Genomic DNA, 212,217 nt, shown 5'->3' on the forward strand with positions numbered 1-212,217 from the left:
GTAAAGTCAATGGAAAATTTGCTCTTGACTTCAGTGGGAGCAGGATATGTCCCCTTGCTATCATATCATGGGTGGAAGGCTCAGACAATGAGTCCAGGCATGTATAGATCACTCCTTATTCATGCAACACTTCCAGGGAGAACCCTTTCTTGTGACAAAACTTTATGCAAATATTCCCAATGCAGTGGGGATACTCACATGAGTAAATGTTTGCAGGGTCGAGCCGCAAATTCCATTCATCTTACTCAGCCAGGTAGTCCCTGAATGCTTTTCGGTAATGGAATTACTTGTTTTAGTATGGTGAGTGGGATGGATTTGACCGTTAGTAAGGAGCACAGATCAAAATGCGGCTCCTGCTGCTTGTTCTAGTGATGGGGCCTTGTTGCTAAAGGAGGAAGATATGGTCAATCAGTTTTCATTCTTAGAAGACCAGGAGGTAGAACTCTGTAGTAGAACAAATGGCCAACTTGCTCCATTTGTCCCTTATTTAGATCTCACTCTGCACTCTGAACCCACTTTGTTCTAATACCAACTAAATCTTCAAACCCTTGGGGAAATGACTAGTCCTAATCCAACTGAAGATTCTAAATCACGTGACATGAGTATAGCAGGACGTGTACTCCTGCTCCATAGATGGAGACTGGCATGTAATCACTATGGTTACTACAAGGACCTTTTCCTAAACAACTGTCTTTACCTTATGAGTTAAGATTCAGAAGGATGCCTTAAATCAAGTAGTAGTCTTTTTTCACCCACAAGGAAATCTTATCAGTCCCATTAAACACCCATTAGTGGCACAGTGCAAGTTAAAGAGAAACACGAAGGGAACCAAAGGAGACGTGCACAAGAGCCGGGAGGATTAGAAGAGATGAGTTTCCTGGTGGTATACATTTATTTAGAAACCACCTTCCTGATTCTCGTGTCTTCACCACTACCATGATCACAAAGGAATGATGCTCTACATTTCTATGGTGCCTGTCTTCTGACTTTCTCAAAGCACTTCACAAACAGGTAAATTAGCTGACCCCCGGTACAGGTTAGTGAACCAAGGCACAGAGGGCCTGCTCCATCGCCACTCAAGCCAATGGAAATCTCTCATTGAGTTGAATGGAGCTGAGTCAGGCCCAGTTAAATCCTCAAACGTATCTCAGATCAATGGGAGTTAGGCATCTAAATACCTTTGAGCATCTGGGGCTAAATGCCTAACTCTGTTCTCATAGCAGTGCAACTCTGACTGCAGTGGGTTACTTACCACTCTGTCAGGTGATGCAGAGGAGAATGAGGCTCTGAGGGCCAGCTTTTTAAAGGCATTTAGGCACCTAACTCCCATTGACATTGAGAGGAGGTAGGCACCTAAATACCTTCAGAAACCTGGCCCTATGTGACTTGCCAAGGTCATATGGCAAGTCTTCACTCAGCTGGGACTAGAACACAGAAGTCCTGCCACCCAGTCCCCAGAGCTAACCATCTGAACACATTCTTTCATTTTCCTTTTTTCTGAACTTTCCACTTGATATGTAACAGTCTCTTATATGGAGAAAGCCAGACCTAAATGAATGTTAAACTGACTCTTAAGCTACCAAAATTAGTAGGGTACTTTAGCTGATTTAAGTGAATAAGCAAATGCATCTGAATATCCTAGCTGAGTTGCTTGCTAATGAATACATCAAACTGCATAGCTTAATAATTAAAAATTGTATAAAATGCCAGTTCATGATTTTCATGTTTATTTTTCTTCTTCTCATACCCATTGCAAAGGGGAGATGAAAACCTTGAATATAGCAACAAAATTTGTACTTCAAAATTACAAGAGTGGACACGTACCTCATATCCGCTGATTCATCCCCTTCTCTTTAAAGCTGGGCAATGGGGGTCTGTGTTCATAAAGTGATGTTTTTCTTTCAAAGGAAAAGCCTCTTTATAAGCAAGGAGCAAGAGCATGGGGGGAAATAAAAATGATCACAGTCAAAGCTGGGGATGAGAGAGGGGAAAAAGTTAGTGGTGGGGAGAGAGGAAAAGGGGGTGAAATTCCTTAGGTGTAGAGATAAAAGGCTTGGGTCATGGTTACTGTGCTAGCTAAGTGCACCTCTGTTCGCTTTCTGGTCTCTGAGTGTTCCCCTCAGGGGTCAGGCCTCATACTTTTACCGATCCTGGGGTGAAACTCCACAATTCTCCCACGCTTAGATCAGGCCCAGGTCCCGATATCCTGTGTATCAACAGTACTTACAACACAGGCGCCGACTTTCCACTGTGCCAGGGGGTGCTTGACCCCGGCTCTGCCTAAGGCCCCACCCCCACTCCACCCCTTCCCTCAAGGCTACACCCCCACCCTGCCTCTTCCCACCCCCGCTCCACCCCCACCCTGCCTCTTCCTGCCCCGTTCCACCCCCTCCCCCAAGCGTGCCATGTCCTCACTCCTCCCCCGCCCACCCTCCTGCATGCTGCCAAACAGCTGATTGCGGTGGGCTTGAGGCATGGGAAGGGAGGGGGAAGCACTGATCGGTGGGGCCCACCAGGGGGTAGGAGGCACTGGGGGAAGAGAGAGGTGCTGATGAGAGGGCTGTCAGTGGGTGCTTGGCACCCACCATTTTTTCCCCATGGAGTCGGTGCCTCTGACTTACCCAGCAGGTCTAAGTCCCAGTACCTGCACTTCTTAAGGACAACAACAGCCATCGTGGGTCAGACCAACGGTCCATCTAGCCCAGTGTGCTGTCTTTCCACAGCGGCCAGTGCCAGATACTTCAGAGGGAATGAAGAGAAGAGGGCAATTATCAAGTGATCCATCCCCTGTCGTCCAGTCCCAGCTTCTGGCAGTCAGAAGTTTACGGACACCAGGAGCAAGGGTTTGTGTCCCTGACAATCTTGACTAATCGCCATTGATGGACCTGTCCTCCATGAACTTCTCATTTTTTGAACCCAGTTACACTTTTGGCCTTCACAACAACCCCTGGCTGCAGGTCCACAGGTTGACTGTGAGTTGTGTGAAGAAGTACTTCCTTATGTTTGTTTAAAATCTGCTACCTATTAATTTCCTTGGGAGATCCCTGGTTCTTGTGTTACGTGAAGGGGTAAATAACACTTCCCTATTCACACCATTCATGATTTTATAGACCTCTATCATATCCCCTCTTGTTCATCTCTTTTCTAATCTGAACAGTCCCTGTCTTTTTAATCTCTCCTGATATGGAAGCTGTTCCATACCCCTAATCATTTTTATTGCTATTCTCTGTACTATGTCCGATTCTAATATATCTTTTTTGAGATGGGCCAACCAGAACTGCATGCAGTATTCAATGTGTGAGTGTACCATGGGTTTATATAGTGACATTATGATATTTCCTGTCTTATTACCTATCCTTTTCCAAATGGTTCCTGCATTCTGTTAGCTTTTTTGACTGCTGCTGTTGCACATTGAGCAGATGTTTTCAGAGAACTATCCATGACTCTAAGATCTTTCTTCTAATTTAGACCCCATCATTTTGTATGTATACCTGGGATTATGTTTCCTATGTGCATTACTTTGCACTGGTTAACATGGAATTTAATCTGCCATTTTCTTTCCCATCACCTAGTTTTGTGAGATCCCTTTGTAACTCTTTGCAGTCAGCTTTGGGCTTACCTATCTGGAGTAATTTTGTATTGTCTACCAACTTTGCCACTTCACTGTTTACCCCTTTTTCCACATCACTTACGAATATGTTAAACAGTACTGGTCCCAGTACAGATCCTTGGGGACCCCACTATTTACCTTTTTCCACTGTGAAAACTGACCATTTCCTCGTAAATTTTGTATTCTATCTTTTAACCACTTACTGATCCCTCTTCCCTTCAGGCATCTGTGAGCATTGTTGAATACAGTGAGCAGACAACCATCTTTACTGTTAAATATTAATAGTAGAAACAAAGCATTTAGAGAGAAACTATTTTAAAACAACAAGGAGTCCGGTGGCACCTTAAAGACTAACAGATTTATTTGAGCATAAGCTTTTGTTGGTAAAAACCGAAGTGGGGTTTTTACCCACAAAATCTTATACTCAAATAAATCTGTTAGTCTTTAAGGTGACACCGGACTCCTTGTTGTTTTTGTGGATACAGACTAACACGGCTACCCCCTGATATTTTAAAACAGTCTTTATGCATGTCTGTCTTACCCAAAGGCTTAGCAACCCCTGAGGGTAGCTGAGGCAGGCCTCACTTCTTCAAATGCCGCAATGGGTGCCTCTGTGTGTGTGTGTCATAGAATAAAGGAAACGTCGGGCTGGAAGGGATGCTGAAAAGTCATCAGGTCCAGCCCCCTGTGCTGTGGCAGGGCCAAGTAAACCTAGACCATCCCTGACAGATGTTTGTCCAACCTATTTTAAAAGCCTCCACTATTTTAATTGTATTATCTGGTCGCCATAGGGATTGTCTACACTGGCACTTTACACCGCTGCAGCTTTCTCACTCAGGGGTGTGAAAAAACACCCCCCTGAGCACTGCAAGTTTCAGCACTGTAAAGCGCCAGTGTAGACAGTGCAGGGAGCTGTGTCCCTCGTGGAGGTGGGCTTTTTAGAGCGCTGGGAGAGCTCTCTCCCAGCACTGTACCGTGACTACACAAGCCATGTTAAAACGCTGCCGCGGCAGTGCTTTAACATTGCCAGTGTAGACAAGCCCTCAGTTCAGTCTGTTCTCCTGAGGTAGGGAAAGAATCACTTTTTAATCCAGTTAGTTCCTTTATCTTCTCAGATCCTGTAGCTTCTGGCCCCGCTAGCCAAAAACCAGTCCAATGGGCTCAGCAGAATAGCGAGCTAGTGACCTCAGAGCCAATGGCTCTTCCATTGTCCTGTAACAATCCTCAAGTATTTTCTGTTCTCTTGAGCCATTGTTTCACCTCCTGCTTGTTTTTACACCCCATTTCTGATTCAACTAAACCAATATAGTCAGACAGTAAATATCCCAGTAAACAAGTCACATACAGTATTTATAAATTATCACAGAGCAGCCCCACTTCCTTCACAGCTTGTTTTCACTGATGGTATGATTCACTACCATAAGTCACCATATGTTTTCATATATTCAAAGAGAAACCTTGGTTTGTTGTTTTCTACCATGTGAAAAGTACTTCTTAATAATGATTTTAAATTGCTCAAATCAGTCCTTACATAGGCAAAATTCCTGTTGGCTTCAAATCTCTTTCAGTCCCGCTGTACTGTGTATCATGGATTCACCCAAACCTCTTTTTTGGGACTGTTTTTATCTTTAAAACATCAGCCAGTCTACTGAAGCTGTAAGCACATGCTGTCAAGGAATAAGTATTAGGATCATCTTCTCTCTCCTTTTTTTTCTTTTTACAGCAAGTCTAGCTGGCACACCAGCAATGGGTAAATGCATGAGCTGCTTGCACTTTATAGATATTTTGTGCACAAAAATATGAAGAAGAAATTGATGGGGGTTATCTGCAGAGGTGGGCTGGACTCATTTGGAAAAGTTGAAGTTCTATCAGCTCTGTATTTACCTGGCTTTCGTTGTGATAGTTAGCAAATGTGGCTATTGCTAGGTCACAACGAGACAACAGTGTACGTATAAAGAAGGAATAATGTGCTATAATGCAATAAAAGAGGAAATAATTATATACACACTCAGTAATTTCAGAAGCAATTGTTCTGTCCCAAGAATAAACATTATGTACAGATTCCTAAGCACCCACCAGAATAACTTCCTGGGATAAGTTAAGGAGGCACCTGGGTCTATCTATTCCTGTCCCATCTGTTATGCAGGCTGTCAGACCAGATATCATAATGATTCCTTTTGGCCTTAAAATATATTAATCTTTTCATTGTTCACTCCCTAATTTCTTAGCTAAGTGTGCAAAGATACTTGCAGCAAATATTACAGGAAAGATGCCAAGTGACCTTTTTCTTTATTCACTAATGTAGATTATTTTTTAAACACAGGATCCTTCCCATTTTGTCCCGGTAGTAGTGTAAAATTCACATTTTAGCCAGTCGTCAACTGGATTCTCTGAATGGCTCATCCTAGAGGGTGGCGGGGGTGTTCTCAGAGGTTTCAGAGTATTATTCCTTCCACGGAGGACAGCAGATTCCATCTGTTCCATACAGAGTCTAAAATAAACTATTTTTAGTTTCTTCTTCTGGATTTCCCTTAAGTACTTCTCAAAAGCAAATGAGTTTTACAATTTTTTAATAAAGAGATTTTTATGAAAGAGAGCTGTGCCTCCTGTGGTGACAGATATGTACCATTTCTGAGTGGTTTGGGGAGTTGGAATATTAATGAACATTCAGGGATAAATTTATGACCCTGATTGAGTCACATGCTTAAACATGCGATTAAGTTCTTGCATGTAAACAGTCCTATTAAAGTCCAGGGGGTTGCTCACATGCTTGCAGTTAGATGTGCTAAAGTACCTTTCTGACTCAGGCAGGGGAGCTGGAACAATTTTTATAATGGGGGTGCTGAGAGCCATTGAACCAAACTGAAAACCTTGTGTATAATGAAAACCACTTCAAGCCAGGGGGTGTGGCAGTACACCCAGCACCTCTACTTCCAGCACCTATGGACTCAGGGCAGGAAGAAAACAACATCCCTGTGGGAATCTTCAGTTCACTTTAGACCAAATGGGACTGATACCATCCCAGGTGCTCATGGAAAAGAGAAAATACATGCAGCTTCTCCCTTTCCCAGTATAATTGCAGCCTCTTCTTTCACTGCTAAAGAGAGGGGGGTAAGGAAGGGCAAGGAGGACCTGGGACCAGGGGGCAGAGGGAAGCACCCTGCATCCTCTTAAAGAGGTAGCTCAGCAGTTGCACTTAACTCCCTGCCCAGGAGTTCTGAGATGCTATGCATCTGACACCCAGTGCCTTCTGCGGAAATGCGGGTGGAACAGCCCTGCGCCAGAGTAAGATATGATCATATATGCTTGGACCGCTCCCTACTTCCCAGTACAAGACTATGGGTTAAAGCCACTATTTACCCCAAAGAAGCTCATTTTCTTCCCCCAGTAAACTACTTTTTAGAAAGAATAGTGCTCAGTACCCTGTGAACAACATTAAAATGAAGGAAGCTATGATCTATGAACATCAGGTATTCAGCTGTACTTTTCCCCAAAGCAGTTCCCTGAGACCATCTTGCCACCTACTGGAACTATAGGAATACACATTCCTATAGAAAGTTGTGCTTTTTAACTTCTACAGGCACCATGAAATAACTCAGAAGCCACTACATCCTGAAACCAGTTCTCTGGATGTTGGTAGCATACAGCCAAAAAATGATTCTTTAACATGATATTTTATTAGGTACCACAGGGCAAATAAATGCCCAATGCTGCATTCTCTACCTACTCAAAGCTCTCCTGTCAGTATGTGTAGGGAGCAGGATACCCCCTGAATTTGAATGCACATCTGGATATAAAATATGTGTAATTGAGGGCCAGATTCTGATGAAACCTGTGTAAAGCCAAAGTAAATCCACTGAAGTCAATGGGATTGGTTGGGGTGTATGTAATTTGGCACATAACTTGACCCCCCATTTGCAGAGATTTCTCAGTCAAAATGCATGTCATCCTTTTAGGTAACAGGGTCCCAATCCAGCTCAGTGAGACTTTACAATGAACTTCAATGGAAGCTGGATCAGATCCCTGATTAGAATAATCTGAAAAACGTCTGAACTTCTTGGGTGTTTGTTATTCTAAGTTTTCTAGGACAGTTCCTTTCATTGGGTGGGTGTACCCTACTTATATAAGGAGTTCACACTCATAGCCACAAAGGTGTTTAGTCTCCAAACTTTGCCTTAGTGGCTAGCCCCAGTCCCCAAAAAAGCCTGCTACCATCTCATACGAAAGGAGAGCACCTTTAGTTCAAGGGATTTTGGTTGCTGACGTTACTGCATGTGTATTCAATCACAGTTCACCCTCCAAGGAAGGGAATGCAGAATTGAAAGTCCCCAGTTTTGCTGTTGATGCTTGAGGCAGAATAGAACCAAACTTGCTCTCCTCTATTTGTACTGGATCTGATAGTAGCCACTCTTCAAACAACTCAAATATTTTCAAGGAGTAATTTTTTCCCTTACGACAAACTGAACAGTCCACTTTAGAGTCTGCTCTCAAGTATGAAAAAAAGATAACACAAAGGTATTTTTCTCCCCAATGTTTTTTTAAATAATGCCTCAGCTTGAATACTTCCTTTCAATCTGGCACAAATTAAAATGGCTGAGTTAGAACCCTCTCAAAAATGGGGTTTATAATAGGGACATTCTCGGGTCCTCTACTTTAGCTCTAGTGAGTAGTGGTTTGATAACTGTCAGTTTATTAGGTTGAGGGTAAGTTAATGGCAGATAAAAATGCAATATTCTGCCAGCTGAAAAAAAAATTGAGCTCAGGAACATATTCAGGCTTTACGGCTCTATGCCAACAGAAGTTGGTTGTGTTTCAAAAAAATATGCCAGAGACAATGATCTTACAATATGTTATGCTTGTAATGCCGTTACAACCTTGTGAGCTAATCCATAAAGGGAAAACTGACATCATCTCTAAAAAGTGCCATCTACTGACCTTTCTCCCCTGAAATGGAAAGCATCAAATTTAGAAATGAATACATTTTAAAAACAATACTGTGATATTAAGAGACATTAAAACTTAGGACATTTTTGTTAAAATGATTAAGGGGTATTGAATGACCAGTGGAAAAAAACAAAATGGAATATGTTCATTTTATGAACGTGTTGTTATAAGTGCTGTAAATGTACATAGAATTTTTTTTGTCTAAACTGTGCTGAAAAAAAGAACAAAAGCTCAGCCCTAATTAGTTCACAGCACCTGTTGTCTAAGGAGCTTCTGTTGCTTTTCAGGTTTAATTATTTATTTCCATGCCATGTGGAGTAAGTATCATCATCTCAATTTTACAGATACGGAAACTGAGACAGAGAGATATAAGGGCCAGTTTTGAAACCATGACTCTTACTTAAGTGGGACTACTTGTGCAAGAAAGTACTGCTCAACAGGAATAATGGTTGCTAACTCAAGCTCTTTGAGGGTTGCAAAGTGAATAAGTGGCAACATCAGAAACAAAACTTTGGAGTCTTGACTCATAGTTTCCTACTCTAATGACAAGACTACAAAAACAGTAGAAAAAACCCCATATCTCCCTTCCAGTGACATTATTAGTATTTTATTTGTACTGCTGTCAGCACCTAGAAACTCCAGTAAGAGATCAGGGCCCCATTGTTCTAGGTGCTATACAAACATATCAAAAAGACTATCTATTCTCCAGAAGGGTGCATAATTTACATATAGGATGAGAATCAATGGGTGGATGAAACTGACTGGAGGGAGAGCACAAAGTAACAATAAGATTAAAATCAGCATGACAAGCAGCAGTCACACAGGTCACATATACTAGTGCTTAACATGTATGCAATACTTTTCATCTTCAAAGTGCAAATGATGATGCCTTCAGTGGAAGAGTAAGCAACAGAACCTAGTAGTTCTAATACCTAATCTCATGCTCTAGGTATTAACCACATTGCCTCACTGCCTAGAAACAGAAGGATGGAGAGATCAAAAGAATCTATGCATAACCTATAATGAAAAATCACTGAGTTGAGCCAATAGGCAGGTCAGCCATCGATGTCTCTTTTGATACACTTTGGAGGCTCTGTAGGACAGGGACTCCCAGCAGCTTGTTTTTGAAGCTGTTCAGGCAAAAATATTTTATTTACTTGTTTCAGGTTTTTATCAGGGTTAGCTCTTTGGAGTTATTCTTAATATTGTTTGTTTAGTTATTTCCTTTGTATCTTCATTTTGTTTGTTTTGATTGCTTTTTTCCTCTTGTATGGGTTTATTTAGATAATCTTTGGATTGTGTCTGTTTTCTTAGTGAAATACCTAGCTGAAACAAAAACAATTGTTGTAACATATTATCAGTATCCAATCTATTGGTTTGTCAGTTATGCTCAGATACATGATGACAGGATCAAATGTATCTTACCCTTTAAAAGGTTGCAAACCTCCTGAGGTAGTAGAGATGTTCTTTTAGCTGAAACTGGAAAATCGCTCACTTGGGAACCTAGATTCTGATCCCATTTTGAGATTTCTCTTTGTAAATGAGTTTATTAATTGGCTTGCAACAGATGCCTTTTACTGAGAGATGTGGAGACCTCTACTGTTCTAAGAGAGCCTTGAAAATGATTACATAACAATATTAAGTAATATTTTTGCTTTTAAAAAATAGATTTAAAGTATTTGTTAAAGGCCTAAAATTAAGAATGAAAACACTTATACTAAAGAGTGGAATACACTGGGCATGATCTACCATTGACATCACTGACTTACCATCTTTTACTGAGGATGCTACAGAAACAGGATTGTTTTTATGCTACCCTGATTCGGTGGAGTTGGATCCTATGCCCCACGCGATTATGACCACACTACTCCCATAGTGTGTTCCAGCTGAGAATGTCAAAGCCCTTTGGAAACACAAATGGACTAAGCTTCCACTTCCAATTGTAGCGTACTTTAGAGAGGGGTAAATCGAGGCACAGAGGTTAAGGGACATGCCTAAGGCCAATTGATGGTAGCAAGGGGAATAGAACCCAGGAGCCCTTGCAGCCAGGACTCACTTCCGCTTGACCCACCTATAACCAGGACTCAGGAATCCAGACACCAAGCCCCGTACCCCCATCTCCTCAGCCCCCCGCTGGGAACCCTGCCACCCCACCTCGGCAGATTAGTGTCCCTCCCTCTCCCCACTGGCTGCAGGTGCTCTCCTTGCCCTCTCCTATGTTATGACTGGCTGCCTCGCCTCCGCTCGCCAGGTAACGGGTGCCGATCTCTGATTGGCCAGGCCTGGGCGGTATCCCTCTGGGGATTGGTTTCAGGTGGGCGGCGCTTGCGATTGGTCGGCAGGTAGGGTGGGAGGCGCTCCATTGGCTGCTGCGGCCGCTAACCTGCTGGCTTGGGCCGCCATGTTCGGAGGAGTCGCGGCGGCGCTGGGGCCGCTGCAGCCGCCGGGCGGGGGCCGCCGCCGCTGCTGAGCCGGGCGCGGGGTGGGAAGGGAAGTCTGGGGGGACGGGCCCTGGGTCGCCGCCTCAGGAGGGGGGCCGAAGGCGCGGGGAGGGGGGGAACCGCGTCCGACCCCAACTTCCTGCCGGGACTTCGGGCAACTTCCAGCCCGGGGGCGGGAGAAGCCGGGGCGGGGCTACGCTGAGGGGCTGGCGGCGGCGGCGGCGGGGGGGCGCGGGCCGCGCTCCTGGGGGGGGACCCACTTCAGCTGGCGCCGCAGCAGGTAGGACATAGCGCCCCCCCTCACCGCCCCTGTGCTGGGGGGCGTAGCTCGTTCCGCTCGGCTGGGACCCCAGACCTAGAGCCGGGCTGGGGCACCCCCGCGTGGGCAAGGAGCGTGGCCGTGACCCAGCGCGGAACGCTCTGCGGGGGCAGGACCCCCAGCGGGGGGGGCGCCTGCGCTCCGCCGTGGGGCAGGCAGACCGTGCCCGGCTCCTCAGTGCAGAGACCACAACGCCCCGAGTTGGGACTCGGAGCCTAGGACCAGAAACACCTGCCAAGCGGCTAGTGGGACCCAGCCTGTAGAGGGGGGGCTGTGCTTTCTCTGAACCAGAGCCACCTGGGGAGGAATGACCCCAATACTCAAAAGACTGACAAACCCTGTCGGTTGTGTGGTCCCCCCTGCCCAGCTGTTACAACCCTGCTTCAGTATATACTTATGGGGGGGGGGCTTCAGATTATTAAACAGGTTCATAACTAGGCCTTCCCACCCCATAAAGGGAGGCCAGCATGCAGCTGGAACCTTTTCCTTAGAGACCTAGTTAACGTTGGTCTGGGATACAGCAGTGTTTCTTCCCCATGGGAAAGTGGAAAAACTTCTGTGTGGCATGAAAACCGTGGGACTAGAAGAAAGATGAGTAAACAACTTTTCTGTAAATAAAGTGTTCCTTCCTCTCCCCAGTCTCTTAAAAAGAGCTTTTCTTGCAATACTTTTGGCCAGAAGTGGAAATATGCAAAGTTTTATTTGGAAACTTAAAAAAAAAAAAAATTGTTCTTGAAGCATTCAGATCCTAGTTTTGTCATCTGAGGGGACAGATTAATATTCTGACAGTTGGAAATTTATCTTAAACTTAATTTTACAAAATTATTCAGGTTAACAGGCCCTATTATTTTTTGACATTACTGTTTTCTTTAATGCTTATCCCTCTGCTTGTTAAGTGCTTTTAAAAGCTTTTATAAAATTAAAACAAGAGCACTACAAAAGTAATTAAAAGCTGACATATTTTTGCAGGACCAGGGCCTTATGGCAGTGAGTAGTCTCATTGATTTCAATGGTATATTGTGGGTAAAGTTAGTAATGTGTTTTAGTCATTGTAAGATCTAGCACCACATCTGTACTTTAATGTGTTCCAGTTTTTCTGTGTGTGTTTGTTAAACTCTCTATTTTTTCTTGTGTGTGCAGGTGGACCGGATATCATTGGAAAAAAAAACCTGTAAATTTCACTTGCTACTTCACTGGAATTTGGCATAACATTAGTGATCATTTGTATCCTCCAAACTGGTCAAATCTTTATGCCCAGAACGTATTTGTCATTTACACTTCTGTATTAGTACCATGCCTAGCAGAATGGGATCAAAAATGAATCTGAACGGAGACTTCATCAGAGTAAAAGCACATTATAATGGGTAAGTCATACAGTCCTTTCGGTGCTGCTTTATATGTGGTTTGTCACTTCAGTTAGCAGCGAACAATAGTCCATGAACTCATTTAGTAATGCAGTAACCAAAGAGTTGATGGTTCCAATGGATACTAACACATCAGTCTGTGTACAAACAATGTTTGTAAATTTACTTGGATGTTAAAATGTTCATTTTTAAAAATCTCTGAATCTTTATAAACTAGTGAAAGATGCGTCTGCCTTATTTTTGGTTGGCTTGTTTTTGGTTTCTAACCAAATCTGTTTTTGAAACAGAAGTATTGGTGTGTTTGCTGATCCAGTTTGAAGATTAATAAAACAATGTAGTCTGTTAAACCCAGGCACAGCTAATATATTTTAATTGGTTTTCCTTAGGCCCCAGTCCTTCAATGAGTTCTGCATTGGCAGATTTCCATTAAAGTTAGTGGGCTGTGCTTGAGTGCTGGTGTCCACCTGCATAGTTCTCATTGAAAGTTTGGGAATGTACACTGTAAGCTCTTTGGGGCAGAAATTGTCTGGGCTTCTACAAAACCTATCACAAAAGGGTCCTGTTACTAGTTAATAACTTTGGGTGCTACTGTAAGGCAGATAATTTATAGCTGCTGTTATACTTTCATAATTAGAGGTATCAGTTCTGTGGTTAAAATTGTAGACTGTGTTGGCAACTGCCATTGTTTGGCTTATTGATTTCCACCACCACCATCTTAATGAAAGCTCAAAAGGATTGTCTGTCAGAGAAATATTTAGGAAGTTGTGGGAAATAAGTGTTTGTGTTTTATTATTTTATTTATTACACATTATTAGTAAATCCAGTAAGAATATTTACCTGTTATTTAAAATTTGGTTATTTAAAATGAACTTTAAAAATCCAATTTACCTTTCACTATTGATGTTGTTGGCCCACGTTGAGTGAAATGCAAACATCAAAGAGTTGCAGTTATACCTATTAGGTTCACTTTGGTTTATACTCACTTTCATTTTCTAGCAACTTCACCAGCAAGTTGCTTTTGTTTTTTGGCTTCTAACATTGTAGGGAAATGTTATTGTTTTAAATTTTAAAACAATCATGAGAGCATTTCTATCTAGTTTTGAATCCTGCTCCCTCCTTTTTTACTAAATATAACTTAGCTTAAAAGCAATTGACAGTGACTTTTTAAACTTAGACTTGAGTTTTGGCCTTTTTTCCTTGTAAGCTAAAAATATATTGATCCCCAGTGTATTCATTGTCAGTAATTTGGTGTGTAGTGTGGATATATATTTTTTTTCAATAAGAAACTTTGTTTAGTAACAGTTGGAAGGAAGAGGACAAAACCAGGATGAAGAACTTAGTCGTTACAGACTGTGAAAGGGAGTAATCAGGAACAGTCAGCATGGATTCACCAAGGGCAAGTCATGCCTGACTAATCTAATTGCCTTCTATGACGAGATAACTGGTTCTGTGGATGAAGGGAAAGCAGTGGACGTGTTGTTCCTTGACTTTAGCAAAGCTTTTGACACGGTCTCCCACAGTATTCTTGCCAGCAAATTAAAGAAGTATGGGCTGGATGAATGGACTATAAGGTGGATAGAAAGTTGGCTAGATTGTCAGGCTCAACGGGTAGTGATCAATGGCTCCATGTCTAGTTGGCAGCCGGTATCAAGTGGAGTGCCCCAAGGGTCGGTCCTGGGGCCGGTTTTGTTCAATATCTTCATAAATGATCTGGAGGATGGTGTGGATTGCACCCTCAGCAAGTTTGGAGATGACACTAAGCTGGGAGGAGAGGTAAATATGCTGGAGGGTAGGGATAGGATACAGAGGGCCCTCGACAAATTGGAGGATTGGGCCAAAAGAAATCTGATGAGGTTCAACAAGGACAAGTGCAGAGTCCTGCACTTAGGACGGAAGAATCCAATGCACCGGTACAGACTAGGGACCGAATGGCTCGGCAGCAGTTCTGCAGAAAAGGATCTAGGGGTTACAGTGGACGAGAAGCTGGATATGAGTCAACAGTGTGCCCTTGTTGCCAAGAAGGCATTTTGGGATGTATAAGTAGGGGCATTGCCAGCAGATCGAGGGACGTGATCGTTCCCCTCTATTCGACATTGGTGAGGCCTCATGTGGAGTACTGTGTCCAGTTTTGGGCCCCACACTACAAGAAGGATGTGGAAAAATTGGAAAGAGTCCAGCGGAGGGCAACAAAAATGATTCGGCGACTGGAACACATGAGTTATGAGGAGAGGCTGAGGGAAACGGGGATGTTTAGTCTACAGAAGAGAAGAATGAGGGGGGATTTGATAGCTGCTTTCAACTACCTGAAAGGGGGTTCCAAAGAGGATGGCTCTAGACTGTTCTCAGTGGTAGCAGGTGACAGAACAAGGAGTAATGGTCTCAAGTTGCAGTGGGGGAGATTTAGGTTGGATATTAGGAAACCTTTTCACTAGGAGGGTGGTGAAACACTAGAATGCGTTACCGAGGGAGGTGGTGGAATCTCCTTCCTTAGAAGTTTTGAAGGTCAGGCTTGACAAAGCCCTGGCTGGGATGATTTAATTGGGGATCGGTCCTGCTTTGAGCAGGGGGTTGGACTAGATGACCTCCTGAGGTCCCTTCCAACCCTGGTATTCTATGATTCTAATAGTATATTACTTTGCTAAGGCTATGGGTACCTGCACAGCTGTAAGCCCTCTAATGTAGCTGCTCTAAGCTGAGGGGGGAGAGGTCTCCTGTCAGCTTAATTACTCCAGCCCCTGAGAGCAGCAGTAGCTGTGTAGGCAGGAGAAGGTCTCCCACTGACACAGTGCTGTCCACACTGGCACTTAAATCAGTGTCTAATTGGCTAATTCACACCCCTGAGCAACATAATTTGTGTCAAATTAAGCTATAGTGTATCCATAGCCTCATGCTCTGTTCTGATGCGTGAGTAGGATTGGCAAATAATGCCTTGAAAACAAAATGACTGGGTCCATGGATATATAGGGAAAATTTTTGCTCCTGCAGTGAAATGTGGCATAGTCTTGTGGTTAGGGCAGAGGGACTGGAAGACAGCTCCTTGGTTGTAAAACTAGCCATACCATTAACTTTCATTCTAACCATGAGCCAGTCACTTAATCTCTGTGTCTCGATTTACCCATCTGTAAAATGGAAATCCACCAGAACCTTTCTAATTCATACTTCATTATAGATGTGATAATTTGCGCACAAAAATATGTCCTCAAATATTTATTGAGGCCTTATTTATAGTGAGGATTCTTGTTATTAAGACTACCTTTCAAAATATATTGCAGGACATTGCATTACATTTATATAGCTATTATATGTTTAATAGATTTGTTTTTACTATATTAGATGTGTAAGTGAATACATGTGAAAATAAATGAGCACAGCATATTTTGTGGTGCATTATTACTGCTGTTATTTGTGAAATTTTGATCATCAGCAGTGATTAGTGCTAATTAGCAAGGTTTTACTACCTGACAGGGCTGTTTAGGAGATTTAATGAGTACTTGTAAACAGCTTTGAGATCTTTGGATGAAAGGCTTGCACAATACAAGTGCTGTTAAGTGTGCCTAGTTTCAGTTCAGTAGAGATCTTTATCCTAAATTTATAAGACAATGTCAGTCTGGGTTTATGATGAAAGGATGTTCTCAACTTAATTATAGTAGCACTAGAGCGGTACTACATGTTTGAGATGTGCAAGCTGCTCTGAAACTGTAGTCCACATATGTTATATCCAGTGTATATATGCACACCATACAAACCGAATAAGTGTTTCCAGAATATAAAAATGTGTAATTCTCCAAATGTTTGCAAGGGGATATAGGAATAAAGAATGGTAGGAGAGCTGCTTGGTTCTATGAGGGGAAAAGAACAGTGGATGGAAAGAGGAATTAGCATAACCAATTTGAGACTGCTTGCTGGCACAGGAAGGAAGGTCTAGGGGTGTGCAGGTATATGTATAGGCTTTGTTCAAGAATGAAGCAGACCTTTGAATATTTGAAATTTGTGATAACATTTGATTCACTTTCTTTCCAGTGAATTCTAGTAATGAATATCATAAAAGGAATTAGTAAAAGTATTGAACATTTTTTGTACTTCCTGCAACAAGTATTCTGTAATTTTCATGAGTCATGCAGATTGTATTTGTAGATAAAAATGGTTTTTTCCCTAATAATTCATTCAGAACCTCTGAAGCATTCTAGCCATCGTTGTTTGTTGCTCTTCTCAGTTGGAGAAGAGCAAAGCATCTGTCCCACTTACAAAGTAGGGGTCCCAGAATTACTGAATTTTGTCTTTGCTTTGTTGACACACAGTTCTATGTTAAACTGTTTTACATAAACCTGTTGTTATTTATGGGCTAAAGCATAACTTGAAGTGTTTCAGTATCTGTTCTGGATTCCTGCTTCCATATATGCAGATGTAGTAAAACATATTATTTCAGAATTAGTATCTAGAGTTATTCAGATAGCTGCCAAATAATTTACAGTGCCAGTTGATAGAACAATATACCTTTCTGAAATTGTGATTAAACAAATAACCTGTTTAAGGACAAGGAAGCTGCAAAAATCATGAATGTTGTGATTGTGTCTCCATGGAGTCTCAGGAGCTATGGCATTTGTATTTCTTTGGTATAACAGAGTTCCTTATGTAACAGAAATGACAGCATATGGAAACGGAAGTATAGAGCAAATTTGTGTAATTTCTCATTTCATTTTTAAAAACATTTTGTTGTCTAGATTATGTATAATCCTCTGAAATCATCTGCATTAAATCCTGTTGAATACAAAGGAACTACCTGACTCTGGTTAGCTGTGCCCTAGCCAGCATGATTCTAACCTTTGCAATGTCTCATCCCAGGAATGCGAGAAATGCTCTTAGTACAAGTATGTGCCCAACATTGGCCCCTTATGCCGCTTGATGGAGTCTGACTTCTTAAGTCTGACTGGGGAAATGTACATATCTAGTAGGATTCTTAAGTAAAGTTTAGCAACAAATAGTCTTCGTTCAGCTGTGCTCTGACCAGCTGATGTAGTTGTTGGCATTCAGATTTAATGTAGTAGCTCTCAAAAGAATATGTATAATTGACAGTAATTATTTGGATAAATCCTATATGCAATTGCATCAAAAATAGATGCTGCTTGAGCAAAATACAGTAGAAGTTTTCTCATCTGTACTTCTCTAATTAGTACAAAGAATGGCAGTCCACCTCCCACTTAAAAGCTTTAATAATTTAAGGAAAAAGAACCGGAGTACTTGTGGTACCTTAGAGACTAACATTTATTAGAACGTAAGCTTTTCTGAGCTACAGCTCACTTCATCAGATGTATAGAATGGAACACACACACACACGTTAGAAAAAAGAAAAGGAGTATTTGTGGCACCTTAGAGACTAACCAATTTATTTGAGCATAAGCTTTCATGAGCTACAGCTCACTTCATCAGATGCATAAAAGTGGAAAATGCAGTGAGGATGTTTTTATACACACAGATCATGGAAAAAATGGGTGTTTATCACTTCAAAAGGTTTTCTCTCCCCCCACCCCACTCTCCTGCTGGTAATAGCTTATCTAAAGTGATCACTCTCCTTACAGTGTGTATGATAATCAAGATGGGCCATTTCCAGCACAAATCCAGGGTTTAACAAGAACGTCTGAGGAACGGGGATGGGGGTGGGGGTGTTAGGAAAAAACAAGGGGAAATAGGTTACCTTGCATAATGACTTAGCCACTCCCAGTCTCTATTCAAGCCTAAGTTAATTGTATCCAATTTGCAAATGAATTCCAATTCAGCAGTCTCTCGCTGGAGTCTGTTTTTGAAGTTTTTCTGTTGTAATATCGCAACTTTCATGTCTGTAATCGCGTGACCAGAGAGATTGAAGTGTTCTCCGACTGGGTTATGAATGTTATAATTCTTGATATCTGATTTGTGTCCGTTTATTCTTTTACGTAGAGACTGTCCAGTTTGACCAATGTACATGGCAGAGGGGCATTGCTTGCAGTTAGAAGTTACCATACAAACTGTGAGAGGCTAATTAGTTAAGGTGAGCTGTTATCAGCAGGAGGAAAAAAAACTTGATCATCTCTACAAAAGATGGCCCATTTAAACAGTTGACAAGAAGGTGTGAGGATACTTAAGATTCAATGTGTAATGACCCAGCCACTCAGTCTCTATTCAAAGCCGAGTTAATGGTATCTAGTTTGCATATTAATTCAAGCTCAGCAGTTTCTTGTTGGAGTCTGTTTTTGAAGCTTTTCTGTTGCAAAATTGCCACCCTTCGACCTCTGTGGCCACTCAGTAAAAGATTTAAGTGGTCCCCTATCGGTTTTTGAATATGATTTCCAATGTCAGATTTGTGTCCATTTATTCTTTTGCATAGAGACTGTCCAGTTTGCCCAATGTACATGGCAGAGGGGCATTGCTGGCACATGATGGCATATATCACATTGGTAGATGTGCAGGTGAACAAGCCCCTGATGGCGTGGCTAATGTGATTAGGTCCTATGATGGTGTCACTTGAATAAATATGTGGACGGAGTTGGCATTGGGCTTTGTTGCAAGGATAGGTTCCTGGGTTAGTGTTTTTGTTGTGTGGTTGCTGGTGAGCATTTGCTTCAGGTTGGGGGGCTGTCTGTAAGCGAGGACTGGTCTGTCACAGATCTTGATTATCACTACAAAAATTTTTTTTTTCTCCTGTTGATAATAGCTCATCTTAACTAATTAGCCTCTCACAATTTGTATGGTAACTTCCAACCTGTGTGTGTATACACGTACTTACTATATTTTTCCATTCTATGCATCCGGTGAAGTGAGCTGTAGCTCACGAAAGCTTATGCTCTAATAAATTTGTTAGTCTCTAAGGTGCCACAAGTACCCTTGTTCTTTTTGCAGATACAGACTAACACGGCTGCTACACTGAAACCAATAATTTAAGGCTTGATCCTGCCATAGGATTTGCATCTAATACTGACATTGACTTCAGAAAGAGTTTGGGGTATGTATCCTATTGTAGTAACATGCATTCTGGGCCAGATCCTGAAATGGATGTTTGGCACTGAGTAAATTCCATATTCAGTGGAATTGCAACATCAGAAGTTGATCTGCTAACCTAACTGAAAGCACATAGATGGAATACCCAAAGGTGGATGGTGTCACCGCGCAGGTACACACACATGGTAAGAGCTGAATCAGTTTTCACCTACAAAACAGCATGACTTGATAGTTATGTGAGTCTATCAATCTCTCCTGTGTTGTCTTCACTGAGCTAGTTACATGCTGAGTAGAAACAACCTGTAACTTGAGCTGTATTTTTCATAGTATTATTGATTTCATAAACAGAAAAGGAGTATTTGTGGCACCTTAGAGACTGACAAATTTATTTGAGCATAAGCTTTTGTGAGCTATAGCTCACCTCATTCATAGTAAGGTACCTCGAGATACAGGTATGAAGGGCCCTCCATACAAGTCATATTAAAAATTAGTTTCAGAGTAACAGCCGTGTTAGTCTGTATGCATAAAAAGAAAAGGAGTACTTGTGGCACCTTAGAGACTAACCAGTTTATCTGAGCATGAGCTTTCGTGAGCTACAGCTCACTTCATCGGATGAATAGCATATCGTGGAAACTGCAGAAGACATTATATACACACAGAGACCATGAAACAAAACTTCCTCCCACCCCACTCTCCTGCTGGTAACAGCTTATCTAAAGTGATCATCAAGTAGGGCCATTTCCAGCACAAAATGGCCCTACTTGATGATCACTTTAGATAAGCTGTTACCAGCAGGAGAGTGGGGTGGGAGGAAGTTTTGTTTCATGGTCTCTGTGTGTATATAATGTCTTCTGCAGTTTCCACGATATGCTATGCATCCGATGAAGTGAGCTGTAGCTCACGAAAGCTCATGCTCAAATAAACTGGTTAGTCTCTAAGGTGCCACAAGTACTCCTTTTTCTTTTTAAAAATTAGTTGTAACTTTTGGACAGAAGGTGTTTGTTTACATATAAATAACTGCTCTTGTTACATACATGAGATCCTGGCTAAAAAGTCATGTGGATATTCTGCAAGGTTTGTTTACTTAATACTGAAGTATGGGACAGTGTTAAATTAGATTGACTTTTTTCTGGATCTGTAACTTCTTATCTCCTTTAAAATGTGAGTTTCAAAGGGAAATAATTACATTCTTAATCTCCTCCTATAATCTCATCCCAAAGCACCTTTAGAGACATGGGAAATGTAGAGTGTTGCCGTTCATTCCTGTCCATAGGTAGTTCCTCCAGTAAGCTCAGCCTGGTCATGTCCCTGCGTACAATGTCCTGCCATCTATTCAGCGGTCAGCCTCTAGGTCTGACTGACCTTGTTGCGTCTTTATTATTTTCTTTGGCATACTATCATTCGTTTGTTCTACAGCGTCCGCATGTGTGTCATCTTTCCGTTGCAGCAAATCCCCTATCTTGGCATCACGTTTTATTTTCCTTCTTCATTTATCTGAATATATCATTCTACTTTTCAACTGCCATCTTGCGAAGAGCTCTCCTCTCTACTGCCTCCAGGTTTCTGATTTCTGTTTCATTTAATGCAACTGCTTCCAGACCATAGAGTAATGCTGTTAGTACAGCGGTATGATAAATTTTCACAGTGGTACCGAAGATAATGGTTTTTATCCATAATTTCATCAGGCTCTGTGTAGCACTTGTAGCTGAAGCACATTTCCTTTAAACCTCAACCTTGATGGAGCCATAGTCACTAATCAAGCTTCCTACGTGTACTGAAGATTGTACTTGTTCTGTGATTTCACTGCTGCATTTCAACACTTCTGTTAGCCCTTTTCTAGTATCAATCCCAGGCAAGATAATGGAGTGGCTGATATGGGACTCAGTTAATAAATTAAAGGAGGGTGACGTAGTTAATGCAAATCAACGTGGGATTATGGAAAATAGATCTTGTCAGACTAACTGGATATCTTTTTTTTTTATCAAATCATAAGTTTGGTTACATACTTAGACTTCTGTAAGGCATTTGAGACACAGCATTTTGATTAAAAAGATAGAATGATATAAAATTACCATGGCATACATTAAATGGATTAAAAACTGGCAAACTGATGGATCTCAAAATGTAACTGTAAATGAGGAATCGTAGAATGGGTGTGTTTCCATTGAGGTCCCACAGGGATCAGCTCTTGGCTCTATGCCATTTAATATTTTTATCAGTGACCTGGAAGAAAACATAAAATCATCAATGATAAAATTTGCACTTGACACATTGTGGGAGTGGTAGATAATGAAGAGGACGGGTCACTGATTCAGAATGAACCAGATTGCTTGGTAAATTGAGGCAAACTATGCATTTTTAATAGGGCTAAATGTTTACCTCTAGGAACAAAGAATGTCATCCATACTTACAGGATGAGGGACTCTTTGCATTTCCCCAAGACAGGCTACTCCCATCCATCATCTGAGGGACATGCCTCTACGCTGTTGTCTCCTGGTGGAAGGCCTGCTATAGTAGTGATTTCAAAGTTATCTGAAGAAAATACTTCATCTATTTTTTTTTTGTTTCTTTTTTTGGAACACATCAAGATTTTATGGTCTTTCTAAGATATTGCCCTAGGGACAATAAATATTTATGTTAAAAGAAATCGGTCTGTCTCATCATAGTGTGTGTGGTGTTTAGTCATATTCTTCCGAGAGCATACCTTGGTGTTTGAAATAACAGTTGGAAATCTTGTTTTTAGTTACAATATTTTTTGCCTCGGTATTTTTCCATTGGTTCCTTTTCCTCACTCTGCTCATATTTCTTTAAAAACAAACTCTACCAATAAGAAACATTAATATCTGAGGAGAGGACATGAAACGTGTCTGCAGTGTCTCCATTACCAATTCTGTAAATCAAATCTCAAAATGGTTCAGAATTGCTTATTTTATCCAGAGGATGGTCCCCTTCATTGATTTATTGCTCTCCATTTTTTCTAATTTCAGTAGTAACTTTCCATAGTCTGCAGAGGGCTAATTTTCCCTGAGAACTGTATTTCTGAATGACACACCATGTGCTCAGGTGTACAGTTTGACGATTTGGTTACAGCTCAGCAAATCCACCTGTCTGGAGTTTCACACCAGATGCACTACTGTTATCTGTACACAATTATCTATTATTTGTTTGTAATTAGATTATGGAATGGAGTGCCACATGAAGTTGTTGAAGTTAAGAATTTAGCAATATTGAAAAAGGGATTGGGTATTTAAATGGATAACTAGAGTTGTTACAATTATGGTAAATATTTTTGTGGGATATTAATCATTCTTCAGGTCTTAAGCCAATCTCTGACAGTCAGAGATCAGACTGAGACAAAATTTGGGGGATACAAACTATTCTATATCTGCCTGCTTTAGGATTCTTAGGCCTCCTGTGAATTATCTGGTACTGGCCACTGCCATAGAGAGCATACAGGACTAGATGGACCTTGGATCTGATCCAATTTGACAATTCGTATGTTGCTAGAATTAAAAAATCAAATCTATAGATGTTAATGTTGAATCCTATCCCCATTTGTATGTCCCAAGTTCTAGGGTCCAATCCTGTAAACAGACATGCATATAGTTCCATTAAGGACATACCTGGGTTAAGCACTATATAAAGATATATGAAGACATGGTGAATGGCCTAAAAAGTTTACATACTCCGTATCCTACAAACACTTGAGCTTATACTTGAAGCACTGTGTCCTTAGATGATAACCTTTCTGGGTCAATAACTGTGACTTTGTGTGCAGTGTTGTAGCCGCATTGGTCCCAGGACATTAAAGACGCAAGGTGGGTGAGGTAGTAATCTTTTATTGGACCAGCTTCTTTTGGTGAGAGAGACAAGCTTTCCAGCTAAGCAGAGCTCTTCTCAGCTCTGTGTGGCTCAAAAGCTTGTCTCTCTCTCTCTCTCCAACAGAAGTTGGTCCAATAAAAGGTATTACCTCACCCACCTTGTTTCCCTGTCTTTGTGTCTTTATAGGGTGTTTTGTCTCCATGAAGCTTCTAGATTCTGCTTTGGTGTTGAGAACTAGTGCAGTTGAAATACTTTTAATTATTGAGAGCTCTAAGAAGTACTTGTGGACTCCAGACCACTTGTTTATTTTGCAAACAACATTAGCATCTCAGTCTCACTCAGTAAATCGTGGTAGCTTATCACATTAAATATGCTTTTCCAGATTGATATTTAAAAACCTGCTTGTTTTTTCATTTCTATAAGGAATAATTAGTTAAGATATAAACGATCATTTAAGATCTCTTCAAATGTTAAAGGAAAAAAAAATTCCATGTTGAAAGCTTATATAGCCCATTTTTAATCTACATTTGAAACTGAAACTATTTAAAAAAAAATGTTGTGCTCACAGCTTTACTTCCAGTCATTTTAAAAAATTGGTTTTGCAAAAATATTCCTTTTGCCTTCCTAAAACAAACAACTTACAGCAATATGACCTAATAATGCATGCATATTTTTCTTGAGGTAGTCTCCACATTTTTGACACTTTGACTAAACAGTTTCCATGAAAATCAAGCTGGAATACTGTAAAGTTTCAGAGTAGCAGCTGTGTTAGTCTGTATCCGTAAAAAGAAAAGGAGTACATGTGGCACCTTAGAGACTAACAAATTTATTAGAGCATAAGCTTTCATGAGCTACAGCTCACTTCATCGGATGCTGTGGCTCACAAAAGCTTATGCTCTAATAAATTTGTTAGTCTCTAAGGTGCCACAAGTACTCCTTTTCCTTTTGTAAAGTTTCAATTTTCAGCTGACATACACAAATGTATGAAGTAGGTAAGACAGCTTGTTTTCTAAGACCATTTATCATACAGGGTGACAGTAACAAAACTAATTAAATCATGTTTAGTTTATTCTCCTTATTTCTGTTCTCCTTGTTGACTTTAGTACATTATGTGAATAATTTACATGTGGTTCTAAGTACATATTCTTAACTGAGAAGTGCAGTTGTATAGTTATCCACTAGAGGGTCTTTATATAAAAAAAAATCTCTGAACATCCTTCAAACACCTGCTTTTTCCCCCATGTTTATTTTGTGTAGCTTTTCCTTGAGGTACTTTAACTTTAATGTAAAACATGAAAAATCTACTTCACATGTTCAGTTGCTTACCTGATCTAGTTTGTATGTTTTTTTTTTTAGTTTTTACATGCAACAGCTTAATGTGACAAGATGTAGTTTCACAAACAAATTCTCTAGGGTACTAAGTGGTTTACATTGTGTGGGTTTCATCATTCTAGAAACACTGAACCTCATAGAAAGGAATTAAAAACTTCAGCTTCAAGGAAAATAATACGCCCAAAAAAAGCATACTCAGCTTGCTAAAAGCTAAAACTTAGCATCCCATTCTAGTTGTCTGTCTTTATCGTCTTTCAACAGTTCCATGTTGACGTCAGACTTGAGAATTTTGTAATTATCAACTGTTCTTCTAAAAGAAGTACAGTTCTTAGCTGAAGTGTGATACAAATGTTTGATTTCAAAGTTACAGCATTGAATATAAGTTTTCACACACACCTAAGACCAGAACTAACTTTGACATTCTTCTGGTTAAAACCATGTAAATGTGATAAGTCAGATTTAAAATTTAATAATCTGTTATAGCCTTTTCACCATCCTATTGGTCAACTGTTATATACAGTGGTTTGTCAATTTATTCCGGTCTTGCTCACCTTCCACTGTTTTTGTTTCTTTAATCTTAAGTAAAGTTTCAGGAGGTCAGAGACATCTTTTGTGTGTTGAATTTTTTTTAAAAAGTTCACATTTTCGGGATAATTTTATGAAATACAGTACAGGAAAATGTGGAATTAAAACCTATTTTTCAGAATATAATCATAATCAAAATGATCTCTTTAATAATGCAGGGACTTCTGAGCTGCTGCAAAGTCCTATATAAACTCCGACATGTTTCAGTCTTTGATTCCATCTAGCTAAAGAAAAAATCACTTTGGCTAGTTTAGGAGTTGCAAAAGCTAGGCATTTTAAAATGCCCGTTTAAACACTAAGAGTTATGTCAAAGGAATTGACATCCAATAAAGCAGATATTGAAAATCCAGGGTTGTTAATGTAAAATATTATAATAAACTAATGTTGAGATGTAAAGGCAATCTCTCCCCCCCTGGGATAACAGTCTAGCCCTTTTTCGCAAGAATAATACTTGCTTGTCCAAGTAGTCCTATTGATTTCAATGGGATTACTTTAGTGAGTAAGTGCTGCTTGTGTGAGCACAGCTCAGCAGGATAAATTCCACAGATGCAGTTACTGAAGCAGGCAGTTTATGGCAGATACCATATTTCTGAATGGGACTATGTTTTGTGGTTTAAATCTGTGAATTCATCTCTTGCAGGGACATCCTAATAACAAATTTGGAAGCATCAATGAACTATGGTGAACTTTGTGATGAAGTGAGGGAGATGTGCAGTTTACAACAGGAACAGCCAATTACCCTCAAGTGGATTGATGATGAAGGTATTACAGACACATGAGATTCTTTTGTAAATCTTTACTTGTTTTCCACATTGCACAGTATGACTCTAAATATTAGACAAGGGGGCGTGATGAAATTTGCTTAATTTAGGTTTCAGATAATCAAGGCATTTTTTTGATATCATGGGACATAACCTTGTTTCACATAACAGGAAGGTTTGGATAAATGAGGCTCAGATAATCAAGGTTGTGCTGTACTTGAATTCACTTTTTAATCCTTTTTAAATGAACTTTTTCAAAGTGTAATTATCTGAAGCGCAGTTTAACTAGAGTGATCAGGGAAATGTATGGTGGGAAGGAATGTGGCAGGGTGGTTGCTTTCCTTACCTGGATGCTCTTATTTTCTTTTTCTTTTTTTTATTGTAAGTGGAGAAAATGCAAACATAAGAACTAGAATTGTGGATCTGTTCTGATTGTTGAGGTCCATGAACTGCCTTGACAGGGTGAGAGCCCCCATTTTCCATGAGGAAGTTATGAAATTACTAATGGCTATGGCTTAATTAGGTAATAATTTGTAGATTGCATGAAGAGAAGGGGTAGAGTTCCTTGCCAGCAGAGCTCCAGGACTACAAGTCTCAAGAGTCTGTGTTTTTTCTGATTTTTCTTTCTTTTTTTTTTTTAAATCTAAAAATATTAGTCAAAATGCTCAACTTTTCTTTTTTATTGCCTTGGGGCACCCTGATGGGAGTGTTTCCTTCTGAGGACCATATTGCAGGGGTAAAAAGTAGTGGCCCTTGTCCACACCTTTTGGAAAGGTTAATGTAGTAAAAAGAAAAGGAGTACTTGTGGCACCTTAGAGACTAACCAATTTATTTGAGCATGAGCTTTCGTGAGCTACAGCTCTTTGTCAGGTGAGCCTGTAGTATTCTAGGGCCCACCTGTATCTTGTAGTGGGCTGCGATAAATTGTAAGCTTGTGGATAGCAGCAGCTCGCTGGTCAGTCATCCTGAGTGCTGCTTGCTCAAGAATTATGGCAGGGGATCAGAAGCATGGCTCTGCTGGAGCAAACTTATAGGTTCATTCCCTGACTAAAGCCTTGCAGCAGAAAAGTTTAATTTGGTTATTGTGTGTAAGAAGCAAATAAAATCAGTTCTCCAGGGATTAGGCCCACGCAACAAGGTTACTTAAGTCTTGATCCTGCATTGAGAGCCTTGCAAGCAGGTTCCTGAACCTGTACAAAGTCCCTTTGAAATCAGTAGTGAAATGGAATCAGATTGGGCCTTTAGTTTAAGGGTGAGAGGAAAAAACTGACCTTTAGGGAAGTCTCCTGAAATACTCCAGAGCCCATGCCTGCATGTGTATACCACAATTAAACAGCCTCTTAGTCTGAGGTGAGTCAGCTGATGCGGGCCAGCCACTGGTGTCTAATTGCAATGTAAACATCCCCAAGAGTATAATTTATGTGAACAATACTTGAAGAAAGAATGGTTACTTACCCCACAGTAACTGTGGCTCTTTGAGATGTGGTGTTCACACAGATTCCATGTTCTGCCCTCCATCCTCATTTAACAGCATCCCAACACCTGGGATTCTTATTGGCAAAGGAACTGAATGGTGGTTGAGGCTGCCTCATCCCTTATGCCCTTGCCTGTGGCATGGCTGCTGGAACTAGGGGTGCTTCAGGTGCTGCCGCCCTCCCTGCCTTCAAGTGGTGTCCATTATATACAGGGCTTGCAGTTTTGGTTCAATGGCTCTCAGTACCCCCACTATACAAATTGTTCCAGCAGCCCTGGTCGGTGGTGGTCATGAGGGTTGCAGGCATGGCCACAACACATACTGCTATTCAAAAATAACCCAATCTCGTGCATAAACTGCATGTGCTCCAAGATTGGACTCTTGTCTCACTTTACCTTCGTATAAAATGGGTCTAAATGTATTTCCAAACATATTTGCTTGTAAAGTGTTTGAGAGAGAAGCGAAAGGCACTTCAGATCTGTAAAGCTTTTATTATTCAATAGCAAGTTTAAAAAAAACCAACTCTAAAGTGAACGTTGTAATAGCAAAATGACACAGGTTGATGAAAGGCTGTTCAGAATTCTTCTTCCCGTATTCTTTGGCATGCATGCAAAATAACTTTCAAAAAAGTGTAAGTCCTATTTGACTTTCAATACAATTTAAGCACATGAGTCACATTGGTGCTGAAAATCTTACTTCTAGTCCTGATTCATCTTTGGAATGAGTGTGTCTGCTTGCTTTCAAGGTGATGATACAGCTGTGTTATGGAAAAATTAAATCTTTTTGCCACTTACGATTTTTGATGTTTTGCACAGAACATATGACAAGAATTGTAGCAGTGATACATATTTTCCTTTTTCTGTTGATTATTCTACCTGGCTGCCACCTTACTACTTCAGTAGGTCATTGGATGCAACCTTGATTGTAGTATTGTTCTAATGTATCCCATTCAAGGGCTAGTGGATGGATTGATGTTGGCTTCCTTTAAAGGAACACTTTACTAAAAGAGACAGTACTGTTAATGTGTAATGTCAGTGTGACTCATTACGGCGTTTAACTATGGTGTGAACAAGGTGCACGTTTTATGTGAACTGAATGCTTTCATCTACTTGAGTGCTATTTTCAAGGGACGTTTTCAAGGTTGATAGAGCCAAAAGTGACCTCTCCTGGTGTGGGAGGGAAGGTTTAGTAAGTTGTCTGTCTAGTAGTTAGGAAAGAAGTGCTAGTGTTGGAAAAAGTAGATGAAAGGGTACACTCCCTTCTAGCTAGAGAGATGGGGATTGGGAATTCCCCCTGGAGGGTGAGTTCCCAGGGGATAGCTGCTAGGAACATGAGGGTGATTTACCTGATCTTGGAACTACATTTTTCATATATCATGGGCTAATAGTTGTCTGACAAATGTAATGCTCTTCTGACACTCTTCTTCCTCAAGTTGCTGGAAGTGAGGGAAGAAGTTACTTCTTCTTCTTCATCTCAGCAACTGTGGAGAAGGATGTTTGTGTAGTGTGGTCTGTTCCCTCTCCTCCCTCCTCTGAAAGTGCTCTACAACTTTAACTCACCTACAATCTCCTGGTTGCTGTGAGTAGGGGCAGGGTGGATAAAAATCAATTTTTTTTAAATAAAAAAATCAGGTTTTTTCCTCCAAGTATTTTATCTAAAGATTACTTTTAATTAAGTTACATTATAGCTCAAAGATATCTCCCTATGGAATAGGGATTATAAATTCTAATTCTACAGTATGAGACAATATATTCATGTAATGTTTAAGAAAAGTTTTTTGTAAATGAGTTCCAATAGTTCATGGATTAGGGACCCATCTTATGGGGTTCCAGGGGCTTCTGTATAGATTATTTAGGTTAATCATTCTATCTACCCTGTGGGACTCAGTGCTCAGTCCAGAAGATACTATCAGAGATGCTTAGTTTTGCAGTTCTCAAACTGTGGATTTGTGTCTCCAGAGAGAACATGCTTGTTAACCCAATGTTTTTAAATAAATATATAGAGGTGAGAAATAAGACTTCAACCATATTGTCCCTCTGCAAATGTGCGTACACAGAGTCAATCCCTTATACCTCTCTCTAAAAGTGCAAAGTTTCGAAAAGTTCAATGAACAGAAGATTGTTGGGGGTGGAATAGATCTGAACAAGGAGAAGTCTGGAGATAAATGTGAAAAGGGAGGAACAGGCAGTAGAAACAAAAGTGAAACTGAGCAGCATATTCCAAAAATCTTGAGGTCTTTCTGAGTGTAGCCTTCATTGATTTGAGATCTACCATACCATTCTCTCACTAGAAGAGAGAACCTGTAATGGCAGCAGGCCGTTAAAGAGACCCAGTCTGGGAATAAGAACCATTAAAGAAAATCACACCAGTGAACTGGTAGAAATCACTTAAGCACTTGGATTCAGAGATTGTTGAAGTGATGATCTCGCTTAACAGCAGTAGCATCTTCTGCCGGGATATAAAGAATATTTTCTTCCTTTAGACTAATTCATTCCAAATTGAGAAATTGTTTGGGACCTGAAAAAGCAGGAAAGCTTGTTTTTCTTTTCCAGATTATGAACAACCAGGAAAACTTTGAGTAACAGCCGTGTTAGTCTGTATTCGCAAAAAGAAAAGGAGTACTTGTGGCACCTTAGAGACTAACCAATTTATTTGAGCATAAGCTTTCGTGAGCTACAGCTCACTTCATCGGATGCATAAAAGTGGAAAATGCAGTGAGGATGTTTTTATACACACAGACCATGGAAAAAATACCTCCCCCCACTCCACTCTCCTGCTGGTAATAGCTTATCTAAAGTGACCACTCTCCTTACAATGTGTATGATAATCAAAGTGGATCATTTCCAGCACAAATCCAGGGTTTAACAAGAATGTCTGGGGGGTGGGGGTAGGAAAAAACAAGGGGAAATAGGTTACCTTGCATAGTGACTTAGCCACTCCCAGTCTCTATTCAAGCCTAAGTTAATTGTATCCAATTTGCAAATGAATTCCAATTCAGCAGTCTCTCGCTGGAGTCTGGATTTGAAGTTTTTTTGTTGTAATATCGCAACTTTCATGTCTGTAATCGCATGACCAGAGAGATTGAAGTGTTCTCCGACTGGTTTATGAATGTTATAATTCTTGACATTTGATTTGTGTCCATTTATTCTTTTATGTAGAGACTGTCCAGTTTGACCAATGTACATGGCAGAGGGGCATTGCTGGCACCTGATGGCATATATCACATTGGATGTGCAGGTGAACGAGCCTCTGATAGTGTGGCTGATGTTATTAGGCCCTGTGATGGTGTCCCCTGAATAGATATGTGGGTACAGTTGGCAACGGGCTTTGTTGCAAGGATAGGTTCCTGGGTTAGTGGTTCTGTTGTGTGGTATGTGGTTGCTGGTGAGTATTTGCTTCAGGTTGGGGGGCTGTCTGTAGGCAAGGACTGGCCTGTCTCCCAAGATTTGTGAGAGTGTTGGGTCGTCCTTCGGGATAGGTTGTAGATCCTTAATAATGCGTTGGAGGGGTTTTATTCTTTGTTAGGACTGTCCTGTAGTAGGTGACTTCTGGGAACTCTTCTGGCTCTATCAATCTGTTTCTTCACTTCCGCAGGTGGGTATTGTAGTTGTAAGAATGCTTGATAGAGATCTTGTAGGTGTTTGTCTCTGTCTGAAGGGTTGGAGCAAATGCGGTTGTATCGCAGAGCTTGGCTGTAGACGATGGATCGTGTGGTGTGGTCAGGGTGAAAGCTGGCATGTAGGTAGGAATAGCGGTCAGTAGGTTTCCGGTATAGGGTGGTGTTGATGTGACCATCGTTTATTAGCGCTGTAGTGTCCAGGCAGTGGATCTCTTGTGTGGACTGGACCAGGCTGAGGTTGATGGTGGGATGGAAATTGTTGAAATCATGGTGGAATTCCTCAAGGGCTTCTTTTCCATGGGTCCAGATGATGATGTCATCAATATAGCGCAAGTAGAGTAGGGGCGTTAGTGGACGAGAGCTGAGGAAGCGTTGTTCTAAGTCAGCCATAAAAATATTTGCATACTGTGGGGCCATGCGGGTACCCATAGCAGTGCCGCTGATTTGAAGGTATACATTGTCCCCAAATGTAAAATAGTTATGGGTAAGGACAAAATCACAAAGTTCATCCACCAGGCTAGCTGTGACATTATCGGGGATAGTGTTCTTGACTGCTTGTAGTCCATCTTTGTGTGGAATGTTGGTGTTGAGGGCTTCTACATCCATAGTGGCCAGGATGGTGTTATCAGGAAGATCACCAATGGATTGTAGTTTCCTCAGGAAGTCAGTGGTGTCTCGAAGGTAGCTGTGAAGACAACAGAGTTAGCTGCAGAAGCCAATATTTTAAGTTTCTCTTGTTGACCTGGCTGACAGTCTATTTAATTATTTTTTTTTAATATTTCATTTAACTATTTTAGTTAAAAACAATTCTAACAGAAACCAACCTGATTTTAAAAAACTTGAACATTTAACTAAATTCAAAAATTCATATGCTTGTTTTGTTAAAATATTATGCATTTGCTGCTGAAGAAAAAAATCCAGGATACACAATGTTTTTTAGTTAAATAAAACAATTTAAATGTCTGTCTGGGGATCTTCTCCTAATACAGCATGGCAAGAAAATCCTCCAAATATTAATGATTAACCTGTTGAATTGGAGATAGTTCACCTCCCAATGACTTCATAAATATCTGCTTCATTTACCTTTGGTAAATGAAATAACCAAACAATCATTAATTTTCTGATATAGCTGTAAAACTAATCTGAAAAGTTTTCAAAGTAAATCGCTTTTAAAATGTATAGTGTGTACCTTCTAAAAATGAAACCTACATCTATCTTTGAGTTGTGAAGAATATGTATTACGGTTATAACCAACAAGAATGCACTTACGTAGAAAGCCATGATTAAATTGAGTCTTCCTGACTAGTGATTTTAAATCAAATCCACCCTGAGTAGAGCGTGATTATATAGATTCCTGCTCCCCTGTGCTTCCCCCCCACTCTCCATTTTTGTTCTGTTCCCTTGTGAGTAACTTCAGTGTCTCCCTTCACTGCAGCTCACAGCCTTTCACAGCACCAGCAACATAACGTTGCTATAATTCTTGACAGCTTCGCTGCCCGCTGGTTTCTGAATAGCTGCCATGTAACTGTGTGGTCTCGTTGACCTTTGCTGCTCGCCAAACTTTTAATTGTGGCGGGGACATTAGAACTGCATGCAAACTTCATTATATTTGTTCACGTTTTAAAGGTTATCCTTGTAATCCTAAGAGCTAGAAACTTTTTTTTTAAAAAGACCTCTGTTTCTGCAGTAATGAGTGGTTCTGGCTTTCCGTTTGCCAGGAAAAGTTCACTGTGGCCCAGTAGTGGAGTGGAATTTTCAAATTCTGCTACTACGGAGAAGGGCATCCTAAAGTCAAAGTTGCATGTGTGTGTTTTTTTTTTTTTTTTTTTTTTTTTAAGATTGAGCTGATCTAGTGAAAATATTTCGAATTAATCTGTTTTTCTTTTCATTCCTAATCCTGAGGAAGCTGGAGCAAGCTACGCTGATATTTGTTTCCCCTGCCCGCAATTTCACTTCAGTAAATAATCTCTAATATGAAACAGTTCAATCAGGAGAGGTGTATGGAGAATAATGTACTCTACAACTTGGACATTTTAATTACTAATAAAAAGCAGGATCCTTTCAATTAGAGGAAGTAACTCGTGCATGTTTTGGTGGACCCTAAGAAGGGATGGAGGGAGGGAGAGAGAGAGATATAGTGACAGTGTTTTTCTGTCTCATATGTTTGGTGGCTTTTTTGTTTTTTGAGGTTTACTTTAATTTAAAAGAGCATGGATTTCTACTATTTCGGGTGCTGTACTAATGAGCATATTCCTCTTGTAATCTTGAATTGAATTTGTATCTCAATTGTACAAATCTCATTTCAAATGTCTGCTTCCAAGTTGTAAACTCTTTCTTCTTAGATTCAGCCAGCCTGCTGTTTTGGCAGCCTCAGTCTTCACAGATTATATTAGCTATTGTACTTTTGCACACTGTGTGCATTTACGTTTTTGTTACATGTAATTTTAAATGCCTCTGACTGATGCTCTTCTAAAGTAAGGTAAACAGAGAATTGCTTGGTGATTTAGTGGATAATGAGCTTTGCCTCTAGCAAAACTACTTAAAGGGTTCACTGTCAAACTGAGGAATATATCTAGTGGTGCACCACAGGGGTCATTTCTGTAACTGGTACTAGTCAATATTTTCGTTAATGACATGGATAATAGAGTGGGTGTGTACACTAAAAAAAATTTCCAGATGACACCAATCTGGGAGGGATTGCAAGAATTTTGGAGGACAGGATTAGAATTCAAATTGAACTTGGAGAATTGGTCTGAAATAAATTTGGATGAAATTCAGTGAAGACAAGTGCAAAATACTTCACTTAGGAAGGAAAAACAAATGCCCACTAGAAAATGGGGAATAATTGGCTAGTTGGTAGTACTGCTGAAAAGGGTCTGGGGTAGTAGTGAATCACAAATTGAATGAGAGTCAGCAATGTGATGCTGTTGCAAAAAAATTTGTCCCATTCTTTCCCACCCCTCTGACATTAATATTTCATTCTTTTCTAATCAGTTTGGTAGAGCAGGTCAGAGAACTTCAAATGGCTTCTTGACTTTCCCTTTTAAAGCTCTTCATAACTTATTCCTGTCCTGCCTGACTGATCTAGTAACGTTTCTTAAAGTGGACTCTTGCTTTTGCTTTGTCAGCATTCCCAGCCTTCACTATCCATCACACAGCTTCTCCCTTAAACTTTATGCACAGAAAAAACTCCCTCATAGAAGCTGAACAGTCACTACCTTAACCTCCCTTAAATTGCTCCATAAGACACTCTGTGTTGCCTGCAACGTCCAATCTGCTGACCATGGCCAAGCAGGTGTGACTCTTCCCTTCCCCCCTTTTCTATTCCTGATCTCTAATCCTAATTACAAAAAATTCACACAGCCTCCCCCCCCCCCCCCCCCCGCAATACAGTAACTAATTGTGCTGATTCTTAACTGTATTCACATATGTATTCCCCTCCTCTACCCTTTGTCTGTCTTCCTTTAGATTGTAAGCACTTTGGGTAGGGATTACCTCTCTATACTCGTTCAGTGTCTAGCACAAGTGGTACCCTGTCCTGATTTTGGCTTTTGGATGCTACTATAATGTTTACTACAGTACACCCTCACTATAACGAGCCTTCGTAATAACAAACCTTCAGATATAATGAACCTGGTCCTTGGATCCCATCTCCAGCCCCGTGGAAGTTAGTCAGCTTGTTTAAATTAATTTTCTGTCACGTGTACCAACCTAAGAGAACCGTCTCATAACTCCTTGTATGTTTTTGTCTTTAATCTTTTCAGTTTGGTTAAGAATGTAAAGTAAAAAAGACAAGTTTCATGTTACTGTATGTTTGGCCTTAATAAAATTATTAGGATAATATGATAACTTTGCTTGAATTTTCTCAGGTAACCAGTTTAAATCCTAAACTTAATATACCATAGTCATAAATTTGGTTGCGTATTTTTGTTCCCTTTGCTAGGTGATCCATGTACCATCTCATCTCAGATGGAACTGGAAGAAGCCTTCCGTTTGTATTGTCATCATAGAGATGAAGGACTCATTATTCATGGCAAGTACTCTGCAATTTTAGAACCTTATCTAAATTTCTTGTGAGGAGGAATAAAGCAGTTCAGGAGCCCTGTGCAATATAAATACTCGCTGAGCTTCAACACTGCATGGACATGTGTTAAATTAAATATTCTTTGGCCTGACTTCTGGTCACTCTTGCAGTCGTTTCATGTTCTGAGTCACATTGGGTGGTATCCTTTGTAAATTTGTAATCTACTGTATATACTCGTTCGTTTATAAGCAGACTCCCCCAAGATGGATAGGTAAAAATAGTAGAAACTGTATGACCCTTTCATAAGTCGACCCTGTGTTTCAGGGGTTGGCAAACTTTGGCTCCTGACTCGTCAGGGTAAGCTGCTGGCGGGGTCAGGACGTTTTGTTTACCTGGAGAGTCTGCAGGCATGGAGCCCATCAGCTCCCTGTGGCCACGGTTCACTGTTCCCAGCCAATGGGAGCTGCGGGAATTTAGAGGGATTTAACTGGTGGCTTTATTTCTGAATTTGCTTCTTAGCCCTGCAGACCTGCAATCAGATCTGCACAGATGTTTTCCTATTCTCTGTGGAACTCCATGGAAGCAGGAGGGACTCTGTACAGGTGCAGGAGTCTGCCTATGTGGACCTGATTGCAGGTTTAGGGAGTCTGCTTGAGTAGCATGCTTCATGATACACTTTAAAAAAGTATTTGGGCAAGTTAGTTTGTTTCTGGATTAGCGAGTTTGCATTGCTGATTTTTGTGTCTTCATAACCCCACATGAAATATCTGTTTACAAGCTTGCTGGAGAGGAAGATACCAGTACAAAGGGCTGAGTTCAGTCACATTAGAGATAACAAAGCTATAATATATATATAAATAGTCATAAATGCTAAAATAGACTATCTAGGCAAATGGTAATTTTGACATTAGGTCTCTATTTCAATTTTTATTTTTAAGAAAATACTTGTGCTTCCATTTTTAAGAACCAATTATAGAAGCTTTTGATAACTTCAGTTTTTCAAGTAGATCTACACCTTATATGAATGGCTAATGCACATGTTATGTAAATGAATAATGCAACAGAAATGATTATAAACTGAATTTTATTGGTACATTCCTAATGTAAACCATGTATTTTTCTATGTTCCGTTTTTTCAGGAGTCTCATGTCAGCTACATTATCTTCCTCCTCTCTTTTGGGCTTTTTAAGTATGTGCTTCATGGTCTTCATTGTAGTGAAGAGGACCTTGGAGCAATGGTGAAAGCACAGTGCTGGAAGCTGGGAAATCTGGGTTCTGTTTCTAGCTCTCCTACAGGCTTCCTGTTCAACCTGGGGCATATCACTAGTTTGCTGTGTTTATGTTCAAACTATAAAACAGAGATAATACATCTTCATCTCATAAGGGTGTTGAATGGATTAATTCACGTTTATATACTTCTTTGCTATCCATAAACAAAAGATGCTGTGTAGGGATTTGATCCAGAGTCCATTGAAGTCAATGGGAGACTTTCCAGTGATTCAGTGGGCTTTAAGTCAGGCCCTATGTACAGCATACTGTGGTGTTGCTAGAGTAATTGATTCTATGATCGTGGCATAAGAAGCTGGTTTAACCAGTTGTTTCTCAGAGCAGAACTGAAAAAAATCGAACCTTCCAAAAATTGTTTTAGATAAAGTAATTTATTACTTCAATAATAAGTGTCTGTTTTTGTTTTAGTTTTCCCCAGCATTCCAGAGAAACCAGGCATGCCATGTCCAGGAGAAGACAGTGAGTACTATGTCTTTTGGCTTTGCTCTTTATCTTATTGTCTTAATTTTTGATTTATATGTGTAAGAGATGTTTGCTTACTTGAAGTAGCTTATGATATATAATTAGTTATACGTTTACCTTTTTCCTGTGTAAGGATTGTTTAGAATATAAAAAATAAGGAGCAAGCATCTGGTGGCATTTTAATGCTAACAAGAGTTAGTACTGGTTTCCAGTAACTGACATAGTTTAAAACTCAATAAGTACAACCAAGTGGTTTAACAATCAAATAGACTGACATACTGGTAGAGTTTAGTGCGACCAGATGTCCCGATTTTATAGGGACAGTCCTGATATTTGGGGCTTTTTCTTATATAGGCTCTTATTAACACCTTCTCCCCCCCCCCCCCCCCCCCCCCCCCCCCCCCGTCCCAATTTTTCACGCTTGCTGTCTGGTCACCCTATACAGTTGGCACTCCTGTTTGCAGTCAAACCGTGCATCTTCATAAGATCTAAAGGCAATTACAAATGACTGGTAATTATAGGTCAAAGTTTTAGTCTTATCTACAAGTGCAAGGTTTGTAGCTTTGATAGCAGGGATTGATTCTGAATAGATTATTTTTCAGAAATATTTTGTGTGTGCTGCTAATAAATACCAAATGTGCTAGACTGTATGAGTGGAGGGTAGCAAGCAGAGCTATCTTCAATTAAATATTTACAGGATATTTGTCATCTTTCAAATCTTTATCTAAGGTGCTGCAGTTATTTTCTTTAAGTATACAGGCATAATGCTGTTTCTCAGGTACCACTGTGAATTAACTATTGTTGAATGACCACCACTAATGACTACCATTGTAGATAACTAATACATTAGAGAAGAATATTCCTAAACATTGCTTTTGTAAAAGCAAATTGACAGAATAAGTCAAGTAACAAAAACTTTTGGGAAGGTAGAATTATGCTATTTTGACTCACTTGCTTCACAGTCTAGGAATATAAAGCAATATTCTGATTCATGCAAAAAAGCATGGCAGTGCACATAAATGTGATACTTTTTGCCAGTTGCATATAATTAAGATAATGTGGACAATTTTGTTCTCCCATATATAAATACAGGATTTAAAATATGGGCCTGTTTTTTGAGAACCATCTTGATCTAGTCTTACTTTCCATTGGGCTGTAGAAAATGGAGCAAGGTAGAGTAGATTTCTTAATTGTTGAGCTGCAGTGGATCAAAGATGGCCTTGTAAAAGTCAGATGTTTGGATGGGTGTTGTCTTTATTAGCTCTATCTGAATTACAACAAGGTTCTGACAATAAGAATAAGAAACTTTGGGTAAGTTACAATACGGAAGAATCTTCAAGTTATATATAGGACATGTTTTGTACATTTCTGGTGGTACCAAAAAAAAATAGTTTTCTTTTAGACACTTTCTTTAGGTTTCAGAAAACCTAAATCACTTTAAATGTGTAAAACATCCAGATTGCTAGATGGTCTTGAGTGTCCCTTTTTGGGATGCAGTGGAATGGTCTATGTGAGAAGAATTCTGTCTCAATAGTTATAAGGCACTCATTCCCAGATAGTGAAGACATCATACCTGATCTATTTTTCTTAGTTGTGTGGGGTTTTTTCTCCTGCGTATCTATGGAGATTTAATTCTCGTTTGGTTTCTCTCCCGTTTCACTGATGAAATAGTCAACAGACTTTCACTGTATCATGTAATGCACTCTGCTGGCGGTGCGAGAAAATGAGGCCTGCATTTTCCCTTGAAAATCTTGAAGTGCTAGATGTGTGTTCATGTTGAACAGTGTGTTGAAATTCCATGGGCATTTTAACTTAATGTCATGTCTATTTTAGATTTGCCAGTTGTTGAAAATGGGTAATATGACCAGAACTTTTATTAGGTGAAAACATCATCTGACCACTCCAGATAATGTGCTTGTAGCCCAAGATATATTCTTGCTGCAAGTTGTATAATTTAAATACTATTTATTCTGACATCTGAGTTTAGCAGTTCTTTCCTAAATTGAACCTGGTGCTCATGAAAGGTGTCGTTTACATACACCGCTGGAAACTGAATCTGTTATCTATAGTGCAGCATATGCAGTGGTAGTTAAAGCTTGTTTGCATTTCCTTGCTGCTTTGCCTCAAACTTATTTTAGTAGTGACCATTTAAGGTCTGCAGATTAGTATCCATGTCCATGCAATCCTTGACCTCGGAGACTGCATTCAGATGGGCCAGTGATGGATTGTTTTGCTGATTAGACAGCTGTTGAATGGCTCTGGCATTCTACCATTACCAACCAGGGCAGAATTTGGCACCAGAGATTTAGGTAAGTATTGCTGTCTTCCACTATCAATCCCCAGACTATTCATCCCCAGTTGAAGCAGTCATCTCTGAACGAGCAGCCAATAGTTGATTTTTATTATTTGGTTTGTTACTATACAATTATTGGTAAAACAAGCAAAGTCAGACCTGTCTGGACCATTCAGTCAGGGCTCTTTCATCACCTAAGAATGTTTTTCAGTCTTGGGTAGGATTAAAAATTGGAAGACATTAACAATGTGATTAGTGAACTAATGGACATCCCTTGTATTTACACATTGCGATAGAAGAATTCCAATAAAGAGCCGGCTGAAATTACAGAACTATGCAGAGATTTGTACTGCACATTACCCAAAAAACAATCAAGTTCACTGCAAACAGAGGACACTGAAATTAAAGACTACTAATTCCAGTAGTTTGATAGATGTTATTGTAAAGAAACCAAGGAACAGGAATATAATTGACATATGAAGCCAATTGTGGCCAGAGCTGAAGTCCACTGAAATCAGTGGAAAGACTTCCATTGGCTTCTCTAGGTTTTGGAACAGACCCCAAAATAAGTAAATCCCCTCAGTTGACATACATGAAGGCCTCTTCAAGTGATATAGGAATTTTTTCATGCAATCATTTTTTTAATAATCTTTTGCAAAATATGCACTCAGAGCCTCAGTACAGAAAAGCCAAGGGCAGCATGGACTAAGAGCTGGGATTTAGGAATGTTGGGGCTGTTTCCCAGTTCTACTACTGGACTGCTCTGTGACCTTGAGCAAGTCACTTCCCTTTTTCTGCTTCAGTTCCCCTTCATCAGCCCTCGAAAACCAATACTCAGTCTGGATTAATTCAAAGTTAGATATTTCTAAAGTGCTTTCCTTTTTCATAGACCACTGATTTGTGTACCATCAGGTGTCCTGAAAATTAATTACTGACAAGTCATGGTTCTATTAGTACAGCCCATCAACTGGAACCTACTGAGCTGCTTTGAGTTTTTGATAGTTCCGGAAGATCATTAAGTTTTTTCAAATTCAGCATGAAAGTTATTTGTGAAATATATTATGTTGAGCACAGTTAAGAAGAAATTCCAAATTGTACCAATCCAGATTAGCACTAATCCCAAATAAGATTGTTTGCCCCTAAAGTATGATAACACAAAGTAAGCTGTTACCTTAACTAACCTGGGGAAGAGACAGTTACCTAAAGAGAGAAACATCAGGGGAGAATTTTAAACAAATGTAAAGTCCTGATTCTGATCTGAAAAGTCACTATGTAAAAACTAGAGAGAAGGTGGGTGAGGTAATACCTTTGATTGGACCAATTTCTGTTGGTGAGACAAGCTTTTGAGCCATACAGAGCTCTTCTTCAGAGTTCTTCTAATCCTGGGACTGACATGGTTACAACTACACTACATACAACTAAGTTAAAAATTGCACTCTTTCTCAATAGATATGTTCCTTGTGTCTATTCAGTCACTTTACTTTCTATCTGCCGTTAGCACTGCAGATCCAGTTAAAATATGAGTGTGAGCTGGATTCTGTTCTTGCTGGCACATCATCAATTTTAACTAAATTTTGATTACATAATCTTTGTGTCAACCTGAAAGAACCTAGCTTGATTTTCAGATCCTAGACTAATGGTATCATAGAATATCAGGGTTGGAAGGGACCTCAGGAGGTCATCTAGTCCAATCCCTTGCTCAAAGCAGGACCAATCCCCAATTTTGGCCCCAGATCCCTAAATGGCCCCCTCAAGGATTGAGCTCACAACCCTGGGTTTAGCAGGCCAATGCTCAAACCACTGAGCTATCCCTCCCACCCCAGGCAGAATGTTTGCACAGAAGCTGTGAGATGGGATTCCTAGCTCCAGCAGACAGACATGTGCTAGATTCATGCAAGCTAGCACTCTGAAAGTCAGTGTGGCTACAGCAGTATGGGTCTCTGGCTAGCTGCCCAGATATGTATGCAGGAGGTCAGGTGGGATTGTACTCAGGTGTCTTGCCTGAAGTGCTGCTTGTGCTGTTGTGGCCACACTGTTTTTAGCACGCGATCTAGAGTGTATATCTACCTGAGCTGGGAATTGATCTTCCCGGCTGCTGCATAGACATAAGTTTGCAATGCTGGAAAAAAAAAATACACTTGTAAGCTGAGCAAATTTGACCTAGTCACTGAAACACAGTATGAGCAATCACAATTCCATTTCTACAGTTAACTTTTCAGAGAAGAATTGCCTACTACCATTTTTTCCTTTGGTTTTTTAAAATTATTTTCAACATACCATAAGCTTATTTCCTTGATTGTTGTGACTCAGAAGAATAGGCTGAAGAGATTACTGTTGTGAATCAATTTAGGTTCAAATCCAGTGCTGCTCAATCCCTGGCCTGAGTAAGCCAGGTGAGGCACTGAGCTAATGCTAGAGAGAAGAATTCTTCCAATCTCCAAAGGCTGCTGGACCTTCACAGAGGCTGCTCGAGTCCGTGGGCTGGAGCAGTCTCGACTGTCTTCTACCCAATACCTCTTGGCTGCTCATGCCTTGTTTCTTCTGCCGTATGTAACGGCACATCACTTACACTAGCAAAGGGTTCATTGGATCATGGAAGAGGAGGGCTGCACTTTGCCCTTGAGTGTGACTGAAAGATGACTGAAATCTTCTGTCCACAGAACGGGTGAGAGTGTGGGCGTGGTTGTTGAAGCTTCCCTCCTGCAAGCTAACTCTGTCTTGGAGGCGTGACCTCTAGAGGTGAGAAGACTGTTCACTTTTCATGTCTATTCAGTCCTTGGCCTCCATTGTAGGCTTTGGACAGTGTCAGTTGGGTTCATGTTTTTTGTGATGTGGACACCTTTTTCTACGAAATTTGACTTGACACCATCAACTCATTATGTTCGGCCATTGAACATCCAATAGATGGTAACTTTTGGTCACCACTTGTCTCAGACCAGTGACATCCCTTGATTCACCTCATCCCTCCCAAATGTAATTTGAGGCTTTGAGTTTCTAGGGGTTCTTCTAAATCACAGTAGTATTGGGTTGTTAATTTAATATAAACTGTAAAAAGAGCATTGGTTTAATCTGATGATGTTGGAACACCTTTAGGGAGAAAGTGGAAGTGAACAAAGTATGTGCAAATATTAAATGGCATGTTAGAGATGTGTTCCAATTTAACATGATCTCAGTTAAAATAATTTGGATATTTTAGGACATTAACTCATAGCTGTCCTGATTGTACTGCTCCATATTATAAACTATATTAATCTGTAGAGATCCATAATTCAGTTGACCCGTTTCCCTGTTGGTATGTAGAATGCTCATTCTTGTGCTGTTTTAGTAATCTTGTTGAATCATACTTTGTTTGAAAAGCCTGTTTAGTAGGATGTGCTTGGTAAGGGATTTGCAATCAGGTTTCTAAAGGTGTAATGAATGAATTTTGTACACATTGTCTCTTGCAGTTATGGGACCTGAGTGGACACCTGGTATTGTGAACTAGTTTTGACCGTTTCCATATTGTTATGGTGTTGAGCTATTAGATTGTATCAACACTAATTAATTTAGCATAAATTGATGATGTGTTCAGTATTGCTTGTTAGCTGCATGAATACAGCTAGAATCGTCATTATATAATTACACCCAAAGTGCTATTGATGTTGGTGGATTTTGATTATTTAAAGGATATGAGGTGAAAGTGGGTTACTCTGAAGAGTATTTTAAGTTTAACTTAAAATATACTTCACAAAATCCATAGTAAAATATGAGTTTACATTTGCCTGCTAGCTTTGCTCATACCACATTTTGCATGCAGTAATGTTGGAGTAGAAAGTTACAAGATTTTTAAGTATTTGAATTGTTTCCATTTTTTGTTTTGTTTATCTTTTATTATCTTACAATATATCTTTATGGTATTCTTTATATTCATTTTAAAAAACATTTTTGGTATTTACAGCATATCCTATTTAAATTGAACTATATAAATAAAGATTTTTTTTAGGTTTGTCTCAAATTATTTGCACGGACAAGTGAAAAAATTTAATTCTCCACTAAATTAAAATAGGCTACCCACTTATTATCAATCTGTCAGTACAAATTGTGTGTTTTACAATTTGTACAAAACTATGGACACTTTGGAATGGAGCATATGAAGAACAATCAGTTGAATCTCCAAATCAATCTAACTTTTAGTGCTTTGCTCTGTCATTGATATTAGGTTATGAAGTACCTATTTATAGTGTTCTGTAATATTTTGAAGTGGCTTTTTATATGCTGTGATTTTTGTTTTGTTTAAATTTTTTTTGCCCTCTACAACTACCTCTAAAGATGGCAGAAAATATTTTTTATTTAGAGTGTTTTGTATTCATGTCGCGGTGGTATACGGTATGTTGAAATAGAATAGTATGATTGCAGTCTACCTGGAACTCCTGAAAAGATGGGATGTACTAAAGGTTGTCTCAGTGAGCAAAACTTTAAATAAAGAATGTGACTTAAAAACTCAGTGCTGTTTGCATCCCTTTCTTCAAACTGCAATTCAAGTAGTGTTCAGGAAAAAGTTATTGAATTCTATTTTACCCTGCATTTGAAGAACAATCAGTTTTTTGGTTTTGGTTTTTTTGGGGGGGGGGGGAATATTAATCAAAGGTTTCTCTTCTGTGTGTGTTTGAAGAAGCCATCTTTTTCCAGGCAGCAGCATCCTAATGTAAAATAGGATACACACGGTTCTCTAGCTCCTGAACTTATAATGACCCATCCACACTGTCTTTTGGGATTTTCCTGCAGACCTGACTTCTTTACTCCCTATGTACCGCTGCTGTTACCATGATACCTTTTACCCTCACCAGGACAGTTACTCAATTTCACATGAATCAGAATGGCAGTGCTGCTACATGGGTGAAGTGGCAGAATGTCTAAAACAGCTTGTATCTCTTTCCAGATACTGAATGTAACCTGTCCTTCCCTAGGTATTACTAGCATCTATTGGCCTGGAGCCTCAGATACTGATTTCCTTACTTCAAAAAACACTCCCATTTTTAATAACATTCCAGAGCTGTATATATTAGACCAGTCTTCAAAATTTTACATGTATTTTAATTTTTTTGGTAAGTCACCTCTTCTTTCAGATTTGATGTTAAACATTGTTATAAAATTTGTGGGTGTTTGTTTTTGCCCGCAAGCTATAGACTTGCTGCTGTCTTGATGCAAAATGAGATTTGAGTGGCATTCTTATCACTCTGTGGTCCCATTTTTTTGTCTGCACCGAGTCAGGCTTTTTTTTTTTTTTTTGGCACTGTTTTCATTTTTGGTATTCCTTTGTGTTGTATAACACAAGTGTGTTTTGCTGCCACTGTTTTCTTATTCATTTGTATCTTCCAGAGAGCTCTTTGTCAGAGTTGAGTTGTACTGCAGAAATATATGGGGCTGTTTTTTTTTTTTTGTGTGTGGTGTGGGTGGTGGGGGGTGTGTGTGGTTTTTTTTTTTTTTTTGGTGACATCAGCTCCTTAATGTCCATGCCATGTTTTAGTTTGTGCCTCAGCTGCTAGCTCAGCCTCCCAAGGGAGCCAGTACCACCCGTGCCTGGATACATGAGGCAGAGATGTGAAAGGGAGAGAACAGGATAACCAGTCTTCCATTAAATATTTGCTCTTAATGTTCAGGCTGATCCTGCCTATTGTCCTGGTGTCTAGTGGTATTCTAACAGCAGCATCAGTGGGAAAAAAGGGAAAGGGGAATTGTTTCATTTCAAATCTACTGCATTGTAAAGCATAAAGAATTACATGCTGAGGAAGCAAAAGAATAAAACCCAGTGAGTAATGCACGTCTTTTTTTATAGATTTTATGTACCTTCATTGCTATTGCTGTTATGAATTGAAGCCATTGGTGCAGTATGTGTGTGCATGTGGTGCAGTAGATAATAGAAGTCAGCATTTTGGTTATCATGTAGTTGCTTTTCCTACAGTCCTCCTTTGCAACCATAGATTGTTACAAATACAGATATTACTGGTGCCTCTGCATGTGTAGGGATGTGGCTGAAAGAGCTCTGAGAAATGTTGACAAAATTGGAGTGAAAAGACTTGGATTTTTTGGGTGATCAATTTTAGGAGAACAGACGATAGGAGTATGCAGAATGAGTGATGCTGCTGAAAATAAGGGAGATTAATGAAGGAAATGTATCCAAAAAAACCTGACGGTATGTGTTTAGGGCCTATTTGTTATAAGACTGAAAACGATGCTCTGAAGATGTAAATCTTTAAATTAGCAGAGGCCTTTTTTCATTTTGCAGTGAAGTGAATTGCTTTAATTGTTGAATAATGAAATATTTGTTTTGAATTAGTGTTCTGCGTAATGTTACGGGAAGAAATGTGCTGGTACACTTTTTGTTCTGCATTGCTACATATAAATAAATCAATATTCTGTTTAATGATAAAAAATGTATCTTGATGTTGGATAGTTAATACTAATGGATTTTAATGATTTCACTTGCCATTGTTTTTTCTCTCAATAGAGCAATGAAAGGGACAATTCACTTTGATTAAAGCTTTTCATATGATATAGCATTTTTATACAGTAGTATGTTGGTGCTTATGGCATTAACATGATAGCACATTGATAGTGTTTGTTACTGAATATCGATGGTGATCTTTGCTGAACTTCCCCCCTCCCTTTTTTTAAAAAAGACTAGATTGTCATGGATGTTTTGGGGTTTTGGTTTTTGGTTTTTTTGGTTCAATTTTTTTGGTGTTAGCTTTTGATTTAGTTACTCCTCCCCCCCTCCCCCTCCCATTGTGTCTTAAGGTTAAATGAGGTATTTTATTAATCTAATTAGTATCTTGGCTTGTGAATTTATTTTAGATCTGAACATATAATTTTGCTGTATGTTCTGCCTAGCACAACAAAATAGCTGTAAAAGGTTTGTTGTGACAGTTGTGTGGCCTGTAAATATTGTGCTAGCTCACAAGGACAGGTTTTTCCCTTCATTTGTTACTGTATTGGCAGAAATGATTAGGTTATTCAGAGCACGTGAACCAATCCCATCCCCCAATGAAGAAAGGAACTATTGCGACCATAGAGACAACTCTGAAGACATAGCTTGGATTGCACTGGGTAATTCATCTGTTTTGAAACTAATTTAATAAAAAAAGCTCTTTATTGGTTGAAATGGCAGAAGGGGAAAACTAAACTGTTTTTCTTGTTTAAAAATTGCTCAGGATTTTAAAAGAGCTGTGTCATAGTTTCTCAAGAATGTCTGAAATCTCTGCCTCCATCCTGCTAATGTGTACCACGTGCTTTTTATTGCATACAGTTCATGTAGATTATGAGAAATTAAAATATAGATTGCCGAAGGGGTGGTAAACTTTAAGAACAAGAATTGTGGTTTAAGTCCATTATTTATTTGGTTAGAATTACTTAATTCCAAAATTTGCTTTGTTTTTTATTAAAACTGAAAGACCCAATGGCTTCGGGCTTTTTAATGACTATGTAGGTGTGAGATTTCAAAGCTCGTATTTTATTTTGATTTTTGCTCTTTTCTTTAGTTTATAATGCTAGATACTTACAAGATGTGTTCATTTCAGTCCATAAGTTATAAACAAAAAAGTATTTTGAATAAGGGAAGCTTCAGTGAAACTAGTTTAAGGGCTCAACTGGGTGACTTGGCTTCTTTCTCATTTTCTCTGTCTCTCTCTAATAACTTAAGATATAAACAATAGCTACATAGCGAAGTGTCACTTGGCTTTAAAAATCTTCTCCCTCCTAAATCTCTCTCAATTCAATTTCCCCATCTTATCACTTGTCCTTCCAAAACCACTCTATCCCTAAAGGTAGATAGCAGTCTCTTAAATCTAGACGTTCATTTTGGCTGGAAGGAGTTATTGACAAAGTTGATCACAGTAGTGAGTATTTGTTGGGTGACTCACTGGCCCCAACAGATAATTACAAATCTGTTAGACCTATTAAAGCATTTTTTTGTTTTGTGTTAGTGTCTATAACAAGATTTGTATAATCAGCCCTCCAAATGACAATTTCAAAGTTAGTTGTTAAAGGATATCTTGTTTGTCCGAAGGTCTTTTTTAAAACCAGCTGCTCCATTACATGTTTTAGATCTTGATAACTTTTTATATTAAGCCACAGGAATATCCAAAGGCCTCTGGATAAGATGAATAGGGTCTTCCAAGCACGAAGGCCAATGTTACATTGCTCTCTGTACATGTATGCATCTGTGTATAAAAAAAATTGGGATTCTAGGTCTGGCTAATTGGAAATAGAGACGATTGCAGAAGTGAAGCTGAAGATTGAGTTTGCTGCAAATGACTGACCATTAAAGAATTTGCTGCCAACTGAGACTTGTATAGCATTTAATCCTTCAGAAGGAAACTAATTGTAGGCTTGTTAAATCAGTGAGCAATTCAGAAGTATGGAGGTGTTGCTCTAAAATAGTTAAGTCTGGCAAATATACATGTTTAACAGATGAGAAATGTTTATTTTAGTCTAGGAGTTAACTCCTTTTTCTTGGTTAGTTATTGGGAGGGAAGGGAGTTGAAATACTGAGAAGCCTGGGTTTGACTAGAGAAGTACCTGATTTCAGGTCTCTCAGATTCCAGCACTAATACTTCACATCCATAAATGTTTGTTTGAATTGTTAGCTGGGGATAAAGAGAAGTGTAATGATAATACTACAAGAGTTTAGTACAGCCCTCTTTATCTGTGTTTGTACAATGCTGAGCTCATAGTCACCACTAAGCAAATCATAAACAAGAATATAATATAATAATGGTGCAGTGTTCTTGACCCACACTTTGAGACAATTGATTTATGCCCTTTCACTAATGGGGATTGGGGCAGGTACAGACAAATCTTTGTTCTCCAGATTTTCAGCTTCCATTTTAAAAAGTCACTAGCTGTTTGTGGTTGTGAAGAAAATCTTCAAAATGTGAAGCAAGTGCTGCAGAGATGTCCAGTTGATTTTTCAGGGAGCCTGAAACAATATCTCTGAGAGGTGTGAACTTCCCCATTTATTTCAAGCTCCCGGATGAGTGATGAGACTTTAAATGAAATACTGTTAACTACTTCACTGTTCTTTCTTAAATGCTTTAATGGAGAGGAAGGGTCACATTATGAATCTCTATGCAATGTTTCCAAAGTGTATGTGGGAGGTGGATAGGGAGCACAGAATATGTGCAGATTAAGAGATCTAGGTCTCTAGTAGCATATGGTGAGGTTGCTGGGATGGTGCTACTGGTTTCATTTTTTGTGAACTTCGGTGGAAGGGGGATCATCTTTCAAAAGTATGGGAAACACTGTCTTAAACATAATTTACAACTATAATTTATTTTAGATCTTCAGATTGATTCATAATTTTAATATGAGGGGGAAAAACATGCTAATTTCTACACCTTCTGTTCCACAAAGTAGATAAAAAAAGTTACACAAGATTCCATAAGCTAGGCTGTAAGCAAGTCTGAGAAACCATCAGAAAGACGACTTGACAGATCACTCTCTTAGGTTAGGGTTTGATACTCCTCCAATATCATAAAAACTTAAGTGGGTGGTGGTATTAAATTTGCTGTTAGAAACTATGTATCATCACATCAACCACTTCGTCCAAAACACTCTATGGCTATGTTGAATAAGCTTGTAAAATATCTTAGCTGTTATAGAAGAGATTTAACTGCCATTTGGATGTGTAGGGCTTTAATAGAGTTTTTCCTCTTCAAATCACTTTACAAATATTAGCTAATTCTCATGATATACTTTTGAAGTAGATAAATATATCCCCTTTTCAGAGATGAGGAAACTGAGATAGTTTGAGGCCGCAGAGGGAGACTGTCAGAGCTAAATTTTAGTGCTCTCAAGTTCTTGACTCCACACAAATATTACTTCAGAAAGTCGTGTACAGTTTCTAGAACTCTGCCCTAATACAAATTGATAATTTCAGTTTAATATTTTTAAGTTTTCCTTGTTTTTAAAAAATCAGAATCCAGTTACATGCTGAGGTATTTTGTGAGCCGTTTAGTTTAAGTTAGAGTGCAGGTCAAAGATTGAATGTTTCTAGTCCGGTGTCTGAAATGAGAACAGAAATCCTGATAAAAATATAATAGCTGAATGCCTGTACAAAGTTAGTACATCCGATGAAGTGAGCTGTAGCTCACAAAAGCTTATGCTCAAATAAATTGGTTAGTCTCTAAGATGCCACAAGTACTCCTTTTCTTTTTGCGAATACAGACTAACACGGCTGTTACTCTGAAACCTGTACAAAGTTAGTTTTAATTTCAACTAAGTCCTTTAAAAGTAGCTTTTCCTGCCTATTGGTGTACTAACAGTAAGGTGAGTTATTACAGAATCTCTTCCGTTGTGCAAGGCAACCTGTATTCAGATTACATGAGTTACCTGACAAGAACTTGCATTGATCTTCTTTGCAGCTATATCACACTGCAAGTTTTATGTACGTGGGCAACATAACACCCATTTGAGCAGCAAAATAATCATAGAAACGTAGGGCTGGAAGGGACCTTGAGGTCATCTAGTCCAGTTGTAGTCTTTTTTCTTCTCCCCCCCCCCCCCCCTTCCCCCCCCAAGTGCTGAGGCAGGGCCAAGTATACCTCGAACCATCCCTGACGTGTATTTGCGTAACCCAGGGGTGGCCAAGCCATGGCTTTTGAGCTGCATGTGTCTCTCTTTTACAGTTAGTGTAGCTCCTGGACCCCCCCCCTCCCCCATAAGTCCCTATTTTCTGCCCTGTGGCGGGGCTAGGGGCTGCAGAGACAACTGGTGCCTGCTGAGAGTGGGGGAGGGGCACAGTTTAAAGGTCCCCCCCCCCCCCCCCCAACAGCTTGAGTCACACACTTCACAGGCATTTCTACCCCTTACCCTCAGCTGCCCCTCCCTTCAGCTCCCAGGTATTAGTTCTGCAGGGAGAGGTAGCAGCAAGCAGCTTGGAGCTGCAGGGAGTACTCCTGAGGGCATTCTGCACCAAAAAATTAAAAATTCTGCACACAATATTTTAAAATTCTACTACTTTTATTTGTCAAATAAATGGGGAGGCTCCAGCATGGCACTGGGGAGCCCAGGCCACTGACAGCACAGAGGTGGGAGATCACTGTGCAGGTCCCCCCAGGACACAAGCTCAGTGGTGAGGCTGCATCCAACCCTGACACAGTGCAAGGACTGGGCCTGCCCCTCTGTGCCAGGTGCACCAGGTGTGGGCAGGCAAGCTCAGCAACATAGAATCCAAGCGTGGAAGGGATCCAGATGTGGGTTGAGAGGGGTTCTGTGTGGAGCAATCTGGGTGTGGGGCGGATCTGTATGCACAGGGGTTTGGGGGGGGTGTTCTGGGTGCAGTGGTAATGGGATTCTGCAGGGGAGTCCAGGTGAAGGTGGTTGGGGTTCAGCAGAGGGAACTGAGTGTGGGGGTATAGAGCTCAGCAGGGGAGTATAGGTGTGGGGGGTCCAGATGCAGCTGGTTGGGGCTTGGTGGAGTGAGTGTCTGGGTGCAGGTGGCTTGTTGGGGTGGGCCAGGTACAGTGAAGTGGGGCTAATCGGGGGGTGGAAGAGTTCGGCGTATGGGGAAGTAAGGCTCGGCAGGAGCATCTGGGAATGAGGGCATCTGGATTCAAGGGGCTTGGGAGGATGGGAGAGCAGCTCCCTGCACAGGGATCCCTCCCCCTGCCGCTGAGGAGCGGTGGGTGCAGGAAGTGGGGGGCCAGGGGAGAAAGCTGGGGGTGGGTCTGACTTAGCCCCGGATGGTGTGCAGGGGAAGAGGAAGTCCTGTCCTGCCCAGCTGGGACTAGCAGCTGAGCCCAGTCCTGCCTCCTGCCCCACAGTGATTTACCTCTCTGCCAGCTGCCCTGCACCCCCTAAACATACTTCTGGGGAGGGTTGCATGACCGCTTTTGTGTCTTCCCTTTGCTTCCCCGTCAAAGTCCTTTTTCTGTGGGGAAGCAAAGAAATCTGTAGGGGACATAAATTCTGCACAGGTGCAGTGGTGCAGAATCCCCCAGGAATAAGGGAGAGGCTGCTTCTTTAGTTCTGCAGGGAGAGGCAGCAGCAAAAGCCGCAGCTCTTCCTGTAGCTTCCAGCTGTTTGCTGCTGCCTCTCCCCATGGCCACAGCTCCCAGCTTTCTGGCTCTCCAGCTGCTGTGCAGGGACGGGGCCTGGCCACACTGACTAAAAGGGGCCAGCAAATCTTGTCAAAAATGGGGGGAAGGGCAGCACAGGACTGCACATGGCCACGCGCTCCCCACCCCCAATGCATCGCATCTGGCTTCTGCCCAGCAGGGGTGGGGGTCTCTGTGCCTGCTGGGGCTCAGAGCTTCAGCAGGAGCAGGACTGAAGTCCGAAGACCCAGCAGAGGAGTCCTGCAGGGCTGAAGCCCTGGCAGGTGCGTCCCGCAGGGCTGAAGTCCCAAGCCCCGGAAGGCGCATCCCGGCTCTCAAGCTTCTGAAGATTATTGTATGCAGCTTGGAGAGTCAGTAAGTTTGGCCACCCCTGCCATAACCTGTTCTTAAAAACCTCCAATGATGGGAATTCCACAGCCTCTTTTGGAAGCATATTCCAATGCATAACTATCTTTATAATTAGAAAGGTTTTCCTAATATGCAACCTAGATCTTCCTTGCTAATAACTTTTTGTCCTGCCTTCTGTGGATATGAAGAACAGGTGATCACTCTCCTCTTTATAGCAGCCCTTAGTCTTCAAATATGCTATCAGTCTTTTTTTTCAAGACTAAACCTGTCAATTTTTTTAATCTTTCCGTATAGGCCAGGTTTTCTTAGCCTTTTATCATTTGAGTTGCTCTTCTCTGGACTCTCTCCAATTTGTCCACTTTTTTCTTAATATATGGTGCCCAGAACTAGACCCAGTACTTGAGCTGAAGCCTCACCAATGCAGACTATAGCATACAAGATTCCTGATAATAACAAGGAGACCGGTGGCACCTTAAAGACTAACAGATTTATTTGGGCATAAGCTTTTGTGAGATACTTGACTCCTGCTAATAGACTCCAGAATTTTAGCCTTTTTTGGCTAGAGCAGGGTTTCTCAAACTTCATTGCACCGTGTCCCCCTTCTGACAATAAAAATTACTAAAAGACCCCAGGAAGAGGGACTGAAGCCTGAGCCCCCCTGCCCTGGGAAGGGTGCCAAAGCTTGAGGGCTTCAGCCCTGGGCAGTAGAGCTTGAACTTTGGCTTCAGCCTTGGGCCCCGGCAAGTTTGAGAGCCCTGGCAACCCTGCTAAAACGCGGTCGGGGCCCACTTCCCGACCCACAGTTTGAGAACCGCTGGGCTAGTGTGAGGAGAATCATTAAAACAATTGGCTGGAAGATAAGGATATGCTTCTCCTTTGCACTACCAATTGTGTCTCTGCTTATTGCAGTGGGAAAGAGAGGACTTCTATATTTAAATACTCTTTTATATCCTTTACAGCGTAATAATTTTTGCTTACTAGCATAATGTACAGAAAACAAGTTACATTTTCTCTGGCTATTGCTTACATAGTTTTTAGCATGAGTAAGGTATGATAAGTAATCCGTATACTTAAGTGGTCTATTTAAAATCTCTGAATCCCAGCGCATTTAGACACAACAGTAGACCCATAAGCAACTTACTTTTGGTAAGTCAACATCCAAGTAATCTAAAGCCATTTCTTGGCACAGTTGTCTGTCTGGTTCTTTATTTTATCATATTAGATGCATCTCCAGAAGAATATTCGAGCTCCATAGCAAACTCTTTAACCCTGCAGGAAATAGCAATGCACAATATAAGTCCGTCTTTTAAATTATATTTTCAGTGTTTTTTACAAAATTGTAGTGAGAACATACAATTCTGTATGCAACTTGAGAAACCTCCGTTGCTGGTTGCTGAAGTTTAGTAACCAAAACACAATTTTAAACAAAAGTCTACCAAACAATCATTAAAATATCAAAGTAAACACAAAATTACACTTTTCTTTCTACCCTGGAAAATTAAGCATAAACAGTCCACAATAAGTCATTATTCAGTGTTTCTTTACATTGCTCTAGGTGCTATAAAAATTAAAAATACAAACTTGATTGTCTAGACAAAGTATTGGCTCATATTAGAAACCATATATAGACTAATGGTCTACAGTATGGATCCTTGATCAGTTTTTAGGTTTTGCAACTGGATATGTTTCCAGCCCCAGAGAGCAGGAAAATGTTTTTTATTCTGTAGAAACTTCTGAGGTGATCAGGGTCATAGAACTGTATTTCAGAATGTTGTTATGCCATCAGTTTTTCAGCAGTATTCTCACTGATTTCACTTGGAGTTCTGCTTAAAAATTGATAGCATGATATGGCCCATAACTTTTTAAAATTCACAGTTATAAGGGTATAAAAGTTATTCTGCGTATTCTAATTTAAACATGTAAGACTCCTGAAGAAAGTGATTTCTTTTGAGACCTAATCATATAATGAACCTCAGGGGAATGGGCTAGATGACCTACTGAGATGTCTTCCAGTCCTACATTTCCAATTCTTTGTGAGAACACTAAGCACGTTCACTAATTTCCTTCGCATATTACTGTGGGGCTGATTGTTTTCTAGTTGAATGTAGGAAAGGAGATATTTTAAGAGGGGACGAAACCCAGTGATATCTGAGGGTATGTCTACACTATGAAATTAGGTCGAATTTGTAGAAATCGGTTTTGTAGAAAGTGTTTTTATACAGTCGATTGTGTGTGTCCCCACACAAATGCTCTAAGTGCATGTAGTCGGCGGAGTGTGTCCACAGTACCAAGGCAACCGTCGTCTCCCAGAGCTTTGCACTGTGGGTAGCTATCCCACAGTTCCCGCAGTTTCCACCACCCATTTGAATTCTGGGTAGACATCCCAGCCCCTGATGGGGCTAAAACATTGTCACGGGTGGTTCTGGGTACATATCGTCAGGCCCCTCTTCCCTCCCTCCTTCGGTGAAGGCAAGGGCAGACAATCGTTTTGCGCCTTTTTCTTGAGTTACCTGTGCAGACGCCATACCATGGCAAGCATGGAGCCCACTCAGCTAACCGTCACCGTATGTCTCTTGGGTGCTGGCAGACACGGTACTGCATTGCTACACGGCAGCAGTTTATTGCCTTTCTGCAGCAGACAGTGCAGTATGACTGGTACCTGTCGTCGACGTAGTCCTGGGTACTCTTTTAACCGACCTCGATGAGGTCAGGGGCACCTGGGCAAACATGGGGGTGACTCAGCCAGGTCATTTCCCTTTTAAGTTTCATCTCATAGTGCACTGCCGGTAGGACTCAATCGCAGTCTTTTAATCAGCAGCCAGCAGAAGACGATGGCAGAAGACTGTGCAGTATGACTACTGGCCAAGCACCCAGGAGATGACGATGGTTAGCGGTCGTACTGCACAGTCTGCTGCCAGCAAGATGTATAAAGATAGATGAAGTGGCTCAAAACAAGAAATGGACCAGATTTGTTTTGTATTCATTTTCTCCTCCCTCCCTCTGTGAAATCAACGGCCTGCTAAACCCAGTTTTGAGTTCTATCCTTGAGGGGGCCATTCAGTTTCTCACAAAGCCACCCCCTTTGTTGATTTTAATTCCCTGTAAGCCATGTCGTCAGTCACCCCTCCCTTCATCAGGACAACGGCAGACAATCTTTCCGCTCCTTTTTTCTATGCAGGCACCATACCACGGCAAGCATGGAGCCTGCTCAGATCACTTTGGCAATTAGGAGCACATTAAACACCACATGCATTATCCAGCAGTATATGCAGCACCAGAACCTGGCAAAGCAAAACCGGGCGAGTAGGTGACGTCAGCGCGGTGACGAGAGTGATGAGGACAGGGACACAGACTTCTCTCAAAGCACGGGCCCTGGCAATGTGGGCATCGTGGTGCTAATGGGGCAGGTTCACGCGCTGGAACACCGATTCTGGGCTCGGGAAACAAGCACAGACTGGTGGGACAGCATAGTGTTGCAGGTCTGGGACGATTCCGAGTGGCTGCAAAACTTTTGCGTGCATAAGGGCACTTTCATGGAACTTTGTGACTTGCTTTCCCCTACCCTGAGGCGCAATAATACCAAGATGGGAGCAGCCCTCACAGTTGAGAAGCGAGTGGCAACAGGCCTGTGGAAGCTTGCAACGCCAGACAGCTATCGGTCAGTCGGGAATCAATTTGAATGGGCAAATCTACTGTGGGGGCTGCTGTGATGCAAGTAGCCAACGCTATCAAAGATCTGCTGATATCAAGGGTAGTGACCCTGGGAAATGTGCAGGTCATAGTGGATGGCTTTGCTGCAATGGGATTCCCTAACAGTGGTGGGGCCATAGACGGAACCCATATCCCTATCTTGGCACCGGAGCACCAAGCTGGCGAGTACATACACCGCAAGGGATACTTTTCAATAGTGTTGCAAGCACTGGTGGATCACAAGGGACGTTTCACCAACATCAACGTGGGATGGCCGGGAAAGGTACATGACGCTCGCATCTTCAGGAACTCTGGTCTGTTTCAAAAGCTTCAGGAAGGGACTTTATTCCCAGACCAGAAAATAACCATTGGGGATGCTGAAATGCCTATAGTTATCCTTGGGGACCCAGCCTACCCCTTAATGCCATGGCTCATGAAGCCGTACACAGGCAGCCTGGACAGTAGTCAGGAGCTGTTCAACTACAGGCTGAGCAAGTGCAGAATGGTGGTAGAATGTGCATTTGGATGTTTAAAAGCGCGCTGGCGCAGTTTACTGACTCGGTTAGACCTCAACGAAATCAATATTCCCACTGTTATTACTGCTTGCTGTGCACTCCACAATATCTGTGAGAGTAAGGGGGAGACGTTTATGGTGGGGTGGGAGGTTGAGGCAAATCACCTGGCTGCTGGTTACACACAGCCAGACACCAGAGCGGTTAGAAGAGCACAGGAGGGCGCGGTGCGCATCAGAGAAGCTTTGAAAACCAGTTTCATGACTGGCCAGGCTACGGTGTGAAAGTTCTGTTTTGTTTCTCCTTGATGAAACCCCCGCCCCTTGGTTCACTCTACTTTCCTGTAAGCTAACCACCCTCCCCTCCTCCCTTTGATCACCGCTTGCAGAGGCAATAAAGTCATTGTTGCTTCACATTGATGCATTCTTTATTCATTCATCACACAAATAGGGGGATAACTACCAAGGTAGCCCAGCACGGGTGGTGGAGGAGAGAAGCACCAGGAAGGGTGGTGGAGGAGGGAAGGACAAGGCCACACAGCACTTTAAACTTTTAAAACTTTTTAAAACTCTTTGAATGCCAGCCTTCTGTTGCTTGGGCAATCCTCTGGGGTGGAGTGGCCGGAGGCCCCCCCCCCCCCACCGTGTTCTTGGGCATCTGGGTGAGGAGGCTATGGAACTTGGGGAGGAGGGCGGTTGGTTACACAAGGGCTGTAGCGGCAGTCTGTGCTCCTGCTGCCTTTCCTGCAGCTCAACCATACGCTGGAGCGTATTAGTTTGATCCTCCAGCAGCATCAGCATTGAGTCCTGCCTCCTCTCATCACGCTGCCGCCATCTTTCAGCTTCAGCCCTTTCTTCAGCCTGCCACCTCTCCTCCCGGTCATTTTGTGCTTTCTTGCACTCCGACATTGTCTGCCTTCACGCATTTGTCTGTGCTCTGTCAGTGTGGGAAGACAGCATGAGCTCAGAGAACATTTCATCGTGAGTGCGTTTTTTCTCCTTCTGATCTTCGCTAGCCTCTGCGAAGGAGAAGATCCTGTGATCCTTGAAACATATGCAGCTGGTGGAGGAAAAGAAAAAGGGACAGTGGTATTTAAAAAGACATATTTTATAGAACAATGGGTACACTCTTTCACGGTAAACCTTGCTGTTAACATTACATACATAGTACATGTGTTTTTGTTCCAAGGTCGCATTTTGCCTCCCCCCAGCGCGTGGCTAGCCCCTCCCCGTGGCTAACAGCAGGGAACATTTCTGTTCAGCCACAGGCAAACAGCCCAGGGCAGAAAAGGTGGGGGAGTTGCACTGTATATAAGAGAGCAGTATGACTGCTCAGAGCTCCGGTATGAAACTGCAGAAAAACTTGAGAGTCTCTGGATTAAGTTTTAGAAGTGTGAGCACCAAGGGTGATGTCGTGGTGGGAGTCTGCTATAGACCACCGGACGAGGTGGATGAGGCTTTCTTCTGGCAACTCGCAGAAGCTACTAGATCGCACACCTTGGTTCTCATGGGAGACTTCAGTCACCCTGATATCTGCTGGGAGAACAATACTGTGGTGCACAGACAATCCAGGAAGTTTTTGGAAAATGTAGGGGACAATTTCCTGGTGCGAGTGTTGGAGGAACCAACTCAGGTCAGAGCTCTTCTTGACCTGCTGCTCACAAACCAGGAAGAATTAGTAGGGGAAGCAAAAGTGGATGGGAACCTGGGAGGCAGTGACCATGAGACGGTCGAGTTCAGGATCCTGACACAAGGAGGAAAGGAAAGCAGCAGAATACAGACCCTGGACTTCAGCAAAGCAGACTTTGTCTCCCTCAGGGAACTGATGGGCAAGATCCCCTGGGAGAATAACATGAGGGGGAAAGGAGTCCAGGAGAGCTGGCTTTCTTTTAAATAATTCTTATTGAGGTTACAGGGACAAACCATCCCGATGTGTAGAAAGAATAGTAAATATGGCAGGCGACCAGCTTGGCTTAACAGTGAAATCCTTGCTGATCTTAAACACAAAAAAGAAGCTTACAAGAAGTGGAAGATTGGACAAATGACCAGGGAAGAGTATAAAAATATTGCTCGGGCATGCAGGAGTGAAATCAGGAAGGCCAAATAACATCTGGAGTTGCAGCTAGCAAGAGATGTCAAGAGTAACAAGAAGCGTTTCTTCAGGTATGTTGGCAACAAGAAGAAAGTCAAGGAAAGTGTGGGCCCCTTACTGAATGAGGGAGGCAACCTAGTGACAGAGGATGTGGAGAAAGCTAATGTACTCAATGCTTTTGCCTCTGTCTTCACGAACAAGGTCAGCTCCCAGATTATTGCACTGGGCAGCACAGCATGGGGAGGAGGTGACCAGCCCTCTGTGGAGAAAGAAGTGGTTCGGGACTATTTAGAAAAGCTGGACGTGCATAAGTCCATGGGGGCGGATGTGTTGCATCCGAGAGTGCTAAAGGAGTTGGCAGATGTGATTGCAGAGCCATTGTCCATTATCTTTGAAAACTCATGGCGATCGGGGAAGGTCCCGGATGACTGGAAAAAGGCTAATGTAGTGCCCATCTTTAAAAAAGGGAAGAAGGAGGATTCTGGGAACTACAGACCAGTCAGCCTCACCTCAGTCCCTGGAAAAATCATGGAGAAGGTCCTCAAGGATTCAATTCTGAAGCACTTAGATGAGAGGAAAGTGATCAGGAACAGTCAGCATGGATTCACCAAGGGCAAGTCATGCCTGACTAATCTAATTGCCTTCTATGACGAGATAACTGGCTCTGTGGATGAAGGGAAAGCAGTGGACGTGTTGTTCCTTGACTTTAGCAAAGCTTTTGACACTGTCTCCCACAGTATTCTTGTCAGCAAGTTAAAGTAGTATGGGCTGAATGAATGCACTATAAGGTGGGTAGAAAGTTGGCTAGATTGTCAGGCTCAAAGGGTAGTGATCAATGGCTCCATGTCTAGTTGGCAGCCGGTATCAAGTGGAGTGCCCCAAGGGTCGGTCCTGGGGCCGGTTTTGTTCAATATCTTCATAAATGATCTGGAGGATGGTGTGGATTGCACCCTCAGCAAGTTTGGAGATGACACTAAGCTGGGAGGAGAGGTAAACATGCTGGAGGGTAGGGATAGGATACAGAGGGCCCTAGACAAATTGGAGGATTGGGTCAAAAGAAATCTGATGAGGTTCAACAAGGACAAGTGCAGAGTCCTGCACTTAGGATGGAAGAATCCAATGCACCGGTACAGACTAGGGACCGAATGGCTCGGCAGCAGTTCTGCAGAAAAGGACCTAGGGGTTACAGTGGACAAGAAGCTGGATATGAGTCAACAGTGTGCCCTTGTTGCCAAGAAGGCCAAGAAGGCATTTTGGGATGTATAAGTAGGGGCATTGCCAGCGGATCGAGGGACGTGATCGTTCCCCTTTATTCGACACTGGTGAGGCCTCATGTGGAGTACTGTGTCCAGTTTTGGGCCCCACACGACAAGAAGGATGTGGAAAAATTGGAGAGAGTCCAGCGGAGGGCAACAAAAATGGTTCGGGGACTGGAACACATGACTTATGAGGAGAGGCTGAGGGGACTGGGGTTGTATAGTCTACAGAAGAGAAGAATGAGAGGGGATTTGATAGCTGCTTTCAACTACCTGAAAGGGGGTTCCAAAGAGGATGGATCTAGACTATTCTCAGTGGTGGCAGATAACAGAACAAAGAGTAATGGTCTCAAGTTGCAGTGGGGGAGATTTAGGTTGGATATTACGAAAAACTTTTTCACTAGGAGGGTGGTGAAACGCTGGAATGCGTTACCTAGGGAGGTGGTGGAATCTCCTTCCTTAGAAGTTTTGAAGGTCAGGCTTGACAAAGCCCTGGCTGGGATGATTTAATTGGGGATCGGTCCTGCTTTGAGCAGGGGGTTGGACTAGTTGACCTCCTGAGGTCCCTTCCAACGCTGATATTCTATGATTCTACGAATGGGCACCTCTGAATGTCCCCTTAAGAAAAGCACCCTATTTCAACCAGGTGACCGTGAATGATAACAGAGAGATAAAGAATGGATGTTTGAACGCCAGCAAACATACACTGCAATGCTTTGTTCTACAATGATTCCCGAGTATGTGCTACTGTCCTGGAGTGGTAAAGTGTCCTACCATGGTGGATGGAATAAGGCTGCCCTCCCCAGAAACCTGTTGCAAAGGCTTTGGGAGTTCATCCAGGAGAGCCGCAAATGCTAGTGCAAATTAATCATTAAACATGCTTGCTTTTAAACCACGTATAGTATTTTAAAAGGTACACTCACCAGAGGTCCCTTCTCCACCTGGTGGGTCTGGGAGGCAGCCTTGGGTGGGTTCGTGGGGTACTGGCTCCAGGTCCAAGGTGAGAAACAGTTCCTGGCTGTCGGGAAAACCGGTTTCTCCACTTGCTTGCTGTGAGCTATCTACAACTTCATCATCATCATCTTCCTCGTCCCCAAAACCTGCCTCCGTGTTGCCTCCATCTCCATTGAAGGAGTCAAACAACACGGCTGGGTTAGTGGTGGCTGAACCTCCTAAAATGGCATGCAGCTCATCATAGAAGCGGCATGTTTTGGGCTGTGACCCGGAGCGGCCGTTCGCCTCTCTGGTTTTCTGGTAGGCTTGCCTCAGCTCCTTAAGTTTCACGCGGCACTGCTTTGGGTCCCTGTTATGGCCTCTGTCCTTCATCCCCTGGGAGATTTTGACAAATGTTTTGGCATTTCGAAAACTGGAACAGAGTTCTGATAGCACGGATTCTTCTCCCCATACAGCGATCAGATCCCGTACCTCCCGTTCGGTCCATGCTGGAGCTCTTTTACGATTCTGGGACTCCATCATGGTCGCCTCTGCTGATGAGCTCTATATGGTCACCTGCAGCTTGCCACGCTGGCCAAACAGGAAATTGAAATTCAAAAGTTCGCGGGCCTTTTCCTTTCTACCTGGCCAGTGCATCTGAGTTGAGGGCGCTGTCCAGAGCGGTCACAATGGAGCACTCTGGGATAGCTCCCGGAGGCCAATACCGTCTAATTGTGTCCACAGTACCCTAAATTCGACCCAACAAGGCAGATTTCAACGCTAATCCCGTTGTCGGGGGTGGAGTAAGGAAATGGATTTGAAGAGCCCTTTAAGTCGAAAAAAGGGCTTCGTCATGTGGACGGGTGCAGGGTTAAATCGATTTAACGCTGCTAAATTCGACCTCAACTCCTAGTGTAGACCAGGGCTTAGTGATCACACCATAGAGAAGGGGTAGCAATGTGCAACATCCAAGAATAGGGAGTTATGGAGCACAGGAGGCAGGGAGCTGATTCTTATGATGATCTACTCCACCAGCTTTTGGAGTTTTTTGCTTTTGAAAGGCAGACTTTTTTCTCCAGGATAAAACCGCTTGCCACTGAGCCAGCATCTGAGAATGCTGATAGCTTCCACAAATCAAGATTATACATATGAACAATTCTGCTCTTTCAAGCCTCTTGTGTAGACCTAATTTTCAAGTGTGTGTAGGGAGGTGAGAGGGTGTTTTGGAGCATCATCCCAAAAGCATTTTAGGTTTGACAGTCACTATTATTAGGATTTGACAGTAAACACTCCAGAGAAGTGATTTTTTCCAGTTAAGAGACTTTGCCAACTGTTAAATGAATTTCACCATCAAGCAAGTATAATGTGAAAAAAGTACGTAGCTGATATAAATGATTCTCAAAATGCTTCATATTGATCAAGGAAAGAGTTGTTTTTTCTATCAGACTGATAATACTAACAGAAGCAGAGTTTTACTAATACTCATCTTTCCTGCCCCACATGTCTGAGTCCAGAAAACCCCCAAACGTGTACAACTTTGGCAGAGGTTTAAAAATAATGCTATAGCTTTTAAGAATGCCTGTTTGGATAGTACACACATTGTGGGATACTATTAATCTTTCAAACAATGTGTTTAAAATTAATCGTTAATCTGTTTTCCCAACGGGTAATTTAAATGTGTGGATCCAACATTATTGTAATTTACATTACAGCAGCACCTGCTAGTTCCATCATAGTTCAGTTTTCGTCAGTTCCCATTATATTTTTAGGAGGATTGATAGCCGAGTTAAAAAGCAGCAATAGAAAGTCTAAGTGGGGGAGTGAATTGATTTTTCTTAATTTTATTTCAGTTGGTCCAAATCTAGATTTTTTTCCTAGGTATCTTTATTGAATTTTCAAGTCTATGGATACAAAATGCTAATCAAAATTACAAACAAAATGGGGGAGGGGGAAAGTAAGCTTGTCCTAGTAAGTACCCCAGAGAAATACCAAGATAGGTGCCTAGATAAGAGTCAATGTTAAGAGACATAGTTCAAAAACAGGTTGTGCTATAAGACACCAAAGAATTAGCCTGTGAACTGCTTCTACATCTGGAATTCTGTAGTTACTGTTCGTCATGACTGTAGGAAGGGTATACCATGGTCTTGGAGAAGTAGCTAAATGACTATTGGGAGATTACATTAAGAGGAAAAGATTCATGAAGTTGGATTTTTTTGTAGGAAAAGAGATGACTTAATTTGTTTTGGAAAAAGTCTAAGGAACATTTGAAAAATAAAAAAGCCTAAGAATTTAGGAGTAAATATAGAACTTTGTCAGAATTGCTTCAGGGCAGTGGTGACGCACCTATGAATTAAGTTAATGATGTGACCCAAACCACAGAGTATAAATAAATGCAGAAGACATTTAGACTTGTTTCAACAAGGTGTTTGGAGGATTGATGGAAAAGGTGGAGTTCAGATATACCAGAAAGAACAGATATCTTGAGCTGCAAGGGTCTTTCTCCTGTTAGTTAGGATTAAAACAGCAGATGCTATTGTGTATAGAGTTGGCTGCTATAAGTAGTCTAGTGGCTGGAGCAGGTACTGTATCCTCTTATTGCCTAGAATGCATACCCTTGGGATACAGGAGTGGATGGGATCCATGTGATGGAAAAGGACTCACGTTTTTCTTGCATACAGTCAGGGATTTACTGAATTGTGCAGTGTATATAATGTTTCACTTTGCGATTCTGTAATATTTAAAGCATACATTGTAATTAGATTAAATTAATCATATAAAATTGTTTCATCTAATTCCTTTCGCTTTTCTTTAACAATTTGCAAATGCCTTTTTCTCCACTGGATTTGGTCTATGAATTTTATTGAAAAAAATATCCTGGATCTTTTGGAAATATATTTTAAAATATAGCATATAAAATGTCCACATTATTCCAACTCACTCTACATTCATTTTATGTGAGATTAATCTCTGATGTGAATATAAATTCAGCTCTCTCTGGGTATAGGAATCTGCCCTGTATATGAGTATAACAAGAACAGCTTTGGGCTTGCTTTGTAAAGAAAAACTGAGAACAAAGAGAAGATTCAGTACAACATGGGGAGGGAAGGGAAAGTCAAGGTCACATCTTATAATATTGCTTCATTTTTGTTCAGCAAGTGGAAAAGTTGCAAATTTCATCTGAAAACCTTTTTGTTCTACATCAATTTATAAGTATACAGTAGATTGTGAAATGTCTTGTTTCTTTGCTTTATTCTATCTCTTTTTTTGGTGTTGCTGAAAGTAGTAACTTAACAAGTATAGGCTACAGGTAATTTTATCATCTGACTTTGCACTCTGCATCCTTGGAGTTTGCAGAGTTCTCACTTTAAGAGCTCTTCGAAGCTTAGTTCACATGGCAAGTTGACTCAGTTCAATAACTAAATGTTTTATATCTTCAAATACTGTTTTTCATTCCTTTATAAAGTGATTGTTTCTTAATTCTTAATATTAAGTAAATGCAGTCTAATTTTGTTTCCTATCTGTGCCCTTAATGTTCCTGACCACATCCTACTCTGTTAATGCTTTTCTTTTTATATCTATATAAATGTAATGACCTCACATACAAAAGGTATGTTTCCAGTGCTGGGGGGTGTTTTTGTTTTTGTTTTTTTTAATTTTGAACAATTTATAAACAGGAGGGGGATGACCGTTCTGAAACATGATCACATAAAACACTGGAAACCATTCTCATTGTTCTGTCATGAGAGGCTTATTCCTTGCATTGAAGTGCATTGTTTCTGCTAGATTGGATTTGTAAAATGCACTTCAACTGCGTTTTGATTCACTACAGACTTGTCTTACTTTCTGTGATAAATGAATCCTGGATTAACTGGGTGAGGCAAGGTGCAAGGAATAGTTTAGACAGTCACAGAAAATGTGTCTACCTGACGTGATTGTGATATATTGGCTAGACAGTGATTTGACAAGTCGTCTTTATTTTGAATACTGGCATATTTTAAAATTTGATTTGTACATTTTAATGAAACATCCCTTTTTATCAGTGAAAAAAGAGAGGCCCCTCTCAGGTTCTCTGAATAGTAGCAATAAAACACAAAACAAGCCTAGCAAATCTGCAGTTGCAACAAAGAATGGATTCTGGAGGCCTCTTGATTAAGTTCATGATGCACTGCTTTAGTTTTTATTGACCATTAAATTTCAGCATTGCAGGAATAACAAAGACGGTGAAAAAAGCTGAGTGGTGGACATTTTATGGGAAGCAAAAATAATGAAGAGGCCAACCTTGAGCTACTGAGATTAGCAAGAAAGGCAAAAATAAACAGCCTTTAAATAGCATTTGTAGAGTATCTTCTTTGTGAAAGAAGCTGTTGCTGGATGTTAATTACAAGGATAAAATAGCTGGAAATAACCATAGCAAACACAGTACTCACAGAAAGAGTGAGCACAAATGAAAATGGAACAGTTAAAATTGTGGAGATTTGTTGAGAAGCACTGCCAAATTTGAGAATGACATCATAAAAAAAAAAAAGCAGTAAGGTATGTAATAGAGAAAAAAACATAATGAAATTAATAAGACTTTTAATTATCACTTCTAAATTTTTGTTCGTATTATAACAAGTACTTAAAGAAATATTTATTTACGCTGAATGACAGAAGGCGAGCAAGCTTTTCTTTTGATTATGGTGATTAAAAACCACTTTCTGCCAAAAGCAAAGTGTTTGCAGGGCTAGAGGAAATATGTACTTCATATTCAAATCCTTACTTTGTGGGATCTGTAATATGTTGACAAATATCTGGTAGAACTTTTTTCCACTTGGAAAACCTAAAAGCTATGTAGGTTTAAAACAACAACAAAAAAATCCTAGATAAGTATAACCTCTGTCACTTGACAGTACTGATTTTAGGAATGTTCTAACTTGAGAACCATGTGCACATTCTGCTATGCATAGCTATTCTATGTGGACCATATCTTGGTCCTATTGAAGTAAGAGGGAATCAGGATTTTGCCCTCTATGGTACTTTGTGAAGTGGTGTCCGCAGCATCTGTAAATGAACATGTAAGGACCAGACTCTGGCTTTTTCCAATGTATATGCTCAAAAGGCATTAGTAAATTGAATTGAAGGATACTATCACAAAGTTGAAGGTGTTCACGCTGTCTGGACTCCATGCGCTAGTGTCAGGTGACAAAGCGTGTCTTAGAATGTGCATTCTTCTCCATTCAGTTAACTTGTTCTGGTGGCATGACTGATTGGTGTCTGCCTTGCAAGACTGTCTAGAATGGGGACATAAAATAATGTCTTTGCACTATTAATTTGAGCCAGCTGTTTATTGAGGGGTAAAAAGAGACAGAGTTTGATCCTTATAGTTTTGAATAAAACATAACATCCTGGCTTTGTAAGAGAGGAGAAATGGGGATAAAAAGAAACAACCTTATAAATCCAACTTTCATGTTTGGACTAAAATGAAGCAATGCAATAAATAGTAATGCACTTTTACCATCTGAAGTTGTTGTTCTGTCTGTTTACAGAATTATGTCACTTGAATGGCACTACATTAAATACTGTGTTTATGTATATATTATAAATCTAGATAAACACTGAAGGGTTGTCTTGCTGATATTTAGTTGTATCCTATTCCCCAAAAAATGAGTTGTATTTAATTAAGAATTTCACTACTCGTTTTTTTCTTTTTTGTAACATCACATTACCAACAAAAAAGGTTCCCATTAACATGGCATTATCTTTAAAGTATAAACAGGCATAAAGAGTCCAATCCAGTACCCACTTAAATCATTAGTCTGCCATTGAGTACATTTCGTGTTGAATCAGGGCTATAATGAATTTCTAAATGTTAATGCAAGTAACAACATTTCAGTGAGCAAAATAATCTCTCAAACCAAAGAAGCATTTCTGTATTCTACTCCACTTGTGTGATGGATATATCTCGAGGCAGTTTTCCACTTGTCTGGACAGATAAGTCTACACCTTAAGTATATTTTTGCCTGGCACACAGTGTTTGTCCATGATTCATTTGAAATGCGTGCTTGTGAATTTTACTGTTACGGTTAAGCTACTATAACTTTTTATTTAGTATACCTCTGCCAAGGCAGTTTGCTGAACAGTAATACAATAAATGTTACTCTGTCTTAATTTGTTTGCTCAACTCTTTTGGAATAATAGTTCTATTGGCATCTTTCTACAGCCAAGTGTGTGAAGTAATAGAGAATATATTAGTGATTTCATATCCCAAAGAATCCATTGGAAGGACAATGTAAAGTTCTGCGGTCCCTGATGCATGAATCTGGAACTGCTGAGTCAGCCAGACACACAGTGAAAATGGCTGACTGAAGTACCACTGAAATTGTAATAGAGTTTGATTAGAGTTACTCCAGGTCCTCACTTCCTGTTCCCATCTTGTAATTCTCGGAGTAAAAGAGCAACTTTGGCTGTGCTTACGTGATCAGTTTATGTACAGTTTTAACTAAATCTGTTTAGAAGCTGATTTAGTTAAATCAGTGCAGTCCCTTTGAGTGGGCACACTAACTTCAACTGAGGAGTGCTTCACATTGATTTGCGTTAAGTCACTAGGGAATCGACTTGGGCAAAATTGAAGTAAATCTGGATATAGAGTAACTGTCACCAAATTATGTGGTGCAGTTTGATTAGTGCTTCTCTCTTCTGCTTGCATTGTGAGTTACTGACCAAGTCATTCCAGACAGCTTGGAGATTTAGTTACTTTACGTTGGTATAACTTTCTTTTGTAGAAAGTCCATAGAGATTCAAATAGTACAACTTGTAGGGTGCACATCATCCACTTATTTTGGGCTCCAGTAGGTTACTTTGTCTTCTCTATAAAATAACAGATATAGAGGATGACTTATGGTGTAAGGAACCTCATAAAATCATAACTTATTGTGGATACATTGCATCATTCTGATTTTTTAAAAAGTTAAACTAAGAACACTTTAAAATTAAACAAGACACTTACATCTACCAAATTACTAAAATATATTAAATCTTTAATTGTGTAGTAGCCAATTCAGAGGGTCTAAACATGTGCACCATGACAAGACCCATAATTAAGACACTCACAATTTTCTAGTTTATGCAGATTTCCATAGATCAGAGCCCAGGAAATTTTAACTGATTTATAGATATGCAAATATGCAGAATATTAATGTATAACTTGGTAGCTTTCTTAGGTGCTCTGCGTAATGATTTTATGCTTTTAACTGTAAAAGTTGAATGGGCAGGATTGCTGTGTATTCAGCAGTGTAAATGAATTAAGACTTGCTGATAATTTGTGTTATTTCAGCATACTAGAATTATACCCGTTAACATTAAATTTTTAGTACAGGGACATTTAAACCCTTTCTATGCTAGGTTTGTTTGTCAAAATTTTCCCACTGGCTAATCTCTATCCATGAGGTCCACGTTTAAATTATCAGGCATTTTCGTGTCAGTTACCTTCATAATATTCAAGTCAGTTTTCTTGTGCTGTATTGTTTAGCTTGTTTTAGTATAAACAACCACCTTTACAACTCACTGTCTGACTTGAAGAGGCACGTCTTAACTAAAGTAATTTAACACACCATCATTTTCCGCATAGATTGAGTTCAGTAGCAATACTTCCCATTTTTTAAAATAAAATCTCTTGGATTTAGTTGCTACAGTGGGTATAAAAGTCTACTGTTCCTCTATTATATATTCTTTACTAAATATGTAATTACAGTGGAGTCGCATCTTACGCCAGGGTTAGGTTCTAAAGTCAGCGCATAAGACGAAAATCGCATCTAGTCAAAAAGAGAGATGGAAGAATGAAAGAATAAAAAAGGGAGAAAGACAACTTCAACGTCGTTATGCGCAAACCGGAGTGCCTCAGGGTGGCCAGGAGCATTGTCTACTATCAGCAACACTTTATAGTCAAGTCCTTTCTCTTCGAGGTACCACTTGACCTCTGGAATAAAACACTGTGGAACGAATCCAGAAATAATGCTGCCGTCACCCAAGCCTTTTTATTTGATTGCCAGAATGCAGGCAGGAAATTTTTATTCTTGCCTTTTAGGGCACAGGGATTTGCAGCCCTGTAGAGCAAGCCCGGCTTTATTAAATGCCCAGCCGCGTTGCCACAAAACAACACAGTCACCCGGTCTTTAGCTGCTTTGAAGCCAGGGGCTTGTCTTTCTGATTTCGAAGTATAAGTGCAGTTGGGCATTGTTTTCCAGAAGAGTCCAATCTTGTCAGCATTAAAAACTTGTTGCAGATTTTCTTCTATGATTTTCTTTAATTGTTTGGGGTAGGCTTTTGCTGCCTCTTCATTGGCAGATGCAAATTCACCAGTAGTCTGCACGTTTTTGAGGTTGAAGCGGTTCCTAAAACTGTTAAGCCAACCTTGGCTGGCTTTGAATTCCTTCTCATCAGAAGGCTGTCAGTCTTCAGTGGGAGGTTGGAACAGTGCGTAGAGGCTAAGAGCCTTTTCTCGCAACGTGTTGCCATCTATAGGCACCCGTTTACGGTTCATGTCTTTCAGCTATAAGTTTAATGCCTTTTCAGTCTTGTCTTATCACACACCTGGTTCATCACCTTAGTAGTTATTGGAGAACTTAATGCCATGGCTTGATGAATTTCTCTCTCTTGAATCTTGATGGCACAGATGCTAATTTTGTTGTGGCCATATTTACACGCCACGTTGGAGACCAACATACCGTCTCTCAATAAGTCCAACACAGTCAGTTTTTTTTTCCCCAGCGTTGGAACAGATGGCTGTTTCTTCGGTTGAGCACCAGATGAAGTAGTTGGCTTGCATTTAGGGGCCATGTTGTATGAAAAATACGTATCTTTAAACACTAGAATCACACTCAGCATGGTGAGATGCTCACCGGATCAGTGGGCAGCAATCGATCCAGCGGGGGTTGATTTATTGTGTCTAGTCTAGACACGATAAATCGACACCCCCTCCCCCCGAGCACTCTCCCGTCAACTCCTGTACAGTACTCCACCACTGAGAGTTAGTTGTTTGGTTTTTTTTGGCTGAGCGCGTATAGTGGAATTCGCTATATGTTAAAGTTAAATGCGCGTATGATGCGACTCTACTGTACACATCTATTCTTCTGTTTTGTAACCCATTTGTATTAATTTTTATAATGAACATGGTCAGTATTTTCGTATATCAGTTCCTAAAGATGTGTTGCTATATCCTATTAAGGGGGCTAACTAACTGGCCTGTTTTTTTGTTTTGGTTTGTTTGTTTGTTTTTTAAAGTTGTTGAGGTCCTCTTGTTTTCACAGGCACTCAGGTTTTGAAAATGTTGGCCTTTGCTCTTAGGGAGATTAAGAAAGTAAATTTAGAAGATTAATGTTTGTACTCAATTCCTGTTGACACTTGTAATCTGTGGGAATTGTTTCACAAAGGATGGCTTTATCTTTTTCTTATTCATTGTTGTATTTAATAATGACATTCCTTTCTGCATATTAGGTAACCATGAATTTACGAAGAATTTAATGGTCTCTCAAATTATCAGTATAATTAATCCCTTTGTAGTTTGTCACTTTTTGATACTTCAATTTAAAAATTGAGGGAGAAGTAGTATGACAGAATATAGTCAAGTAAAATTTCTATTTATTGACTTTAGTGCTGGTGAAAAGTTCCTGATTGACTACTGTTCTCTAATTATTCACTGAACAGGTTAAGTGCAGCAGGGTCAGTGTAAGCATCCCTAAATTACCCCATATGGAACTTCAGTTTTGTTCTAGAGGAATCACCTGTACAGAATAGAACAGAGGTGTCAGTAGTGGTCATAATTTTGTGGTGTAGTTGTCTTTTCCATCAGCAGTGGACAGATATCACCCATTTAGTTCACTTAAACCACTGAATAGCAATCAGAATCCAACGTGGATTGCATATAGCTCATTGAACTGAGAGGTCTAAAAGTGCACATACTGTTTTCCTATAGATCTGGATTGTCTTGCTCCAGTCCTCCAGAGTTTGGTTTTCATACCATACTTGTTGTCTTCCAGACAAGATATTCTTTAGAACTGTTTGCAATAACATGGTGGTACACTAGTGGAGTATTTCCGTAACTGCACAGATACATTAATTAGCAACTCATTCTTTCCCTTTTCGTCTTACTTCCCCTTTGGGTTGTTTTCTTCTATTTAATTATATATGCACAATACTCTGTTGGTGGCTTCCTCCCTCTTTCTCCCACTTCCTTCAACCACAGGGATCTGTGTTCCTTTTAGAAGTAGGAGGTGGGTGATGCCTTTTGGTAACTCCTTGCTATGTTTTACTTGTAAAGACGAGGTCTGGAAGCCTCCCTAAGTGTGCTACACTTGAGGCTACCACAGGACTATGAAGAGAAGGTGGCCAGTATAACAGGATCTGCTCACCAAGTTTTCTGTCACAAGGCATTAGCCCCAACTAGGGAGTGTTTCTTCTGTCAAGAAGTATTGCAGCCTCCATGTCCCCCTCTACTCCTCTCTCTGTTAATGACTTGTAGTTCCCCTCCCCATCTCATGAGGACTCCCAGGTTGGGAACTACTGCCTTATAGCTTTAGGCATTATAACTTACTGAGAGAAAATGTTGGCCAGAAGAATGTGCTTATTGTGAATGGTGGTTTGCTGCCTGAACTTCCATATTGTTATAACTGCTTAGAAAGCACAGTTTGATTGAAACATGGTGCCCTACAAAAGAGCTCAAATGTGAAATGTGGATAGAAGTATTTTCCGAATTGTTTGGAAAGTGCTACATATAAAAAAGCTAACCTTTAATTTTCCTGCTAAAATGGCTGTGGAGACCCAACTTCATTTGCACATGATTAACCATTTATGAAATACTAAATTTTGTGTCAGAATGCATTTAATTAAATGGTCAGTGCTACTAGTCCTCACTTTCATGAGCATTAAATTCATTCATAGATTAACAAAAGGTTTGAGATCTGTGTGAGAGAAGTCTGTTGGACCTTTACTTAGGCATTACTCTGGAATGACTGATGGTAGGGACCATTCAGTCTGCCCAAAAGCAGGTTATTTAGTTATAACACCAGCATAGTGCTCCTAGACCTAACCCTTGTAACTCAAAGCCACTAAAGGAGCTAAAGACTGAGACTTTTTGAGGAGGTTTTTTGCTCTTATTCATAGCAAAATTGAATATTTTATGATAAAAAGCATTAAATTTGACACACTGTTTTGTAGACAAAATACAATTTAAAAACAAACCCCATAGGATGCTGCATGAGAATTTAGACAGTGAGAGAATATGGACGTTTTTGCTACAGTGGTGGGGTGAGGTGGGTGGTCAAATTAACAGTTTCAGTGAGTTTTAATGCACATGTAGGCTCATGTGAAAAGCACTGCCTTGATTCAAATAAAATGTGAGCAGGTGTTGCACAGGTGCACCCAGCTCTGCCAGTCCACCTCCATCCTGGCTTCCCCCTGCTATTCATATCCCAAGCCTCCCCTAAACTGGGATTGCCAGTCATGCCAAACTTCTGTGGTTTTGCCCAGAAATCTGCACTGGAGACCAAACAACTGATATTTGTGACCTAAGTTGGACTTGAACTCTGGTTTCCAGAAATTAGACACTGTAATTGTGCATCGTCGCTGCAGATATAAGCATAGATATGGATCCCTGCACAAGTGCACACAGTATTTAATTTCAAAATTTCCAAATTTCCATGATTCAAAGGGGAAGATCAAACCTTTATAGAGGAGATGTCCTCCTGTATGTATGATATATTCAGCAGTTCTGTAGAACCTCAGAGTTAAACGCACCTGGGGAATGGAGGTTGTTCGTAACTCTGAAATGTTTGTAACTCTAAACAAAATGTTATAGTTGTTCTTTCGAAAGAACAACAACTGAATATTGATTTTATACAGCTTTGAAACTTTACTATGCAGAAGACAAATACTGCTTTTCTTTTTTTTTTTTTTTTTTTTTTTTAGTAGTTGGTTTAAACCAGTACTATACTGTATTTCCTTTTTTTATTTTGTCTCTGCTGCTGCCTGATTGTGTACTTCCAGTTCCAAATGAGGTGTGTGGTTAACTGGTCAGTTCACAACTCTGATGTTCGTAACTCGGTACTAGTTATGTAGTAGGTAAAAACATTTTCAGATAATGTGGTTTTGAAGTTAGTGGTATTCCTAACACTACATTTTCCAAATGCTTTTCAGGGCTGACATCTATAGAGATGCGACTATTCTCCTTCTATAGCTAGTATTGCAAGTTGTATAATATTTAATTACTAATTCAGTTCAGAGTGTCTAAGACATTTAAACATTATCTTTCAAAAAGAACATTACCCTTTATCATGCTAAAACTTTTACCATATATTTAGTATCTGGCTATTATAATTTGGTTAAACAAATACATCTTACATGGAAAATAGTTACATGAACGTACCATAAAAAGCATGGCATTTTTATAGACAGACAGAGAACATAGTTATAAATTTAGAAGCTACAGATCAAGAAATAGTGACAGGTTTTAGTGGAAGTTAGTCAAAATACTCTCCTTCTGTGTAGCACTACTTATTTCATGACTGGTTGTGTGCCCGTCACCACAGAGGGGGCTCATAACCTCTGTAACAGTGAGTTTAACACTGTGAGCAGGAGTTAAATAAGTCTACTTGGAGTCCTTTAAAAAAAAATCAAAAAGAAAGCACACGTACCAGGGGATCAGCTCTGCAAACGCACTGATTACAGTACTTGCGTGCACAAGGATTAGGATTCACAGGATCTGCTATATATGTACACTAACTAAAGTAGAACCTCAGTTACAAACACCAGAGTTACCAACTGACCCGTCAACCATACACCTCATTTGGAACTGGAAGTATGCAATCAGGCAGCAGCAGAGACGGGGGAAAAAAGCAAATACAGTATGTTAAAACATAAACTACTAAAAAAAAAAAAAAATGTGGGGGAAAGCAGCATTTTTCTTCTGCATAGTAAAGTTTCAAAGCTGTATTAAGTCAATGTTCACTTGTAAACTTTTGAAAGAACAACCATAACATTTTGCTCAGAGTTATGAAGAACCTCCATTCTTGAGGTATTCATAAGTTTGAGGTTCTACTTTATTTTTAAATGATTGCTATAACTGATGGAGGGAAAACTTTTTTATTTTGTCAGTATGCTTACTTTTTGCATTTGACTGCACTGCACTTTGTATGTAGTCCTATTCGCTGTTCCCACTGTATAGTCGCTTAGTTTCCACTGAATGCATCCGATGAAGTGAGCTGTAGCTCACGAAAGCTTATGCTCAAATAAATTTGTTAGTCTCTAAGGTGCCACAAATTTCTTTTTGCGGATACAGACTAACACGGCTGCTACTCTGAAATTAGTCTCCTGTTTGTGTAATAGTAAGGCTCTTTAATATAGCAACAAGAGAAGAATTAACTTTTAAAAATAGGCAAATGTAATTGTAAAACTACTAAAATTAAATGGGAGACTCGTGCCAGATGTAATGTCTGAAATTACTTTCAACTTACATTTGAAGTGACTAGATTTAATAGTAATTGATGTTTAAATAACATTCTAAAATTAGAGTTCTCAAGGCACTGATATAAATTAACTGTAATCCATTCCTTTATGAACAGAGATTAAAAACAATTGGAGCACTTTTCTATTTAAAAATCTTCATAGTTGACCACTTGTCAGGATTGGTTAATGTAACATACTTCTGAGTGACTTATCTTAAATGTAGACCCATACACCTGACTGTTTAAATTCCACAAGTGTTCATAACTATGTAGTGTTCACTTATTACAGTAGGCTATGCTTTCTGCATAACGTGCTGTCTGTGACAGTTGCAACAACTGCACATTTACTACTAACTGTCTTATAACTCTCTTCCTAATTTTTAGTAGCATCAGTGAAACAAAACCTGATTGTTTACTTCAGTATTTCTCGTCAAAACCTTTATTTAGGGCTCTAGTCAATTAGAACCTGGAGTTCTGTGCTTTTGGCTAGATTTCCTTAGCAGCTGTGGATCCTAAATATGTTTAGGAATCAAAGCCTTGTGTAGGCTGAATTTTCACAGCTCATGAACATTTTGCTTCCTTTCATCTTGGTGTGTGAAAGGTGGTTCACGTTTATTATGGCTAAGTTGAGGTTTTGCTTAGAGATCAGTCGTACTGAATGAAGTGAAATACATTGGGAGTGCTCTTGAGCCATACTGACAATTCAGCTGCAACTGACTTTCCTTTTTTTTTTAAGGATAGATACCTGTGTGTGTCTTGGCTGCACATAACTCTAATACGGAATGAAGACTAGAAAGACTCCAGACTTTGATTGTAACCTAGGATATTTGTTTCATTCCTTCCGTGACCCAACTGTGGTTGTCAGATACCTGATTTATTTTCTGTACTCTTAATTACAGCCTGAAAGCTAGGAACATATACTACTTAACATGTTTTCTGAAATCCTTTGTCTTACTAGGTTTCCCATGCACCAACTGCAGTGCGACTAATATATTTAGCAGCAATTCATTCCTGAAAATCCCATTGTCATCCATTTCTGATACTATTCAAGTGAGCATGTTTATTTGGAGACGGGTTGCAACCGAACGTGGCAACAGGAGTAAAGGGACATATGGCACCAATGTAGGAGGGGTTTCTGTAGATGAGATGGTATTCCTGTTTTTGCTTGGTGCAGTGCTATAATAACTTTGGCATATCACCTTGTAGTGGCACGGAGCCATTTAAACAGAAGGGCATGAGGATAAGTAGCCAAGAGACCATGCATGAGAATGTGTGTGAAGGGCAGGATTCACTCCCAGCAGGTCTGAAGTGGTAGTCCGTTCATAGCATTTAGGCCAGTGGGGAACAGGATATCCAAACACTACTATACCGGAGTTGGATTAGATATATTTTAAAAAAAAAAAAATCTGTATCTATTAATTTTTTGGCACTGTTGAGTCAGAATTAGCTTTTTCTGGTGAGGTACAGTTTTATTGCTCTTTCATTGTTAACTTCTGCCAGTCTGCGTAGCCTTGCATTTTTCACATTTGTTGTCAACATCACTGTTTTTGATTGTTTACTGTATTTCTGACAAAGATAAATATAATTGTTTTTATCATGGTGTGTATTCACTGTGATTTTTAGGGTCTGCTGGAAATGAAAAAACGAAGTGAGGGCAACATCATACCGAAAGACTAAGCCTTTCTAAGTGTGTGTCAGTATTTATAGAATTACGTAGATGGGCTGAAACACTTTATTTATCCACAAGAAACCATCCTGTCATAAAGACTGTAGTCTAAATTAGAATTATATGTAAATGTGTATATCTTTTTAAAAATATTATGTCAAAATGCCTTGCAACATTTCAGTAATACAAGACAACAGATCTAATACATTATCAAAAACACATTGTATAGTTACGTTTAAAGTATGTTCATGAGACCACTTACAGAGGGAGATGGCAAATAATAAGAAAAGAGAAGGTAAGAGATCTTTTTCAGTGAAGAACTGAGAGTTGGAAGTGTTTCAGTTGGCAGGAGCCGTAGTTCAGAAGGCCTTTTTATCTATAGAAGCTAGGTTTGTTTACTTTAAAAAACAAAAAACAAAACAGAGTACTTGTATCAGACAAGGAGAGGGAGCAGAGAGGAGGTCTGTGAGGTTGGCAGGAAGACAATTTTGAACTGTCATGAGATAAATAGGAGCGTCACTGGGATTGTTCATAAGTATTTTAGGGGGGAGATGATATACCTTTGCTGGTCGGTACATTTGAGAAAGCAGGCAGCAGCATTGCTTATGGACTGGAATCTAGAGAGCTACATCCTGGAAAGGGCTACCCACTGAAGAGAGATTTGTGATAATCAAATTGAGAGATGGCTTTGGAAATTGGAACTGGTTTCACTGAGTAAAAGAGAGCTAATGTTGTACTGATACTGCAATTCTTTCTAGCTGTTTTTGACCAACGCTTTGGGATCCTTAGCTCCACATTCTATTATTCCGCAAAGCAGCACTGTAATTTCCATATTTAGGACATAAACTCATACAGTCTTCTGCTATGGAGATGAGAGACTGCTGATTACTTGTATGGAATGCTTGCAGTGACCAAACAATTTAGTGATACAAAGATGAGTTCAAATACTCTACTGTCTCTTGATACTGTCTTTGCAATGGAATAGAAATTAACTGAAGCGTTTAACCTCTCACAAATGAATGTGCCACCTTTATGACCTTGTTAGTTATTGTGACTGATGAAAACTTATGAATAGTCATACATGTATTTCCATCTCTGCTGAGGCATTCTGGCTGGCTCCAGTGCATAAACATGATGGTTCAGTTGTATATCCTTGCTTACACATAATAAAAGACAAGGGTTGAGGTCATATCATAGCAGTATGATTCCAGTAGCAAACTGCAGTGAGCAGAATCGGTTTTATGTCATGTGAATGTAGTTATTCAGGAAATTGACAAATGTTTAGAGATACAGCATAATTTAGAGAACTCCTCCAGACTGCAGAGCATGTGTACATAACAATCACTCAGCCTATCTTCATTTGTAGTATTAGAGAGACAGGGTCTTTTTTTGGACTAACTTCTGTTGATGAAAGACAAGCGTTCAAGTTAGAGAACTCTTTTTCAGGTCTGGGAAAGATATACTCAGGTCTGGTCTACACTACACAGGTCTACATAAGCGGCCTTACATCAGCCTAATTATGTCAGTGTACACACTACATTGTCCTGCCAATGTAAGTGCCGTACTACATCAACATCATAACTCCACTTCCATGGGAAGCATAGGGCTTATGTCGGTGTAGTTAGAGCAACGCAGTGTCTGTGTAGATGCTGCATTACTTACTTCAGCTGTTTGCTGTCTTGTCAATTTCACGGCTCCATTTGACAAGAAAGTCTGCTGCCCGGAGGCTCCCTGTTCAGGGAGGTGAGACTTCGGTGTGGCTGCTCCCGGCTGGGAGCTGCATGGAGGGCTCTCAGCCTCCCCACACTGCTCCCCCCCTTCAGTCAGTGGAAGCGCTTCTGGTGAGGACACTCACTATGACAGAAGAAGAGTAATATGGACATCAGCCACCACAGTAATTCCTGCACTGATTGTAAGTTGACCTAACAGAAGTTGATTTTGGGCTGTAGTGTAGACATGCCCTTAGAGTCACAGCTAAGTACAAGGAGGAACAGATTGTTTAGCATAAGTAGCTAACACATATTCCAAGAGACCATTCAAGGTGAAGTGGCCCAGTAACACCTCTACAATCATAAAACAAAAATGGGGGGTTAATAGATTGTTGTAATCTAGTGTCTTTATTACAACCATGATTTTTAGTGTCTAGCAAAGTTATGAATTTAGGCTTCGAGGTTCGTCTTTTGAAGGTGATACTCAAGTTTCCTTTGAGGATGAGGACTGGGAGGTTAGCTGTGGAATGATTGTTTTGTGAAAAGTGTTCTCCCATGGGTGATAAAAGACAAAAACACTATCACTTTTCAGTTTGAGTTCATTTGACAGTACAGTGATTGGTTTTACCCACATAGTTGTTGGGGCATTTAGTGTGTTGGATGAGGTACACCACATGTTGTGATAGGCATGTATAGGACAATTAATCTTGAAAGGTGTTGAGGGGTTGATTATTTATAGCAGCGGAGATATGTCTGTGGGTTTTTCATCTGCTCTGTCAGGGTCTGGTGCTGCTTTGACTTGGTATGCCCTGGTTTGTGGGGAGCTTGCTGCTTATTTCGAGTTTGGGGGATTGTTTGAAGTCCAGAAGAGGGAGTTTGAGAAAGATTCCTTTCAGTATGTGGTCCCAATCAAGTGTAGGTTGTAATCCCATTTGGATTCCAGTTTGGGGTGATGGGTGACAACTAAGGTGTGTGGATGGAGGGTTATTTTTTCCTCAGAGCATCTGAGTGACCCATTCCGTGATGCAATGTACTTCTCTGATGGAGTGTCCTTGTTTGGTGAAGGTGGTTTTAAGTGTTTTAATGTGTATCTATCCTGAATTTTCTCCTTGGAACACAGAATATGTTATGGCTGCAGATAACAAATTTCTTGGAGTGTTTGGGGTGGTTACTGGATCCAAGAAGGTAAATAGGTTTTCTGCATGTTCCCCCTGTAGTGTATGGGAGCATGTGATGATTTCTTATTTGAGGTGGTCTGTTTGGAATATGTTAAGTGCTGGAGATGGTTTCCTCCATTTTTCTGAAGTCCTTCTGCAGGGCTATTCAACACATTTAGAATTGTAATATTAGAGTCCACCGGAAATGTAAAGATTCATTTTCTTTTCATGTACAGTTCGTGAGTGTTGGTTTTTAAATAAAGCTCACTTGTTTGTTCTTCAGCAAAGCGCTTTTTTTAAAAAAAAAACAAAAAACTGAGCACTCTAATTGTGCAGTTGGCAGGCAATATAATGTGCTCTTACAATTGCGTTAATCTCTGAGAAGTGATCCATTGTAACAGTTTTTCTCTGCTTAGTATTATGAGTTTGCATAATTTTTTTCATTTAAAAATACTTTTGAATTGCTAAAAGCATTTATAGCATTAAAATGGAGGAAAAACACCTTTTATTGACAAATTGTTACAACTCATGTGCTACTTGGTGTAAACCAGATTTTTTTAGACTGCTTCTGAATTCTTGTACTGTCTTCCGCAAAGCTTTTGCTTTGCTAAACTTTGTCAAAAGTAAACTTAAGCTGTTTCTTCATATTCCTCACACTTACATTGCCAATGAGTTACGTTAGTATTTATTTAAATAGCAAGCCTGTTTTTCTTCTGGGATTTTAATCTCCCTGTTTACTTAAGTCTTATTTGCAAAGGCAAGATTCAACTCCGTATCAGTAAGGTCCTGTGGACAAGTAGCTGGATAGGGGAGTCTCTCCAACAAACTTTTGGATTCCCTCCATTCTTTTGTTGCTGAAATGCTATAGAAATAGCTGCTCCAGAAATATAGTGAAATTCTCCCCTTTCCTCACTTCATTTGAAAGAGTATATGGGAGAGATTTCCTGTAACTCTCAGACAAAAATTAAAACCCTGGATTACTTTTGACTCTACTTAAATTGAAGGTATCTATCTAATGTCCTTTATACTCTTTACTAGTATCTTAATAGAGAAGTAAGGCATAATATTGTACAACATATGACCCCTCAAAATGACACAGGACCCCATTCTGTAAATGTGATAGTTTGGGGTGAACAATGAGCTGTCAGTTTCTCAAAACACTATGAAAATAGTGTATGCCTTAGTCACACTTTTTGTTCTACATGTATTTTTTCCCCTTATCACTTTGTTTTTTCTGTAAGTAATTTTAAAAGGCGAAAGTAAAATATGAATCAATTAGAATAATGCCTTTGAAACATAATTATTAGTTAAACTTAAAGGTGCATTGTATATTGCCATTAATGATGCAGTTGCAGAACTTAGCAACAGAGGGGGGAATTGTACAACAGAGACAGAAAACTGTTCCACTCTATGGATTGTGTAGAAGCAGCTGTCTGCTTTAGATTTAGCATCTCTGCTTTACATGCAGTTTCAGTATTTTTATTTCTGTGGAAATCAAACTGGAAGGACATAACCTCTTTAGAAAATAATGGAAGTAGTTACATTACAGTAAATGTATTCTAACTAGGGTTTTTTTCCCCTGTATTCTCAAAAGCAAGTTGGACTTCTAGCGCAAAATGGGAAAAAATTCCCTGCACATCTAATCATGAGTTGGGAAGCTTTCTCTGGCAAGTGTACTGGGCTTAAGACATCAATTTCTGCAGAATTTAAGTTTTCATTAAAGGAAGAAATAATTCTTCTCATATAGTTGCAAAGATAAACCTTCTAAAAGTGGCCTGAATGTAAAGCAATGCAGTGTTGTCTCTCAGCTTCTACAGACTGCTTCAGTCACTTTCTTGTTGCTCATAGCTTTATTAAAATACAGAATGGTGAGATGAATATCAGAACCTTGTTGGTAGCAGTGAAACTGTTAGAAATACTTTCCATTTAATGCTGCTGTTGCTGCTTAGGAAAACTGTAGGTAGCACCAAATAGTGGCAGGACCAGAGGTAATCCTAGAGGGTGACCCATAAAAAAGGATGCCGGGGAAGGGTAAAATAGCAGACCACTTGTATTTCTTTCTCCCATGCCCTGGCAGTGACCGAAAGGCTCTAGATAGAGGGAAGAGACAAAAATCTAATTTTTCTTTCTACCATGCAGGGGATGGAGATTCACATTTATCGGACCTGTACTAGCCAGGCCTCCAAACAGTGTTCAGGTCAGCATTCTGTAAAACTGGTTCCCCTTCCCAGCAGCAGGAGAATGCAACACAGTGCTCTTTCTGCATCTACTAGCTAATACGTTTAGTTCCCCCATGAGGATAGTCCTCTGAATTTTTGCAAGCCACATCTTAGAAACCCAAAACTGCAGTGGAATTTCAAGCACTCTGAAACAAAAGATATATAATAAAGTAATTTAACTGGAAGTGTTAATGGATTTTTGTTTTAACATGTTATATAGATTTGGAGTTTTGGCCATCTTATTTTGTGTCATGCCAGAATGACTTGTGACAGTATATTTACTGTGATATTTAACTATAATACAGTAGGACATGAAGTTTATTTTTAAACACATTTTACTGATTACAAAAATAAATTAATAAATTACCTATTAAATTAGAGGATCTCTGGCTTTGGACTAACCACTTTTACTAGTCCAGCAGAGCCTGCCTGTTTAAACTTCAGGCTATAGAGTAAGGCCCATCTGTTCTCTCAGTTTTTGCCTGAAACAGGTGACTATGAGGTATGCATAGACTATATTTGGTGGGTGAGAAAGCTATATTTCCCCTAGACTGTCATCCTAAAATCATATTGGGTAATATTTCATGTAGTAACATCATAAGTGATACTGCTTCTTGGAAATTATGTATTGTTGTTTTATTTTGTACCTTTACTACATTTAACTCTAACATTCACCTGTCTCCTGTGGGTTGAGATTAGGTAGTCAAATACCCATTGAGCCTCCTTTTGCTTAGCTTTACAGAACTCACAAGTGCCATTGTATGATCAGTGACGCTATTTTGTTGCCCTCCTCTCAGGGATACCAGCATTTGGCATGAAATATAGAAGGCTCAAAGAAGCTACAGGCTCTTAAAGCAGGAGGATAATCTATTGAGTCTGAACGAATGATATGCAAAATTTTCAATCTCAGCAGAATTTTCTAGGAGGTTGAACTCTTTTATGAGTTTATGGAAGAAAATTTCCCATTCTCTCTGTTAGCTGCTTTTCAACTCTACTCCAAACCTGTAGACACCTATGAATGGGAATGTTATGAAATTCTCTTATGCTTCTGCTGTAGAAGAGCCTGGAAGTGAAGACTTCGCTTTACTATCCCCCTAATTAAGCAAAGTAGGATTTTGACCTGGAATTAGTGTGCCTCAGTCTAGAAGCAACAAAATCCAGAATTCCTCAAAAAATTGAATTGTGCCTATGCTGTGGGACAGATGAAGGAAGGAATTACTTAGTCCTGTTCATGCAACTAATGATTTCAACTAATGCAGTAATGGAACCATTAAAAAAACATTAGAACAATTCAGTTCCTAGTGGGCTGGTATCCACGTCATAAAGATGTCATTACAGCTTGTTTTAATTGTCTGTCTCAGAGGAACCAAGGATAATGTTTTCATTATTTTTAACTCTGTAAAGCATTTTGGGAACACGCTTTGAATGAAAAGCTAAACCAAATGGATTTGTATTGTAGGAATTGAACTGGCATAGAGTTTGAATCTACCTCTTCACCACTGAGATGTGGGGGTGAGTGTATGCTAGGATAGAGGCCTGTGCTTGCAGTGCACTGCTGCTGATAGAGCATCTATTTTTCTGTTTTGTGGATAAATAGAGCTTTTTAAAGCTTACTTTTTAAAAAAATCCCCATTTTGTCATTCCTCATTCCTCAAAGGTCCCTTTCTGCTAGAAACAGTAATGAAATGCAAAACTGTATACTATTCAACCAGTAGGTGTGTGTAACACACCTGAATGGGCCACTCTCTACCTTGACTGACCCTTTAGAATATGTGCTAACTACTTATGCTAAACAATCTGTTCCATCTTGCATTTAGCTGTGATGTTCGGAATACCTTTCCCAGACCTGAAGAAGAGCGCTGGGTGGTTTGAAAGCTTCTCTCTTGCCAACAGAAGTTGGTCCAATAAAACATTACCTTATCTACCTTGTCTCTCTAATACCTTATCTTAAGCTTAAAACAGCCATTTCTGGCAGTGCATCAGAGAGTCTTAAATTGAACACATCTCTTGGAAGGGAGCTCTGAAACCTTTCCGTATCTGGTACAAGAGCCTGATCAGCTAGGAGCAGCCCTACAAGCTACCTTGTACAAAGTGTACGTGACGGAAGCAAACTGAGTAGGGGAAAAAATGGGTATTGTCTCACTTTTTGTTTTGCTTGATAGGTTTTGAGATTGTCTTCCTTCCCAAGCGGAGCACAAATTTGTTAGTAATTTTTGATGTAAGATTTAAAGCAGCTAGATAATGATGTAGAAAACTGTGCTAGAGAAGGTGTGTTCTCTGCATGATTGATAACTCTACAGTCTTCTTTAGAATTTCTGAAATACACTTCTATATTAATACAAGATGTATTTTAGTTTTGCTGCAGTAGTGTTAGGGAGAAATGAGACATTCTACTATCAATCCAGAAATATAAAGAAAAAGATTGAAGGCCTCATGTGTATAACAAAGAATAGGTGAAATGGAATTCCATTCTTGTTTGAGATCTTGGAATTATACTATACAATTTCCCCCCTTTAATTGGAGGTGGGAAATCAACCTGAATATAATCAGGTTTCCTGTGGTTAGTGATATAGCCAGGTGAGGTCAATGGTATGCCTCCCCCTACCCCACCTGCAGCTGACCTCACCAATTACAGCAATGAAACCTACAGAGTCTTATCTCCACTAGGGTTTTACATCTAGATAACTAATGTATTAGTTAGCTTACTATAAAAACATTCCCTTTTTGGTAGTGAACACAAGGCCAAATGTGTTAAACAATTTAAGGTCAAAAACAAAACAAAACAGACCTCTAGTAAAGACAGTATTGATTCATGTCATTGGAAGCTACATGTGTTCAGGACCTTTGAAAATCAATTCACTTATTTGAAGTGTCAAATATAGGCACCATGTTGGAAAACTTTGTCCTCAGTGCTACTATTTTGGGGGGAAAAAATTACATTTTGGGGACAACTGAGTTCTGATTTGACATTCTGTGGTAACGCACCTGAAAATTGCTAGCTAATCAGAGTGTGGTAGTGATTAGAAATCCTTTAGAAAGCAATCACCTAGGTTGTTGAATGACCAGTCTGGATGGTCTTAAAGGTACAGTAGGAAGTACAGATGTGAGATCTCTGAGTACCAAGAAATAGCTCTTCATGGTGAATATTCCGAAAGCGTTCAGAGGGATAAATATCAGAGAGGGAGAGGAGTTATTTAAGTTGACCACCCATGTGGTCACAAGAACATAGATACAAATTGGCCATCAACAAGTTTAGGTTTTAAATTAGATGAAAGTTTCTAGCCATCAGAAGAGTGAAGTTCTGGAACAGCCTTCAAAGGGGAGCAGAGGGGGCGAAAAACCCTAACTGGCAAGACTGAGCTTGATAAGTTTATGGAGGGGATTGTATGATGAGATTGTCTACAATGACGTGTTGCCGATCTGCAGCGGCTAGTAGCAAATAACTCCCAATGGCTGGTGATGGGACAGTAGATGGGGAGGCTCTGAGTTACTATGGAGAATGTCTGTCTGTCTGTCTGTCTGGTGGGCCTTGCCCACGTGCTCAGGGTTAACTGATCACTGTATTTGGGCCTGGGAAGGAATTTTCCCTGGGTCAGATTGACAGAGAACCTGGCTGTTTTCGCCTTCCTCTGCAACATGGGGCACAGATCACTTGCAGGTTTAAATAGTGTAAATGGTGGATTCTCTGTAACGTGAAGTCTTTGAGGACTTCCGTAACCTCTGGCTGAGTGGCTGGTCTATTACAATAGTGCGTGGGTGACGTTCTGTGGCCTGAAATGTTCAGAAGTTAGACTAGAGCGGGGTGGGCAAACTTTTTGGCCCAAGGGCCACATTTGGGTATGGAAATTGTATGGTGGACTATGAATGCTCACGAAATTGGGGGTTGGGGTGCAGGAGGGGGTGAGGGCTCTGGGGTGTGGCCAGAAATGAGGTGTTCAGGGTGTGGGAGCGGGTTCCAGGCTGGGGTTGGGGTGCAGGGTGGGCTGAGGATGAGGGGGTGGGGGTGCAGGAGTGTGCTCTGGGCTGGGACCGAGGGATTCGGAGGGCGGGAGGGGTATCAGGGGTGCCAGGGGGTTGGGGCATGGGAGGGGGTCAGGTGCAGGCTCTGGGGTGCGCTTACCTCAAGCAGCTCCCAGAAGCAGTGGCATGTCCCCTCACCGGCTCCTACACAGAGGCACAGCCAGGTGGCTCCGTGCGCTGCCCTGTCCGCAGGTGCCACCCCTGCAGCTCCCTTTGGCCATGGTTCCCAGCCAATAGGAGCTGTGGGGGGAAGCAATTGGGGTGGGGGCAGCGTGCGGAGCCCCCTGGCTGCCCCTATGCATAGGAGCCAGAAGCGGGATTTGCTGCTGCTTTTGGGAGCTGCATGGAGCGAGGCAAGCCCTCAACCCTGCTCCCTGGCTGGAGCAGGGGAAGCCCTGGAACCTGCTCCCCAGCGGGAGCTCGAGGGCCGGATTAAAACATGCGGCCCCTGGGCCATAGTTTGCCCACCCCTGGACTAGATGATCGTCATGGTTCCTTTTGACCTTAGAGTCTGATTCTAATTGTTACATGTCATCTGATTGATCTTCATCTACATTGATCTTGATGTAATGACATTTCCTAGAAAGAACGTGCATAACTTTTCTTTGGATAGTGATTTGTGTGCAGCAATCAAAAGTATCGGTGTTCAATTTGTAGCAGCAAGGAAATATTTGTGAATTCCTAACAAGCTATATAGTAGTTCAGCTCTTTAGGATGATTTTTATATTTGGTCAAATAAATAATTGATTTGGAGCTATAGAAACAAAAGTTCAATAAAACGTAGGGACTGGCAAATGGACAGTATTGAACAAAAGGTGGCAAATCGTTACCTAATGCACTGATAATTACTACTTTTCTTGTGAGGAAGTGTTACCTCTTTATAATTTGAGGGCTAGATTTAGTCTTGGTGTGACAGTCCATTGACATACATGATATTGTACTTGCTTATGCCACAGTTTAATTTGGCCCATGATTTTTTTTATACCATTTGGTACCTACATCTGAATAGGGTAGTTGTGGTTTAGTGGTGGTCTGGAGGAAAGTAACTTGCAGTGTTCCATGCAATTTTAATAAACCTCTTAATTTTATGAATAATTGAGATGGTGGGTATGGGTTAATGCCTTGATTTTTTTTTTTTTTTTAACAAATTGTAAAGCTTGTTTGATTTCCAGAAGCCCCACATCAGTTTCTACAGAGTCCATCTGTTGGTTCCCTAATAAAGGCCTTTATAGTAGTTGCTTCAAAACTAATTTGTGATTTCTGACTGTTACTCAGTTCCTTTCAAAATGGATTCGTTCATCTGAAGTCATGGATGTCAAGGCTTTAGTGCAGGGGTGGGTAAACTATGGGCCGAATCCAGCCCCTCAGGGCTTTGGATCCGGCCCGCGGTACTGCCCACCATGGTGCCACAGGCCCCGCACCGCTCTCGGAAGCGGCCATCACCACATCCCTGCGGCCCCAGGGGGGCAGAGGGCTTTGTGTATTGCTGTTGTCTCCAGGCACCACCCCGCAGCTCCCATTGGCCGGGAACGGGGAACCACGGCCAATGGGAGCTTTGGGGGAGGTACCTGGAGGCATGGCAAAGGCAGCGAGCGGAGCCCTGTGCCTCCACCCCGCCAGGGGCCTGTGCAGGGACATGGTGCTGGCCGCCTCCTGGTGCAGCATGGGGCCAGGGCGGGCAGGCAGAGAGCCTGCCCTGGCCCCGGTGCATGCTGCTGCCACCCCGGAGCTGCTTTAGGTAAGTATTGCCGGGGTCAGAGCCCGAACCCTTCCTGCACCCCGCCCCTCCAACTCCCTGCCCTGAGCCCCCTGCTGCACCCTGCACCCCAATTCCCTGCCCTGAGCTCCCTCCCGCAATCCACACCCCTCCTACACTCTGCATCCCTCCTGCACCCCAACCCCCTTTCCTGAGCCCCCTCATACATCCCACACCCCTCCTCTACCCCAGTCCGTTGCCCTGAGCCTGTTCCTGCACACTGCACCTCCTGCCCCGCATACAGTTTCCCCACCCAGATGTGGCCCTCGGCCCAAAAAGTTTGCCCACCCCTGCTGTAGTGTCATCATTTTGTCATCACTTTCCCTTGCTGATTCCACTCCCCCACCATACCCACCTCCAATGGTGGCAAGGTGGACGTCTAAAAGTTTGGTGGAGAGTTTTCATTTTCGATTTTTAACTGATCCCAACAATAAATAGAACACGGATGAGGTATTGTTAATAAATGGTTGATATCCACTGAAAAGCTTTTTGAAAGATAACTAAAATCTGTTTCATTATCAACATTGTCCTTCTCCTTTGTTCATTCAAACTGTTTTGTTCCAGGGCTGTTTAAAGTATAAGTATTAGACTGCTAGCATAGTGTGTTTGCTGCTCTAATAAGAGCATTAGAGTACTTGGTTTGAAGACAATGATGTTTCAAGGAGTGTATGAATATTGCAGATGTTATGTAAATAGATATGAGGGGAAAAATATAAAAAATGTTGGAAAATCTTTGTGATAACTCCTCTCTTCTTCCTCATGTAACACTATGCTATTTAATACTGCTTCTCTAATAAAAAATTATTAGGGGTATGGAACGGCTTCCATATGAGGGGAGATTAATATGACTGGGACTTTTCAGCTTGGAAAAGAGATGACTAAGGGGGTTATGATAGAGGTCTATAAAATGACTGGTGTGGAGAAAGTAAATAAGGAAGTGTTGTTTACTCCTTGTGACACAAGAACTAGGGGTCACCAAATGAAATTAATAGGTAGCAGGTTTAAAACAAAAGGAAGTATTTCTTCACCCAACGCACAGTCAACCTATGAAGCACCTTGCCAGAGGATGTTGTGAAGGCCAAGACTATAACATGGTTCAAAAAAGATCTAGATAAATTCATGGATTATAGGTCCATCAATGGCTATTAGCCAGGATGGGCAGGGATGGTGTTCCTAGCCTCTGTCTGCCAGAGTCTGGGAATGGGCGACAGGGGATGGATCACTTGATGACTGATTACCTGTTCATTCCCTCTGGGGCACCTGGCATTGGCATTGGAAGACGGGATACTGGGCCAGATGGACCTTTGGTCTGACCCAGTATGACCATTCTTACGTTATGGCACCCCTGGAAAGCACATTTGTTCATGAACACAGGGAGAAATGCTTAGAATTATACTCAAGGATTTTTCCTTAGGACCAGTGGACTGTAACATGGATGAGGATGTGAAATCCCAGTGATTTTACTCACATTTATAATCCCCGAGGAGGTCATTTGGGTCAGCAATATACATTTGACTGTATCTTGCCATTAGTGCATGACTTCCAGCTCTTGTGCATTACAGGCATTCTGTCTATATATTGATGCTTCATTTTACTTGATACACAAAGGGCCACTCATTTTTCTGAAGCAATTAATGTCATCTCAGACTTGCTTGGGAAAATTGATAATAGAGTGGGCAGCACAGATAGTATATCAGAGAATAGACATACATTATCTCTGGAGTCCAAATTTTGAGTAAGGATTATAAGACACGAGGGCTCCATGGCCATATTAGATGGAAGATTTGTTCTCCGTCATTAGGTTTGTCTTGGGTGTATGCCTTAGAGTAGGCAGTGCCTTTTCTTAATGTGTCTGTATAGTAGTGAGCACAGCATGGCCCTAATCCTGATTAGGGGTTTCTGGAAACTACTGTAGTTTAAATAATAAATAACCATAATGCAGGTGGATTGGAAGATAGCAATGAAAATTGTCGACAAAACATTTGTCAGTGAAGCTGGGCCTGCAGCAAGGGGGCTAGCAATTGTGATGTTCAGTAAATGGGCATTCTTTCATCTATGTGGTCATCTTCAGCTAATCTCTCATGCTGCCCATCAGAAAGTAGACCCTAAGATATTCCTTTGCATTGTTTAATCTTTTTTCCCCAAATGGAAGTAAGAATCTGTTGCCTAGATCCTACTTCACTTTAGGTAGCAGCTTGGCCAGAGGGTCTTTGTTTGTGAAGGTTATCCAATTACGAACTAATGGAAAGTCTCAGCTGACTGCCAGAGTTCCAGTGCAACTTAACTTATGCCTTTAGTCAAGTATTTTTCCATATTTTCATTCCATGAAATCTAACAGGCTGCTGCGAGAGACTAGACTACTTGCTCTCTGTTCCCGAAAACTTGCTGTCTGCCATGTTTTTTAAAATGAGCTAGCCTTCAAGATGTTCTCTAATGACAATGATTAACTTCCTGTATGAAGGTCAGTGAATTGTAACCTCTGTTAATTAATTTTCCCTTTCTTGTAAGATGAAAAGATGTTCTCAACCCTTGTTTTGACTTAATGCCAAAAACATTTTTGGCATTTAAAATGTTCAGCTGTCTTGAACCTCCTCCTTTCCTTCTTGTCACTTTGCCTCTACTTGGGATGTTTTCAATGTTGCCTACTCTAAGAAATCATGAGATTGCCTCTTTGAAAATCACAGAGATTGGGTCAGACTTCTGATTTTTGAAGTTGGTGGAAAAGCCTCCTGAGGCTTTACTACGCAGTGTAGCGTCATTCATTAACATGTAGAATGTGCTCTCTGTTAACATGGTTGAGTTCTGTATTTTTCTTTCTTGGATCTGATTTTCTATATTTAATAGTCCAAGTAAATGCAAAGGAATTATCATCCTGTTTTGGAAGCCTAAAAGTCCAACTGGTTGCAAAAGTGCAATTTGATCCATGCCTCATTTAACATAGACTGCAAACATTTAGTAATCCAGATGGGGTGACTCCGAGTGCATAGTTCCGTATTTCTTTTGTAATAAGAGCTAAATTTTAAAGTGTCATTAGAACAAAATAATAGTACTTAGCACATACAGGACAGGGCTTTGCATGAGAACATAATATAAAAATGGCCATCTGGGTCAGACCAATGGGCAGTCTAGTCCAGAATCCAATCTTTTGATGATTGCCTGTGCTAAATGCTTCAGAGGGAATGAACAAAGCAGGGAAATTATTGAATGATTCATCCTGTGTTGTTCAGTCCCAGCTTTTGGCATCTTGCATACATCCTCACACCTCTGTGAGAAACATAGTAATGTCCCCATTTTTCAGATAGGGAAATAGAATCAGAGGTTGACTTGCCTAAGGCCACGCAACGAGTCAATGGCAGAGCCATTGAAAATCTGGGCTTTCCAGGCCTGTTCTCTGTTCACTAGACCACACTACTTCAGTATCATATGATATGAAGCTCTGACTTGGTTTAATATTTTCAATCTGGGAAGTGGTTGCTCCTCTGTTTATGAATTTCTTCAACATAGGAGGCATGGCAACACAAGCTGCTTATAAATTTATCAACTATTTAATATTCCTCCTGTCTGTGATAAGCTTATGCTCAGAACACAAATGATGTAAGTTGCCTCCATATGGTACTGCCTAATGAGTCAATTAGCTGACATGGGAAAAATCCTTGTGGTTAATTCTTTCTCTTGGTGGTGAGCCATGCTACAAGTGGTGGAGCAGTCTTTCACTGATACTTGGTTATGGTATATATTCCAATTAGATCAGAAAAGCAGTATTTAAGGATATATGTATTGTGAAAGTATTTCATAATTAGTGTAAGTATAGCTACATATATTTTTTTTATAGAATAGGCTTGAATAAATTCAGTGAACATAGTTTTGGGTTCATTAATACTAACTACAGTGACATTTTGTGTTTTATTTTTTTTGCTGCTGAGTCAAATTATTTCTCATCAAGGAACTGAGTGAAAAGGGATGATTTAAGAGAGTCATTTATCTTTAGAATCTGCTAAACTTTTCCATGTACTAGTACATTGTCTTCACTAATCTAGTGGCTTGCACTATTGCATCGTTTGATATTGACATCCAAGTACTTATAGTACAGTACTGTTCACCCAGAAAACTAATTTATTTTCCTATTTCTGAAGAATTTGATACTGTACCATACTTATCTGTGCCAATATTACTTTGAAAGAGCAAAGTCCTACTGTTTCCCTTTAAAAATGCTGATTATACATTGATCAGTGGATTTCTAACAACAGAGATTATGCTAACAGGACAATATTTAATTGCTACTTTTCTCTGGGGCTCTGTATTCAACTGATGGTATGATGCGTTGCCCAGGAAGAACAAGATGTATTTCAGTGAGTGTTTTTTTCCTTGTTAAAATCCGTAGTGTTTTTTTTGAATGCCTCCTTCATTTGTATTGTACAGTATTTTTTGCCATTTTTGTAAATAGTCTTCCCCTTTTAATACTATTTTTAAAATCTGTTAATTTTTTTTGGTCACAAGAAAAGGCTATAAATACCAAAAGGTGTATTAAAATACAAAAAGGCTAGGTCAATAAAAACTATTACCATTTACTCCTGGGGGAATTCTGGGCTATTGCGCGCCCACGCACACACAGAATTCAAGTGCAGGGAGGAGCTGGCTGAGTGGGGGTGCAGGGACACATGGGGGAGGAGGGGTGACTGAGGGGGGGTGCAGGGATATATGGGGACAGGCAGATGTGCCCAAATGAATGAGAGGCTAGGGCTCAGCCATGATCTGCGTTGGTGAGGCTCTCTAACAATCCCCCTCCACCCGAAAGAGAAAACTGTTCCATACTTCTTCCACCCACACCCAACAACCCTCCAAGTTCACACCCGGGTTCCTTCCCAGCAATTGCTCCCCTCTCCCTCAGCTCCTCCATTACCCCTGACTCCCCAAAGCCTTTGCACCGCTTCTGAGGGGTGCGGGAAATACATTTCCATATTGTAGTTTAAATGAATTATTACTAGGGCTCTGTGTCTGTCATGGAGGTCGTGGAAGTAACGGATGTGCGATTTTTCCCCAGCCTCCGTGATTCCTGCAGTGCCCAGTGTTGCTGACCCCAGGGCCACCCAAGCAGCTGGCTCTGGGGTCAGCTGCTCAGGTGGTCCCAGGGATAGCCACACCTGCTGCTGCCGTAGCGGCTCTGCAGCCAGTTGCTGGGACGGCCCTGGCCCTAGTGTGATTATATTATGTTTTTTGACAAATAAAATGTACTGAATTTTGCAGAACTTTTAATTTTTTGGTGCAGAGTTCCCCCAGGAGTATACCATTGTACTATGAAATCTGAGGTAAATGGTAAAGAGATTAATGCCATGGGTAGTATATTTATAAAAGAAAAGGATATGCATCCTTCTAAGAGTTACAGTAAATACATACATAGTGTGAACACAGGATCCCTAGAGAATAGTGGGCATCAGCAGTTTCTGAAAAAGGTTAGAATAGTAGGACATGAGCTCTTCTCGTCTAAAACTTTTAGACATTTTTACACCATTGTTTGTAAATGTGAGTGTTTTCGACAACATTTTTAAAGTGAGAGAGATTGGCAAACTGCCTAAACCTGTTACAGCAAATTGCTTATTGCATAGTTCACTACTATGGCTTCCCACAGGACCAGCTAATAGTTTCTTCAGCTGTAATCTGTACATTTTCTTATACCCAATAGAACAGAAGGTGACTTCTCATAGGACTTTCGAACTGGCTATCAGGAACCCTTAAAGTTACAGATGATTAGATTAGTGTTCCTCTTTTTTATTAGCTCAGGCTCTCAGAAGCAGTGCTCTTTTTGGATTTGTTCTTACAGAACAATCATTTTAAATTACTTGGGTGACAAATCCTGGCCAAACCAACCCTCTGCTAGTATGTAAAACTACTTAGGCATTGGCAACAATGCAGTCTTGCTGTAAAGAGCAGAATGCTGGGAACAAGGGTTTCTATATTCTTGTCAGGGCTGGCTCCAGGCACCAGCTTTCCAAGCAGGTGCTTGGGGCAGTAGTCTGTGTCCTGCGGCGGCTTTTGGGCAGCAGCTCTGCCACTCTTCCAGGCATGGCGGCAATTCAGCAGCGACTGCTTGGGGTGGCAAAATTGGTAGAGCCGCCCCTGATTCTTGTGGTCAAGAGAGCTATATTCTATGTGGGGCTCAATCCATCTTTACACTGAGGGCATGAGTTAAAATATGAGGATCTGAAGGCTTAACACCCCTGCATCTACATCCCTCGTTATATAAGGCAGTGCATCTGCAGTTGAGCCTGCTGCAGCCCTGAGGCTCTAGTAGTAGTAGATAAGCTGCTTAGCTGGCATTCTACAAACTTGGAGGAGTGTTCCTTACCATTATCCCTGTGGAACATCCCATTATACTGACAGTTTACTCTAATCCTAACTCTCCTAGAAATTAGAAGCTAATTTTCTTTAACATTTTTGTCCAAGTTGGTAGGTAAACTATTTCATTTTGATATTTGTAGAAGATATTGTGTCATTGCACAGAAGCATAGGTTATAGGTAAAGCACATCCTATCTAGTCCCTGTTGAAATCTTTTTTGTATTCTGATGTTTTCTGTCGCTGTTTTCTCAGGTTAGCACAGTTGTAGCATTTGCTAATTCTCACATGTTATTATTTCTTGTATGCCATCACACGAGTGATTTTGGATCACATGTGATCTGTCATGGTGCACCACGGTGAAGAACTGGAATATTAATTAGTGCTATAACAAGATAAAAAAATCTCATAACAATTACTGCAATAAGGCTTCTTATACCTCTTTCTCTTAATTCAAACAGTGGTTTTAATTTTCTTTCCTAAATCTCTGGAAAAATATAATTAATCTTTGGTATGTTAGTCAAACTAAGACTCAATCAAACATGACTCCTCAGATTTCTTTCACATTTCGTGTACATGCTATTGGTGTTTAAAGAAATCAGGAGCTCACAAAGGAGTTATTCAGTAGTCCTCATTCATGTTGCGGTCTTTCAGTTTATACCTTCAGATAACTCAGCTGTGATGATGATATCATTTAGAACAAAATTGCTTGTATATTTCTTTTGTTTTCAAAGGTTAATGCCAGAGGTTTTAAATTTAGTTTTGTCAAAACATTTTTTTATTCATTGTAGACTTTCTAAACTAAGTACTAAAAAGTTAATAGGCTTTGCAAACTCCATAAACGTATTCTTTTAGATTCTGATTACTATAGATTCTAGGAACATGTAGGGTTTATTTTTTGCCAACACAGATATAGTAAAATCTGAGCTGTTCTAAACTTACTGTGTCGTTCAGAGTTTTTAGCTTCAGACAGTATGAAGAAAACCTGTTCATATTTCCTGCATGTTAGAAAAATGAACAGCACTGAGATTTTTTTACTATTTGTATTTACAGTAGCACACAGAGGCCTTGGTGAATATGGGGAGTCCATTGTGCCAGTTGCTATACAGAATAAAAAACTGTTAAATGCATAAACGTAGAACCCCAGAAAGAGGCTTGGGGTTTTGTTCCCTGCTTAATGCAACCCACTTTTATTAGTTGCCTGAAGGTTGTATTAAAGATGGAGTGTCAGTGTTAACTTGAATATTGCAGATATTGATAGTTTGTGTCACAACTTCGTTTATTTAAACATAGTTTTTAAATGCGTTTTCTCAGACACTGTATGCTTTTAGGACTCCAGGTTACCATAGAAACTGTTAGTTAAAATTCCTTGAGAGTATCCTAATAGACATTCATATGAAAGCTCACTTCTTATTTCAAGGCCCTCAATGTTAAATATAGTATGTCAATTTTTGAATGGTCAAAAAACCCTGGGCTACAGAATTGCATTATTTCTTTGTTTGAAGAGAGAAAGGAGGCCCTGTCTGTACGTTGCTCAGACAGGATTTCTTCTTTCCAAAAAGGAGTTGAAGAGAGTGTAATCCTCCATTCTGGTACAAGCATAAGACCCAATAGCACTGGAGATGTGTAATATGTTCCAGGACGAGCATAAAGAGGAACAAGAACTGTTAAATAAAATAATTAAAACTTCAAAGATCTATGTCTGGCATAGACATTGGATACTGTGTTCTTAGTCTAATTTATAGACAGACATGGAGAATCTTAAGGCTATTATGACAAAGACAAAGTGCAGCTTATCTGAATTTATTAATATAATTCACAGAGGCAGCATCATTTTCAGAAACCCAGAAAACAGCTGTTACATTGGCTACTCTTCTCCAAGACACTGGTTTACTTTCTGCTTGTCTGTCCCCCACACCCAAATATGCTAAATTTCTTGTTAAGGTTATATGCCTGGGCTCTCACTCAGGATCTTCACCATCGTATGGATTTGGTTATTAAGAAAACAAAAGGAAACCTACCTGATTTTTTTTTTTCTGTCACAACCCTTTCCCTTAAAATCAAGAAAATTTGTCTAAATCAATTAAAATCAGTGGAACCATAACAAGTTACTGTAGCTAAGCATCTGGCCACAAGTTACAAATACTTAGTGACCCCCATCTAGTTCAAAGGCATCTATTATCTCTACTATTGAGCCCAACTTGATCCTAAATATGTTTGCTTGAGCTGCTAACCCTCTCTCTGGTTTTCTGTTTGATATTTACTTACCAGTACTGCTGCAAGTGATTTATCTTTTCTAGACTGAAAAATTGTGTAGAAGTGTAAACTTTTATAATGAAAGAATATTACTTGCAATAATAAAATCTGACACCCAGGACATCTTCTTTTCATTCATTAATATCAGCTATTCAAGATATGTACAACATACAACAATACTGTACTGATGCTAAGCTATGACTCAAAAACACACAGATGAACACTACAGTCAGCTGGTTAAAATATATTGCAGTGTTGTTTAAAATTCAACTTGCCCCGTGGTTTGTTTTCATCATTTTTGTTGAGGTTCTGAATCATTGGAACTGATACCAAGTTCTGAACTGAGTGGGAACTCTAATGAGCGTTTAAATGTGTAGCTTTTATTTATTACATGTTTATTCGGTAGATTTTCTCTTTGAAAATAAAGATGAATGCTATCAGAATTAATACATTCACAGATGCTGTAGTTTCAACCTGAAACTGAGAATGAGAATACTTGTCTAAAAAAAATTTAATTGCCTGCAATCAAACTGTACATCTTTCAAAAACAAAAGCAGCATCAGATACACGCCCCCCACCAAAAAAAGATCAGTGCCCAAGGACATAGTCTTTTTAAGAGCTACAGATTAAACTATTGTATTAGCAGACTCTAATCATATTAATGGCTTTAAGGGTTGGTTTCTAATAGGGTGGTACAACAAGGATGCAAGGTTTCCACCAAAGATTATCTGGATAATCAGTAGGGTGGTTATATACAGTTCGGCTTTTTCAGAACATGTCATTAGTCACATTCCACTTAAATTTCCTGCTCTTTTAATATACTAGTATATTCATAGGCCCAAGCATTTTTCCTTGCTTTCCATGTTTTGAGAAGACATACTTCACATGTTTTTCAACATTCAGAATGACTTGATTTGTTTAATGTAAATTATTTACTAACTTTTTTCTTGTAGGGAATTGGATAGGTGTCCTGGCCACTTCTAATACTGACTACATAGGTCAGTCTACATTCAATACTCAAAAATAAACAATTGACTGTCAGAAATGGTTTAGGTGGTATTTTTACCTTGGCATTTTCCCTAAAAGCTCATGGTTAGTATTTTATTTTTTTGCTTTTGGTGCCTAGAAAACATGGTGCCATAAAATACAGACCCAAAATGTCACATAGCACACATCAGCTTGGTTATTTTGCCATGATGTTCGATTCCCTCCTCACCCCATCCTTGATCCAGATTTTGTCTGAGATTGTAAATTCTTTCTGGAAGGGACCTGTTGTCTAACACACTTTTGGGTACTATATAAATAAGTCTGGTTTACTGTTGCAAGAGTCTGTGCCCAAGCATATACCTAGTGGCTGCCCTCTCTATACATTGCTCACACAAGATTGTTTCTTTCCAAAGAGGAATTGGAGAGGGTAAAATCTTCCATACTGGTACATGCAGAAGGCCCAACAGCACTGGAGATGTGTAATATCTTCCAAGAGGAGCATAAAGAAGAATGAGAACTGGTAGATAAAATAATTAAAACTTCAAAGATTTATTTTTATCCCATCGATAATGTCACTGGGGGAAAAGTACATTTTATGTAAAAGATATCAGCTGCCATGGAGAGCTTCTGACTATTAGATTATAAACATATGTAACAAAGCATGTGAATTTGAAAAGTTAACCTATACACTATCGCACACTTTTATTTGTGGTGTACCTGATATTCAGGTTAAAACAACCATGTACTCAACTTTGCAAAGAACAGTGGATCTTTGCAGGACTAGTGCAAAATTGTTTCCAAAATGTAAGTGTGAGGAAACAGTGAAAGAACTGAAGTGCATCCAATAAAAAATCATACCAGAGTATAAAGAACAGAATGCAAAGATAAACAGAGACCATTTTTGATTTGTTTATCGTAAATGTGGAATTAATTACAACATGACACAAAGGTACCCAATACAAGGGTTCTGGTGTCATGCATTTAGTAAAAGCAACCATTTTGCAAACGTGTTGCTCTAAGCACAGAGTGATTTTTTTTATATATATAAAATTTAAATAATAAATAAAATAGGAAAGACTTTGATGGACGTGCAGCCAGAGGGCAAAGCTCTTACGTTGCAGAAGCAGAATTCTTTGTTGGATCTCCTTAATAAATTTGTGAAGCAAGGTTTAACAAACAGATATGGAGCTGAATGTAGTGTGATCATGGGGAAGCATAAACAAAATGATTAACTGTCCAATGTTAAAAAAGCTTTTGTTTCATGTAGTGGGCACAAAATGAGCCCTGTAGGAAAGCCACAGTGGCATGTTTGACTGAGAGATCACTCAGTTTAAAATAGTACCACAGAAAGTTCTATGTAGCCTTGGGTTGACAAACAGTTTGCAAACATAAATGATCAACTCACCTACTAAACAGAATACAAAAGACCTTCTTAAAGAACTTGATCAGGCTTTTTATGGTCTCGGGTTCATTAGGCTATAATACGTTACATTGATACGTTCCGGTGTGTTGCCAAAATGCATGCACGAAGTAAAGTCCCACTGTCAATGAAATTCAAGTTGAATTTGACCTGATGGGTTATTTAGAAGTTACAGAAGAAATTCAGACACCAACTGCCTGAGTTTACAGGATGGCCACTATAATACAAACAAGTAAAGGATTTGTGTACATCCAAAAGATTTGGATAAGGCTATTAAATGCTACTCTGAGAACAACAGTTGAGGAGATCAAGTACAGATTTCAAAATGCAAAATAATTTTCGGTTTTGGATGAAAACCAATGATTTTGGCAAGTCTTACATGGGAAGAAAATTCAAAAGTCTACTCCTGGTAGATATGTGTTTGATTTTCATTCAGGATTCTACCTGAGTCAAGCATCCAACAACATATCCTGAATCTTTGAGGATCTGAATGTGGGGAAAGTAATTGCTGATCTAGGGCAAAAATGGAACAGCAACATGAGAATGCATACTGTATTATGTGCTAAAGAGCCTGACAGTGAACAGGAACAAGTATCAGATAGGGCTAAATGACATTGAGACTGACTCAGATCTCAGACTCTTTTTGTTAATTAGGTCTTTGGGGGAGAGGGAGGCTGATTTATCTTAGCAGCTAAATGGGAGGAGCCAGAGAAGAAATTGTTTTCAGGAGAGACCTTTGAAGTTCAAGAATAGTCGTTTTTGAAAGATATCCTTTAAGAGGCAGAATAATCCTCTTGTCCCTCTAAGGGATTCAGGTCTACTGACTTCCATGCTATACATCATGCATGTGTGAGTGAGAGATTAATTAGCTGGATTAGTTTTGTGGGGGTTATTTTGATATGTACTATGGAGTTTCTTGTATTACGTCCAACAGCCATCAGAGTCAGTAGTTGCTAATCTCTACCTTATGATGGGAATATAAGCTTTTATGACCCTGACCAATGTCATTTGAATGGAACCAGAAAATAAAGACCAGTCACTTACTGGCATTCCTTATTCTTACATCATTATCCTAGAATGCGGCAAGTACATTTCCTAATTCTCCTTTGATGGAGGCTTTCAGACCTTGTGGCTGCTTATTGGCAACTTTATGTGCCAGGACTAGTTGGTAACTCTATCTTGAGTCCTAAGCACAAGTGTCTCTAGCCAGTTGGTACTGAGGCATGCAGTGGTATTGGTACACAAAAAGTGACCAGAAATACCAACAGCAATAAGTTTCTTTTTCAAGTGAAAATTAGTTTGTATTGGGAAGGAGACGGGAAGATAGGGAGTATTTAATCAGGTAAACTTCATTTTGTATTGAGTAGCAAAATAGGTACTGGTTTCTTTAAAGATAAGATTTTTTGTGAAATATGATAAAATGAAAAAAGTTTATTAAAGGATTTGCCAACCATTGAACTCGTTGATGGACTAAGGAAAAAAACCTGTTAGGGCTAGCGTAGCTGAGGGTTCATTACATTATTTTCAAAGTCAGCAGTTTCCTCCTACTCTTCATACTACTAAGCTCACTCCTATCTCTTCATTCCATGGTTTTGTTACATTTTTTGATCCATCTGGAGCAGTAGTCAAAGAATAAAGAGAATGTAATGTGACTGTGCTAGGATGTTACTCTCTCTCCCTTTTTTAAAATCGTAAACCAAAAGGAGGATTTAGATAATTGGAACTTTGCATTACAGTTGTTTCTCTAGAGGTAAAAATTACAGAACATTCTTTACCACCTATTTGTAAGATGGTCTGTGAGTGCTGCTCCTCTACAAATTTCTGCCACCCCATTGTGCTATCAGAGGCTTTGGCTTCCCATCTCTGTCTTCAGCTACATGGTGTCAGGAAGGAAATGAAGCAAGAGCACCCATTCCAGTCCTTATCTTCCCACTCTACAGTCCTTGAAAGCTATGACAGGTAGTTCTGAAATGTGACCATTGAAAAAAGTGGATAAAAGAATACTAAAAATGTGAGCCAGCCATTTTCATTTTGAGTTAATGTTTACTAAGTATTCTCGAACATGTTATAGCCATTGTTTTTGATAGGCAGAATCTGCAGTGTGTGTCAGTTCTGTGTTATACTATTCCCCATTTTCTGACTCCATACAGACCATATTCTTAGTGACGGATTACAAAAGAAACATTCTAGCTGATGGTCAGTGCATCCCATGGTGCAATCCATGCATAAGGAAGAATTACTTAGGCACTTGCTCAAAGAAATGTTTTTGACATTGATAGTTTAGCTAGTTATTTTTAGAGTGTAATCTCCCCCTTTTGGCAAAGATTGGAAATAAATAGGTGAAGCCACTCTTGCAATGCTAAATTCTTCAGATTTTGTTGCCCCGGTCAGTCCAGTTTTTGTCCTGCATGTGGTATGGAGACTGCACTGTTTTCATTGCTTAACTGTCTCCAGCTTCTGGTGATGACCAAGAATCCTATGTCCATACTGGTTTTATTAGCTCTGCCAGCTGCCGTTGATAGCAATATTTTGTGGTCAATGGTGACATGGCTGCTGTCTGTGTTGGGGATGGAGTCATTTTTTTAAGTCACTGTTCTTTGCTTGCTGAGAGGTCTCACATTGATAGCGTAGTGAAATTGACCTGCTACCCTGAGGACAGTCTCACGTGAGGTTACTGCAGGATTCTGTGCTGATGACTTTGTATGTGAGGCCAATGTCAGAGATCATAAGGTTGCGTGGGTTGTAGAGTCTTCCATATAGACATGGTGCTCCATTTTTCGTCTTTGTCACATCTACCCAGTGCAGTCAACAGTCTTGTCCAGTGTCTGCTTGGATTAGAATGAGCTGGCTCAGCCTCAACCAAGGTAAAACTATGGTTATTATGGTGGGATAGAGGAATCAAGCTGAGGAACTGGTGAAAGTGAATATTGCTATTTATTACCCAAATTCACAGCCTGTTAATCCACAGTTGCTTCTGGATGTCTGGGATAGGGCAGTTTCCGAGCGTGCTTTCTGTTAGCTAAAAGATTGAAACTCTTTAGGAAGCAGACCATCCCACCCAGCAATCCACAATTGATCTCCCACTGTCACAGGAAAGTTTGCCCAAAGATCAAGAGTAGAATATAACCTTTAAATTTCCAGTTATTTATTTTTTGTTCAGTATTTTATTTGTTGCTTTCAGCATCGCACAACAGGAAAACATGCTCATCTTAAGGACCAATGCTATTTTTGCCTTTTTTCCTTCTCCATCTCCTCTTGCTCGGTATCTTTTTTTTTTTTTTTTTTTTTCTTCCCCCTTCTCTGAACCAACTCCCGTTTCCACTAGTGCACTTCATGTCCAATCCTTTCCCCTATTTGAATGTTAAGTATGCAGTGAAATAGTTAAAGATTATCTTTTAAAGTGCAATTAGGCCTTTAAAGTTACCATTGGAATTAATAGTAGGCCGTGAAGTTCATACCTCTGAGCCATAGTTTCAGGCACACAGCCTTGCACTGGTTACATTAAATTCGTATATGGAATATTTCCCTTGCAACAATGAAAATAGAAACTACTTTTTAATGAAAGCTTAGATTTTTGTAGATCATGAATAGCCATGTGGGTACATAATCCCATCATCTAGGCTCTATCTAGACTAGCAGCTCTGGATTTGATGCCTCTCTTATATACAGAGACTTGTAGCTTCTTTGAGAGTTTTTTTCTTTCGAACAATTAATTTTTTTTTTTAAATAAATTTTAAAGGTACTGTGGTCTTTTAAGGTCCTGATCCTTAAATTTATAATGAGACTACTTGCATGGTAAATTTATACGTGTGTGCATGTATTTTCAGATTTGGAGCTGAAATTTCCAGCGTCGTCAGAATCCTTCTCAATAATCCATTGTCCCCTTTTTAGAAAAGACTTGCCTTAGTTTTGTAGGACAAACAGTGAGAAATCTAAAAACTGGACGTAGTACCAATGTGCACTTATTACACACGCAGGAGAAAAGATCAGAAGTAGTTTTCGCTAATGCAGACTTAAATACATTTTTCTTTTGTAGGAAGATCATTTTATTTCATCATCTATTTTTAGTCTAACAATAGTGAGTTGTATATTTGCCATTGTTACAAGTGAGTCAAGCTTCTAATAATATAAGCTTCATAAATGTGTTTACATTTAGGATTTATTTCTGACTTCTTGAAAGCCAAAAAGTTTAAAGATGATGACCTGAACATCATTTTGAATTAATTTGCCAAGAATTAAACATTGACTGTCTTCCACTTCAGAGTTCAGTACTATATCATAAGAAAACAAATTTTATAAATCCATTTCTTTAAATATAATCTGGATTTTTGTTCTGACCTTACTTTTAGAAGCAATAAAATATCTGTTTTCCTTTGTTAATTAAAATAATTTGCTTGAGTTTCACGGTCTTATCACTTTTATTTTTAAAAATCTACTAAACTACCTTTATTCATTACTTTTTTTAAAAATAATATCCCTGGATAATGTGCCAAAGAACATTATAGTAGATCAGTTGGTAAGTAACTCAAGTTTACAGGGTTTCAAGATACTTGAGTTAGGGATCTAGCCACACAGAAATCTTCTGAGGATAGCTGGATAGCAGGTTAGGGAATCAGAATCTGGTGCTGTTCACTGCTAGGGCTAAGCAAAATTGTTTCACTTAACAGAATACAGTTTGGCGGTGACCAAAACTGTTCATGGATTCAGGAGGAACTCAGCAAATAGTTTCAGCCAAATAAAAAATTAGTTGATTTTTCTTGAAAAAGTCAAAATGGTTTGTTTCAGATTTTTCTAAAAAAACCATTTCAACATTTCTTTCAAATTGACTTTTCGTTTCAAATCAACTCAAACAATTTTTTTAAATTTTTTGTTTCCGTGAGGGTTAGTTTTGGTTTGAAATGAATCTAAACTGTTTCTGGATTTATTAATTGATTTTTTTTCCAATTTGGTGATGATGAAACAAAAAATAATTTGCTGAACCCTAGTTGTTACCAATTGTCAGGCTGGTTTGGTTAGGAGATTGCCCTTACAACCAGTATATTGGACTCCTAGTGGAAAGTGTTAGCCCTTTTGCATGAGGATTCTGTGAAGCAGGAAAGAGGAAATCAGATTGAAAAACAGGACACACAAGCTTTATTAATGTTTTAATACTGTATAATATATTCCATTATCATCAGCTAACACATTCTATACATGTTTACCCATTAAGGTGACCGTTAGATAAGTAGCATGAGGTTTATAGAGAAACACTGTTTCTTTAACTGTATCTATCCATCTCACCTGAGCTTGAAACAGCAAGCAGCCAAGGAACTGTAACAAGATTATAATCATGTGAGAAAAAGAGAGAGGGATAGATAAAAGGGAGAGGCAGTGGCGAAAGCACATCCTCCAGAAGCTGTCATTTAAGGCTTCTTAAATAAATAAATAAATAAAAATCCTGATTTTTGTCAGTAGGGATTTTAGCTGTGCGTTAGTGTTTAGAAAAGCAAGAATGTTTTAAGTCACAACTTGCTTGACATGGTGTATCTGGTATTGCTATGTTACTATGCTGCTGCTTTACACCTTTTTAATTTCCTTCTTAGAATCAATCTACCGACGTGGAGCAAGAAGATGGAGGAAGCTCTACCGAGTGAATGGGCATCTGTTTCAAGCCAAACGCTTTAACAGAGTGAGTACTGTTGCTAAAAATGCCATTTTTTGGATAATGCTCTGCAGTCATTGTTTTTTCAGTGTTTGCTTTTCCTGTATTTGGAACATGGGGAAAGAAAAGGAAAAGTGAGATGCTTGTTTATGTGAATTCAGTATGCAATATTATTCACTGCACAACGACCAGAAAAAGTCAGAAGTTTTTGAATTATTTAGAGTCTGGGATGAGGTCAGTAGTACATAATTAATGGAAATGTTTTCTTTTAAATGCTCTTACAAGCTTTTTTTTTTTAAAGATATTTTTAGATCAGATTCTTTCCCTCTCTCTCATGGTTCTGATTTTCTATAAGCACAGTTATTGTCCTCAATATTCCTTGCCTTTCATTGTCTATATAAATGATTTTTATTTAATCTCTTAATATCCTGACTAAACATGCTTGGAACCTGAACTAGTATATAATGTAATTGGTGTGGGGGGCGGGGAAGGGAATTCTGGTATATGTATTTAAGCTGCAAGTCAGTATATATGCCAAGATACAACAATGTAAAGGATCTGACTTTAGTCCATAAAAGCAAGAGAACGTAGCTTTAAGGCTGAGACTCCTCCTTCCTTAACCTAGCCCATTGTGCCAGAATTTTGCAGCACATATAAGGTACACATCTTGGAATTTCATAAAAGCCTAAGTGCAAAGAGGTGGGTTAATTTTTAGATCCAACAGTGATATTGTACGGCAGTAAAAGGAATCAAATCTTTGCTATTGTTTGGATAGAGTTTTTTGTTTCTAATGCTCTAGAAAAAAAATGCCATTTGACATGTGTTACAGAGATCTAAGACTCATTAAGTATTCCATCTGTGGATCATTAAAATTTAAATGAGATATACATAATGCACCTTTTCACCGCATACTAAACAAGTATAGTGACTAAAATACTGTTTTTGATGCACATTATGGAATGTGTTTTGCCTTTCTTTGTGTATTATACTTACATGGTCAAAAAATATGCCATTGGACAACATACATTTTAATTAGAAATCTATAGTAATTAGTAAAATGTTTATGAAAATTAGGCCTGTAGTTAGTGAGGTTTCAAAAGCACAGATATACATTAACACGGTCATTTTATTTTTGTTGACAATCCCTAATGGGCCTGGTTTACACTGAACTTCAGTGTAGAGAATCAATGCATTTCAGAGCTACAGCACCATAAGAATATAACTGAAGCTAGTAATAAAGGCAGCAAACAGTATACCATAGACAAAAATTTGTGTGTGTGTGTATATATATATATATATATATATATATGCAAATTAAATATCTACCTTCAGCCCTGAATGAGTTTTTATAGTCAATTCTGTAAACTTCTGAATTAATTAAAAAAATCACTTTATAATACATCTATAATAAGGTGAACACTGTAGTCCACTTAATTTCTTGTCTTTGTATTTTAATTCTTTTCTTTTAAAAATACTGCACGAATGAAGGGTATATCATGTGAAAGGAGGTGGAAGGGCTTGCGTGTACAACTCTGTTAATGTTATATTCAACAGCACTGTAGATTGTACTTGTTGATTTACTTATGAACACTCATAACTCTGACACATACTTCTCAAAAATAGCAATTTGAAATGGGCACTTGTAAATCCTGAATTTTAACTTCCTTGATTATTAGCACGATGTTAAAAAAATATATATTCTGTACTATATATATATTTTAAGTGGGCTTATAACACTGTATACAGCTCAGTTGCAGTCTTAAAGTGCCCTCAATTATATAACCTTTTCTCTTTCACTGTGAACCTCAAGTGCACTTGAATAGGAACGCAGTAAAAGAGTTATTAGATTAATTTAGATGATCACAAGCCTTTGTGCCCACACACAACAGTGACCGCTCCTAAGATTATAAGTATATGTAATTAACAACTAACCCTCGGTTCCTGTTTCTTGATCTGCAGTGCCTCGCTCAAGGATGTCAGTCACTAAGTTGTCATTTTTGCAGTCTGACATTTTCTTTAAACGTCTTATTATTGAAGGCCTTTTGTAGTTAGTCATTTTGTAAGCTATTTAGCCTGACCCCAGTATGACTCTCCATTATTTTTAGTTTGTGACCAAAATAAATAGAAATTCATGTCAAATTATTTGTGTTGTGTCAGAAGAAGCCCAGAAGGTCTGAATTCAAATTGTTCTTCAACATTTACATAAAATGTCCGGTAGATCTGCTCTCTTTTTGCCATTGGTACTTGGAGTCTAAGCATGTGGACTCCTCTGGCCCCTTCTGAAACCCAGGGCTTTGGATGAGAGAACTATGAGGCTTTCCTTCCTAGGTTTATGGCTGGAACCTTGGATCTCTTCTCCATTATGTCTGCAAGAAACTAGCCAGTTAAAGATAGAAAGGTGCAGCGGGTATAGTCAATATTTTTAAAAAAGGAAAAAGTTAATTATTCCTTTCCCATACTCTTTATTTGTTGCTTGTGATCTTAGGCCCCATTCTTCACTGGTGCAGAACTATAAATCCTTATAGATAGTGCAGACGGGCTTAAGAAAGATCATTCACTCTGCGACTACTACTAGTAAGGATTCAAAGTGACTTAACCATTTTGTGACGGGCACTGTGTTCCTGTAAGCGATTGATTCCACAGAAGAGGATCTGAAAGCCAAACTGTAGCTTACAGGTTTGCTAGACAGGATAGACTTTCACTGTCTTTGGTCTTGGAACAGTTATATCACAGCCTTCAGAGTTTGGTATAAGCCTGAAGTGGAGGAGGAGTGCAAGACTGCATGTGCAGCTTTCAAGAATACAGTGAATCATGGGAAGACCAAGAGTAATGGGAAGGTCTGGGACTGTTACAGTGGCTGCCGGCGCCAGCCTGTAGGTTGGGAGTAGAGAACATTCTTGAGCTGTCAAAAGGTGCTGTGGATAAGGGAGAAAATTGAGACTGGAATGATTAAATGATCGGCATTTGAGAATCTAAGTTAGGTTGGTTTCAGAGTCAGCTTATTGGGCAAAATAGTTAAAATGCATGCTGTTTGCATACATGGCGCTGATTAAAGAAAACGTACAATTAATCACAAGTGGGAAGTATTTTCAGCTTCTTAATGTGACAGTTACTTTTGTGTATAAGAAAGAACAAGGAACCTAGCTAAAGTGGTAATGGATGTACACTTGGGGGTTAAAAAAGGTAATTTCATCATATTTCGGTGCATGTGTTAAGTGACACCTTACTTTTAATTCATCGTTTAATGGGTTCCCCCCAACCAGTGGATGACATTTTTAATATGAGCTTTTTGATTATGTATTTTGATTACCCAGACAATCCTGCTGACATGCACTGCTACCAATGTTAGTGTGTAGGTATGGTGAGGTGGACTGTAAGGACGTTATAATTCCCCTTTATTAGAAATACTTGTAATCAATTACTGTGATGTTCTCATAGTTTTTTCTTTTTCAAATAACAATGTGGTTCAAATTCCTGTCAGTTTTTTGTCTGTGTGCCACCTAGCAACACTTGAAGTTCAAAATAAATATAGCAGGTAGGGAAAATGTGCAAATGTTACAGTGAATCTGTATTACAATCTGGCCAGCTCTAATCCTTTGCCCATGCTACATTTGGTTAATATGGGCAGTCAACTTTATCTACATTTTAAACAAGATCTTAACACACTCAGACCTGAGAGAGGAAACTGAAAAAAGCAGTCTCTCTTGAATTCTATTCTTTATTATTGATTGCTTTTGAATAAAAGCTGTCTCTCACAAACCAGTTTCTCCTTCTGTTTGAATCTGAAGTTGTCATAGTCCTGTATTTATTGTATGGGTTTTTGGGGTTTTTTGCAAGAGGAATAGTTAGTTGTCACAAATTCAGTATTGTGAGTTTAGATCATTGAGAGAATGAGCTATGAAGATGTTTGTTTAAACTGTGTGTGTGTGTGTGTGTGTGTGTGTGTGTGTGTGTGTGAGAGAGAGAGAGCAAAATTGGTGAGGAAATTTAAGAAAGGAAAACAAGCTAGAAATATTACAATAAAATGAATTACTACATGTAAAATAAATGTGTTCTCAGTGTGAAAGTGTGTTAGGCCTTTGTTTTTCCTAAAAATTCTTATCATGGCTACCAGTGTAGTCCGAATATGAGCTGCTACTGTCATTTACATATTCTGACCTGGATTAGACTCAGATCCTGTAACACTTAGGCATCTGCTGAACTTTACATGCATGTGTAGTGCAATTGCAGCTGATGGGACTGATCACGTGCATAATAAGCTGCGTGTAAGTATTTACAGGATCTAGGCCACATATGGCCCAGGACTTAAAACACACCCGGTGGCAACCTTGAAACCTGTGCACACTAGCGCTTCCATAGAGGCTAAGAATGGTACAGAATTTTGGCCCAGAAAACCTTGTATGTATTTCTGTCTCTGTCTGTATCATCTGTCTGTCTCCTAATGTATGCACAGACTAAATGTACACCTCCAGTTTTATAATAGCACATTTATGCACAACTTAATTTGATATATAATTAAATGATCAATTAGAAATTATGAAAATGAAATGCATGCGTCAATTACAACTTCTTAATCGGGTATTTTCAAATGTGGCAAAGCTATCTGGCCTCAAATAGAGCTAATTGTAATGTTGAAAAAAATTGTAAGGATGGGGGAAAAAAACCTGTTTAAATCATGTTTTTTTAAAAAAGTAGTTTAATTACTTGTCATGCTTGCATAGCTCAGACAGTTTAAATGATTTTATTCAAAATCCTTTGGACAGAGACTAACCATAAAAAATTTTAGGCCCAAAGGAAATGTGGAAACTGGATTTTTTTAAATGGAATGGCTATTTCAAGTTATTGTACATTTATTGTGGCTGTGGGCAGTTTTTGGGACATGTCTGAAAAATATTACAGGACCTTTTTCAGAAACGAAAATCTACTACTATTTCACATCTCTCCAACATCTTGGCCTCTAAATCTGAAACATTTCAAGAAAAAATCAGTGGTGGGAGACTCTAACACATGAAAATTTTTAAGAAAAATGAATTTTAAAGGAGGAAAGTAAAGGTGGTGAGAGATCAAAATTGGAAAGAATGATCTGTACCCAAGTTAATTTGTATGGAGACCAAGGTTGTAATCCTGGCAATAATACATATCGCACCACTACATCTCATAATAATATGAATATAGATTACCATTGAAAGAGACTGTTTCTAAGTATCTGGAGAGCCAGGTATTGGAACACAATACAGGTATCTTATCTTATGTTAATGAGTCATATTAAACAGTGGAACAATATAGATATAAAATAACTTGATGTGACACATACACATACATCAAGTTGTGACAGGAAATAGTGACTCTTGTTAAAAACTGCAGAAGCAAATGGCAATTGGTATTGGGCCAAGAGGCAAAATAAAAAGCAACAGAACAAAATGAAATTTGAAACCTTCTTGGTTTAGCTTCTAACTGTGAATATACGGGTGGTACATTTAGAGTATCCTTTTCTGAGAGGCATTCTAATCATTGCAGGAAAACAGGCATAAACTCTGAATTGTCTATTTATTGAAAAAGAATAGGAGATGTTTCTCTTGCAGGGTAGTGACCCAGTCCTGCTAACCCTTGGTGCAAATAGTCCCCTTGAAATAAAATCTGTAGACTTGAAACCAGGTTAGGATGATCTCTAAATGAAACCTACACTGCCATTAATGAACTCCTTCACATTAATACATATATTATGTCACAGAGATGTGGTACATTGCTGCAAATTGGGAATGCTCAACATTCAAGGGTTTTGAGGAGAATTTTTGCTTTGTTTCGGGGTTTGTTTTTTTTGCATTTAATTAAACTATATCCTAAGTCCCTTCTCAGTGGCTTGCAGGAAAAATACCACAGAATCATAGGACTGGAAGGGGGACCTGAAGAAGTCTTCTAGTCCAGTCCCCTGCAGTCAAGGCAGGACAGAGTATTCTCTAGACCATGCCTGACAAATAGTAGTTCTTCTGCTCTACTCCACGCTGATGAGGCCTCAACTATAGTATTGTGTCCAGTTCTGAGTGCCACATTTCAGAAAGGATGTGGACATACTGGAGAAAGTCCAGAGAAGAGCAACAAAAATGATAAAAGGTCTAGAAAACATGTTAGTTATGCACCTTGGATACTACAAGGTGTCTATTGTTTAAACTGCTTGCGTTAGAAAATATTTCATCGCAAGATACTTGTTGGAAGCCTATATTTCAACACACGCTCCGCTATCAAAGGTCCCATAGCGCTGTGAAACTATTTCTCACTATATCTCTCTCACCATTGCTCCACTGACACGCAGGTTCTAAGGCAGTGGTTCTCAAACTTTTGTACTGGTGCCCCCTTTCATGTAGCAAGCCTCTGAGTGTGACCCCCCCACCCCACCCCCAATAAATTAAAAATACTTTAAAAAATATTTAATGCTATTCTACATGCTGGAGGTGAAGTGGGGTTTGGGGTGGAGGCTAACAGCTCGTGACCACCCATGTAATAACTTCAGGGGTCACGACCCCCAGTTTGAGAACCCCTGTTCTAAGGTCATGCAATGGCAAAAGCTGCAATCAGACCCTAGGAGTCCTGACTCCCGTTCTGTGTGTATGGCCATAGCCCATATACCCTCCCCAGTTCTTGTATCGGAAGCGTTTCCATTGACTGGCCTGGCTTGGAGTATGAGAAGTCTGAGAAAGTATAATCCCAGTGCTCGTAAACCATACATTTTAAAGCCTGCCTCCATTAGGTACTCTGCCCCTTTGAAAATATATATAACAGCTTATTTTGTAATGGAATGCTATTTAGAGTAAATATATTGATTGCCAACATGCCTTTTTTCTACTGGGTAAAATGGCAAAATTTAGCCATGCTGATGTGGTCCAGTATCAGCTAAACTACTGTGTTCGTTTCCAGGCATTAGGAAAAATACTGACAAATCTCTAGTGTTGGTTTATGTGGACAGGGGAGACGTATTAAACTTATAAGTGGAACAGCCTGTGTCCAGTACTCCAGTTAGAATCTTGTTCATTTCTTTATAATTTCTCTATATACATGCTGTAGAAATTTATCAAATGTCAGCTCAACAGTGCAAAAAAGCCCCCCTGCCTTGGTCTTAAGAAACTCCTTTGAGGACTCTTGCGTAACAAGTTGACGTATAGAAGTTCTCTGATCATCCCCTATGATTTTTGATGAAGCAGCTCTGGGAATTCTTTTTATATCTGAAGTACAATAAGAATCAAAATGCTAATTGTAACTTGTTGAGCCTCAGTGCTTGTTGTTGAACAGTTATACTCCAGCATCTGGATAAAACAAAAAAACTCTGAATTAAATATGGGAGAATATTAATACAGTGCTGTCCAAGGAATGCATTAACCTCTGTTTTCACAGGCTTATTTCTTAACCATGAAATTGTCCATAAGCTGAAATTTTTCACACATCAGTCCAATGAGTGAATTTTTAACAATTTGTGGGGAAGTGAAAATTTATTTGGCTATTGGAAAGGTTAATGCTGTCTCAGCCTTGTGCACCTGCTGTCCCTAAACCGTCTTATTCATACAGGGCCGTAGCTGAGTATAATGTTTTATGGACAAATATGAAATACAATCCATGCCCCAAGAGACTTGGTCAATGTCAATTAAACCTTACTTATTTTGTTCTACAGACTTGCAGTATTCTCTCCTCAAACTAAATGTTCCTGTGGACTATTGTGCCTTCTGTTATGATGCTCCATACACTTAAGATACTCTTTTCCTGAAGTGTGACAAGCAATCTTGCTCTACAACCTCAAACTCTCCTAGAAATATATTTTTCAGTATCTTCCACCAAATGCCATCTGCCTTTGCTCTTATGCCTCACCTCGTAATCACTTAATTTAGTTCATGTTTTGTTATTTCACAATGTAATTGACAAACAGAAAATACATTTTTAAGTTTTCTAATTTAGGTATTAAGCTCTTCTTCCCAGAAACCTAGTCTTAATACATGCCTTTAAAATGTCGTGAACACTAATGGCGGTAAAAGAATAATACTAACAGCCCAAGTTTTGCATGCAAATTGCTGGTGTAGCAATGCACAATAGGTGTACTTCTGCTTTTACGGACACAGTCAACTTTGTTTTTGAAGTATTGGGTACAGTGCCTAAAATCAGAAGCAGTGTTTGATTAAAGTTTTGAAGATGCACCCTCAGGTGAGTCATGTCAATAAAAGACATGTTTCTGATGAATATAAATTCTTGAAGCATTGTGAAATAGTTTCTTTTGGCCGGTAGCTATGAATATATAGAGAAGAATTGTTAGAGGTCTAAAACTTGAAGATAATTATACTTCTTGCTTTTTAGAGAGCATACTGTGGCCAGTGCAGTGAAAGGATATGGGGTCTCGGAAGGCAAGGCTACAAGTGTATCAACTGCAAATTGCTGGTCCATAAACGCTGTCACATACTTGTTCCACTGACCTGCAAAAGGCATATGGTAAGTTTGTATTCTGTATAAAGCTAATGTGTTTTACCACCTCCATGTGCGTTATTTCCAAAGAGTATTTCCTAACTGACAAAATGTTGTTCATGTAGGCAGGTCACCAGGTTTGTAACACATGCTGGTATCGTGAACACGGTTCGTGAGCTATCAGTTTAGTAAATGGAGAAGGGGAGGGAGTGTTTTGTGATCAATGAAAACAAAGTGAGGAATGGAGACCTTCGTGCTGTGAATAAATACAAACAGACTTGGATTTTAAGTTCTTATTAGTTCACAAAAAAAGTATTTATTTCACAGATATATGAAGAACATAGTTTGAAAAAACATTTTCATTTGCATCCTCTGTCTCATGGGAAGTTCTGCAGAACTAAGCTCTCTTTTTTGATTTTACGTCTCCATTTGTCACTCAGACATCTCCCCTGGGTCCTGCTGCCATTTTAAACTCAATCTATTAAATACTCAGCTTCTCCTGATCTGTCTACCCATATCCCTTATCTATTTGTATTGACAACTCCAGTATTCCTTCAATCGTAGACGCAAAACTTTGGTGTCCCCTTCGTCCAATTCCCAGCCTCCTCCAAATCTGTCCTGTATTCAGTATTACTAGTTACTTTGGTTTCTTCCTCTTTAATATCAACCAGATCCATCTTTTCCTCACCATTCCAGCTGCTGAAACACTTTTTGCATATCTTGCCTTGATTACTTGATTCTTTGCCATCCTATTCATTCCTGCGTATGTGGAGATTGTATTTGAGTCAAACATACTTATTGCTATATCTGCTCTAACAGTTCTGCATGTCTTATGTTAATGGTTGAGAACTCATTACAAAAAGAAAACTAAAACTTTTATGTCCTTTTATTAATGAATGCAAGACCTTTTAGTAACAGTGACAGTATTTCTTATTTTTAGCCAGGGCAGGGAATATGCTGATGCTTTAGACTGCCTATATAAATTCACACTAAACATGGATACTTTTTATAAGGAATGGCTGCAGTTTCAAATGATACAGTCTCAGAAATTTTTAATTCCATTTGTGTGTATTTTACAGTAAAATATGCTGGATTTCGTTTTAAAAGAGAATTATTTAAATATGAGATTTGTTTACACTGCACTGTGCAGGGAGAAGATGGACTTTCTGTAGAGGCTTTTTATAATTCATTACAAACCATTCATGTTCTGATAAGTATCTGTAATAACCCACTACCTGTCCTGGAAGCTTCAAGTGTAAATTTCTAGCTATAAATTATTTATATAACAAGACAAACTTGTTTAAAACCTTTAGGAAGCCATATTCAGATGGCATAAACAGATTACATTAATTGATGGATATTTTTTCTGTAAATTCTGTATTTTGCCAGGATTCGGTCATGCCTTCCCAGGAACCTCAATTAGATGATAAAAATGATGAAGTTGACCTCCCCTCTGAAGAAACTGATGGAAGTAGGTATTTTCCCCACTAATGTGCAGTTGATATACTTGCGCTTTTGGCTGTAACTATAGTCATAATAGGAACCATGATGCTAACTCTCAGTGCTACCATTATTAGTAATGGTAATTTTTAGTACGTTTGCCATGTTGGTTCCAGAATATGTGAGACACAAGGTACATGACGTAATATCTTTTATTGGATCAAATTCTGTTTGTGAAAGGTACAAGCTTTCAAAGTACACAGAGCTCTTCTTCAGGGCTGGGGAAGGAAATTGGAGAGTCTGAACCAAATACAAGTTTGGGATACATTAAGACTCATGGTGTAGGAGGACATTGGAAATGGAGTGGGCGATAAAGGTTAGACAATGTTATACAAAAGGGGTTTGAAGTGGCCCATTAGAGGTTAGCAAGCAGGCGTGTATTATAAATTGTTGTAATGAGCCATGAAACCAGTGTCTAGCAGTGTTCTGAATTTAAGTTTCTAGCAGGAGCAATGGAAGCTCCCTAAAAGTGGGTGGGAGGGTCACCAGGGCCCCAACCATGGCCACGCTGCCTCTTGCCTCGAGGCCCCATCCTCTGCTCGCTCCTCCCTCCCTCCCTCCCCCTTGCCCTTATGACTGGTAAAAATTGATGGGACTATGGCCCCTGGTTCCCGTCTATTCTGGAGCCCCTGGTTTCTAGCCTTGCTTTTTGAAGTTTCTGTGCAAGCTTCCTTTGAGGACGTGTATTGGAAGATCAATTACGGAGTGATAGCTTTGTGAAAAGTGCTTGCCAACAGGTGAGAGTGTTTTCATCATTTTTCTGTGAGAGTTCATTTGAGAGCATTCTGATTGTTTGGTTTCACCCACTTAGTTGCTGAGGCATTTGATATACTGATGAAATACACCATGTTGTGATAGGCAAGTATAGGATATATGATTCTTGCAAGGTGTGTTGTGAGGGGCATTGATCATTGTAGCAGTGAAGTATGTCTGCAGGTTTTGCGTCTGTTTTATGGCAGGTCTGATGCCACTTTGAGTTGGTGTGTCCTGGTCTGTGGGGAGCTTGCGTCTGATGGTGAGATTGGCGTGATTAGGGAGTTGTTTGAAGGCCAGAAGAGGGGGTTCAGGAAAGTTTTCTTTCAGGAAGTGATCCCCATCAAATATGAGTTGTAGTTATTTGATACCCTGTATGGGTTCCAGTGTGGTTTGATAGGTGACAACTAGGCGTGTGTAGTTAGTGGGTTTTTTCTGTACTGAAGCAGATTCTCCTAGGGTATTTGGGGGCCCTTTCCATGATGCAATCTACTTCTCTGATGGAGTGTAAATTGGTCCAATAAAAGATATATAACCTCACCTACCTTGTGTCTCTAATAATTTGTAATACAGTAGTGCCTCATGGATCAGGACTCCATCGTGCTAGGTATTATATACACATGTAATAGAGTCCCTGTCCCAAAAATCTTGCCATGCACTCTGCCTCAGTTGACCTATATGTAAAATGTGGGTTGTAAGGCTGAATCAGTTACTGTTTGTAGAGCATTTTAAGGATCACAATTGAGGGTGCTGTAGAAATGTATAAAGGTGTTTAAGGTTTGGGGGTGGGTTGGGGTATTTTTTTTTCACAAATTTTAGAGCCTACAACTTGTAAATTTGTTATAAATATACATTGCTAGTGAACTTGGTAACATTTGCAAGGAGTACAGAGGCAGCTGAGTATGTTACAGAAAGTGAGATCTTTAGCCTTCAGGTTAGGGTGCCTGACTATTTATTTATATATTAAGATGTCTGTAACCACTCCTACCTCAAGGCTCCTCTACTGAAGAGGACTGGATAGGACACTCTGGGCCTGTCACACATGGTTCAGCAAGTTAAAGGGTTCACTGTTAAGTGCCAAAAGGCTCCTCTTCCCCTATTCCAATGTTGACCCCTCTTCAGCACCTTTAGTATGTGCTATCAAGATTATGACAACTAAGGGAAAGAATCCTACCTAAATATCCCATGGGGCAAAGTAAACTGATTTTATGATTTTTCTACTATGTGCAGGATAGTTTTGGCAATCTACTTGTTCTGTTTATCCACTTTGTCTTGCAGTACCTTATATTCCTTCAACCCGGAAACATGACGACATTAAAGATGACTCTGAGGTATTTTAAAAATTATTTTTAAATTAATATTTACATTTTCTGTACATAATGTAGCTATAGTTTATAGACAGTGTTTTCTTCTTATTGTGTATATCCTTTTTTTCCAGTAAAGGAAATCTGGGTCTCCCAAAATCAAGTATTTAGTGATTTAATGGATTTCTCAGACTTTCTTTTGTTTTCTGTGTATATTGTCTCGATCACAAAGTGTGAAAGACTTTATTTCCCCATTCATATTGGAACAACTATGATTTATCTGAGGGTTGCAATTTATTGGTCCTTGCCTCTGAATTAGCAGCTTACAGTGGTTTAACATTATTTCAGTTCTTTGCTGTTCTCCTCTCTAATGCATGTACACTGCTTATCACCCTCAGGCCACCCCTCCACAGACTAAAATTATGAATCTTGGTCCAGTGTCACTGACAATGTAAGTCACGAACTATCCGGTTTGCTCTGAAATTTTGCAGATAAATAATACACACTCAATTATAAAGGGCCCTGAAGAAGTAAAAGTAGAAAAATGTATGCGTACGTTTTATTTTTTAGTTCTTTTGTAGAGGGTCTAGCAGCATCTCTGCAGACTAAGAATGTTATTCCCTTGGAGCACTTTGACAAATCCCAGTGCACTTTAAATAAGCCTAACGGGCTTCAAAACAATAGTTTTAAAAATGCTTCGGCATATTTAAAATAAATAAGAAGCACTTTACAAAGCATTACCAGGTTGATTTCCCCCTTTCAACAAAACTGCACCATCTATTCTCCACTACACTCACTGCCACTGCCAGTAATGCACAGATGAGTGGTTCTGGTTATTGCATAGATTGCCTTGCTGTCAATCATATATGTTTTTAAGAATCATCTTAAGTGAACACTGAGAGACTAAAATGTGTACATTGGGATGACTACAGAAAATTTAGTCTCATTTTCTGAAATGAGAAAAGGAGTACTTGTGGCACCTGAAATGGATGGTTATTTGTATTGCAGTAGTACCAAAAGGTCCAATCAAAATTTAGGTCCTCTTGTGCTAGGTGCTGTACTAATGTATAGGAAGACACCTGGCCCCTACCCTAATCAGCTGTTCCCATTTTTTCCACCTTGTAGATGAGTGCTACTAAACTGAAATAGCATATCCTGCGCAGAGAGGATGTGGCATGCTGGAACCTTGCTGACTAGAATCTTTAAGCTCAATGCAATCTCTTTTAATAACAGTCAATCCTAGATCAAGACTCCTTATATAAACACTTCCCATAGATCGGCAGAACCTTGATCTGGCTACAAGTACAGTAGTATGAGGTCAAATAAAAATAGAAATAAAAATGTGTTGAAGCATTGTAAACATTGGTAACGGGGTATAACTGGGACAGATGCTGTACTTTGCTTAACTCTTTCCGACTGCTTGATTTTGAATGTCTCTAAATCTGTCATTTACAGTCACCAAAATCATGTGGTTTTATTTAATGTCAAGACACCTCCCCAGGGGACAAAATAGTTATTTCTATCTTCTTTAATAAAGCTTCAATCAAAATAATATATTTTCCATTTTGAAATCTCTTCCACAAATATTCACTCTTGGGAAATCAGCATGGTCCTGACCAGCAACTTGAATTTCACTACAGCTGTAGTGTGTTTGACATACCCTGAAACTGCTTAACCTCATGCCAAGGCAGATTTACTCAATTAGCAGAGTATGGTTTCTGTATCTTTTTTTTTTTCTCCTTAGATCTTCTTTATTAATATGTATCTCCGTATCTTTCAGAATGTGCAAGACACTGTTCACTCTCACACAGAGCTCTAGCTCGGAAGGGCTAACAGTTCAAGAATTGAATTCAGACCCTCTTTGCTTGGTCAGAGTCTTTCATTTTCCAGAGTAGGGAATCCAAGAGTTTCCATGATGGATGAATACTACATAGCTGTAACCAAAATCCTGTGAATGAGTATATAAATATATATATATATATATACACTTGGGATTTCTAGGGCTTAGTTAGACAGAAAACCTGAAGTGGAAATGCTTGATGCTTAGAAATGAGTGCTAAGTGACACACAACTTTTTTCCACTGTGTGAATAATAGAGTTGCATACTATTTCCCTTGTCCTGATTTACCACCAGAAAAGGAACCTGGCTGAAGGACTTTTATTTTAAATATGTTTCTGTCTGACTTTGGACTCTTATCACTTTGGGATTTAAGTCTCTGAGGGTCTGTCTTGACTAGGACAAGTGGTTGCGTTTAGCTATAACATATAAAGTAAGCATGACCTAAACTTGACCACTTTTTCAAGACAAAAACTCCCAGGTGGGGAACCTGACTGGATCAATATTTGGTAATGTAATACAGACCCTGTCACCTCTAGGCCATTAATGTAAATTTCTGCTCTGATCTGTATAAAATAAAAGCTGATTCCAAGGCAGTGGGTTCTACAGGCACACTGTACAAAAGTAGAAACTGGTTTGCATGTTAAAAAGCAAGTTACACCAGTAAAAAAACAGAGCATCTAATAACCTTAGGTGATAGGTCTGCCACGAACTGTTGGCTCAGTCACATGCTAGACTTCCTAGCTGGTTGTTCTGAACAACCAGCATGTCAGACGCTGGCAAACCAGCCACCATTGGCCAAAATAGCAGTTTAGTATAATGGCGCTTTACATGGTGTGGTGAGCTGCTGAGTATAATTGCATAGATATGTATGGTCCTACAGCAGTTCACCTGCAGAATATGGGAACATTCAGAATTTATTCTTATTAAAAACATGTTACTTAAGATGAAATGTTCAGCAAGCTATTCCCTTGGGGGGAAAATAATTGGCACCCATAATAGCAAGTAGAAAAATTATGCCAAGGAAGGTTTTTTAAAAAAAAACAACTACTTGTTTTAGGGCTGTGTCATTCTTGTCCTATTTGACAAATCGGTGTTTGACTAGTGAGCACATTGAGCAAATCCTGACTCTGTTAAGAGGTTAAACTTGTTTGCTCTAACAGTTCTTAGTTAAGAAGACTTCAGCTGTTTCTGAATATGTATCTGTTTGTCTTTATACAGGATATCAAGCCAGTTATTGATGGAATGGATGGAATTAAGATTTCTCAGGGGCTTGGACTACAGGACTTTGACTTAATCAGAGTTATTGGACGTGGAAGTTATGCCAAAGTTCTTTTAGTACGGTTAAAAAAGAATGATCAAATTTATGCCATGAAAGTAGTGAAAAAAGAATTGGTCCATGATGATGAGGTAAAAGTCTGTTTAAAATTTTAAAATGCTGAATTGAATCATAGTTCAGTATTGCCATTGGTTCTAACTGGTGAATGAAGGAAAAAGTGTTAAAAATGTGACTGAAATTTTGAACAAATATTTTGTCATGTAGTGGAAGCTTCACTGACTGGTAAGTTAGTTGGTGGCATCAACTGCCTACATGAAGTATGGCACAGACTGGTTCTGGGAGAAATGTCCACTACCTCCGAAGTAACTAATACAGACTAATTGGTTAGCAGTTTTAGAAAAACACAAATGAATTATTTATAATAAACCTGGATGTTATTCAAAGTCTAGCCTTTTGTTTACTGGTTAAATAGAGTATTGGGTATTAAATAGTCTGTTCATCTGCGACTGAAAGGATAGCAAAATGTTACCTCCCTCCCAATTTCAGCTTGTAGGGTGTCAGAAGAAACTAATGAACAAATCCTGAATTTCATAACAGGAGCTGAACTTACATTTTTATAATGTTTTTTATTTTTATAGAAATATATCATCTGAGAGTGCATTTGGGTGTGTATATAAAATGTGTGCGCACGCGCGCACACACAGTACATGTAATATAAAACTACAGATTGTTTTTCACATTTAGTAAATCACTGGCTTTTAAAAGGGGCTACATCAACATGATTTTTTTTTTTTTCATGAGTCAATTTAAAAAAAAATTCAGTCTGGATGAACGGCATGTCCTGGTTGTGGGGTGTGTTTTTTTTTTTTTTTTTTTTTTTTTTTTTTTTAATTGCTTTAAAAATGTGCTGTAATAGTTTCTTCGGTAACGTAGGGAGTGACAGATTGAGAGGGAACCATGAATTTGACTGATAACAAATGCATTGAGTAAATAAACTGGAAAAATAAAGAAAATATTTTTCAGTAGCTTCTTTCCATATTAGTAGTCGAACTTTTGGCTATAACAGATACACATTTTTCAGACACAATTGTGATTTTTTTTTTTTTTTTTTTTTTTAAGTTGGCAGTCTCTGTTAATTCCATGGCCACTGGAAAACTAGTTTACAAAAAGAAAAGGAGGACTTGTGGCACCTTAGAGACTAACGCATTTATTTGAACATAAGCTTTCGTGAGTTACAGCTCACTTCATTGGATGCATGCAGTGGAAGGCAATATTTTGTTGCAAAGAATTAAAAAATAAATAAATAAATAAAATCGATGGTGGTAGTAACCAGTTTCACTAGTTGCTGTACTTGTTACATTCCAGAGACTGATATTCAAAGAGTATGGCTGCTTAGATTCTTTATCTTTAGACTTGCTTGCCTAAGTGTTGCAATCTTTTTTTCATGACGAAGAAAAAGGGATAAGAAAAAGTTGCTCCGTAATTACATTTCTTGTTTCTTCAATTGTTTCTTTCGGTGACAGTGAAAGGTGAGGAGAAATATTTAGTCAGCTTTGTGGTTGTCTTTGAGAACTAGAAACAGTTGAGAAAATTCTGTCAGTTATTTTGGATTGTGTCCTCACACATCATAACATAGAAACTTGATCTAATTGCTGCTGTTTGCTACAAGCTAGCATTTATGAGAGATGGAATTTTATGAATACACATCTAAAGTGATGGAAATTCCATTTGATTGTGTTTCAATGGTAGAGAAAATGCATTACTTAGTAATGTTTTCCTCTTTCAAATATCAGTGAATTTAGAATGCATCGAACCCGCTGGTGCTTTGTTAGTGTTGTAGTAACAGTAATATTCAAAGGCTATCTTCAACAAAATGGAGTTGAAGCAGATTTCCCCCCCCCCCGCCCCGCCCCGATTTAATGAGAACTGAAGTTAAAGGAACCGAAAGGAAATATCCTGTTTAATGCTCATTCAGAGTATGTTGTCAGGCTAAAAGTAATACGTTTCAAAAAACAAAATTCATTAACTGTCTTTTTACCAAGTTACCTTATTATACCCATGTGAAAGACAACTTAGAAATACCTATCACAAAGCACCAGTTATTAAAGCTGAAAGAATTTTTAAAATCTAATTTGCTTCACGCTGTTCATGCTGTTCCTTTTGATTTTTTTTCTTAGCCTAGGAAGTGAGAATAATGTCCCCCTTTTTTCCCCCTTTTTTGATCGTTACTAGCCAGTGTCACTCTCCTGTTCTAATGGAAATAGCACAATGCTACAAAGCTTGGTTTACAGTCATTGTAAGAAAAGTTTACTTGGTGCTTAAAAAAAAAAAAGACATGGAAACACTTCTATTGCTTGTTTATACTAACTTTTGTATATACATAATTTTTTGCCTGTAATTGACCTGTCTCTGCCCCTTCAAAGGCTACATCTTTATGTACAGAACCAAATACATGTTAACACTTGATGGGGATTCCCAGCTCCCATGGAGATATCAGTTGTTGGGCTTGGCCTGACAGGATAGCACTAAAGATTGCCCTCTGGAGGTTGCAATCTAGCTTTTACCTGCTGGACCTCACATAAGGGCACCTGAGTATATATCCCCTAGTTGTCTTCAGATTGACTGGAGAGTTGACATGGTGTTGGTCAGCTAGAAACTGGGGAATTCAAGCCTACCAATGCCCAAGGTTTCCTGCCAGTCACTCCTTGATAGGTATTCGTGGAAGGGTGGAGTATTGTGGCATATATGCTATAACAGGCATGGGGAATGCTTACCTATGCTGAGAACAATTACAGTACACAGACTTTAGGTTTTGCATTTATGAACAGATTTGGGATATTTTTTTACAATGGGTCTTGGTTTTGCAGTGCTGTCCTAGCATCTATTAAATTTGGGAAATACCAGTAGCTTGTGGTCTCCTTTCTCAGTATTTCACCTGCATAGTTTAGCTGATCACAGAAACCATGTGAAACTCAGTGACTTGTACCCAAACCAAAGCAAATTGTGGCAGCTCCAGCTGACACAAATGGTTATAATGTGATATCCACTTGCTTCAGGACACTTTGAATCAATATATCATTAATACTTCACATATGTTTTCTTATTTTTTAAATTTCATGATGAGTAAATTTTGTTCAGATTTTTCTGGATGTTCAGAAAACCTCTGACAAGCAGTTGAAGCAAAAAAAATATTACTTTCTCTGGGCCATCTATTTTCCATCTTTTTTTAAGGAATGTTTGTAACAGTGACACACTATATATATTAATATATGGGACTATAAATGTTGACGGTTTATTTTCTGGCTTTACCCACAGCAGGGTATCCAGCAGTAGTTCTGATTCTCCAAATACTCTATTTCAGGATATTGATTGGGTACAGACAGAGAAACATGTGTTTGAACAGGCATCCAGTAATCCATTCCTAGTTGGTTTACATTCGTGCTTTCAAACAACAAGTCGGTAAGAAAGTTTTGAAGTTACTTTATTTTGAAAATCTTGATCTTTGTACTAACTGCTTTTTCATAAAGCAACCATGGCGGTTAGAGAGTATAATCTTAGTGTTTTGAGACCTTTGGATCGAAGTATTACTATAACAGCCCTTTGTAGAAATAACACAAGATAACAGCGTGGCCTATTTAATAGTATAGTAACATTCAGATATAGACATGTAAATGGACAAACTTTTAGGGTAGTAAGTTAGCTGTGTCTCTATTATACATTTCTGGACACACAAAATCAAGCAGTCTTAAAAAGCACACACTAGGAACTGTCTCTTCTCACAGTATTTATTGGGGCAACTAATTTGAACAACTTAAATGCCGTTCCTACATATATATCGAGAAGTAGTATTTTTATATATAGCTGTTCATTATTTTATGCTTTCATCACTGTGGCATTTAAATACGTAGCACAGATTGAGAAAGTACTTTGATTCATTTGAGAAAATACTTAATAAATTCTTATCTACTTGCAAGTATCAGTGAATTGTTTTTTCTCATCTGCAAAAACTGAAGTGATTTATATTTTTTTCAGTATTTTATTGAATGCAGGTATTTAATGTGGGGGCGGGGGGGGAATCAAGAGAAATTATCTTATACTGGAGTGCATATGCATGGCTGGAATAATGGATGTTTCCAGTTAACTTTTTCTTGTATAAGGGTATTCTTATTCATGGCTGAATTTAGGTGCCATAGCCCCTTCAGTGCTATACTGATACACATGCTAGTCATACAAAATGTTACATGTGTGATATTTGGAAGATTTACTTCCTTGCATTTATTCATGTGAGTTGCATGCAGTAGACTGCCTGCATAACCTAAGCAGGCAGATTTTGTGCAGTATTCAGGGGATTTATTTTTATTTAGGCTTATGCACGTAGCTGTTTAAAAAGGAGCGCCTTTTCTTTGTTCCCCATGCACGCAGACAATTCTTAAATACACAGCCATGAAATGGATCACCTCTGAAACTCTCCCTTTAACCTTTTATCATCATGTTCACAGTAACCATAATGACCCAGCAGCAAAAAACATACCTCCTGATCTGCACTTTCTCTTTTTCTCACTGCTAGTGGAAATATATGGGCTTTTCAGTTTGCCCTGAAGATCAGTAAGGTAGGGTTATTGTGGACCAGGAAGAGAGGAGGAGTTCCAAAGGTCACCTGTAAAGAGTGTTATTAAAAAGGGGGTGTTTGCCTTTTTGTTTGTTGCTTTATGATGAATGAAAAAAGTGGCCAAAAGCTCTTTATTTTTGTTGTGTTTTAGCTTAGAAATACTAGCAAGGTCAGCTCTGGTCTTCTCTTGATTTTGCATAAGAGACTATGGGACGTATGAGGATACATATTACCACTCACCTGCGTAATTGAAGGAAAAGGTTGCTGAAGTGTAGTAGATTAGAAAAACAAACAAAAATTGTTTTAAATATTACCTTTTAAAATCCTTTCCTCTTTCTGCTGCTAAGTTTTCACTCTCTTGGCTCTTGTGATGTTGTTATTTCACTAATACTTCAGTCTCATCATGGTGTCTTCCAGGACAGATGAGACCTGAATGACTAATGTAAAAACCAAACAGAGAAAATACTTCTTAAAAAATCAGGCTTCCTTATAAACATCATAAGAAGCAAGAAGAGGGCTGAAATCAGAGTTTAGATAAGTCATTCGCATGTCACTTCTTTGGGAGATTTTCATATTGGAGCAGGTTTGAAGAAAAAAAAAAGTATGGAAATAAATATAAAGTACTTGTCCAGTATTCTTCTGTGCTGCTTTTGTTGCTGGGGTTGTTTTTAGTCCTTTCTCCCAGCATTGCTTCTCCTTTTTAATCCTGCAGTGAAACCAATATCTGTGTTTATGACTTAAATCTGTTGTCCTGGGTATTGTTGTAATGTCACAAATTCAGCATTATGGCTTCACTGCAGGATCAAATGGAAGCAGGAAACTGACTGTGAGGAAGCAAACTTATTCAAGTTCAAGTGCAAGTAGTGCTGATAATCGGCACACAGGAAACAAACAGTAACATGGGTAAGCTCTGTTTAAGTCCGGTATTAGAAATTTTCTTTCCCTAAGCAACACCTTTAAATATTAGATCAGTGCTTTGTGTGCCATTTTTACTTTAAATCTTAAATATATTTTAGATTGTATTTAACAATAACAAAGTTACAATAAATGTATATACTTAGAGAAATAATTTAAAAGAAAATTTCTCACTTTACTTTTTTTTACTTACCTGGATGATGTCACTAAATCCTTAGAGTACAAAAAATGCAGTTCCCTACACTGTTAGGAATTGGTGTCATTATTGTTATTACAGTAAGAGAGGTACACATAGTACTTAACCAGTAATTAAGGTAGTTTCCTAACATGGATGGTTAAAACTGAAAGCTTTGAGCCTGCAAAGAGAAATCCCATTGAAGATAGTAGGGACTACTCACATACATATAGTTAAACATATGTTTCAGAGTAACAGCCGTGTTAGTCTGTATTCGTGAAAAGAAAAGGAGTACTTGTGGCACCTTAGAGACTAACCAGTTTATTTGAGCATGAGCTTTCGTGAGCTACAGCTCACTTCATCGGATGCATAGCATATCATCCGATGAAGTGAGCTGTAGCTCACGAAAGCTCATGCTCAAATAAACTGGTTAGTCTCTAAGGTGCCACAAGTACTCCTTTTCTTTAAACATATGTGTAAGTCTTTACACAATCACAGTCTAAATTAGATAACATTGTGATCACAATAACCAAGATATTGGGAAGGGGCGGGGGCATAAGAGGTCAGCAGTTGCAACAGTGAAAGATCACAAGCTCTGCTTCTTGATATGTATTCAGATTGTTTGTTAGGGGCATGTGGGTCTTGGTTTCATTTAGTTTTTTGTAGTTTTTCAATAGCAGTTGCAAGAAAAAGAATCCTGAAATTGGGCCATGACAAGCTGGTTTGCCTCTTAAGTAAATTAACTGAGTGTATTTTTTTAAGTGTCTCCAAAAAGAAGGGGGTCAGTCCTTTGCTTTGGATTTTAACTTAGTTTGGATTTTGACTTAATTTGGAGTTGTTTTCAGAAGGCTTTCTCTGGATGGAATTCATAGGTTCTTCTATAGTGGTTAATCTTTACAAAGTATGTATTTTAGAATTAGATGAGCAGTGAGGAGAATTTGCCAAATGTGTGTGGGGAAAGGAAGGTGTAGAGAGAAGAATTTTTAATTCTGGAATAATTGGGTGCATAAAGAAAAGCTGCTTCTGAGGCAGCTTCAGTTTTCACAAGAAGCACTCACTCAGCATATTTCTATTCTGTAGGACTCTTTAACCTTGTCAGCTTGCATGGATCATATTTTCCCACAAGTGGTATCTTCTCTCCAGTGTGTAATAAGTCTCTTCATATGGCTGATCATTCCACTTGTGTTTTCCCTACACCTACTGCATTTTCTCTTGTGTTTTGAGGAGTGCATTGCAAAACTAGTTTTGAAAAGCTACTAATAGGCCCTGATAATGCAGCCATTAACTTCAGGGGGTATACTATGTAGAATATTACAGAATTGGACCCATAATGGTTATTGCAATGTCTTTGAAGATATGTATCATACTAAAAAACCCCAGGCTGCGTATTCATCCATCTCCAAAATGTCCATACATGTCTGGAGTTTCCTGCAAAATCTTTGTAACTGTCCTTGCTTGACATACTGCCTTTCTGTAATGCGAAGTAATAAGCAATGCAGGTTTATCAACAAAAATCAAAGAAGGCTGCAGCCAGTTGTCTTGCTTTGGAGAGAAATTTACATATTAAATGAGTCAATGTCCTCTCTCATTACACTGTGTTGTGCTATGAAGTAGAGAATCATTGCATGCAGGTTAAGATGCCAGTGGATGAGACTTGGATGAGTTGTTGAATTATGAGGTGGTAAATTGGATTTTCCCAAGGTTACGAGATCATACTCTTTTCATATTAAGGTGGACCTTTAACCTATACTAGACAAGGGGTTGAAAAAATAAGTGTATTTGTTAGCTTCCGCTACCGGGTTTGGAGCGGTGGGGGGGATTATTCAGATTCAGATTCTTTTAGTGGCAAAGGTCCTAGTCAAAGAACAGAGCTGTAATAATTCCAGATGGTCCTGTTGGCTGCACCAAATTTAATTTCCATTTCTAGTGAAAAATGGCCCTATCTGAACTCATCAGACTCCTGTTTTTATTACGAGTGGCCTTACGGAGCCAGGCATTTCTGTATCCTTCGAATTTAGAATGTTTCTCCCAGCATGGCATTAGGAGCTCAGATTGTTGTATTCAGCATATAAACAGAATTATCTTAATTTTTATGGGTGCGTATAAGGATCCTGATACAATTTAAAAGTTTATTTGGAAGAGGATTGTTGTGAATCATGTGTGATTGAAATCATTAGAACCCTTTTATTTTGCTCAAACATAAATTTGTTTTTCTACACTTCAGAGAAATGTAGATCTCCAGACATCTTTCTTCAGTGTGTTGGTTTTGGCTTTTCAGAAGCTAGTGCAAATAACAGCGTAATAGTTGTATGTTCATTAATGCTCAAAACTCTACAGTGCTTACTGACCTTTTTAATACTGGTAAATTAATAATAAAACTAGTCATCTTAGTCTTCTTAAAATATGTTTACTTTTGACTTGTGTTTTGGTTGGTTTAAAAAATGTCTTACATGTATCAAAAATGTAACAAGTCTGGGTGTGTGAACTTCGTTTTTCAAATGTGAAACTATTCAGATTTCATGTCTTTGCCTGATTTAAAAAAAACAACGCACCTTCAGCCTAAAACAGTATTCAGTATTTTGTCTAATATTTATGTCAAAGTAGATCTGTGCCAAACTCCTAGATGACTGATCCTTATTTCGTGGCAAATAATAAAATTTCATCTAATGAGAAACTTTGTGTTTTTTAAACTTACACTGTTTTGTTTAAAATATAATTATCTAACACAGTCTGTTTTCTAAGCCATTCAGAATACAGCTATTCAGTAGCAGTTCACGGAGAAAATTTGATGATACTATTCCCTGTTTCACGAGACAGCCATTGCAATCTGCATGAGTCATGTGATATGGTAGACATAGCCATTAAAATAAGATGTTTTTATAGTATAAATGTCTTGTTATTTGAAAATTAATGTCTATTTTGCTCCTGCATTTGTTTTTGATAAAGCCTTTGGCTTTGCAATTTATCATCTACTTGCCATACTCCTGTGACAATATCTTATTCCTTTGTCGCAATCTCTAAGTTAAACTTTTAAAATATACATTTGATATTGTATTCAAGAAATGATGTTTTACACTGACAGCCCACAATGGTACTTGGTTACTTTCAGCAACCTCTGTTATCCTTTTCATGTGTTTGGATAGTTATGTTGGCTTCATGCCAAACTCAGACCTAGTGTTAAGCAGGTACACCTTCATTAAGCTCAAATCAGTTTCTTCATTTGTGTTTTTCTATTGAAGTATTCTTATACATGCTTTTAAATTATGGATATGTCATCTACATACCACAGACATGGGTGTATTATAAATTGAATAGATGCTCTTGTTTTGTTTCTAAATGGTTAATTTTTATTGTAATTACAATTTTAATTGCCTTACTGGAGGGGGCAACTCAGAGGAACATTTTTAACTTTTAGATTTTGTTGTTGTTGGAGTGAAATATTAGCCGTGACCTTAGTAAAAATGTCAGTCTTATGGAATTTAAAAAAGAGTTTTCCTTGAGTTGGAATCCATTTATTGTATTGTATATTTTCAGATTGTTTCTTGTCATAGAGTATGTAAATGGGGGAGATCTCATGTTTCATATGCAACGGCAAAGAAAACTTCCTGAAGAACATGCAAGGTATTTTACTAATGCGTTGATAAATGTAATAAACTTTTTAATGTTGTGCTATGTAATGATCCTACAAAAGAATTATCTTAAATGACAACAAGAGAATATAAAAATTTCAAGGGAAATTGCTGTAGGTGGTTTGGAAAGTTTAAAAAAAAATTAAAAAGCTCAACCTTAAATTTGGAAAGCAGTTCAGTTGAAAGATAAATAATCTTTGTATTCTACAAGGAAACGAGTTTTAAAAAAAAAAAGCATTTGATAATAGGAACAACTAACTGTCATTGCTTTTATATTTGATTAACAGTTCTCTGAAGTGCATTGCTGATATAGGGTTTAAGTGTTTTGGTGAACCTAGTTAAGGGAGTTTTATACAGAAACGAATACAAAGTACTGTCTTGCAAGTGTTGGCATTACAGACACGTCTTGCCACTGCATTAGAATAGCTGATGTAGATTTTACTGGCTCAGAAATCCAGTTCTGATGCCCAGTATTTGAGTTTTACAGCTTCAGAGAAATATTCAGTAGTATGATGAAAAAAAATTTTTTCAATATCAAATTGAAAAAAAATTACTTGCTATAAGTCTTTAGCCTTGTAGACAGTGGCTATATTTTTTAATTATTTGTATTTTGATTGTAACAGCTACTTTTGAATGAATTTAGGGGTTTTTGTTGTTTTTATCCTATCCATGGTGAGAAGCCAGACTCTGTTAGCTTTTCCTTCTTACTTTGTTCCTTTGGTTTCAAAAACTGTCATTGGATTTTTTCAATTTATGCCAGTTTTTGTGTAATTCTTCTATTAATGAATGACTTTTTTTTCTGATTTAAGATTTTATGCTGCTGAAATTTGTATTGCTCTGAACTTCCTACACGAGAGAGGAATAATCTATAGAGATTTAAAACTAGACAATGTTCTGCTAGACGCAGAGGGTCATATCAAGTTAACAGATTATGGCATGTGCAAGGTAAGTTTCTCCTCCTGATTTTCTGTCTTTCCTTATAATTCTACTGTGAATCTGTATATTTTAATCTAGTTGTGTCAAATAGTCTTGTTGAATGAAATTCTACAGCCAGCAATACCAGGGTAAATCTGAGATACGAAGTTTGCCTAGATTAATGTAAGTGTAACTGAGCCTAGAATTTAGTCTTAAACTGCAGTTCTGCTCTGAAAAATTACTTCTGAAAAATGGCACCACCTTGCTCAACAAATCTATTTCTTGGGTGTATTCCAAGTCATACTGGTGAATTTGTGGACAAAAATAAAGTTCTAACTATGTTTGTGCTGTTAGACCTGCGGATTCAACACAGCTATGAGTGCTGAATTCTGTTCCTTCACATGTGTTACCAACAGAACTGTTAACTAAATTCAATCCGAGGACCAGATATGGCCAAACTGCTTTTACACCCACATAATTTCATTGAAGAAAATGAATTGTAATTTGCCTTTATTTTAGAATAATCAATTCTAATACTTTGGAAGCCGAAGCCAAAGCCACAAAGGGTTCCATAGTTAGATAGTAATTGATTCTTGACCTTTTGACTAAGATGAAGTGTAGGGACCGGTTAAACCAGCGATGCAACTATGAGAATGAAACCCTGCCTCACGTCCTGTGCAGCTGTAAACCCCATTCCAGAGCATGGCCACTTCGCCACAGCAATGTGCAGAATAGGTTTGTTAAGGCAATTTCAGCATCTGTGAACTGTTTTCGTTAACTCTTCAATTCTGGACTTCAACTCCCAGCTAAAACTGGATGTTGTGATCACTGATGAGGAACCAGAAGTGAATTATCCCTGTGATGGGTACCCTCTCAGGAAGCCACTTGGAACTGGGGTACCAGTGAGCCCACCAGCCTGAGCTCCCTTTCACACTGTGCTGCTGTGATAAGTTGCCAAGCTCTCCACACTTGCTCTTTCACCAGCATACACACAGATAAGGACACACCCAGCTGCAGCTTCACACACACATGCTGAGATCAGCTCTGCATGGGAAGGCTTAGCTAAGGCACCTCCCAGTTGCTAAGACACGCAATCCCCTCTGGAGCGTAAACCCAAAATTATACTGTCTTGCACTGCACAGGGAACTGTACAGCATAAACTCATAAAATTCTCCCCCTCCCTCAATGTGGAGAGACAAAGAGATGCGACAGCTTTCTGCCCCAAGTTATAATTTCCACAAACACTGCTTTTAGACAAAACAAAACAAGTTTATTAATCTCAAAAGATAGATTTTAAGTGATAGCAAACAGATGAAAACAGATTACCTTAGTAAATAAACAAAACCACAAACTGAGTTTAAGCAAAAAGAAAAGGAGTACTTGTGGCACCTTAGAGACTAACAAATTTATTTGAGCATAAGCTTTCGTGAGCTGTACGAAAGCTTATGCTCAAATAAATTTGTTAGTCTCTAAGGTGCCACAAGTACTCCTTTTCTTTTTGCGGATACAGACTAACACGGCTGCTACTCTGAAACCTGAGTTTAAGTAGATAGGTAGGGTATGAATTAGCAAATTCTCACCCTGAGTGAAAACAGGCTGGCAGATTCTTAACGCACAAGTTGCCTTGGCTTTCTCAGGTTTTCACACATAGGCTAAAAATTCCTCTAGCCTGAGACCATCACTTCCCACAGTTCAGTCCTTGCCCCTCAAGTGTTTCCAGGTGTATTGTTGTAGGGAGAGTGAGGTGGTATCATGATGTCATTGTCCCCCTTTTATATATTCTTCCCACTTGCTGGAAAGCTCTTTTGCTGTGACCTGGGTCAAACAGCTCCCATTGTGTAGTGCTATCTCTGAGAGGTTTCTGTTGTACACATTTTCTGGGTAATCCTTGTGCTTGTGTGCATTTATTCCATAAGCCATTCAAATTCCTTTTTACTGTTGTACCTGAAAGGCTGCTTGTGGGTGATTTCAACCTCACGACATGTTTCAGTAACATATACCCAGCCAAACTTCATAACTTCACATATGATAGCATATACCATTCAATGAGATATTAATGTCTAGCAGATCAAGATTTTTAGAATATCTCACAAGGCATACTTTGTACAAAACATATCCTAATTACATGACAGTGGTGAATATTGGGGTGCCAGGGTGTCACAATCCCCTTCAAGAATCGGGTCGCTGCCTTCATTGAGACACAGGAATGGAAAATGGAGAAATAAACGCACACATCCCGGCTGATACCTTGAAAGAACGGGGATACTCCACTGCCATTCACACACTGATCGTCAGAGCATTGGGTGCCTGGGACTGCAAGAATGAGACTGTTTCAGGACTGTGAGGTGCCCAGACACTACTCCAGGCTGATGAGGTAGTTGACAGTTTCAGATACCGCTATATTGAACACATTACTGGACACTGCCAATCTGAGGATAAGATCGAGACCACTAACTGAGAAGCGACAAGACTGAAGGATTCTTTGAACTGATTTAACTAACTAGTGTACTTTCTTTTTCTATGTTCTATGCTTAACCACTAATCCTCATCTGTATTTTCTGCTACAGGCAATTGTCAGCTCATATCACTTTTCTCTCTCTTCATTTGCAATCCATGGTTATAATGTTTTTGACAAGCATGAACTGATGTGGCATGGGTATTTATAATGTGTATTCAACAATTTGTGTTCTGTAATTTTAAATATTCTCTAATAAAAGTTTTAATTTGTTTCATATCTGATATGACCTCTATTGGGAGACTAACCCTGCACTTCTAGGGGGATGGCCTTGATGAATTAATACAATAGGTCTTTTCCATCTCTAATTTTTATGATTCTGTATATTTCAATTGTGTTAGCCCTTTTCAATGACTTCCAATCCTCCAAGAGAGACCATCTCTAATAAATTACTGTTGACACTGGAACTTTTTAGCACTGAATAGCACTTCATAAATTTTGATCAAATGCAACCTGTACCTGAAGAGAGACTGAGGCAGGCAAATACAGCCCTACAGAAGGTTATTTGTAGCCTTATTTAAATGAATTGGTATTTGAAATAAAAGTCAAAGCAGATATTAAGAAGCTCAAGTAAATTAATGAACTATGGAGGTCAGACTGCTCAGGGGGCTTGTAATGGGATATTACCTCTTTGGGTTGCTGCTTTGACACGCACAAATACTTGCTGGCAGTTGTTGTCTCCAAGTTATTTGGTCCTTGTGAAATGAAATGAGGGGTCTCAGTCTAGTTTGTGATGGACCGCCACGTCCCCAAAACCAGCACCACAACGAGCACCCTTTTTGTCAATTTCAGAGGGTCCAGGGATTGAATGGACCAAGTTAACTGAGCTACCTTCTCCGTCTTATTAGGGGTTCTTCACAGTTCATTATGCACATTAGCAGTGGGGCACTGTGGGGAGCTTGCATTGTCACTGCTTGTGATATACCTCTTCAAGGAATAAATAGGACTTTCCAGTTTTCAAGGACTCTTATCTGATGTGTTGCATCAGCACTAATATTCATAACCTGGAGTTAAAAGGCAGCAATTGCAAAAAATGATGAATTGTTTTCATCTGTAAAAATAACAAATAAACAATTCCCCAGAAATGAGAGACTTTTTTCTTTGTCTAAACTAAACAAATTAAACATTATAAATGTCAAGATTAGTAACATCCAGGGTGGATAAAAATCAATTATTTTTCTTTTAATCAAAAAAATCTGATTTTTTTTAAATTTAAATCAGATTTTTTTATTTAAAAAGGTTTTTTCCTCAAAATGCAATCTAAAGATAGTTTTAATTAAGTTACATTATAGCTCAAAGAGAGCTCATCATGGAATAGGGATTATAAATTCTAATTCTACGGTATGAGACAATATATTCATGTAATGTTTAAGAAAAGTTTTGTAAATGATTTCCAATAGTTCATGGATTAGGGACCCAATCTTATGGGGTTCCAGGGGCTTCTGTATAGATTATTTAGATTAATCTTTCTATCTACCCAGTGGGACTCAGTGCTCAGTCTAGAAGATACCATCAGAGATGCTTAATTTTGCAGTTTTCAAACTGTGGATTTGTGTCTGTAGAGATAACATGCTTGTTAACAGCAAAAAATGTTTTTAAATAAATTAATGTATAGAGGTGAGAAATAACAGACCTCAACCCTATTGTCCCCTGTAAATTTGTGTACATAGAGTCAAACCCTTACATCTCTCTAAAAGTGCAAAATTTCAAAAAGTTCAATAAATAGAAGATTGCTGAGGGTGGAATAGATCTGGACAAGGAGAAAAAGTCTGGAGATAAATGTGAAAAGGGAGGGACAGGCAGTAAAAAGAAACAAAAGTGAAACGGAGCATCATATTCCAGAAATCTTGAGGTCTTTCTGAGTGTAGCCTTCATTGATTTGAGATCTACCATACCATTCTCTCACGAGAAGAAAGAAAGAGAGAGAACCTATAATGGCAGTAGGCTGTAAAAGAGACCCAGTTTGGGAATAAGAACCATTCAAGAAATATGTTTGCTGCTGATATTTTAAAGAAAGTCACACCAGTGAACTGGTGGAAGTTACTTAAGCACTTGGATTCAGCGACTGTTGAAGTAATAATCTCACTTTTAACAGCAGTAGCTTCTTCTGCCAGGGTAGAAAGAATATTTTCTTCCTTTGGACTAATTCATTCCAAATTGAGAAATCGTTTGGGACCTGAAAAAGCAGGAAAGCTTGTTTTTCTTTTCCAGATTATGAACAAACAGGAAAATGAAGGTGAAGACGACTGAGTTAGCTGCAGAAGCCAATATTTTAAGTTTCTCTTGTTGACCTGGCTGACAGTCGATTTAATATTTTGGGGGGTTTTTTATATTTCATTTAATTATTTTAGTTAAAAACAATTTTAACAAAAACAAACCTGGTTTTAAAAAACTTGAATGTTTAACTAAATTCAAAAATTCATATGCTTGTTTTGTTAAAACATTATGCATCTGCTATTGAAGAAAAAAATCCAGAATACATAATGTTGTTGTTTTAGTTAAATAAAACAATTTAAATGTCTGTCTGGTGGTGGTCTCCTCCTAATACAGCAAGGCAAGAAAATCCTCAAAATATTAATGATTAACCTGATGAATTGGTAATAGTTCACCTCCCAATGACTTCAAAAATATCTGCTTCAATTACTTTTGGTAAATGAAATAACCAAACAATCATTAATTTTCTGATATAGCTGTAAAATTAATCTGAAAAGTTTTCAAAATAAATCACTTAAAAATGTATTGTGTGTACCTTGTAAAAATGAAACCTACATCTATCTCTGAGTTGTAAAGAATATGTATTAAGGTTATAACAACCAACAAGAATGCACTTTTATGTAGAAGTCCATGATTAAATCGAGTCTTCCTGACCAGTGATTTAAATGATGATTTAAATCAAATTTATTTAAATCAGTTCCACCCTGGTAACGTCACACACACTTACCATGATGAAGGGCTGTAAAAAAAATTTAAAAGTTTGTTTTGACTGGTAGGAGTTTTTGGGAGGAGTCTTATCACTACCTTGACCCCTGGAATCTCGTTGGTGTATGGAGGCATCTTAGACTCCTGGTTTTAAATACTTATAAAAGCTTGGTTGAAGGGAAATTGCTGCAGGTAGAATTTAACTTTCAAAAGATGAATTGGTCTATTCCAATAGGAAGGATTGGGCCCTGGTGACACTACAAGCACTTTCTGTGGAACGCCAAATTACATTGCACCAGAGATCCTAAGAGGGGAAGAATATGGTGAGTTGGTGCATAAACTTGTAAGTTTAATTACAGTGAATCACTAATTTAAGTTCCAATTTGCAGGGCACTAAGAGTACAGTTTTAATTAAGCTTACATGTTTTTATTCTGTGTTTCCTGAATTTTTAGTTTAATTTTCTCAGATGTACTTCAGACAGTTTGTGTTTTTTGACCCTCATAGTCATGGATGTGCAACTTCTATTAAAAGATATTTCTAGAAAGGGTGAGCTTTTTCCTGAAAGAGAACTCCTGCTTTGTGCTACAGAGCAGATACCACAACCCAATCCTTTTATGCTGGTTTGAGCTTTCAGCTGTTTGGATCAGGGTGTCTGACAACAGAAAACATAGAATTCAAAACAGTAGTAGTTTATAGGAGCACACTAACTACTGTTGTGAATTTAAAAAGTGGCCTATCTACATGGTAAAATACCTGAGTACTGTCCTTTTCCTATATGGTAACATAGCATTCACAACTTTCAAAAATCCTCAAGTATCTTCCAGCTTTAAGAAGTATATTGACCTTTATCTTGGCATTGTTAATTGAAGTCTCACTCTCTTGTGGACCGTAATGGCCCAGCTACAAGTTCCTGAACAAATTACCGTTACTAATTTTTCTCCAAAGTGCTCTGTTAAAGGCTATTCCTGTGAGGCTCTGAGCCCTGCTGCTAGCAGTTTCAGTGGGAGTTGAGGATTCTCAGCTCTCTGCAGAATCAGGTCCTTAATCTCCATCAATGATGCAATAAATGTCATTGTAACATTATTCTAGAACCAGGATTTATTACCTGAAAATGTGTTCTTTAATGCTTATAGGGTTCAGTGTGGACTGGTGGGCTCTTGGTGTCCTGATGTTTGAAATGATGGCAGGAAGATCTCCATTTGATATAATAACTGACAATCCAGACATGAACACTGAAGATTACCTCTTCCAAGGTATATTTAAGATTTGTTGTTTCGTTTTGTTTTGAGTTTCAATGTTTTTTTTCTTGAATCCCTTTGAAGGAAGAACAAAACACTAAATAATGAAAATTAGCAACCATCTTTTACATACTGTGGGTGCCTTCTCTCTTCCTTTTAATTTCCTACACAGCAAAGATGTAAGAGAGGTCTCAGTAGTTCCCATCATCTCATGTCTACCAGTGATACTAGCATAGGTAAACAGGGCTGTGGTATTTCTAATTCAACATTCAAGGAACTTAATTTTCTGGGACAAAAATCTAGGACTCAGAGTTAGTCCCTTTCAAATTAGACTTTGTCTAACAGTCTGTCTAGACTGCAGCTGGCCGCATGCTTCAAGCCTGGGAAGACAGACACAGGCTAGCTCTGCTAAAAATAGCAGTGTGCATGCTGTGGCATGGGTGGCAGCTCAGACGAGCCACCTGAGCTCGGACCCAGGTAGGCAGGTGAGTCCAGGTTCAGGTGCCTAACCTGCGCCATCACCCCTGCCACAGCATCCACACCGCTATTATTAGCAGGCTAATTTGAGAGGAGCTGCTTACTATGTGTTGGTCTTCCTGGGCTGGGAGACATGCTTCCAGCTACCGTGTAGACTTACCCAATGAGATCCACTGAGTTCCCACTGAACCCAGTGAGTTTGGAAGTAGCCATTGAAAACAAGGTTCAGAAATCTTGGGTTGAATCTATGTATGTGCCCTCTTTGAATTGCAGTTCAAGACCATAAATCCATCATTATATTCAACAAAGACATTATCATTCACATTACTCTTATACTCTGGGATATTTTTCTCTTTCACCCTAGTTCTTTGGTACATATGTTTATATTCCTTGTATGTCTTACATTTTATAACTTACTTTGAATGTAACAAAATGAATTGAGCACAATGGCAGATGTGCTTCTAGAACTTGCTAGTTGCTTCCCACAGCGTGTTACACCCCAAGAATACTGACCTATACATTTATCCCCAACTTAAAACAGTTAATCCGATAAATACAGTGTAAGCCTTGTTAATAGTATTAGACTTGATGGTGGTCTCCAGAGACCTAACTGGTCACATGCAGCTGGCTTGCCTTGATGCCAGTCAAGAGAAACAGAACAGGTGGGAGGGAGAGATGAAATGAAATGAAATGAAATGAAGATACAGTAGACCGCCTGACTGACTTTCTTCAGAAAGGGCAAAACACTCATTGAACCAAAGGCTATTAACAATATTCAGTGATATTTCTTTTCCACTAAACCAACTGCTGTAATTGCCACAAGGATGTTAAGTTATCATCAGTAGGGACAGAACGTGCCAATGAAAGGAATGGGAGACAATGCATTAGACAGTATGTCTGCTAGGTTGTGTCCAGAGTATGGAAAGGTTTTTGAAAACTGTATTATATAAAGGCATTGAGGGAACTTTCTGGGCACCAACCATATCTACCTGTAGTTTTGCTCCAGCTAACTTTTTCTGTTTCCCTATGGTGATTTCTTGGTAGCAGTGTCATAAGTTACTTTAATAGCAACTGGTTTGCATGGGTAGCAGTGTGCCCATTATTCTAATCAAAGGTAGCAGTGTACACAACCATGTCAAGTACAGGAGCAATGCTGAAAGTGCTTGATTGGTAAAGAGTGAATTGCAAAGGTGTATGTGCATAGTCTGAGAGAAGGAAGAGAGGGTTGGAAGGAATTTTTCCCAGGTCAGACTGGTGGTGACCTTAGGGTTTTTGTATTCCTCTGCAACATGGGGCCTGGGTCACTCTCCAGAATTCTATGGGTATATCTCACTTAATAAAATTCCCTGCCATTGCAGAGACCTCAGGCATTGGTGCACCAAGATCCCTCCCATTCTATGCCTGAGGCATATAATAGTTTAGTCTCCTGTGGGCTGTAATACTTTGGGTGTTGGATTTAGTGTGCAGATGCTAGTTAGTGCTTGTGGCCTTTAAACTCTGACTCATTCTGAAATACCTCCTAGTGACCAATCTGACTGCCAGTGTGAGCAGTCTCAAGCACCACGGTGTACTCTTTTTAAAGTGCATAACTAGTCTCCAAAATACTCCTTGAGGGGGAATACTGTATAATGAAGGAAGAAAGTTGCTTGTAATGACATAATGGGGAATCCCCACAACCTCTGGTCCAGTGTAATATTTCCTCAATTGTTTAAAAATGTGAGATCACATTTATATAACCCCTTGATCAGGACTTTAAGGAGATGAAAAGCCTTTATACAATGTGTTTATCAGTATGACAGATGAGATGAAAGAAATGATGCATGAGATTAAGAATTTTCAGAAAGTCTTTAAATGTCACTGCTACCATAGCACTTTTCATGTGAAGATCCCAAGATACAAACATTAACTGGGTAACCCTTGCAAAGTTAGAGAAAAGTAAATGCTCATTTGATGGTTGTGGAAGCAGGAACTAAATGTTGAAGTGACTTGCCCCCATAGTCGTTAATGTGTCAGTCACACAAAAAAAGGAATTGCACTCAGGAGCCTTGACTCCTAATCCCCTGTTCTAACCACTGGATTCATTGCCCCCAGCTTTTTGAAAACAAAAATGAATATGCTGGCTTTCTCTTCTGAGTTATGTCCTTAAAAGTCCATTTTATAGTACATTTAGAAAAGATATTAACCAGAGAGAGTGTGGAGTGACTCTTTTTGTATTAAGAAAAAATAAAATAAAATTGTATAGCCTGGCAAATTTAGCAGAAATAACTTAAATAGTTGCTATATTAGCACATTGTCCCCGGAGTAATACAAATAAAAAAGTTTTTTTATTAAAATCATAGTGGATGTCATATAATAGAGTGCAAAACATATTGGGGTTTTGTTTTTTTTAAACTTGTAACAGTTATCCTTGAAAAGCCAATCCGGATTCCAAGATTTCTCTCTGTCAAGGCCTCTCATGTCTTAAAAGGATTTTTAAACAAGGTAAGTTTTACAACACTGTTATTTATATAAGTTCAATAGCTCAGAGCTTCATGTTATAAAACATAAATTAATTAAAAACTTAGAGGTGTATCCACTTTCTGTAAAGAAATTTTATAAAATCAGGACATATAGCTTCCAAAAGGAATCTTTTAAATTGCTGATTTTTCATGTGAAAATTTCATAACACGGAACTTCATTTGAAAATGTACTAGCAAGTTGGCTAGTTAGTGAAATGGTCTTTTATAATGAAACTGAGTACAAAACCTAAGATAATTATTGGTCTGTGTTTGCAAACAATTATTAAATGAGTAGTCCTTACTAATACAAGCAGACAAAGTGAAATCAGTGGAACTATTATCTGCATCAATAGGGAAAACAGCACATTTATTAAGTAAATTCAGAATTTTGATATCACGAGAAATGCTGTAAAATAAAAACAGTCTAAAATGAATTTTCAAACCCATGAAGTTTTGAAAACTAGATTGCCTTAATTTATTTTACCAATAGTGTATGTACTACTACCTATCCCTGTATGATCTACATGCGTCAGTGAAAAACTGGAGAATTTGTCATGATAGAACAATAAAAAAGAAGTGTAAAGACAAACACAATATTGATTGTGTTTCCTCTTGTCTTCCACAGGATCCCAAAGAAAGGCTTGGCTGCCAGCCACAGACAGGGTTTTCTGATATCAAGTCTCACACATTTTTCCGCAGCATAGACTGGGATCTGGTAAAAATAATTTATTCTACTTAAGTATGTTAAATAGAGACATGTTCCTTCAGTGTTTTAATTACTGTGTGCATGAACCTATCATGTAAACACTCTGTTAATGAATACTCTCTTCAAAAATACAGTTGCTCATAACTGAAAGAATACATTAAACCTCAAAGTATTCATGTAAAATTAACTTCGGTGTGCTCAGTTTAGGCTTTTCATTAATGTAAAAATGTTGGAAACTAGATTTATTTCATGGTCAAAAATGTGACTTGTTACCAAATATTAAGTGTACTTTCACTCATGGTCTTTACTTTAAAAATGTGAGGTTAAATTTTTAGTAAAAAGACAATTGTGATATTAGGTAGAAAATAACAAAAACACATTATTTAAACCATAATAAAGCCTTGGGGGCCAATTAATTCCCTGAATTCTATTGGTAGGTGCTGCAGAACTTGTGCTGCAGCCCCTAGCATTGGTCCTTGTAATGCACCAAGTGGACTTTTCGCACCAACCCTCTCTCTCCCAGAAGAGCTGGGGTTAGAATTTGTCTGGGAGAGCCACAGAATGGGTAAGGTATGGCAAGACTTGGGGGGGGGAGGGGAGAACATATGCTGATTCAGCAGAGATCTTCCGTTGGTGGAGTTCTTGTGGAGCCCTGCTTTTAATTTAAAGCTGCTGCTACCTGACAGTTTCCAACAGAGGAGGTGGCAACATGTATAGATTGCAACCTATTGTTCTTGATGGTCTGAAGCAAGCCCTCTCTAACGTTTGTCTAAATCTTATATTTAATTGTTTTAGGCAGGTCTGATTCCAGGGAGGCAAAATATCCTAAGCAAGTCTTGAGTAGTGGTAAATGTAACAGGGACTTCGGAAGAAGTAGCAGCCTGGTATTCTGTTCCGGGGGGGGGGGGGGGGGGGGGGGGAAATACTAGAGTGAAGCTGTTATTAGTGTATGCTGTATGTAGAATAAGAATGGCCATACTGGGTCGGACCAAAGGTCCATCTAGCTCAGTATCCTGTCCAACAGTAGCCAGTGCCAGGTGTTTTAGAGGGAATGAACAGAACAAGTAATCATCAAGTGATCCATTTATATGCATCATTTATATACGTGGCATCGGACAGACACATAAGAAGGCAGTTTCCTTACAGTTTACAATATAAGGCCCCAGTCATACAAAACCTTACATATGTGATCCTTACTGACCTGAGTAGTCCCATTGATTTAAATTGGGCTGTTAATATTTGTAGAATCGGACCCTTAAAAGACAAAATGACCTAAGGAAGAGATGCGACTTGAATGCAGTATGATTGAGTAGTTGTGTTTTGCTTGCTTGCTGGTTACTTTAAAGCTTTACATTTTGTTTTGTTATTCCTTGCTCTTAGGGATGTTTTTGGTCTATAATGTGGGATAAGATGTACTTTTGTTTCAGTGGGATTTGCAAGAAGGTGCATGCAGTGTTTAAAAGTTATGATCAGTTTAAGCGTCAGTTGATCTAGAAGAATACCAGTCACTTCTTGATTATGTCCACCGCTATCATCACGAAATCATCATTAAAAACTCTTATCTGCTACACCAACTACTTTATGGCTAAGGTGCCAACTATATCAGGAACATTATTTTAGTTAGCTATGTAAATTTTTAATAGCTAGTTTAATGATGGAGATGCAAGTATGCATTATTATTTTTTGCAGTACTGTGAACTCTATAGGAAATATTGTAGAAACAGGAGGTAATGACTCGAGCATCATGAGAGAAGTTTTCAGAGAAAGGGAGAAAACAGAATGATTAAATTTTTACTTTGAGGCTCGTCGTTCAGACCATCCTTATTGAAGTTCTTCATGGAAGAAGCTTTCTACAGAGGCAGAATGTCTGGCATTTCTATAGCTGTTCATATAGCCCAGAGGATCTGATTAAGCTATTAATAATTTGCAAAGATATAGGTTTTAAATAGCTCCCTTAATCTGGTGTGTGGTGTTATTTTACTGCATGCACCTTCAGGCACTATAATGCTAATTAATAGGATGTTTCTTAATAGAACATCAACATCAAACTTCACATACTGTAGCTTTATGAGAGAAGATTTTGTTGGATTCATTTTATATTTGTAAAAGAGACTTTTACTGCTTTGCTTACTTTATATTTCATGGTGATCACTTGGGAAGACCACCCCAAACTGAAACAGGGTGGTTATGTAATCCTGGCTTCTTTTCAACAAAGCTGTGTCATGTAAATTACTATCTTGAGATGTAAATTATGCATCGTTTAACATTTTGATAAGATTATTACAGGAAAATCATGTTTACTTTGGGTCCCTGTCGTATTCTGTGTTCTATTTAGAAGATGATGCTGCGTGTAGTTGTTTTAGGTGTCACTATCCTTTCAGTGTAGGCCAAAATATTTCAGTTTTGTAAAGTGAATAAATAGAAGCCTCATATAAATATTTTTATTACTTTTTAATTTAGTGAATCTTCTTCTGGATTACAAGTGGTGAGGGGGAGATTTTCATTAAACGTTTCTCAGTATCATTTACCCTGAAATACAGTGCCTTACACAACAAAACCAGAGGGTAAAATTGACAAGAAACTATTGCCAGGGTCCAGCCTGAGTGAAGTGCAAAAAATAAACATCATGTATAGATAGTGAAAGGAGACAGATTCTAAATATCTTTTCAGTGTTAGCAATCTAAGGTGTAAGTAGTAAAGGTAAAGACATTTTTCAGTGAATTTTAAACTTAATGGCCTGATTTTGAAAGGTACTGAGATTCCTCCAACCACTTAATTGGAAGCAAGGTGCTCAGTACCTCTTAATTTTGATGATTTTTTGCATGAAGGGTATGTTATACAATAGGGGTCTATTATAACTTGAGTATTGGGACGTTGCTCTGCATGAAATGAGGCAGTAACATTCTGGAACCTAGTAAGACAGCTTTCCTAATTCTTTTAGAACACTTACCAAATGTTTTCTACTATATAAGACAAAATCCATTTATATTCCAAATCTCTGTGTTTCTTGCACTATGCCTTACATAATAAAAGCAATACTACAAAATTGTGGTTGATGTCACTGCTTAGGTGTGCAGAGATACAATGGAGGTGGACCTAGAATAAAGATGCAGATAAAGAGTGATATGGCTGACAAAATTAATTGTCTACAAAATGCAACCTTTCACTTAAAAGAATAAGCAAAACCTTTTTGGAAGATGTTGACAAAACAATATATCGAATATTTGTATCTTTAAAAAGAAGACTAAGACAGCAGAGAGGGAGCATAGAGCTGTGATCTGCCTAACGCAGAGCATAACTATTTGTGAAAGTCATTGCTGGGAAGATTGTACTTCAAGGCTTTCTCTTGCTATGTGTTATGAGCTTACTTCCCAGAAGTTACAAAGAAACAAAACTAAAAAGAAAAATTACCTTAGCAGTCTGGAGAATACATATGTGAAAGCAGGAAGTGCGACAAAGCTGGTTAAGGATGGAGTCAGGAAATACCTAGAGGGATTTCATGGAGGTATAGGGCAGCAAACCTACAGAAATGTTGTCTTTAATAAATTAAATCTTTGCCTCTATGACCGTAAATAGAGAGGCATAAAAAGATAGATCGGAAAAGACACATATGGGACTCAGAATGCCAGAAAAGATTGTAACTTTCAGAAAGCAAGCTGATTTCAGCCTTAAATTAGCTCAGCGAATTAGATATACCCCTCCCTGAGATTCCTAAGGGGGCTGATAAAACTGATTCAAATGCATTTTGTGGCAACTGATTCCTCAGTTCCTCAAATTAAAGGCTGCAACACTGCCACCTACTTGTCAAAATATCTTTAGGATGATCTTACATCCATTGGAATATGAAAGTAAAAGTCTAGAGTTCAATTTTTACTCTTTCTACTCTTTGAACACCATCTTGTATCCATTCAGAATGCTGCTGCAAAAATTATTTTCCTAGCCCATCACTTTTACCATGTCTCTCCTCTCTTTGCATCCCTCCACTGTATAAGCCTAAACTAACTGCCCTCACGTTTGTGGCCTGTTGATGCCCACCTCTGTCATCCACATGTTAAATTTCCAAACAAGCATCTTTGTGTTGTCTCCTGGGCCTGCCTCTCACTCTTGGGTGGAGCACCCCATAAACATCCACAAAACTAACAGGCTTTCCTCCTTCCAAACCCTCCTTAAAACTTTCTTTTTCTATGATGTCTACAAAAAGCTTAACAGTTAGGCTGCTGGTGTGCTGAGATCACGCCCTATCATACCGACTGATATTGTCTCTGTTTCCTTGCACTCCATCTGTTGTCTCTTGTTTTATACTTAAATTGTAAACTCTCTGAGGTAGGGACCATCTTTTTGTTCTCATTTGTACAGCGCCTAGCACAGCCGTGTCCTGGTCCAAGCCCAGGACTCTTAGGTTATGGTAATACAAATAATAAATAATCATGCTCAGTGATAATCTGCTTAGCTCTAGCAGTATGTTCAATTGTTACTATCAAACCAGTGATGGGCAGATGGACGTGTGCATGCACACACGGAGTATGGGTCCTTCTTTGGTAAATTTAAAAGAAAATAAAAGCTATTTGTTTAGAATCTAAAGGTCAGGAACTGGTTTATAACTGTTTTAAATAGGTCAAATTTTGGCCCAAACTGTGTGACAGCAATTCTTTTAAGCTACAGATCAGTGCACCCAAAATCTCAAGTACTGTACAAATGTTGCATTCCAGTTGGCATAATTACAGACTTTCATGTAACACGTCCCTTACTGCTAAATAATAATACCCTCCCACAATTCCCAAGTATTGTCTTGTGAGCAGTCTTAGTCTGTATATTGATTTCAGAATCATGTCTTTTTATTGCAGGTTTAGTCCTTACTGTAGTAACTGCATCAAGACTTTTGCAGCTCTTTCAAAGGACTACAATATATAGGCAAAGCCCTGAAAAATTTAATTGGGTATGAAAATCATAGTTATTACTGCAACAGAGTTTATGGGGTATAATACAATTAAGTACATTGATATGTTAGGATATAGCCTCCTCAAAGAGCAGAGAAGTGCTATTAAAATCAGTAAGAGAAGAAAGGATTCCCTATTAACTTTTTGGAGGGTGCAGGGGGGAGCATTCAAGTGCTGTGAGAGAATCTGTCAGCCTTGAAAGAACCCTGAACTAAATTAGGAAAAATACAACATAAAATGTGTGTATTCCTTGTTGATCTCTATCGTTAAATGCTGCGTATTCATTGTAATGGTTTCCATTGCCTGGCTAAACAAGATGTTTTATCTGGGTATTTTGACATTAATCTCAAAAGTATGTTTTCAACTTGAATTTATAGAGTTATTTTACACTGTCCATTACAAGTCAGTAGCTGACTTTTGTTTTATAACAGAAGCAAATTTAGCTGTGAAAGGTTAGAAAATTGAATTGCTCTATTTTTCATCATAAAATAAACACACAAAAATCTCCACAATTGTTGTCCTAAAAGTGATTTTAAAAGAATCTTAAAATGAAGTCTTGAGCCTTTCAGTTTGAACAAAATTCTGTTTTAAGTAGTTAAACCAACATTTTATGTGTTGTGCATATATAACAGGTGTCTTGGGGAATGGAAGATTGGTGGAGAATGGTTTGACTAGGGTCTTTTAACTTAAGACTTCTGTGTCTAGTGTCAGAAACCCGAAGTGGGAGAAAACCCTCTTCTGAGCATTTCAGAACCACAAAAGATGTAGGTTCAGATCAGCTTCTAACACTGGGTAAAAGTTCAGGGGGATCCTTAGGATGTCTGAGCCAGACTTCTCATCTTAAAATCCTACATCCCATTTTTGAGCACATGTAACCTTGTGTCAGAACATAAAACAAGATTCAGAATCTTTAGATTCAGATGTCACTTTTGAGGGCTTGAAGCGCTAGAATTGTTGCCGTATAATATTGTGTTAGCGAATTGAGTCACACATCAGCTCGTCATCTTACCGACGTTAAGTAACATCCATCATTTTAATCCTCATATGTCTTGGTTTAATAGACAATAAAATGTTAAATTGCAGCAAAGCAGATGGCTAAATTTTAACTACCATCAATCCTTGAAAAAATTTATTGTGTAAAAAATTTTGTAATTGCAAGTAGTAGGTGATGTATTGGATCCAGATGTGAACACCGTAAAGAAGGAATTTTACACTAGGTGTGAAGTATAACAGAAAGATAGGTCCCTAATTGAGGGGGTTTGTCAAAAGGTACTAGAATTATTTTTCACTTAATTATTGTTAAAGGGTATGCAATTCATATGTCCTTATTTGTACTATCCGTTTTTACTGAATTTATTTTCTGGTGACTTATAAAACATGGGAGTCAAGTAAACGAGACACCTACAGTAATGTTTTTAATTAATAGGCTCTTACATAGATTCCCAAAGTATTTGGAAAACATGATCTCTCAAGGGGTATAGACACACTCCATCATTTCCTCCCCCACTCCCTTATATCTGCCCCACTTCATTTCATGGTTATCAGTCTTAAACTACTTGTTAACCCAAGGTGCAAAATGCCTTTAGCCACACTGAAGACTGACCCCACTGAGAGGAGGCAGGCAGGCTTTTGTGGGCTTGGAGCTGTAGCAAGTGTAACTTGGCTTGGCAGGATTCAATTTCATCAATAACGATTAGTAAATATCAATTTCAGCTGATGGCTGAATTAGATTGGTGTTTTTTCCCCATCACAACAGTGGGCATGCCTGCAGGGATTGCATTTCACTAGTTCTGCAGCCATGTAGGCAGCCCTCAGGAGCCCTGCTGTCACAGGAGCGAGGGAGCAGGCCCATGACAGTGGTGACACCTGATCCCTGCAGGTCCTAGTGGGGCAGAGCAGAGACCCTTGGCCAGGACTGCAAGGAAGAAGAGGACAGCAGTGCAGGGAGCAGTCTGCAGCCCCATGGTCACAGACCCATTGTCTCTTTCCCCAGCTGGGAGTACTGGTGATGTGTGCTCTGCCTCGCCAGAGCCACAGCCTTTCCCACCCCTTGCGCAGTCAGGGGTTGGATGTCACTGGCCCTACAGCCATGCAGGGAACCCCCTGCAAATCCGTTGTGATGGGAGTTCCCCAGCCAGTAATGTGGGAGCCAGTCTGGGCAGGAGTAAGTGGGGCTAGTGACAGCCCTGCAGGCACAAGGTGCTGGGAAGACTGTAGTCCTGGTTCTGCAAAGCAGAGACCCTTGGCCAGGACTGTGAGGAGGGAGTGGTCCCTACTGCTGAATAGTTCTGTTCCCAAGCAGGAGCCCTTCAGCAGCAGAGTGGCCTCCCCCCCAGCAGGGACTTGTTGTCCTCCTTGCAGCCCTGCCCGGGGGATTCTGCTGTGCCACACCTGTACCTCAGCCTTCCCTGCACCTTGTGCCTTCAGGGATCAGCTGTCACCAGCCCCGTGGCTGTGCAGGGAGTCCTCTGGAGCTCCAATGTCACAGACCCACTCGTGCTACTGATGTGCCAGGAGTGTGAGAGCCGTCCTGAGGCAGAAACTGTTCAGCAGCAGGGTGGCTTCCCCGTCCCCGGGAGCACATCAACCACAGCCTCCCTTGCACCATGGTCCATTGGGCTCCTCGGCTGCACCCTGCTCTCAGCATTGCCCTGATCCCAACCCTACTCGCCACAGCTGTAAAAATACAAATAGTTAAAAATTGATAAATGATTAATTAGAAAAAATAAAAATCACATTCTGCCAATCCGAAGTATAACCTTCAAAAATCAATTACACAGAAATTATTTAGCCTTTTTCTGAAGTTTATCCTGCAAACTCTCTACCTTCTCTCTTTGCATGCTAAAAACTGGTTGTATCCATCAAAGATTAGATTGTTTTCCTAAGGATATTGAATAATGAAATGCATGCCAAACACATAAAAGGGGCCAAGACAGATTAATCACTGTATATGGTGCGTTTTTTCTTTTGAGCAGTAATTATGTGACAGTGTAAGGGATAGTAATTACGACAGTGTAGAGGTCAGAGTTAGAAGTAGGCCTATGTGTACCTGCCTCTACAGATCTCAGCCTGTAGTATATTAATGAGTTGGTTCCATCACATGATGATTAGCTAATTCTGTAGAAATGAGCCATTAATGAACGACAGGCAAATAAACATGCAGGACAGTTGAGCCACAAAAGAAAAGCGGGAAGGCAACAACAAACAGATATACTCTGCAGAGAACTGCAACTCGTCTAGAACTGAACTGAATTGCTTGCAAGTTAATAGAGAGTGCTGGATTTTTCATATGCCAGATAAGTGACAAAGGAAGAGAAGGCTTTGCCTTTGTTTAAGCAGACCATTGAAACTACCATTTCTGATCTCAAGCTCCTTTTAGAAACACAGGAATCCTGCTGGATCAGACCAGTGATCCATCCAGTCTAGTAGCCTGTATTCAATAGTGCCCAGTTCAGATTAGTGTGAAATGGACTATATGAGAGAGTCTGCTAGTGTCTTCCTAAGTTCAGGCAGGGGCTTGCTGGCTAATCACTTGAAGTATAGACAGCTATATAACTTATCAGTTTGTATCAAGTGATATGTCAGCAGTATAAAAATGCAACTTTTTAGAGAGTTGCTCTGAATCTTCCTTGGAAAACTACAAGTTTAGAAACAATTCTGCCAATCTGTCATTTAATTAATATAATTTATCTCCTCTGTGGATGTTTTTCATGAAAACAAAATGATGTGATTTTCCAGAGTTTTCCAGGTACTGTCATCAGGTCTCTTCCAAAGGGAGTTTTGAGTCTTGATTTTCTGGCTGATATTTCTCTAGAGAAACGGTGACCTCCGGTGGCCAGCCAGGCTACTCCAAAGTGTGTATCCCACATAGGCAATAACAGCACAGAACAATGATCATACCTGGTAGTCTGTTTCCGGCAAAGCCACTTTCAGAAGCTTGAGCGGCTGGTAAAAATGGTTCCAAATGCTATGCAGTGTTGCTCGTAGGGATAGAGGAATTCCTTCCAGACCCCTGTGGTGATCAGCTTTATGCCCTGAAGCATGAAATTTGTTGTGTTGTTTTTAACACTTGTAGCTAAAACATTGTAGTCATAAAGTTATCCAGACCTTTTCATAATCCAGCCACAAACAGTTATCTCTCTGACCGCTTTACCAGGAGCAAGGAGAAGTCCGGTGGCACCTTAAAGACTAACACATTTATTTGGACATAAGCTTTCGTGGGTAAAAAACCCCTCCTCTTCAGATGCTCCTTTTACCAGGAGCATATCCTATGGGGATATGTATGAAAAATATACCTCTACTATTCAGAGAAGGCAAGAAGAATTCATTTAGCCGGAATACATTTAACAAAGACTCATTCAGAAATAATTTGTTAAACAATTCACTTGTGAACTACGTGCCTTGTTAGGCTCATTGGCAGCAGGAGAAATGTATTGTTGAATAATTTCTGAAATCTTTTGTAAATTATTATCCTCAAGTGGCTTCTCAAGCATTTTGAATAAAGGAGCTCCTGTTCCCCAAAATGTTTTGTAGCTAGGCTTTCTTGTCCATTCACAAAGACTTGATTTTACATTAAAAGAAATGTCATTGTTCGATAGAATTGACAAAGAATTTCTTATAGGCAATTGATTATAAATTTAATAAATTTATAATTACTATCGTGATCCTAATTTCTCATGGACTATCCAGTGAAACTGGACTCCTGACACACACAAGGGATCTATTTTGTGAAATGGTAAATGGCTTACATAGAAGTTCTGAACATCAGCAATATGAAGATTGTAAGCTCTTCAAGGCAAGAACGCAGCACAGAACTTTAACCCCAGGGACAAGTAGGGGGCAACAGTGGCTTTAACCACCTTTGCTCCTTCTCAATTCTTGGCTCCTCCAGGGCTGGAGCAGTCCCTGGCATAAGTTAGGCAACTTTTCCACTGCTGCCAATGGGCCAGCAGTGCTGCCCAGAAACTGCAACTAGACTCTCTCCAACTAACACCCTTCTAGCCCCAGCCTTGCCCCTACCATGTCCCCTATACTGAAATTTGCAAGCGGGTTCTTGGAAAACAGACAGCAGCTGTGTTCATCAGTTAAGAACATAAGAATGTCCATACTGGGTCAGACTAATGGTCCATATAGCCAGTATCCTGTCTTCTGACAGAGGCAGGTGCCGGATACGTCAGAGGGAATGAATAGAACAGGGTAGTTATTGAGTGATCCATCCCCTGTTGTCCAGTCCCAGCTTCTGGCAGTCAGAGCATGCATTTGCATCCATGACCATCTTGGCTAATAGCCATTGAGGGACCTAACCTCCATGAGCTTATCTAATTATTTTTTGAATCCAGTTATACTTTTGGCCAAAATCCCTCGGCAACGAGTTCCACAAGTTGACTGTGTGTTGTGTGAAGAAGTACTTCCTTACGTTTGTTTTAAACATGCTGCCTATTTAATTTCATTAGGTGGCCCCTGGTTCGTGTGTTATGTTGTGAAGAGGTACAGAAATCTCCACACCATTCTTGATTTAACAGACCTCTGATCTCCCCCTTCAGCCGTCTCTTTTCTAAGCTGAACAGTCCCATTTTTTTAAAATGGCTCCTCATATGGAAGCTGTTCCATATCCATAATCATATGTTGCCCCTTTCTGTACCTTTTCCAATTCTAATGTGTCTTGTTTTGAGATTGGGCAACCCAGACCTGCGTGCAGTATTGAAGGAGCGGGCATACCATAGGGATTCTCCTTAGGCCAGATCCAGGGCTTTGTCTTCCCTACCCCTTAACCCAGCATACAGGCACTGAGAGAATCTCACCCTCTCTTCCTGTATATCTTTACAGAGCCTGGCACAGTGGGGCTGATCTTGTTTAAGGTGATGGGTGTTACCATAGTATGTATAAATAGAATTTTTGAATGATATTTTTGTAAATATTCTTATCTCCTCATCATGGTATCTGAGCATCAGAACCCTTGCTTCGTCCACCCTCTTTTCTTTTGTGCTTCCAAGAAGAGGGCAGGATTTTAGTTCAGACATGTTAAATAAGAAAAACTTTTTTTTTTTAAACCTTGGCATGCAAAATACTATGGATTTGTTTTTGAGATGAAAGACCATTTCAAACAAGCATTGAAGCAGAGAGAGCCGTTCTAAGCAACATGCTGAAAGTAGAGATGCTGACAAAACTGTTACAAACTTTACTGAAAAAAGGATGTTGGAGTGCATTGGGAGACCAGTTCCCATAAGTAGTGTTCTCATGTATTTGTGTGTGTTGCCTTACCATATTTCAGTAGCTTTCCTGCCCTTTTCCACAATTGGCCAGGTAATGAATTTGGATGCATGTTTAGACCCCAGTTCTTCTGTTAAGTCTACACAGGCAGAGTCCTGGTAGATCAGTGGAGCTTCATGCGGATGCCAGGGACCACCTGTGCAAACATATTGTGGAGGTGAGATGTTAGCTTGTAATTTGTCATAAGTAGAAGAGCACTAAAAACATGCAACCAACACGTCAGATCTGCAGTTTATAATCTGCACAAAAATTGGGAGTCCATGTCTCCCCGACCTCAGCAAAGATTGAATAGCAGATGCTGTAATGAGCCTTGGGTTGCTAGGATTTTGTTATTTTACATAATATACTACAGTAAACTTACTAGCATGTTGTAAAGAATTACTTTCTAAAATAAACATTGAGGTACAATTGATAAAATAAATGAAAATACTTTTGGTGAAGCAGTATAGACCAGCATTTCCATTGTGATAGTGCACTTAACTTGCTAATTGAGTCATTTGCAGTGTCTGTGCCCCTAGTGTAAATTAGCAAGACCTTTCTGTATATACTACCAACCTTCACAAGGCCTCTAGACTTGTAGACTTTATTTATGTCATATAGGCACAAGGGTTCCAGTAGCAAAAACATATTTGTTATATACCTTTCTAAGATGTTCATTAAGGCTGCTTTACTGTCAGCACTGTTTTTGATGAAAAATGCGATTTTTGACAGTGATTCTTTTTAGTTTTGTTTTGTTTTTGAAAAGTATCTACATTCCACAGAAAATTGTAACTTTTTGTCAAAAATAAAACTGCGCAAAACCGGAAAAATTTTTGATTTGAAAAATTTTGATTTAAAGTGTTGCCTCCTTGGGGGTCTCTCTCTCTCTATCATTCTCCTCTCTGGGTTGGGTTTTTCCAGCTGACCTACATCTCCAAAATGGACTCCAGTCAGACTCCTGCATCATGGCAACTCAGCAAGAGGGGAGATCATGGGAATTAGTCTGTCTAAGGAGCCCTGCCCATAGAGTAGAATAGGGGCTTGAGGGACCTGAGCTTACAATTCCCTTGAGGCACCACAACAGGATATCTGAATAGAACAGTGGTTCTCAAACTTTTTTTTCGTAGACCACTTGAAAATTGCTGAGGGTCTCGGTGGACCACTTAATGATTTTTCCAAATGTTTGTACTGTTAGCTAACTATTGTAAAGCGCTTTGGATAAAAGTGCTATATAAAAAACCTTAATAATAACAAAATTTGTTCTACAAATAAAAGGACACAACTCATATTTTAATATCAGTAGTCTTACCTTTCTAATGCAATGGATGTGCCCTCTCTCTCCCGCCATGGCAGCCTCTGATCTGGGGCTGGGAAGTAGGGGAGTCACTCCCTCTCTCCTCCACCACAGAGCTGAGGGCCGTCTCTCCCTGGCAGCCAGAGCCCTGGAGTTGGGGAAAGTCGCCTCTTTCTCTGGCCGCCGCTGCCTTGCATGTCCCAAATTCCTCCCCACCCCCTCTTCTTACACCACTGCCCCCTCATACCTATCCCCTGTTCTCCCCAAGGCCACCACCTCACCTTGCATGTAAGTGGCCCTTCATTCTCTCGTGTGCAGCGACCCAGGCGCGGACCTTAGAGGAAACTATCCGTGGACCACCTGAATGGAGCTCGCAGGCCACTGGTGGTCTGCGGACCACAGTTTGAAAACCTCTGGAATAGAAAATATTGGAGGCTTGGTAAAATATTTTCAGTTTTCCACCAACAAGTTAAAATTTTCTACGTGAATCCCCATCCCCCAACAACTGTAATGTGCATCACTGTAGCATTTGGACCCAGTCCTTCAAACCCCATTGCGTAGGGTGCTCGCAATTGGGAGTTAGTCCCACTGATGTAAATGGGACTACTCCCAGTAGTTAGTTTGTAGGATTGGATTTTTATAATTCTTTTAACTGAACCATGGACAGTGGGGAAATGTTTGAATTACTTTTATTCATGGTTAGAAAAGACCTGCTATTTAAACTGGGCCAAACCTACTTGGTGTCTTTTACTGTATTGGTTTGTATTTTTCTTGCAAAGCTGTTTCCATTTATCTTTTTTGTGATTCTCTCACTTGTACTGATAGGCCTGTGAACTCTAGAACTATGCTTCAGAAAAAAAGTCAAGGTTATATGAAGGAATGTAACAAGCTGGTATTCTTTTATGGTGTCTTGTGATATATATAATTAAGTTTGCAAGTATGAACAAGTTTGTTACTAGTAAGTAGAATAGTATTTTTCTTGAAAAAAGTGGGTTAAAATTAACGTAAACTCCTGTATAATTTGAAGCCTTACTAATTTAAAGAGCTGATATCTAGAGCTATTAATTACTAAATTGAACATTGACTCTTCGTTCACCCAGGGTGTATTGGGCTTATTTTTCTGAAAAAGCACCTTTATAATAAATATACCTAGTGTTTGGTTTGTGGATATTTGTTTTGAGACTGTGCCTGCCAAGTTGTACTTAAATTAATTTTTGCTGTTGTATTTTTTGAGTTTTGTCTATTGGGATATAAAACAAAGACTTATTTGAAGTTGAGAAGGCAACCAAATAAATTCTTTAATATTGGCTGGAGCTAGTTGTGATTCTGTTGAATCCGGTGAAGACTGCATTTGAAGGCGTGCTTTTATTTTGAATCTTTTATCAGAGCAGCCTACAGATTTTTTTTTAAAAAAATCATTTAAAAAATACATCTAGAATTGAAGTCAATAGCACAGGACTTGTTATTGGAATTCAGAGTTGCTCACATCTTTGAATCCAACCCCAGTATCAAAATTACCGTATTTAGGATCTCTAATAGAATGGGTAGACTCAGACCAATCCCTAATGGACAGGAGTCCAGAGCATCTTTGACACCTGGCAACTTGATTCGTAGGCTCTGCAGAGAAGAAACTTAACTCTTCCTTTGCTTTGAATTGTCTCTCCACATCAGGACTGGGGCATATATAGGCAATGTGGTGTGGGAAGAAGATTGTGCTAACGCTTTCTGTACTGTACTTGTTGAGTGGGGAGAGGACTTCAGTTACCAACGCTGCGAATCTGACACCTTCCATGAACACTACAAATAAAATTACCATTTCTATGTTACAATCCTTTTCCCCCTATGATGATGGATGTATTTCCAGTGGAGTTCATCAAGATGTTTCTCAGCTGATTTATTTACCAGTATGAAAAAGCTATTTTGTGAGTTCAAGACAGAGGGAAAATGATATCCTGGTTTAAATTAGATTTTTGTCTGCTCAGTCCTACTTGTTATCTAATGAATACTAGCTGTAAACATTAGAAAATAACCCACTGCGGAAAAAAAGTACAGAGAAGTCAAATTATCTTTCCTGTTGGGAATATCACATTAGCCATTTTCTATAGGTATTTTTAAAAATCTTATATTAAGCTAAATGAGAGTTTATGCATTGAGATGGTAGTGTCTGGCACGTCTGTGCTGTTCTTCTAAATCTGATCACAAAATCTAATTCTCAGTAGCTTGCAACTTTTTATCATAATATCAGTCACATTCTCAAGTTAATTCCTTTTATATTTGAATGTATAGCACTTTCTTGTTATCTTAGTGAGTACAGAGAGATTCATATACTACCTATTCAGTGAACCAATAAGATTTCCCGCCTTTAAATATGTTTAAAATGCATTTTGTTCCCTACGTTGTCTCCCAGCCTGCCCGTAAACACGGTTACTTTTCTAATTTCCTTTGTTGTGATCATGAGCATACTTCTCATTTGCACCCAGATATTATAGTCACAAGTCAGACACTGGGAAAAAATGTGCCTTATTGTTAGCTACATCACTTGTCTTAGGCTCCCAATTTACTTCCTATCACACGCAAACCTGTTATCCTTCTGTTTCCGTCTGATACTTACTGTAGCATCAGACTCCTAGCATCATAAATACTATAAAGTCAATTTTATCCACATTCAAGAAAAGGGAGTCTTACATAATTTCATGTGTCTTCCTTTGCTATTTCATGTTGTGCCTTGTTTGTGGGTTCTTATTACACATTAAGCCCCATAGCATGTTGAGAACTGTGCTCATTAGTACAAGGTCAAGCATCTTTCTATAGAGTGTGAACAAGCCCACAGAAGAGACCTAACAAACAGCATGCTCAGTACTTAAGTGTTATAACCTTGTTGGAAGAAAGTGCTCTGAATTTTTGTACTTTCCTGAAGATGTTTTATACATTAGCTGTTCCACTTGTTTGTGTTTGGTACAATTCTACTACACATCGAGTTTTTCTGTATTTAAATTCCTGTCTGTGAGGTTGATAAGCAATGTTGTTTTCTCCTGCTCATTCTTTCATAATAGTGTTTTCTGGTAGTTTATGTTGTTAGTGGGAGGGAACAAGGGGTAGAGGAGAGAGATTGATTTGGTTGTTGCACAATATGATTGGTACAAAAATTAGATTAAATATCCACAGTAATATAAACAAAGGTTGGAAGGAGGCAGCCAATGCCACTTTGCCTCTAGTCTAGTGCATGTAAGCATCCACCAAAATAACATATTGCACTCGGGTTTCTTTGTTTGTCTTTTCTCTCATGAAGCAGAGGAAAGCTTTCCTGGTACTGTCTGGACACTTTCTGCATTAGGATGCAATGTGAAATTCCAAGTCATGATCAGGAGAGTTCAGATCAAAAATGTAAGCAGTGTATAATTATCTTGAAAAGCCATGAAAGTCCAAGTCCAATAGAATACTAACCAATCAAATGATAGTGATTTCTTGTCAGCCCTAACAGAGTTCTGTCACTTTACTATAGCATAATATACTTCATAATCTTGTTAACCATGGAGCTCTGTAACATGGTGGAGGCATAAAGGCAATTACAATAATACTACTTGTGACCAATGTTAAAATGTGACTTAACTGGCAAGAACAAAGAGCCCAAAATAAGTGGGCATTGGTTGACTGCTTGATCTAAATATATTACTCCAGCAACCAATGAGTGCTTGGATCAGTTGAATCCTTTCATTAGCTTCCAGAACTTTGAATTCATCCCTGTGATTTCCCATTGATTACTCCCAAGCTGAAAATCTGGCCCTGTTATAAATCTTTTTGAACTGCCACCGGTAGGGATTTAAATGGATTGCCTCATTATACTTGTCGGTAGGTCCTTTCTCACCAAGTATGTGATAAACTAGAGAATCTGGTAACTCTGGGGCCTAGCAAAGATGTGTCTTAAACTCTGTCATAATTTTGTGGTTTTAACACAACTAGTAGTTCCAAGTCAGAAGAGGCTCTTAATCACTTAGAAAGGCATTATTTACAAGTAAGGACCGAAATGTCTTGGCAGAATTGGAGAGAGAAGGTGGGTGAGGTAATTAATCTTTGATTGAGAGAGAGAGGCTTGACAGAACTAAGCATTGTCAGCTAACATAGCTTCTGACTGTTGTAAATGTTATCTTGATTTACACAATAAGAAATTTCACCCCTAAATAATAAAAGAAAAATGTAGGCTTGGAAACATCAGAGGAGATATCTGTTTGTTTTTTTTTAAAGGAAGACTTTTTAACTATTTTTAATATGTCCTGGAAAAAAAAATATACCTTTCTGTTTCTATCCTTGTGCACCTATGCAGAGTGTATAGACAAGACAAGCACTTAAGTCATGCAGAATGCTACTCAAAACCATGCAAAAGTTTGCTTGGCCCTGGATTTCATAAGACTCAAAACTCTGGCAGTGTTAGTTAAAAGGTTGCTACAGGTCATAGGTGTGGGCCCAGATTCTAATGTTATCTGCTTGAAACATAGGTGAACCTTGGCAATTTCAGCAGAATTTCATTTTGAACTTTTTAGTTTGTACTTGAAATCCAAAGTGAAACTTGTGTGATGGGGCCTTGATCCCACAATGACCAAAAGTGAACATTAGTGTGAACCACCCTTGTGAAGTAAAACTGCTTGTTTGTCTATGGTTTAGTGAACGCTGGTGCAGAAGATACATGTGGGTTGCTTAATTAACGTAGAGTGATATTTCTTTACATAGTAAAGATGTTGGCTGCTTTTGACATTTTAGTGCTTAGATGCAATTGCTTTCAGTGAATCCTAACTATTACAGTAGCAGCGTCTCCTCCATCACAGCTGGCTATTGATGCGGGCATTAGCAGAAACAGCGTATGATTTTGCTCTGGAATTAGGTTGCCAGACAAACAGGTCTGGTTAAATTGACTTGACTGTTGGTGTGTGTGATCTAGATGCAGCTCACATCTTCTAAACGCTCATCTTTGAAACATGACAAAGGCACTTTACAGAAGCATTTAAGAGGAAAAAGTGAGTGTTTGGGGAAGCGTCTTGGCTTGAACTTAAAGTAGACTGAAGGCCTCTTGAGACTATGTCCAGTTTATAAACAATTTTGCTTCCAAGAATATGTAATTAAATGTTACACTAGTTTGTGTTGCACTCTGGCTTGCTTTAGAGACAATGTTTGTTCTTAGATGAGGTACGCTGAGAAATATTTGGAAATTGCTTTCTCTCTCCTTTTAAACTTAAAGTTCAGTATGTTTTGCTGATTTTTCTCAAATATTTGTTTTTGAAACCACAAAAGATGAATAAACAGAATGAACATCATTTAATGTGAAAATCCTTTAAATGCATAATATTTAGTGTTTGTCTCTTTTTCATCAATATTGGACGTGTAAAGTATGGCTGTAGTGTTTCATAGTGTATATATACATAGAGCAGGTGTAAGCTTTCTGAGAAGATTTAGTAAATATTCAATCTTTGATTTCTCCCCCCCCCCCCCCCCCCCCCCCCCCCCCCCCCCCTTTCCCCACCTTATTATTCTCAGCTGGAAAAGAAGCAGGCGATCCCTCCATTTCAGCCTCAGATCACAGACGATTATGGTTTGGATAACTTTGATACACAGTTCACCAGCGAACCCGTGCAGCTAACCCCAGATGATGAGTATGTTTTTTAATATAATTAAACAAATATGCATCCAGAAATGTATATATGAAGTTGTTGTAACGTTACTGAGAGAGTTAATATCTAAAAATGGAACAAAACATTTTGAAGTTAAAGATACTAATGTAAATTCAAGAAGTGTATAAGTTAACGTTCTCATGGTGACATTTAGACATCCACATAATACATACTGTATATTTCAGAATACATCTAACAGACTAATGAATAATCAAAACTATATGTATTGCTGTTAACTGTCAACAACGTGCTTGGTGCTGTACAAACAGCTAAGAACATACGATGTCTACCCCACGAGACTTAGTTTTGTATGGAGACAAAACAATTTAGAGAGACACTGCATCAAGAACCAGTATGAGTTTGACATGATAGAGGACTCTTGCAGAGGGCATTATTGAAAGTCTTGGCTGGAAAAGAAAGCGTGGAATGAGAAGGGATTTGAAGGTCAAGAGGCCCGTTGCTTGGTGCAAGAGGAGGAGGACACTGTTCCGCATATAAGGCAAAGATGAAGGCAAGATGCAGATGTGGTGCTTAAGAGGAAAACTTGGAAGTAGTTACAGGATGAGAGCCAAGATCATATGAACAGGTTCAGGGTATGGTAGGCCTTGAAGGTCAGCCTCAGAAGCTTGAACTCCTTTTAGAAAAACAAAGGGAAGCTAAGTATGCAACGGGAGCAAATTTCAGTGAGACACATGAATCTTGTCATCTTGTCTGTCAAGTGCCTAACATATGTCTCATGCTGAATGAATAATACGGGAGGGGAGGATGTCCCTACCATGTTGCTTGTGAGAAGAGTGGATGGCCTCACCAGCCTGTTTTGTTGCTGGATTGATTTTGCTGGCCAGCCCAGTACAGTGTGTTTTTGATAAGCATAGGTCACCTCCTTGTATTTTTCTGCATGATGTCCAATTGGGAAGCAATGCAAAGTGAATTGATTCATACCTTTTTCCAGGTGCACAGTTTCTCTTTCAAGACTATTACATATGGCACTACTGTTAAATGTTTGTTAGAGTTTTACCTTTTTAAGGACTCAATTTACTGGCTCTGCTACTTGAGGAAATGGCACAATAGAACCTATGTTACATGCTCAGCAGGACTGTTTATACACTGACATTTTTTATACATTTGGCATTCTCGTACCGTTGGGGTGAGAGAGACTCAAAAGAAGCAAGACTTTCATTATTCAAATCCAGAATTTTAAAATGGAAAATAAACCAAGTCTCCATGTCAATGGAGACTTTGGGTTTATTTGAAATTAAACAAGGCTCAGTTACCTTGGAGTTGGTGAAATTAGACTCAGACTAGGAATTGCTAGGCCAGTTCTACTCTGAGAGAGCAGGCAAGTAAGCTATGGCTTTCCATCCCCAAAGTTTGCTTTCAGATGAGCTTGCTTACACATGCACCTTTTTGGTAGCTGGGTTTCTTTCCCTTTCCCTTATTAAAGTGGAAGTACTATGCTGTGAGGTGATTTCTTCTGAATGGTTCCTGCCTGTGATCTTCCTGACTGGGCCTATTCCCTTAAGGAAGTCTCTAGTTTAGGTAGAAGTGCACAGTTTTGAAGTCTTAACTTGCAATTTCATCTGAACCTTTACAGGTTCTAATTCAGGAAGGTACTTAAGCAAAAGCTACTGAAGTTGTTGGGACTACTCATGTGCATAAAGTTAAGCCAGTGATGAAGTATCTTCCAGAGTTAGGGCCACAGTCCATAAACTCTGACCATCCCTATTATTCAGTGCTGAAGTACTCCTTACTCTTTTGTCAAACAAACAGCGAGGCAAGATGCCTTCGCCCCAAGCAAGCAAAGACTATCACACTTCATACTCACCATCAAATGGCCTCTCAGCAGTAACCTAAACTTAAGTGGGCTGCCTCCCTCTCTTGCTGCTTCCTAGCCTAACCTGAGTTGCCGGCATGGAAAGCAGGAGACAATCAGGACTCATTGCACTTCTTCTGTAGCAGAGTGCTCACTAGCAACCTAGGGAACAACCTATTATCCAGTCCCCAAGTGACATCCATAGGAAGATTAGCTTGTTTTTCGAGGGATAAAGACTGTACTATAGCTACATTCAGAGGAGGAATGTGTAGACTGTGTTCGGGACCAGCTTGATCACAAACAATACAGCAAATTACAAATGGATGTTGGATTAAAATATTTTTGATTTTTCTGTTTTTATCCATCTCTTAATTTCAAACAATATCATAATAAATAATGGACTGAGGCTTCTGCTCTGTTTCATGAACCGAAAAACATGACTGTTTCTAAACACTTTTAAAGTTGGTATTTCTTTAAACTCTAAACCAGTGGTTCTCAAGCTATTTATCATTGTGGGCTGCCTGTGTGGCCCATAATGTGTTACCTGGGCTGCAGGTTGAGAACCACAGTGCCGCATGCCCCCCAAATGCCCTTCCAGACCCCTATGTGTGGGGGCAGGGGAGCCGGGACCCTTGGGCCCCAGACCTTGCCAAGCTGGCGGCCTTTAGCACACAGCTGGGCCACAGTTGCGTGCTGATTGAGCCACACGTGGCCCAAAACTGACTCTAAACTGACAGCTAGACATCTTTGTGCTGAAATTTGCAAACTGCTTCTAAACAACAGTTCAGCTCTTTTTCCTTTCCAATCTGTTTTTCTTCCTCGTCTGTCTACTCCTATACTAATTCTTTGGCTCCAGATGCATAAGGCATGACAACAGTTTGTTATTAGGTTACTTTAATGGGAAATACAGGCTCTCTGCATTAGAGGATTACAAATCCAGCTTGCAAAAAGTTTTTTTTTATGGGGGGAGGAAAGTAACGTGAAAAATGAATTGTGTGCCTCCTAGTTTTTTTAGTCAGAAGGGGTTTTACAGAATTAAAGAAAATGGCAATTTCAAAAAATTCTGTTAGGCTCTGGAGAAAAAAAATTCCGGTTGACATTTGACAAGCTGTAGGACACAATCCACCCTTCTGTCAGTTTGTGAGGATTTACACAGGAAATTCCCAATAAAGATAAAGCTGCTCATGTGTAAATTTGTGCAGAGTGCTACAGGAACCAGATCCTTTTTTTAAAATGGGTTTTAGCAGATTAAAGATGGAGAGAAAGGCAGTAATGGTTTGTGTTTTAAATAAAATTAGGATTGCTGGGTTCTGTTCCTGACTCTGCTATGCAGGCCTTCTCCACACAACAACTTTTAACTGTGTGTGTGTGTGTGTGTGGTTAGTGGTGGGGATGACTGTAAATGATAGTTTGTGTCTGCGCAGGTCACGGATAGAAGTTAGTAGTTGTGACAGCTAACAGCAGCCTAGGCTGGCACCTGGCTGTCTTCTTCTGTAACAGATTAAGTGCACTGGGGTTTGTTTGGTGAAGAAAGTACTCCCGGCCAGTTCTTCTAGCTGTCAGTGCAGAAGGAGATTTGAGTTCTTTGCCTTTGCGTTCTTTGCCTTTGCTGCTGGTGCTCTGTGCGGATGACCTTCAGTCACACAGTGCTTCTGCTGAAGCACTATGGGACAGTTGCTATGATTTTCTCAGCAGGCATAGATAAAACAACAGTTAGGCATCATGGTACATGCAGAGTCAAACAATCATATGGCAATAAAGCTGCTGTGCAAATGAAAACTGAACCATGTTACTTGTGAACCATGTTACATGTAACAATTAAGATGACTCTGTCGCCGACTGGCTATAAAATCACAGTTGAAGACCTAACACTCTGTGTGTCCTTTGCAAGTCGGTTTTCTCTGTGCATCAGTTTCTAAAACCTTCCATTGGCTCTCCCTTGTGCACAAGGTTCAGTTTAAATTTGTTTTCCTCAGCTTTGTGTCTCAACAACTCCATAGCATCCTCTCCTACATCTCAGAGCTTATCATGTTACTTTCCCCTAGCCATCACCACTGCCAGTGATATCAGCCTCTATGCCTTGTGCATTTCTTTCTCTGTGTAAATTGCTGTTCCATCCCAGTTTTCCAAACTACCAACTTCTCATTAGTATTCCTCTGTGATGCACATAAATGAGTATATTACTCTGTAGAGGGGCAGAAACAAACCCTCTGTTGTTCTCATCTCATGATCTCCAGCAATACTGCTTGAGATTTTGGAATGAAAGATTTATGAAAAGTATTTGTGTATTCAAAGCTTGTTGGTTGATTGTTCATTCTAATCTTATTGGTTCTATATCACTAATACTTAGCATGTGTATAGAACTTGTATGTTATAATACTATACAAAGAGAAATCTCTTGAACAAAATGTTTAGCAACACAATTGAGAGTTCCAAGTAGTAACCTAAAGAAATATTTCTCCTTATTTTTCAGAGATGTAATAAAAAGAATAGATCAGTCGGAATTTGAAGGATTTGAATACATTAATCCATTGTTGCTGTCAACAGAGGAAACAGTATGAAGGAATGACCTCTCCATTGCGGACAAATAATGTGAATGAACTTTAAATTTATCCTTAACTACAGTATATGCATGCAAGGCTGGGGAACTGTAAGGGTTTGGATGGAGACCAATGATAAAAATTATTGCTGCTGAAAATCAAAGATGAGAATATGATTTTGGTGGGTGTCTTCCTCTAAATACTGGATTTAAAAAGTTTTGGGCACTGACACAACTGGCTTCGTTAATGAAGGAATTTGCATTTGTGCCTGTCTCATGAAGGATCAAAGTGTTCATTGCATCCTCTAGAAAAAGAGAGATTCCGTCAACAACTTTGAAAGCTACGTACTTTCCAGAAACACTTGATGCAGTGAGCTACTACTTGAAGAATAGTAGAGTGTAACATCCTGAAGAATAAAACGTTAGTGGTGTTGAAGCTTATTTTTTATGCCTTTTTCACAAGTGGTACCTGTCTAAACGTCTCAGATACAGTATGTAAAAGGAGTTGTGTTTTATTAGCAATCAAAACATAAATTTGGGTACAGGTTTTAAGTGCCTAAATGGATAAACTGCATTGAAGACTTACTACATATTTTCAACATTCTTAACCCTGCTAAGTTATGCTTGTTAACATTAAATAAGGAAAATACAAATAAAAGCTGCAACCTAATACTGAGGTACATCTTTATAGAGGAGCAGAGTGATTCAGCAATACCAATTCCAAATTAGAACGTCCTGTGTCAAATCAAAAATCTGGATTGTTTAAACCTCAAAATTTTAGTTTTAAATAAAAAAAAAAGAACCTAAATTTGCACAGAGTGGATTTCTGAAAATACGTAAGCAGTGCCTACAATGATGTCTTGTGTATTAGATTTTTGAAAAATATTTTTATCAATAATACAATATTCAGAAATAGAACAACAAAAGTGTAATGGATCGTAGCCTTAAAGTTTAAATAGCAAATCTAGATTATCCATACACATGCTACATTTTCCTGATAAAGCACACCTCCTACTAATTAACTGTCTGCTTAGAAATACTCAGTGTATATTATTAATTCATTGTTCTACATAGTAGAACGGGATGCTTTGATAAAAATGGCTTGCTTCAAAGCAGTAACTTTTTCAATGGAGGGGGAAAATGAATACACGATAAATTTGGGTGAGGTGATAGATGTTCAGTCCCTTCTCTTGAAAACTGGGAGAAAGGGGATGTTGTATCACAAAGGTTAAGAATTTGTTGTCAGCTGTGGAAAAACTCCTGTCACTATATTTGATGACTAAGTGTGCACTGCAATCTAAAACCTTTCAGATGCTTGTAAAGATTTACCTGTCTCATTGCAGATGACAACAACAGAGGCAGTACTTTGTGCTAGGTTTTTGTTTAACTACATTGTGTGGCTTGTGGTTTTGGGGGAAAATTGATGTGGGAATTTAGAAAAAACCAAGAAACCCTGTGCCATGACATCTCATCTAATTTGGTGTAAAATGCAGGATAAATTGCAACATTTTTTCACTTTCTTTACATTAACATATAGGTTTCTCAGGGTACAGCATTGTATTAGGTGCTGAACATGACATCTTTCGGATTCACATCCAAGTCATGAGGTGCTAGGATGAGACTGCCAAAACATTGTGTTTAAATTTTTCAATTAACCATTGGTTAACAAACTACATTTTGTATCCCTTCATTGGCCACAATTATGCAAACCTGTGGTTATTCAGTTTTATTAATCCCATCCAGATTTGAGTTTTGGATTTCTTTGTGTTGGATTGTAGCTTTTTATATTAAGCAAGATGTGTTCTAACCAGCACTAAATTATTTAATCAGAAAAAAGTACTTGCCTCAAATGCCTGGAGTTTAGATAATTTGGTATCTAGTAAAGGAGGAGTTTACTTTTTAAATGTGATATGAACTTTTTTGTTTTAATTCCCCCTTTTTTCCCTCCTTGGCAATTAAGTGTACCCTGAACATTTTTTGTGTTTCAGTATTTAATCAATGCCCTTGGTTTTACAACTGATCATTACTTAAAACAGTGACTCTGGCAGTTTTTGCATGGAGATATGACAAAGCTGCCCTTAGATGGATCTAGGCAAGGGGCTTAGAAGTGGAAACATGGAGGTTTTTTACCTCAAATTTCTGAGACATTGGAACATTTTATTTGGGGGGGGGTGGGGGAGGAGGGGAAGAGAAAGGGACAGACAGACACATTTGCTCAACAAACGTTAAAAAAAAAAAATCCTTGATTTATTTACAATTCAAGGCATTTACAATGTTTCTGTGTTGCCAAATAGTTTGCTGGTTATAAGTTTGGTTGCTCACGTGCAAGTGTATGAATAATGTTCTGTTCATGATGAAGGGGGAAATTTTTTATATAAAGTACCTGTTTTATAAATTAAAGAAAATGAAGGATGTAATTAAATGTGTGGTTTGAAAAAAAAATCCTAATATATTACAAATGGATCTGGTTATGATATATAGTTGTCTTATTTGAAATAGTAAATGAAAACTCTAGTTAATTTAATGATTGTAAAACAGTAAATATGTTCTTGTAGTTTTGTATAATTAATTAGTTGAGATCTTTGCTGGCCAGTTTTAATTGTGCAGAAGATGGTATTCTAATCCATAACAGCTAAGATCATTTATATTCTTGCACAGCTATTAAAGACTTTAATGAAAAAGCCAACAGATTTATTATTTATCACCATGTTGAGAAATGACCAAAATAGTTAGTTTTTTTTAACTGAGAGCCTGATGGTTATTGTAAATTAAAATATTCAACAAGGTTTATATTTTGATACTGTATTGTTTTTATTCTGTATTTTTGGACCATAACCAATGCCTAAGTCATTGAGTCTGGTCCAACAGTTTCCCTGTGGCAAAAAATTTGTTTGTTCAAATATTGAACTTTTACGTCAGTGTTAATTTGAGGTGCATTCTTTCACAGCACATGTGTAGCCAAGTAAGGTCAAAATAATGGAAAGAAAATGCAGACTAGTCATTTTTGTTTTTTACTCATAACCTTCATATGTGTAGAAATGAGTTCAAACTCAGGGATTGTGAATCCAAATATCATGTAATGCATGAATGAATTACCCTGTTTGGTGAAAACAGGCGTCTGTCCCTTGAGGAAATGAAGCACCTATTGTATATCAGTATCTTCCCTCCTTCCCCACAAATTGTTTATAAGTGATTACTGAATGTAATGATCTGCAATCAGTAATGAAATTTAAAAATTTACAACATATTTAACTGCAACTGTCTTGGTAACCAGCTGGGAATTGATGTCGTGTATAATTTTAAAGCACAAAATCTGATCTTAAAAATGAAAGAGCATAAAAAATATCAGTGTGATTTGCTGAACAAAGAAGCTGTGCTGCTTTACATTTTCACATGTCTGGGGGCAGCAACTTGGATATTTGAGCCTTGTTCTACTAGCATAATTACATTAAACCGTTCTGCATTTGGATGCTATGAGAACATCTAGCTATGCGTTTATCGGGCATAATTTATATGAGGCTTGCTATCTTAGTTATTTTAAATGAAAGGTTATAATGAAGCAGACCTTGACTTATGGGGGAGAATCAGGGAGCAGTGATATGAATCCAGGAATGTCATTTGTATGAAGGGTGCAGTTTTCCTTCCCTAGTCTGGGATATACCATCATATATATATATACAGACAATACAGAACAGTGCAAAATTCCAACTAGATTTTTATTTAAACTGTTTTCAAATAAATTATGAACTGAAATTTAAAAGCCCAAAGAGACATTTGGTACTATAGCACTTTTTTAAAGTATCAGGCAATTTATTTTCCAAAGAGTTAACCATTTAGAACCTGATACAAAGCCTATTGAAGTCACTGGATTCAATGACATTTGGATTAGGCAAATTAAGTCTACAAGAAAATTTCTTGCATCAACCTCTTCTTGCTATACCTTTCAAAAGCATAACAATTTAAATACATGGTAAAAGAGAACAGATACTGTACTTCAGGGAGTCACAATAGTACTTTCTTGATATGCATTCGGTGGGGCTCCACAGCATCCGAAGTATGCCAGCACAGTTCTCTTTGCAGAATCGGGGATACAGTGTATACACAGAGAGGTTCAGAGGAAATGAGTAGGCTGATATTTCTGAACTTCCTTTGTTTTTTAATTATACAAGTTTAATACACATTATATCAGGACACGTTTGCTTGATATACTTTCCTTTTTTCTTGTAGAGAGATTCATATTTTAGCATCTGACTTCTTGGCTCTTCATTCTTGTTCTTTTACCAGATCACATCATCTGCACTTTCAGACAAACATTTAGCAAGATGGCTATCAATATCCAACTGTGACAATCTGCAAATTAAGAGAGAATTCTTTCATTTTATCAGAACTACTGATCAAATCTGTTTTCTTCATTTACTCACACTCCCCCCAAACTTGGTTTTTCATTTTCTAGAAATCTGGAAAAATGCTATTTAATTTGCAAGAGTCAGGTCATTCTTATGTTCTACAGAATGGAAAACTGATAGTTGGATATGAAATTAAAACATGGTTATTTTGAAGAAAAATAAATTTCACTCTGAACCTGTTTCCAAAATAGTAACTTAAATTTAGAAGCCCATTTAATATGGGAACTGCATGGAGACTTGCAGAATTTCCAGTTAACTATATCAGCAGTTCTCAAACTGTGGGTCACGACCCTGTTTTAATGGGGTCACCAGGGCTGGCTTAGACTTGCTGGGGCCTGAGGCCAAAGCAGATAACCAAGCCCCACTGCCCAGAGCTTCGAAGCCCACAGGCTTCAGCCCTGGGTGGCAGGGCTCAGGTTACAGACTCCTTGCCTGGGGCTGAAGCCCTTGAGCTTCAGATTTGGTCCCCCCTGCCCAGGGCGGTGGGGCTCAGGCTTTGGCCCCCCTGCCTGGAGTGGCGGGGCTTGGGCAGGCCCAGGCTTCGGTCCCCCCTCCTGGGGTTGTGGTAATTTTTGTTGTCAGAAGAGTTCACGGTGCCATGAAGTTTGAGAACCCCTGAACTAGATCAATAACAAAATGAGTAGTGTGGGGAATATTCTGAAGCCTTTCAAAAAGGCTTTTGGGTATGCTCATTCTTCCACTTGGAGAGAAAAAGGTAAAATGAATTCTCTGTACAGCACCCTTCATAGCCCTTGGTTAAAAAAAAAAAAATCTTCTCCAAAGCAATACAACCCAAATCACTAGTGGAAAGGTAGGTGTGATGCCACAGAAGAGTCGTCTTCTCTGTCACATCATTGGCAAAACTGAGACATTTTTATTAGTTGCATTGAAGCAATCCTTTCGTTTGTCTCCTTGTACAGTCTCCAGGAGGGAGAACGAAGCTGCAGGATTATTATGCTGTATGGCCTAGGGCCATAAGATGCTTTTCAGAACACCTACAAGCATATTACTAACATGTTACTTTTCAGCAGCTGGCGAGGAAACCGCATGAATGCTGGTAAGTGGTATGGTATGAATACGCCATTTAGTTCATTTCTTATAGCAGGTGTCTGGTTTAGGAAAATATTTTTATTATTAATTTTAGTTCCTGTGAAAAGCCAACTCAACAATAAGGGAGACTGAAATCATGTTTAACCACCAAACATGGGAACAACAAAGGCAGTGGCAGCTTCCCCTCTTCCGTCCCCCCGCTCCCCGAGCCCTGACCTGGAAAGGCCACTTCTAAACATGAAAGGGTAGTTTGTCATCCATGCATATTCAGTCTTTGGGCCTGTTTTTTGTGATTTGAACCCCACCTGCTCAAATATGACCCACCAAATAGCTGACAAATAATTTGTCATTAATAATTCACTCAATTTAGATCAGTGACCTTAGAAGTGGAGACTCCTCTTTTAGATTAAAAACTAGCCAGCCTACCAGAAAAATAAAATTAAAACATGAGGCCCACAATCTGTAACAGACAGGCACAGTCTCAAAGTATGTAACATATACTATGCTGTAGCTCAGTGCTCAGGCCAAACTGACTGCTAATTATGTCCTACACTATTTTTGTTTGGGTCACAAAGGTTACCCCTGGGAGTTTTTATTCAGGGTAGAACCTCCCCACGGGCTGCAATAAGAGTGCAGGATCAAGCATTAAGAGAGATTTTTCTTATCTTTGATCTACAGGGATTTCCACACTCAATCATTTAACCACCATGGAGAGCTGAGTGGAACTCAGAATGCATCAGGATGAGATTACAGTAATTCCCTATCCCAACTCCATGCGTTAGCGTTACTCTGTGCCGCTAAATAGCGGCCAGCATATTGAGCCTTAAGAGCAAAAGGCAAAAAGTAAATGTCCAGGAGCCGCAATTACATTTTTTAACTGAGATCAGCAAAATTATTTCTAAACATACCAGTAACTTTGACATTTTGCATTTTCTATAAAAATATGCCAAAAGAAGGATTTCTACAAATTTAAGCCCCAACCCACTCGCCAAAACAGCAGCTTCAATTGATCTGAGAAGAAAAATCTCTTCCACTTCTACCAACAGCCAGCATTCAGATAACTGGCAGGTTTCTCATTCTGAAAGCGTAATGATTCTTCTGTGGTTTTGTCCACTCAAGGATATTTACCAGCATTACTATACCAATATGTTTATACCAGTATAACTTCCCCTATGAACGTTCTTATGCACAACCATGGAAACTGAAAAAAGGCCTCTGTTATTCTAAATGAGTGTCCATCTAAGGAGTCAGTGGTATAATTATACTGGTAAATTTCCCAGTATAGACTAACTATTATCACTGCATGATCTTTTACTCAAACTGAATGAGTGTGTATTAGCTGTGAAAGATCTGTTAAAACAAGGTTGTCACCTGGAGCTATTCTGCATCATAGAGTGGTGTAGGAAGGCTGGCATAACCCCTTGTGTAGATGCAGCCTGTAAGAGTGGAAAATGTTTTTCTATCACCGTAGCAACACCACTTCCCTGAGCAACAGTAGAAAGGTAAATGGAAGCATTCTTCCATTAACCTAACTGCATCTACAACGGAGACTAGGTTCGCATAGATTTTTCACACCCCGAGAGTGCTGTAGTTATATTGACCTAAGTTTTAAGTGCAGACTTGGCCTTAGAGGTGCTGGGCACTCAACTCCTGAGTCAATCAGCAGAAGAGGGACATGATGGAAAAGCATCAGTGCAAGTTTCTCTCACTGCCACAAGTGTGTACCTACCTCAGAGGGAACACTGATAGGTATCAGATAAATCTGAATGGGCATGGAGACTAGGCTTTAGCTAACAAGGGTACCAATTTTGGATGATTGAAATATATTGATCTGAAAATACATCTACTTCACCAAAAAATAATGTGCCAATTTGGAATATACAAAGTCAAAGAAGGGCTCAAATTTAGCTTTCTTTTTAGAGCAGTATAATATAGAAAACATGTGAACCTTATTCCACCTTTGTTTTGGATTTAAAATAGATTGTCCAAGCACTTTAACAGTAGAACCTTTGACCCAATTTGCACAGCTTTGTTTATAGGGAAGTCCCAACCAAAGTGACATGTTTGTGTTTGTATACTGTAAAAAACAAAAACGTATTCCAGAGTAGTAAAATGAAACTTACGTTCCAGTAAACTGGATTAGACACATCGGACAACTGTCAAGAGTTAAAGTTCCTGCTCTCTGATCCTCAGCCTTTTCCTCAAGACCTTCCATTTTGGGGATGTCAACAGGAGACTTTATTTCTGCAGATGTAGATCTGGTCTCACCTAATAAAACATTATGTTGGTGCATTTGTGAAAGTGACTGTTGTCCTTTGCTTTCATTTTCTTTTCTGTTTTTCTCTTCGTTCAGCACAGTCCCTTTACAGAGCTGTTGAAGGCAAAAATCTTTTGCAAGACTTTGGGTAGATGCTGGTACAAAATGCAGTGTTGAATCTGTACGTAGATTACATTCATACCTTTCAGTCCTTTCTTTTTCTTTCAGTTTTGAACTTTTTCTGCTGTGTTTCATTCTTAGGTTCTCATCTGGATCGTCATTAACTGCAAGGGATATTTTCTCAACTACAGGAGCAATATTTAGCTGGTTTTGGTCTGCCTGGTCCTCCCTTTCCATTAGATGCTCAGTGTGACTTTTTGATATGTGACAGCAGCTTGGATCCCTTCTATTAAGAGCTTTTTCTTTGTAGAAAGATGGGAGAGGTATCCACTGAAAATCTTTCATTCCAACCTTAAAGACTTCTGGTTTTGGTGGGTTCTTCTCATTTTCAGAATTCTATAAAACAGCAAAAATTTCTCTCCTTCAAAACAATTGCAATTTCTTCCATCTGTAAAAAGTCTAGACACAGCACTTACAAGTATATTATAGAAGCCAATACTGCACTAGGGGAATGGTCAGGTCTCTTCCATGTCTAATCTCTGATAAGTGTCTACTTCCATTTATAAATGGGAAGGGAATCCCTACTTACTATCAGGTTTCAGAATAGCAGCCGTGTTAGTCTGTATTTACAAAAAGAAAAGGAGTACTTGTGGCACCTTAGAGACCAACTAATTTATTTGAGCATAAGTTTTCGTGAGCTACAGCTCACTTAAATGTTAAGAAGACTGAACATGAGTAAGCTTTTCTTTGGAACTGGTTAGTAATCCAGAATTTTAAACAAAGGGCTTTCTGTGAAAGGTCTAATTAGGCAAAAGATACAGATACATGGTGGGTTTTAAAGGGGAATTTATCATGCCTCAACTTTTAGATTGTCTGTGGTAACAGTTGACATCTAATTCAGATTCTGCCAAAGTTTATGTGAAGAACAACGCTCTATTTGTCCTGAGAGAGAACTTCTAACAGACAATGTAGAAATTAGGGCCGTAAGAGTTTAACCGGTTAACTAGAACCATAAGCATCAAGCTTATTGGTTAACAATTAAACTCTGCTGCCAGCCCCACACGCACCCGGGGGTTCCGGCTACCGGCCACAGAGCCCTGGGCATGGGGCAGGTAGAGGGGCAGCCAGGGGCGTGGGCGGGGGGCTGCAGTGCCCTAGTTTCTTGTTAAAGGATTAACCAACTGAAGATGTTCCTACTAGGAATGTAAACAATGGGTAAAAAAAAAAAAGTAGTAGTTTAACCTATTGAAATTCAAACACATTACCTGTCCAAAAAATTCTGGTAAACTGGGCACTGTTTCCCAGCTTGTGTGTTTTAGATCTGGATTGACAGTCTTCAGTATCAGCATCCACATATTTTCAGACTCACTTAATCCTTGTTGTTCAAACCAAGAGTCTCTGTTGGCCAATGTTCTGTAAGTAAATAAATAAATACATACAAAAATAAGTGTAGAAAAAAAATGCACTCTACAATGCTATTAAAAACCACTTAGGCAAATTACCCCTAGTAACATACATGCTTCCTAACAAGTCTAGACCCCCAACCTCTGGTGCATAAATTATCTGCTGTAACAAAGTACTGGACAATGCCCCTGAGCCATAGTTGTTAATCTTTTCCATTGTAACCCTATGTTACAGTATAGTTTTAAGACTACCCCTCAACAATAATGAGATGAGACCCCAAAATTAAACCAAGCGAACAGGGCTGTCCCTAGCTATTCTGGGGCCCTACGCAGGCCTCTGCAGGGGGGAGCGGGGCTGGCTTGGGGGTAGGGGGGAACCATCCCCCAGCACTCACCGGTGGCGCGGCTGCGGCTGGGTTGCTGTACTTACTCCTGCCTGTGAGTGCAGCCCTGGCCCTGCTGTAGAGCTCAGGGGCGTGGAGGTGGGGTTAGGGAAGAGCAGGGGTTGGAAGAGGCAGGGTGGGGCAGGGGAAGGGCTGGAGCAGCACAAGGCACCAGGAAATTTGGTGCCCCATACAGCTGCGTACTTTGCACATGGGTAACGATGGCCCTGCAAGCATACTGTACTGCACCCCCCTTCCCTCCAGCTGAGTTGGATTTCTTACAGCAAATAGACTCCCAAGAGAGGTGTTCAAGATTACACACAGTTCAGGTTAACATACTTCCTAAAATGTCTCAAATTGCTTTACTAAATCTCATATTTTTATGGTGGTGGGAGATAGGAAACCAAGAAGACAACTAAAAAAAATGAGGAGTCCTTGTGGCACCTTAGAGACCAACCAATTTATTTGGGCATAAGCTTTTGGGGGCTAGAACCCACTTCATCAGATGTATGAAGTAAAAGATACAGGAGCAGGTATAAATACATGGAAGGATGTGGGTTGCTTTACCAAGTGTTAGGTCAGTCTTGGTGAAACAACCCACATCCTTTCATGTATATATACCTGCTCCTGTATCTTTTACCTCATACATCTGATGAAGTGGGTTCTAGTTCCCGAAAGCTTATGCCCAAATAAATGTTAATCTCTAAGGTGCCACGAGTACTCCTCGTTGTTTTTGCTGATACAGACTAACCCGGCTACCACTGAAGCAAGAAGACAACTGGTTTGGTTCTTAAAGAAAACAAACAAAAACTCCATCCTTTACACTACCACTTTTTCAACTTCTAATTTACAAATGTCTTCCATAAAGCAGCTGGCAAACCATCTTAAAACACACATGCTACATAGGAGGCATGTCTCCTCATAGGAGGCAAGTCTGCAAATGCAGATTTTGCCTCCTATAACTGGGAGAGTGCCAACTGCATGGGGATGGAGGAAAAAGGGATTTTATTGTACTGCATACTCACAGTACTCAGTTACCAAGATGACCTCCATATCACTAGAGCAAGCTCTTTCTAAAACCCCCAGCAATGGAGCATTACCATCACAGTCACCCTGAACTCTTGCATTTGACAGGTCTGTTTTTGGGAAACTGAAGAGAGACTGGATTTATGGTTTATTACAACAATCTGTAACCCACTCTCACACACACACACAGCTACTTTCCTCCCCAGGCCTGGAGGCTGTTAACGGGTCACTTCAATTTGAATGATCCCTTGAAATGTGTGTTAACTACATATGTTAACCAAGAAATACTGAGTTAGTTTCCCAGACCTGAAGAAAAGCTCCGTGTAAGCTTGAAAGCTTCTCTCTCTCCAACAAAAGTTGGTCCAAAAAAAAATAGTACCTCATTTACTTTGTCTCTCTAATATCCTGGGACCAACACACCTACAACCCTGCATACAGGCTATCCGCATGACAATCTAATAAAGGCCACATATGATGAGAATATCTTTAATTCTTTAGCATTTACTGTAAATGTAATGCTCAATAGGTGAGCATTTTCTGCTGTGTCTGGAAAAATATTTGGTTTTCTTAACAAAGGGCTTGTATATTGGACTGCATGAAAATGTGTTTATTAACAACCAGGAGTAGGAATCTCATCTCCGATAATATTTGCTGGCCCAGCCCACGCTACCAGCTAGAAAAACTGCATGTAACTAAAACACTTTTCAGGAACTGAACTTGAATCATTTCAGTATCCACCAAAACCTCTACCATGGGTGAACTTGTAAGTTGCAAGTTCACACAAGTTCTCTGAGGTAGGACTTAATGACCTATAGGCAGAAGAAATTCAGTTCTAAATAACAGATCATCAATCAATATGGGATTTCACCACAAACAATACAACTGGTAAAAAGTGTGAGCTGGGGAAGTGACACATGATTGCATGGAAAATACCAACAGCTGCATCAGTTTCCATAACATTGTGGGAGGCCCTCTCCACACTGATAGGTGAAACTGAGGAAGGGCTGTGTAGCTCGCAAGCTTTTCTCTTTCACTAACACAAGTCGGTCAAATAAAAAATACTACCTCATTTGAAACTACTGCTCTCTATTTAGAAATGGCATTTGAAACTATTGGTATCCTTTCAGAGGACAGTATTTAAATATTTTTGCTAGGAAGCTGTTTAAAAAGGTTGATTGCAAAGCACATAAAGCAGCACCACGATAAAACATGGTGTATGAAGCCAGCCTCCAAAAACTCTGCTTTTAAAACATCATCATATTAGGCCCCGACTTCCTCCTCCTTTCTGAAGCATCTTCCAGGGCACCAGTCCCGCGTGGCCGAGACGCCGCTTTCACAAGCCCTCGCCTGGGGGAAGGAGCCAGGGTCTGTGAGGGCGGGAGGGCCGTTTCACCCAACCCCTCTAACCGGCCGCGAGCGAGGAACCGCCAGAACAGCGGCTGGCGACGCCCCGACGGGGAGGCTGGAAAGGGCTCGCGGGGTTCAGCCGCCCCCCGGCACCGAGTCGAAAACGCGCCCGCCGCTTCTGGGGCAGCGGCCCGGAGTCGGTCTCGCTCCGCTGCGCGCCCTGCGCCGCTCCCGGCCCAGCAGCCGGGCCCTGTGCTCGGGGTCCCCAGTCCCGAGCTGAGCCGCGGACGGAGAAGCCCCGGGCCCGAATCCGGCGGGAGGGCGAAGGGGTTCCCCGGGTGCGGCCCCGGCCCCGGCCGCCTCAGGCCCCCGCTGCCCACCCAGCAGGGCAGGGGCTGGGCCCGCTGCCAGCGCACCGCCGGCCCGGTGTGGGGCGGACCGAGACCGTCCTTCCGCCCGGGAGCAGTACCAGAGCCCGCCCCTTCCAGCCCGGGGCCTCGGCTCCGTCCCTGCTCGGCCGGGACTCACTGGCGCCGCGCGGGGGGCTCCCGACCCGGGCTGGGCTCCCGGCTGCGGCCCGGTGGCGCCTTCCTGGGCTTGAGGCGCAGTTTGCCGCCTCCCTCCTCGGACATGGCCGGGCCGAGGGGCCTGCGCCGCGCCGCCCCGGCCTCCCCTGTGGGGCCCGCCCGGCTCCGCCTGCGCGGGGCGGAGCGGCTGCCGCGCTACTGGGCCCGGCGGCGGGCGGGGAGAGCTCGGGCCTGCCCGGTGCGCGGGGGTGGGGCAGAGCTCGGGTCTGCTGTGGGGCGGGGGCGTTGTGAAGGGGGAAGAGCCCAGTTCTGCCTGGCGTTGGCTTTGTAATGGGGGCAGGCGCTGTGCTCCTCTGGGTGCAGTGGGGCTGGGGCTCCATGATGGGGGGGAGGTTGCAGTAGCCCAGACTCGGTGTGGCTAGGAGGAGACCGTGGTGGGTGCCCAGGGAGGCCCCTCACTGAGGTTGGGATGGGGAGCTTAGGCCAAGTACACAGTTGTAGTTGTAACGTGGCTGTTCTGAGCCCACCAGTACCCCTCCTTGTTGCCCATCTTATTGTCTCACAGATTTCCCCCAACCCCTCTGGTACGGGGCACAGGGAACAGGCCCAGTTGGGCGAGTATCAGACTGTGGATGAGGTGCAGTTTGTCGGCTCTCTCCCCAGGCTCAGCCAGGCCAAGGGAGCCTGCTCTGCTTCTGAGCATTGGCTCCTCTGCAGTGGACTACAGAAGTTTCATAAGTTAATTTCGTTGCTTAAACAGCATGTGTCTGATACTTTTTAACATGCCTGAATGTAATCCTGGGTGCATTGCTGTGCAACTGATTTGTGAAAAGGCAATATTTGCCAGGTAGGTGGCCCCTTGGGGGTTTTGTTAGGCTCTATTTGGTCAGACTCTGACACTGAGTTAGATAACACATTGCTTCATGACACTGGGGCATTCAGACTACAGGAGGATGGAACATGTAACCAGAGTTTTCTGCAAATGGCCAAGAGGACTAGAACCTCAGCTGCATTCATCCTTAGTTTATTGATTTTGTGCCCATGCCGGGGATCTGTTTACCTTGGCAGCCAGCAACTCAGTTGCTCATTCAAATAACAAAGGTATCATGAGTGCATCTCTGGCCTAGCTCCTCTTTTAAGAAAGAACAGCAGTGAAGTGAGGCCATTTGTCTTTTCTGGGAAGAACCTGTGTGTATGACGTAAAATGAAGTGGTTCCTAGAGCCGGGGCATAGCTGGCAGATTGACATGTACAAATACACTGGCTAGGCTGCAGCCCTTTCAGAAATAGATATGCTATTAGAAATGCCATAACAGAAGAGGATCATACAGAGAGACGGGGGGGGGGGGGGGGGGGGGGTTGACGGGTGACCAAATGCCTCCCAGTCACCACAAGAAGAATTGTACTAGAAAATAAAAGTCCACCATCCCCATACCCACCTGACACTAGGTGCCTGTGAATTGCAGAAGGGAATCAGGTATGTTTATAGGGTGAATTTACTATTCGTCAATGGTGCCTGACTGCCCTGGGGACTGGAAACCTGTTTCTTCCTGCACTATGAACAGCATTGATGCCCACTCTCTCATTTCATCTCCACACTTTACTTCCACACTGACCTATAGGGCTGAGGGGATATTTGTTTCTGTGACCCATTTCCATTATTTAAATTGGTTAGTCTCTAAGGTGCCACAAGTACTCCTTTTCTGTTTACTCCTTAGTGTCTGTGCTGAGGTTGCCAAGTAGGTGTCAATTAGTGCTAACTGCAGTGTTGTTGGGTTTTTTAGGTATGTCCGCAAGTTACTGGGCTGAGCTCTCCCTCCCCGCCCCCCTCTACAACTTTTCACATAGGCCACCAAATAGCAATTACAGAACAGCCACCTTCAGTCACTGCATCCCTGGGCCAGATTTGAACCAGCAAAATGGCGTTCAGATCCCATAGTGATTGGTGGACATCAGAAACACCTAGATAGGTATAACCAACAGGTGATAGCACCATATCATATTGTCAGCCACCCAGTCCTACTGAGCTATAATTAAAAACAGAGGAAGAATGGTTGACTGGTGAGGGCACTAGCCTGAGACTTGAAAGATTGGGGTTTGATTCCACAGCTTCATTATGTGATCTTGGGACAATCACTTTACTTAGGGTCTCTGTATTTCAATTCCCCATCTGTAAACTGGTGATAAGAAGTGGTTCCCTACCTCACAGTGGTGTTGTGAGGATAAATATACATTAAAGATTTTGAGGTGCTCAGATATTACAGCAATGGGGGGCCGTTAAATAGGCCATACATGGGAAAATACTAGGACTCACCAAGCCTGAATTCTGGCATTTCTTGTGCTTAGTGGTCAGGCTAAATGAAAATGAACTTTGCCTCTAGAAAGAAACAGCCTGAGTTTGTTCTAGAAATACTAATGGGCACCTACTAGACTGACAGTTTCCCTGGACCCTTGTGTTTGGTTCCTGGCACCAGCACACTCATAAAATACTAAAAAAGCCTGTTGTCTTAGAATTCACCTGTAGTCTGTGCTGCTGGTATTTGAAAGCTGCTCCCCAGTCAGCTGATATGGCATTCCTGCAAGCCACCTGTCCTGTCAATGATAAAGGATTAGAAAACGTGTCTTATAGTGATAGAGTCAAGGAGCTCAATTTAGTTTAACAAAGAGAAGGTTCAGGGTTGACTTGATTACAGTCTGTAAATACTTACATGGGAAACAAAATATTTAATAATGAGCTCTTCACTCTAATGGAGAAAGGTCTAACACAATCCAATGTCTGGAAATTGAAGCTAGGCTGATTCAGGTTGGAAATAAGGTGTACATTTTTAACAGTGAGAGTAACCATCTGAACAATTTACCAAGGATTGTGACTGATTCTCCATCACTGACTATTTTGAAATCAAGATTTGATGTTTTTGTAAAGGATCTGCTCTAGGAGTTATTTTGGAGGGATTCTATGGCTTGTTATACAACAGGTCAGGCTGGATGATCACAGTGATTTCTTCTGGCCTTAGGTCCATTCTGACTCCGCAGAGCCAGAACCAGGTGGGCTGATGACAAAGGCAAATCATTTTATAATCGATGTAGGGAGGAAGATAGCGATGGGGATAGAAGAGGCAGATGAGGTGAAGTAGACCTGGGACAGCAAGGAAAAGGAGAAGGGGAGCAAGGAGGGGGAAAACATACTGCAATGCAATGGCTCATTAAAGAATGAGCATAAAAAGAATCAGAAAATGTTTGTAAAATCAAAGTAAAAAGTGTTTCTTTTATCCATTTCTTTTTTAGCCCTGGCAACTGTGCTGAGTGAGCATTCGAATTAGTACTACCAGTATTCTCCACGTGGTGGCAGCAGACAGACATGCTTTAGGAAACCAAAAGCTCTCCTTTTCAATATGAGTGAGTGGCAGCGCCAGCCCTGGTAGCTTTATGTGCAACTGTGCTAAATGTCTGTGCATGTGCATGCATGCATGGGCATATTTGTGTTAATGTCTGAGCTTGTATGGTAGTGTCTCTGTGTGACCATGTCTGCTTGTGTTAATGTCTCTGTGTTTCTCTTTGTGTTGCCCTGGACGACAATCCTCATCTCAAAAAGGTGTTATTTTTGCAATATTGTAAAATGTCCCCAATGCTAGATATGAATTGTCAGAAACAATAAATCAGCAGCTATTCTTAATTTTCTTGTTAAATGTGTATCTTAATATGATACTATTTTTGTCATATTGTATACCATAACATTTGCAGTAGGTGTAATGTAGCTGAGGATACGTGAAGGGGAAAATCAAACTTACAGCATGGCAAGGGTTCAAAAATGAAGCACTCATTAAAGGAAACCCAAAGAATCAGGAGAAATTGTTTCAGTGCTAAAATCATAGTAAAAAGCATTAATTGCTGTTGCAATCCTAGCCCTAGCATTTTCTGACTTTTTGGGGAATTAAACTGTATAAACTCGGTGCTACAATTTTCTTGCATTTAATGTGTATCAAATGTACTGTTCCTAGGGTAACACTTCAACCCCCCATGCCCCTTATACCTGTAGTGAAGCTTTATACTCTTGGCCTGTCTGTTTCCATGAGTACTCACAGAGTTGGTTCTACCCTTTTGGGAACTTCATCCCCATTTATCTCCTACACATATTCAACATGTTTGAATCTGCCTTTTTCTGGAATTAGTTCAATCTAAACTTAACTTCTCCCACTTGCAGGAGCCAGATTCAAGGGCTCTACTCCAAATTGTTTTTGTGATACAGGCATCTATCCACCAGGACCTGCACAGAGAAATCTCATATTATTTCACATAGCCCCTGGATGAACTGTCGTGATTTTTGTTCTGTGAAGAGGAAGTGTTGTCTACTGGTTAGCGCAAAGAACTGACCAACAGGACAGGTTCTAGCCTTGGTGCTGCCACCTTGGACAAGGTTACTTCTGTGCCTTATTTCTTCCAGCTGTACAAGAGGGATAATAATCCTCATGGAACTTGCCTGGGTGGCAAGGCATACTTAACTGTGATAATGGTGATGTTTGGAGATCTTCACATGAAAGGTGCTCTAGAAATGCAAAGAATTATCATTAGCACCATCTTCAGTTGGATTTGAGCCAGTGGCTGAGAGTTTGGAAGCTAGAGTATCTTTCCATATAGCTGCGGGAATGCTTGTCAATGGAGTGCCATTTATCTACTCCCTGGAGATACTCATCAGGCTGCACATGCTTAATCGTGATTTCCATAGTTCCTGATTCCTGACATAAATTAGGCCTCTGTTTTAACTTTTGCTCCCATGAAGTGGGGGTGGGGGCAGAGGAAGGGTCTACTATAACAAATTCTAATGCTCCAACAAATTTCCACAAATATTAAAGCCTATAATCGCCAGCCAAACACACCAAGTGATCTTTTCATGGGGTGGGGGAGAGAGGAGGATGTGAAACGCAGGTGCCAGCATTTGCTGGGGAAGAACTGGTACATTATCAACTAATCCGCCTTCTGCTATTTCTGATTTCCTCCCCAACAGCTGCAGCATTAAATGAGAGCTCCTGCATTTGGGAAGAATTAGAAAGCTTGAAGTAACGGAGGGGGTCTCTGTTGGAGACACAACGACTCACAGACAGGAGGGGGGTTGTGCTTCCAGTGTAGAACCTGGAGCATTAGGCATTTTACAGCCTGGAAAAATTGTCATGTTTCAGCTGTTCTTCTAGAATTATCAATGAAGAAAAGACACTGTCATTTGTGCTAGGATTCCCACTGATGCTGATATAATCACATGTACATGGTATGCTTTTGCATAGCCCACTGTTGATACTGTGAGGGTGACAGGAAATGTAGGTTTATTGCAAAACCTTTTTAGGTGAGGACATATGCTAATAGTTGATGCTAGAAGCTTAGAAACTGTAAATTCTATAGTGATGGTTGTGTTATAAGATAGAGAACTAAAGTTTTTGAAACTGAGCTATGGTTTATCAAGACACTGATTTGCAGTTTGTTTAGAAAAAATATATGGTGAGTTTTAGTGTGTATGAAAAGTTATTCAACTCCAATCAAGGATAAGGGTCCCATTGTGCTAGGTGTTGTACTGACAAGGGCTACAAAAACACCCCTCGAGACTGAAGTTCTGACTTTGTTGCCAGAACATTTACAGAACAGGCAGCATCAGGGTAAGCTTCCCTGGCCAAAGTGCCTGAAGCATGATCTGGAGGGACTAGATCTAGTGCTGGAGAGTCACAGTGGTCCATGGGGCTAGTTTCCCAGCTCCAGTGGAATGGGAGAGAATGGCATTTTGCACCAGGAAGGGTGCAGCACAATTCAGAGCCATTAAATTATCAAAGCTGGTCAAATCTGCCTTTAGCAAAGTCAGGTGAAAGAAGTTGATGTGGAATCTCATTTTTGAGAAATGCAAGCCCATTGCCATTTCCTGATTAAAAATTATTATAAGATCAGTGGAGGCATTTTTGCTGACCTGCCCTAGTGTTAGGGGTAGAGTCATATGTCTTCAGTGACGCATCAGTTAGTTTGGACCCTGCTTGCGCTGGTGACTGACCAGAGCCAAAGTTGGTCTTCTGAGCCCAGCGTGAGGCTCATTTTTTCAGCCCAGTCTTTTCTTTCGTGATGGAGCTATGAAGCAGGAGATTACAACTCTTCTCATCCCCCTTCCCGCTGCCCTTCCCTTTTCCCTAGCCAGTTAAGGAGAAGGATCCTGAACAAGACCAGGGGAAGCAGCAGCCACCTGGTGAGCCAGGAGCTGCAGAGAGGAACCCCTAGGAACTGTGGACAGAACTGTGTGAGGGACGTTCTATGAATGTTGGAGGTTACAGCTGAGTGCAGGTCTGGGTGGTACTACGAGGAAGCAGCAGCAGGGCCCCAGTGAGAGAGACACCACCAAGTGATCCTGGCCTGAAAAGCTCCTGTTTGCTTGAATAGAAACTGGACTGGAGAAGGCGCCCTAGGCAGTAGGCCTCAAGAACCCTGTCTCTCAAGTGGCCTGACCCTAAGGGCTCAAACAAGGATCACTGATGCTCACTTTGAACTACAACTATTTAAACCTCTGTATCTACGGTATCTGCTGTGTTTTCCCTTTCCTGCCCGCCTTAGTAAAATACCCTTTCACTTAACCATGTCTCTGAGTGGTTAAGGGGACCCGCAGGGACGAGCGCCTACAAGGTCTCGCTGCTGAAGCACCAACAGTGCTTGCCTCCGAATTGTGGCACACCTGACATGCAACTGGTAGGTGAAATCCAGCACTGAGCAGCCAGCACTTTGTTGGTGTTAAAGACTGCCTAGTCCCTTTCTTCTACGCTCTTCTGATTGATTGTCTGTGTCTGAGGTATCCAGATGCCTCAGGGATGCCATATTTGGCTATTCTGCTCCACACTCCCCTTCTGTGCTTGTTCTGCTCGCGCTATATGACACATCCATCCACCAGTAATGGTGCCATCGAGGGAGTGGTGTCCATTGAGCATCTGGAGGGAATTTTATCATACCAATATGGTAGATAGGGGTTGCTGTCTAATGCTGAGAGATGGAAGGCTAAAATCTGAATCAGAGAAAGCCGTATGACCCCAACATAAAACCAGCTGTTGCTCAGGCTTGGGTGCTTGCCTGCTTACTCCCGTGACCATGTATTACTATGGTATTCCATCCACTTTGAAGGTGGGATGCCAGTTTCAGAGTAGATGGTCATAGATGGTTAGTCTATGATACGCGTGTCATCTCCTATTCAGGAAGTCCACCCTTTCAGAGCATAATGAAAGTTCAGAGCCGTGTGGCTCTTTACACACAATCACACCTGCTGACATTTATATGCCAAGATGGAAAAACCTAAAGAGAGGATCAGGGAGACTGGCATGGCACTTGTGGGCACGCCAAGGTTGCCAAGGAGACATATTGTATTGAAACAGGTGCCTGGGAAACATTTAAAAATACATCGAGTGGCACAGCATATGCGATGTGCCCACACGTGTTCTGTCTGAATGAAATGCCATGGCAGATGATGGCACAAGGGCACTGTTACTATTACGTGAAAAGATTCTGCACATGCTGTTAGTTTATGAGCACCCCCTGCCTACGCCACGCTGGCAGGACGTGCACAGAAGAGATCACTTTACCTGTGGCGGATGGAGTGGTGAGAGCATGGTGCATTCAGTCAACATCAACTTCCCATGGCTGGAAGTGGCTATGAAGAGTACCCTGGCTTCACAGTTTACATAAGACAGGTCCAAACTAAACTGACAACAAACCTATGTGTTTCCCCTTAGAGATAATCTCCACAGTGGGGTTGTTGGATATATTGGTTCTCTCAGTACGTTAATATTCTATTTCAGCCCTGCCTGAGACGGTGGCTCCATTGTGCCAGGGGTATAGGTACACATAGTAAGGGACAATCCCTCCCACAAAGAAATTTCAATCAAAGTAGACAAGAAAGACAAAGGGTGGGAGAACGGGAGCATTTTACAGCTGGGCAACCAAGACACACAGAGATCCAGGACCATATTTACAAAAGAGCTCAGAACAGTACTAAATTCTTGTGAAAATCTGGCCCAAGTAGTGGCAGCTGGTCACTAGAAGCTAATTGGGGCTAAACCACACCAATTAAATCCTCAGATCCCCTTCTCCGTTTCTCTAAAAACAAACAAAAACCCCTTTCTCCGCCAGTGAAATCCAGGGAGGGAGAAGCAGACAACTTTCACCCCTCCAGCAGTGCCTGGGAGGAGAAAAACTCATCAACTAGTGATTTCCAGACTCTATGAGAACTCCTACCTCCACTGGAACAAGGTGGGCAGGGCTGAGACTGGGCATGCTCACAAGCCACTTTCTCAGGCCTTGTTGTAGTCTTTTTTTTAAAAAAAGTGTCGGCAGCCTTAGTGCAGTACCCACCGCTGGCTCTGGTCCTGCAGCAGGGGCCTGCTTTGGAGAGAGCCAAACTACCCAGCTCCAGCCTTTGACTATGAAGAACAGAGGCAGCAAGTTGGAGTTGGCCTGGTAGGAAAGGGGGCTGGAGCTCAGGGCAGGGGGAAGCTGTGGGGCTCTGCAGCCCGGTCGGGAGTCTGATGGAGCAAGGGGAGGAATCTGCAGGGAGCTGCAGCCTGTAGGGAGGGGTGCCAGAGGGCTGTGCTGCCCAGCAGGGGTGTCTTTCCTTGGTGGGGGGCCATGCGATCTGATGGAGTTGCCTTTGTGAGGAAAAGGCTGACTTCGAGGGCTCTGCCTCGTGAAGTGACATTTTGGCTGAGGAGAGGATCTGAGTGACTGCTGTCTTTGGGGGAATGGGAGACTTTGGCCAGTGAAGGGTGGGCAGTCGGGGGGGGGGGGGCGACCTTTTGGCTGGCTGCTTATTTTGGGTGCCAGCTGCTCAAGGACACCCAGAGCTATGAATTGAACACAGGTCTCCTGAGTCCCAGTCCAGTACCCTCACTGCAAGTACGTGTTTAGTTATGTCACGTCCTGATACATGTGTGGGGTGAGTATGTGTGAGTGAGGCAGGGAAAATTGAACTCTCAACTTCCACTATAATCTTGGGGTGCTGCTGAGGGCTAGGATCCAAACTCTCCTGGCGAGATCAGTCTGGATCCTAAACAAAGATTAGGTTCAGGGGCTGGCAGGCCGTGAAACCCTGGGTTCTGTGGACCAACCCATGATTCTTCTGAGGGGGATATGCACTTATTACTCTCCCTAGGCTTTCTGAGCTTGCCTGTGAGTTTTGGTTTGTTGCAGTATTGTTGTTTTTTTTTTTAATACTGTGTTGTGGAGTATTATGGGCCATAGCAGCTTGGGCTCTTCCTCCTTTGCTTTGTGCTGCTCTTCAGTTTACACCTGCCTTAGTACAATGTTAAGTAATGGCTTGAGTCATTGCTAAAGGCCACTTGACTTGTTCCACAGGTGTAAAAACTCTAAACTGGTGGACAAAAATGCGGACAGACAAACACCCACCTCCCTATTCATGTGCTATTATCCCATCCATAACACAAATAATGAGTTATCTGGGGCAGTATGTAATAAAATTAGCTGAAAATAGAAGAATGCCTGTTTAGTGCATTGCTGAGTGTGGTTAAGAGCCTCAGTTAGGGTTTTGTGCTTTGGATGGAGTACCTGCTGGAGTGCTAAATTACAGCAAGCTCCATTATCAGGGTTTGATCCAAAGCCTATTGAAGTACATGGGAGTCTCTTCACTGAATTCAGTGGGATTTGAGTGGACCCTAATATTGTAATGTTTATATTGCACTAATGCAAATCTCAATAACATATATGCAAAACATATGCCTCCCTTTCTAAATACTCTTCCTTCTACATTCAGCCTCCCCATCTCCCATCATTGGCTTTGCCCTTGGGAAGAGAAAGCCAAAACTGTGACTGACTCAGGAGAACTGATATTTACATGTGATTAATCAGATGTGATCTGGAAAAAATGAATGGATACTCCACTGTATCAGACACATATTGCCCTGAGTCTGCCTTATTTACATTGGCTTAAGTCCGCTGAACTGAGTTCAAGCAGTTCCTGTACTTAGGATACAGCTCACTACTGCAGTAAAGGCAGTGTTGCTGGAACAATGTGTATAGTGGGGGGTGCTGAGAGCCATTGAACCAAACTGTAAACCCTGTATATAATGGAAATGACTTCAAATCAGGGGGTGTAGCAGCACCCTTAATACCAGCATCTATAAGTAGTGGCTCCTGGCTGGAGGTCTTATAGAACATGTTACCTTCATCTGCTCCCACCTTGCAACTCCCATCTCTGGGACTTTCCTGAATCTAAACCTTTCATAAAGTTCATTTTTCCAGCTTGTATGCCACCGTGTCACACATGAAGCAGTGCGACCACGGAAATATCTCCTCTGACTCCCTATCTATTTAAAAATTGCCCTTCTTCTTTCTAAAGCCTTTCACAGATTTGCTCCAACTGGCCTCTGAGAGATCCTCTCCCTGAACCCATTGCCTGCTCCTTCAATTCCCCTAGCTAGATCTTCAGCTGGTGGAAAGTGGTATAGGTCCATTGTAGTCAATGGAACAGTCATCAATGCATCACTGAGTCACAGCCACCTGTGACGTGGAATGTAGCTGCAAGAACAGTGTGCCATGATGTCATACAGCAGTTTAGGACAGGAAGTGAAGAGGACTGTCCAACTCAAATGGAAAACTTAGGCAGAAAATAACTTTCCAGGGTTCAAAACCAATCATTGATACATTTGCCTATTTAGTAATATGCCCTGTAGGACTGGATGTCTTAGAGGATGGCTCACTTATGACTTGTATAAAATAAGCTGATGAGTCTCAGTCTGGATTCTAGTGGGCAGGAATTCACATCATTGAGAATTATAAAAATTGGCACATTTAAGCCAAGGATGGAATCGACAGTGGAAGCTGAGATACCCTCTCAAACCAGGTGAGGCTTGAAGGGTATTAGTGGAGCAGTGGAGAGGCTTGCTCATGGTGTACAAGGCCTGTGGATGACTGTTATTCACTTATTCTGCAGTATTAATTAGAATCTACACCCAAAATCAGAGCCACATTGCGCTAGTCATTGCACAGAGACTGCAAAAGGGACAGTACCTGCTCTTAAGATTTTGCATTCTAAATAATGTTCATATTTAGGAATTAATTCAGGGAAGTTCTCTGGCCTGTGTTCTGACCAGGAAGTCAGACTGGGTGACCACAATGGTCCCTTCTGGCTTTATAATCTAGGAACTAGGTAGAGGAAGTGCCGTGGTTCTCACCCAGGGGTACGTAGAGGTCTTCCAGGAGGTACATCAACTCATCTAGATATTTGCCTAGTTTTACAAAAGGCTACATAAAAAGCACTAACAAAGTCAGTACAAACTAAAATTTCATACAGACAAAATGAGAAAGTAAGCAATTTTTCAATAATAGTGTGCCATGACACTTTTGTATTTGTGTCTGATTTTGTAAGCAAGTAGTTTTTAAGTGAGTTGAAACTTGCGGTACGCAAGACAAATCAGATTCCTAAAAGGGATACAGTAGACTGGAAAGGTTGAGAACCACTGTATTAGCTTATTAAACAGGTAACACAGAGAGATTAAGTAAATCACCAGAGATCATTCAGGGAAACTGTGGCAGGCCCGTGAACTGAACCCAGGTCTCTGGCTTAACGACAAGGGCCGCCTTCCTCTCAGTTAGTGTCTCACTCCCAAGGGCTCTCAATCCAGAACCTTTCAGCAGCACTAAATTCACTTAAAAGGAATGGGAGGAACCTCCTCCTGGAGCGTGCTATCCTGGATCTCGTTGCTTCCAGGGTATTGTTGGGTGCTGAACAGTTGTGTGAATAAACGGTCTCTGTAGTCCAAAAGACACATTCTGGCTTTGGTATGATTCTTCTAACTGCAAGCATCCACCTAGTTTACCATAGGCATCCTTTTATCTTAACAGAGCCTGTGTGTGTTGGGAGAGTTATTTCTGACTGTAATGTATTTCATGTGTGATAGTGATAAATACTGTACTCATAAATCAGCCTGGGCTGTCCTATCCTCAGGATGGGGACAGCTTACTATAGGCTTGTCTGCTTCAGATTGGGAGACCACGAACACCTTGTTTCGTATTTCTCCTCCTCCTGCTTTTTTCACCCCCTTGGCCATGCTAGCAGCTGGCATGTTGCTGGTCTCCTGACTCACTTTAAATACAGTATGTATAATAGTCCTGCTAAAGTGTGTTTCTATAGTGGTTGTTTTGCTTTTGGTGGTTGCGGTACATCTGGGCAGTGTGACTTTCCTCCCTGAGTGTGAAATTCACCCCTTCTGCCGAGGGTCAGCACGAGGCCCATGCACCAGGGGAGTCCTGCCTAAGACCTCCTAACATGAGGCATTTTCTTGCTTGTTTTGCGGCAGCGCCTAGATCAGCATTGGGGCCCCATTGTGCTAGGTGCCGTTAACACACACAGTGAAAAGATGGTCCCTGCCCTGACAAACGTCTCTAAATTACATATCACGTGGCAGTGTGAGCATAGCAATGGAGAGACGGGGAGGGGGGGCAAATATGCCTATCCGGGGGTTGTGCACTTGCTCAAAGCTCCATAGGCCATGGAGCCAGCGGGGCCATGGCCTGACCATTTTTAAGCAGTGGTACTAAATTAGTATGGATGCTGCTGGAGTGGCCCGGAGCATTGCTCCAGCTGCATGGTCACAACACCATTGAAATTTGACCCCAACGCCCCTCTGTACAGGGGTCTGATGCACAGGGTCACAATGCCATTTGAATGTCATTCAAATTTGGCCTGGCTGCCCCTCCATCTGAGGGTGGCTGGGTCAAATTGTTTGTTCCTGTACGGTGGGGTGGGGTGCAGGGGAGTGCACGAAGAACTTGACTCCTGGCAGTACCGGCTCTTGCACTGTGTGGTAGAGAGAAGGTTGACTCCCCACACAGGGGAATGGGATCCCTGCTGGGGGGAGGAGAGAAACCAGAATTTGTTCATCCCTCCCTGCCCCCTAAGAAATATCTGAATTGGTGCTGCTGGAGCATAGGAACCTGGAACTCCAGAGTGCTAATCCAGGCTCTGGAATTGAGTCCGTTGGTCACCACAGTCAAGATGCTTACCTGCCTGCCTCACTTACCCCATCTATAAAATGGGGACCTGTAACACCTGGTTCAGAGAGACAAGTGAATGTTCATAAAGTGTTTTGAAGATGCTGTGTGTTAGGTCTGACTGTTTCAGTACAATAGAGGAATGTACAGAACTCGCCCCAAAGTCTTATGGGGTTGCTACCTTGCTGAGCCAGATTGTTCCATCTGGATTCCTCCCCATTCATCCTTTTTTAAAAAAATTTTTTAAAGGCTGGTCTGCTTGGCAAAGGCTACAAATAGTTTTTTCAGCGCTCTTGCTAAATTATGGCCCCATCTTTATAGCTTCTAAGCACTATGTGCTCTTAACATTCTCTTAACGTGTTCGCAGAAAACCGGATTACATTAAATCTGAGTGTCTAAAGCAATCCATAGTCAGTGAGCTTCTAATATTTAAATTGGCTTCTTGTTTTTTGTAGGAATTTTAAATGGACTGGATTGAGGGGAGTTAAAATGATCTAAGCTAAACACAGCATGTGCAGTGCAGAAAATACTCCAGGATTCACTCATTTTTGTCTGGGGCAACACAATGAATTCTACATCCACTGTAACTGTAGCACTCTGTATATCTTGTTTGCTCACAAGAGTCAGTTCCTTACTTCAGCCAATGTCATCTCAACTTTCAAGCTGGTCTAACAGAAGGCATCATAACTTCCCAAAGCTAGAGTCCTGCTTAAGCCAGGCTCCCCAGTGCAGTCAATGACCCAGAGCAGATGAATTCTTATAGGAGAGAAGCTTAAGAGAAAAAAAGAAGCCGAAGGAAAAAGAAGAATCTTGCCATCAGCTCAGAGGAAACGAGACTAAGAAAGGAAACTAGGAGGGGAAATTTTGGTGCTTATTTTTAGACAGTGTGGGTGTGTATTATTTTTCAACTCAGTATATTAATTTCTGCAGAATATAGTATCAAAGTGTGGTTAGATTGTCTATTAATAGGTTATCAGAACTTCTGGCTTCAGCCTACCAGCCATCCCCACAGAAACAATAAACCCATTTGGTACAAGGATGAGACAGCAGTAGACATCCCTGCCACATGCTCACACCTCAGATTGTCTGTTTCTCCTGGAGTCATAATGGAATGAAAGGGCAGCTCATCTAATCCATCTTAGGTATTTGATTGTGGGCCAATGAAGCCTGACATCAGGCTTCTAAATATTGTTATCCACCTCTTAACAGATCCTTCTGTTGTCTGGTGGGAGGTAAATCCAGTCTTACACAAAGCTGTAGGTTTAATACTAGCAGAGCTCCGGCAGCCTGTTTTGTATTGCACCAGACTGGCCAATGATGCTCGGTGTCTCAGGATTCAACAGTAGGGTGGTCTTGAAGAGAGACACCATTACACTGTCTGGTTTCAGAGTAGCAGCCGTGTTAGTCTGTATCTGCAAAAAGAACAGGAGTACTTGTAGCACCTTAGAGACCAACAAATTGCTGTTTCCTTCTTGAATAAGGCAGGAGCCTGCGGACACGCCACTTCCACAGGAGTCCTGCAGTTGCTCAGTGAGTTGTTTTTGCCCTTGCACTTAGGGGAGAACTGGTTAGCGGAGACTGGCTTCCCTGAGGATTATTGACCTCTGCAGTTGATTGAAGTGGATGGGGAAGCCAGCTCCAGCTCCGCTCAGTTTTATAAGTGAGCTGGGCAGGATGGCTGGTAACTCAGAGTCCCTCTGATTATCACCAGCCTTTGTGCACTCTCACGGTGTCATTGTAGAAGGGGCTTGTCCCTCAGCGAAGAGCTCCTTGTGATGAGCTGCACAAAAGCCATTCACCATGTGCAAGCAGCAGCTTTATTGCCCTGGAAAACCCAGGCACTGTTGTAAGAACTCTTGAGCACCACCTACTGGTGTGTTATCTATTAATTATTTACAGACAGACGAGCACTTTTGCAAACACTCAAGCCATGTGTACCTTGTATGTCTGCTAAATGTATCTATGATGGGGGAGGGACAAGGGAATTTGTTGCATATCATGCCCTGGGTAAAGCCCCTTGGAAAGCCTGTGACCAGCATATAGCACCGGGGGATCGAACCAAAAATCCTTTGCTGCAGACTAGAGTAGAGTGAGCACTGTGAGAAAGGAAGGGAGGGAGACTGTATCTCAACAAAGACTCTTCTGGTTTCCTTTATAAACAGCTCTACACTTCCCCTAACTTGATTTTGAAGCAACAAGCCGCTCTGAGGAGACTAGCCGACGCTCCAACGGATAGTCTTTGTGTGGGGGACAGTGAGGCATGGAGCATGCAGATTACTTAAACATCAGCAGAAATTAGCACTGCATTAAATGCAAGGTGCTCTATTATTCTGAGCCACCACATCTCTTTTAAGATTGAAAAATGAGGGCGAGATGCAGGGCCGTCTAATGGTTAGATCACTGGGCTGAACTTCAGAAGGTCCGGGTTCTATTCCAGGCTCCGCCGATCACCTGCCAGGTGACCTTGGGCAAGTCGTGGTACCACTCGCTGCCTCAGTTTCCCCTCCCACTGTTTATTTGTAAATCATTAGGGCAGGAATTATCCATTGGTAGTATCATGCCTACCACAATATGTCCCTGATCTCATCAGGGGCCTCTAGGTGCTACTGTAATAATAGAAAAGGAACAGAAAGGATAGAATTTACAGCCTCAATGAGCTAAATATGGACCAAGTGATGACAGGCACATTAGAAACAGCCAGGTAGGTAGGCAGATTATATTATAAATAGAACATCAGCTAGGAGAGAGAATGAGGCCTTGTTTTATATAATATTTCTTGGTTGTAGTAGCAAGACCCTGTAATTTGCCTGGTCAGTCTTACCAATAGAATAAGATTTCAATAGTGTCCATAAACAATTTAATAAGAAGCCACATTTGGGCAATTTCTCTTTGCACCTAAATATTTCAGGCACTTTTCAGGGTCTTTATTAAATGCAATATATCAAATATTCCTGGATATGTATCAGCAGCTCTTGATACAACATCCAATTACAGCTTCTTTTGCATCACTTCTTGGTGTGAAAGTGACACTAGACAAAATACATACATGATCTTTTTTCCCTTGCAAAATGTGACTGATGTCTACTTTTTTATTCTAGCTTTTTTAAAGACAAAAGCTGGAAGCTTTAAAAATAGTGCTCTGCAAAATAATCCCAGGCTACCAACATTTATTAGGTTATTTTGTTGTGTTATGCAGCAGCCTTTGCACAAATTTGCAAGGACCATGAATGTACAATTAAATCTTGTTTTGAATCTCCCAAGTGAGAACAAAGCCAAGCAAAAAGGAACCACTCAGATTATAAAATGTCAAAGGCATATTGATATAATTATTCTTAGAAGAAGATACTGTAGGAAATAGGATGGCTGGATTATTATAAACATGCCTGGAATAAAAATATTATTAAACCATCAGCAGAATCACATGACCAGTGAATCAAAAGCATAAAAACAACACTTTCGAAATGAGGATTTTCCCAAGAAAACTTTACTGTAAGAAGCTGGGAAACTGCACTTTTCCTTGAGGCAAGAAAGGAAGGGTCAATCCAGCTTTAAAGGAACAGTGGCTGCATAAAACTTACATGTTAAAAAATATTAGTTTTCCCAATGCGTATTGCTTGTTCCTCTTTAGCATTTTGGTCTATGTGGATGATGTAAAAATGACCATCTTGTGTCTCCTATTCTGCTTTTCTTTTTTTTTTTCTGGTTCCCATGCACTTTTTGGATGTTGCTTATGTGGTGGGCAGGGGAATAATACAAAACTCCCAGGGGAACAGGGATTAAAACACCTTTTCATTGACATTTTTAAAATGTATGTAAGCATTTCTGTTCTTACTGGGATCTTGTAAAACTGCTCAGTGCATTGATAATTGAATGAGAGACTTTAATTGGTAGGTTGCAGTTTCTGTGTTAGTAGCAATCAAAAGGTGCTACACTCTGCTTGCTCTTTAGTGACCCATGTGAAATGAATTTGATGGTCTCAGTTCACTTCTCAAGCATCCACCTCAATGAAACCACAAACACAGTTGGTTCCTAATTGGCACCTTTGATAGCTATCTCTGCCCAGGGCTGTGGATTGTACGGTCTTGGACGCAATGACGCTTTTGCCTTTAGAGCTGGTCTCTCAGTCTAAGCATATGTCTACGCAGGGGTTTTAAAAAAAATGCGGCTGACCTGGATCAACTGACTCAGGTTTGCAGGACTCAGGCTGTGGGGCTGAAAAATCACTATGTAGACATTCAGCCTTGGCCTGGAGCCCAAGCTTTGCGATCCTGCGAGGGGCCCAGCCTGAGCCCGAATGTCTACACAGCAATTGTTAGCCCCGTAGCCTGAATCAGCTGATCCAGGCCAGCCAAGGCTACACGTGTAGACGTACCCTAAATTATCGTGGATTGAAGCACATAGATGGAACAGGCCCTGGGTGAAGTTTACCCTGCCACAACCTCTGTTGAACCTGTTCTGTAGATAAATAAAGGACTCCGGTCTCTAGGGCTTTCAATCTGACACCCTTCACTGGCAATAAAGTCACAGGAAAAATGGAAAGAAATTAAAACTTGTATCCCTCTCATCCCCACCCCCCTTTTTGGGAGCAAAGTCAAAAATTGGGCCTACAACTAGATAGCAGAAGTCACAGTTAGCCTGTGGAACTCTGCCACAAGGTATTATTGAGGCCAGGAGTTTAGCAGGATTCAGAAAAGAATTGGACTTTCATATGGTAATAAGAATATCCAGAGTTAGAGTAACAATTATTAAAGCAAGAGTTTTGGAAGGGCAATAAACCCTTGTGCTTCAAGGAATAAACCAATCTCTATTTTCTGGAGGCTGGGAAGAGACTTTCCCAGTGGGCAGGTTATTCCGTAACTGCCTCCTACCGTACTTTTTACACCTTCCTCTGAACCAGCTGACACTGGCCACTATCAGAAACGAGATACTGGACTAGATGGACCACTGGACCGGTCTGGTAATTCTGATGTTGACAGTGTCCCTTTAAAGATACAGCTAGAATCTGAAAAATCAATGGCAATGTTTGTGGCCCCGATGTTATTGCTTGTTGGAGACTGGAGAAGTGGATTTCTAAGAAGTAGTAAAAAATTTGGAGTATGTGATTCATTTTGGGAATGACTTAGAACCCTACCTAATCCCCTGGGGTCAATAGCAATCTTGAGATGCCCCCATAAATTTATTTAGAGCAAACATGTTTGGCTCCCCATCCTTTGGCCTCTGCTAGCTGCACAAGCTGCTAGGTTTGCAGGGGTATGCTGGGATTTGCAGAAGCCAGCGCCTAGGACAGTAAATACAAATCACATTTCAAAGGGAAATAGTCTTCAAGAACAAACAATGATCTCTCTGGTAGTGGGTGGCACAGAGAGACTGTTTTTTCCATTCAAGGCTCTTGCTTTTAAATGTGTTTGATTTAGATTGGTTTAACCTGGTGTGGGAATAGAAAGTTTATGACTGAAATTTCCTGTTCTAAGTTGTGGCTTAAGTGAGTTGCTGGATGAATCTAACTTGTCTTTCCTATATCCTCTTTCTTGCATTATGATCCTTGATTCTCATTTAGTGGTGAGTTTCCATTTCATGTGTGGGCTTGACGGAGGTGCACTGGCGACTGGAAATCTGTGCTCTCTTCCAGATTTGCTCTGTGTCCTTGGGTAGGGTTGGTTGCTTTATGCCTCTCTCTGCTTCGCTTTGCCTGGCTAAATTCTGAAAAGTGCTTTGCAGCCCTTAGATGGAGGACACTTCCAATTTATTTTCCACCAGAGGCTTCTTTGCTGGGCTGGCAACCTCCGTTATTTGGAAAGGGGAATGTTCTCCCATTCCCTTCAGTCTCAGAATCTGCTTCATTGTTCTTCAAGCAAACTGAAGTCTCTTCCTCTTTTCTACATTCCTTTCCAGAGCTTCTGGAAAGTCCTAAAATGTCTCAGACACTTTAGGTCCAATTCTTCCCTTTGATCTGCACCCCAGCAAATTGACAGTGGCACTGGAAGTTTCCTGGGGGAGCAGTTAGAGAGAGAACACTCTTCCCAGGCTGTGTCATGGTAGCCTGCAGGTTACAGTAGTGTCTACAGATGTTTTCCCCTTCTCCCGACCTCTGGCATATGGGTGGGAAGTGGCCAATGAATCTGTATATTTGCATCATTGGCTCCAACCTATCCACACCCCCCCACTCCCAGCCCACGACTCCCTCCACAGGCAGAGCAGAAGGAAGTTGCCATGGTGGGAATATAGGGACCAGATATTTGGTGTAGTTCCATTGACCTCAATCCCCTAATTAACGGCCTTGCTGTTCTACAAATTTCTAGATCATCTTGCCCAGACTTTTATTTGCACTAAACTGGGTCACCACCTTCTTAATGTATAGAGTTTCTTCCAAGATCCTAGGACTAAATTCTCCCCTCATCTGCACCTCGATTGACTTCAGTGGAGCTGCCGGAATATAAACCAGAGAGCAATTTTGTCTTTAAAGGTAGAAGCTCGACCAAGTTTTTCTTCTTCCTCAGCCCGTTCACTTTGCTGAAAGACTGTTGCACCTTTAACACAGTCTACAATAATGCCAAAATAAATCCTTTAAGTATTTGTCTGTTTGTTTTCCACCAAGGTTCTCTCTCTTCTGGGGAGCACATTGTGAATGTTCATTGGCATGGCCCCATCTGTCCTCTGGTTGCCTTCCTAGCAGAGCATGGAGGTGCTGAGTGAGGTGGTCCACTTCTGATTGTGTCCAGAGCAGGTCCTTGTATCTGGCTAATAGAGCTGTCACTCCTAACTCACTAGCCAAGAGACACAATATTTTAAAGTCCAGAGGCGAATAAAAAAGCAGTTGTTTTTCCCCCTTGAGTGCTAAAGTCACCCTCAGGAGTAAGATGGCACAAGGATGTTCTGACTCATTCCAGAGCTCCATCTACACAGCTCCCCATTCAAGAGGTGACTGAGGGTCAATGCACTCAACCAATGAAAACACAAATCATGAGCATTTCATCAGAACTAGCTCCCATTGGCTGACCGGTGCTCCAGCTAATAATACCTCAGAGCCAGTTTACCACCAGAATGCTGCAACTATGTTGTGCTACTATAAATGATTCTCTCTCTTTGAGTATATGACGTAGCACCAGCCACCAGAGTTCTTTCTTTAATTGGAATTCCTATAGTGGGTTTAGTCTTTCCCAGTTAGGTGCTGACGTGGAATATTTGTAACTTCTGTCCTTCACAACTAGCCTGTCTCCTGGTTATTCTTGTACCATTTATCTCACTGGGATTGTGTTCTTTTTCCAGAGATGACCTCTCTCACTCACAGTCCACAGCTCACGGGGTCTTGTATTCTCCCCCCGCCCCCTGCACCTCCTCCTTCTGGCATACTAACAGCAATTCAAACTGGTTGTTAACTTCTACTCTGCAGTTGTCACTGAGCCTTTCCAAGTTAAATATTACACATGGAAATTAGAACATGCTTGGCACCGTCTTCTGTTGGAGGTGAAATTTGCACATTAGGAGGTGATGGTCACAACCAAATGTCAGCTCTGGAGAGGTCCAGCAGACGGGAATGCTCCATTCGGCCTGTGTATTTGTTTAGACAGATTCCTTTGGAAGCCAGTGCTGCAACAGTATTGGCAAACAAGACGGATGTGGAAGTATGAGGAAACGTTTGTGATGTACATGAAGTGCTTTCAGATAACACTTTGAAGTTGCACAAACAGTGGATGTTTCTATTTGATTAAACCCTATAGCAGCCAAATCCCTTTTTAAAAAAAAAAAAAAAATCTAGATGGCTGTTCACTCAGGTGATGGAGAACAATGCAAACAATCTCAGTTCACCATCTGCCTCTGGAAACGAGTCAGGTGGAACCTCTTGGTTACTCAGTTATTGGTGGAGGTTGCTGGGAACAAAGTGTCCGGAATTGTAGCTTTGTGGCCCAGAATCAATTTCTCTTCTCCGGGGTTCACTCTTCCTTGAATGAAAACAAAATCTGTGTCTGTGACTTGATGTATCAGGGCCAAGTTCAGCCCTGCAAGATGCTCTATGGGCCACATTCAGCAGTGACTTTGGTAAGTAGTTGTTAACAGCAAAGTGGTGTAACTTGCACCAGTGGGCAAGGACAGTTAACGTGAATTACATGTCAAGGTAGCTGAAAGGGGCAGTAGGGACAGCAATGAAGGTAAGAAGGTGGTCCTCAGTCTGATCTCTGCTACACCAGTGTCGCTCCAGGGATGTTAGTGAGTTACTCCTGATTTACACTTCTATGAGAGTAGAATCAGTCCCAGCTACTTCACTTACATCACACCTTATGATACCAGGGCCAAATTTTGCCTCTGGTATAGGCAAACGCAACTTGGATTGACGTTAACAGAGTTGTCTCTTGATACCGGGGTTAAATATAATCCCCACTGAATACAAAATGGATATTGCACAGCAACCAAATTGATACAAGTCACACTACTTTGCCACTTACACCCATTTTTAACCAATGTACACTGATTGCACTTAAGCTGGATTTACATTAATGAACCTCTTGGCTATAGTGAAATTACTTACATCAGTGTAAATCAGGAGTGAGATCCAAACCAAGCTTTCAATGTGACGTGTACATCATTTTTTATAGCATTTCCACGCTTGCTCTACAGTGCGCTGGATCCTGTGCTCAGTATGCCGCTATAAATCAGAATGACCCCACTGAACTACTCAGATGTGAGTCATTCCAATTTACACTGAGCACAGAATCTAGCCTGTAAAGCTGGATTAGCAACACTCAGAAGATTCTGCAAAAGCAACATCCACCACCAGGCCCCTGCCTCATGCACTCATCTGGCTGAGCAGCAAAGCACTTGGGAGGGGGGTGGGGAGCCAGTAAAGAAATAATACAGATCACTGCTAGAGAAACAGTTTATACAGCTTCTGAACTCTGTACAATCCCCACCCCAAAACATGATGAGGTGCTGCATACCAAGAACTGATTCATAAAAAGTCCCCTCCTGAGGCCAGGTTTCTCAGGTTACATTCCTTCTGCGGCTCGCTTGTGTACGGTACCTGTATCAGACTCCACACAAAAGGTCCATCTTGCCCTGGCATGTGCGTGTGTGCTCAGCCAGAGTCAGGCGAGTTCAGACCCTCGGGAACGTGGGCACTGGAATGAGAGTTCCAGGACATTCTGGCCAGCAGCACGGTGAGGTCCCTACAGCTGCTTGTGGTGGTTGCATTACAGCAGTGTCTAGACACCTTGACCAAAATCAGGGCCACTCTACAGACGCACTGAGTTCCATACCTACACTATGGGGACAATAGCGGCATAGCTACGCTGTAGTGGGGACGCAGCCTACAGCTATGGAAGGTGTTTTCCCATTGCTATAGGAACTCCACCTCCCTGAGCAATTCTTCTTTCAGCCTAGCTGCATCTACAACAGGGTTAGGTCAATGGCGGGGGGAGGGGGTGGGGGATGTGGATATTGTTTTTTATACTGCTGAATGCCGTAACTACATCACCCTATGTTTTAAGCGTAGACCAGGCCTGAGCAAAGTCTCTGCCCCAAAGAGCTTACAGTGTAAATTGACAAGGGAGATTAATGGGGGTGGAATAGGAGGCACAGACAAAGGAAGAGACCTGCCCAATGTCACACAGCAGGTGTGTGGTAGAGGTGGGAATAGAATCCAGGTCTCCTGGTTCCAGACCATGCTTCCCCTCATAACAATACCTTGTTCTTCCATACCACTCTTCATCCATGCATCTCAAGGTGCTTTACCAAGGAGATCAGTTTCAGAATCTCCATGGTATAGATTGGGAAACTGAGGCACAGGTAGGAAAGATGACTCACCTCAGATCACTCAGCAAACCAGTGGCAGAGTTAGGAATGGAACTCGGGTCCCCTGAGTTCTAGTCCAGTGGCCTTTTCCACTAAGCCACATGATATATGAATTGTCTACTTGTGGGGGTTTAGAAATCCAATAACGTGGCTACAAGAGGAAAGGGAGGGAAAACAGCATGAAAACATTAATTTGTGGAAGGTATGGATGAGCCCAAATCCAGCCCCCAGATCTGAACAATCCCAAACTCTGGGGAAACTCCAGATCCAGATATGAACTTCCTGGTGAATGAGCTCTTGTGAACAGCATTACGTGTTCACAGGGCTGCTCAAAGCATGACCCAAGAGTCAGAAGCAGCCGAGGGAGTTCTACGGTACAGCCTATACGGCCACCCTCACCCTTAACATGGAGGTGCTCCGCCTTGGAGCCATGTAGCCTAGGCAGAGCATTGCTGGCTGGGACGTGTAACCTCCGTGGACAGCATGTTTGTGCTGCACGTACAGCTGTGCAGATGAAGGAGTCTGATCGTGTGAGGTGCTGAGCCATAGACTTCATTGGAATTGAGAGCACTTAGCCCCTGGTGGGATCAGGTTCTATGTGTGGGCTGTGGGCTTGGGGCTCCTGGCAGGTTGTCACTGCAGAGCTCAGATGGCCAAACCTTAGTGCCCCTGAAACTGGAGATGCTGTCTCCTTGAGAATGCGTCACTGAAAGCAAATCTGACAAGGAGCCTCTGAGTGATGCCATCAGGAATGACAACCCCTGACAGCTTCCAGCTTGAGGACAAAGTCACAGGGGACAGCCTTGACTCGCAGCATCAAGCATCCTCCGCGAGGTTGCCAGCTGAGGATGGGAGCAGAGCTTGCAGTGACATGCTGGGGTGCATACAATGCTAGGTACGCCTGGGAAAGACGCTCCCCATGGCATAGGTTTGTCTGTGTTCCCACTCACTTGAATTAACATCCTGTTAATAACATGTGTGGGTTGCGCTGGAGCTGCGAAGTGGACAAAGCGCATGCAGATTGTCAGAAGTGCCTTAAATCCTGTACGTTGTGATAACAGCTAAATCAGCGACGTTTTATTTTTAATTAATTAGAAACCTCATGTACAAGTAAAACCTGCTGAAACCTGCCCTAGACCCCTTGTAACTTTCTAGCATCATAAATGTCTCCATCTCCTGCAGGGAGGTATAGCCCTAACAAAGTATATTTTGCCAATGGAAAGGCCAGATTTCTGATCTGTTACATCCCTGTAAATCTGGAGTAATTCCAGTAAAGCCCATGAAGTCACTACAGATTTACAAATAGTATCTGGCCCATATCCCACTATTAATATGCAAACTCAAATGGAACCAGTGAAGTGGTTAGGCCTGATTCTGAGCTCTCGTATGCCAGTTTTACACCACAGCAGCTCCACTGACTTCCTGCTTGTGTTCTCTGGAATTACACCAGAGCAATGGAAGATAAGAATGGGGCCCACTGACTGCTGTGGAATTACTCCAATTTTACGATGGTGCAAGAGCTGGTCCATTGCTCCTTTAAAGTCAGAGGAATTACTTACCCTCATGTAAGAAGAGAATCTGTCCCCCTGAGTTTAGTTCTAAAAAACTAATTGATGATGTGTATATAACATTCCTTTTCCCTCTGTAAAGAGGATGGAAAGTGGTGGTGCCCCATCAGACTGCAGAGAAAGAAAAGAAAACAAGAAATTTGAAAGGGGAAAAAAAAACCCTCCAAAAATCAGAGAAGCCAGTGGACCTAGTGAGAAAATGAGAGGCGACTGGAGAGCAGGAAGGAAAGGGGAAGGTTATGTCATTAGAGACTGGAATCCAATGTTTTGCTGAAACTCCATGGATACAGGAAGGAGCAGGGTGGGTAAAAATAGCAAAATGCATATAGTATGAGTTCCAAGAATTCAACTCTCTGAAAATAAAGAAATGTATGTTCTTGCTTAAAAGCAGAAGGAAAAAGTTATGTGTTGTTATGAATCTGTTTGAAAGAATGAAGGAGGTGGGGGAGGAACAGGAAGGCTGTTGAAAAGGATTTCTGGTTTCTCCAACCAAAACATGGACATTTTTATTATTATTACATACGTTTTATCTGACTGCTCAGTGGCTTGGTTCGCAAGGGACGGAAAATACTTCTTTAGTAAAATCCTCCCATCAGAAGATATGGAGGCTGTTCAAGTGAAAGTTCTTTTTCGGGCCGAAGTGCACACAGAAGAGCCCCAATGTTGATCACAGTTTAATTTTGCATTCTATAAGTTAAGGCTCTTTTCTCATATTTTTTCAGAGCTTAAATTCATATGCTAGCTAGTAGGCAGTTAGACCAAACCTCCAGTCTCTTTGGGCTGGACTGTATATGCTAGTATCTCTCCAGTCCAGAAATTCACACCTCATCTATAAAACAGAAAGCTCTTATGACAGAAAGAGAAAAAAAATCAGCCAGTTTACTCCATTAGGTTGTTTTATGTCAGAACAGATGGTAACATATCACCATAGAAGTCTTTATAAAAATTTCCATCTTTTAACTTTGAACGCGGGCCTTAAATTTTCCCCTGGTGCAAATGTGGAGCGTGAGTCATTATACACACCATGTGCTATCTGCATGGGATTTTCACTTACTTTATTCAGAAAGTCAGAAAGCCATTCCATTACGCTAACTGCTTTTTCTTCCCTCCCCAGCTTGGGCAAGTGGCCAATTCCATCATCTTAAACTCAGCAATATGAACAAGGAAGATATCGTCTGAGTGAGGAGGAGCTGGAATGCACAGACAAGGGGAGATGCATTGCTCCACAGCATAAAGGGCAGGAGTCAATTCGTAAAGCCCAAATTGTCAAAAGAGGTAGCATGAGTTATGACCCCTTCTGTCTATCCTCAAATCATTGGCTGAGAAGCTAGGGCCTGATCCTACAAGATAATGAGTGCTCTTAACTCCCACTGAGTGCTCAGCACCTGCTGGATCTGGGCCCTCAATGCGCTTTTTCTTCCTCCTTTTGAACACAGAGGGCCGACTTAATCTCTCTCTGAAGTCCATGGCCAGTGACTGCTGTGGGAGCAGCAGTGCGCCGAGGGATGCTGGGCCTGATTGCTGCCGTGTAACTCCCTGAGTTGGAACTGGAGAGTCAGTCCCAGTCTAGCCAGCCTGTAGTATCCTTCACAGTAGAGAAGCAACAGGACTTGGCTGTAATGATACAAAGGGGATTCTTCATTAAGGCTACAGGACAAGAACAAACCCTGTGGTTTTCTCTAGCTCCCAGACTGACTGACTGCAGCCTGCCCTGCCTAGTGTCTCTACCCACTGTGTTCCTAAATCCTGGTCTGGATGTGGCATTCATCCTTTGGATTGCTTCACTACTCACCCCTTCCTGCAAGCTGACTTACCAGGATGGGCCTTTATCAAGACCCAAATACCCCTGAACTCTGGGAAAATTCAGATCCAAACTTTGCAGCTTGGACCCATCTGTGCTATCCGAGTAATGTCTCAAGGCAGCATTCCCAGAACTGCAGGAAGAGACATGAAAGAAACATGTGATGTATTGCTTCCTAGACCCGATGGTGTTGGGTGCATTAGAAATGTAGCGAGGTGGATACATAGATAAATTATTGTCAAGGCCACTGTCATTCAGGAGCAGGTTAGATCACTGCTCCCAGCCTGCATGATGCTTCATGACACTAAGCAGTGGGGTGAATGGCATCCCGTCGGACAGTAGGAATTATATAGAACACCATTTCCCCTGAAGAAATAGCTCACATGCCTTATATAATGAATGAGCTCATTTCACATGCCTTTGCCAGAAACAATAAAAGTTAGAAAATGTCCCAGTAATTAAAATAAAGTGTTACCCAGATTTATAGTGAGAAATGTGAAATATCAGGCAGTTGATTGTTGCTCCGAACTCACAAATATGCCTCACGTTGGTTAGAACAGGTTGCATTAATTACCAGGAACAGCATGAGTCCAGTGTGAGCCCCAGAAAGCAGTGAGTCCAGCAGGAGCCCTAGAATGGTTGCGGAGAGAAGGCAGGGGGGAGAGAAAGGTGCCAGCTGGCTTAGTACCCAATGCATCTCGGGTCTTAACGGCAATGACTGGAATATACACAGTACAGATTGTGGTCATTGCATCAGGATGGGTTTTGGATTACACGTGGGAAATGGGGCAGGAGGGAGGGAGTCCCATTCCCAGGCCTGCTACGTGCACCAAAGAAATCAAGCAGAAACTTGTGAAAAAGAAGAGGCAAAGCGAGACAAGGCTCAGCCAGCTCTGAGGGCTGGACAATTGTGACGTGCTGATAACGCTCCATATAGACACCCCTGTGCCTTCTTGGATGTGAGTGCCGGGCTCGTGGATGGGGATGGAGTGACCGTTCAGAGAGCAGTGCATACCGCGTCCTCAGTCCAGGAGGGTGATGTGAAGACAGAAGTGTGTGTGGAGGTGTGTCAGCCCGCACGGACTGTTATCCTTGGCCTCTACAGCGACTACCCATATGGGGCACAGCTAATGACCACCAGGGTAGTGTTTTGGGATAATGTGGAGAATTGTCCATTGGATACTGAACTGAAACCCACTGAACTCATGCTACATGGGCTAAGAACAGCCAGTAAACCAGAAACTGTCAGTCATTACTGACCTGGGCTATGTTTGAACAGGTGGCCTGGATGAGAAGCAAATCAGTAGAGTATTGGGAAACCACGGCCTTATTTGAAGAGTGCAGGAGGGGAAACCTTTTAATACTGGTTAGGGGAGGGAAATTATTTAACAAACAGGTTTATTGGGTCTCTGGGGACCTGTAGTCTAGTTCTGCTCTGCCACTGACATACTGTGGGACCTTGGGCAAGTCACTTTACTTCTCTGCGCTTCTTTTTCCCCTCCCACCTCTTGTCTGTTTAGACTGTAAGATATTAGTGGTAGTGTATGTGACTATACGCTCCCCGGCACAGTGCGGCCCTGATCTCAGTTGGGTCCCTGAAGCACTACTGGAATACAAATAATAAACAACAACAGTAACCATGATGAGCTGTTCAGAGGTTTGGACATTTGGTCATCGGACTTATCAAGATTAGTAGGCCAGATTTTCAAACCAGTTAAGGGCACAGTTGTTTGTGTCATTTCTGTGTCTTTCCATACACCAGTCAGCTGCACATACATATGTCTGCAGTTTCCTGATTTACATGTGCTGTCACGGTAAATGTCCATGTAAATTAGTCTTTCAGTTATGTGCATATGGCTGATGCAACTGTGCACCTCGCCTGTTTGAATGTTTATTTAAAAAAAAAAACCCTCTGAAATATGGCATGATGGGGGACAAAGGGTTTCTGTCTGCATCCCCTTCAAAATCATGGCTATATAGTCCAGACCTGGTGTGCAGACAGTGTGCAGTGAAAATGAAATCTCTCCTAACCCAATCCAAAAATAGTGACGTTGCTGGAACAACTAAAATAAATCTCCGCTTTTTGCTTCCATCTTGTGAAACAGAAACAAAAACGGCACGAGGACAGCTCATTCTAGATCTTACGAAATCTCAGTGTCTCTGGCACCTTCCGATAAGCCTGAGAAAACCAGATATGAACGATGTGGCGTGATGATTACTCATGATCACTTGCAACGTCCCATCAAGACCAGTGGATGATCCTGTATGGAACAGCTGCACAGAAATAAGGGTACATGGGGTGACCATGTGGCAGAGCAAACTCTGCCCTGAATAGGAGCATGCAGATATTTTGTAGGTAATATCTCTTTAACGGTGCAATCTTTGCAGGGACTGGCTGACTCAGGGGATTAGTAACATTTGGCCTCTAGCTTTCAGGTTCAAATTCAGCTTAGGGAAACTGACCGAAAGCCGCTGCCATCTGATGGCTGTTGAGTCGCTAAGGTGACCTGAAGCAGTACGGGCCGGGGGTGATGGGAGGAGAAAGGCATTTTAGAGCTGGGGAGCTTTGCCTGTAACTTCAAACTCATAAGGCACCCGGCTGCTACTTTCTCACCTCTGCCTCCTGCTGGGAGCTACTCCCAGAGCTGGTGGGGATCTGGCACCTTTCATCAACTCTGAGCTCACACTCAGATCTAGAGAAGAAAAGTCCTGGACAGCTCTGAGCAGCCTGGTGCTGTGGTGCAGGAGGGACCTGGCTGGGTCTGCTGGAGCCTCAGGCCATTACAGAGTGAATACGCCTTGGCTCCAGAGACAGGTGCCTGCTGTGACTGACCGCCACAGAAACATTCAGAGGCGGCTGTTCTGCCCGGGGTAGATTTCAGCCCTCTGCCCATTCACAGCCCCAGAGCCATTCTGTCCCCCTGTGGCTATTTTAAAAAAAAAGTTTCACATAAAAACTTAGTGTGATAACTTCTTCAAAGCAGGCAGCTTTCTGTCTCGATGCCAAACTATGGCTTCTTTTCCTGAGGAAGAGGAGGACGTGGTGGAAGGGGAAGGGCTGCAGATGTTCTGGTGAACGCTGCAGTCTTGCAAAATGTTTTCACAGTCTGGTGCTACAATAACAAATGGTGGGGCTGATTCCAGGGGTGGCTTGGCTTGATCGGCAGGTCCAGGGAACAGGGCAATGGAACACTTGAACCACCTGCCATTTAGCACCAGATTCTTCTCTTGCTTTGGTGTAAGTCGGGAGGAATTCCAGGGATCTTTACTGGAATTTCGGTAGGGAACAGGAAGGGTGGCCTTGGATTGGGACTTGACAGAAGAGCGGGGCTCCGCCACAGACTCCCTTTACTGACCTCAAGCACATTGCTTCCCCTCTCTGTGCCTCAGTTTCCCATCTATAAGATGGGGATACTTATTCTTCCCTACCTCATGAGGTGGTTGTGGCAATAAAGTCATTAATGCTAGCAAGGTGCCCAGATGCGATGGTGATGGGAACCACAAAAAAGCCTATACATAAAATGAGATTGGACCCCTGGAGCTTGTGGGGAGAAGGGGAGAAGATTTGAGGACAGCATGTTCTGAATGACTCGAGGGCTGACATAAGCACTTGTGTTACCCTCACAGCGATCACCTGGTGGCTCCAGGCCTTAATTTCTTTTCTTTTTTTCTGGCCCATGTGTCAGAGAGGCAGACGCAGGTAAGTAAGAAATTAGAATAAAAGGAATAGTCTACGAGGAGGAGAAGGGAGGGAGGGATCTCTAATGTGTTCGTGTGGAACACAGGGTTTGGTCCCCAGTTCGTGCATGGCCTGTATATGAAATGAATGGGAGGAAATATTTCCACTAAGCATAAGTTTCTGCAGGTTGAAACATGCCAGCTTTGGGGCCCCGCCCTGCAGATCCTTTTTTCTGGGCTGGAGCCGTTGAAGCCAGCAGCATGTGGAAGGACGGCTTGCTTGGTCCCTATGGTGTGGGGACTTTGAACAATGGGAAGCCCATGTTCTGATGAAGCCCAAAACTGAGTGAGCTGGGGAGGCAAAGGGCCCGATCCTGTTCCCACTGAAGCCAATGAGAGAACTCCACTAACTCCTCTGGGTGCAGGATTGAGACACTCCTCTTTAGCAGTCACTTCAGAGTGGAACCGCTGGCTGCAGACTCTAACCCAAAGGGGAGACCCTAGTAGCCTGAATCTTCAGGTTTCAAATGCCCACTTGCATGGAAGCCTCGGTTTGAGTCTCTGGTGCATCATTTGATTCAGCGTCTCCCGGCTGCGGTGTTGACAGTGAGTGGCAGACAGTGTCCTGCCTGGGGGCTCTTCCAGCCTGGGAGCTGCTCTGCTGCACTATACGTGGATAGGAGGAACAGTCCCATGAACCCTTTTATAAGAGCAGGGCTTTGGCTGGCAGTCCTGAGGCTCCTCCACAATGCTGTGCCGTGGCCACTAGCCGCTCCCCAGGGGCGGTTTACGTGCATGCTTGGGGAGGAAAGTTGCTGAATAAAAGTAAAAATCCTAAGGTCTTTGCTGTCCTGACAACCTAGCAGGGCTGTTCTGCTAGCTCCCTTGGGAATCCTGGGGGTTCCAGCTCGTATGCCTTCCTTGGAATTCTCCCAGTAAATTAACTTTTTTTTTAATTGGCAATGGCAGGCACGCCTGGCTTTTTAATGAGGTGTGTGGCGGCATCTGCTGGGGCATGTACGGTGGGGTGGGAGAGGCCCCTGGGCAGCATACCAGCCACCTGGAAAAGACTCCTGCAAGGGTAGGGAGCAATAAAGCACCACCCACTACAGGGAGGCTCCCCCCACAACCTCTGATGGGCTCTTGCCCTGTAAATGCTAAAATCAGGAGTGAGAGTGAAGGGACAGCATAGCCCTGCTAGCTACCCACACATGCCTGTTCGCAAAAGGGCCAACTGTGGCAGGGTCTGTAAAGATTTAGACTGAGGCTTTAAAAGATGCCTAAGGGATTTGGACGCCCAGTTTCCATTACAGTTAATGGGGTTTGGGCATCCAGTTCCCACAGGCAGTTTACAAATCTCAGCCTTGGTTTTTGAACAGGCTGCTGAGTAGCATTGGGGCCCTCTAGAGCAGAAAGCATGAATGTCTACAGCCTGAGCTTAAGAGCTAGGTCCTGTGGACCATGTGCAGAGCAGGGATATATAACACACACTGGCGAGTGGGTTACCTACTCCCCCGGATGGAGGAAGCTCATCCCCAGCATCCAGGTCCAACAGTAGTAGAAATCACTGCAAGCCTTCGCTTAAGTGTTGCCACATCTTGGTTGACACACTGGCAATTGAACTGGGGATCTCCAGAGCTAAAAGCATGAGCTTCTGAACTAAAGCGTGGGACTCTGCAGTGGGGGCTGTAATATACTTGTATCCTCTGTGTATTTAGCACAGAGAGGGACGTATGATGCACACTGACCATTGTGCTACATTAGCTTGTGTGCATCCACAACAGGGTAACAGGCATGGAGATAGATAGATAGGGTGGGAAGCAGGATTGACTGTAGAGGGATGGGGCAACTGTGGAGATGAGATGCTCATAAGGGGCCAACTCCCCCATCTCTGATGCCATGGGACATGGCTTGGGAGCGGCAGAAGCCGAGTCCAGCCCTGTAATACAAAACAGCTAGCAGAGCTGAGTCCAAAAGATGCAACCCAGCATGGTGCTGCCACAGTGCTGAGCAGAGACTAAACTAGAAAGGAGAAGTGAAAGACAAGGCCACATGAAGGAGCAGTCTGCTGGAGGAAAACTACTTTGTCATCTCCAGCCTGGGTCTGCATAATAATAATCAGGCAAGGAGAGGGTGACCCTAGAACTGCGTGTGGTCTCCCCTGCTTACCACATGTCTGCCTTGTGCTGGTGCCCCAGGGCATGGTGTTTTTGCTACGCCCTCATTCTGGCTTGGCAATCCTCTCTGTCTGGTTCCCTGGCCTTGACCTTCCCTCCCACTCTACAGAGCTGCGTCTGTGGCTCTGCCTTCCCGGGACTCACCAGCTCAGCTCTGCAGCTCCCCAGCCTCTGCGGTTCAGAGTACACAGCCTCAGAGGTCCCCGTCCAACTTGGGTTTCTTCACTGAAACCACACAGCGGGGCTCCAGTGGGACTAGCCTACCAGAGGGAACTCCCCTGCCTTCCGGGCCTCTCTCCGCATTTATTCAGTCACTGTCTTTATTTTGTATTTTAGCAAGTGGAACTGCATCTTCCCTCAGTTTGAGCCTTGCCAGGCATGCAAGCCACTGGCTCAGCTGGGAGATGATATGCTTTATTATCTCATCGTGAATCCCTTTCAACCACTGCTGCTCAGGGTTGGCCAAAGATGAGAGAAACACTGAGTTCTTAGAGCTTCGCCGTATTCCTCTATTTACTGTTATGTTTCTGGGCCAGCATCTGATCTCCGATACAAATCCGGAGTCACTCCTTTTAAAATCAGCAGGAATTGTGTCCCTTGCCCTGTCTGAAAGTCAAGCCCGTTTTTCAAGTGTCTGATATAAATTTAGGGGCGTAACTTTAGAACTCAGGGTTGACGCTTTTGCGGTAAGGCCTTTAGATTTAGGTTATGTTCTTTAAATAAATATATTATAATTAAAAAACTGTATATGGCTAGAAATACTTGCATGTATTTTTGTTTTAAATTTCAATTAAAGCTGCCTTTAAAAAAATAAAATTAAACTCTCCTTTGCATTTTTCTGAAGCACAGCACGACTGGATTGTCCCTGTATATGAGCACTAGAAGGAGGCACTTAGTGTAATTGATTAACTTAGTTTCACCAGTGGAGCCCAGTGAAGGTGCAAAAAATGTAAGCCTTATTGGGGAAAAGTGATTTATTTTCTTCCCCCTCAATGTTCTAATTGCACAAAGTAAGTGGGGACTAAATCTGTATTTGGGGAAGGGGGGGGGGACTCTGTGTCCTCAGGGAGCTTTTGCATTGTACAAACTACTTGTTTCCTAGATTGCACTAAAAGATGCTGGTTTGCCTCTGCGGCTGTTTGAGTGAAGTGACATGAAAGTAACTAAAATGTAGGGGACTCTTAGCTTCGGATGTGGGTGTGGTTGCTCTTCTAACTTCCTAAATGCTGTAGGGCTGTATACACAAAAATCTTCATTAATCTCTGAGCTCAGTAGGTTATTGATCCCTACTGCAATACCAGCTGACTTCCCCTACAGCCGGCCTGTTGCAGCGTGTGTGTTAGAAGATGCCCCAGGAATGGCAGAAGGGGAACCCAGATGCAGTTCCTGCTGTACTTCCCACGAACTCCTCTCACTGTGCAGCAGGAATGAAACTGCCAGCGATCAGAACAGGTCACCAGAGTACACCGCGGGCTGAGAGTCCATGTCCGGGATCAGGTGCGCTCTTTGAGTAATTGGCTGGTGATTGTAAAAACTGTCTTGTGTTCTTCCTGACAAAATGAGAACAGCAGGTGGTGCAGTTAAAGAAAAAAATAGGATTAGTGTATTTTTGCTAAAGTTACATTTTTAGCCTGGTAACAATCAGTGTATTAAAAAACAAAAGCCTAGTCTAAATACCTCGGAGAGCTGGGCCAAAGTGTCTCAATGAAGCATTTCTTAGGGTCCAGTTTTAATATTGAAGTTAATGCACATGGCTGAATGACTCTCCTTTTAGGTGGAGGTTGGTTTCCCGTTTTGATTGTACCCAGTGACAACTAAAGCCCCAATTAGGCAAGGCACTGAAGTACCCAGGGTTGTGGTGTCACTGGCAATTTTAAAATCAAGATTGGGTGCTTTTCTAAAGATCAGCTCTAGGAATTATTTGAGGGAAGCTCTATGGTCTGTTATACAGGAGGTCAGACAAGAGGATCACAATGGTCCCTTCTGGCCTTGGAATCGATGCATCTATGGAATCTGCTTAAGTCGCTTTTGATCTCAGTTCTTTGCTAAATCAGGGCCTTCGCCTGCTAGATCCATCAGGCAGAGTCCACAAGCAACAGGAAGGAAGGGAGCAAAACGGAGAGGCGGGATGGTCCTGAGATAAAGCACTGGACTGGGGCTGCTGCTTTTTGCCCATCAAGGTATAAACTCTTTGGGGCAAAGACAGTCCCTTGCTATGAGCCTGATCCAAAGCCTGGGGAAGTCAGAGTCTTTCCGTTGAGTTCAGTGGGTTTTGGATCGGGCTGGACTTTCCAAAGTGCTTGGCACCCATCAGCACTTACGGACAGGGCTGCCACAGGCTGGGCATTTCACGAGATGCTCCTGTGTTGGGCAGCCCTGAGCCCGCAGCTCAGACTCCATGTTGCACACATGGCTGAGCTGCTGGCAGAAGCCGTAGTTCCTCCTGCCACATATAGAAGTTGCTGTTGAGTCCCTCAGAAGCAGGCAGCCCCCTGCCTGTATACCTTCCCTTCTGGTTGCTGCCCCTGCTGAATCCGAAGGAGGCAGCAGTGAGTGGCTGACAGGCAGGCAGGCAGGGATAAAAGGGAAGGGGGACTCAATACGAGCTCCACCCTCCCCTAAACCCCCTGCCCTCCAGAGAGACTCCAGCCCCTGCCTGACACCTTGTCCCACAGAGAGAACCCAACCCCCTGCCTCCCAGATGGAGCCTAGAACCCCAGTTACCTGCACCCCCTCACCTACTCTGACAGCATCCAGCCCTCCAGCTACCTCAGACACCATAGCACGGCCCCCTTGCTAGCCCAGCAATCCCAGACCCCTGCCAGCACATCCCCAGATACCTCCCCACCTGCCCCAACCTCAGAGCTGGCAACTTTTGTGCTGCTCCACATCCAGTCCAGCCCCACCACGGCTTGGGGCAGGACGTGTTGACCCTAAGCTCAAATTATGGCTACATGCTAATGAGTTGCAAATATGCAAATTAGAGAACTAAATAATCCGCATGAAGTGTCATATAACTGACCAGCTTTTTCAAACCCATTCAGCGTCCAGGAGCACTGATCACTCCTGAAGATCTGGCCCCTTCTTTTAGGTGCCTGGGGATAGCTCAGCTCTTTTGAGAGAGCAGTTAGGCCCCATTGTGCTGGGCACTGTACAGTCTTGGTTGGGGCTTCTAGCTACAAATCATTGATAATCAAATCTGCTCCAGCAGAGGCTCCCAAAGGGCAGGCTGGGTAGGAAACTGCATCTCCTTGCATTTCACTTTATTTTTATTTGTTTGTTACTTGTAGTGCCGCAAAACCCCAGTCAGGATTGGGGCCTCACTGTGCTGTGTACGGCGCAGGCCAGTCCCTGCCCCACAAGAATGTACAGTCTAAACCAAGATACATTATGATCTTTAGCTGCTCTGAGTGGCATCTCTACATGTCCCTTTTGCCTTTGTGCTTTCAGATGTCACCTGTCTTCCACCCCCACTCCAGAGGCTGACCCTCCCCAGATGTTTTATGAAATAGTTGCAAGATGCAGTCCTGTCCCTGATAACCTCTCTGGCTTCCTGATGAGCTGCACATCTGGCAGCAGAGAGGACTGGAGCGTATTTTTATGTGTGTGTGTGGAATGTTTCAGGCACAAACACATCCCTCTCCCCGCTTGGGGAGATGGAAGGGGTTGGGGCGGTGATGAGGGAAGATGCTCCCCACTCACAGATTTGCAAGTGAACCAAAAGTGGAGGGGTGGATGGAATGAATTGCCTGTTTAAATATGGAAAATGGAGTCTGCTTTTCGTTCTGGGCCTTTGGAATCTGTGGGTGGATTGGAACTGGCAGGCAGGGAGCAAACACCCACCCACCATAGGGTTGTGTGGTTCAGAAGTTTACAAGAGCATTTGTGTTCCAGGAGCTGCTGGCCTTGAAGCCAATAGGGAAAAAAAAAAAAAAGAAAGAGAGAGAGAGCAAGAGAGAGAAAAACTCTGTGGTGTCAGGGCCCTTCCTCTGAGATTCCCCCCCCCCCCGCCCCCCCGTTTCTGCTTTCTCCAGCCAGAAGGCTGTCAAGCATGAGAGATCTGAATTGGTTGGAGAGGTGCTGGGAGTGTGTGTCAGGGGGATGTGTGTGTAAGATGAGTGTGTAGTTGTTGTTGAACACACGTCCTGTTCACAGACCTTCATCAGGAAGGCAAGAGGCTTCAAAACCTGCTGTCACCTTACTCCAAAGTGAGAGATCTCTCTACTCCCCAGGCCAGTCTCCCACACACTACCTCCCCACCGCTCTTTAACTCTGCGCAGCCCCTGGGAGACAGACAAACGGAAGTTTTACTGTATTGTGAGTGGCGCGAACGCCAGCCTTTTAATGCCTAAACCTGTTAGGAAAAACCACAGCATTGAGCAATTTGATACTAATCCTTTCCCCTTCTCCAAAGCTGCTTGTCTGAGGATCTCAGAGTGTGTCTTACACCCATTCATGAACTAATCCTCCTTCTGAGACAGGGCAGGGTCACTATCCACACTTGCAGATAGAGAAACCGAGGCAAAGAATGAGGAAGGGACTTGCCCAGGGTCACCTACACCTACAGCTCATAGGAGGACGGTGTTCACATACTCGGTTTCCTTCTATCCCATGCTCCTCCCACAACACAACTGCTCCCTTGCAGTCAATATTTCCCCTCTCCTCAGCTGAACGACCCAAGTTTATAGCCCGCTGAGGTCAGAGGGAACCTTTCCATTACTTCGCTGGGCTCTGGATCAGGTCCCTGATGCTGTTTTTACATCAGTGCGTCTCCATTGGCCACAATGGAATTGATTCTGATTTAGGGCCTGATCTTGCTTCCATTAGAGTCGATCTGAGTTTTTGGTGACCTTAATGGGAATTAATTTTATCCTCCCTGGCCAGGCCCAGACTAAAGAATTTTGGGGCCCTGTGCACTATGGAAATTGGGCGGCCTCCGCACCTTTCCTAAACTAGGTAGCAGTCCGCACCATACCCCACACAAAGCTCAGAATGCTCCTCCCACCCCACATCCACCGCAACAACCCTCCATCAGCTCCCACTTATCCTGACAGCCCCCCCAACTCATCCCAGCAGCCCTGACGTACATCCCATTCACTTTAAACTCACACCCCCCCAACACTGCCCTTTCACCCCAGAGCCCACCAACAACTCACCCGAGCCCCTCACCCCCACCTCAGGATCTTCCTGGCCACTCATTGGTGCCCCCTGGCTCAGCACACTGCTCATGTTCCAGGCTACGGCAGCTCTTCCTGATTCCCCCACCGTCCAGCACCTCCACTCTCTCCCATTGCCTGCCTTGTACTCACAGTCCTGCGCTGCCCGATCACTCCTCCTTTGAGACAGGGCGGCGGCCGGGCCTAACTGGCACGAGTGTTGTTATGACCTGGCACATGAGGTTGCAGTGCCACTGTGGTTTTTGTTTGTTTGTTTGTTTTTCCTGGAAGTCAGGGGCCCTGTGCACATGCAGCAAGGGCACCCTGGTAAATCCAGGTCTGCCTGCCCTCAGGGAGCTGGCATTACCCCCATTTTACAGATGGGGAAATGAGGCACAAAGAGATTAAATGACTTGCCCAAGGCAACATGAAATCCCTGGGAGATCTAGAAATAGAACCCAGATGTCCTGTGCCTTAACCACCAGGCCATCCTCCCTTTCCTTTGTATGGTCCTCTCTCTTCTAGGAATGACAGTTAGTGTCAGCCTGCCCACAAACAGCTCCTTACAGGATCCAATGGATATCTGAGTAGCAGACACCATCTTGTTAATAATTAATAAAATGGTTGGACCAAAGTAACAACAAAAAAAAAATTTACAAGTGGCTGAAACCTCTGGGATTGAGCCCTGGAAATTGTCAAACCAACGCTAGGGGGGTGTGAATTCAAAATCTTAGTATCTAAATAGAATTCCAAAGGGCATTGTGTTCCCCTAGCACATTGATTGATTTTGGCCAGACTTCCTCCTATTTTTGTGTCTGCACTGATCCTTCAGATTTAACATATCTATCTGGACATTCATCTCTTCACCCCTTTCCCCCAGATGTGTCTGCATCCACCTGTTGTGTTCTGTTTTATACTTAGATTGTAAGATCTTTGGGGCAGGAACCATATTTTTGCTTTGTGTTTTCACAGCCCCCGGCACACCAAGGTTCTGGTCCCTAACTGGGGCTCCTAGGCTGGATAAAGTTTGTCATGCAGCCTCTTCTTGTCTGCACATTAGAGTTAAAGAAAATGTTGATTTATGAGAGGTGGTGGAAACAATCCTTGTTTCTCTCTTTTTTGGTTTTGGAACTTGTTTCTTATGTTTGTATTTAGAGTTGGTTGAAAAGACAGTAAAAAAAGAGTTTTGATTGTCGAAAAATTTGAAATTTTGGCTGTGTAACTCATTGAAAAACCAGACACATTTCAACCAAAATTGTTTGCTAATTGAAAACAGATTTCTTTAGGAAAAGCCTTGAACTCTGGAGAATGTCTTTCAGTTCTCATTTGTTTTCATAACAGCAAGAAACCCAAAAAGTAGAGCAAAAATGGTGTGTACGCACCTGGGTATCTTCCGGTAGGTTCTCCCAAACTAAGTAGGGCTGAATGGGGTCAGTGAGTGCCTGGGAGA

General features: G+C 40.7%; 2 protein-coding genes and 1 long non-coding RNA gene across 14 annotated transcripts; 2 read left to right on the plus strand and 1 right to left on the minus strand.

Moving 5' to 3' along the window:
- Positions 1 to 10,979: 10,979 nt before the first annotated feature.
- PRKCZ (protein kinase C zeta) lies at positions 10,980 to 163,860 on the plus strand. Of its 9 annotated transcripts, none has more exons than XM_043531488.1 (19): positions 10,980 to 11,036; positions 12,455 to 12,678; positions 26,030 to 26,151; positions 35,187 to 35,276; positions 36,963 to 37,013; positions 102,813 to 102,898; positions 111,206 to 111,337; positions 112,700 to 112,781; positions 114,842 to 114,894; positions 117,926 to 118,114; positions 121,345 to 121,442; positions 127,217 to 127,303; positions 128,121 to 128,256; positions 133,896 to 133,983; positions 134,795 to 134,914; positions 137,778 to 137,857; positions 138,500 to 138,589; positions 156,587 to 156,702; positions 161,007 to 163,860. In XM_043531488.1, exons 2-19 carry the CDS (start codon positions 12,608 to 12,610, stop codon positions 161,092 to 161,094), a joined length of 1,779 nt encoding a protein of 592 aa, XP_043387423.1. In that variant the 5' UTR covers positions 10,980 to 11,036; positions 12,455 to 12,607; the 3' UTR covers positions 161,095 to 163,860. The 9 variants fall into 9 exon arrangements, with proteins under 9 accessions (XP_043387423.1, XP_037737363.1, XP_037737361.1 ...); XM_037881433.2 differs by lacking the exon at positions 10,980 to 11,036 and adding an exon at positions 11,179 to 11,275; XM_043531489.1 differs by lacking the exon at positions 10,980 to 11,036 and adding an exon at positions 11,372 to 11,654.
- A 910-nt stretch (positions 163,861 to 164,770) lies between these two features.
- FAAP20 (FA core complex associated protein 20) lies at positions 164,771 to 173,768 on the minus strand. 2 transcript variants are annotated; one of them, XM_037881438.2, is made up of 4 exons: positions 173,593 to 173,768; positions 170,171 to 170,318; positions 168,652 to 169,301; positions 164,771 to 165,422 (listed from the first exon to the last, which is right to left on the minus strand). In XM_037881438.2, the coding sequence occupies exons 1-4, from the start codon at positions 173,694 to 173,696 to the stop codon at positions 165,350 to 165,352; spliced, it is 975 nt and encodes a 324-aa protein (XP_037737366.1). In that variant the 5' UTR covers positions 173,697 to 173,768; the 3' UTR covers positions 164,771 to 165,349. The 2 variants fall into 2 exon arrangements, with proteins under 2 accessions (XP_037737366.1, XP_037737367.1); XM_037881439.2 differs by lacking the exon at positions 173,593 to 173,768 and adding an exon at positions 172,783 to 173,113.
- LOC119563957 lies at positions 172,914 to 178,453 on the plus strand. Of its 3 annotated transcripts, none has more exons than XR_006286403.1 (3): positions 172,914 to 173,082; positions 176,876 to 176,986; positions 177,792 to 178,453. It is a non-coding gene; the product is annotated as an uncharacterized LOC119563957 (long non-coding RNA). The 3 variants fall into 3 exon arrangements; XR_005222761.2 differs by lacking the exon at positions 172,914 to 173,082 and adding an exon at positions 173,843 to 175,560; XR_006286402.1 differs by lacking the exon at positions 172,914 to 173,082 and adding an exon at positions 173,843 to 175,067.
- The last annotated feature ends 33,764 nt before the right edge of the window (positions 178,454 to 212,217 follow it).

The sequence above is a fragment of the Chelonia mydas genome, chromosome 18 (genome assembly GCF_015237465.2).
Source record: "Chelonia mydas isolate rCheMyd1 chromosome 18, rCheMyd1.pri.v2, whole genome shotgun sequence".
NCBI lineage: Eukaryota > Metazoa > Chordata > Testudines > Cheloniidae > Chelonia > Chelonia mydas.

Coding starts and splice junctions, on each gene's coding strand:
- FAAP20 (XM_037881438.2), bottom strand. CDS start 173,696: ATGTCCGAGGAGGGAGGCGGCAAACTGCGCCTCAAGCCCAGGAAGGCG. Junction 170,319..173,592: donor GAGCCCCCCGCGCGGCGCCA/GTGAGTCCCGGC, acceptor ATTTACTTACAG/AACATTGGCCAACAGAGACT. Junction 165,423..168,651: donor CTAATCCAGTTTACTGGAAC/GTAAGTTTCATT, acceptor CTTAATTTGCAG/ATTGTCACAGTTGGATATTG.
- PRKCZ (XM_043531488.1), top strand. CDS start 12,608: ATGCCTAGCAGAATGGGATCAAAAATGAATCTGAACGGAGACTTCATC. Junction 26,152..35,186: donor CAAGTGGATTGATGATGAAG/GTATTACAGACA, acceptor TCCCTTTGCTAG/GTGATCCATGTACCATCTCA. Junction 138,590..156,586: donor GCAGCATAGACTGGGATCTG/GTAAAAATAATT, acceptor TATTATTCTCAG/CTGGAAAAGAAGCAGGCGAT.